Genomic DNA, 288,358 nt, shown 5'->3' with positions numbered 1-288,358 from the left:
CTGGATAAAAAGAATATAGAGTATAGGATCTTGAGTACTGTGCTAAAGGAACACAAGTGATGTGAAGGACATTAAAGCAAAGAAGACTATACTGAAAGAAGAGGAATACAAAAATACTATTAAAATAAGAGATGTGAGAATAACAAAAATTAATAATAATACAAGCATGCAATAACTTGCAGGTTGTCTGTAATAGCAAAGTGAAATTTGTCTCACTGTCTCAGCTGTTGAGATGTCCCCTCTTTGGGTCCAACTCTGGCCTTTTCAGTTTCAGGGTTTTTTTGTCTCTCTTGTGGGTATTTTTTTTAAAAAGCAGAAGGGAGGAAGAAGAGATAAAATTGGAAAGAAAGGAAGAAGGAATAAAACAAAAAAAGAAGGAAAGAGAGGAAAAAGGTATTGAAAGATAAAACTATAATAAAATTAAAAAAATAAAAGACTACTCAAACAAACAAACAAACAAACAAACACAAAGAAAACCCTCGTGTTGGTTTCAAACTGGTGAAACCTGCTTTTCTGGTCGTGCTGGCTACAGCAGTCTGAGGGATGATTGGTATGGCTTTTCTCCCTCCCCAATCCGCACCCAGCCAGTCCTGGTATCACTCTCCCCAGAGCTATCCTGGGGCCTGTCCCTGTCCCCTTGGGTGTGAGATTCAGGTCTTCCTGAGAGCCACTCTTTTCGTGGGGTTATGTCTGTGGGCTGCAGGCACTGGGCCAGGCTGCCTTGGTCCTGAGAGTTTGGGTACACACTCTTTCCAGTGCTATGGGGGTGCACAGGGCCTTCCATGCAAATTTCCACACAACCTCAGGATTGCTGCCCAGCTGGGTGGGGAGGCAGCCAAGCAGCTGTTGCAGGAAAATTCCCCAAACAGTTTTTCTTTTTGAGAAATTCCTCCTACTCATGCCTGCTGCTCCGTACAGCACAGTTCTCTAGCCAAACCAGTGACTACCAAGGTCAGTGCCGGTCACTGCATAACTCTCAACTCTCCAAAGCCTGTGTCCACAGACTCTGTGGGTGATCAGAGTCCCTTTTCTTTTGTTTGCCACTTTGTCCTTTTTCCCCTCTCTGTGACTTCAAGCAACCAGGTTTCTCCCAGTGCTGTTTAAACCTTGATTGGCCAGGGAGGGAGGGAGCAGTTGACCCTGCTCTCTCCCAAGGACTCTGTGGCAGATCCAGGGACAGGCGCTGGGCCTGGGGCTGCAGCCTCCTTGGTCCCTGGTCTGGTCCCTGGGACCTTATTGTCCTGAAGCGCTCTCCTGGCCATCTGGTTTTTCAGTGCTACACTTTTGGTCTTATTTTTATATATGCTGGGATACTGTTGGCAGTTTGCTCTGTTCCTCCATAGATCAACTAGGTTTTTCTACCATGTGTAGAGAGAAGTGGAATCTGCTCCCTCCTACCCCATCACCATCTTCCCTCTCATCATTCACATTGACATATTCTTTACAAAACACCCAGTGAAATATGTCTTTGGGGTGTAGCGGTGGGGAGTAAATGCAGACAACTGTAACTGAACAACATTAAAAGAAATTTTGAAAAAAGAAATACTTCTTTTGTCATTGGAATCTTGGTAGGAATTTCATTGAATCTTTGGATTGTTTTGAATAGTATGGACATTATAATGATGTTAAATCTGCCTATCTATGAACATGGTATGTGCTTCCACTTTTTTGTGTCTTCTATTTCTTTCTTAAGTGTCTTATAATTCTGAGTACAGGACTTTTGCATCCTTGGTGAGGTTTATTCTTAGGTATTTTATTCCTTTTGCAGTACTTGTGAATGGGATTGTTTTCTTAAATTTCATTCATGTTAGTTCATTACTGGCATATAAAAATGCAACTGGTTACTTGATATTAATTTTGTATCACGCTACTTTGCTGAATTCATTTATCAGTTCTAGTAGCTCTTGGTAGAATTTTTTGGGTTCTCTATGTACACTATCACATCATCTACAAATAAAGACAGTTTTACTACTTCCTTTTCAATTTTGATGCCTTTTATTTCTTCTTCTTTTTCTGATTACTATGGCTTGGATTTCCAGTACTATGTCGAATAAGAGAAGTGAAAGTGGACATCCTGTTTTGTTCCCAATCATGAGAGGAATGCTTATAATTTTTGGCCATTGAATATGATGCTGGCTGTGGGTTTTTCATACATGGCCTTTATTATGTTTAGGTATGTTCCCTCTATTCCCACTTTGCTGGGAGTTTTGATCATAAACAGGTGCTGAACTTTATAAAATAGTTTTTCTGCATCTATTGATATGATCCTGTGGTTTTTATCCTTGATTTTGTTTATGTGGTGAATCACATTTATTGATTTGTGAATGTTGTACCAACCTGCATTCCAAGAAGAAATCCCACTTCATCATGGTATATGATATTCCTGGTGTATTGCTGTATTTGGTTTGCTAATATTTTGTTGAAGATTTTAGCATCTATGTTCATCAGAGATTTTGGCCTATAATTTTCTTTCTTTGTAGTGTCTTTAGCTGGTTTTGGAATTATGATAATGCTGGCCTCATAAAACAAGTTTGGGAGCCATTTCTTCTGTTAAATTATATGAAATAGTTTGAGAAGGAGAGGTGTTCATTCTTTTTGGAATGCTTTTAAAATTCACCAGTGAAGCTTTCTGGTCCAGGGCTTTTGTTTGTTTTTTTTTTTTTTAATTATTACTGCTTCAATTTCACTAAATTTAATCTGTCTATTCAAATTCTCTGAATCTTTTTTATTTAGTTTTGGTAGATTGTATGTTTCTGGGAATTTATCAATTTTGTCCAGGTTGCTCAGATTGTTGGCATATAGTTGTTCATAATATTTTATTAAAATCTTTTGTATTTCTTTGGTGTCAGTTGTTATTTCTCCTTTATTTACTGAGTTTATTTATTTGGGTCCTCTCTTTTTTTCTTCATGTGTCTGGTCAAAAGTTTGTCAATCTTTTTACCTTTTCAAAGAATCACCTCTTGGATTCATTGATCTTTTTTATCACTTATTCAGACTCTATTTAGTTTATATCTGCTCTAATCTTTATCATTTCCTTCCTTCTACTCACTTTGGGCTTTGTTTGTTTTTCTTTTTCAAGTTCCTCTAAATGTGAAGTTAGATTGTTTATTTGAACCATTTCTTGTTGTTGTTGTTGTTGTTGTTGTTGTTGTTTGTGATAGGCCTGTGATGTTATGAATTTCCCTTTTAGGATTGCTTTCCCAGTGTTCCACAGATTTCAGGTTGTTGTGCCCTCATTTTTATTTGTTTCAAAGTATCTTTTGATTTCTTCCTTGACCTCATTATTAACCCATTCTTTGTTAAATAACATATTATTTATCTTCCATATCTTTGTGTGTTTTTTCTGTGGTCCTCTTGTGATTGATTTCACAGCATTTTGGTCAGAAAAGATGTTTGATATGATTTCAATCTTCTTAAATTTATTGACTTGTTTTGTGTCCTAACATGTGGTCTATCCTAGAAAATATTTCATGTGCACTTGAAAAATATATATATTCTGATGCTTTGGGATGAAGTGCTCTGAAGATATCAATTATATCCATTTGATCCAGTGCGGTGTGTAAGGCCACTGTCTCCTTGTTGATTTTCTTCCTGGAAGTTCTATCCATTATAGCTAATGGGGTTTTAAAATCCCTTTCTATGACTGCATTTCTGTTGATTGCTCCCTTTATGTCCATCAAGATTTCCCTCACATATTTAGGTGCTACTATGTTGCATGCATAAATGTTTTCTACGGTTATATCATCTTGTTGGATTGTTCCTTTTACCATTATGTAGTGTCCTTCTTTGTCTCTTACATTATACAGTTTCTCTTCCTTGCCTTCATTTAAAGTCTATTTTGTTAGATATAAGTATTGCCATCCCATTTGTTTTTTTCTGTCCATTTCCATGAAATATCTTTTTCCATCCCTTTCCTTTTAGTCTGTGTGTATCTTTCCATGTGAGATGGTTTTCTTGGAGGCACATTATATATGGGTCTTGTTTTCTTATCCATTCAGCTACTTATGTCTTTTGATTGGAGCATTTAAGACATTTACATTTAAGGTGATTATTGATAGATATGCATTTACTGCTTTTATTGTTAGACTATTTCCTTGTTTTTTAAAATATATTTTATTGAGTATGCTATTACAGTTGTCCCACTTCCCCCCCTTCACTCCCCCCCACCCTGCACACCCACTCCCACCCAAATCACCCCCATTTAGTTCATGTCCATGGGTCATAGTTCTTTGACTTCTACATTTCCCATACTATTCTTTTCCTCCCTCTGTATATTTTCTACCTACCATCTATGCTACTTATTCACTGTACCTTTTCCCTCTCTCTCCTCTTCCCAGTCTGCTGTTGATAACCCTCCATGTGATCTCCCTTTCTGTGGTTCTGTTCCTGTTCTAGTTGTTTGCTTAGTTTGTTTTTGTTTTTGTGTTCAGTGTGGTTGTTAATAATTGTGAGTTTGCTGTCATTTTACTGCACGTGTTTTTTTATCTTCTTTTTCTTAGGTAAGTCCCTTTAACATATCATATAATAAGGGCTTGGTGATAATGAACTCCTTTAACTTGGCCTTATCTGAGAAGCACTTTATCTGCCCTTCCATTCTAAATGAAAGCTTTGTTGGATAGAGCAATCTTGGGTGTAGGTCTTTGCCTTTCATGACTTGGAATACTTCTTTCCAGCTCCTTCTTGCCTGTAAAGACTCTTTTGAGAAATCAGCTGACAGTCTTATGAGCACTCCTTTGTAGGTAATTGTCTCCTTTTGTCTTGCTGCTTTGAAGATTCTCTCCTTATCTTTAATCTTAGGTAATGTATTTATGATGTGCCTTAGTGTATTCCTCCTTGGGTCCAGCTTCTTTGGGACTTGCTGAGCTTTCAGGACTTCCTGGAAGTCTAATTTCTTTGCCAGATTGTGGAAGTTCTCCGTTATTATTTGTTCAAATAACTTTTCAATTTCTTGTTCTTCCTCTCCTTCTTCTGGTGCCCCTATGGTTCAGGTGTTGGAACTTTTAAAGATGTAGTGGAGGTTCCTGAGCCTCTCCTCATTTTTTTTTTTAATTCTTGTTTCTTCATTTTTTTTCTGGTTGAATATTTATTTCTGCCTTCTGGTTCACTCCATTGATTTGAGTCCCAGTTTCCTTCCCATCACTATTGGTTCCCTGTACATTTTCCTTTATTTCACTTAGCATACCCTTAATTTTTTATCTAATTTGCAACCAAATTCAACCAATCCTGTGAGCATCTTGATTACAGTGTCTTAACTGTGCATCTGATAGGTTGGCTACCTCTTCATCACTTAGTTGTATTTTTTCTGGAGCTTTGATCTGTTCTTTCATTTGGGCCATTTCTTTTCTTCACACACCTGTTACGTAGAGAGGGACAGAGCCTTAGGTGTTCTCCCAAGCAGGGCAACCCAGTTGCTGGGTTGTAACGCTGTATGTGGGGTAGGGGTCAGAGAGGGAACAATGGCCTTTGCTCTCTCTCTGCCAGCTTTCAGTCACTTCACCCACTTCCCACAAACAAATTACGCTCTTCTGGTGCTGGTTTCCGGGTGGGTGGGTTTGTGTATGTCCTAAGACCCTGTGAGTCTTTCCCATGAACTCTCCAGTGAGGCTGGGAGCTTCTCCCAGCACCTCAATCCCTATAGGTATTCTCAATCAGTTATTTGAGGCTTTATTTCCCCACACTGCAACCCTGGGTTGTGTGGTCTGTTTTAGTCCCCAGTTTCACCTGGTTTATCTGTGTGAATGTGGGACCACTTGGTCCACCAGGAGCTTTGCACACTGCATCCTGCTCCACAATCCACCTCCTCACTGGGTCCACCAGTGTCTGCTTTGCATGCCCAGGGTCCACCAACCTCTGCTTTGCCGCAAGTCCTCTCCACCCCTCCTGCCAGTCTGGATGAATGTGTCTTCTTTAACTCCTTGGTTGTTGGACTTCCATACAGTTCAATTTTCTGTCAGTACTGTTTTTTTTTTTTTTATTGTTGTTGTCTGTCTTCTGATTGTGCGAGGAGGAACAGTGTGTCTACGTACGCCTCCATCTTAGCCAGAAGTCTTCCTTGTGTTTTTATTCTTTCTTTTTCTTCTTCTTCTTTCTTAAAGCAAGCTCTTTAACACTTGTTGAAGTACTGTTTTGCTGTTAACAAACTCCTTTATATTTTTCTTATCTGGGAAGTTTCTAATTTCTCCTTTGATTTTAAATGATAGCCTTGCTGGGTAAAATAGCCTTGGTTATAGGTCCTTACTTTTCATCAACTTGGATATTTCATGCCACTCCATTCTGGCCTGAAATGTTTCTGATAAGCAATCAGATGACAGTCTAATTGGTGCTCCCTTGTATGTCATTAACTGCTTTTGTCTTGTAGCTTTTGGGATTCTCTCCTTGTGTTTAAGCCTTATCATTTTAATTATGATGTGTTTTGGTGTAGGCCTCTTTGGGTCCAACTTGTTTGGGACTCTCTGGACTCTGTGATTTTTTCCTTCACCAGATTAGGGACATTTTTCATCATTATTTCCTCAAATAGGTTCTCCATCCTTTGCTTGCTCTCTTCTTCTGGTATTCCCACGATGTGGATGTTGTTATATTTAGTGTTGCCCAAAAGGTTTCTTAAGCTCTCCACATTTTTAAATCCTTTTTTCTTTTTGCTGCTCTGAGTGTTTTTTCTACATTGTCTTCCAAATCACTGATTTGATCCTTTGCTTCATCTAGCCTAGTGTTTTTTTTCTCCAGTGTATTATTTATTTCAGATATTGCATTCTTTATTTTTAACTGGTCATTTTTATGCTTTCTATGTCTTTTTTCATCCTGTTGAGTATCCTTATAATAATTCTATCTGATAAATTGCCTGCCTCCATTTCATCTAGATTTTTTTGTGTGTGCAGAATTCCCTTGTTCTTTCATTGGGAGGTCTGTTCTTTGTGTTCCCATTTCGGCTGTTTTTTTTTTCCCCACCTATGTTATTAAACTAAGTAGTGATATAGCTTTATGCTGTTATCACCAGCCCAACTTAAGCACCACAGGATGAGGCAGAGTAACTCCTGCAGGCAGTGTTATTGCTTCTCCTCAGGCTGATACCACTTGAAGAGGAGAGCTCTGCCTGAGAAAAATGGCTTCTGAAGAATGAGGAATGACTCAGGACAGGGATCCTGACAGCTGCTCCTTCAGTTCTCTCCCGAGACCCACCAACCCCATTCTCTCCGCAAGCATTTCTAGTCCATTCTGTCCTCCCTCTGCTGGAATCCAGAGTAAGTGGCTGCAAATGGAATTTTGTGCCTTGTCCTTTTAAGAGACTCTCTACCTCTCCCCCTGGCAGACAGAAACACTTCTGCTTTTCACACCTAGATGTTATCTGGGTTCCTTTCCCAGCTCTGTTTTTGTAGGCTGGGGAGCCCAGCTTGGTGTTTAGACCTGATACTTCTCAGGGGGAAACCCTGGCTGCTGAAATACCCTCTGGAACTTCAGCTGCCACCCATGGGACACAGCCAACCCTCTCATGGCTCCTCCACACTCCCTACCAGTCTCATTGTGGTGAAGTTGTTTCTTCTGTCTATCCTTGGTTGTAAGGCTTCTCTCTAGTTAGTGTTCAGTTGTTTATTCAGGATGCTTTCTCTACAATTTAGTTGTAATTCCAGTTTGGTCCTGGGAAGAGGACCAAGTTGTAGCTTCTACCTACTCTTCTGCCATCTTGGATCTCTGGGCTTAGCTTCTTGCTCCAGACTTGCAGCAATGACTACCCAACTTCATCAGATTCTGGTCACAAGCATTGCAGGGAGATAACTCTGCATAATTTTGTCATAGCCCTGAAGAGAATGCTCTCATATACTTCTTTTGCATTGGTGGTACAGAATAGATAACAATTAACATAACAGCACCATGAAATGGTATTTGGGAAACAAGGTAACAATGAGAGGTCGTGTGGTCTTGGATTCTGGTGTGGTAGGTCTGCCCTGAGAGATCTGGGAAAGGTTACTCTGGCATTTCAGAGGTATGTTATCCTAGATGCAAAAAGACAATAGGCTTACTAAAGGTAAAGACTGCCCTTTGCCAATGAAGGTACAGGCCTAAGATGTGACTGCTGGCCATGACCCACTTTTAGTTAGGAATTGTAATATTCAGACCATCCTGGTTTGTTTTTCTTTTGATCTCTGAGCTTGTAAGACCCATTATGCAGGCTTCCCCTGAGCTTGTCAGGTTAGTTTGTATCTTTCCACTCCACACATTTATATAACAATTTCATACAATACTTTTAAAGCAGCTGGGTGTAATAATATTCTTCTCATGCCCTCTACATGTGCTCTACAAATAATCTGTGAGCACAAAGCCTATACAATCCTTTCTAGTTGCAACTTTAAAATAAAAAGATTACCAGTAGGCAACCAAAATGTTTGTGAGCAACTATAAATTCTAATCAGAGATTGCCATGGCCCCAGAGCAATTTGAGAGGTAGCAGCATTTACTATACTGAGGCACCATGCCAAATTCCAGGGTGTAGTACTTCATTTGTCCAACAATCTTCATAACTCTTAATGGCGTGAAGCTAGCCAAATCTGTGAAACAATAGCAATAGAAAGTTTTGAACGATGGCTTTATTTCCAAACTGCACTTACAGACCATTGGAAAAACCCCTTTGGTAATAAGGCATGCTCTGTGATGTTCCCATATTGGCAGCTATTTTTTTTTCCTCCTCATGCCTATTGGAACAAAGCTGAGATCCAATGGACCTTTCAAATTGTGTGGGTAAGATTAGCATAGCTGGCTTTATACTAAGCTGGTTAACCATATTTATGGTATTAAAACCAAGTAAAAATATAAATGAATTCATGGAATGAGGCATTATTTTCTGAACTTTTTAATTACCAAAAATTAAGAAGTTTCTCAATGTTGTCTGGTATATGTGAAGAAAAGGATTTAAATGTAGTAGTAGAGCATGTAATTAGTTCAGCCATTTTAAGGGCAATTTGTCAATAGTAAACAAAATTAGAACTGCACATACTCTTTTATTTAAGATTTTATTTATTTTTTAGAGAGGGAAGGGAGGGAGAAAGAGAGAGAGAAACATCAATGTGCGGTTGCTGGGGGCCATGGCCTGCAACCCAGGCATGTGCCCTGACTGGGAATCGAACCTGCGACACTTTGGTTCACAGCCCGCGCTCAATCCACTGAGCTACGCCAGCCACAGCTTGCACATACTCTTTGACTATTCTACAGCTGGGAATTTAAATTAAAGATATATACTTGGACATATATAAAAATCATTTAAAAGGGTATTATTACATTGATTGTCTTGGGAAAAAGGTGTGGTACAATAATAAGGCATAGTTAAACAAATTATATTGGATCCCTACTATGAAGCAGTAAAAAAGATCTGCATGTCCTTATATAAAAACATCTCCAAGAGTCATTGTTAAATGAGAAAAAAATACAGTGAGAAGCAGCTTGTATAATAAAATAGTAGCTAACAATCTGGAATGGAAGAGTAGAGTGGATCTACTCTTTCATAAAAGCAACACAAATGCTGGCAAAATTATAAAAATAAACTTTTTCAGCTATCTGGAAGTTAACCAAAGGCCTGAAGCAATCTGGGGAACATTTAATGAAGAAAAGCTGTTTAACCTCTCTAAAAATACTTTATGGCATTTTTTAATTTCACTTACTCCCATGTACCTCTACCCAGTTCACCAGTAGCCTTGAGAAAAAAGCAGACCCATAACCATAACAGCAGCAGCAGCAGTATAACCACCAGAGGGAGCAGACTCATAAAGAAACAGAAAATGCTGGCCCTTGTTGAGTTTGGAGCAGATTGGGTTTGGAACTCTCCAAAAAGTCCCATCCAGTGAAAACAATGAAGGAATTAACCATACAAATTGGCAATTATAAATAACTCATGGCATATTTATAGGAAATATAATCAATAATATTATAATAACTATACAGACTCAGATTTGTACTAGACTTATCAAGGTGATCACTTTGCAAGTTATATAATGTCAAATCAACATGTTGTATACCTGAAACTAATATAATATTGTATGTCAACTATAGTTGAAAGAAATTTTAAATCTCATACTCAGTATATTGTCACTATTTAGCCCAGCTTATAGCTTCCTGGAAAGCCCCATTCATAGTGTTTTTATTATTTGACCTGACTCAGAGCTTGTTCCACAATAAAAGTTCTATCTTTGGAGCATTCCTTGAAAGCAAACAACAGCAATTGTTTGACATCACAACTGCCAGACGTGTCTCTACCAGTTGGGCAATCAAGAGCTCAGCCAAAAACTTAAAAGAACTATCTAGGGAATTAGATATCCATAGTGGTTTTTAAAGAGCTGTAATATATTTGGGGATCTAGAAGGCTGCACGTATGTGAATGGCTGTGTGCATGCCCAAGAAACACCTGAGAGAACACCAGTCTTTTATCTGTGGTTGACATTAAGGCTACATGCTGGAAGTGAAAGCTAACTCACAGTTGTAAGATGCCTGCCTGAATGTTAAAGGCATGCCCCAAACAGCACAAAGCACAATGCTTATCCTCACCTCCAAGGCAAAGGATAGAAGAATATTTGATTCAAGACATTCAAGTCCTGGCTAATGTGGTTCAGTTGGTTGGACAAAGTCCTGTGAATTGAAAGGTTGCTCATTCAATTCCCAGTCACGGCACATGCTTGGGCTGCATATCTGATCCCCAGTCAAGGCATGTACGGAAGGCAACCAGTCGATGTTTCTCTTTCACATTCATGTCTGTCTCCATCACTTTATTCCCTCCTTTCTCTTCTCTGTAAAATAAAATGAATTAAAAAGACATTAAAGAAAATACCTGATAAATCATTATCTAATCACTAAACTGAGTAGATTTACATGTCCATACTCTACAGACAATATAATAGAATTACTTCAGAAAAGTCACGAAATAAAGTGGCAATTTTTTTTTAAATCTAACTAACGAACTATTAACAACAACAAACCCTGGGGAGCAGGAGGTTGTGGTACAAAGTGACCAGATTATGTTATCTAAAATGTCCAGTTTTCCATAAAAGACTTATAGAGAAATAGGAAAAAATGGCTCACATACATGGGGAGAAAATCAGTCAACAGAAACTGTCCCCAAGGAAACTCAGACATTGAATTTACATAAAAAAGTTTTCAAAGGAGCTTTGGTAAATATGTTCAAAGAAGTAAGGGAAATCATGTCTAAATAATGAAAGAAATAGTATGCCAATGATGCCTCACCAAGAGGAGAATATGAATTGAAATTCTGTAGTTTAAAAGTACAATAATTGAAATAAAAATTTCAGTAGAAAAGTTAAACAACAGCAGATTTGAGCTGACAGGAGATAGAATCAGTGAACCCAAAGATAGGTCAATTAAGATTAACCAGTCTATGGCAAAACAGTGGGATACAAAGTATTATGTTCAGTGATATTGAGATATCAAGGGCATTTTTGTACACCAACAATGAAATATCAGAAACAGAAATCAAGGGAAAGAAACCCCATTTGATATAGCAACAAGAAAAATACAGTACGTAGGAATAAACCTAACCAAAGAGGTAAAACACTGAGAAAACTGCACAACACTGAAGAAAGAAAGTAAGGAAGACACAAACAAATGAAAGCATGTACCATGTCCATGGATTGGAGTATCAACATCATCAAAATGTTCATACTACCCCCCAAAATTTATAGATTCAATGCAATCCCTACTAAAATACCAATAATATACTTCACAGATATAGAACATTTCAGACCATAAAAGACCCCAAATAGCTTCTGCAATTTTGAGAAAGAAAACAAAGTAGGGGGGCTCACAACCTGATACCAAATTGTATTACAAGGCCACTATAATTAGAAGAGCCTGGTACCAGCATAAGAACAAACACATAGACCAATGAAACAGAACAGAGAGCCCAGAAATAAACCCAAGTCTCTATGGCCAATTAATATTTGACAAACGGGGAAGAAGGATAAAATGGAGTAAAAATAGCTCATTCAACAAATGGTGTTGGGAGAACTAGACAGCTACATACAAAGAAATGAAACTCAATCACCAACTTACACCATACACAAAAATAAACTCAAGATGGATAAAAGACTTAAATATAAGTTGTGGCACCATAACAATCCTACAGGAAAACATCAGAAGGAAAATTTCAGATATTCCACACAGCAACATCTTCAGTGATATGTCACCTAGAGCAAGGGACATAAAGAAAGGAATAAACAAATGGGACCTCATCAAATTAAAAAGCTTCTGCATGGTTAAAGAAAACAGCCTTAAAATGAAAAGAGAACCAACTATATGGGAAAACATATTTGCCAATGAGAGCTCAGATAAGGGTTTGATCTTCAAAATATATCAAGAACTCACACAACTCCACTCCAGGAAGACAAAAAACCCATTTAAAAAGTGGGCAAAAGACTTGAAAAGACACTTACACAAAGAGGACATACAGAGGGTTCAGAGACATATCTAAAGATGCTCAGCATAACTAGCCATCAGAGAGATGCAAATTAAAACCACAATGAGATACCACTTCACACCAATCAGAATGGCCATCATAAACAAATCAACAAACAAGTGTGGGAAAGGATGCAGAGAAAAGGGAACCCTAGTGCACTGTTGGTGGGAATGCAGACTGGTGAAGCCACTGTGAAAAATAGTATGGAATTTCCTCAGAAAACTAAAAATGGAACTGCCCTTTGACCCAGCAAGTCCACACCTTTGACTATATCCTAAGAACCCTGAAACACCAATCCAAACCAACCTATGCACTCCAATGTTCATAGCAGCACAATTTACAATAGCCAAGTGCTGGAAGCAACCTAAGTGCCCATCAGTAAATGAATGGATCTAAAAACTTTGGCACATTCACAGGATGTAATACTATGAGCAGAAAGAGAGTAAGAGCTTCTATCCTTTGCAACAGCATGGATTGATCTGGAGAGCTTTATGCTAAGTGAAATAAACCTGGAGGTGAAAGACAAATACCATATGGTCTCACCTCTAAATGGAGCTTAATCAACAAAACAAACAAGCAAGCAAAATATAACCAGAGACATTGACATTAAGAACAAATGGACAGTAACCAGAGAGTATGTGGGAGGGGTAATGAGTGGAAAAGAGGGAAAGGTTTTCAGGAACAACTATAATGCACACATGGAAAAAACCAAGAGTGATGGGATCAAGGGTGTGAGGTGGGGATGGCTGGGGTGTGAGGGGAGTGGTGGCCAGAAAATGCAGACAACCATACTTGAACAACAATAAAATTTTTTAAAAAATTAGAAAAATAATAGAAAAATTATTAGAAAAGTAAGCCCTGGCTGGTGTAGCTCAGTGGATTGAGCTCGGGCTGGGAACCAAAGTGTCGCCGGTTCGATTCCCAGTCAGGGTACATGCCTGCGTTGCAGGCCATGACCCCCAGCAAACACACATTGATGTTTCTCTCTCTCTCTCTTTCTCCCTCCCTTCCCTCTCTGAAAATAAATAAATAAAACCTTAAAAAAGAAAAAAAAAGAAGAAAAATAGTAGTGAGTTGGAAAGACTCTTCTCTATTCCAGCAAGAGTCTTATCACTGTTTTCTTGAAAAAGACAAGCCTAGTAACAACATTCTCAAAGCAAGTCAAAATGGCATGGTGCTTGCCTGGATATAGAGAATTCCTAAATGGATATCTACGGCATCTAAGGAGGTAATACAAATACTCATAGTCATCTCTGGAAAGGTAGAGTAGCTACATTAGTGTACATAGTTAGGGAAACAAATGTGGGGACACTATAACAGATCTGGAGAGGTGAGGGCATCAATACATTGTCATTCTGTCATGCACTTCCTTAGCAGGAAAATGGTGCATAAGAGAAGTTAGACCCTTTGCCCAGAGTCCTTTTTTTCCTAGTTTCTTGGCCCCAGAAGGGAGGTAGGAGGATTGATGTTTATTGAATACTTACTGATTGCCAAACATTGTGTAAGGTGCTTCAATCAATCACTCGGTGCCATGAGGTAGCTCTGCCGTCATTTCTCAAAACACACACCACCCAAAAATCTGAATATTAGATTAAATAATGTGCCCATGGTCTCACAGCTAGTAAGTGGTAGATCTGGGATTTGAACTTAAATCTTTCTGACTCTAAAGCCCATGCATCACTTATTGGATTTTGCTGCATCTTAGAGAAAAAAGATTATGTGGGGACTGTGTAACAGTAACCCATAGCCAGAGAACAGCAGTGAGAAAAAAAAAAAGATTTTCTTCCAAATACATTTTAATCAATCCTTATTGCATATGAAATCTTTAAAAAGGAAATCTTCATGAGAAAGAGTATCCTAGTTTCTCACAATATGCTCTTTTAGGGTGTTAGCACACAAGTATATATTAAAAACAAACAAACCTTGTTTTCATTCCCTGCCCCCACAACATTTTTGAACCAAAGAAATGTTTGTAAAGAGTTAACATCATCTAAACATTAACCCTTCTTGTTTACTTTTAAGCATCTTGTCATACATTTGATGTTCCCTAACATTTATAAACTAATATTTTTATGTTAGTAAAGATACTGCACAACACTTAGCTACTTTCAGAATGTATTCCCTTGTGAATACTTTTAAATATTAAGTGGAAAAGGACACCCATCCCACAATAGAAATCTCTGCTACACAGACACATGCAAGCTGGAGGCAAAATCACTGTGACACTAGGTAAAAATCCAACCTTGTGCTTTAGTTAAATGGGTTTGTTTGCACATAAACACCTGCACAGAGATAAGCTACTGCAGGATAGCAGAAATTTCCAAGGCAGTGGGACCTCATGACATGCCCCGGGGCACCTAAGGAATTCAGAGCTGCACACTGCAGCTCAGTGAAGCCTTGAGCCCAGTCCAGTCACAGATTGTATGAAGCAGAGGAGTGAGCAACATAGGCTCTTCTTTCATTAAGTCTTCCTTAGCTCCCCTACACAGACCTTTCTTGGCCTCAACCCCATCCTAGGGCTCTGACTGACGTTGGCAGAATGAAATGTAACAGGAAACATGTCATGATGTTTATTTGAAAACTTGACCTGAAGACATACCCCAAAGAACTTAGAATATATCAAAAAGTGTAGGAAAAGTTACATATGTAAAAATCTGACAAATCAAAGATAACCAATTTTGTATTTAAAAATATTGTTTACTCACAAAATTAATACATCAATTATGAAATGTATAAACAAAATTAGAGTTCAAAGTGGTTTGTCTTCCTTTCCTGCCCACCCTTATTCCCACTTCTTGGAGGGAATTACTGATAAACATTCCTTGTAATTTCTTCCACATTTTGCCATATGCAAATATATCTGTATAATCTTTTTTTCCTCCCATAAATGGAAGCTGTGGTTAAAATTACAGATTGTGAAGCTAGACTAACTGGATTTGGATTCCATCTCTATACTGTATGTGTGCTCTTTGCCAAGTTACCTAATCTCTGTGTGCCTTGATTTCCTAATTTATGAAAGAGGGATAAATAATATTACCTATTTCATAGGGCTGTTATGAGTATTAAATAAGTTTTTACATGCTAAGCACTCAACACAGTGTATGGTATATACTAAAGCTATATAAATGTCAGCTACAATTTAAAAAATAACTATTGAGAAATATTTTACATTTCATAAAATTCATCCATTTCAAGTGTACAATCAAGGATTTAATAAATTTTAGTACACTTTCAGCCACACAGTGAGATCCCTCGTGCTCATTTATACGTAATTCCTGTGACCAATCCTAACTCTAGGCAACCATTAATCAGCTTTCTGTTTGTATAAGTTTGCTTCTTCTAGACATTTTGTATAAATGGAATCATAATATGTGATCTCGCGGGGGGGGGGGGGCGGCTAAGATGGTGTTGTAGTAGGAAGGAGCAGATTCGGCTTCCCTCTGCTCAGGGGAGAAAATCCTGACTAATCTATGGAGTAGAGAAGCAAGCAACCAACATACTTCAGCATTTTTGAAAATAGGGGACCAAGGATTGTGGCGGAACCGAAAAACTGGACCCAAAGAAGAGTGCTGCAACAAGGCAGGGTCCCAGGGACCAGCGTGTGTTCCAGGGGCTGCAGCCACAGGCCCAGAGCCCACTGCTGGGTTTGCCACAGAGTCCTTGGGAGAGATCTGGGACAACTGCTGCCTCCCCAGCCAAACAAGGTCTGAGCGGCACTGGGAGGAATCCAGGTGCTAGCAAACACACAAGGGCTGTGAGCACCTTTGGAGGCTGTGGACAATGGAGGGGCTGGGTCGCGCAGCAGACCCTGATCCTGACAGTCTCTAGTCTGGCTGGAGAGTGGGGCTGCGGTAGAAGCGAGTCCATTGTGTGCAGAGGCAGGCTTGAACAGGAGGAATTTCTCAAGAGGAAGGAGTGAATAGACACAGACACTGTTTGGGGAATTCTCCTAAAGTGATCAGTTGTTCCAGCCTCCCTGCCACCCACCAAGGGCACACAGGCAGGGGCACATGGGGAGAGCAGTCCCGCACTCCAGTCAACAGCAGTAACCCTGGGGAAAGGTCTGATTCTCACACCTAGGGTGCAAGGCTGAGGAGACACGTTAGCTTCCCAGACAGTGAGGGAGCCAGTGTGAGCTCCACTGGCCTAGGAAGAAAAGCCATACCAATCACCCCTCAGACTGCCGCAGCCAACAAGAGCAGAAAAACCGGTCTGGCCACTTTGAAACCGAGAGACATTTTAATTTCATTCTATATATTTTTAACAATTTTTAATTTTTTAATTTCTATTGTTTTTATTCTCTTTTGATTTCTTTTCCCTCTCTTTCCTGATTTCTTGTTTTATTCCTTCCTCCTTCCTTTCCTCCAATTTTATCTCTTCTTCCTTCCTTCATCTGCCTTTTCTATTTTTATTTTTTAAATTTTTTTCTAAATACCTACAAGTGAGACAAAATCCTGGATCTGTGAAAAGACCAAAGTTGAACCCAAAGAAGGGGCATCACAACAGCTGGGACAGTCAGACACATTTCACTCTGCTGTTACAGAGAACCTGCAAGTTATTGCATATTTGTATTATTATTATTTTTCCAGTATTCCTACATCGTTTTTTAATAGTATTTTTATATCCCTTTTCTTTTTGTATAGTCTGATTTGCTAGGCTGGATATATTGTATGACCTGACAGGTTTCCCCTGATATCTCTTTCCATAGTGTATTGCTAATCTACTGTCCTTTAACTCACCTGTATCCCATTAGCACACTACTTGAGGTTCTGTACTCCCTATTCTTGTTACCTAGATCTCATAGACTCTGTCATATGATTGTTGCCATATTATTGTAAATAATTGCTGTTCCATGCAATTATAATTGCTTCGCAACACCCCCCCCCAAGATCTTAGCCCATTTCAAAGTTTCCTGAACTCTATTACTCTAGTGGTTAACTCTATTCTCTCACACACTACACCTATTTACTATCCTTTACTCTCACCTTACCTCAGAATATGACCTCCCACAATCTCCCTGCTTTATAGATCCAACTCACAATCCTTCCTTCAGCAACAAGAGTCTTATCTTCTTTCCATTCTTTCTAAAAATCAGCTAGCTGGGTGGAAGATTATGGTTAACACTATACATAGTCAAAGGATCTCCTATCTCTTCCCTACTTGCTACTACTGTAAATAGCATAGAATTCTCGGTTGCTGTCTTAAACCATTTTGCCTTCCCCCTCCAACTGATGACAAAAAAGAACAGGTGGAGGTGGTGAACACCAGGATACCCACTGGAAGAGGAAACCCAACAACAAAGGAACCACTAACAGATAACAGCAGAAGAAGGTGAAGGAGGGAGTGGTAACCACACAAACCTCAATCCAGGACCTATCTGGAAATACAACTAAACACTAGAGACAGTATCCAATACAAAAAACTGAATAAGAGCAAGAGAGAATTCTTTAAACCTTGTATAAACAGAAGAAGCAGCTTCAACACAACCTGCCCTCACCAGCACAACAAAATACAGGAGGTGGTGGAGAGAGTGACCCTCATTGAACCAGCTGGTGGGAAGGAACCACCAAAGAAAGACTCAACAGCAATCAAAACCCAAAGGCAAACACAAAGCAAACTTCAATGACAGCCCAAGACCAGTGAGCTTGGGAGATCAAGGAAACAGCACCACTGAAACTCACTCCTATTCTACTAAAGAAGTTCATACCACAAACCCAGGGAGCCAGAACAGATCAATTTAAGAAGCTGAGGCTAACAAGAAGAGTCTCACAAACAATGGGAAGACAAAGAAACGATCCTCAAATGAAAGGAAAGGAAGAAGCCTCAGAAAGAATGCTAAATGAAATAGAGGCAATTCAACTATCAGATATTGAGTTCAAAGCAGTGATTGTCAGGAATCTCAATGAGCTCACAATGAGCTACCAGAAACTACAGGGAAGCTACAATGAACTCACTGAAAACTACATCAGAATGAAAAAGGAAATAGAAACTCTCAACTAGGGACAAGAGGAAATGAAGAATACAATTTCTGAACGGAAGAACACAGTAGAAGGAATGCAAAGCAGGATCGATGAAACAGAAGATTGGATCAGTGAGCTAGAGGACAAAGTAGAAGAAAACACCCAGAAAGAGCAAGAAAAGGAAAAGAGGCTCAGAAAGAATGAAGAAGGATTAAGAGAAATGCAAGACAGTATGAAACATAATAATACCCGTATAATAGGGATACCAGAAGGTGAAGAAGAAGAGCAAGGAATAGAAAACCTATTTGAAAAAGTAATGATGGAAAACTTCTCCAATTTGATGAGAGAAAAAGTCACACAAATCCAGGAAACACAGAGAGTCCCAATCAAGAGGAACCCAAGAAGGCCCACCTCAAGACACATCATAATTAAAATGGCAAAATTTCAAGACAAAGAGAGAATCTTAAAGGCAGCAAGGGAGAAACAAGAAGTAACACACAAGGGAGCCCCAATAAGGTTAATAGCTGACTTCACAATGGAAACATTCCAAGCCAGAAGAGAATGGCAAGAAATATTCCAAGTAATGAGAACCAGAGGTGTGCAACCAAGGCTACTTTACCCAGCAAGGCTCTCAATCAAGATAGACAGCCAAATAAGAGGCTTCTCAGACAAAAGAAGCCTAAAAGAATACACCTCCACTAAACCAGCTCTGCAAGAGATGCTAAAGGGACTGCTTTAAGGAAACAAAGGAAAAGAGAGAGAGAGAGAGGAACACATGTACATAAAAGGCAATGAATAAGTACCTATCAATAATAACCTTAAATGTAAATGGATTAAATGCTCCAATCAAAAGACATAGAATAGCTGATTGGATAAGAAAACATGACCCACACATTTGTTGCCTACAAGAGACCCACCTCAGGATAAAAGACCTGCACAGGCTGAAAGTGAAGGGATGGAAACAAATTTTGCAAGCAAATGGACAGAAAAAAAAGCAGGGGTAGCAGTACTCATATCTGACAAAATAGACTTCCAAAAAAGTACCATAGAGACACAGAAGGTCATTTCATAATACTCAATGGAAGAATCCACCAAGAAGACATAAATATTGTAAATATATATGCACCCAATATAGGAGCACCCAAATACATTAAGAAAATCTTAGAGGACTTCAAGAAATATATGGACAGCAACACAATTATAGTAGGGGATTTTAACACCCCACTGTCAAAAATGGACAGATCTTCCAAACAACATATCAACAATGATATTGTGGCATTGAACAATACCCTAGATGAAATGGACTTAACTGATACATGCAAAGCCATCCATCTCAAAGAAGCCAAATACACATTCTTTTGAAATGTACACAGAACATTTCCAAAGGCAGACCACATGATAGGACACAAAACACGCCTCAACGGTTTCAAGAAAATTGAAATCATACCAAGCAATTTCTCCGATCACAAGGTTCTGAAGCTAGAAACCAACCCCAAGGAAAAAAACCCAAAACACTCAAAATCATGGAGATTAAATAGCATGGTATTAAACAAGGAATGGGTCAAGAATGATATTAGGGAAGAAGTCAAAAGGTTTCTGGAAACAAATGAAAACAAACTCACAACAACCCAAAACTTATGGGACACAGCCAAGGCAGCCCTGAGAGGGAAGTTCACAGCAGTACAGGCCCACCTAAAAAAGTTAGAAAAATTCCAAACAAACAACCTAACCCTATGTCTACAAGAACTCGAGGAACAACAACAAAGGCAGCCCAGAGCAAGCAGAAGGAAGGAAATAACCAAGATCAGAGCAGAATTAAATGACATAGAGACTGAAAGCACAATTCTAAGGATCAATGAATCCAATAGCTGGTTCTTTGAAAAGATAAACAAAATCGACAAGCCTTTAAGCAGACTCATCAAGAAAAAAAGAGAGAAGACCCAAATAAACACAATCAGAAATGAAAGAGGAGAGATTACAACAGATACCACAGAAATATAAAGCATTGTAACAAATTACTACGAAGAACTGTATGCCAAGAAATTTGAAAACCTAGATGAAATGGACAAATTTCTAGAAAAATATAATCTTCCAAAACTCAGTGGAAAAGAAACAGAAAGCTTGAACAAACCAATAACAGCAAAATTGAAGCAGTAATAAAAAAACTCCCAACACACAAAAGCCCTGGACCAGATGGTTTCACGGGAGAATTCTACAAAGCATTTAAGGAAGAGCTAACCCCTATCCTTCACAGACTATTTCAAAAAATCCAAAAGGATGGAAGACACCCAAACTCTTTTTATGAGGCCAACATTGTCCTAATTCCAAAACCAGATAAAGACACAACAAAGAAAGAAAACTTCAGGCCAATATCGCTGATGATCACTGACGCTAAAATCCTCAACAAAATATTAGCAAACTGCATCCAACAGTACATTAAAAAGATCATACACCATGACTAAGTGGGATTCACTCCAAGGATGCAAGGATGGTAGAATATTCACAAATCAGTAAATGTAATACATCACATAAACAAAAGCAAAGACAAAAACCATATGATCATATCAATAGATGCAGAAAAAGCATTTGATAACGTACAGCACCCATTCATGATAAAAACACTCAGCAAAGTGGGAATAGAGGGAGCATTACTCAACATAATAAAGACCATATATGAGACACCTACAGCCAATATCATACTCAATGGACAAAAATTAAAATCTTTTCTACTAAGATCAGGAACAAGACAAGGCTGTCCACTTTCACCACTTCTATTCAATATAGTACTGGAAGTTTTAGCCACAGCGATCAGACAAGAAAATGAAATAAGAGGCATCCAAATTGGAAAGGAGGAAACAAAACTGTCACTGTTTGCAGATGACTTGATAGTGTACATAGAAAATTGTATAGACTCCACCAAAAAACTGCTTGACCTAATAAATGAATTTGGCAAAACAGCGGGATACAAAGTCAATATCCAGAAATCAAAGGCATTTCTGTACACCAACAATGAAACAGGAGAAGCAGGAACCAAGAAAAATATCCCAATTGAAATAGCAAAAAGAAAAATTAATTACCTAGGAATAAAGCTAACCAAAGAGGTAAAAGACCTGTATTCAGAAAACTACATAACACTGAGGAGAGAAATCAAGGAAGACACAAACAAATGGAAACATATACCGTGTTCATGGATTGGAAGAATTAATATCATCAAAATGCCCATACTACCAAAAGCAATTAACACATTCAATGCAATACCTATTACAGTACCAATGGCATATTTCACAGACATAGAACAAACACTTGAAAAATTTATATGGAACCATAAACAATCCCAAATAGCAGCTGCGATTTTGAGAAATAGTAGAGTAGCGGGGATCACAATACCCGACATTAAACTATCCTACAAGGCCACTGTAATCAAAACAGCCTGGTACTGACATAAAAACAGGCACACAGACCAATGGAACAGAACAGAGAGCCCAGAAATAAACCCAAGCCTCTATGGTCAATTAATATTTGACAAAGGAAGCAGCAACATAAAATGGAATAAAAATGGCCTCTTCAACAAATGGTGTTGGGAGAACTGGACAGCTACATGCAAAAAAATGAAACTCGAGCACCAAGTTACACCTTATACAAAAATAAATTCAAGGTGGATAAAAGACTTAAATATAAAATGTGACACCATTAAAGTCCTAGAAGAGAACGTAGGCAGGAAAATCTCAGATATTTCACGCAGAAACTTTTTTACTGACATGTCTCCTAGAGCAAGGGACATAAAGGAAAGAATAAACAAATGGGACCTCATCAAAATAAAAAGCTTTTGCACAGCTAAAGAAAACAGTATCAAAATAAAAAGAGAACCAACTGTATAGGAAAACATATTTTCCAATGATACCTCTGACAAGGGTTTAATCTCCAAAATATATAAAGAACTTACACGACTCCACTCTAAGCAGACAAGCAACCCAATTGAAAAATGGGCAAAGGACTTGAACAGACACTTCTCCAAGGAGGACATACAGAAGATCCGAAGACACATGAAACAATGTTCAATATTGCTAGCTATCAGAGAGATGCAAATTAAAACCACAATGAGATACCACTTCACACCAGTCAGAATGGCCATCATAAACACAGGTACAAACAACAAGTGTTGGAGAGGTTGTGGAGAAAAGAGAACCCTAGTCCACTGTTGGTGGGACTGCAGTCTGGTACAACCACTATAGAAAGCAGTATGGAACTTCCTCAGAAAACTAAAAATGGATCTTCCTTTTGAACCTGCAATTGCACTGCTGGGACTATATCCTAAGAACCCAAGACACCAATACAAAAGAACCTTTGCACCCCGATGTTCATAGCAGCACAATTTACAATAGCTAGGTGCTGGAAGCAACCTAGATGCCCATCAGTAGATGAATGGATCAAAAAACTATGGTACATTTACACAATGGAATTCTATGCAGCAGAAAGAAAGAAGGGGCTCCTACCCTTTGCAACAGCTTGGATGAAGCTGGAAAGCATTATGCTAAGCGAAACAAGCCAGGCAGTGAAAGACAAATACCATATGATCTCACCTTTAACAGGAACCTAAACAACAAAACAAAGAAACAAGCAAAATATAACCAAAAACACTGAAATAGGGGACAGGCTGACAGTGACCAGAGGGGAGAGAAGAGGGAATTTCAGGGGAGAATGGGAAGGGATTACAGGAACAAATTGAAAGGACACATGGAGGAAAACTAGGGGGAGGTTGGTAATGGGAGGGAAGTGGGGAGGGTGGGTGGGTGGGCTGGAATGGGAGTAAAAGGGAGAAAACTGTACTTGAACAATGATTAAAATAAAATTTAAAAAAAAAATATGTGATCTCTTGTGGCTGGTGTTTTTCACTTCACAAAATGATTTTGAGGGTCATCCATGATATAACATGTATCTGCAGTCAAATTCCTTTTTAATGTAAAATGGTATCCCATTATGTGGTTATACCATATTTGTCTATCCTTTTGCCAGTTGGTGGATATTTCAATTATTTCCATTTTTTGGCTATTAGGAATAATGTTGCTGTGAACATTTGTGTAGACATGTTTTCATTTCTTGTGAATACAAGACGCCTAGGAGTGGAATTGCTGGGCTGTGTAGTGGTTTTATTTTTATTTATATGTCCTTTAACTTTCCTCAGTAAAGTTTTCTAATTATTAGTGTACAAGTCTCATGCTTCTTTTGTTAAAGATATTTCTAAGTATTTTTCCCTTTTTTATTATTGTTCAAGTACAGTTGTCTCCATTACCCCCCCATTCTAGCCATCTCCACCTCCCACCTTCGATCCTACCCCCCTTTGACTTTGTCCATGTGTCCATTATACATGTTCCTTGACAATCCTTCCCACTTTTCCCCTATTATTCCCTCCCACCGCCCCTCTGGTTACTGTCAGTTTGTTCTTAATTTCAATGTCTCTGGTTATATTTTGCTTGCTTGTTTGTTTTGCTGATTAGGCTCCACTTAGAGGTGAGATCATATGGTATTTTTCTTTCACCATCTGGCTTATTTCACTAAGCATAATGCTCTCTAGATCCATCCATGCTGTGTCACCAAAAGTAGGAGCTCCTTCTTTCTTTCTGCTGCATAGTATTCCATCATGTACATTTCTAGGTATTTAATTTTTTCTTTATTTTTATTGTTGATGCTATTGTAAATAAAATTGCATTGTTAATTTGACTTTTGGATTTTTTCTTGACTGTGCACAGAAATGCAGTTAATTTTCTATATTGATTTTTTATTTTGTGGCCTTGCTGTACTTTTAATTTTTTAGGATTTTTATATGTAATTATGCATATGCAAATAGAGATAGTTGTGTTTTTTACTTTTTCAGTCTAAATATCTTTTATTTATTTTACTTGCCTAATTAATTTCTGTTGCTAGAATGTCTAGTACAATGTTGAACAAAAGTGATGAGAACAGATATTCTTGTCTTGTCCCTGATCTTAGGGAAAAACCTTCAGTCTTTCACAATTAGGTATGATGTTAGCTGTGGGTTTTTGTAAATGATTTCAGGTTAAGGATATTTTGTTCTATTCCTAGTTTGTTAAATGTGTTTATCATGAAATCATGTTGCATATTGTCATATGCTGTTTCTGAGGATATTGAGATTGTAACAGGGTGCAGCCAAGAGGATAGCCTCAAATAGGGATCTGTAATAAGACCCAGAAGAGCCTGGAGATAATTGGCTCCACACCACAGGGCCACACCTGCTCAGAACCTGGCAGCTGTAGCCAATTGTGAGAGGAGCTGGAAATGGGGCTTCAGAGGAAGATTGGCGCCGGGATTTAAACCGAGACGCAGCAGCCATTGGAGGGGGAGGGCCATGCGCAGCCCTGCAAGGGAGAACCCCACAGCTTTGGCAGAGTGAAGACTCCCTTGCCCCTGAGAGGAGAAGGAGAAGCACGCGGACTTGACAGAGTGTAGACTCCTGCAGCCCTGAGGAGAGAACCACGTGGCCTGGCAGAGTGGGGCCCCCACAGCTTTAGAAGGGGGAACCACCACCTGGTTTTAGCAGAGATCCCGGTGACTCAGCCGAGGGTGCCGGGAACCCAGGGAGGTCTCCCAGTAGAGAGGAAGTACTAACTGAGAAGAACCAGAGGACTACCTAAGCCATGGACTTCTATTTCCTTCCCTGAGATACGGTACTCTGGACTGGGCAAAGGGGGAAGGAAGGAAGGACTGTGTGTTTGTGGGTGTTTTAAGGGACTTTGGGATTTCAGTGAAGACATTAGGTCACTACTTTAAGTTTGTATATAGCATTAAATAAACGTTTCCTTTCCTTCTCACAAATCTCTGGCATTGAGAGACGTCTTTCCTCTAGCGGCAGACATAACGGACCCGGGGCCTTCTTTCAATAATAGTATATCATCCCAGGCCCCCCTTGTTGTGTGTTCTATAACAAGATGATCATGTGATTTTTTTACTTTGTTCAATTGAAATGATATCTTACATTGATTGACTTTCATTTGTTCAACGAACCTTATATTCCTAGGATAAAGCCCACTTAACTAAGTGTATAAACATTTCCACATATTGCTGGATTTGGTTTGCTGGTATTTTGTTTAGGATTTTTGTGATTATATTCATAAAGGACATTGGTCTATAGTTTTCATTTGATGTCTTTCTCTGATTTGGGTAATAATGGCCTCAGAATTAGTTATGAGATGTTACCTACTATGAGTTTGTGAAGAATTGGTATTAATTCTTTTTTCAAAAGTTTAATAAAATTAACCACTGAAGCCATCTAAACCTGTGGTTTTCTTTCATGGAAAATTTACATAATGTTTTGTGGCTTAGCATAAGCTTATTCTAAGCAATATTCTATGTGCACTTGAAAAAACGATTGTAATGCTGTTAGGTACAGTGTTCTATAGATTTCTGTTAGGCTGATTTGGTTGATAGTGTTGCTCGTGTCTTATAATCTTTGTTGATTTTTGCCTAACTTTTCTTCCCATTATTAAATGTGGAATATTAAAGTATCCAATTATTGTTGTTGTATTGTCTATACTCCCTTTAATTATGTCAGTTTTAGTTTCATGTATTTTGAGGTTCTTTTGTTAGGTGCATATAAGTTAAAAATTCTTATCTTTTCTTTTTGAATTGACGCTTTTGTCATTATAAAATGTCCTTCTTTGATTTTAATAACAATTTTGTCATAAAAGCTGTTTTGTCTGCTCTTACTATAGCTATTCCATTCTTCTTTTGATTAGAATTTGTATATTCTTTTGCACTTTTTTATGTTTAGTTTTTTGGTGGGGTCTTTGAATATAAGGGGTATCTTTCATAGATAGTGTATAGCTGAATGATGTTTATTTTTATCCATTCTGTCAATCACTGTCTTTTAACTGGAGAGTTTATTCAATTTACACTTAATTTCTGGTAAGGACTCAATTATGTCATTTTTCTATTTGTTTTCTGTGTATCATACTTTTTGCACCTCTGGCCTAACACCACTCCCTTCTTTTGTGACACATAGATATTTTCTAGTGTGCTATTTAAATTACTTTGTTGTTTATTTTACTTTATGTCTTTCAAGTTATCTTTAATTTAGTGGTAGTCATAGGGATTATAATTACCATCTGAAAACAATCTAGTTCAAGTTAATACTAATATAGCTCCATTCTTTCTCCATTCTTTTGAGCTGTTATTGTCATAAAGATTACTTCTTTGTATATTTTAGTCTAACAACACAGCTTTATTATTATTTCTTTATGCAATTTTATTTTAAGGTAAGTTAAAACAAAAGTAAAAAAAAAAAAAAAACATTTAGCCATGGTCACATGGCTCAGTTGGTTGAAGTATCATCCTGTGTACCAAAAAGGTGCAGGTTTGATTCCAAGTCAGGGTAGAAACCTGGGTTGCAGGTTCTATCCCTGGCCTGGGCACATATAGGAGGCAACTGATTGATGTTTCTCACTGTTGACTGTCTCTCTCCCTCTCTCTCTCTTCTCTCTCTCTCTCTAAGATCAATAATGAAATATCCTTGGGTGAAGATTTAAAAAATTAGTAAAAAATATACATGTTATCTTTTAGAATATATTTTATTGATTATGCTATTACAGTTGTCCCATTCCCACCCTTTATTCCCTTCTGCCCTGCACACCCCCTCCCACCCACATTCCCCCCCTTTAGTTCATGTCCATGGGTCATACTTGTAAGTTCTTTGTCTTGTACATTTCCCATACTATTCTTAACCTCCCTCTGTCTATTTTCTACTACCATTTATGCTACTTATTCTCTATACCTTTTCCCCCTCTCTCCCCATCCTATTCCCCTGTTAATAACCCTCCATGTGATCTCCCTTTCTGTGGTTCTGTTCCTGTTCTAGTTGTTTGCTTAGTTTGTTTTTGTTTTTGTTTTAGGCATGGTTGTTAATAATTGTGAGTTTGCTGTCATTTTACTGTTCATATTTATCTTATTTTTCTTAGATAAATCCATTTAAAATTTTATATAATAAGGGCTTGGTGATGATGAACTCCTTTAACTTTGTAACAGAGTGCAGCCAAGAGGGGAGCCTCAAATAGGGATCTGTAATAAGATCCAGAAGAGCCTAGAGATAATTGGCTCCACACCACAGGGCCACACCTGCCCAGAATCTGGCAGCTGTAGCCAATTGTGAGAGGAGCCAGAAATGGGGCTTCAGAAGAAGATTGGCGCTGGGATTTAAACCAAGACGTGGCAGCCATTTGAGGGGGAGAACTATCTGTGGCCCTGAAGTGGGAGAACCATGAGCAGCCCTGCAAGAGAGAACCACACAGCTTTCGCAGAGTGAAGACTCTCGTGGCCCTGAGGGAGAGAACCACGCGGCTGTGGCAGAGTGGGGACTCCCGTGGTCTGGGGAGAGAGGACCATGTGCCTTTGCCAGAGTAGGGACCCCTGCAGCTTTAGGAGATATGGTACTCTGGACTGGGCAAAGGGGGAAGGAAGGACTGTCTGTTTGTGGGTGCTTTAAGGGATTTTAGGATTTTTGGTGAAGACATTAGGTCCCTACTTTAAGTTTGTATAGCATTAAATAAACGTTTCCTTTCCTTTTCACAAATCTCTGGCATTGAGAGACGTCTTTCCTCTGGTGGCGGACATAACGGACCTGGGGGATTCTTTCAGTAATAGTATATCGTCTCAGCCCCCCCCCCCGTTTGTTCTGTAACAACTTGACCTTATCTGAGAAGCACTTTCTCTGCCCTTCCATTCTAAATGATAGCTTTGTTGGATAGAGCAATCTTGGGTGTAGGTCTTTGCCTTTCATGACTTGAAATACTTCTTTCCAGCCACTTCTTGCCTGTAAGGTCTCTTTAGAGAAATCAGCTGACAGTCTTATGGGCACTCCTTTGTAGGTAACTGTCTTCTTTTCTCTTGCTGCTTCTAGAATTCTCTCCTTATCTTTAATCTTGGGTAATGTAATTATGATGTGCCTTGGTGTGTTCCTCCTTGGGCCCAACTTGTTTAGGACTTTCTGAGCTTCCTGGACTTCCTGGAAGTCTATTTCCTTTGCCAGATTGGGAAAGTTCTCCATTATTTGTTCAAATAAGTTTTCAGTTTCTTGCTGTTAGTTTTCTCCTTCTGGCACACCTATAATTCAGATGTCGAAACATTTAAGGTTGTTCTGGAGGTTTCTGAGCCTCTCCTCATTTTGTTGAATTCTTCATTCTTTTCTGGTTGAATGTTTCTTTCTTCCTTCTGTTCCACACTGTTGATTAGAGTCCCAGTTTCCTTCACATCACTATTGGTTCTCTGTACGTATTCCTTTATTTCATTTAGTATTGCCTTCATTATTTCATCTAATTTGTGACCAGTTTCAACCAATCCTGTGAGCATCATGATTACCAGTGTTTTAAACCGTGCATCTGGTAGGCTGGCTATCTCTTCATCGCTTAGTTGTATTTTTTCTGGAGCTTTGATCTGTTCTTTCATTTGGGACATTTTTTGTGTGTGTGTTGGTGCACCTGCTACATATAAGATGTGGAGCCTTAGGTATTCACCTGGGCGGGGCAACCCAGGACACTGCTCTGTGAGACTGTATGCGGGGAAGGGGTTGAGAGGGAACAATGGTGCTTGCTCTGTTCCCTGCTGGATTTCAGTCACTTCCCCCACTACCCACAAGCCAAGTGGGCCCTTCTGGTGCTGATTTCCGGGAGGGTAGGCTTGTTTACATTCTAGGACTGTGGGTCTCTTCAATGAACTCTCCTGTGAGGCTGGGAGTTTCTCCTGCTGCCACCTCAACCCCCACAGGTGTTTTCATTTGGTGGCTTGAGGCTTTATTTCCCCGCACTGCGACCCTGGGTTGCATGGTCTCACTCCCCAGTGTTTCCTCTCAGTTTATCCGCATGTGAATGTGAGACCACCTACTCCACCAGCATCTGCCTTGCTAGTCCACCAACTGCCCTGTCCGCCCAGCTCCACAATCCACCACTTCACTGGGTCCACCAGCCAGTGCCTTGCCTGCCCTGGTTCTCCACTACCACTTTGCCATGAGTCCTCTCTTCCCCGCTGCCCCTTTTCTCACCTTGTACCCATCTGGATGGATGTTTCTTCTTTAACTCCTTGGTTGTTGGACTTCCATACATTTCAATTTTCTGTCAGCTCTGGTTGTTTTATTGTTTTAAGTTGTTGTTGTCGTCTGTCTTTTGGTTGTGTGAGGAGGCACAGTGTATCTACCTACACCTCCAACTTGGCCGGAAGTCGTATCTTTTATATTTAACTACATAGTTACCTTTATTGTTCTTCATTTCTTTGTGTATATTTGTGTCACTGTCTGGTCCTTTTATTTCAGACTAATGAACACCCTTTAGTATTTCTTGTATGTCATATCTGATAGTAAAAATATTTTCAGCCCTGACAAGCATGGCTCAATTGGTTAAGCATTCTCCAGCAAAGTGAAAAGTTGCTGATTTGATTCCTGTTCAGGGCACACGCCTGAGTTGCTGGCCAGTTCCTGGTTGGGGCACATGCAAGAGGCAACTGATCAATGTTTCTCTCTTTCTTCTTCTCTCTCCATCCTGCTCTGTCTAAAAATAAATAACATCCTTTTTAAATAAATAAAATCTTTAAAAAATAAAATAATATTTTCAGTTTTTGTTCATCTCAAAATGTCTTAATTTTTCTTTCATTTTTAGGAATTTTGTCAAATAGAGAGTTCTTGGTTGACAATATTTTCTTTTCAATACTTTGAGTATGTTATCCCTCTGCATTCTGGCTTCCATGATTTTGCATAAAAAGTCCACTGTTAATCTCATTGATGATTGCTTGTACATTATGAGTAGCTTCCTTCATGTTGTTTTCAAAAATCTCTTTTTGTCTTTGTCTTTCAACAGTTTGACTATGATGACTGGATATAAATCTGCTTGAGTTTCGATTACTTGGAGTTTGTCAAGCTTTTCAGATGTGTACATTAAAGTTTTTCATGAAATTTGGGGAGTTTTAGGCCATTATTTCCTCAAATATTTTTTCCATTCCCTTATCTGTTCCTCCTCTTCTGGGATTCCCATTATGTTTATATTGGTATACTTGACAGTGTCCCACAGGCCTGTAAGGATCTGTTCACTTTTCTTCATTCTTTTTACTTTCTGTTACTTAGACTGAATAATCTTTTTTTAAATTATTTTATTGTTGTTCAATTACAATTGTCTGCATTTTATCCCACTACTCCTTCCATCCCCAGCTAAACCTCCCTCCCCCTTGCTTCCACCCTCCACCTTGATTTTGTCCGTGTATCCTTTATAGCAGTTCCTAAAAATCCTTCCCCCATTGGCCCCTCCCCTCTAGCTATTGTTAGATTGTTCTTAATTTCAATGTCTCTGAGTATATTTTGTTTGCTTTTTTCTTTTGTTGATTATGTTCCAGTTAAAAGTGAGATCATATGTTATTTGTCACTCACTACCTGGCTTATTTCATTTAGCATAATGCTCTCCAGTTCCATTCATGCTGTCACAAAGGGTAGGAGCTCCTTCTTTCTCTCTGCTGCATAGTATTCCATTGTGTAAATATACCATACTTTTTTGATCCACTCATTTACTGATGAGCACTTAGGTTGCTTCCAGCACTTGGCTATTGCAAATTGTGCTGCTATGAACATTGGAATGCATAGGTTGGTTTGGATTGGTGTTTCAGGGTTCTTAGGATATAGTCCAAGGTGTGGACTTGCTGGGTCAAAGGGCAGTTCCATTTTTAGTTTTCTGAGGAAATTCCATACTATTTTTCACAGTGGCTTCACCAGTCTGCATTCCCACCAACAGTGCACTAGGGTTCCCTTTTCTCTGCATCCTTTCCCACACTTGTTTGTTGATTTGTTTATGATGGCCATTCTGATTGGTGTGAAGTGGTATCTCATTGTGGTTTTAATTTGCATCTCTCTGATGGCTAGTTATGCTGAGCATCTTTAGATATGTCTCTGAACCCTCTGTATGTCCTCTTTGTATAAGTGTCTTTTCAAGTCTTTTACCCACTTTTTAAATGGGTTTTTTGTCTTCCTGGAGTGGAGTTGTGTGAGTTCTTGATATATTTTGAAGATCAAACCCTTATCTGAGCTCTCATTGGCAAATATGTTTTCCCATATAGTTGGTTCTCTTTTCATTTTAAGGCTGTTTTCTTTAGCCATGCAGAAGCTTTTTTAATTTGATGAAGTCCCATTGTGCTGAAGCTGATTCTTCTCCCTGTCTGAGGTTATAAGGCTTCTCGCTCATTATTGTTCAGTTATTTGTTCCTGGTGATTACTCCATAATTTAGTTGTAATTCCAGATTGGTCCTGGGAGGAGGTTAGTGTGATGTCCATTCACTCCACCATCTTCAAGAATCTCATCAAGCTTAACATTCTGAAAACTTAAAAATTCAAAAACTCCTATAATATTAGTCCATGGGCAGTAGGCACTCATTTGATCATGATTGAACTGACTCCTTCACCCAGAATAACACAGTTTATTGGAATTTGGGGAAATTGGCCAGTTGCTCTAAGAGTTTGTTATCTTTGGATTGGCCACATGCATATATCATGTAAACATTAATATTTTGGCTCACATTGTCCTACTTGACCTGTGGTGCTCTCATTACCTTCTCCTTAAAGTTTTTATTAAAAAATTGGTTGAAAGATGCCAGTGAGGTTGTTGGAAGCAGAGCCCACTTCCCCGCTTTCCCAGGTGGAACACCTAACTGACATTCTGAGGAATAGAGAGAACAGGTAACAGACACCCAAAATATATGAAGGTTCGAGGCCAAAATTGTAGAGGACTTTGAAGAACAGGTGATCATATAAAAGTGTAGGTAGGAGCTGTGAACACCAATATACTTGCTGGAACGACCAACAGATAATAAAGGAAGATGGCAGAGGAGTGAGTGAAAGCCATGCTAACCTTTACCCGGGACCAATATGGAATTTCAACTAAACTGTGAAGAAAATACCAGAAAAAAATAAAAACAACTGAACACTAGTGAGAGAGAAGTCTCATAACCTCAGACAGACAGAAGAACCAGCTTCAACGCAAACTGTCTGTACAAGTACAACAGCATACAAGACGTTGTGGATGGACTGAACCTCAGTCAACCAACTGGAAGGAAGGGCTCACCAAAGAAAGACCCAGCAGCAATCAAAACCTAGTATACGTCCAGAGAGCCAACATACATGACATCCCAAGAGTAGCAAGTTCAGGAGATTAAGGAGACTGCACCACTGAATCTCACAGGTCTCTGCCATAGAAGATCACACCACAAAATCAGGGAGTCAAACAGATCATTTCAAGAAGCAGAAGCAAACAAAGAGTCTCACAAATACTGGGAAGACAAAGAAACACTCCCAATCACAAGGAAAGAAGGAATCCTCAGAAAAACTGCTGAATAAAATAGAGGCAGATTAACTATCAGATATTGAGTTCAAGACAATTGTATAAGGAAGCTCAATGACCTCAGTGAGAATTAAAAACAATTCCAGAGAAACTATGAGGAACTCAGTACAAACTATATCAGCATGAAAAAAGACATAGAAACAATCAACAAGAGCCAAGAGGAAATGAAGAATACAATTTCTGAATTGAAGAACATAGTAGAAGGAATCAAAAGCAAGGTCAATGAAGCAGAGGATCGAATCAGTGAGCTGGAGGACAAGGTAGAAAAAAACTCCCAGAAAGAAAAGGAGAAAAGACTCAAAAAGAATGAAGAGGGGTAAGGGAAATGCAGGAAGCATGAAACATAACAATATCCGTATAATAGGGATACCAGAGGAAGAATAAAAAGAGCAAGGGATAGAAAGCCTGTTTGAAAATGTAATGGTGGAAAATTTTCATAATTTGAGGAGGGGAAAAGTCACACAAATCCAGGAAGCACAGAGGGTACCAATCAAGAAGAACCCAAAGAGGCCCACTTCAAAACACATCATAATTAAAATGGCAAAATTGAAAAACAAAGAGTATCTTAAAGGCAACAATGGAGAAACAGGAAGTGGCACACAAAGGAGCCCAGTTAAGGCTAGCAGCTGACTTCTCAATGGAAACACTACAAGCCAGAAAGGAATGGCAAGAAATATTCCAAGTCATGAAAAGCAAAGGCCTGCAACCGAGACTACTTTATCCAGCAAGGCTCTCAATTAAAATGGAAGGCCAAATAAGGAGTTTACCAGACAAAGGAAGGCGAAAGAATACACCTCCACCAAACCAGCACTGCAAGATATGCTAAAGGGACTGCTTTTAGAAAACTAAGGAAAAGAGTGAGAGAGAGAGGAACACGGGTATGAAGGAAGTAAAATGGCAATGCATAAGTACCTATCAATAACAGCTTTTAATGTAACTGCATTAAATGCTCCAATATAAATACACAGGCAGCTCAATGGAGAACATGACCCACACATATGCTGCTTACAAGGGACCAACCTCAGTAGAAAAAACCTACACAGACTGAAAATGAATGGTTGGAAAAACACATTTGAAGCATACAGACACAAAAAAACTGCCAGGGTAGCAATTCTTATATCCAACATAATAGACTTCAAAACAAGAGTCTTAAAGACATGGAAGGAAACTTCATAATACTCAAGAGAAGAATCTATCAAGAAGACATAAACATTGCAAATATATATTCACCCAATATAGGAGCACCCAAATATATAAGGAAAATCTTGGAGGACTTCAGGAGAGATATTGACAGCAACACAATTATAGTAGGGGATTTTAACACCCCACAGTAAAAAATGGATAGATCTTACAAACAATATATCAACAAAGATATTGTGGAAGTGAATGACTCATTAGATTAAATGGAATATATGTATACGTCCTTTCATCCCAAAGAAGGAAAATACACATAAAATACATATTCTTTTCAAATGCACATGGAACATTTTCAAAGATAGACCATATGAGAGGACACCAAAGAAGCCTTGAGAAATTCAGGAAAATTGACTGCAAGGGTTGAAACCAGAAATCAGTTAAAAAAAAAAACTCAAAAACATTCAAAGACATGGAGATGGAATAGAATATTAAACAATGAATGGGTCAAGAATGAGATCAAGGAAGAAATCAAAATTTTTCTGGAAACAAATAGAAAATGAACACACTACAAAACAAAACTTATGGGACACACGAAAGCAGTCCTGAGAGGGAAGTTCATAGCAAAGAAGCCTACCTGAATAAGATAGACATTTGAAATAAACAGGCTAATATTTTAGCTACAAGAACTGGAAGACAACAACAAACAATGCCCATAGTGAGTAGAGGGAAGAAAATAACCAAGATCAGAGCAAAATTAAGTGACATAGAGTATAAAGGAACTATTCAAAGCATCAATAAATCCAGGAGGCGGTTCTTTGAAAAGATTAACAAAATTGGCAAGCCTTTAACCAGACTAATCTAGGAAAAATGTAGAGGACCCAAATAAAGACAATCAGAAATGAAATTACAACTGACACTACAGAAATGCAAAGGATTATAAGAAATTACTGTGAAAAACTATATACCAAGAAAGTTGAAAACCTGGGTAAAATGGACAAATTTCTATAAACATATAATATTCTAAACCTGAATCAAGAGGAAGCATAAAGCATGAACCAGCTGATAACACCTAGTGAAATAGAAGCAATAATCAAGAAACAACTGGCACACAAAAGCCCTGGACAAGACAGTTTCACAAGAGAATTCTAGAAAACATTTAAGGAGGTACTTCCCCTGCCCTTCTCAGACATTTCCAAAAAATCCAAGAAGGAACACTCCCAAACACTTTTTATGAGGCTAGCTTGATCCTGATCCCAAAGCAAGATAAAGACAAAACAAAGAAAGATAACTGTAAGGCAATATTGCTAATGAACATAGGCATTAAAATTCATGACAGAATATTGGCAAACCACACCCAGCAATACATTAAAAAGATCATACACCATGACCAAGTGGGACTCATCCCAGGGATGCAAGGATGATGCAACTTTTGCTAATCAATAAATGTAATACATCATATAAACAAAAGAAAAGACAAAGCACATGATCATAACAATAGGTGCAGAAAAAGCATTTGAAAAGGTACAGCACTCATTTATGATTGAAACACTCAGCAAAGTGGGAGTAGAGGAGCATACCTCAACATAATAAAAGCCATATATGAGAAACCTACAACCAACATCATATTCAATGGGAAAAAACTAAAAGCTTTCTCACTAAGATCAGAAACAAGACAAGGGTGTCTACTTTCACCACTTCTATTCAACATAGTACTGGAGGTCCTAGCCACAACAATCAGTGAAGAAAGTGAAATAAAAGGCATCTAAATTGGAAAGGGGGAAATAAAATTGCCATTGTTTGCAGATGACATCATAATATACATAGAAAACCCTGTAGACCACTCCAAAATACTACTCAACCTAATAAGTGAATTGGCAAAGCAGCAGGATATAAAGTCAATATTTAGAAATTGAAGGCATCTTTGTATACCAACAATGAAATATCAGAAACAGAGATCAGAAAAAATCCCATTTGCTATAGCAAAAACAAAAATAAAGTAACTAGGAATAAACCTAACCAAGGGAGTAAAAGGTTTGTACTCAGAAAACTACACAACACTGAGGGAAGAAATTAAGGAAGACACAAATAAATGAAAGCGTATACCATGTTCATGGATTGGAATAATTAACATCATCAAAATGTCCATACTACCCAAAGCAATTTATAAATGGAACACAATCCCTATTAAAATACCAATGACATATTTCACAGATACAGAACAAATATTTCAAAAATTTATATGGAACCATAAAAGACCCCAAATAGCTGCAGCAATTTTGAGAAAGAAGGACAAAGTAGGATGGCTCACAATACCTGATATCAAACTATATTACAGTGTTGTGAACCACCCTGCCTGGTTTCAGAAGCTGTAATCCCCCCATGGCTAAGGCTGAGTAAGAGACCTTGGGACCATGAGCCACTAAGGAGACAAAGTTTTTCTCCCTGGCAGGGGCGCTGCCTCTGCCCCTTTTACTTCACCCTGCCTGGCCCCCAGTGCATGATTGGTTAGGCAATGATGGGTAAGATTCCTCAAGGGAAGGACGACCTAAGACAGGCATGATCACGGGGAGCCCCCAGGGAAGGACTGGGAGACTATAGCAAAAGGGGGTGACGGGCCCTCACCCCTCATCTTTGACATAGGCTGAGTCCTCATTTTATCTGCAAGAAGTCTCCTAATTTCTTGGCTGCCTTACTTCCCTTGCCTGACTTAAGCTAGAAACAATGACAGAGGGTGGTGCAGCTCTGTGCTAGAAAGGGCAGGTTCCCCTGGCTGATCAGGCCTAAGAAAGAATCCATAAAATCCTGCTGAAACCTGCTTTGCTAAGAATGATCTCAATTTTCTGATAAGGGTCCGAACAGGAAATGAGTTTCTTCCCCAAAGTTTTGTAGACCTTTAGCTAACAGACCCTGACTCAGAATAAGCCCTCATACTTCTTTGTATGTTATCTATTGTTTGATCCTTACTGCCTGACAATGATTAAGGAGTTTTACTTGTATTCCTGTGCAAATTGAATCCAATAAAAGCCAGTTGAGGAAAAGGCTCTTGGCCCTTCTCCTTTGAGAGAACAGCCACCTTTCTTCCCCAAGAAGATCATGTCTTGGTAGACTTATTCTCATTCATGGTGAACAGGGGGCTCTGCAGACAAAGCTCCCCCACATTATAGGGCCGATGTATTCAAAACAGCCTGGTACTGGCATGAGAAAAGGTACATAGACCAATGGGACAGAATAGAAAGCCCAGAAATAAACCCCAGTCTCTGTGGTCAATTAATATTCAATAAAGGGGACAGAAAAATAAAATGGAGTACAAATAGCCCATTTAACTAATGTTGTTGGTTATCTGTACAACTACATGCAAAAAAATGAAATTAAGCCACCAACTTATACCAATACACCAAAATAAACTCAAGTTAGATAAAAGACTTAAATATACCCATGACACCATAAAAGTCCTAGAGGAAAACATAGGCAGGAAAATCTGACATATTCCACACAGGAACATCTTCACTGATATGTCCCTAGAGCAAGGGACATAAATGAAAGAAAAAACAAATGGGACTTCATCAAAATAACAAGCTTCTGCATGACTAGAGAATACATCAGCAAAATAAAAAGGAATCCAACCATTAGGGAAAACATATTTGCCAATGATACCTTGGACAATGGTTTATCTCCAAAATATACAAAGAACACACACAACTCCACTCCAGGGAGCCAAACAACCCAATTTAAAAATGGGCTAAGTACTTTAACTCACGCTTCTCCAAGGAAGAAATATGGAGGGCCCAGAAACATATGAAAGAATGTTCAGCATCATTAGCCATCAGAGATGCAAATTAAAACCACAGTGAGATACCACTTCACACCAGTCAGAATGGCCATGATAAACAAATTAACAAACAACAAGTTCTGATGAGGTTGTGGAGAAAAGAGAACCCTAGTACATTGTCGGTGGGAATGCAGACTGGTGCAGACACTGTGGGAAACAGTATGCAATGTCCTCAAAAACTAACAATGGAACTGCATTTTGACTTGGCAATTCCACTGCTAGCATTATCCCCTAAGAATCCTGAAGCACTGGTTCAAAAGACCCTATGCACCTCAATGTTCATAGCAGAGCAATTTACAATAGTCAAGTGCTGGAAGCAACCTAAGTGCCCATCAGTAAATGAGTGGATCAAAAAACAGTGGTACATCTACACAATGGAATATCATGCAGCACAATGAAGACAGGAACTCCTACCCTTCCTGACAGCATGGATGGAACTGGAGAGCATTATGCTATTGAAGTAAGCCAGGCAGTGAAAGAGAAATACCATATAATCTCACCTATAAGTGGGAGATAATAAACAATATAAACAAGCAAGCAAAATAGAACCAGACATTGAAATAAAATACAAACTAACATTAAGCAGAGGGGAAGTTGGAGAGGGGTTATGGGGGAAAGGAGGGGAAGGGTCATTAAGGAAAATGTATAAAGGACCCATGGACATAGCCAAAGGGGGGTAAGGGTAAGAGTTGGAGGTGGGGGTAGGTAGTGTTGGGGAAAGTGGTGGCAGGACAATGTAGGCAACTATACTTGAATAAGAATTTAAAAAATTATCCCTGGCTGGTGTAGCTCAGTGGATTGAGTGCGGGCTGCGAACCAAAGTGTTGCAGGTTCCATTGCCAGTCAGGGTACATGCCTGGGTTGCAGGCCATGACCCCCAGCAACCGCACATTGATGTCCCTCTCCCTCTCTCTCTCTCTCTCTCTCTCTCTCTCTCTCTCTCTCTCTCTCTCTCTCTTTCTCCCTCCCTTCCCTCTCTAAAAATAAATAAATAAAATATTTTTAAAAAGAATTTAAAAAATCAAAAAAATAAAAATCTCATTAACAACTCCATAAAGAAAGAATCAAAAAACGTTAGGCTTTTTAAAAGCATATGTTATTGATTGGGCTATTACAGTTCTCCCATTCTTTATTCCCCTTTATTCCCCTCTGCCCAGTACCCTCATTCCCTCCAGCATTTCCTCCACCTTAGTTCATGTCCGTGGATCAAACGTATAAGATCTTTGGATCCTCCATTTCCTACACTATTGTTAACATCCCCATCTACTTTGTACCTACCATTTATGTTTCTTATTCCCTGTACCTCTTCCCCCATTCTCTCCCCTATCTCTCCCCATTGATAATCCTCCGTGTGATGTCTAGCTGTGTGATTTTATTCCTGTTCTAGTTTTTTGCTTAGTTTGCTTTTGTTTTTGTTTTTTGGGGTTCAGTTGTTGATAGTTGTGAGTTTGTTGTCATTTTATTAATCATAGTTTTGACCTTCTTCTTAAATAAGTCCCTTTAACATTTCATATAATAAGGACTTGGTGATGATGAACCCCTTTAACTCAACCTTATCTGGGAAGCACTTTATCTGGCCTTCCATTCTAAATGAGAGCTTTGCTACATAATCTTGGATGTAGGTCCTTGCTTTTCATGACTTTGAATACTTCTTTCCATCTCCTTCTTGCCTGTAAGGTTTCTTTTGAGAAATCTGCTGATAGTCTTATGGACACTCCTTTGTAGGTAACTGTCTCCTTTTCTCTTACTGCTTTAAAGATTCTCTCCTTATCTCTAATCTTTGGAAATTTAATTATGATATGTCTTGGTGTGTTTCTCTTTGGGTCCAACTTCTTTGGGACTCTCTTAGTGTCCTGGGCTTGAATGTCTACTTCCTTCACTAGATTGGGGAAGCTTTCTTTCATTATTTTTTGAAGTAAGTTTTCAATTTCTTGCTCTTCCTCTTCTTCTTTGGGCACTCCTATGATTCAGATATTGGAACATTTGAAGTTGTCCCAGAAGTTCCTAAGCCTCTCCTCATTTTTTTGAGTTCTTGTTTCTTCATTCTGTTCTGGTTTAATGTTTATTTATTCCTTGTGTTTCAAATAATTGATTTGATTCCTGGTTACCTTCCCTTCACTGTTTGTTCCCTATGTGTTTTTCTTTATTTTACTTTGTACAGCCTTCATTTCTTCCTTTAGTTTATGGCCATACTCAATTATTTTTGTGAGCTACCTGCTTACCAGTGTTTTGAACTCTGCATCTGATAGATTGAGCTATCTCCTCATCGCTTAGTTCTTTCTGGAGTTTCCTGTTCTTTCATTTGGGCCATATTTCTTTGACATACCTGTTATTTTTTAAGGGTTGGAGCCTTAGGTATTCACTAGGGTGAGTCAAACCACTTCACTGTGTCATGGCACTGTATGTGGGGGAGGGGTCATAGAGGAAACAATGTGGATTTTTCGACTCTGGTCCCACTTTCAAGAGACTGGAAGTTCATCCTGCCACCATACCCCCCACCAGTTTTTACTGCCAGAGTTTGAGGCTTTATCTTTGAGGCACTGGAATCCTGCTTTGCATGGTCTGTCTCGCTCACCAGTTGTTCCTCCCACTTTATCCACATGTGAATGTCGGACCATTCAGTCCACTAGTCATTGCCTTGCCATGAATCCTCTCCACCCCCAGCTGCCTATATCTATCAGTCTGGATGAATGCTTCTTCTTTAACTCTTTGGTTGTCAGACTTCCATGCAGTTTAAGTTTCTGGCTGTTCTGGTTGCTTTTTGTTTTTAAAGTGGCTGTTTCCTTCTTTTGTTCATGCAAGGAGGCAAAGTGTATCTATGCCTCTATCTTGGCCAGAACTCCTAGAATGTTAGGCTTTTGGGTGTGATTTGGGCAGGGGGAGAAATACAAGCAAGCCACTATGGCCATCACACAACTAAATTGTCCAGCTAGAGAGCAAGGGTTTATGCCTGGTGACCATCTGCATTTAATTCCTCCAAAATTAGCATAGCCTAAGAACAGAAAGCTGAACACAACCCTTTGGAGACAGCCACACTTGAAAAGTAGGAGGAAATTCAAACAGCAAAATAAACCAGAAAGAGCAGTAAAAGGGAAGAAAAGCAGAATGTTACAAGGCCATAACAAGGAACAAAATAAGAATCTTAAATGGTGTCAAATGCAGTGAGTTCAGAAAAGAGAAATGGCAAAAAGTGATTTGATTAGGAGGAAGTTAGCAGTGGTTTCTGAGGTTAAGTGGTTTCTAACTGGGCAGGTGGTTTCTGTGGTGGCTTATGTGGAGTAAGATATTTAGATGAACAATTTATTTCACACAGAACATGAAGAGCCATTATAATTAGATTCACTCACTCATTCATCTACTTCATTAACATTTGAATGTGCTCTTACAAGTGCCTAACTGTACTAAGTTCCATGGGGTAGAGATACCTAATAAAAAGCCATAATTAAGTCACTCTGGCTTCTGTCTCACAAGGAATCTGGATGAAGTTGTAGACCAATGACCTAAAAATGTTAGTCTCATTTCCCTGTAGCTGTTTCAGTTGATGTATTCTTTTATGAAATATCAGCCTTTTGTTTTCTTCTATGAATTAAAAAAAGTTGGGTTAGCCACTTCACAGGCAAAGTTTGCTGCCTCAAAGGGGAGCAAACTAAAAAATCAAACCTCAATGTATCTTATGCATGCTAGGGAAAAGCAGAGATGCTATTTATACTGTTAGTGTTTTTCTACAAGTACAAAAAAGAAAAATACCCACACAGAAGAGTCCAAAGGAACAGTAATTCCCTCATTTTCATAAAAATGCATATATTATTTTACTTCTCATAATTTAATTGGTTGTATTGGCCGAATCACTAGCAGAGTACCAACTTGGATTCTGGCAGGAGGTGAAATACATCATGTCTCAAAGAATCCTGTGTGAGCTCTCAAGAAAAACAGAAATGGCATTTATACTTTGTATTAGGTATTTATTTCCATAAAACTTGGTGCCTAGAACATATACCCAACCCTTTATAGGAATAGGCCAAAGCTGCCAAGATTTCCCCACTTTAAGAAAATATACCCATGGAGCTCTGCTTCTGAAAGCAGAGTTCAGAGCTGCCTTGCCAAGCAACCTGATGCCTAGAGTGAGACAACCCACAGAATACCTTTGGCACACTGAAGGTGGAGGTGAATTTTACAAACAAGTATGCACATGCACACAATGGCTATAAGGGACTTCTACAACTAAACAATGAAATAAACCTACCTTAAAAATAAATACATCAACCTACTTTAAGGGTGATATGTGGTGCTTTTTCTCTTTCTACATTCCATATTTTTACTTTTTTTTTTCTTTTTGATAATGAGGGAGAACTTTTAACTTAAAAAAGCTACTTAAAGAAAACTTTAAAAGGTTTTTCTAGGTCATCTTAGTGAAAAATCCCAATTGGAAAAGTGCTCTAATTATCCTTTAAATATTTTCTTCTTTAGCTTCATTAATTCTGTCAACCCATTGGTTGCAACTGAACAGCAACAGGAAATTGGTGTTTGGTGGCAACTGAACAGCAACAAGAAATCCCAGTTTGGGTTGTGGTGAAGAAGGAAACTTTATTCAGTGAAAATGGTTCAATTGTAATAGCAGCATGGCCAGCACAGCTTTGGAACAGCTCAATAGTGTTACAGTTCAATTATGAAACAGCATAGCTATGGAACAACATGAGTGTGAGGTGACTGTGGGATGAGGTAGCCCTGGGACAAGGCAGCCCTGGGTAGAGGTTCCTCTTCCGTTAGACCACTCTGCTCTGTTCTGTCTGCTGTTTTCCATTACACTTTGTGCAGGCCTGCACCTGCTTGCTCTGGCATGTCTTAGGTGTTTCAGCAACAGCTGAGGAAATGCAGTCTTTTATCTTCAGTGGAAGGGGAAAGTATGCTCTCCAAGCCAGAGGGGAGCTGACATATAAACATAAGTCCCCATCCCTGGTTCCTTATGGGTCTTTCCTCATGCAAATGACGACCATTAAGTCTTCCACTTTGATTGGCCTAAAAGGCACTGTTCTGATTTATCATAATGGAGCCACTCTGATTGGTCAGTAAAGATGCTGATGGGGATACAGCAGTACAACTCTGACTGGACAGGGTTGAAATACACTTCCAGAAACTCTTTTATAAGGGCTGGTTCAGATGTCAAGTATAAGCAGGCAGCTCATACAGGCTTCCTCTCCCTAAAGGGAGAAGGGCTGTTTAGAAACAGCTTCTAGCCTCTGCTTTTAAATTTGAGCCTGGTTAGATACCAGGAGCTATGAATTGGTATCTTCTTTCTCAGTGTCCACAAGTCTAACAGCCAAAAAATCTAATTTACTGCATTTGGGGAGCCCCTGTTTTCAACTATTTTATCACTTCCCCTTATGTCAAAAGTCACCTACCTCATCAAGTGTTTTAATGAACAATATCCTCTTTCTGCAGTAACTCCAAGCATTTAAAAACATGTACTTGAAAGTTATTATCTTAACTAGTAGCTAGTAGTTTTTGTCTACTTTATAACTATGATTAACTCACTCCTTACTATCAAGGACTGTGAGGATGTATAGCCATCAGAGATGAGCTAGGTTCTAATAGATGTACAAAGAAACCCAAAACCAAAGAAAGAACTCCATTTATAGTCAAGTTTTAAAAGTTTTCTTATTACCCTGAAGGTACTGGTTAAATCTATCCAACTTCTTAAAGCGAATTATACAAGAAAAAAGTCTGAGCTCTGGGAGAATGCTAAGAATTTGCTATTTCATAACAAGGAGTGTAATCCTTTCACAGGGAGTAGGTTTTTATAAACAGAGACATTACTTGTATGTGGTTTTATTATTTTTATTAACTTTATTGGGGTGACATTGGTTAATATCATATAAGGTTCAAGTAGAATATTATAAGTGAAGTAAGTCAGAAATGGTAAAGAACCATACAATTTCACTTATAGGTGGGACATAAAACTGAAGGCAACAAATGAACAAACAAATATCATAGATGCAGACAATAGACAATACTATGGACATTTTTTGAAAATCCTTACCTGAGGATATGTTTATTGCTTTGAGGGAGAAGAAAGGAGACAGAGAGAAGCATCTATCTGTTGCCTCTTGTACATGCTCCCACCAGGGATAAAATATGCAAACTATGTATGTCCCCTGACTGGGAATCAAACCTGCAGCCTTTTGGTGTATGGAACAATGCTCCAACCAAACAAGCCACCCAGCCAGGGTGGGACATTAACTTTTTTTAAAGAGGTAATCTATAGCTCAGTTTTACACTGCGTATCTAAAACTTTACTCTAAGTAGAAATACAGGGCTTAGCTGTCTCAATGGAAAACAATCATTCGGCAGATTTTCTTTTTCAAACAAATATTGATTAATTGATTCCAGAGAAAGAGGAAGGGGGAGGAAGGAAAGTTGGGGAAGAGAGAGAAAGAAATGAGAGAATGAGAGAGAGAGAGAGAGAGAGAGAGAGAGAAATTGATGCGAGAGATACATTGATCAGCTGCCTCCCACACGTGCCCCAACCAGGGACTGAAACCACAATCTGAGCATTAAGCATTTGCCCTGACTGGGAATCGAACTCCCAACCTTTTCATTTATAGGATGACACTGCAACTAACTGAGTCACACCAGCCTGGACTCCAGCAGATTTTCTAAAAGTGAATTTAAGTATGATAATTTTAGAGGAAAACAATATTTATTGTGTAAAAGTTTTATATTTATTTATTAATCAAAGGCACAAACCCAAACTAAGCTTAAGTTGACTATAACATTGACAATTAAGTCATATCAACTTGGTAAGGAAATATGAGCTAAATGAAGCTAATGAAAATAAGTTGCTTTAAATTTCTCAGGAAAACACAGTAATTCCAATATCATTAGTTAGAACCTTTCGAATGACAGAAGAAATATAAACATCACTAGAAAAACCTTAACTTGGAGGCAAAGAAATGTAAACTGTAAGTATGCTATTATCTGATATGTCACAGACCACTGGTAGTGCCATTTAGTCTTGGGTACCTTAGGTCAGAGACCCTTACTACCATCTGGCAACTCTGATGGGTTCCATCCAACTCCTGACCAGAATTAAATTGCACAATGTCACTCTGTGCCTATCAGCAGAACAGAGAGAGACTAATCAAAACATTTTAACTTCTTGACACAAATTATGCAATCAAAGTACACAACCTTAACTGGGAAGGAGCTAGTTTGAAGGGGGTCAATTTCCCATTTTATAACAGTGCATCAAAATAGAATATCCAGTGTCTTTCAAAGCCCCTACATTGAGGAAAACAAAAACCAAGAGAAACACAGCATTGTTTCATTTAAAATTTACTAGCTCTTTCAGCATTTCAGAGTGATAAGGGAGTTTCAATGACCTTACATGATGAATGGGACAAAAGGGAGACTTATAACATATTGAACAAATGTCTAGATTGTATCAGACTATTGGTGTAGATTTTTTGTTTATGGGTAATTAGTCAGTTTTCCAATCAGGTGATCCAGTAGTTCACAGTGGGGAATATAAATGTCCTAAAATTAAAGAAAAAAAGTTAATTTACTTGTAACCTAAATTTCAATATCTGTATTCACTTCCACACATTCTAATCGATTCTACTAATGAAGAACTTCATGTGTTCCCAGTCAGGGGCTCAATTAAAATGTGAAGCATGCCCTATGGATTAATCGAGCCAGCAACAGTCCTCACATTTTACCACTCGAATACTGAAGTTACTAAAACACACATTTCCCCAAAATCTGGTTCCTGTTTAGGCTAGATGCATTTATGGCTCTAAAAATAGTCCACCAGATGACTGTGATTATGAGAACTAGGTCAGAGACTAGGGGAACCCTGGCTGGTGTAGCTCAGTGGATTGAGCACGGGCTGTGAACCAAAGCATCGCAGGTTCAATTGCCAGTCAGGGCACATGCCTGGGTTGCAGGCCATGGCCCCCAGCAACTGCACATTAATGTTTCTCTCTCTCTTTCTTTCTCCCTCCCTTCCCTCTCTAAAAATAAATAAATAAAATCTTTAAAAAAGACTAGGGGAAATGCTACTATTAGTCAAGAGCAGAGTGTGATTGCCAAGGAACCCTATTTTTCTTCACACTAGGTTCAAATTTGTTAGAAAGTGGACCACTTAGGATCTTGAGGCTGGGCACGTGTAGGTAATCCCAAAAAGGCTAATCTATATTTTCTGGCTATGCCTTGTATTTAGAGGCCTGAGCTGCCTATGTGGGACTAACACAGTACCAATAAGATTTGAAGGCATTACTAGACCAGACCTTATGGCAAACTTACTCCATCCATCACATACACAGGCTGAAGCAAACACCAAGACTGACAGAGCTAAGGACCAAAATAAATGTACCTTAAAGTTGTAGAGGAGTAAGCCGTGTAACATTGGTTACACTATCTCATACTGGTTATTTGTTATAGCTCGAGAGAGGCAGTAGGCAAGAAAGATTCCAATCAGCTGCAAATAAAATTTAAGTTAAATTAAATATACACGGCAAAGAGCTTAAAGATCTCGGGGTGTAGGTACAGTCTCCTTCACTTCTAATTCATTAATGATTTACTTCCTGAAGTTTTACTAAACAGCTATGTTTGCTACTCTGTAGCACCTAGATCATAGTCAACCAATATAAATGCAGGTTTACTACTACTGTGACCTGAAATTTCAGAACTATCACTGACAAAAAAATCACTGAAGGAAAATTCTAAATGTCACAAATTTGAGGAAACCTTTCTTATTCTTCATCTCAGTTATCAGAACAAAAACAGTGTGGCTTAGAATAAGTATCTTATCCAGTAAACTCTCCATCTGTGAGGACAGAGATTTTCTTGGAGGGTCTAGAGAGTGTTGCAATGCTGGCAATGTTATGTAATACCTCTTCAGTCCAATAAGGTTGCCACTAACCACTTGTGGCTTTTCAACTTCAAATAGGGCTTAGAGTAAATGAAGAAACAAATATTAAATTTCATTTAATAACTAGAAACTTTAAAAGGTGGTTAGTGGCTATTTTATTAGACAGTGGAGATTCAGACATAGCTATGTCTGTTACTTTAGAAATATATTGAGATTAGACTTTATCAAAATGTTTTTAGTCTTACCTTCACAATGTTTAATGGGAAAAACTTTATCCCTAAAAAAAATTGTCTAGAGCCACAATATGGACTTTTCATGCTACTGTGAGACATAGCAAAACTCAAGAAATACAACTGGATCCACAATATAGCATCTACCCAAAAGATAGACACATATTGAGTGTGGGGTTATATGATCAAATTTTAATAGGCTGGGACTTATATGCAACTCATCAGGCAGTTGCAGCCCAGGGGGAAAAAAAGATTCTATTAATGTTTTAAAATCTTGACTGACTGCAGAGCAAAGCAAGGTTCCCATCTATTTCATGTTTTGTTTAATGAACTGTGATATTAGTAAGTTGCCATAACTAAAGGGTGCCAGATTTTTCTCCAATTAACTGCTTTCAATATATTTATACTGGTAGAAGTTAATTTTAAGCCTCGCTTTTTGTAGTTTCAAGGCATGACTGCCCATGGTAAAAAGAATAGGTTAAATGGGAATAAAAACCTAGAGAACTTCATAATTGTGGAAAACAATGTAGAAAAATAAAAGATCCAAGACATGAAAAGTATGAAATGAAAAAAGCAAACCATTCCTTCTCAAATATGGTAAATATAGACCCCATCACAAATGATTTACTATATGTTTCATATACAACATAAAAGTATTTCTATACTGTGATGAGCAACTGAGAGTTTTGTGAAAATGTAATTTCTCTGAAAATGCCTGTACTGTCCAGGGCCCTAAAGCAAAAACTTAAAGCCTTCAAAGAAGAAATCTTCTAGCTGACACCTATAAAAGTGATGAAATAGTTCCTAAATACAAGGATTTACCTGAAAGCAAGCAACTCCAAAGGAAATTCCAGCAACCACTCCCATTTCTGATTCTATAATGGTCATGACCTTTATAAAACAACCCTAATGGGAGAGGAAAAAACCATTAAGTACAGCACAAACATAACATTTGCATCATACATCTCTGCAAAAAGATGACAAATCCTGTCTCTTTTCAAGCATTTTAAAAGGAGGTTTTGACAGAAGTTTAAGGAATAGAAGTTTCACTTTTTAGATTACACATTTAAAAAATGTTTCTTGCTAATTATATGAACTCAAGTCACAAATTTTCTGAGTTTCAGTTTCCTCATTTACTCAATGAGAATAATACCTGCCCTATTTCAGATTATGTGTATTGAGTAAAAATTAAAAATTAAGTCAACTCTGTATTCAGTTAGTATCTACAAAAATTTTTTAAAGGCTCCTTACTTCATTGTTTACTTTATCAGGATCTCTCTGAGGAGAACAATCTTCAAGTTTGCAGCAGCTCTTGGGAAATCCTTTTTCTAAGTAATAATTAGTGTCCTTCCAATCTCCAAAGTTGGTGGCACCACAACAATGCAACTGAAAAATCCCAACAAAAACATTGATACTTCACATTATAACTTTGTAGTCAAACATTTAACCTATCATCTTAGATTACAATTTGTGTTCAAGACATTTATTATATTTAATGATATTTTGTGTGGCTATCCTCAATTATAATTTGAAACATGAGCACTTGTTTTAAACACCAAATGTTTCTAACATTTTTGGACTGGCCTTACTTTCCTGCTATTGTTGGTGATCCCCTCCCATGATGTCAGCAGGGAGTGAAAGTTTCACATGTGAGAATGATTAGGAGAAAATGGGGATATGTCCCTTAGTATCATTATACTCTTCTTTCCAGGGACATGTCTCCATTCTTTCCTAATCTAAGATTATAAGAGTATAGGACAAGTGGACAATACCTACTAGCCAGGACCCTATCCTCCTCTCTCAGGGGACAAGAAATGTGTTCTCCTCTTGGGAAGCTACCACCCCACTTACCGTATTTTGAATCTTGTCTACTGCATCACTTCTATAATCTCCTGTAGCATTATACTGCTTTAAAGCTTTCTCATAATTATTCTTAAAGCTGTTCTTAATCTACAGCAAAGAAACACAAGGACAGTAAACAAAGATTCTAAAAAAGTTCTTTTAATTTCTAGGTCAAATAAGAAATTCCTACATTTTGAGGGGGGAATGCAGACAACTGTACTTGAACAATAAAATTTAAAAAAGAAATTCCTACATCTGGCCAATGGTCATATCTTTGACAGCAGTAATATGCATGGTAATTAACTTATATGGTCCAATCCTGTCCTCCAAGGGATATAGTTTAGCTGAGTGCATTACTAAGCAAAACACTGCAATAAAAGATGATAAGCATCACAAGTACAAAGTGCTGTGGGAACATGTATTTATTCAAGTGGCAGCTCTATACTGCTGTATCCCCCAGCCCCCAATCTTTATCCAATTTAAACAGTATAAATTTGATACCTATGGAATTTTTAAGCTACAGAACCTTACTTTGGGAGACTATACTACCAGTTTGTGAAATGCTTTCATTGATGAGCCTTCACTGCTCACTGAATCATTTCCTAACCCCAGGCTTAACAGAGTAGAACACTGATTTCTAATTCAATATTAAGATTTTCATGATTGTATTAAGTATATCTAATCTTCTCTGTGTGGCATAAGTGGAGAGGGTATCAATTTTGTGTTTTAAACAATTTCCTATCAAAGTTATAAATTGTATTATTTCCACTTTAATAGATACTTACACACAGAAAAATGACTAAAAATACATGTGATTATGGGTACCTTTAATTTTGTTCTGGTAATTGTTAGTGTTCACAGTTTTCTATGTCTTCTTTTATATTAAAAGTGGGCTAGATTTTTATAAGAAAGCCATTACAGGTTGCAAATTAAAGCTTTAAACACAGCTGTAAGTGAGTTTTAAACTAGTAAAAGCTGTCTTTAACTCTGTGACTTAATCCCTTTTATCTCCCAAACTCAGGCTTACCTCATGTCTGAAAACAAAACCTACGATGGCAGCCACCAGTTCAACCAAAAAAATGAGAGTTAGAAACATTGCATACTGCAGGATAAAAAGAAAGTCCAAGTCAGCATAAATAAGATACATCACAGCTGCAAAGGAAGTCAAAGGGGAAAAATGGTTTGTTCAGTCTGCGTGGTTTTTTTTGTTGAAAAGGACAGGGAAAACACAATAAAAGTGGTAATTAGCAGCTGAACTATTACTTGGTAAGTTTTCATAAGGAACAAGAAAATTCTTAAAAGGCCATGGCCAGTTCCAAGAAACAAAGCCTACAAAATACATGTAAAATTTGTCAGGAATCAAGATTCAATTCTAAGCAAAATTAAGGACTCACCAGTTTTAGCATCCACGTAGAAGCTCGGCAGGTAGCAAAACAGCCGAAGGTGCCCAAAAGAATGATGACAGTGCCAGTGCCAATGAGCACGAAGGGAACATTGGTGGCCTTCTCATTTAAAAGAGAAAAATAATTCTCCAGGCTCACCTTGCCCCAAATGCCAATGGCAAGAAGAATTACACCAGTGATCTATGCAGGAAATCAGAGAATATAAAGTTATACACTGTATACTGAAAGTTATATATTGTATATTCAAGCCACAAACCACTCAGTATGTAAGAAATAATAGGTGTGACAAATGACTTAACAGTGTGTGGCCACAGATCTGTGGTTGGGATATGGCAGACAAGGTGGGTCATAGAGGCGGATACAAAGAGGATCTGCACACAAGGACAGGCCTTGATAAAGCCACACGCTACACCATCAGGTAGCCCAGGTAGCCAGGGTGAAGCCTGGGGCAACTAGAGAAGGCACCTTAATAAAATCCTTAAACTTCTGTTTGTTTTTTGGAAACACAAGCCCAGAGCATATTTGCCCTAGGGACCAAAACTTTCATAGCTATTTTACTACCGCCTTAGGAAACCTTCCTGGAGGAAAAACGTTTTTATGAATTCCAGAACCTCTCCCCTTCCCCCAAGTTTAGAAAGATGAGGTATAGTACACAAAAGCAAGCCAAGGACAGACGGGCGGGAGTGGGGCCATTACCACACTTACGAAATACTCCCCTCTTAAGAGGGGAGGGGGTAGGAGGAGTGGGAGAGAGAAAGAAGTGAGACAGAGACACTATTGTGCAAGCAAGCTCTCAGGCTTGCCAGGCCAGCCCGGCCTCTCTAATGGTCCAGGGACACCATCTGCGTACTCTGGGGGGGTTAACTCCCTTCCTCGCACCTACCCCACCCTCTGACCCCGCAATGCAAGGCACATCTGGGTCTCAGTTCAGCCTACCAGTCGCCGTCGTCCCGCACCCCGATCCTGATGCAGACGAGATGCCGGAGCTGGAACCCAAGCAACTCATCGCCAGCACTGGATTCCCACAACAACCTTCTCTCAAACCTCTCCACCCCGTGTGTCCTTTCGAACCCCGGATATAAGCTCCCTCCGCTCAAGTTCACAACCCCAATCCAAGCCCAGGATCCCCTCCGATTCCCGGAGGCCTCCGTCTCTCACCCAGAAGATTAAAGTGTAGATCAGAAGGACACTCTTGAAACAAGTAATGACTGGTTTAGTATGCAGTCTCCGAGACCGGGACGCCATGACTAGCCCTCAACCCTACCCAGTCGCGCAGGGCGAGCAGAACACAGAGAGCAAGATGTGGAGTCCCCGAGTCTCTCCGGAAACTGCCGAAAACTTACGAGCGTTCACAGCTGGTGATAGCTGGCAACACTACTGAGTTTTCTAGAGGGTGGAGTCCAGGAGGCTATCCGGAAAGTGACGAAAATTTCTGAGCTCCCTCTGCCGAAGGCTGCTGAAAATTATGTGCAAAGGTTGTAGCGTCGGGAATTTCTTACATCTTTCAGCGGACCTTGCCTCCTTTTTTCTACTAAGAATCTTTCCCGCCCCCTGCCTGTCCTCCACCCTTATAAATTTGAATTGTTTCTGTCACCCGCAGCACCCGCGCTCTGAGATTCTGCCTTATCGGCCACTAAAGCCCTAGAAGGAAGGAAAGGAATAAAAAGAGGTTAAAAGTAACTTAATTACACTGTATTACATGGCAAAATACCCACAAGAAATATATTTCCAAAGGGAACAAAGTGGACTGCAAATCTGTAAGTACAATCACACGTTTTTGAGACAAAACTGAAGGGAAAAGTGTAATTTACTTGAGTGGAGGGATTAGGCTGATTTCTTTCTCATTTGTTTTGTGCTTCTCAAATTTTTAAAAATATTTTATTTATTTATTTTTAGAGAGAGGAAGAGAAGGAGAAAGAGAGAGAAACATCAATGTGTGGTTACCTCTCATACCCCCTACTGGAGAGGTGGCCTGCAACCCAGGCATGTGCCCTGACTGGGAATCGAACTGGAGTCCCTTTGTTTCACAGGCCAGCAATCAGTCCACTGACTCACACCAGCCAAGGCTTTGTGTATGTGTGTGCTCTTCAATTTTTTAACATTGTTTTATGCAGTAGGTAGAAGCCATAAAAATGAATAAATTGTGGGAAATGATAACTTGTTGAAAAAATTCCAAGGTAGGTATGACAGATTGATAATAAAGTTTAGAATTTCCTCTTCTTACTTATCCTTGAAGTATGTAATTGGAAAGTTGAGGGATGTTTAAAAGTAATTGATGCTGAAATATAAGTTCTGCTATTAGCTGCAAACTTTTAAAAAGGAAAGGTGCTACAGAGAATGTCAGGTAAATGTAACCCCTTTTAAAATGTTACCATAAAACTGAAAGGCACTGTATATTCCAGTTCCAGGTTCTTCAGATTAAGAACCAGCTGATCACAAAAAGGCTGAAATCTAAGGTCACTCGGCTAAGAGCAAAACAAAAACTAGAGATTACTGTGCTAGTATTATTTTTCCTTTTAAATCATGTGTGTGGGTAGCTCCATGTTCCCATGTTCCCATCATGAACAGGTAGGTCTATATTGTTACAGCACAGAATATGTACCAAGGTCTGGTTTCTCAACTAAAGAGTAAACTCCTTGAGAGCAGAAACTGAGAGTCTAGTGAGGATGTGTTATTTCTAGAGGGATGGGATTAGAAGAACATATCAGTTGCATATCCAACCCATTATATCATCATTGACAAAAGCTTAACATCATAAATGAGCATTTAGTAGTATCACTATGGCAAATAAAGTCTTGCATTGTGAAAGAGAGGTAAATGCCAAAGCTTTTCGCTTGAAACCTTGCTTTAAACATATACCACAGAACCAAAAAACAGGAAAGTTCCATTGACTTGGTCACACAGAGCTTCCCTGTGCTTTGAATATTGACCTAGGACCAGTTCCTTTTAGCATCATGCCAGATGTCTGAGGTCTAAGAGAGCAACTATTGGAGAATGAATTATTGCACTGCCAGGCTTTACACTAAAATTTTATCCTAAAATTTAAAAAGCCTAACATATAAATGAATGGAGGGGATGGGTAAATAATACAACTATACTCCTGTTAGCACTGAAACAAGGTCGTCAGGAAATAGAGCATATGTCAAATTTTCAATTACCACATATGTCATAGCTACAGGAAATGAGGTTTGAGAGGGCCTAAGTATATTAAAAGCTTTCTTCTGAAACTAGATAACACTCTTCTAGAGGTTCTCCTATTAAAACAAACAAATATCAAGGGAAGTCTTGCTAACTCTTTGTCATCTTAAATGGAAGTTTCCTCTGAAATTTAGGCTTGTACTGTGTCCTGCAAGAGATTTGCAATGTAAGCTCCAGAGCAAAGAAACATTTCTGTGGTTGAAGAAAAAACAAAATAGTCAAAGCAAAAGCTACATCTGATTTCCAAAAATGTGTTGATTTTCTTCCTCTCCCTTCCTCTGCCACTCACAACGCTGCTTTGTTTGAATAAGTCAGTGCCAAATTAAACCACAAGATGACATGGAATTTAATATTCCTATGTCCACAACACCTTGCACCCCTGCCTCCCATGCTGCTATATCCCCCTCCCCCCTGCCATGCCATCAAACCCAGAAATTCAATTTAGTTCAAATTTAGGCCTGGGTTTGGGTCCAAACACAGACCATAAAGGCATTTAATCACATTTAAGGCAATGTAAGAAGTAATTCTCTAGGTCAGAAAATAAGTTTATTCTTTCAAGTATTAATGATGACTGCAATATTGAGTCTTGACTATGTACCAAACACAGTTGCTAAGCACTCAACACTTGTCACCTCATGCATACATCACAAAAGCTGTTACTATGAGGTCAAAACTACTACTGGCAGCAGTTTACAGATGTGGAAACAGGTTCAGAGAGGCTAAGTAACTTGCCTAGGACTAAGTCCTGCCAACTTCAGTTTCCCTCATTAGAAACAGGGCCCACTCAGTGATGAGACATAGCTATCATTGTGCAATTGTCTGGGCTGAGAATAACCTTACTAATGACTGCTGTACTAAGACATTTAGCCACGAACAAGATCTCTTTAGAGCCCCTGAAGTACAAGGACCTCAATCATTTCCCCAATTTTGCCTTGTATTTGAAGTTTTTTTGTTGAGTTTTACTTTTGCTTTTATTCCAATAGCCCAAATGCCTAAAAAGTTACCCTGCCCATCCCAGAGTGGTGTGTAGAGAGTTCAATACATTTTCTGATATAACCTCTTAATTTCTCCTTCTTCCTGATTACAAAAAAACACATATTTGATACTGAAAATGTAGGAAAAAAAGGAAAATGTGTTTTAACTATTGTTGCTGCTTGTTTTACATTCAATATTTAGTAGGTATTTTTGTTCCTTTCCAATTAACTTCTTGTAACCTGGGAGATTAGGCACTTAAACTATGCTCCCTCTAACAAATATGATATCACTAATTTCCTACTGCTTTTCCAACATTAAGTGTCTGTTCCACAATAGATACAGTATGTTTAGCTCCCTAATACATAAGATATTCCCTATCCTCTTCCCATCTCCAACCTCACTCAAAATTTCTGCCCCCTACTCAAGTACTTAGGGTTCAACTCAAGCCCAACTCAAAGAGAGTGTCCTTCTTCCACCCCGCAACAAAACCTCCCACTCCCTCAGGACCTCACGTTCTCCCCTGTTCCCACCTCTCCTTACCACCACTCCCCCACCCCAACCCCCACTCCCCACTATCCCTCCTTCTCCCCTACTTCTTAACCCCCCACACAATACTCATACTCTGACCATTCATATTAACTCAGACTCTTAATTACTACAGTACCTGATACTCGCTTTCTTCTCTGCTTACCTGTTTCATATCCTGCTGTCTACATGTTCAGACACTATTTGAAGAGCCAGTGTGGCAGGCTAATTTTCCCCTTTTATACTCTCCCCAACACCTTAGGAAACAATGCTCAATTGATGAGCTTGTTTGATGCTCAGCCAATCCCTGTTGAGCTTACTGGTCATGGCTGATCTGTAAGGCTAATCATTTAATAGTGACTCAAGGTTTGATTAATTAAATTATATTAAAGCCTAAATGTCTATGCCATCCCAGTATGACACTGCTATAAAACAGAAAAATTAAGTGGAGCTGCTGTGTAATATCTTGGACCATTACTGCACTCTGTCTTAGAAACCAGTAAAAAGACATAAACCATTTCACTCACAATACATCATATCTCTTATTCTTGTAATGACATTCACCCTTTTGATTTTCTAATACTTTTTCTAGTATCCTTTCAATTACTTTTGGCTAAATGCCTATCATAAAGTTTTAAAGCACCCTCTACCTATTAAAACCTAATTTTACATTACTGCCATTGGATAAACATCATTTAAACACACAATTTAAACATCATTATTTAAATAGATAATTCATATGTACAGTTTTAAAAAGTAGTTTCCTAAACAGAAATATCTTTTTATAGCCATTGCTTCTTATGCATTTTCATTATTTTTTTCTCTGAAATTCTCTTCTATGTCTATTTGAGACACATAGAAATGAGAAATACTCTTGAATGGTATTAAAATTCACAATTCCATGTCAATTTGCTTTAATCCATTTTCTATGAAACCTTGTTTCTAGTCTAGCCTTGTTAAGCTTTGCTGAGATCTCAGCAAGGCAATCTGTTAGGAAATAATATTTCTTAAAGCTATCTGATTGGCCCTGGCTGGTGTGTCTCAGCGGACTGAGTGCCAGCCTGCGAACCAAAGGCTCGCCGGTTCAATTCCCAGTCAGGGCATATGTCTGGGTTGCAGGCCAGGTCCCCAGTGGTGGGCACATGAGAGGCAACCACACGTTGATGTTTCTCTCCCTCTCTTTCTCCCTTCCTTACCTTCTCTCTAAAAATAAATAAATAACATATTTTTAAAAACTATCTTATTGACTTCTGAGTGGCTTCATATTAAAAGTCTTGTAGTTGAAAATGATACTGAACTTCAGGAACTTTAAGAAATTGATATTTATATGTATCAGTGTTGTCAGTCTCTGTGTCTTTGTCTCACCTTCCTAATCAAATGATGTGGACACGTGTTTTATTTAACTGTATCTTTACAGTGTCTAACACAGTGTTATTCGCACATAGTACATGCTTAATGAATGTTGGTTTTTAAAAATTAACCCCACCTATTTTGGATAAGCTCTTTGTATATATTATGCTTCACAGAATACTGTCTCTCTTATCTGATTTTATCTCCTTTGTTTTCCCTATGATTTCCATATTCTTCCCTGTTCACCTTCTTCTTTAACCTCTCTCTGCTAGCTATCTGTCCTGCTCCTTCCAGCTCTAATTGGGATGTGAGATCTTATGCAACATCCTCATCCTAGCATGTGCTAGGGTCTGTGTCTGGTGCTGGTGAAATGAAGAAGACCCTATACACAGTCTAGTGGGGAACAGAGTAAAATTTGAGATTAACAAACTAGTATATATAGTATAGAACAGAGATTATTAGAAGTGAACAATAAGTGTGATAAATCCTATGACTGAGACATGTACACAGTGATGTGATAGAAAAGGAATTTGAAGTAAACCAGCTCTGGCTGAGTTTGGTCGAGAGCAACTTCTGAGCAGCAAAGAAAATATGGTTTTCACACACCAGGAAAGGAGGGAAAGGAATGCAAGGTAGAGAAAATATGTCTGTACAAAAGCACTGAAGTGTGAAAGGAAGAGCAAGTAGTTCTGTATGTCCAGAATGACAAGTCATGGGGTAAATATTTAAAACTAAGGTGAGGATATAGGTGGAGTATTCTTGTGAAGGATTTGGAATGCCCTGCTAAGAGTTCAGTGTGTACTCTGCCAAGAGAGAGCCAGTGAAAGGGTTTTTCTTTTTTGTTTGTTTGTTTTTAGGGAGAAAACAACTATGGTAAAATTTATTATTCCTTCTCTCTCTCTCTCTCTCTCTCTCTCTCTCTCTCACACACACACACACACACACACACACACACATTTAATAGATTCACTATTTTCTAACACATATTAAGTGAACACATTTTGACCTCAAGGGCCCTACAATCTAGCCCTACCCTATTCATTCAACTTTGTTTCCTACCACTCCCCCGAACCTTCTAACCAGTTAGCCCAGACCTCTCTGACCTAACAGTAAGCTTTTGTTTATGTCATTTACCTTTCCAGAGAGCATACAAAGGACTGCCTCTTCCCACAGAGTGCTTAGAGAGTCCTCACAGTCTATACCACACATTTTGAAACTTTATGTGATCTTGTATTATTTTCTAATTATTTGTGTCCCCCTTCCTTCCTCTACTAAACATAAACCTTCTGGAAGCTGGAGAGTAAGCTCCTTAAGATCAAGGCTCGGAGTTCTTACTACTATTCCCCCAGGTCTTAGGTGATAGTAGATGCCTAATGAACGTTACTTCCCTAAGCATGAACAATTGTAATCAACATTTTTGTTGAATGTATGTCTCCTCCATTACATAGGAACAAGAACTTTTGCCTTTTTTGTTCACTGATGTTTCTCAAGTACCTAGAAGAGTGTGTGGTACATACTAGATGCTCAATAAATATTTGTTAAATTAATTATGGATTAAGATGTCAGGGATTTTTGTCCATCAACCACTCTTAACACAGTAGATGCTTGATAAATTTATTGAATAAATGAGACCAAGATCATATCTTCCACTTCATTATACCACTATCACTATTGAATACATGGTAGACATACAATACATACTTATGGTTTGTGGATTGGAAATGAAACAGGCTTGCTACTAAATTTTTGTTCTCATAAGCACAATTCTTCTCTTCATAACTTAAAAGTGGTTACAAATTTTCTTGCACATACAGGGAATAAACCCTTTCTACAGCACTTAAAATCATTTCTACACAACCATTGATTTCTCAAGGACATAAATGTCAAGTCTGAGGGGAAGGAGAACGTAAAGAGTTGGCCTGAACTATGATAGAATAGTTTCATTACCAGATACTAAAAAGAAAGCTTGTTTAGTGAAGAGAAACATATACCTCCATCACAGGTCACTGGGAAACAGCTTAGCAATGGCTATAACCTTGTAGGTTTGCTTAAACAGCCTTCAGCTAAAGCCTCTCAAAACATGCTTTCCCTTCACTCTTATTATAGGAAACTAGCCTTTATTCTTCTTGATGTTTGTTGTAAACGACATAATCTTATCAAAAACTGAAGTCCATAGAAGTTAGTCAATTGGTGCTAGGGTTTCAAAGTGTGTTTGACCCTATACATATGGATGACAAGGCAATTAAGAAATTACAGGGAAGTCTCCAGGAAATGTCAGAGTCAGCTATGTTCTCTTCTTCTTGGAGTTTGGGGAATTCCTTTTAATTCAATCTTGATGTCATGCTGAGTCATAAAAGACGTGTTTTTCAGTGCGCCACATGTCTCTGGAGGCCCCTTAGCCAGGCTGTTAGTCTTTACTATAAGCACGGGCATGGGGCCAGCGCCATTCACACTTTCCCCTGTTCTGCAGCAGACTGACGGAGTTCCTCTAATCCTTGTGTTTCTTTTCCCCAACCTCTCTAAAACACTTCTCTGAGGGAGAAACAGCTATATCTTGGGAGCTAATATAGCTTTAAGGAAAAATTTGGCAGATGCGGATGTCCTAACATCTGGGCAGTTTTAACAGAATCCCGGAGGCCCAGACAGACCACGAGTCACTCCTTCTAGGAGTGTGAAAGTAGAAGTTTTTTCGACTGATGAAAGAAGCAGAGAGGACGGAGAAAGAACCAGGAGAGAAAGAGAGAGCAGAAAAAACTATAAAACAGGTAAGATCTGCTGCTTAATCCCTCTATACTACACTACCCCTACTTCACAACCATGGTGGGTAATGAGACCCATGACTTGGGCAACATGGATGAGGGTGAAGAGGGAGAAAGAAGTTCTTTTATGAAACTGAGTCATATGCTGCTTTTCATTTGAGCTGTGACCTGCCTGCAGGCACAGGTTCCCACCACCTTCCAGATGCTCAGCAGAAGGATGGCTGACTCCCGTGAGTCAAATTTTCATCCTAAACTTGTGAAGAAGATGGGCAGGGAAGTGGTCACAGTCTCAGGGCACCAGGTCTGGAAAAGAAAGCTCTTGCTCCTGAACCAAGGAATTGCATTGAGGCTGCATGTGGGAGGCATGGTCAGTGATTAGTTTATCTCGCTGTTCATTTTCCTGAATTTCTCTTTAAATTCTTTCTCATTTTTTTGTTCTCTCTTTCTGCCTGTATCTCTTTCCTTCAGCTCTGGCATATTACTTTTCTTTCTAGCTTCCTTCTCACATCTTTTCACTTTCCTTGCCTCCCTCACTTGCTTTCACTTTTTCTCTACCCTGCTTCCTTCCCACTGTTTAGAGAAAATCTGTAGTTAAGTAGCAATAAATTGCTACTTAAATGAATTTGTGCTATTTTTGGGCTTCTCATGTCCCTTTCGGACTCTGGCCAGAATCTGCCATCTTTTTGCTTCTCCATTTCTGAGACTGACTTCTCTCTGAGCATGCCATTTCATTGAAAGTATGTGGGTGTAAAGGTGCTTGCTGAAAAGTCCAGTGGCTGGTTTATACCAATGGGCAGCAAGTTTTTATACTGTCATTTATGAGGTATTTACCTACTGGGAAACATGAAACTGAAATCCCATTAAAGTGAGGACAGAACAGGAAATAATAGGGCAATTGGAACTTGCTCACCCTCTCCTCACATACTTCAGTATGTTCTTCCCAACCTCACTTGACTTCCTGCTGGCTCAGCAGGGTAAAATTAGAAAGTTAGGTTGAACTCTTCAGCCAAAAGCCACTACCAAACCACTAAGCTTCAAAAACCAAATATAAGAAAATTACAAGGGTATAGTTACTGACTAAAGATAAGAGGTATCCAGTCCTGTCCAATACAAAATTGGTAATAATAACTAATAAACTAATATATATTGATTTTCCCTATGTGCTAGGAAATATTGTACTCTATGAGGTAGATACTATTATTATTCTCATTTTTATAGATGAGTAAGCTGAGGCTCAGAGAAGTTAAACACTGCCCAAGGTCTCATAGCTAGTAGAAACAGAATTGGATACATATTGAGATGTGTATAACTTCAGTGTTCAAGTTTAATGTATACAGGCTAGTGCTTTCCCAGATTAGCAGTTAAGAAAAAACAGCTAAATGGATTAAATGACCAACTGGCAGTTTTTAGATCACAGATTTTCATCTTGATTCTATATGACTGTATGTTGGTCCGTTCTTGGTCTTGGTACCTCAGTGTCCCTCTCTATAACTTGGACCATGGAATATTCGCATCTAATCTCATCAGAGTCAATTGAGAATTGATTGTTTTACATCATCTTCCTTCTGGGAAGAAAAAAAGACCATGTATAACAAATAGAGTCTTGCTATTCTATAAAGTGAAGATTCTTACAAAAGGGGGATAGTAACAGGAATTCGTGAATTTAAAAATCTCTCTTCTTCCTTGCAGATTCCACATTTCTGCTTCCTCTCACTTTTGGAAGCTAACTGATGGCCAATTTATGAAATTTATTTTCCTTTGCCCTGGTACTTCTGGCCACCTACTCCTATTCTTACCTCCCTAATAATCTCTGCTCCTTAAAAGGATGGCTGGTCAAATAACTCAAAGAGGAGCTCTCTCTCTGCTGCTCTTCCTTGCTCCAGCAGTGACACCAACATGGTATACAGGTAAGTTCTAGGAGCTGTAGCCCATTATTTCCAGGGCTGAGACCAAGTCTTGGGGAAGGAGTTAGACTGCAATGAGAGACACTTAAGTTAGATAACAAGACCTATTCCCAACAACAAAAATGGTTAAACATTTCAACAGGATACCAAGGAAGGCTTTTGAGGCAAACTAACAACAGATATTTAAAAATAGGCTACACCAGCTAAAAATGAGAAAGTTGGACTACATGAATTTTGAAGCCATTGTCCTCATGTGCTTCTGCACTTAGCTTCCTACCTCCCTCCCTTTGTCTCACCCCCAGGCCTTATTTATAGGGTGAGATTTGTATAGCCCCTTTGTGCCAGAAATATTAACAACAATACAGATTGCATTGTATCAAACAGGAATTTTCCAGTTTCTTCTGGCTTGTTCCTCACCTCAGAAGGGATAGATAGTTCTGAATTCCTGAATGTTTTATCCTTTGCCCCTAGAGACATAGGGAGCTGAAGAGCACAAACTCAGTGAGGGGAAGGAAGAGGGGAGGGGTGGAATGATGGAAGGATAATGAGGGGGCAGACAGAGGTTTCTGATGGAGCCCAGCTGGCATTCCAAGTGCTAAGAATATTCTGTGGCCTGCACTGTCTGCCCTTATGGGTACTGGGGGGGGGGGGGGGCGGTGGGAGTAGGGAGAGACAGGCCCAACCAATGTAATTAGGAAAATATCCAGAGATGAGTAAATAACAAACTGCTTTCATCACAGCCACAGTCAATGCAGCTAAAAGTTTCCACATGCCCTGAGCTCCTGGTGGGGGCCTTTGGCAATAGCTCTTGTTTGTCTAGAACAGCTACATGAAGCTTTCAAACAAATATGCAAGCTTCTTCTTCTCTTTGGTTTAACCTGGCTTTGTAGGGGGTAAAACACAAGGGCTGACATTGAGATGAAGAAATTCAAGTCAAGCCCTTGGCAGAGTACATACTGTTTAGAATTAAAGCAGCCATCCTCCCCAAACTTCACAAGTTACAGTTCAAGTATACAAGACCAAAATTCAACCAAAGACCATAGGATTTAGGAAGTAGAGATTAGATGTCTCAAAACTCAATTTTGAACAGCTGTAAGAAACCTCATGGAATACAAAGGCCTTTACCTTTTCCAGGATGAAAGCCTAATCTACTGGAGTCTTGAGGAAAGGGTAATTTTATTTAAAAACTTAGATTATCTGTAGTTCTTAAAGGTCTGTTGCAAAGGCGGCACTGCCACTTCCATAAAATCACCAGAGTCTATACTCCTTCTGAGGAGCCCATGCTGTGAAATCTCTGACAGCCCTGCATACCCACTCATTCTATCCTATTCTGTTCTTAGGTGGCTATATGATGAGACAAATTTGGAATTTCCCTCCATTGCTAGCTCAGCTGTCTGACCTTTCTCCATGCATTTGTTCATCCATTCACTGTGTACACTATAAATAAATATACATATATACACACATGCACACACACATATATAATGTATATATACATATGTATACATATATATGAGGAATTTATTTATAAAAAATGTGTATTTATTCTTACACATTTAAACTTCTTCACCTTCAAAGTACTCTCCATTTGATGCAATACACCTATCAAGATGTTTTTTCCACTGCTAAAAATAGTTTTGGACTCATCAATTTTGATGCCTCTTAGTGTTTCTGCTGTTTTTTGTTTCACCTCTTCCACATTAGCAAAATGTTTGCTTTTGAGGACTTTTTCCATCAGGGAAAGAAAAAAAAGTCTCTTGGGGCAAGATCAAGTGAATAGGGAGGGTGGGGCACAGGGGTCATGCCCTTTTTGCTCAAAAACTGCTGAATGCTTAGTGCAGCGTGGGCAGGTGTGCTGGTAAATCACCCATCATGAAATGGGCAAATGCATTGAAAGGGTCTTCAGAAAAATTCACTGAAGCTGAATGCAGCCTCCAACACCAACGCCAGATGGTAAGCCAATTCAGGTGGGTTCCTAGAACACTCACCTAGTGGGGGAAACATGTACTACAAGGGGCACACCCCCTAGAAATAATTTTGGGTTTTGGGGGGTCCCCTGCAGGGATTGGGAAGGGTTAAGACTATGAATAATGCAAATAGTGTGTTAGAGGTGGATATTGGAATATATGTTCAATCCAGGAAGTCAGACCATATTTGCTATTATAAGCCAAGTAGTGTGGATCTGAAAATAATCTTCAACCGCCAATTACATTTACAAGCATATCTTTGTGAAGGACAGTGCTTGAGAAATGCTGCATAAACCTCTCTACTCTGGGACTGAAGAAGGACAAACAGATAGAACAATGTGGAAAGGGTGCCCCTCTAGTTATATATCATTTTGTATCCTAATATTTGCAGAAAATACCCAAAGATGGGCAGAGAGGGGAAATGCACGTGCTTAAAGTACTTGGGTGGCTTAAGCCCATTCCTGTCACAAAGTTGGCACTGGTGCAGCTACCCCTGGTGTAAACTATCTATAATCATCTGGCTGAGTCTTCCCTTCAGCTTTCCCACATCCCCTGTAATTCTGAAATGATGTAAAATCTTTGGTGGCCTTCGATCCCACATACACAAAGTAAAAAAGCGGGATTGCAAAAAAGATTTTGGATATTTAGCACTGCTGGACATTGTCCAAAGTCCTCCCTACTGCCTTCTTTAGTGGAGTATTGAGCAGGTCAAATGGCTCTGGCCTGGAATGCCCACTCTACACCATACTAGCTGGGAGACATGGGGTACTGTATTCACTCCTCTGAGTCTATTTCCTCATCTGTACATTACGGACAAATGAAGGTGTCAACCTCACTGAGATGTTAGGATGACATAATGAGATAACATATGTAACAGGCTGAACAGAGAACACGTGCTCAGTGATAGCAGTTGTTGTTATCCAGCTATAGGCCTCTGTCATTCCAGCTTGCTCTTCTGGTAAACAGAGGCCTGCTCCCTGCTGGCCCTTTTTTCATAAGTGAGGTCTGGAACTAGAGTGTGGGGACTGAATCCTTTAGGGTGTCACACACATCTGGCCTCCTGTTTACAGGAGTTGTAAATCTTTGAGGTTATGCTAAACTGAAATAGCTGACAAGAATTCTGACCTCCACAGAGAAACCTCCCATGTGGGAAAAGAGAGTGAGCTTGAGAAGAAAATTTTTAAAAAGTCAAGGGAAAGAGAAAAAAATGAACTCTTTCCTCTGGAATGAGGGCAAACCAAGGACATGATTTCATATGGCAAACTTTCAATTTGATTCATGCCCTTGTTCTTCAAGTTGGACTGGTTTCCCAACACCCTCCACCCCCAATCTGTGAGGAGCTTCATCGTCTAGCTCTCTGTTCTCTCATTTAGTGTAGGGGTCCCTGAGCCTCTTCGCAGACAGGTGGCTGACACACTTGTGGTCTGAGTGTTTACACAGGCCAAAGGGCTCCAGCAGTAAAACTCAGCCCTGTTCTGGAAGCACACTCTCTCCTGGAAGTAAATAATTATTCTGTGACTCCAGCATGGCATTCTGTTTTATTCCTGTGCGTGCATTAGGGCTCAGGGAGGCTGTAAGGAGGGCTTCCTGAAACTTCACTCTGGAAAAGACCAAGTTGTGTTACAATTAGTTTGTGTTCATGACCGATTTCCTGCCATCTAGTGGAACACGGTTTAGTCTCCCAGACAGCCACAGACCTGCCTGTACCAGGGACTGAGCCACTTAATGGAGTAAGGGTGGACTGGGAACATTATCTAGCTCATCAGCTCCTTCCTAAAGCTTCTGCTGATTAGAAGGACCAGAAATTTTTCCAAAGGACTTTGCTTTCTTTTTCTTTTCCCTCCAAACCAGAGCAAACTACGCAGGATGTGAAACTATTCTCAGTTCCCCTTGGCTTCTGATCCCTATTTACATTGGCATGGCAATAGTAACCTAGAAATGGCAACCAGGTGGCAAAAGGCTGGTACTCTGTGAGCTCGTGGGAGCTTGAGGAACTATTTCCTTCTGAGGACTGTGAACAGGCATATCACCAGTGGAAAGACCCTTACTCAGGCTCAATTTTTTCCTCCTACCTGGGGCAACTGTCCAACCTCAGAACTTGGTAATCAGCAGCTCACCAAGACTCATGTATTGCATCAAGGAAATGGGTCATTTGTAGTCCTGATTGGTGGGATTGATGGATAGTCAAGAAGTTTTTGTTGTTGTTGTTTTTTTTTTTTTAAATGGAGGCTTAGTTCTACCAGTACCACCCTAACCCACCCCAGGAGCTTGCCCTTCATGTACCTGAGGTGTTGAGGTTTGCCCACAATAGTTCTATTGCTTCATAAGGTAGAATTTTCCCCATTAAATATCCACCTGGCTCTCCACCCATAGAATGCCATGTCCTCAGGAAAAGACCAAGTTGAAAGGGGGAAGGGTGGTAAGGTCTTGAGTGAGAAATCAATATGTCATCTTGATATTGTCTTATTTACTCTAGGTTCAGGCTACAACCCAAATGAAAGCTACAATGAAGTATATGCTAAAGAGGCCCCACAGGTCCCTGCCCTAAACTACCGAGGTAATACTCACTGCTTCTCAGGCTCAGGAAGGGTCTTTTCTGGCCTAAGGCCCAGGCCCTTCCTGAAGCATCTTTATCCAGCTTGGCTTATATCTGCCAAAACTGAAGCTCAGGGAATCAGGGGCTGTGATTTCCAATCATGAACTTGGTTACTCACTTGCTGTTTGACCTCACCTCTCTAGCACTAAGCTTGCCTATCTATTACTAACCATTAAGTACTGACTGAGCGCCTCCTGTATGTCTAATCTTGTGCAAGGTAAGCAGTGGATTATACAAAAATGTGTGTTCCCCCAAGGAGCTTACATTCTGCTAGGGGAAGAATTATTGAGTGGGCAATACAATTAGCACATGTAGAGTGAGTAAGTGTGAAATTATGTGGTAGCAGTAAATGCAATAGGAGTTAAGAGAAACTAGTCAGGTTTGATTCCCAGCCAGGGTACATGCCTGGGTTGCAGGCTACAGCCCCCAGCAACCGCACATTAATGTTTCTCTCCCTCTCTCTCTCTCTCTCTCTCTCTCTCTCTCTCTCTCCCTCCCTTCCCTCTCTAAAAAAATAAAATAATAAAAAAATAAATCTTTTAGAAAAAAAAAGAAAAACTAGTCAGGGAAAAGATCATAAAAGATGACATTTTTTTAAAGATTTTATTTATTTATTTTTAGAGAGGGAAGGGAAGGGGAGAGAGAGGGACGGAGAGAGAGAGAGAGAGAGAGAGAGAGAGAGAGAGAGAGAGAAACAGCAATGTGCGGTTGCTGGGGGCTGTGGCCTGCAACCTAGGCATGTGCCCTGACTGGGAATCCAACCTGCAATGCCTGGTTCGCAGCCCATGCTCAATCCACTGAGCTAGCCAGGGCAAAAGATGAAATTTTAGAATAAGACTTGAATTTTGGGTAGAGTCTGAAAACTAGAAAGGGGGAGGAAGGGCATTCAGAAAAGCAAATGGCCACAGATACAGAGGTAAGAACAAACCTCTTAGAGAAAGGAGCTTACTGGAGGAGACAGGATGTTCAGAAAGTAGTAGAAGATAAAGTTGAATATAAAGCATGAGACGAAACTAGGGAAGGCTCCGTGATCTACCAACTCTTCTAAGGAGGGGCAGGAGGAGTGTCTGTGAAGAAGGCTGAATAGCTATCCCTGTACTACAAGGAAAGTTAGACCAGGTAATATGTAACATCCCTTACATTTCTAAGATTCTTGTTTTTATGCATTGCAAGCCATACAGAAGACTTTAGCTGTTGTACTATGAGTTATAAGGAGCCATCATATGTGTTTGCCCAGAGGGGTGACATTTGAGACTATTAACCTTATTATTGTGTATGTTATTGTGTACAGAAAGTAGGGGTTCAGGATGGGTAGAGCCTAGGTAAGGGAGACTCTTTAGGAATCAGTAACAGATAGTGGCAAAGAAATGGAGGGTAAGGATGAACTCCAAAGACATTTCAAAGATATGGCAAGTCCTGACTGGTGTAGCTTAGTTGGTCAGGCAACATCCCACAGGGTGAGAGGTGACTGGTTTGATTCCCAGTCAGGACACATGCCTGGGTTGTAGGTTTGGTCTCTGGTTGGGGTACATGAGAGAGATAACACATTGATGTTTCTCTCACATCTATATTTCTCTCCCTTTCTTTCTCCCTCCCTTCCCCTTTTCCTAAAAATAAATAAATAAAATCTTTTAAAAAATAGATGGCAGGACTTGGTACAGATTCGATGTAAGAGAGGCTAAGAAACAATGATGTCTGAAAGCATCCAGTCTGAATACCTGGGAGAACTCTATGGCCCTGCTCAGAAGGATAAGGTTAAAAAAGAAAACTGCTTTGGTGAAGATGCACTATAGGCATAGGAAGAAGAAAGATGGAGCTTTGTGAGCCATCAGCTTAGATGGATGAGCTTCCTGAAGGAGCAGAAGACCAAGGTCAGAGCATTAGAAGGCATCTACAGATGTCAGTAGGAGAAGAAGAGCCAACAAGAGAAAAAGAGATAGTTAATGGTCAGCCATGTAAGAGGAGATAAAGATAGTATCTATTATACAACAGAAGCCATGGGAGAAGAGGGTTTTAAGGAAGAGGAAGTGGTAAGAGATCCACTGTGTCAAATATTGCAGAAACAATTTGAGGATGCTGAAAACATTATATTTGGCAAGAAGGTAAATGGTAAACCATGAGAAAAGAGGTTCAATCAAAAAATGATAAGAACTTTGGGCTCCTATATGCTCCTTTTTTATCTTCTACCTATGTTCTTCTCACTGCCAAGTGGTCCACACCTACTGCCTCTCAGTCTCAGCACCCAGTAATTCCTAAACTTCCTACAGCCTGCTTCCACAAATCACCATGCTTAAACAACATGCCTTGAAGATCACAAGTCTATCCCAAAGCCCAAATCATGTGGCCCTTTCTTGTGCTTCAATCTCCGAAGTTTCTCAGCAGTGAGCACACTCCCTCTTCTCAACCCTCCTTTCTTGGGTTCAAAGACATTTCACTATTCTGGTTACAGCTGAAGCCAAGAAAGGAGATGGGCTCTCTACTGGTGACAAAAAAGAGAATCATGCATGGATCTGAACTTTGGGTGACCCTGACTTTTCTCCTTGACTCCTGGACTACATCTCCAGTTGCTGCTGGACACTTCCATTTGGAGATGTCTAAAACCAAATTTGTTTATCTTCCCTGAAAAAGGCTCCAATAGATGACCTTCCTACTTTTGATAATGGTGCCATCATTTTCTTAAAATTGTCTCAATCACTCTGACTGAGTGGTTTAGTTGGTTGGAGTGTCATCCCTCATACCAAAAGGTTTCAGGTTAAATCTTCAGTTAGTGCACATACCTAGATTGCAGGCTTGACCCCTGTTCAGGGCACATAAGGTAGGAAGCCAATCAATGTTTCTCTCTTACACCAATGTCTGTCTGTCAGTCTATCTATCTATTATCTATCTATCTATCTATCTATGTATCTATGTATCTATTATCTATCATCTATCTATCATTTCTCTCTCATCTCCCTGCAGTTTTCTAAACTCAATTAAAATATTCTCAGGTTAAGATTTTTAAAAATACCTCAATGGCACCTTAAGTAGCCCCCATCACCTTTAATAGCCCACTTTTCCTCATCATCTCTCACTAGTCATTCATCAAAAGATGTCATTTTTTTATTGATCCATGGATTAAAACTTCTATTATCTCACACATGGATAATGACAACTGCCTCTTAACTGAATTCTCTGATTCATGATTTCCCCTCTTCAGGGCCACTGTGATCATTTCTTCCAGAATTAGTCTCAGTCAAGCTGCCCAGCAACTCATGAAATGTATGTTTTGGCCAGCTTAGCAGAACTCGACTCTGTTACCTGACTAAATTAGCCCACCCTGAGCTTTCCCTCATCCATTTATTTTTTTACTCATTTATTCAATGAATATTCATTGAGTACCTACTATGTACTCTTGGTACTCTTCAGATGGTAATCTTCTGAAATAAATATTTATTATCTGGAACACTAATTTTGCATTCACTATATATTGCCCTTTTGGTTTACTTTTTATTACATTCAGCAAAATATCTACCTATTTAACAGAAACAGCCATGTATGATACCCCACTCAAAGCTATGTAAAAAGTTAATGCTCAAAACATGTTTACTGGATGGTTGGCATTCTTGGATTAGAAGCCACATTGTAGAAAACTATAAATAGGATAAGTGGATAGGAAGAAGCAGCAGATGCAGAATGTACTTTCAAGAGGTCTAGTGATTCTGTGATTAATATTAACCTGATCCACTGGTTATTTTAAAATCTGTACAAAGCCTTATAGAAAAATATGAGCCATATACCAACCTTTGGGTTTGGGGTCAAGTGCCTTCTGGATCTGCACATAAAACTAATTGGGTGAAGTTATCAGTGTTGCAAGGGGAGAGGGGCCTGGGAAAGTACAACCTGAAGTCCCAACCTCTTTTGTAAGGTCTTTGTGACCTCATAATCCCAGCTTCAGACTTTTTGTAATTTGGAGATGGTGTCTTCAGGTGTTGCTGCGTGAAGTGGGATGCTCAAACCCAGACACTGATTTAGGGAATATCATTCCCAGGGCTAGATGTAGTTTACACACACAATTTCATTTGATTCTCAAAACAGCCATATGGAACTGATTTATTACCCCCATTTTACAGACCAGGAAACTAAGCTCAGGAAAGTTAATTTAGAGAGTTGCAGAGCTTAGAGGTGATGAGCAGGAATTTAAACCTAGGTCTGTCTGACTCCAAAGTCATGCTCATTCTATCTCTTGTATTAAAAATGTTACCTAGTGTTTTTAAAAAAGAGGAGTTAACCAGTAAAAACCAAATCATTATTTGCCCATGTAGCTTGATGCCATTTTCATTCATCTTGAATTTACTTTCATTTCCTCTCTTGATTCTTAGCTTGGAGTCAGAAACCCTTGTCTGAGGTTTGTCATCGGTCCTCTGGACTGCCACTTTCCCTGAGGATTGTTTTAGCCCTGAGCAAGCTGGTAATTTTGCCAGGGTTATCTGAAGATAATCACAGAGAAGACCCTTTCAACCCTGTTGTAAGCAGTTTGTTTCCTTTATAATCTCTGAAAAGTGACAGGTGAATAGCTGCACAGATAGAGGTCATGGGCCTGAGTTCAAGTCCCAACTCTTCCACCTTCTAACTCTTTTATCCCAAACACTTTTATGTGCCAGTCGCTGTGCTATGTATTTTATGTTATTTCATTTAAGTAAATTGCATGCTTGTCGTGGTACGGGAGGATCTCTAAAATTCATTAAGTTTATTTAAAAAAGCATTGGTGGGGACCGTGGGCATAATATGCTATTCTAAATATTTTAAAAGAGAAAAATATAAGATTATATAGCTATATTTGCATTATTTGCTTTATATGCATAAACTATTAACAGTGGTTCTTTATGGTGAGACCAAGTGGCACTATGTGTCAGACCAGGGGTGGGAGGGAGACTTTACTGTGTAATAGTTTATACATTGTGGATTTTGAACCATGTGCCTATATTACCTATTCAAAAGTGTAAATGTATGCTTCAAAATAGCAATCTAACATGCTACAGTGGTAGATATTGTGGTTAGAAAAACTATGGGTTTGGAGCCAGACAAAGCTTGGGTTCAAATCTCTGCCCTTTACTTGCTGAGGGACCGACCATAAGCAAGTTAGTTCCTCACCTACAAGATAGGGACACACCTGCCTACTACACAGGGCTGTTGGGAGAACTATTTGAGGTGATGAATGTGAAAATAAAAATACAAATCATGGTACCCAGCACACAGTAGCCACTCAGTAATGACTAGCACATTTCCTGCCAGACATTTTCACCATGAAGTATTTAGCCATGTTCTGAGTTTCAGTTTTCCATCAGCATTCTTAGGGTACAGTTGTTAAGCCAGTTATAAATCTTTATAACTATATTGTCATCTCTCCTGTATTTCTGCATCTCATCTACATCAAGGGCATGAAGGCATTGTCACAGGCCTCACTTATTTCCACGTAGCATACTCACAAATTTTCCTTGCTCTACCAGTCTGGTGACCTTACACAAAGAGGAAATGAAATCATTCTTGAATGACTTGTTCTTGGGGACACTTGAATATCAGCACATCTCTTTCTAACTGGTCATAAGCATGTGTTTAATTATTGTAGAATACAAATATATGTACTGTCAGTCTCACCAGGCTATAGTGCCCAGAGGCTGCCTTCTTTTGCCTTCTGGGGATCTAATATACAGCATGGTGACTATATCTAATGATACTATATGTATGGTGCTGGGGTACTAGAGATATCAGAAGGAATTTATATATATATATATATATATATATATATATATAATATAAATTAGTATAGTATATATATATAGATAGATAGATACTGTGCTGTATACCTGAAACTAATATAAAACTAGAGTAAATATCTAGTTTGTAACTGAAAAAAAATCATATTGTGCAACTTAAATATATACAGTTTCATTTGTCAATTATACCTCAATAAATCTGGGGGGTAAGATAAGGTTTTTGTTCTTTTCCAGCTTTCCAACATGTTTTCTTTATACCAGGATTCCTCTGGACCAACAAATTTGAACTTATTTACAATAGCTAGGCCCTCTCTCACTGTCTCAGTATTTATCCTTATCTCTACATTTCCTTTTACTGTGTTTGTTTGTTCTATGTATTCCAATCTGATGTGTATTTTCCTTGACAGAATGTGGGAGAGGAACAGGATGTGAGTGATTGTTGAGGTTCCAGACTAAAGTCTGGTCCCATATAAAGTCTTTATGATACATGTTGTGATCACATAATGAACAGCTGTGCAACTGTAGTGCTTGAGACTTTGTGTAATTTGAAGATGGTGTCTCCAGATGGCAGCCTTGTGTTACAGCCACAGGCTCAAAACGAATACTGAAAGCTACAAACAACTGTGTTGGTGTTTGAAGGATAGTTTTCTCACTGTCACCTGTCTTCATTCTTCCACTGCCCACAAGCAGAAGTTCCAGCATTTCTCTCTTCCTTTAACTTCTGATGTGCTTTTTTTTTTTTTTTTGAAAGCCTCCTTGTTTTTGTCCCTTAGGATTTAGGGATTGAATGAGCTCACATGGGGTAAGACTACCCAACCTCAGACTAACATGTCTGTGTCATCCTGTGTATGTATCTTTGGACAGATAGCCCCTTGCTTGTTTATAAGTGTCCCTTTAAAATCTGCACCTGTTGAACCCACATTTCTATTGTGTAGCCAATGATGCCATTTTATGATGTTTTTATGATTTAATGACCGTATTACCTTCAGTATTGAACTGGGATTGGACTTTCATTCTTAAGTAGTCTTCTTTAATATTGAATTCCCTTCCTCTCTCTAACCTCCATCTTCGTATCATTTAAAAATTATTTTAAATTTACCTACTGTGATTTTCACTCTTTTTTGTGCAGAGTTCTATGAGTTCTGACAAATGCATAATCATAGAACCATCACCACAGTACCAAACAGCTCTATCACATCAAGAACTTGCCCATGCCTCTTTGAGGTTGTCTAGGACTCTCTCCCTGAAATCTGGAAACCATCAATTTGTCCCTATATTTTTGCCTCATCCAGAATGTTGTACAAAAGGAATCCTACAATATGCAGCTTTTTTGAGTTTGGCCTGTTTCACTTCACAAGCTGCATTGGAGATTCATCCATGTTAGTGCATGTATCAACACTTCCTTCTTTTGTGTGAATAAACAACAGTTAGTTTAACCATTCACCCAGAGAGGACAGAGGACATTTGAATTGGTGCCTGCTTTTGCAGTTGTGAATAGAGATACTTTAAACATTTGTATACAGGATTTTGTATGAACACAGGTTTTCATTTCACTTGGGTAAATACCTAACGTAGGATGATAGAGTTGCATGGCAAGTGTATGTTCACCTTTATAAGAAACTAACAAAATATTTTCCAAAGTGGTTGTCTCATATTGTATCTCCCCAGGAATGCATAAGAATTCCAGTTTCTCTCCATCCTCACCAGCACTTGGTTTTGCCAATTGCTTTAAAGTTTAAACATGTTAATGGGTACATAATGGTATCTTGTTGTGGTTTTAATTTACATTTCTCCAGAGACTTATGAAACTGAACATCTTTTTATGTGTTTATTTGCCATTAGTATATCCTCTTCAGTGATATGCCTGTTCATGTCTTTTGTCCATGTTCTAACTGAATTATTTGCTTTTTACTGTTAAGTTTTGAGAGTTCTTTATATATTCTAGATACTAGTCCTTGGTTGGATGTGTGGTTTGCAAATATTTTGTCCCAGTTTGTAGTTGGTCTTTAATCTATTAACAGTGCTTTTCAAAGAACAAAAGTTTTTAATTTTGACAAGTTTCAATGTGTTGATTTTTTAACTTAATTGTGCTTTTAGTGTCATGTCTATGACCTGTTAGCTCTAGATCCCAGAGATTTTTTCCTATTTTTTTAAAGTTTTATAATTTTACTTTTTACATTTAAATTTATGTATATTTTGAATTAATTTTCATGTAAGGTGTTAAGACTTAGGTTGAGATTCGTTTCCTCTCCTCCTCTTCCCTTTCCTCTCTTTCCCCTTCCCCTTATCCCTTCTCCCTCCTCCTCCTTCTTCTTCTGGCTCTTTTTCTTTTTTAACTATGGAAGTTCAATTGCTCCAGCAACATTTGTTCGAATAGCTATCTTTCTTCCATTGAATTGCTTTTGAATCTTTGTCAAAAAATCATTTCATCATAATTGTATGGGTCTATTTCTGGGCCCTCTTTTCTGTTCCATTGATCTGTCTGTCCTTTCACCAACACACTGTTTTAATTACTGTACTTCTAGCTTACTTTTCTTCCATTGCTACAGTCCCCCGATGGTGTTATACATTAAACATTCAAGATGGAGAAGCCACATGCTACTCACCAAGGGGAGGAAATTATCACAGTACCCTGGGCACTCGTTGTGATCTCTCCTGTAACCGGGGCTTTCGACTGATAGGACGAAGGTCGGTGCAATGCCTGCCAAGCCGCCGCTGGTCTGGAACTGCCTACTGCAGGCGTAAGTGGTGTGTGTGCAGATTGATACATGTATATGAGAGAGGCCAGCCAGCCACTGAGGATATATGCCTGGAGGTGTTACTATGCCTTCTGTCAAATGCAAATTGAGAATTTTCCACAGGAACCCAAAATACCATTTCCCTGTCCTAACATTCTAGCTCTTTTCCTCTCCCTGTAGTTATTGTCCAAGTAATAAGGGCATTTAAGCAGCAAAGAGTCCTTCTGGCTTGGGGACTGAGGAGTGTTTATAAGACTTGGGTTTGGGCCCTGACGTATACCTGGGCCTTCTTCTGAAACACTCAAGGAAGTATGGTCTCAGACTCTTTCCAACTTGTGGCAAACTGTAATACTTCCTGGCCTAGGGCCTTATAAGGCCTTGGCAGTGAAGTTATGAGACATCTGTTATTCTTCATATTCTTCAGAATAGCACAAAGAATTCTTACGCTAGAATGTGGGGATGCTAATGCACACATTCCAAATCATGTCTGCCTCAGCTCCCAAATCCCTATCTCTTATTCAAGACCTACAACCTACGTCTTTTTATTAGCTGAGCTTTGCCTGTCCATATGTCTATCTCTGAATGCCATTTGTAGGACATCCATGTGTGCAGGGCCCTGTATTGGTTTCTTCATAAGCTTACTCAATCCCAGATTGAGTCTATCCCAGACTAATGGGATAGAAACACAAATGTGTGAATGTGAATGTTCTGTGATCACACACACAGTGCTAAGCCTTCAGAGAGAAATTCGGTTGGTTAGAAAAGATAAGATGTGGGGGAGAGGAGAAGCTTGATAGCCAGAAATAAGGAAGCTGCCACACTCCTCTAGAGAATTAATTTGTTTTAGGAATTAGACTCCATTGTTTCCAAAACAAATTTGAATTGGCCTCACAACATTAAATAGTATAACTCTATAAATGAATATAAAACCAGTTAAAAGAATGGAGATGTACATATTTCCAGGTGCCTAAAATGAGTTAATTACTGTTTTTGAATAATTAATCTGGCTTTGCTCTTCCTCATAAGAGACAAAAAAGCAAATACTTTGGATGTGTCATTTTAACTGTTATATAATACTAAGAAAACAAATTCACCTGAAAAGACAAACATTTCTTCTTGGCACTGATTTCAAGGATGTAATTTTTTGCAAAAAGGAAACCAGAAAACATAAAATGCAATAATCTTCAAGTCTGTTTTGACCTTGAAGAAAAATGAACATAGCTTACAGAATCTTTATGCAAAGCTCCACTAATTGAACTTATGCAGGGTTAGAACTTAGAAAATGTAAAGGCATGTATGGCTTGCCCACTTGTTTCAAGTAGCAGATATTTCAAACTAGAATTTGGCAAGCACAGGCTCACAATCAACTCAGTAGCAGTCTCTGCTTCTGGCACATATATTATCTAAAGCACATGGATTCTTCTTTAATCAAATACCACAAAGTTGGCTCTCCAGACACTGGCCTGACTCATATTCTCATCCGGATAGAGGGCCAGCCTACTTTCACATGTAACTGAGCCTCAGCTGAGGAATGCCTGTGACAATACCAAAATAATAAAAAGGAGCTCTGAATTTGTTCAAGGATATCTAACATTTGAGGAACAAGAGATGAAAACTATTAGCAGCTAAGGCCCTAAATGCATCCAGAGGTTTGTATGCATCACCCCTTTTAATCTGCACAACAGTTCTATGATATATCCACATTTTAGTGGTGAAAATACTGAGCCTCTGAGAGATGACATAACTTACTCAAGTCAGAGAGCTTGCAGGGAGTGGAGCTGGGATCTAAACTCAAGTGGGATTATCAAGTCCATACACAAGTCATTTACTTCTTTGAGAACCCCTCTCCCCAGTACTACTGTACCTTATTATAAAAATAAGAAGGCAATTAGGAAAGACAGGCAATTAGGCACAAAAATGTAAAGGAATTTTAGGGTAGGGTTTTTGTATTTTATGTTATCTCTGATATGGTTCTTCCCATGCTAGATGACCCACCATCACCTCCAGGTAGTCCCACAAGTCACTGAGCTCGCCACTTGGTTTTCTCTTAGAGATGAGATGCCACACATTGCCATTTATTACGAGTGGCACCTATACCTGCACAAATGGGGTGCTTCTTGACTCCTGCTGTGACTACAGCTGTTCCAGTGGCTACCACCTGGAAGGTGACCGCAGCAGAATCTGCATGGAAGATGGGCAATGGAGTGGAGGCGAGCCTGTATGTGTAGGTAAATGTTGGTCACTCCCAGTTGTCCTGCTGCAAAGAGTCACCCTGGTGTTGTGTCCACAGAGGATGTGGAATCCTTACTGCAGAAGGCATTCTTGTTTGTTATGAGAGGGGCACTCTGGGCACATGCTTAAAGAAATTATCACTTCCCCAAGAGCTGGGCTTTCTTGAGCATCTTGAATAGAGAGAGTATCTTTTACTTACCCACTGGTGTAGTATTGGATCTATTGGGTTCCCTACAGGAAAGGCAGGGGGCCCATGGGTCAGCACTTGATTTCTGACCTTGGCAGACATAGATCCCCCCAAGATCCGCTGTCCCCACTCACGTGAGAAGATGGCAGAGCCAGAGAAACTGACTGCTCGAGTATCCTGGAACCCACCTTTGGTGAAAGATTCTGCTGATGGTACCATCACCAGGTGAGTAATGGATACCCTTTATGCTTCCCAGCAGCTTCTCCAGACTCCCATGCTGAGGCTACAGTGATGATGTACCCCATCCTTAGGATCAGGGTCACAGTGATGATGTGACCCTGATCCTAAGGATGTCTTTCCTCAGTGGTTCTCTTACTCTGTTCCATGTAGGGTGACACTTCGGGGCCCTGAGCCTGGCTCTCACTTTCCCGAAGGAGAGCATGTGATTCGTTATACTGCCTATGACCGAGCCTACAACCGCGCTAGCTGCAAGTTCATTGTGAAAGTACAAGGTCAGAAAGAACCCTTCCATTTCCACATTGTTCATTATTCATGCTCTGCCCTGACCTGCTAGATGCCACCACAACCCTCTTCTCTCTATACCTGAAACAAAAACCTCCTTTAGATTGGGTGAGAGAAAAAAACAAATTCACTATAAAGCAGGGGTCCCCAACCCCTGGGCCATGGAGCCAGGAGTTAGGAGCCAGGCCACACAGCAGGAGGTGAGCAGTGGGCAAGTAAGTGAAGCTTCATCTGTATTTACAACTGCTCTCCATTGCTCACCTTACTGCCTGAGCTCCACCTCCTATCAGATCAGTGGTAGCATTAGATTCTCGTAGGAGTGCAAACCCTACTTTGAACTGCACATGGGAGGGACCTGGGTTGCACACTCCTCATGAGAATATAATGCCTGATGATCTGAGGTGAAACTGAGGCAGTGATGTTAGCACTGGGGAGTGGCTGCAAACACAGATTATCATTAGCAGAGATGTTTGAGTGCACAGAGACCATAATAAATCAATTGCTTGCAGACTCATATTGAAACCTTATCAGTGAGCGGCAAGTGACAATTAAGGTGCATCTGGTGTCAGGCTTTATAGTGGCAAATGAGTTGATGTACTTTAATTATATAGCTGCATCTGGTGGCAGGCTTTAATTCAGAATCCAACACTTATTTTCAGTCTACACATGGCCTGCCCATTATTTTATTTACCACTCTCACCCATGCTTTTTTCCTGCACCATGCACTTGTCTCAGTCACAGTTTTGGTAAGCCCACATAAGAGCCAAAATGAGTAAAACATAAATGTCACTGAAGAGCTTCTTTGAAAAGGGGGAAAGACCCAATGATGACACAGCAGAAGACTCTAAGACTGCCAACAAAAAAGGTACATTTAAGAGAAAATACCAAGAGTCTTACTTAAATTACAGGCTCATTGCAACAGGTGATTCACATTCTCCAAGACTGCTTTATGTAATATGTGGTGACCAGCTATCCAGCAAAGCCATGAAACCTTCAAAACTGCTTTGCCATGTAGAGACCAAGCACCCTACTTTAAAACACAAGTCTTTGGAATTTTTCAAAAGAAAAAAATGTGAACATGAAGAACAGAAGCAATTATTGAAGACCACCACTTCATCAAATGTGTCTGCACTGAGAGCATCACCCTTAGTGGCTAACCACATTGCTAAAGCTGAAGAGCCCTTTACTGTTGGTGAAAAGTTGAATCTCCCCACTGCTAAGGACATTTGTTGTGAACTTTTAGGAGAAGCTTCAGTTCAAAAGGTGGTGCATGTTCCTCTTTCGGCCAGCACCATAATTAGATGAATTGATGAAATAGCAGAGAATATTGAGGTACAATTGTTACAGAGGATGAATGACTCACTGTGGTATGAAATCCAGGTTGATGAGTCTACCACTGTTGACAAGGCAACAATGCTCACTTTGGTGTGATATATTTTTCAGGAGGATGTACATGAGGATACATTATGTGCACTTTTGTTGTCAGCCAACACCACAGCTACAAAACTATTCAAGTCTTTGAATTACTACATATCAGGAAAACTGAATTGTTCATTTTGTGTCAGTATATGCATGGACAGAGTGACTGCCGTGACTGGACAGCTTTCTGATTTCATTACTCGAGCCAAAGAGGAGGCTTCTGAATGTGAGTGTATGCACTGTGTCATCCATAGAAAAATGCTGATTAGCCAAAAAATGTCACCTAAACTTAACAACATTTTGCAGGATGTGATTAAAATGACCAACCACATTAAAGTACATGCCCTTAACTTATGTCTGTTTGCACAGCTCTGTGAGGAGATGGACACAGAGCACACATATCCTCTCTTATACACAGAAGTGAGATGGCTTACTAAAGACAGATCACTGGCTAGAATTTTTGAGTTATGGGAGCTGCCCCAGAGATTTCTTTTAGAAAAACAGTCACCACTGGCAGCACATTTCAGTGACACAGAATGGGTCATAAAACTTGTTTATTTGTGTGACATGTTCAACCTGCTCAACAAACTCAATCTGTGACTTCTGGGAAGAACAAGTGTGTTGAAGTTGGCAGATAAAGTGGCTACATTCAAAGTCAAACTGGAATTATGGGGAAAATGAGTGAACATTAGGATTTTTGACATGTTTCAAAAGTTAGCACAGATTTTGAAAGAGACTGAGCCAGGGCCTTCTTTCTCCCAGCTGGTCCATGATCACCTATCTCAGCTTTCAAAAAGCTTGAGCATTGCTTCCCAACCACAAAAGACCCCCACATTGGGAAGAAATGGATCTGTGACCCAACTGTGAATAAGCCAGAGGAATCAACTTTGTCCATGCTAGAAGAGGATGAACTGCTTGAGACTGCAAATGATGGTGGTCTTAAAAGTATTTTTGAGACAACTTGAAATCTCCATGTGGTCTGGATTAAAGTCAAGGCAGAATATCCTGAGATTGCTACAAAAGCACTGAAAAGCCTGCTCCATTCCCAAGGTCCTATCTTTGTGAAGCAGGGTTTTCTGCAGTGACAGCAACCAAAACGAGATTACAGGGTAGTCTGGAGACAAGCAACACACTTCAGGTGTCACTGTCTCACATCACCCCCAGATGGGACTGTCTAGTTGCAGAAAAATAAGCTCAGGGCTCCCACTGATCCTGCATTATGGTGAGTTGTATAATTATTTCATTATATATTACAATGTAATAATAGTAGAAATAAAGTGCACAATAAATGTAATTCACTTGAGTCATCCCCAAAGCATCCCCTGCCTGCCCTCCTCACCACCCATTCATGGAAAAATTGTCTTTCATGAAACTGTTCCCTGGTGCAAAAAAGTTTGGGGACTGCTGCTATACAGGGTTAAATGGTCATTCAGGAAGCCTGCATGACATTGAGCACACACGTGTTTTAGAAACCCTGACTCCGCAACAAGGTTTTCTCATTCTCCTACATCTAGATAAAACTCACCAGGATAGTCTGTATCTACTTGTTTTCTTGGCCTTCAAATGATGGGATTTAATCAGCCTTTATTCTCAGTTTTTCGCCCCTGCTGAAATTGGTGGCATTCCCTGCTTGATTCTTCCTCTTTGTTTAGTGTTATGCTGTTTTGTTTCACTTTTTTCATTATAAATATAATTCATATTCATTCTTGAACACAGGAAATATAGAAATATACAAGGAAAAATCTATTATCCCATCTTCCACAGATAATTGCTGTCAATATCTTGGTATTTTCTTTCCTTCTTTTTTTAAATTATATTTTATTGGTTATGCTGTTACAGTTGTCCCAGTGGAATTGGAAAGTCAAAAGGCAGTTCCATTTTTACTATAACCAGTATTTTAAATTGCGAAGCTGATAAATTGCTTTTCTTCATTTTGTTTAGTTCTTTTTTCTGGAGTTCTGTGCCATGTTTCTTTGTCTTCTCCTTTTGGCAGCCTCCCTGTGTTTGTTTCTATGTATTAGGCAGAGCTACTACATCACTTGGGCTTGGTAGAGTGGTCTAATATAGTAGGTGTCCTGTAGAGTCCAGTGGCACAGCCTTCTCTTTTGCCTGAGCTGGGTACTCAAGATGCACCCACTGTGTGGGCTGTGTACACTTTCCTGTTGTAGTTGAGCCTTGATTGCTTTTGGCACGTTCAAGGTCAGCCATCACCTATGTTCTGTCCAAGGTCACACAACATAAACTACATAGAAATCTGCAGATGGCTGCTATTTGTGTTGGGTTTAGAGGTGCTCAGAAGAGGCCAAGCTGTGAACCAAGGCTGGCTGCTGCTAATGGCAGGCCTGTGACAATTTAGCAAGAGGTATGGAGCTCAGTGAAGCCAGATGCTGCTTGTTTGAGAGAATTTAGGAAAATCTGAAGCATGGGCCAATGCAAGACATTCATAGGTAAAAACCACTGGAAACAGCTTGGATGGGCCCAAAAATTGGGTGGGCAGGGCCTCAGGTAATCACCAGGGTGAGGCACACAGTATGAGCCAGGTTGATGGAGTCTCAGATATGTTACCCACCTGGTGGCTCTGTGGCTCTGTGGGTAGAGGGCTCTGAAAAGGAACAATGGCCTCTGCCACACTTCTGTTCCTCCTGTTTGGGAGAAAGCTGTCCTCCTACTCCCACCCTGTTTCCAGACAATTCAGTTCATCCATATATGTCTCTGATACCTTTCAATCTGCTACCCCCACACTGGAGCTCAGAGGAAGTGATTTAAAGTAAGTCTGTGCTTGGGCCCTTTAAGAGGAACTGCCTGAGACTCTAGAAGTTTCTGTTGTCCACAGGCTCAATACTCACTGGGTTTTACAGCCAAAAGTTATAGAGACTTATCTTTGGCACTAAAATCCTGGGCTGGGATCCTAGTATGGGGCTGGTACCCCTTGCTCCTGATTTATCCCTCCTTATTTTTATCCATTACACATGGGTGTAGGACCAGCCTGTTCCACATCTCCGCCCCTCTGGTCTGTCTCAATGTGGTTTCTTCTTTATTCCATAGTTGGTTTCTTCTTCAGTTCCATAGTTGTAGGACTTCCATTCAGCTCGATTTCTGGTGGTTCTGAATGATGGTTGTTTTATAGTTTAGTTGTAATTTTGATGTGGTTGTGCAAGGAGGTGACCCTTGTTTAAGCCTATGCTGTGAGCCTATGCTGACATCTTGACCAGAAGTCCTGGTATTTTCTTTCCAGTCTTTTCATAAACTTTAAAAAAAACATATCGTTGACTCATAATATATATCCATTATCAATCAGATCACCTTTTTAAACTTTTTATTATAACACAATTTCCTATGTTCTTTACAGACCTTTCAGTAATATTTTTTTACTGATTAATAAAGACATTTTTATTAATACTGGCTCTGAAAATATAGGTATTAGTACCCCTATACTAAAACTTTCTTAGTATCAATAATATATGGTATAAGAAGAAGCTTTCAATGCTCAGGGAAGGCTGTGTGGTAGTTTTCTACAGTTACTGTTCACTTCCTGAACAGTACTTGGAGCTGCAGACACATACTGGACCAGAAATTCGAAGGGGGATCCCAAACACCAGGAATTTAGTTTAAAAATAGTGTGTGGTCTTCCTAATGCAATACACCTATGGAGATGTTTTTCCCACTGTTGAAAGAGTCTTCAAAAAAATTTCACTGAAGCCAAATGCAACCTCTCACAACAATGCCAGCTGGTGCACTGCAGATGGGTTCCCAGAACATTCACCGAGTGGGGAAGCCTGGACTACAAGGGACTGCTTGCCAGAAGATAATTCCAGGGTTTCTTGGGCCCTCATCATACAAGCTCACACTCTAGTAGGAAAAGTGGATGAGCATGCAGACCATGAACAGCATGTGCAATGAAGGAGCAGCTACTTCAGCTCAGGTGGTCTGGCTGGGCCTCTAAAGAGGGGTCATGACACTGAGGCCCAAACAGAATCTCAGAGAAGTACGTGGTGGAGGAGGGACAGGAGGGTGGTGAGGGGCAGGCACCTCAGCACTGTTGTTTTAGGGGATTCACTCCCCTCTCCCTGCACCCAGAGGCTTGGAGGCTGCAGGCCCCACAGCACACCTGCAGGGCCAAGTCACATGAGGAGTTCTCTGAAGTTGAACACTTCCTCACCAAGCAGTCCTTCCAGGCCCAACATGAACGTTCTCTCCTGCTGCTCCAGCACTGGAAGGTCCTCAGTGTCAACACAGCCCAGGAACCAAAGAGCATCTTTGTAGCATGGTTCCTGATCATCTAGTAGTATTTACTGGACAAGTGGTAGAAACAGCTGTGCACTGATGTCACACCTAGGAGGTTGTTGAGCATCTCTTTGACATCCTCAATTGTTTCCTTTGTAACTTGTAGGTGCCTGATGTCTAATTTTAGGGCTCCAATTGCAGTTTTACACAGGATCACCACGTCATTGCTACTTTTCACTTTCTCATGGGCGTTCTCCAGAAAAGAGCCACATTAGGATCTGTCATGTGTCTGACCACATGAAAGATGATATTTACCAGGGACAATGGGTTCACCCTATGTTCAAATTCACCAATGAAGTTTTCATAAAGCTTAATGAGACCAACTCCTTGGGCAAAGCATGGTTTCTGCACAACATCAAGCATCTGAAATGTCAGCTGATGCCACAACTTCATGTAGAGTTCCTCCAGATGGTACCACACAGAGGCCTGGCTGGGCTGGAGCTCTGGCTCTGCTGTAGAAAGCCCGCTGCATCCTTCATGATGGCGAAAGAACACAGAATTACAGCAACACTGAGAAGCCAGCACTGCAGGAATGGCAGCCAGAAGCACTCACTCTCCAGGATTATTTTTAATGATAGCATAATAATGTACTTCTAAAAATATAATTTGCTTAACACTTCTTCCACTGGTGGATATTTAAGTCTCCTTCTATTTTTTTAATGTTAAAAGTAATTTTATAAGGTGGTCATCTTTATGTAGGATGTACACAAAGTCTGAAAATAAAAATGGCAAAATTTATTTCACAGATAAATGAAGTCTTTTGATGACAGTATGTATACTCACTTGTGCTTCCAGATTTTGTGAACATCTTCGTCTACATTTCAGATTTAATTCCTTAATAAAAGAACATTCTGGCTGTGTTCCTGGCCATTGGAAACATGGAGAAGTCAGTCATTCTGATCATTCTAGGTCTCCTGATCTAGGAAACCCAGCATTGGCATCCTCTTAACCTTTTTTTTTTCTCCTAAATGAGATGCCATAGCCCCTAACTTGAATTCCTCCTTAACAGTGAGACGCTGCCCAACTCTGAAACCACCACAGCGTGGCTACCTCACCTGCACCTCAGGGGGAAACAACTATGGTGCCACCTGTGAATACCACTGTGATGGAGGTTATGAGAGGCAAGGGACCCCTTCCCGTGTCTGCCAGTCTAGCCGCCAGTGGTCAGGATCACCACCCATTTGTACTTGTGAGTAAAATTAGGGAATGGGGAGAGTAGACATATTGATCAGAGTAATTTGGAGGATCTCTCAATTTATATGACACATGAGTTCAATAGTTATGTGTATGATGTGGGAATGGGGAGGTGTTTTAGATGAGTTTATTTTACAGGCCAGTGTTCTCCTTCAGAATACGCCTACTCCAAGACAAAGGGTTTTAAATCTCTAAGTATTTTTTCAGGATTTTTCTCAAGGAAAGGGAGAAACAACCAAAAAGGGTTAACCTGAAAGATTGGAATTCCTCAAGATGTTTTTACCCATGCTGGGGTGAAGGAGGAGTCCATAATCTAAATGGCAATCTGCTTCTGCCCTAGCTATGAAGATTAATGTCAATGTCAACTCGGCTGCAGGTCTTCTCGATCAGTTCTATGAGAAACAACGCCTCCTCATCATTTCAGCTCCTGATCCCTCCAATCGATATTACAAAATGCAGATCTCTATGCTGCAGGTGAGACCCACTCCACTAATTAGTTCTTGACTGCTTTATATACTCCCTAACCTCACCCCATTATTTCCTTATCTCTTCCAAATCAAATAGTCGCTCTTTCTGCAGCACAAACCCTACTTCCTCAAACTCCTTGTGGACAACATTTGATCAGTTTAACTCTACACAAATTTAGTACTTTTTAAAAATTGCTATGTTTTCACGAAAAAGACAGTGAGGACACTGGAATTGTGGGTGTGACTTGAAGGGTGCTTGGTGAAGAGTAGAAAGGGATGTGGCAGAACACTGTAGAGAGACTTATAAACCAGGTATGATCAAATGTAAATATTGGCATTAAATTATGTTTATGTTTTCAAGGAATAATGACATTAACAAATACTTAGGTGAGTACCATATAGATACCAAGTATATAAGGATGTACTTTACACATATTCATTTAATTCTCAAAACAACACTTAACAGGTAGATACTATTACTATCCCCATTTTAAAGGTAAGGAAACTGAGGCATACAGAGGTTAAAGATTCACCCAAATCACTAGCTTGTAAGTGGCTAATCCAGAACTGAACCCAGAGAGTCTGACTTCAGGATCTGTACTCTTAGCCACCACACATAGCAGAAAAGAAGAAAAAGTATAGTGATATTTCAAAATAAAATTAGGGAGTTGTACAATGATTTTTTATAGCAGGAAAAGAGAGCAGATTTATTAAGTGACAGTACACTCCACAGAACATGGGAGTAGGCGAACTCCAAACACAGATTGACCTCAGGGGCAGGAGGGATTCTAGTTTTGTTTTTTTTTTTACATTTCACTTTTTTGTTGACAATCTTTTTTTATTGAGATATAATTGACATATAACATTATATTCTTGTCAGATGTACAACATAAGTCAATATTTGTATACATTGTGAAATAAATACCACAATAAATCTAGTTAACATTCATAACCATACTTTTTCTTATGATGAGAACTTTTAAGATCTACCCTCTTACTACTTGTAAATGCGCAATACAGTAGTGTTAGCTATAGTCGCCATACTGTATGTTCCATTCCATGACTTATTTTATAACTAGAAATTTGTACCTTTTCACTACCTTGATCCATCTCACTCACCCTGCTTTCCCTGTTTGTGGCAACTACTAACTGTTCTCTGTGCCTCTGAATTTGGTTGAAAGTTTTTTTTAAATGTTTTTTAATTGACATTCGAATACAGTTGTCTCCATTTTCCCACCACTATTTCCCCTGCTCTACCCATGCCCACCTCCCCCCCTCAATCCCACTCTTCCCTTGTCTCCATACATGGGTCCCTCATTCATGTTAATTTACATCCCTTTCCCTTCTTTCCCACATTATTTCCCTCTCATATCCCCTCTGGTTACTGTCAGTTTGTTGTCTATTTCAATGTCTCTGGCTATATTTTGCTTGCCAGTTTTTTTTTTGTTGTTAATTATGTTCCACTTAGAGGTGAGATCATATGGTATTTGTCTTTCACCACATGGCTTAGTTCACTTAGCATAATACTTTCCAGTTCCATCTATGTTGTTGTGAAGAGTAGAAGCTCCTTCTTTCTCTCTGCTGTGTAGATTTCCATTGTGTAAATGTACCATAGTTTCCTGGTCCACTCATTTACTGATGGGCACCTAGATAGTTTCCAGCACTTGGCTATTGTAAATTGTGCTGCTAAGAACATTGGGGTGCACAGGTTCTTTTGAACTAGTGTTTCAGGATTCTTAGGGTATAAATCCAGCAGCAGAATTGCTAGGTCAAAAGGGAATTCCGCTTTTAGTTTCTTGAGGAAATTCCATGTTTTCCCCAGAGGCTGCACCAGTTTGCTTTCCCACCAACAGTGTACTAGGGTTCTTTTTTCTCCACAACCCTACCAGCACTTATTGTTTGTTGATTTGTTTATGATAGCCATTCTGACCAGTGTGAAATGGTATCTCATTGTGGTTTTAATTTGCATCTCTCTGATAGCTAGTGATGCTGAGCATCTTTTAATATGTGTCTGGGCCCTCTGTATGTCCTCCTTGGAGAAGTGCCTGTTCAAGTATTTTGCTCAATTTTTTATTATTTATTTATTTATTTATTTAGTCTTCCTGGAGTGGAGTCATGTGAGTTCTTTATATATTTTGGAGATCAAACATTTGTCCAAGTTATCATTGGCTAATATTTTTTCCCATACAGTTGGTTCTCTTTTCATTTTAATGATGTTTTCTTTAGCCATGAAGAAGCTTTTTATTTTGATGAGGTCCCATTTGTTTATTTTTTTCTTTTATGTCCCTTGCTCTAGGGGACATATCAGTGAAGACGTTGCTGTGTGGAATATCTGCGATTTTCCTGCTGATGTTTTCCTCTAGGACTTTTATGGTGTCATGACTTATATTAAGTCTTTTATCCATCTTGAGTTTATTTTTGTGTATGGTTTAAGTTGGTGATCGAACTTCATTTTTTTTGCATGCATCTGTCCAGCTCTTCCAACACCATTTGTTGAATGAGCTATTTTTAGACCATTTTATCATTCTTCCCCCTTTGTCAAATATTAACTGACCATAGAGACGTGGGTTTATTTCTGGGCTCTCTATTCTGTTCCATTGGTCTATGCATCTGTATTTATGGCAGTACCACACTGTTTTGATTACCATGGCCTTGTAATATATTTTGGTGTCAGGTATGGTAATCCCACTAACTTTGTTCTTCTTTCTAAAAATTGCTACAGCTGTTCAGGGTCATTTATCATTCCACATAAATTTTTGAAGTCTTTGTTCTATATCTGAAATATGTCATTGGTAATTTAATAGGGATTGCATTGAATGTATAAATTGCTTTAGATAGTATAGACATTTTGATAATGTTAATTCTTCCAATCCATGACTATGGGACATGCTTCCATTTATTTGTGTCTTCCTTGATTTCTTTCTTCAGTGTTATGTGGTTTTCTGAGTATAGATCTTTTACCTCCTTGGTTAGGTTTATTCCAAGGCATTTTATTTATCTTGTTGCTTTGGCAAATGAGATTCTTACCCTGATTTCTGTTTCTGATGTTTCATTGTTGGTGCACATAAATGCCTTCTATTTCTGAATATTGAATTTGTATCCCCCTGTTTTGCCAAATTCGCTTATTAGACTGAGTAGCTTTTTAATAGAGTCTGTAGGATTTTGTATGTACACTATCATGTCATCTGGAAACAATGACAGTTTTACTTCCTCCTTTCTAACTTGGTTGCCTTTTATTTCTTCTTCTTGTCTGATCACTGTGGCTAGGACTTCTAATACAATGCTGAATAGAAGTGGTGAGAGTAGACATCCTTGTTCCTGATCTTAGTGGGAAAGATTTTAGTTTTTGCCCATTGAGCATGATGTTGTTTGTAGGCCTCTCATATATGGCCTTTATTATGTTGAGGAATGTTCACTCTATTCCCACTTTGCTAAGTGTTTTTATCATAAATGGGTGCTGTACCTTATCGAAAGCTTTTTCCACATCTATTGATATGATCATGTGATTTTTGTCTTTCCTTTTGTTTATGTGATATATTACATTTATTGATTTGCTACTATTGTACCATCCTTGCATCCCTGGGATGAATCCCACTTGATCATGGTGTATGATCTTTTTAATGTATTTCTAGATGTGGTTTGCCAATATTTTGTTGAGGATTTTAGCGTCTATGCTCATCACCAATATTGACCTGAAATTTTCTTTTTTTGTTATGTCTTTCTCTGGTTTTGGGATTAGGATGATGCTGGCTTCATGAAAAAGAGTTTGGGATACTTTCGTCTTCTTGGAATTTTAGGAATAGACTTTGAAGGATAGGGCTTAGCTCTTCCTTAACTCCTTTGAAAAATTCTCCTATGACACCATCCAGTCCAGACCTTTTGTGTCGCAGGAGTTTTTTGGTTACTGCTTCGATTTCATCTGCTGTTATTGGTATGTTCAGGCTTTCTGCCTCTTCTTCATTCAGGTTTTGAAGATTATATTTTTCTATAAATCTGTGCATTTCACCTAGGTTTTCAAATTTCTTGGCATATAGTTCTTTGTAATAATTTCTTACAATCTTTTGTATTTCTATGGTGTCAGTTGTAATTTCTCCTCTTTCATTTCTGGTTGTGTTTATTTGGGTCCTCTCTCTTTTCTTCTTGATGAGCCTGCTTAAAGGCTTGTCAATTTTTTTTTATCTTTAAAAAAAAACAGATCCTGGATTTATTGATCCTTACAATTGTTTCTTTAGTCTCTATGCTGTTAAATTCTGCTCTGATTTTGGTTATTTCCTGCTTTCTACTTGCTCTGGGCTCTCTATGTTGTTGTTCCTCCAGTTCTTGTAGATGTAGGGTTAGGTTGTTTATTTAAAATGTTTTTACCTTTTTTTAGGTATGCCTGTATCACTATGAACTTCCCTCTCAGGACTGCCTTCACTGTGTCCCATAAGTTTTGGGTTGTTGTGAGTTAATTTTCATTTGTTTCCAGAAACTTTTTAATTTTTTCCTTGATATCATTCTTAATCCACTCATTGTTTAATAGCATGCTATTCAATCTCCATGAGGTTGAGTGTTTTGTGTTTTTTTCCTTGGGGGTTGGTTTCTAGTTTCAGGCCCTCATGGTCTGAGAAGATGCTTTGTATGATTTTAATTTTCTTGAATTTGTGAAGGCTTGTTTTGTATCCTATCATATGTTCTATCTTTGAAAATGATCCATATGCATTTGAAAAGAATGTGTATTTTGCTTCTTTGGGATGAAAGTTTTTGTATGTATCAGTTAAGTCCATTGGATCTAGGATATTGTTCAATGCTGCAATATATTGTCTGATATTTTGCTTGCAAGATCTATCCTTTTTTGATAGTGGAGTGTTAAAATCACCTAGTATAAGTGCATGTTTTCTGTATCTTTCTTGAAGTTCTCTAACATTTTCTTTATGTATTTGGGTGCTCCTATGTTGGGTACATTTATGTTTATAATGTTTATGTCTTCTTTTTTTTTCCACTTCACAAATAACTATTAATAGCCCTTCTACATGTTTATGTCTTCTTGATGGATTCTTCCCTTGAGTTTTATTAAGTGTCCTTTGGGGTCTCTTTTTATAGTCTTTGTTTTGAAGTCTGTTTTGTCAGATATAAGAATTGCTACATCCACTTTTTTTTCCTGTCTGTTTGCATGGAATATTTTTTTCCCAACCCTTCAGTATCAGTCTGTGTAGGTCTTTTGTTCTGAGGTGGGTCTCTTGTAGGCAGCATGTGTGTCATGTTTTCTTATCCATTCAGCTACCTTATGTCTTTTGATTGGAGCATTTAATCCATGTACATTTAAGGTTATTATTGATAGGTACTCATTCATTGCCATTTTCCTCCCTTTGTATCTTTGTTCCTTTCTCTCTCACTGTTTTTCTTCCTTTTCTTAAGGCAATCACTTTAGCATATCTTGCAGTGCTAGTTTAGTGGAGGTGTATTCTTCTAGCCATCTTTTGTCTTGGAAACTCCTTATTTGGCCTTCCATTTTAAATTGAGCACCTTGCTGGATAGAGTAGTCTTGGTTGCAGGCCTTTGTTTTTCCTGGAAATATTTCTTGCCATTCCCTTCTGGCTTATAATGTTTCTGTTGAAAAATTGCTCACCTTATGGGGGCTCCCTTATATGTTACTCACTGGTTCTCCCTTGCTGCCTTTAAGATTCTCTCTTTTCCTTTAAATTTTGCCATTTTAATTATGATGTGTCTTGCAGTGGGCCTCTTTAGGTTCCTCTTGATTGGTACCCTCTCTGCTTCCTGGACTTGTGTGGCTTCTTCTCTCATCAAATTAGGGAAGTTTTCCATCATTACCTTTTCAGACAGGTTTTCTATTCCTTGCTCCTCTTCTCCTTCTGGTATCCCTATTTATGGATATTGTTTCATTTCATGTTATCCTGAATTTCCCTTAACCCCTCTTCATTCTTTTTCACTCTTTTTTCTTTTTGTTGTTCTTTTTGGGTTTTTTTTTCTACTTTGTCCTCCAGCTCACTGATTTGTTCCTCTGCTTTATTGAGCCTGCTTTTGATTCCTTCTACTGTGTTCTTTAATTCAGAAATTGTATTCTTCATTTCTTCTTGGCCCTTGTTGATTGTTTCTGTGTCCTTTTTTTATACTGATATAGTTTTCAGTAATTTCCTTGTAATTTCCCTGTCATTTTTGGTAGTCTGCACTGAGTTCATTGAGCTTCCTTATAACCATTGTTTTGAACTCAATATCTGATAGTTGACTTGCCTCTATTTCATTTAACATCTTTCTGAGGATTCCTCCTTTCCTTTAGATTGAGGGTTGCTTCCTTGTCTTCCCATTGTTTGTGGGACTCTTCTTGTTTGCTTCTGTTCCTTAAGTTGATCTATTTTGACTTTCTGACTTTGTAGTGTGAACTTTTAAGGTGGGAGACCTGTGAGATACAGTGGTTCAATCTCCTTGATCACCTCAAGTTCATGTTCTTGGGATGTGCTTTATTCCTTTTATACTGGTTTTCTGGATGTAATTGGGTTGTGATTGTTGTTGGGTTGTTCTTTTGTGGGTCCTTCCTTGCTACTGGTTGACTAACGGTCACTTCGCCTAACTCATCTTGTGTGCTATTGTGCAGGCACTGCCTGAACAAAACTACAGAGCCCAAGAAACAAATCCACACCAAAAATATAACTCCCCCCACCACAATGCCACTATCAATAGCTAATGAAGTAGTATTAATACGTGTGTAACAAGATTTAGACTAGTATAAGAAAAGAATGTGGATATGAGATGACCTACGGAAAGAGAAATGATTTTGAGAGGGTAGAGGGAGGAGGACTGATAATAATTGGGAGGTGGACCAATGGGAGGAGTGGACATAAAATTTACCTCATGAATAAAGAAAGGGAATGAAGAGTGTGGATTGGAGTATGAGAAGTGTATAATATTAGGTTTAAACAGAAATTATAATAGTATAAAATAAAATAAAGTTAGAGAAAGAAAAAAGAAGATATTATTAAATAATTAATACAAATATAGGAGCCAAATTGAAGAGAAAGGTCCACTGGAGTACTATTGACAACAAATGAGCTAAAATTGATACAGGTGGTATGGGAATAAGGAGGGGGGAGAAACAAAGAAAAGTCTAAGAGATGTTTAGATGAGCTTGGGTAGTGATTTTGTAATGATAGAAGGGGAGGGAATGCTAAGAGTGAGGAACAAAAACTAGGCAAAGTGAGGGAAAAATTAAAATTTGGGATGTAAAAGAAAATAAAAAAGGAGAATAAAGAAAAATAAAAGGTCAGAATGAAAGAGAAATAGAAGGAAGACAAAAAAGGAAAAGAAACAGGCTAAGACAGCAGAATAAAAAGTTGAGTCAAAAAAAAAAAAGAAAGAGTAGGAGAGGGGTCCAGTAAAATTTGTTATTTGAAATACGGCATTAGTGAAGCTCTAGACATAACCCTGAAAAAACAATGCAACAACTACCCTACCCACAACCAACTAGCAAAGTTTGTTACAGGTGTAGAGAGAACATAGGTATTTTAATAGCTGGGCAAAAGAATGTGAAATGACCCTTGACAAGAGAATTCATTTTGAGTGTCTGGACAGGCAAGGCATAGTAAGAGTGTAGAATGGAAACCAGCTGTAAATAGAGAGAAAACCAAATTTGAAATGAGAATATTGCCAGGAAAGGAAAAGGTAAGATCAGTTAAGAGAAGAGAGGGGTTAAATATGTGAATTGAAATACACTATAGTATAAAATCTAGTGACTTTTTATATACAAATTCGCTGGACAAGAAATGAATGTTATAAAGCTATGTAGGAAAGAAAACACTGCAAATCATGAAGACCACAATGGCTTCCATATCAGTTTTCTTTTGTATTTACCCCTGTTTTTTTGTGTTTTTTTTTTCTTCTTCCTGGATCTGATGCAGACACCGGCCTGCAGTGTCCGTGTCATTATGGATGAAATGAGACATTCACAGGGACTACCGAGTCTGGTGGAGGAAAAGGGACAGCATGGCTTTTCTCTCAAGGGGAGCAAAAGCCATGGCCTCTGCCATGACAGGCCTTTATTGGGTTCCTCTGCCCATTACATGATGGTCCTCATTTACTATGCACAGGTTCGCTTTAGATGGTTACCTTTTACAGAAAATAAAGGAGCCAATGCTACTAATTGCATCACAGAAGAGGGATATTTGCAAATGGAAAGGCAAAAGTGGTTAAACCAGTTACACTCATCCTTGGAAGGTTTAGCATGGATTTTAGGAAGTTACTTTGCAGTAAATGTCCTCAGTACAGGGTGAGGGGGGTTTTAGCAAAAAGCAAGACTGATAGTGGCGTAGGCACATTGCAGGCCTGATTCCCCATGGGAGAACCTCTCCATGGGTGTGGGTCCTGTGCATCTCCCAGTGGGAGCTGGGCCCACGCCATGCAGAATGGTCTCCTACATGGATCAGCCTCTGGTGATGTCAGATGTTGACCCTGTCTGACCTTAGGCAGCCTGTTCCATACTTCCAGTGATCTGCTGTCACTGGCTGTTTCTTTCAATTGTTAATATGGTCTCTCTGCACTCAGCAGTCAGGTTTAAGCACTGTAGGGCAAGGCCAAATCTCTCCTGTGGTGGGGGGCTATTGTTTCCCCTCAGGTAGCTACTGCTCAGAGGGGAGTGGTCTGCCTGAGCAGGATGATTACTGTGCATGGGGGTTGACTCAGCACCAGATGCAGGTGGCTACTTTCTCAGTTCTCTCCTCAAAGCCTCCATCCCCAGTCACTCTTCAATTCTCTCTAGTCCACTCTGCCCTTCCTTTGCCAGTGATCTACTGTCTCTGGCTGTCTCCTTCAGTTATTTATCTGGTCAGTAGGATTCAGTAGTCAGGCTTAAGCACCAAAGGGCCAGGGTAGAGACCCTCCTGGGGTCAGGGCTATTGTTTCCCCCTCAGACTACTGCTGCTCAGAGAGGAATGGTCTGCCTGAGCACAAAGGCTGCTGCCATCTGGGAGATGACTCAGCACAGGAATCCCAGTGGCTAATCTCTTAGTTCTGTCCCCAGAGCTTCTGTCCCCAATATCTCCTCAAGCATCTCTACTCCATGTTGCCCCTGCCTTTGCCTGAGTCCCGGGTAAGTGGCTGCAAATAAAAACTTGTGTGTTGGCCCTTTAAACAGGCCTTGCATCTCCAACCATCTGTCTCTGGCAGAAAGGAACCCTGCTGCTTTTTCCACTGGTTGTTATCTGTGTACTTTTTGGGCTCTGGTGTTCTAGGCTGAGAATCCTAGCTTAGGGTTTAGACCCCACTCTTCTTAGGAGGATCCAATCAGCCACTTAATTATCCCACTGGCACTGCTGCCTGTGGGCACCCAGTAAGCCCTCTCAAATCTCCAGTGCAGTCCTTACCAGACCAGTTGTGCCAAAGCTGGTTCTGTATGTCCAAAATTGGATGCTTCTCTCTGGCTATTGCTCTGTTGTTTGTTCCAGGTGGTTTCTCCACAACTGAGTTGTAATTCTAGTTTGGCCTGGAAGGAGGTCAGTGTGACTTCCATTAGTGAATGGAAGTCACACTGACCTCAGCTGTCTTCCTTGTCCCTGCGCACAGGAAAGAACCCAGCTGGATGATCCTCAGCGCCATGCTGGGTCTGCATAGCTGTGGTTTGTGGCATCAGGGGTGGGCAGTGTGGGCAGCATGTGAACCATTCAGAGCCCAAAAAGTCACCATGCCAGCTGCAGCACCCCTCAGGAAAGTTGGCACAGATGACGTAAGGCTGGCACTTACTGGGGCATGCTGTTGGGTGGCTGTGGCCACTAGAAGGACACGGGGCTGGCAACCAGCTGCAAGCTGAGTGCTCCAGGATTCTATTCTTATAGGGCAGATGCACAATGATTTTTAACACACTACATAGGGGTGTCAGACTCATTTTCACCAAGGACCACATCAGCCTCGCAATTGTCTTTGAAAGGCCAAACATAATTTTAGGACTGTAAAACTGGAACTACTCCTTAACAGTTAAGTGAGAGCTCAGTGCTGCTGCTGGGTAGAAACAAGGTACTAGGCCAGATAAAATAAGGTGGAGGGCTGGATTTGGCTTGTGGGCCTTGTGTTTACCACCAGTGCACTATGAGATACCTAGCCAAAGCCACTTGCAGGAAAGGAAATGTGGATAGGACAGAATAGATATGGCCACTAGGACTTACGAAAAAAAAAATAGACTAGATTCTTGAAGATAACTCAGGGTATGATGACAAGACAGAGAGAACCAGCTCTGAAGAGATGCAAAGGGGCTGGATACCCAGGTAAAAAAAAGAAGCTATTTAGGGGTTTTCTAAAGGTTGAATCTTATAAGTTGTCAATATTTAGAGGCCCATGATAGAAACAGCTTTATCAAAAGCATGACCCTAAATATCTAGACCAAACAGGACCTAATTCTTCTAGGACCCCCCCCCCTGCCAAAAGAAAAAGAAAAAAAAGGCAAACAAATGCAATGAACAGAAAAAAGAACAAGGACTGGAACAAGCCAATGAGGATGGTGACTCTGAAGCTCAAGACTAGAGGAGTAGCCCAAAGACTAGACAAGGGATGGGCAGCCAGGGAGTGTTCACTAAGCCTTTAAACTTCGTTCCAGATAACTGGCTCAGAGATAACACTATAGGACGACACAGCACAAATAGCCAGGGTAGGATTACATGGTGTCCTATCTAGTGTGAAGAATGCAACAAAGGGTAATGAAAAAGCACTAGCAGTCTTTTGCATAAATCCTGGAGACAGAGATTGTAGCCTAGTGGTAAGGAGCACACACTTGGGTAGGCAGTAACAGCCCCAAATTTAAATCTTGGCTCAACATTTTATTGTAATGCAAATTTGGACAAGTTACTATTTCCTCTACAGAATAAGAATATCACTTGCCTTGCTAGGAGTATCATGAGTATTTAATTATGTCTGCAAAGCATTAGCTATATGTGTTAAGTAAATAATAGCCATTATTATATCACAATAGAGAACCTGTAAAACAGTGTTGGCCAGGTAGGTTAGTTGGTTAGAGCATCATCATGATACACCAAGGTTGTGGGTTGTTTTTTTTTTTAAACATTAATGTGTGGTTGCTTCTCATGCACCCACTACTGGGGACCTCACCCTCAACCCAAGCATGTACCCTGACTGAATCAAAACAGCAACCCTTTGGTTCACAGGCCAGTGCTCAGTCCACTGAGCCTCACTAGCCAGGGCAAGGTTGTGGGATTTAATTCCCAGTCAGGGCACATACAAGAATCAACCAATGAATGCCTAAATAAGTGGAACAACAAATTGATGTTTCTCTCTCAAAAATAGAAAAAAATATATAAAAATAAAAAAGAACCTATATAGCTCCCAATTATAATATAAATAAATCCTATATATATATATATATATATATAGTACAGCATGGTGACTATAGTTAATAATACTGTATTGTGTATTTGAAAATTGCTAAGAAAATAGTTCTTAACAGTTCTCATTACAAGAAAAAATTTATAACAATGTATAGTGATAGATGTTAACTAGACTTATTGTGGTGATCATTTTTTAATATATAAAGTATTAGGTGATTATGTTATATACCTGAAATTGATGCTATATACATCAATGAGTATCTCTATTAAAAAAAGAACCTACATATTTTAAAGCCTATACAAACCTAAGCAAGAAGAGGTTATGTTCCTGCAATTCATAAATTACATTTGTCTTTTGTACCCCACACATTGTAACCAGTTTCATATACTTTCTTTAAATAAAGGAAATACTGTTAGGGCGAGTACTTCAGGAATGACAGAGGGAAGTAGTTATAGACCTCATCATGTGATGGTTTGGAGACAAGCCCTTCTTTTCCCACACATTAACTCAAGGTAGTGCCAGGAAGAATCAGCTAAGCAGTCTTAGGTTTGAATCTGAGAAACTATTCCATAAAACTTTTTCTCCCCTCCCAGCAATCTACCTGTGGACTGGACCTGCGGCATGTGACCATCATTGAGCTGGTGGGGCAGCCACCTCAGGAAGTGGGGCGCATCAAGGAACAACAGCTATCAGCCAGTATCATCGAGGAGCTCAGGTCTAGGCTGGAGGGCCACAGGGAAAGGGTGGGAAGAAACCCTAGGTGAAACATTGGCAACAGGAGGATTATGGGAAAATCATCTACACTACTCTCTTGAGGCATCACTTGTGTTTGAACTCTTTGGGTGTATTAGTTAAGACCAAATTAGCCCTGACTGGATAATTCGGTTGGTTAGAGCATTGTCTCAATATGCCAAGGTTGTGGGTTCAATTCCTGGTCAGGGCACATATAAGAATCAACCAATGACTCTAACTGGTGTGGTTTAGTTGGTTGGGTATCCTCTCATAAAGCAAAAGGTCACTGGTTGGATTCCTGGTCAGGGCACATGCCTGGGTTGCAGGTTTGGTCTCCAGTCCAGTCGGGGTGCAAGCAAGAGGCAGCTAATTGATTTTTCTCTTTCACATTGATGTTTCTGTCCCTCTCTTTCTCCCTTCCCTCCCCTCTCTCTAAAAATAAATGAATAAAATCTTAAAATTAAATTAAATTTTAAAAAGAACCAAGTAATGAATGCATAAGTAAGTGGAACAAGTCAATGTTTTTCTCTCTGCCCCTCTCTCTCACAAGTCAATAAATTTTTTAAAAATTTTAAACCACAGAGTGGTAGAACATAAGAATCAAATGGGGAGGGGCCTTAAAATACAAATGACCAGGCCTCATCCTAAACCACCCAGGACTACTTTTTTTTACATATGTAAATAAGGAACCTCATGTGATTCTGAAACACAGCCAGGACTGATATACAGACCCAAACATGAGTCAGATAGGCCTCTCATCCTGTCACCTCATGGCCTTGCCTATTTGCCTTCAGATTTACTGCCTTCTCAAACAGGCAGTAGAATCTGAATCATACCTATCTGCTCCTGGGTGAAGAACAGACTATACATGACAGATGGTGGAAATTGACTTTTCTCATTATTGATCCATTATCACCCTTCCAATGCCTCTACCTATACTCAGAGCTAATAAAGCCATCACTGTTCTCTGTTCTAGATATACTACCTGCTTAGGTCTTATTCTCAGTAGGGACAAAAAGATTCAAGCCCCATATAGGGTAAAGACTAAAAAACACTCAGAGGAAGAAGACTGAAGACTTGCAGCTACAGGTAGAAGAATTGACTAGGTGATATTAATTGACATCAGAGCTTCCATGTATGTTTGTGCAAGTATGCTCAGTTCAACTCTAGAAAACACTAGTCACATCATAGTGCATGCAAATGGTGCTCCCTGGAGTTATTCCATGAAGTCTGCATTGCTATATATGGTAGCCCTAATCAAGAGGGTCTATGAGGGAAACACAGCCTGATAATAATGTAGCTGCTTCATCTGGAGTGAGGAGGTAACAGCTTAGCAGAGATAGACATTTAAGGGCCGAAAGTCTTGAGTCTGAGCAGAGAAAAACAATGGGGCTTGAGATAGGTAGTGAAGGGGATGGGGACAAAGGATCAGTTGAGGAAGTAGTTAGTCCATCAATGGAGATGTGAAAAGTCAGAGGGTAGTAGAGCCTGGTGGGATGAAGTTAGGACAAAAATCTCATACCTCCCTGGGCTCCTCTCTCTAGGCACTTCCAGCACCTTACTCACTCCTACTTCAACATGGTGTTGATTGACAAGCAAGGGATTGACCGGGAACGCTACATGGAACCTGTCACCCCAGAGGAAATCTTCACATTCATTGATGACTACCTACTGAGCAATCAGGAGCTGACTCAGCGCTGGCAACAAAGGGACATGTGCGAGTGAACTTGAGTCAGGGCATGGTTAACATTAAGTGAAAAGCTCCCCTAGTTGGGTGAAACTGGGGCCTGATAAAAGAAGGAAATGGTTTCCCACAATTCTTGGGACAGGACTCTGAGGTGGGCGAGGTCACCAATCCTGGAACATTTCTAAGCACCTTTTTAGGGCTCTGTAATAGTTTCTATAAGTAAGCCTTTGCTTTAGATAGCACTGGAGGACCATAAGAAGCTAGGTAAGGACTGAGGAGAGGCCCCGGGCAGTGGGTTGGGGTAGAAGGTCTTTCTTTCCTATCCTGGGCCTCTCCGAGCCCTTCAGAGTCTTCCAGATAAGTAAATCCTAAATTCATTCACTAACTGGCTGTGCTTTGTTTTGTTTTGTTTGACATTAGTCAGCACTTAATAATATTGTCCAGCTATTTTATAAGCCATTATTCTTTGTGGCTCCTTTCTATATTTGGGGCTTATCAGATATACATAAACATTTAAATTAGTACCTTGGAACAATAAGTTTGAGGTTCTTTGTGTTGCAACATGTATAAAGTGTTTCTTGAAGTACCACTTGGAATGAACAGTGAGAGGCTTTATTTTTTGTGGCATAGTCAGTCCACAGCAATTCCTTCCTGTCCAAAATGCATAGAGCCATTCTAGAGTGGATCTTCTCTTCTTTTTGTACAAGGAAATGAACAAGCTTATGAACAAGACCTGGGTAATGTACCAGTCCAAGTTCCCAGTTACTTTGTTCCAAATACAGATTTTAAATTTTTATGGCATGGGGTACTTGTGTCTTAAGTTAGATATAAACAATCTTGGGTATCTTACAACAATTTTTAAAGAGAGTAAACAAAACATTGGCCTCATGTTTAACTTCCATTCTGGAATGTAACACTCTTTTTAATTAAAGTATAGTTGACATACAATATTATATTATTTTCAGGTGTATATCATAGAGTTCACTTTTATACATTTTATAAAGTAATCACCACAGAAAGTCCACTATCCATCTTTCATCGTACAAAGTTATTGGGATATTATTGACTATATGCCCCATGCTGTACTTTACATCCTCTTATTTATTGTAAATTTGTACCTCTTAATCCCTTTCACCTTTTTGACCATACCCCTACCACACAAACTTCAGGAAGCTATCAGGTTTTCTGTATCCATGAGTTTGTTTGTTTTATTTTTTCATTTGTTTAGTTTTTTTTATTATTCATATTGTTTTAGTTTTTTTTTAGATTCCATAAAACTTTTACTACTAGATCTCCCAATTTGGTAATTTCCATGTAAGTGAAATAATACAGTAATTCTCTTTCTCTGATTTATTTCACTTAGCATAATAACCTGTAGATCTAGCCATGTTGTTGCACATGGCAAGATTTCACTCTTTTTTAATGACAGAGTAATATTCCAGCATGTGTATTTCTGTGTATCCATTTCTTCTTTATTGATTCACCTATTGATGATCATTTACATTGATTCCATATCTTGGCCATTGTAAATAATGATGCTGTGAGCATAGGGATGCATATATCTTTTTTTAGATCAATTTTTAATTTTATTTGAATACTTTTTATTTTTATTGTTCAAGTACAGCTTTCTGCCTTCCTTATCTCCCTCCCATTTATACCCCCCTTGTAATTGTCCATGTGTCCTTTACAGTTAGTTGTTCCTGTAAACCCTACACCCTTTTCCCCCATTCTCCCCTCCCTTCTCCCTTCTGGTTACTGTCAGCTTGTTCCCAATTTCAATATCTTTGGTTATATTTTGCTTGCTTGTTCGTTTTCTTGATTAGGTTCCAGTTAAAGGTGAGATCATATGGTATTTGTCTTTCACTGCCTGGATTATTTCACTTAGCATAATCTTTTTAATTTAGCATTTTGTTTTCTTCAGCTAAGTGTCCAGAAGTAGAATTGGTGGATCCTTCTTTGTCTCTTCTTATAGCCTTTGTTTTAAACTCTATTTTGTCTGATAAAGTACTGCTATAATTTGTCTGAAAGTACTGCTAGCTGAGCTTTTTTTTTTGTGCCCATTCTCATGAAATATCTTTTCCATCCTTTTACTTTCAGTATGTGTATATCTTCCAATATGGAGTCTCAGGTAGGCTGCATATGTAAGGGCCCTTTTTTTTCTTTTATCCATTCAGTCACCCTATGTTTTTTCAATGGAGCACTTAGTCAGTTTACATTTAAAGTAATTATTGATTGATATTTACTTTTTGACACTTTGTTTTCATGCTAGATTTATAAGTGGTTAGTCTACTATCTTTACTACATGTTTGCCTTTACTAGTGACATATTTTATTTCATATATTTTCTTATGTGGTGGGTCCTGGCTGGCAGGATCCGTTTATGTTGTGGCTGCTCATGAACAAATACACACAGACAACAGAAGTCCTGTGGAGAAAAAGGGATGGCATGGCCACTATCTGAGAGAGAGCGGGTGAGAGGGCCAGAGAGCCCAGTCCCTGCCTGGCAAGACTTTTATTGCTTCTCTGGGTACATTACATGGAGGGTGGTCCTCATTTACTATGCACAGGTTCACTTCAGGGGACTGCCTTTTACAGATAACAAAGGAAAGAATGCTGCTAATTACTTCAAAGAGAAGAGTGTTGCAGATCAGGGAAAAGTGGTTGAACTAGTCACACTCCATACTTGGGATGTTTAGCTCAGATTTTAGAAGTTGCAGTAAGCCCTTCCTGCCTCAATTCAGGGTGAGGGAGTTTTAGCAAGAGCAAGACTCATAGCAGTCTAGGCACAATGCAGGCCTGATCCCCCACGGGAAAACCTCTCTGTGGGCATGGTCCTGCATGCCACTCACTCCCCACTGATTTTCCACGTGGAGGCTGAGCTACAATTCCACACCATGAGAAGCGGTTCCTTACATTCTTATTTCTAGTTTTAGCCTTTTCTTTCCCACTAAAAGAATTTCCTTTAATATTTCTTGTAATTCTGGTTTAGTGATGATGAAGTTCTTTAGCTTTTGCTTGTTTGGGAAAATCTTGATCTTTCCTTCAGTTCTAAATGATAACCTTGCTGGGTAGAGTATTCTTGGTTATAGGTTTTCCCCTTTCATCATGTTGAATACATTGTGCTACTCCCTTCAGGTGTGGAAAGTTTTTGTTGAAGTCAGCTGACAGTCTTATGGACATTCCCTCGTATGGAGCTCATTGTTTTCTTCTTGCTGCTTTTTAAGATTCTCTCTTTAATCTTTAACTTTTAACAATTTATTTATAATGTGTGTTGGCATGGGTCTCTCAATAGATCTTGTTTGGGAATCTCTGTGCTTCCTGGACTTGGATGTCTGTTTCCTTCACCAGGTTAGGGAAGTTTTCAGCCATTATTTCTCCAAATAAGTTTTTCATCCCTTTCTTTCTCCTCCTTCTGGGCGTCCTATGATTTGTATGTTATACACTTTGGGATGTTGTCCCAAAGGTTCTTTATGCTATCGTAATTCTCTTTAATTCCTTTTTCTTTTTGATCTCCCAGTTTGGGATTTCCACTAGCCTGTCTTCGTGATTGCTGATCCATACTTCTGCATTATCTGATCTGTTGATTTCCTGCAGTATATATTTCATTTTAGTTATTATATTCTTCAGTTCTGACAGGTCCCTTTTTATCATTTTTATCTCTTTGTTGAAGTTCTTAGTTATCCACTTGTCTTCAGAGTTTAATGAGCATCTTTAAACTCTGACTATTAATTTGAACTGTTCATCTAGTAGATAGCTTACCTTAGTTTCAGAACTCCTTTCTGGGGCTTTGTACTGTTTTTTTCTTTGTTGTTGTTTTTGTTTGTTTGTTTGGAACATATTCTTTACTTTCTTCATTTTGCTGTTTGTTTTGGATTAGGTAAAACAGCTAAATCTTCTGGTCCTGAAGAATTTGACTTATTTATAAGGTATTCTGTGGGGCCCAGTGTTGGACTCCCCCTTGACACCAAAGCCAGGTGCTCCAGAAATGTTTCCTGGGTGGACTAGTGTGGCCTCTTATTGTGGCTGGGTCACAACTTTTATGGACACATTGGGAGGCAAGGCTGGTCCTTGGTCCACTGGCTGTGATGCCTGGTCACAACTGTTGCAAGCTCATTGGTATGCAGGGTAAGCCTTCCATGTGGCTGGCTGTAAGACCCAGCCATGCTGTTGCAGACACACTGCTGTGTGCTGGTGTCAACTGAGGACACCCACTGTGTGTGGCAGGGCAAAAGCTTCTTTGGAGGGGTATTAGCCTGGGTGGGTCCTCAGGGAAATGCCAGACTGGGCTGAACAATGTTAACAAGGTTAATGGAGAGCATCAGAATTGTTGCCTACCAGTGTCAGACCAGCTAGGTTAAAGAAAGGAGAAAAATGGTGCCTGCTAACACCTCTGACTCAAAGAAAATTTCCAACAGATACCTGTCCCTCCAGAACACACCCTAAAATTAGCCAACATATTATCTTCATGTATGACCTACATGATTTCCAAACTGTTGTCTCTGTGCTGGGACTCGGAAAGAGAGCAACCTGGGTTTCCTACAGCCCTTTGGCTCTCTCAGACATAAGCCCCACTAGTTTTCAAAGCCAGATGTTATAGGGGCTCCTCTTCCTGATGCAGGCCCTCAAGGCTAGGACTTGGACTCCTCGCTCGCGCTCTTCAGGACAACTTCTTCACTTGTGATATCCTTCCCACTTGTGAGTCACTGCACAGGAGTTGGGAGAAGGGTAGGTCATGAGTAGACTTAATCTCTACCCCTCCTACCCATTTAAATGTGGCCTTTTCTTTATATCTGTAGTTGTAGAACATTTGTTCTGCTGGTTTTTAGATTATTCTTAGAGAGAGCTATTCTATATGTAGTTGTAGTTTTGTGTCAGCAAGAGGAGGTGAGCTCAGGATCTTCCTATTCCACCATCTTGAACTCAAAGCCAGGAGCCTTGTTCCTGAAAGCCAATTTAGTTTGTCCATCAAATATCACTCCTTGTGGTTGGCACAGTGCCCCTGCAACAGATTGGTCTCCAGATGGGATCTCCAATAGCTAGCTATGTTTTAAATAGTTCCTCTACTCTGAGGTGATAGCAAAAGGAAGTATCACAAAAGACAACCAGGACATTTTAGCAAGTGTAGTTGGATATTCCTTATAGGATAACTGTATTATTGGAGGTGGGAAGAGCTTCAAACATTCTTGGACTTGTCACTTCCCTTTTTAGACCATTGGGCTACAAATTTTATATTTACTGTTGCTTCATCTAAGAGTTATTAGAAAAGTGCTGTAGTGAGTGGGAGCTTAGGAAGAAAAATCAGACATGTTTTATCTTGTCCCTTCCAGTTTCCTCATGAGCAACAATCTCTTAGCCTCCAGTTCCATAGTAAAAGGTTGCAAATTCTGTTCCTTCTTTAGAGAAGCTCTGAGCTCATGATCTAGGAACCCTTAAAAAGTACCACTGCAAGCCTCTGTGAAAGTTAACAGAGAAACAGGAAAAAAGACAGATTCATCTTCATTTATTAACTCCATCAGATAATCAGTTTTAAGAGATGAGAATACAGCAGGTGGACGCTGGCAGCCAAAAATTTAACCTTAAGAGCCAGGCATGGAAAGTAAATTTGAAGCAGGGTTATTGGGAAGTGGGGCTACACTCAGACACATACTCTGGATTCAGCCACACTCAATGGTGTTTTGGTGTTTTAAAGAAAAGTTCTTGGCTGTGCTGCTGAGAACCTTCTGTTCGACACTCATGGAAGGAACCCAGTATCATAGTTAAGATCAGTACCCTTTCGCCCTGGCTGGCATAGCTCAGTGGATTGAGCGCGGGCTGTGAACCAAAGCATCACAGGTTCAATTCCCAGTTAGGGCACATGCCTGGGTTGCAGGCCATGGCCCCCAGCAACCGTATATTGATGTTTCTCTCTCTCTCTCTCTCTCTCTCTCTCTTTCTCCCTCCCTTACCTCTCTAAAAAATAAATAAATAAATAAAATCCTTTAAAAAGGAAAGATCAGTACCCTTTCTCCTTTAGCTATATCCAGGGGGTCATCAGTGGAAAATTAGAGAGGAGAATGAAACAGGCTAGGTGGAGAGGCAGAGCTAATAAAGTTGGAGCACTCACTATATGCCAGGTGCCATTCTAAACATTCTATTAATTGATTCTGAAATGTTCACAAGAATCTTATAAAGTAGGCACTATTTTTAGTCACATTTTCCAAATTAGGGAACTGGAGCACAGAGAAGTGAGGCAACTTGTCTAAGATCAGACAGCTAGTAAGTGGCACAGTCAGGATTTAAACAACAGCAATTTGGCTCCACAATGTTCTTAAAAAGTATGCTATATTGTCTCTACCTGTTTTTGCCCTTTTTATTTAGATAGCTCCTAGTAAGGAAAAAGGTTTCACCATATACATAATATCCTACTCAGAGATAAGACTCACAGTGGTCCCAGGAGGAAGTAGGGAAATGAAAGGCTCATAACTTGTGAAAATTCACTCCCTAAAGCAAAGCAATAGAGCATAAATCATGAGCCCAGGACACATAGTAGTGGTGAGTCACAAAAAAAGTTGTTTCCCTAGGAGGTGAGGGATTTAATGGAAATCTCATTTTTGAAATACAACGTCAAAAGTTAGGCAGTTGCTGAGGGGAATTAGACATGGATGAAATTACCAAACCTGGAGCAAAAAGGTCCCTTTCTACCTTTACCCTCCAGGGAAGTACAGGAGTTATGAAAGGCAGGAGGCAAGTTATGGGCAAAATGGAAAATACAGTGAGTTAATGTAGTAAGTCTTTGGTTCCAGAACTCTTCTGTGATTCTAAAGACATTTATTGAACATCAGGCAAGATAAATGTCCTTCCTTGTCTTTATCATTAACATGCCAAGTAGCAAGTGAGGGCATGTCAGCAAGTCAGAGAGCCAGTGATAATAGAGAGGCCCACTACCTCCTGAACAAAGTTACTACCTGGGCCTGACTCTTGCATATGAATGGTCTTCTGGCATTAAACCATTGAAAAGTTTTTGTTTTGTTTTACTTTATTGAATAGTCAAGGCAAATCAATCTTACTCTCTTTATGTAGTTTTACTGTAACTTCCTTTCAATTAGTGTTGAAGAAGTCTTAGCTCCTAAAGAAAAGGAGACAACGGCAGAATTAGGCCCACTGCCAGACCCAAAGAGGCTATCCCGACCTTGACCCTCTACATTTCTTTGCTTCTGTTCTTCTCTGTGCCCCTATCTGTCAGCATCTCCCCAAGTTATTCAGTCAGTCAGCTGACTAGGTATCTTTCAAAGCCTTCTGACTGTCCTACTTTTTAAACAAAACATTTATGAACAAAACATATTCATAGGATATTTTAGAAGAGAGTCATTCCTTCCTTGGAGTCTTCACCCACAACACATATCATTCTTGAAGGAGGTAGCATGGTACTGTAGAGTCAGACCTTAATTCAAATCCCAACTCTTGCCTTGACTTTTCTAATTTGGAAAAAGGTAAATTTTCCTACTTCACAAGGGTTTTAGATAAATTAAAGCAATAATGTATAATTTGCCTAGAATAAATACTTGTACACAGAAGGCATTAAATATATACTAATGACCTTTTTGCACAAGAGGTCAAGAATCACTTGGGCCTACCTAAAACCCAGAGCCTTATGTCTGAGATGGCGTACTTAGCATATGTGTTCTTTATCTCTCAAAACTAAATAATGGTAGTAGGAGTAAAGGGAAAAGGTCCTACAACTCTTAGAGAAGTTGAAGGATCAAGAAGGAAACACAGCTGGGAACATTTCCCCCAGTGCACATTGCTCTCCTTCTTTCAGCATGTGGGGATGGGGACACAAAACTAAAGGAGGAGCTCTCTTGGTACTTGAGAGAAAGAAATGTGGTGCCATGTTTCAGATGGCTTCTCAGTTATTTCCCTAGATATCAACACAAAGGTCAATGGATCAGAGCTCAGTGGAGGCATCGAGAAGCAATGTGGGAAAAGGGAAATTTTCTTTGAATCTTACAGGATGGTAAGAGAAGGGTATTTGTTACTTTTGTTCTTATGCTTCAAGCAGCATGAAAAGCAATGAAGGGAAGTCAGGACATCACAGACACAAGCATCTATAGAACTAAGAAATGGCAATGCTTGACAAGTGAGGACACTTTACTGAAGAACACATATATTGTAGGAGGTGGAGAAAAAAGGAGAAAGTTACAGACCAGAATCCTAGGTTATGCCTCATATGTCAATCCACACCAAATAAACCCTTTAAAAACACTCTTCCATTCAATTAACACATACAATAGAAACCACCTTAGCTGCCCTCAATCCAGTGACCTTATGAAAGAGCCAGCAAGCAGATGACTAGACTGAAAGGTATTTTTTTCTCCATTATATACTCCTTTCTCAAATGACTTTCTGTAGAGACTCATGGAAGAATAAAAAAAGTCAGTTTGGAACACTGAGTTTCAGAAAATAAACCTTAGATCACTAGACCCTTCTAGACTAGAAAGCTCTCAGTACACCATTCCCATGTTACATCTAGGTGAAATTTAGGAAAAAAACATAAAAAATAAGAACTGAAACCACTTCAAGATGGAAGTGAGACTAATTGGGAGAATCTATGAACACATTCTATTACAGCATTAACAGTGACCAGCTTACAGAAACACTGGACCAGTTTGGACAGTACTTAGCTATTCTGGTGGACATAAAGGCATGCATATCATATTCTGGGTGGTAACACACTAAAGATACAAATGCCAAGAAATATGTGATACCCATTGAGAGTGAAGAAGTCTTGAATTTCACTAGAGAAATGAACTCTCCAACAACTATTTTATTAATTTAAATGCAAAGAATTCAACATTGGCTGGAAGACACTTGAGCTTCAGTCACTCTTGTCCCCTGGAACCAAGTAGTACTTTGTGGGCATGTTCATGACTTGGTCAAAAGGCTATTATTTAATTAAAGAGCTTTTCAAAGCAGCTCCACTAAAAGGTATAGTGAAGGTGTCTAGAACCAGAAGGAACTGAAGAATTTTCTTAGCATTCAAATAAAAATGCATTAGACACACACAAGGTGGAAACTGATTTAAAAAAAACACACAAGAGGAGTTAAAAGCCAAGTTCTACAATTTGATCAAGGTAGAAAATGAGTTAAAAGCATAAATTAGAGAGGAAGGAGAGGACCTATTCACCTTTATACCATCTTCCCCTGTCTTGAGTAAAGCAACCCTCCTTTCCAGAGCTTTGGCCTCAGTCCAGGAACACATTTAAACATACATTGGTACTAATGTCAGAGGTAGCAAGGGCTTCATGGGGAAGTAGAGACAAAGATAGTAAGACAGGGGATAAAAAAGTTGTTTTTTAAAATTTCATAAGTTAATTAAACCTTAGAAAGATATAATAAAGAATGGACTCTGAAAGTACACTAGATTATGCACAAATAAAAGCATTTTGAAGAGACCTTTATTCTTGAGCTTGCTTTCAAAAGGGAACAAGTCTGCATCACTCTAGCATAATGAGATTTGTAGAAATACATGTTTATATACACACAGACATAACACACACATATTAAATCTTTATTCTTTGTCTCTTCACCTCTTCTGACTTGCCCTGGGCAGGGCTGTGCCTAAAGAGAAAGGCAGGGACTCATAAGCCCAGTTTCTGCCTGGCCATTGTGGAACGGAGCTGCAGCGTCCCTTCTGCCCAAGACCCTGGGTACTGTCGCATCTTCTGCCACAGGCTCACTTCTTCCCCAGTTGAATCCATCCAGTCCACCACTTCCCCATTACTGATACCTGAAAAGAAACATCAGAAGAGACTGAACAGGGACCCCAGCCCTCAGCCTACCAGGAATGATGGGTTATACAGCAAGAGTAGCCACCCCACAAAACACATTGTGTTATGAAGATGCACTGATAGGGACCGCGGTCTTGGAACTATTCCCTAATGATTATGTACAGCTATTTATGTGCTCCTGAGAGTATATCAAGACACTTTTGATCAATGAAATGGGACTCCAAATGGGTCATCAGTAGTTAGAGACCTCTTATTCTGAGGCTGGTGTGGAGCTCTGATGTCTGATACATCATGCCAGAGCTACTGCCCTTCTGTTATTGCCAACTTGACTTACCGTTTTTTAAAAAATAAACTGAACACCTTTTCCTCTAGCTATAAAATCAAGACCTGAATTTAGGATTGCATGTAGCTTCATTCCTATTCTCTTGTACATTCATTCATTCAGTAAACATTTGTTGAGTGCCTACTGCGTACAGTACTCTTCTAAGCTCTGGGGAATACAGGGTAAACAAAGCAGAAAAAGTCCTGCCTGCAGGCAGCTTACATCTGAATAGGGAAGACAGAAAATATACAACTAAATCAATAAGAGTATTTCAGGTAATGAGGCAAATGTAAAGAAGTTAATAATCAAGGTGATTTGTAGTGCCTAGATTAGGGCATCCTCTAGATGGAGAGTTCTGAGGGTCTCTCTAAGATGGGAAAATTTGAGTCAAGATCTAAATGATGGAAATGAGCCAGCCTTTCCAAACAGAGGTAACACTAATTACTGAGGTTTTAAAATGGGAATAAGCTTAGTATATTTTGAGAGCAGAAAGAAAGTCATTGTGGTTAGAGCACAGTGAGCAAGCCAGAGAATAATACAGGGATGCATAATAAAGAAACAGAGAAGGTATAGATCATATGGGGCCTGTGGGCATGCTGAGAACTTTGTTCTAAGTACAACAGAATGCTACTGAGGGTTTTAAGGAGAGAAATGACATGAACTGGCTTACATTGGTAAAAACATCATCCTAGATGCTTTGTATTAAATGCAGACTATAGAAAGAGAAAAGAAAAGGATCCTAGACTATGCCTTGAAAAACACCAACATTTAGAGTTTGGGTATAGAATGAGGAACCCACAAAGAAAATTGAGAAGGTGATCTGTGAGTTAAAAGGGAATCAAGGGTGTAATGTCAATAAAAGCTAAATATTTCAAGAAAAAAGGAAGTGATAACCTAGGTTAAATAGCATTAAAAGTTCTAGTAAGGTGAAAACAAAACTTTGGCAGAAGTAATTTCTCAGTGATGTGGTAAAACAGAAGTCAGATCACAGTGCATTGAAGACTAAAGGAGAACGAGGGAGCAAAGATAATTATTTTCAATAAATTAGAGGAGAGTTGTGGGATCAAGGGAGGGTTTATTTCTTGTTTCTTAGGATCAGAAATACCAGAGCATATTTATTTTCACCTCCAGTAGGGAGGCAGAGAAAATGAAACTGATCACACAAGAGAGATAGGAGATTCCAGAAGTGAGGTCATTGAGAAGTGAGGATATGATCCAGAACACTTGAAAAGAGATTGCTCTTTGCTACAAAGGGCCCTTCTTTTATTATAACAGGACAGAAGATGGAAATTATAGGTATAGATACAGGCAGGTTTTAAGATTGGTGGGAAGATAATGGTATTCCTGGCAATCAGGGTCTCATTTATGTGCTCATTTATGTGCATGAGCTCAATCTTCCTCTAGGCCTGCACATAGTAGGCACTCAGTAAATACTGGTTGAACATTAACTTAGGAAAGAAGACCACTTTTGTCATAGAGAAGCTTTGCAGGGAAGAAGCTGGGAATACTGGGAGTGAAATATACAAGAGGCCTTTAAGATACTGAGCAAAAGTCGGGGAGAAGCTCTCACCAGTGCCAACACTCAGCCTGACCCCTCCCAGGAAGTCATTGCTGGCTAGGGGCTCCCGGTCCCACACAGTCAATTCCAGGCACATGTGTTGTAGATCGTCCAGCCTTACGTCACTGTAGACAAATGTATGGTTGTAGTGGGGATTCAGGGTCTTCTTCATCACAGGAGTTTTACGTTTACTGCCCTTGTTCTTCATGGGAAGGAGGTATCTGGCAGACGGCAGGGGAGTAATCAACAACCTACTCAAGTCTGACAATATGTATCTAAATTCCCCTTTCCCCTACCACAGGCCTAGTCCACAAAGGTGAGACAACTCTCAGATCCTCATACACATACTCCTGCTTTTGAATCTGCTGAAGTAGATTCCTACTACCTCTACTAGATCACTCATCTGATTAAATTCCTTCAACCTGGAGAGAAAATTGATATCATGTTATTATATTAAAATTTGTTTTAAATATTTTGTTATGTTTCTATTGGATAAGGTCCTCTTTAAATAAAATCAATGGTAGTAACTATAGACATAGCCAAACATAATTTGCTAGAGAACTTAATTCAGTGGGGTTATCTATAATTTGGGGAAAGTGAGCATTGCTTAAATATTCTGGGGAACAAAGTCATGAGTCCCTAAATCTTGATAGGGGACAGAAGGTTTTTTTATTCATTTATTAAAGATTAATTAAGAGCATAAATCTATAACAAAGGAAAAGTCAAACCTATCTGTCTACCCCCTTCTTCTTTGGCAATCAGCATTAGTCCAGTCCAGTGAAAACCTGGTAATGGGGGTTTTGTCATTACCTAGCTTCAGGGACAAAGTTGATTGCTAGAGGTGGTAGAACACATAAGTATAATATCCATACAGAAAGGTTAAATTGGGTTTCTCTCTTAGCTCTCTTGTCCTGAAACTGGTTAATTTTGTACTGGTCCAGGGACTCACCCTTTGACAAAGCTGTCTGAAGTCCCTCCTGATTTGGCAGCCATCAGGTTCTTGGCTTCTTTGATCCATACTTGGAGCTCTCCCCCTTCCCCACCTTTACCTGTAAGGGATGTCAGCCATAGCAAGTGAGCCTCTATGCCTCCAGATTTCTCTTGAGCTTTATCTACACAACACTTCTTTTCCTTGCTCCTGAAGGCAGCAAGCTCCATAACTGGACCACCACACCTGACCTCGATTCTCAGTACCTAGCAGAGTGCCTAACAGTAAGCAATAGGTGCTCAATTAATAAAAAACAACAGCAATACATGCTTATCAAAATCTCACTATGAGAGTGATTCTATATTAAGCATTTAATTCTTAAAACAACCATATGAGATACTCTTATTGTCTTCATTTTATAGATGAGGAAATTGAGGCTTAGAAATACAAAGTTGCCTAATATTTGTTGAATGCCTAAAAAAGAGGACCTCTCCACTTGTGTTCTTGACCCCACCCCCACTTCACAGGATTCATCAGGCATCATCAATGTCAACACCCACCTCCTATTTTTCTTTTTTAAGGTTTTATTTATTTATTTTTATAGAAAGGGGAAGGGAGGAAGAAAGAAAGGGAGAGAAATATCAATGTGTGGGGTTGCCCCTCATGTGGCCCTTACTAGGGATCTGGCCCACAACCCAGGCATGTGCCCTGACTGGGAATGAAACCAGTGACCCTTTGGTTTGCAGTCTGTGCTCAATCCTCTGAGCTACAGCAGCCAGGGCCCTACCTCCTATTTTTAATATCTCTTTTTCCACTGATCCCATTCCTTCAGTGTAAATATCTGCTAATCTCATCTCTCCTTTTTAAAAAATTCTTTTAAAAAGAAAATCACCCTTCAACTTTATCTTATTTTGAGGCTACTCTCCATGTCTCTCCTTTCTTTCACCATCAGTTATCCTAAAAAAAAAAAAAGAAAAAGAAAAAAGAAAAAAAAAAAGAGTCCATATTCAACACCTCTACTTCTCTGCCTCATTAACTCTGCCCAGATTCTAGTGAAATCTGGTTTCTGCTTCAACTAATACACTGAAAATGTAACCTAATGTCGATAAGCCATGTCTTCTCAGGCCACACTGGGCCTGACCTCCCATTAGTAGTTCAATGCTGTTGACAAATCCCGCTCCCTTCTTCAATCTCTCTCCTGGCATTGCTCTCTCCTGATAACCCTCTATCTTACTAGCTTTTCTCTTCACTTCAACCTTTATAATGCTGATGTTCCTTATGGCTCTATCCTTGCCTCTCTTCTCTATTCATTTTGCACAACCTCCTTGGGGATGTCATTGATTTCCCACATCCTATAGGTAGACCTTGCTATAGGATCTTTTGTAGGAATGTTGGCTTTCTATTGTCAATAGATCAATTCCAACTCTTTACCATTATGTTCAAGGTTCTTTTCAGTCAGGCTCCAGCCTCATCAACAATTCTAGCCCCATTTTCACATATGCATGCCATAATTCCAGCCCCACCAAAATAAGGAATTCACTGCCTCACACTCACCACTGTATTTACCATGCTCATACTATTTCCTCTTCTGCAAATGCTCTTCTCACTTCATCCTTTTCCTTTTCTCCCTGGTAAAGTCTTAAGTCCAGTTTCATCATTCCTCTCTAAAGCTCTCCCAAATATAACCAGAAAGAATCCATCACTCCTGCATCTGTGTTCTTTTTGCATATGACTGTCTTGCCAAACTAAGCCCCTCAAGGGAGGTCAAATGTCATGTCTCATTCATTTACATATCCATAGTAATTGCACAGTGCCTGGTATATTGATTCCCTTTTCCTCAGCCTTCAACTTCCTTTCCCTAACACCTCATACCCCTTCCAACTATCCTTTCTTGGCCCCAAAGCTTCTGTTCTGTTCTGCCCTCTTAAGAGCTTGCCACAGCTGGACCAAGACGAAGTCAGTTTCATGACTTAAAAAAGTTAAATGCCAACCCTAAGGCATTCCTTTCTGGTTGAAATATGCAGAAAAGGCTTATTTAGTAAGTAAAGGAATCTTCCCTAGAAGATGATCCAAGGCTTATCTCAATATGGTTTCTCCAACAGTGCTAGCCACTAGCCTGTACCAACTCACATACGTCCTATACAGAATATAATGGCTAAATCCAGGGCCCCAAAGAAAACTCACTCTTTTTCCGGTAACCTCCAACAGGGAGCTTGGAGGCTGGGATGTACTTCAGTGAAACCACCAACTCGCCTCTGTGTGATGGCAAGCCAGTCATGGACTCAGCACTGATCTGAAATACAGGGAAAACCCAACAGGTTGAGGCAGGCTTCTCAGGAAGTGCTGGTACCTCTTGCTGATAAGATTCTAAAATTATCCCCAAGAACAGCTTCACAGCATGAGGATCCTTCTCCTTATGAATACAATCTGGGGTCCCTCAGCCATGGCAGCTACAGGTTTCTAAGGCAGTTTCTTCAGAAGAAGATATAGAAGAATCAACAAAATGTCTTCTGGAATACCCACCATTTTGCTACTTGGTGATACAGCTACTAGATTCCACATACTGTCAAAGGTCTTCCAGCAAGATTGCCACATAAACTCACAGGGGGCTGATGCCAAAATGAAGGATCTCGCTACCAATTATTAGTAATAGCTGAAAAGTAGAAATAACTTACATATCAATCAATATAGAAAAGGTTAATGAGTGATTTTAATGCCCTCATGTGGCATGCAATCATCAAATGAATGCAGTGAATCTATACATGCTGACATGGAAAGATATCCAATATGTATTGTTAAGTCACCAAAGCAAGATGCAGGAAAGTATCTCACATCTATATTTTATTGTTTTGCACACCCAGAATGCAAAACAATAAAATATATTCATACTAGTACATGTGAATATATGTGTATGTAAGTAATGATCATCATCATCATCAATAGTGCTTACTATGTGTTACATGTACTTCAAGTACATCATTTTGTTTAATCCTCAAGATAGTTCTATAAAATAGGTACTATTATTCCAATTTTACAGATTATGGAGCAGAGGAACAGAGAGGTTAAGTAATTTTCCCAGGGTCATACAGTAATAGGCAGAAGCAAGATTCAAATTCAGATCAACTGTTTCGAGTTGATGCTTTTAATGACTCTACTACACAGCATAGAAAAACCCCAAAGAATACAGACAAACTTAACACTTTTTTCTTCTAAGGAAGATAGTGGAATGGTGAAAGGATAGAGGGCCTTCATGTTTTACTCTGTATATACCTATAGAGACTTTTAATAAGAATAGTATGTATCACTTGAATGATCTTCAAAATATACAGTATTTTTTAAAACAGAACTTGCAAAGATTTGAGGACTAGGTAAAACTCTGTTATGAGGATTTGAATATGCCACAATTCTTTTTATCTTCACCTAAAGGCACTTTTTTCATTGCTTTTAGAGAGAAGGTAAGGGAGAGAAGAAGGGTGGGAAAGAAACATCAGTGCAAGAGAGAAGCATTGATTGGTTGCCTCCTGTACACTTCCAGACGGGGGATCGTACATGCCCGGACTGGAGATTGTATGCACCTGAACTAGGGATTGAACCTGCAATCTAGGTATGTGCCCTGACTGGGAATCAAACCCACAACCTTTTGGTTATGGGACAATGCTCCAACCAAGTGAACCATAATGGAAAGGGCAATATACCACAATTTTTAACTTCACATTTATTTATGCAACTTTTGATTAATGACTGCCTCTACCACTAGAACATAAACACCAGAAGGGCAAGAATCAAGCCTGTTTTTGTTCATCCTAGTATGACTGCAGCTAAGCAAAGTACCTGGTACATAGTAGGCTCTCCACAAATATTTACTGAATGAATGAAAGAGTGAATAAATATCTGGGATGAACAGCAAGTAGCCTATCATCTTTGGCTGTGGATAGCAGAACTGCCTCACTCTACTGGCTCTCTTGGTATGGCTCTGTTCTTTATGCTTTGGTATCTCAAGCATGAGCACTAGAGGTGCCCTTTCACTGGGGCTCCTTTAAACTAGGTCCTCATTACTGAGCATATCAATGCCAGGAGGGCATAATCCTTATCACTTTAGAAAAATGTACCACATACCAAGAATGCACAAAGTTTAGTGTAATGGAGAGATAGAAAAGAAAGGGAGGTACTAAATGAAGAAAGTTCTGGTCAAGATGGAGATTTAGGCAGAAATGCTTCACTTTCTTGCATAACCAAAAGAAGGATAACAACCAATTTAAAAACAAAGAACAACCAGAACGGCCAGAAAAACATTTGCATGGAAGTCCAACAACTAAGGGGTTAAAGAAACATTCATCCAGATGGTGCGCTGAGACAAAGAAATATGGCCCAAGTGAAAGAACAGATCAAGACACCAGAAAAAGAAATAAACGACAAGGAGTTAGACAACCTGTCTGATGCAGAGTTCAAAACACTGGTAATCAGGATGATCACAGAATTGATTGAATTTGTTTGCAAAATAAAGGAAGAAATGAAATCTACACAAAGTGAAATAAAGCAAAATATACAGGGAACCAACAGTGAAGGGAAGGAAACTGAGACTCAAATCAACGATTTGTTACAAAAGGAAGAACTAAGCATCCCACCAGAACAGAATGAAGAAACAAGAATGCAAAACAATTAGGAGAAGCTTAGGAACCTCCAGGACGTTAAACATTCCAACATCCAAATCATAGGGGTGCCAGAAGGAGAAGAGGAAGCACAAGAAATTGAAAACACATTACAGCAAATAATGAAGGAAAACTTCCCCAATCTAACAAATGAAATAGACTTCCAGGACGTTCAGGAAGCCCAGAGAGTCAGAAAGAGATTGGACCCAAAAAGGAACACGCCAAGGTGCATCATAATTAAGTTACCCAAGATTAAAGATAAGGAGAGAATCTTAAAAGCAGCAAGAGGAAAGGAGAGAGTTACCTCTCCAAATGAGTTCCCATAAGGCTATCACCTGATTTCTCCAAAGAAACTTTACAGGCAAGAAGGGGCTGGAAAGAAGTTATTCCAAGTCATGAAAGGCTTGGAATACTTCTTGAGGTTTGGAATACTCCTTGAAAGGACCTACATCCAAGATTACTTTATCCAGCAAGGCTGTATCATTTAGAATGGAAGGGCAGATAAAGTGCCCCAGATAAGGTCAAGTTAAAGGAGTTCATCATCACCAAGCCCTTATTATATGAAATGTTAAAGGGACTTATCTAAGAAATATAAGATAAAAAAACTATAAACAGTAAAATGACAACAAACTCACAACTATCAACAACTGAACCTAAAAAAAAAAAACAAAAAAACAAACAAACAAAAAAACAACCCTAAGTGAACAACTAAAACATGAACAGCATCACAGAAATGAAGATCACATACACGGTGGCTCACCAGTGGGGAAAGGGAGGGGGAGAGTGGACAGAAAGGTACATGGAATAAGAAGCATAATAGGTAGGCAAAAAATTGACAGGGGGAGGTTAGGAATAGTATCAGAAATGGAGAAGCCTAAGAACTTACAGGTACGATCCATGAACATGAATTAAGGGGAGGAATGCTGGAAGGTCAGGGGTGCAGTGCAGGAAGGAGGGGGATAAAGGAGAGAAAAAACTGAGATAAGTGTGATAGCATAATCAATAAAATATACTTTAATAAAAAAGAATAGGGAGGTAATAGTGGTTACCAGAGAGTAAGAGGGTCTGGGGGAGGATGTGGAGGGTAAAGGGGGTCAAATACAAGGTGATGGAAGGGGACTAGACTTTGGGTGGCAAACATACAATGAGTACACACATGTCATATTATAAAGTTATACATCCCAATAAATTCAATAAATTCAGTTGTATACCTGAAATTTGTACAATGTTATTAACCAGTATTACCCTAATACATTTAATGTAAAAAAAAAAAAAAAAAGAATAAGGGAGGTAGATGCCTGGAAGAGAACACTCACTGGGAGGCAAATGGATTACTGGGTGAAAAAACAGAAATAATAAACATAGAATGTTTTAAGTTAAAATAGATATATAATATTGAAATAGTCTTTGTGTTGTTTATTAAATGTCTCTATATTTTTAATTTCTACATTGTGAACTTCAATGGACACTTAAGAATTGGAGGTTAGCTTAGCTCAAAGTTGGTGTGTTTGTTTCAGTAGCATATTTTTATTCTGTCTCAAAATAATTGCAAAGACCAATACCTCCATTTTAATGCAGCTTTTCATTTTAGTTCATGATGGTTTAGTGTAATGTTTCCAAAATAATTATATCTACTGTAGACCCCTAAGAGAATGACTTGTGTGCCAAATGCTTAAGAAATTCTAAATTTCTAATAATATGCTATATCTTTGTGATAATTTCTTTCCTGTTTTTATTAGTATTTAAAGGGACAAATTTAATGTTACTGCTTTTTGGAAGGCAATAGTTATCAAAATATTAAATGTACATTTCCTTTGACTCAAAAATTCCATCACCAGAAATGTTGCCTACAGTTACATTTTAAAAAGGAGGCCAAGATATATTACAGCATAGGTTTTTAACAGTAAACAAAAAAAATAAACTATTTAAATGCTCATCAGTGGGGGAATGGTAAATAAATTACAATACAGGCACATGAAAGATACTATACGGTATTTAAAATGAGATAGATTTCTAAGTAATAACATAAAAAGATGTCCATGATCAATGATAGATTGTTAAATGAAAAATCAAGATATATATACACAATAAGGTTTGTATGATTTTATTTGTGTACAAAGAAAAAATGTAAATTTTTATGTGTATATCTGTGCTGCTTAATACAAATTTCTATAAAGATATACAAGTAGTTGATAAACTGGTTATTTCTAAGGAATAGAACCTACTTTTCTTCTTATACACGTCTATGTTGTTTTAATTTTGAACCATGTGCATATAAATCCTTTTATTCTTAATTTTCTTAATAAGTGATATATTTTATATATATAAAATTATATACATAAACACACTGTAAAAAGTTCAAACAATATATTAATTCTTTTTTTAAGATTTTATTTATTTTTAGAGAGGGAAGGGGGAAGAGAGAGAGAGAGAGAGAGAGAGGGAAAGGGAGAGGGAGAAACATCAATGTGTGGTTACTGGGGGCCATGGCCTGCAACCTAGGCATGTGCCCTGACTGGGAATCAAACCTGCGATACCTGGTTCACAGCCTGCACTGCGCTCAATCCACTGAGCTACACCAGCCAGGGCAAAAGGTCAAACAATATAAAAGGGCATATAGAGATAACTAAATTGCCTGCCCACTTCAGTCTGTCTTCCTACAGGAAGCCACTACCCCTAGTTTCTTGTCTATCTTTCCAAAGATATTCTATGGACCATGTCCTATTATTTGCATTTAAAATGCTAGGGTAAAAAAATTTAACAGAAGAACCTTGCCATTGAATAGTTCTAATAATCAAGAAGTTCTATCTCTGTCTTAACAAATTCATCTTAAACAGAATGACAGCAACCTATTGAATGTCCATTATGTGCCAGGCACTAATTGGTACTTTGCACACAATCCTGTAAAAAAGAATACTATCATCTCCATTTTATAGAAAAAACTAAGGCTCACAGAAGTTAGGTGACTTACCTACTGTATTTTTGGACCATAAGATGCACCTAGGTTTTAGAAGAAAATAGGAAAAAAAATTGAAGCAAAAAATGTGGTAAAATGTTTAACAACATAAATAACATAATATTTCACCAATGTAAACATAAACAGAACTCAACAACAGCATTAACAACCATTATTCCTCCCAAATTTGGGGATGGGGTGGAGAAAGTGCGTCTTATAGTCTGAAAAATACAGGTAGGTTATTTTATATGTTACGTGATTTAACTACCTGGCAAATAGCAGAACCTGGGTCCAAATCCAGGTCTGCACTCAGATCCCAGGCACTATTTTTCACACTGCTACCCTCTCATCTGAGGTACCATCTCCATTTCACTGATCTGTGTGACCAAGAGCACAGCAATTGGAACTCCACAAATTGTTTCACTTCCCACTTCTTTAGTGAAAATTTTAGTTTGGAAAAGGAGTGCAGATTAGGATACACCCAAAAGGTTAGCTTAGAGAAGAGGTGCAAGTTAAGATGTTAGGATATGCCCAGACTCTAGAAGGTTAGGAGGCAAATCGTGGCACACACATGAAAAACTTTTCGAAGGACAACTATGGCTTCATCCTTTGCCAGGCTGTACAAGTCCTCAGAAACTCCAGCAAGATGCATTAGAACTATACAGCAGACTACATTTAAAGATGTTACCAACATGTACCAGCAAGGGATACTGCACACATTTCTACTTCATATCCAAACTGCCTGAATTGTAAAAGCAGACTACCTTTCCATGCAAAGGGAGGCAATGATCCAGTTTCTTGTCAAGCTGCCAGGAATCCATCTGGACATCTGCTTCTCCAAGAAAAGTATTTCTACCAAAACGACCATGATGCCAAACTGAGAACCGCAATGTTCTCTGGGCCAGGAGAGATTCAGGGATCTCATACTGTGAAAAGAAGCCCAAGATGATTATTGATAATTCCTCAGCAAAGATTATTCCAACATCTGAGCAACCAGTCCCAAAATCCATACTACTAAAGATTGTATTACTATAGTCCCTAAATCACTATGAGGTGCAGATGCACCAAGGTTTTAGAGGAGGAAAATAGGAAAAAAAATTTGAAGCCAAAAAATGTGGTAAAAAAGTGCATCTTGTAGTCTGAAAAATACGGTGCTTTATATCTCCATGACTATTATAACTACCAATTTGTGCTTCTTAAGCCTTTTACCTTTTTCACTCAGTCCCCCAAACACCCTCCCCTTTAGCACCCATCACTGTGGTCTCTGTATCTGTTAAGTCTGTTTCTATTTTGTTTATTTTGTCCTTTACATCCCACATATAAGTAAAATCATATGGTATTTGTCTTTCTTAGTATGACTTATTTCACTTAGTATAATACTCTCTAGGTCCATCCATGCTGTTGCAAAATGTAACATGTCCTTTTTTATGGCTGAGTAATACTTCATTATATATATGTATCACTATTTTTCTACCCAGCCATCTATTGATGGGCACTTGGGTTGGTTCCATATCTTGGCTGTTATGAATAATGCTGGAAGGAACATGGAGATGCATATATTCTTTTTTTTCTAGTTTGTTGGCCTTATTTTTATTAATATTTTATTGTTTATTCTATTACAGTTGTCCCAATTTTCTCCCTTTGCCCTCCCACCCAGCCTGCCCACCACTTCCACAGTAAATTCCTACACTATTGTCCATGTCTATGGGTCCTTCTTATATGAAGTCTGTTCAGAAAGTATTCATCCACATAATATGAAAAATAGACACATTTATTGAAGATACAAGAAACATTGTACATAGGACAATGACACCTCACTCCCCTTCAAAGTAGGTACTTGGGACCTCACACAGTTCTCCCAAACACCATCAGCTGCACCATCCTGTTTTTCTGAATCCCATCAAAGGTTTGAAATATCTTCCCTTTTCAAGGTGATTTTAGTTTTGGGAAAACAAGAAGTCACAGGGTGCCAAATCTGGGTTGCAGTGGGGCTGAGTCTCCTGGATGATTTGATATTTTGGCAAAAAACTCTGCATAATATGTGATGCATGAGCAGGTGCATTATGATGAAGCTGTCAATCACCAGTTGCCCATAGTTGCAGCCTTCTGAATCATCTGAACAGTTTCACAGAAGAATGTTCAGACTTAACACAAATTTTGATGCAGATTTGTTGCTGTACTCACTCAGTCATTTTGAATGTGACAACCACACAGTACACATGTTCATCAATGGCATCTACCACCCCCATTAACTAGTACAGTGAAGTCATCATTGTTTATGCATGCACATTCCAGTCCACTCTCCTTGGCTCACAGGTTACATCATTGTTGTGCAAGCTGTTCTCCTTATACTAACAATGGTTGGACTTTTTCTGGACTGACCTCCTATGTACTTTTTAATTAGTGTTTTGGGTTTCTTCATATATATACACAGAATTGCAATTCCTGAGTTTTAAGGAAGTTCCATTTTTAATTTTCTGAGGTTCTCTCTATACTATTTTCCACAGTGGTTGTACCAGCCTGCATTCCCACCAACAGTTTATGAGGGTTCCCTTTTCTCCACATCCTGGACAACACTTGTTTGTTGATTTACTGATGATAGACATTCTGACAGGTGTGAGTGATATCTCTCTGTGGCTTTATTATACATTTCTCTTCATAGTTTGAAGAGAATAAGTGTAAACTTTTTCTTTCAATGTTCAGTAAAAATTCACCTATGAAGCCTACCAGTCAATAACACTTGTTTATTGGAAGATTTTTTTAATATTGTTTCAATTTTCTTGGTTATAATTGTTCTGATAAAATGTTGTATCTCCCCATTTTGGCTGCTTCTCTGTTTGTTCCTATGTTTTCAATAGATATACTGTTTCTCCCAGTTTTTATAGGGTGGTCTTATGTAATAGGTGTTCTGTGGGTCTCAGGGGTGTGGTTTCTGTGATTACATGAGCTGGCTGCTTTACAAGTGTCTCTTGTGTGGGTTATATTATCCCTCCCATCTGTTGTATTCAGTGTTCATTGCTGTTGGCCCAGCTGGGTGGGGTTGACCCACAGGCTGGCTGCCTTTGACATTTACTCTGAACACAGTGTATGAGCTGCTGACCTTATAAGGTAGAACTCACACCTGCAGACTCTGGTGCATGCTGAGACATCCCTTTGAGTGTGCCATCTGTGGAGCTAATCAGGTCACATTCTGATGTGGTCTGAAGCTAGCCACCAATGTGTTGGTTCTGGGGCCTCTTAGTAGGAACTCCAGTGCATGTCAATTTCAGACACTGTCTGTAGTTGATCCCAGGATACCTGTTAGGAGCCACAAGGCAATCCATGGTTGGTAGCTGCCCTTTCAGAGCTTGGGTTCTCTTTGGAGGCAGAAGGCTATGCACTGAAGCTGGCTGCCACCAGTACTGAAGCTGAGGAAGGTCAGCAAAAGTCCCAAGACACCCCAAAACTCATCACTGCCTGCGGGCTTTCCATTAGACTCAGCCTCTAAATGAGCCTCTGGCAGTATGTGAGTTGTATGAGGCAGGCTCTCAGTGATTTATCAGGTAGGGATGAGTGTTTTATGCAGATTCAAAGAAGACACAAGTGCTAAGTCTAAGGCCACTCAGAAAAAGTCTCAGAGTATGCCAAGGCCAGCAGCTACCTTCCTGAGGCCTGAAGACCTTTGCAGTGTGGCAGGTCCTAGGGAGTTGGCAGAGAGGGGCTAGTGCCTCTCCCCAGGCTGATGTTGTTGGATCATAGAGACCATGCAAACACAGGAACAGTGGCTCCTTCTTGTGTGGGGGGAAAAAGTGGCCCTCATCCAAAAGCCACACAACTCAGTCTCTCCCTGTGTGCCTCTGGCACTCCCTGAGTTTGGCTGAACTTCTTTGGGAATTTTCAAGAAACACTGTAATGTGGGTTCAGGCTGTAGGTTACAAGTAGATCTCTCCACCAGGAGTGATCTTGGCAGGGCAGGGCCTCAGATAGTTGGTGGAGGGAGTGGAGGATGTAGTGCATCTCTTCCAGCTAATGCCATATGGAGGGATGTTCTCACTCAGGAAAGATGGCATCTGTGGCAGTATAAAAGAGAGACCCAGCACAGGGACATTGGTGGCATCCCTCCAGTCCTTTCCCCAAAGCTACTCAACCCAATTTCTCCCTGTATTGACTCTGGTCCCCTTTGATCGACCATCCCTTCTATAGACCACAGGGTGAGTGCCTGCAAGTGAAATTTTGTGCACTGGTACTTTAAGAGAATGCCTGGGTTTCTTGCAGTTACCCATCTCAACTGGGTGGATGGAATCCTGCTTATCTTCGCAGACAGAGATTATACGGTGTCTTTTTCACAACTCTGGTGCTCTGGGCTAGTGAGCCCAGAATAGGTTTGAGGTTCCTTACTCTTCTGGGGGGACTTCTTCAGCTGAAATATTCCCTCAGATTTCATACTGCCACACATGAGTACAGGGCCATCACTTTTTGTGACTCCATCCTTCCTACCACCAGTCTTGACATGCTTCTTCTGTGTTGGGAACCGCCCTGACTGGTATCAGAAGCTGAAACCCCCACCTAGGCTAAGGCTAAGGGAACGCCCTTGGAACCGTAAGCCAGCAAGGAGACAAAAGCTTATCTCCCTGGCAGGAATGCTGCTTCTGCTGCTTTATTCATAACTGAACCCCCAAAAGCTTGGTCGGTTAGCCAAAGACGGGTAAGATTCCCCATGGGGGGAACGACCTAAGACAGGCACGATCACTTTGGGAGGTCCCCCAAAAGAAGGATTTGGGGGGCTGCAGCAAAAGGGGGTGATGGACCCTCGCTCCCCAGCTTTGACATAGCCTGAGTTCTCATCGTCTGGGAGAAAATCTCCTTATTGCCTTAGTTCCCTTGCTCCAGCTAAGCCTGAAAACAATGACTGGGTGGTGTAGCTCTGTGCTGAAAAGGGCGGATTCCCTGGGTGATCAGGCCTAAGAAAGAACATGTAAATTACTGTGAAACCTTCTTTGTTTAGAATGCTGTCAGTTGAATGAGAGGGGTCTAAGGAGGAAGTTGGTTCCTCAAAGTCTTACAGCTCTTTGACCCCCACTCAATAGACCAGCAGAGTTCCTTGTTTTCTATAGTTCCTTACTTCCCCCTGATAAGTACTGTACTTTACCTGAATTGTTATGCAAAATAAGCCCAATAAAAGCAGGTATGGGCGGTAAATTGGCGTGCTCCTCACTAGAAGGGGTGGCCTTTTCGTCCCTACTTCTCCACAGAAACTAGTTTGTCTCTGTGCATGTTTTTTCTCAGGTGTTTTTTGTCGAGCCATCCACAGCGTTCCGTGATCACTGCTGGCCGGTGACCCATGCAACACTTCTGTATATCCTTAGTTATGACTTCTGTTCAGCTAGTCTTCAGATGGATATTCAGGTTGATTGTTTTGTAGTTTAGTTGTAATTTTGATATGGTCCTGAGAGAAGGTAACTGTAACTTCCACTAACTCTGACACCATCTTGAATCTCCCAGATGACTTTTTAAACTGAGATTTGTGGCCACACAAATCTCCAACTTCACAATAATCCAAGAAAGCAAGTTCACCTTTGTTCTCTTCTCTGAGAAGGGAGGATATGAACAGATACCCAGAGTGTATCCTCAGACACAGACATGGCCACTGAAAAGCATGTTGACAAGCCATGTAGCCAGAGAATAACTACAGCTTACTTAATGCACAAGGCAGAACACATTCTACTTCCCTCAAGGTCTAGATACTTACTCTGAAGATTTCATCATATAGTGGATTGACAGTGTCCCGCTTGATGCTGGTTTTTCTTTTTCCTTGCCGGGACTTGTCAGGCAGCAGATAGGTCTTCACATATCTAGAAACCAAGGAGAGTACTGAGTAATTCATCATCTTTTCTCAGCCCATTCTTCACTTACCTTCTCTCCATTATACATATGCCATGAGGAAATTAAAATGTTACATCAAGCCCTCTTAGACATGCCATTCTTGCATTTTCCCAATTTTGGACCCTTTCCCACATCTTTCCTAACCACTCTCAACCATAAAGCTTTGTCTTCCCAGGAGGTGATAAGCTCAGTTTAAGAGTTCCCAAATAGATGCCAGGGTCTGAACTCTCATCTCAGAGCATCAGTCAGGTTCTAGAAACACTCACGGATTAGAGCGCTTCTTGGCTTCATCGGCATAAGCCAGCTGGTGGCACTCCTTCACATGGATGATCAGAGTCTGTGTTTGTTGCTCATACTTCAGGGAAAAGGCAATCTTGCCGGTCACAGAGATGTTCCCAAAATCGCCAGCTGCACTATAGATGCTCATCGTGCTGCCTATTGTACTCTAAAGATAAAGCACTCACAAATATCTGCCAAAGGCATACTCCCCTGCCCACATGGCTCACATCTTTCTTCACAATAAAAAACACCACTGAATAAAACAAAAGTTTCAAAAGTCCCTACAACAAGCCAGTACTGCCAACAATCTTGTATTCAGAGTATAAGAGACATCTAGAAGCACTCTCACAATCATTTGGGTTAATAAATCAACTCATGGCTCACATAGGCTCTTAGCTTCTCTTCTTTCCCTCTTTTTAGACATTTAGTTGTTAATTTTCACCTTCTGGCACAAGAAGGTGGGCAAGGTATAGAGGCAAGGTGGACCTAAGTCTATTTTTGGTATATGTTATATATACTAAAACATTGGTGAGAAGGGAACAGTTACTAATTAAAACAAAGTGCCTTAATTATCTGTGAGTTTCTTTTATCTACCTTAGCCCTATCAAGGTCTACCAAAAGAAGTAAATGAGTCAGAATCAGGGAGAAAATCCCTCCAGATGTAAAAAGACATCTTCCTCTCAGGTATTGATGAGTTGTGCAAGCCTGCTATTCTCTTCTTGTGTGTGAGTGGCAACAAGCTCTAATTATCCTGGTTCCTGGCTCTTGTAACTAGGCCTTGATTCTTAAATTTTCTTTTAACTTCATGATTCTGATTGGTATTGTTGTTCCTTAATCATACTGTGGTACCAATTAATCCTGCCAGGGCCCTTCTCATGATACTCACTACTCTTGAACGTGAGATTTGAGTTGGGCTCAGATAAAGAAATCTGATCTTGCTCATTTCATGGCCTGAGTAACTCTTTATGGGAGAATTTACAGGTTACTGTTCACAAAGCTGTGATGAAATACATCTCTAGCCCTAATTGTTATGCAACATAAGAATCCATAAGAATCACCAAACCCACCTCCATGTGTCCTATTGGGGAGAAAATACAGACAACTATAATTGAACAACAATAAAATAATTTAAATAAAAAATATATTTTTTTAATTTTTATTTTTGACCTGAAGTGACCTCAATGTGCAGTAAGCAACCAATATGTAAATTGAGGACAGGAACAAATGCATCCAGGTACCTGGAAAGAGTGACTAGAATGATTCAGGTCCTGACTCTGCTCCAAGGAACCACTTTTTCCCTTCCTGGTATCCCAACATGTGTATTCCCAAAGAACTAATACAACTTACCATGGAGGAGCCACTTTGCAGGCTGCTTCTGGCTAGTTTCTGGCGATGCAACTTCACCAGGTGGTCAATGTCTTCTTCTTCTTCCTCTTCTTCTTCCTCTTCCTCAAGCAATAAATATAGATTCAGAGTTAATAAAAATAAGAAATAGCACAAAGACCAATATCCTTCCTTTAGTGTAACCATGACTGTTGCTGAGTTCTGCACATGTTCATGTGAACATGTATACACATATCCTTATTTTTATGCCCCCCCATTTCAGGCTTATAAACTATATTCCAACCATCTTTCTCAAATATCAAAGAATAAGATTAAGAATATATATTTCACATCTGACTTCCCCAACCCACCAACCTGTTTAGATTTTAATCAAAATAAGTAGTTATTTGAGCACCCAAACATATATCAAGCAATGTATTAGAAGATAACAGAGACAGTGAAGACAGTCTTTTTCTTTAAGTAATTCAGTAACCAGATTTATTTTAGTAATTTGGGAAAACAAACATTCATGTTGCATTTTCCTAAAGAACAACAGGTTGATTGAGACTACCAGGTACTAAAGTCAACTCTAGCTATATAAAATTTCACATAGTGACCAAATGAAATACAAAGGTAGTTACCACATCCATACTGAGGCCAGGGACAGATTGGCTTCTGTCTCCCAAGGAGCCACTTTCATGCCCCACATCTTCAGGGCAAAGATCAGTCACAGATTTAGTATATTCTGAATAAAAGATCAAAATCTCAAATCAAAAGATACATACTATTCTCCATACCAAGAACCCATTGAGGGTACTGAGAACTTCTATTTCAAAAGGCCATGAAAGAAAAAAAGCTACCTGAAGGCCGGAGGATTTTTCTGGCATTCTTCTTGAATATCATTTCACACTCATTGACAGATATCACATTTCGAACCCCAGGCTGAGTTTCCTAAGAAGGAATAGGACAGGAAGTAGAAAATGACAGTTGGATAATTGCAAGTATATAGTACGAAAGGATAGCCTCAAAAAGAACAAGGCTCAGGGAATTGATCCAAGATGGTGGCCTGGTGGAAGTTATACTCACCTTCTCTCAGGACCACATCAAAATTACAACTAAATTATAAAACAATCAACCTGGATAACTATCTAAAAACTAGTTGAACGGAAATCTTATAAGTAATGATATACAGAAGTAGCTACTTCAAGACTGATAAGAAGGGTGGAAATGCAAAAAGGGCTGGCCCTTTGCCCACATGTGGAAGTTGAAAATCTGTAGGGATATGTCAGCTGCAGAGTTCCCCCTTGAGGAACAAAAGGTTTCAACCCCATGCTGGGCTTCCCAGCCCAGGACATAAGTACACAGAAGAAGGGCATACGTAAGATCTGGTTTTGAAAACTAGTGAGAATTCCATCCACCTACATGAGGTGGGGAACTGCTGGAAACTCAGGCACTCTCTGAAAAAAACAGCGCACAAAATCTCACTTGCAGGCACTCACCCTGGGCTCTAGGGTAGGGATGGTAGCTCAGAGTGTACCAGCATCATACAGGGAGAAACCAAGTTTTGTGGCTTCAGGGACATGGCTAGAGGGACAGCTACCCATGTCCATGTATTGAGACCCTCTCCCACACTGCACACAGAGACCATTGGATCCTGGGTCAAGCACTCCCCTTCATCAGGCATCACAAGCCTGGGGCCTGCCAATACCCTTAGGCTCCACCCTGCCAAGATCACACTTAGCTGTGGGCTTTGCCAGCAGCAACCAGTTTGGGCCTGCATTGCAGTCTTTCTTTTAAAATCCTCAAGGATCCCTGCCTGGTGTGGCTTAGTAGATTGAGCATAAACCTGAGAACCAAAAGGTTGCTGGTTTGATACCTGGTCAGGGCACATGCCTGGGTTGCAGGCCAAGTCTCCAGGTGGGGGTGTGCAAGAGGCAACCAGTTCGTGTTTCTCTCGCACATTGATGTTTCTATCACTCTCTTTCTCCCTCCCTCCCTCCTCTCTAAAAATAAATAAATAAAATCTTTTTAAAAATTCTCAAGGAATTCCAGGTACTCTCTGTGGGTGTCAGAGACACACAGGGAGAGGCTGAGTTGAGTGGCTTTAGGGCAAGGGATGTCTTCCCACATGCTTAAGAGGCACCACCATTCCTGGGAAGAATCACCCTTCTGCAAGGCCAAATCTTAATCTGTTCTAACCTGATGAACTCTACTGCCTTCACTCTGATAACTCCCTTAGACCCAATTCTACCCCAAAGGTTAGGTTGGCAAACCTCAGGCAGGTAGCACCTGACCTTTTCTCCAGAGACTTTTGCTGAGTGGCCTCACACCCAGCACTAGTGCTGAGTTTAAATCTTTGTTAATCTGATGAATAATACCACTTACACTTACCCAGGGACTAGCTGAGAACATGCACTGCCCGAGGCCTTTCACTACTTGAGACTAACAGGCAGCTGGCAAGTGGGAGCAGGTATTGGAGTGCTTTGAGCCTTGTGCTTACCTGCCCCAGGCCCAGTACTGGTGGCAGCCAGCCTTGATATGCATCTTGGCCCCTCCCATTAGCACCCAAGCCAAAAATAGGCAGCTATAAACCATGGATCACTTTGTAGCTCCTAACAGGTAGGTCAGGGAAGATCACAGGCAGCATCTGGCATTGACCCACAACAGAGTCCCACCTAATAGGCCCCAGAACCAACACACCCAGTGGGTGGCTTCAGACCACATGAGAGCATATCCCAATTAGCTCCAAATGTGGCACACCCAAAGGGAGGTCTTGGCAGGCAACAGACTTGCTAGGGAAAATTTTGCTTCTCGGGGTCAGCCTCCACACAGCAACTCACACACTGTGGTTCAGGTCAATTCTTCACAGTCAGCCAGCCTTAGGGTAAACAACACCAACAGACAGGCCAACAGTAATAAAGACCCAACTACAACAAGAGGGCTCTCATAAACCATACAAGGGACAGTCCAGAGTCACCCAGCTCAGGTATTTAGGGAGAATATGCCACTGAACCCAACAATACAGCTACTACATAAGACCATGCTACCAAGACTGGGAGATGTAGCAAATCTACCTAATAAACAGAGACAACTACAGAGAGGCAGCCAAAATGTGGAAACAAAAAATGCAACAAATGAAGGAACAGGAAAAGTCTCCAGAAAAAGAACTAAATGAAATAGAGGTAGGCAATCTACCAAGTACAGAATTCAAAACAATAGTTATAAGGATACCCAAGGAACTTAGAAGATGAATGGATGAACTCAGTGAGAATCTCAAAAATGAGATACTAAGCATAAGGAAGGACATAGAAACCATAACAAAAAAAAAAACAGTCAAAATGAAGAATACATTATCTGGAATGAAGACTATACTAGAAGAAGTCAATGACAGATTAGATGAAGCAGAGGTTCAAATCAGTGATTTGGAAGACAAGGTAGCAAAAAATACCCAATCAAAGGATCCAAAAAAAATTAATGAGGAAAGTTTCATGGACCTCTGAGACAACAGCAAAACTAACAACATCCATATCATCTGGGTACCAGAAGGTGAAGAGAGAAAGTAAGTGATTGAGAATCTACTTGAAGAAATAATGACTGAAAACTTCTTTAACTTAATGAAAAAGACACACAAATCTAGGAAGCACAGAGAGCCCCAAATAAGATGAACCCAAAGGGGCCCATACCAAGCACATCATAATTAAAATGGAAAAAGTTAAAGACAACAAGAAAATCATAAAAGAAGTGAGAGAAAGACAGTTAGCTACCTGTAAAGGTTGCCCCCATAAGACTGTCAGCTGATTTCTCAACAGAAACTTTTCAGGCCATAAGAGATGAGCACAAAATATTTAAAGTGATAAAAAAGGACATGTAATCAAGATTACTCTGCCCAAAAAGGCTACCATTTAAATTGGAAGGAAAATGAAGAGCTTTCCAGACAAGAATAAACTAAAGGAATATATCACCACCAAACCAGTATTACAAGATATGTTAAAGGGAATTACTTAATAATAATTTAAAAAGAAAAAGGAAAAACATAAATATAAATCATAAAATGTCAGTAAATAGGGACTTTAAATGTAAATGAATTAAATGCTCCAATTAAAGACACAGGGTACCTGAATGAATAAGAAAACAAGACCTATATATATGCTGTCAACAAGAGACTCATTTCAGATCAAAAGACATACACAGATTGAAAGTAAAGGATGGATGGAGATATTTCATGCAAATGGAAATGAAAAAAGCTGGGGTATTAATAGTTATATCAGACAAAAGATACTTTAAAACAAAGGCTATAAAAAGACAAAGAAGGACATTATTACATAACAATAAAGGGATTAATCCATAAAATTATCCTTGTAAACATTTATGCATCCAACATAGGAGCACCTAAATATACAAAGTAAATATTGATAAACATAAAGGGTGAGATCAACAGTAATACAGTCATAGTAGGGGATATTAACACCCCGTTGACATCAATTAATAGATTGTCCAGATGGAAAATCAAGAAGGAAATAGTGGCCTTAAGTGACACACTGGACCAGATGGATTTAATATTTTCAGAGTGTTTCACCCCCAAACTGCAGAATATACATTATTTTCAAGTGCACATGAAACTTCTTCCAGAATAGACCACATGTTAGGACACAAAAGAAGTCTCAAAAATTAATATGATTGAAATCATATCAAGCATCTTCTCTGACCACAGTGGTATGAAACTAGGAAGCAATTACAAGAAAAACATGAAAAACACACAAACATGTGGAGATTAAATAAGATATCACTAAACAATAAATGGGTTAACAATGAGATCAAGGAAGAAATCAAAAGATGCCCTGAGACAAATAAAAATAAAAATGCAACAACCCCAAATCTATGGGACACAGTGAAAGCAGTCAGTCCTAAGATGGAAATTTATAGCATTACAGGCCTATCTGAAGAAAAATCTCAAATAAACAATCTGACACCAAAAGGAAATAGAAAAAGAACAAAGTCCAGAGTGAGAAGGAAAAGACAGAAAACTGTCCTTGAACAACAATTAAAATTTAAAAAGTTATCAAAAAAGAAATTAACAATCATAGTGGAAATAAATAAAATAGAGTCTAAGAAAATACAGCTTTGTGCCAGTGTATGCTGCTGAGTAAGTATCATTGAAGTCTCCTCTCCTGTAGTCATCATGTCTAAGTCAGAGCCTCCCAAAGAGCCTAAGCACTTCCAGAAGCTCTTTATCATAGGTTTGGGTTTTGAAACAACCAATAAGAGTCTGAGGATTGAATATGAGCAATGGGGAATGCTCAAAGCCTGTGTAGTAATGAGAGATTCAAACACCAAGTGCTCCAGAGGCTTTGGGTTTGTCACCTATGCCACTGTGGAGGAGGTGGATGCAGCCATGAATGCAAGGACATATGAAGTAGATGGAAGAAAAGTTGTGGAACCAATGAGGGCTGTCTCAGGAGAAGATTCTCAAAGACTTGGTGCCCAATTAACTGTGAATAGATTTTTGTGAGTGTTATTAAAGAAGACAACGAAGAATGTCACCTGAGAGATTATTGTGAACAATATGGGAAAATGGAAGTGATTGAAATCCTGACTGAATGAGGCAGTGGCAAGACGAGGGGCTTTGCTTTTGTAATCTTTGATAACCATGACTCTGTAGACAAGATTGTCATTCAGAAATACCATAATGATCTTAATTTCAATGCCTCTGGTTATATTTTGCTTGCTTACTTGTTTTGTTGATTAGGTTCCACTTATAGGTAAGATCATATGGTATTTGTCTTTCACCACCTGGCTTATTTCACTTTGCATAATGCAGAACAAACTGACAATAACCAGAAGGGATAATGGGTAAAAAGGGGGAAGGGTTTTCAGGAATATCTATAAAGGACACATGAACAAAACCAAAGAGGTGTAGGATCAAGGGTGGGAAGTGGGGATGGCTGGGGAGGGAGGAGTGGTGGGAGGAAAATTGAAACAACTATACTTGAACAACAATAAAAAATAAATTAAAAAGAAATATCATAATGAATGACCATAACTGTGAAGTAAGGAAAGCCCTATCTAAACAAGAGCTGGCTAATGCTTAATCCAGCCAAAGAGGTCAGAGTGGTTCTGGAAACTTTGGAGGCGGTCATGGAGGTGGTTTTGGTGGGAATAATAACTTTGGTCATGGAGGAAACTCCAGTGGTCTAGAAGGCTTTGGTGGCAGCTGTGATAGTAGTGGATGTGGTAGCAGTGTAGATGGCTATAATGGATTTGGTAATGAAGAAAGCAATGTTAGAGGTGAAAGAAGCTACATTGATTTTGGCAATTACAACAATCAATCTTCAAATTTTGGACTCATGAAAGGAGGAAACTTGAAGACACAGATCTGGCCCCCATGGTGGTGAAGATCAATACTTTGCCAAACCATGATGCCAAGTTGGCTACGGCAGTTCCAGGAACAGTGGCAGAAGGTCTTAATTACTCATAGGAAACAAAGTTTAGCAGGAGAATAGAGTCTCAGAGGTGACAGGAAAGCTATAGGTTATAATAGCTTTGTGGACTCAGCCAGGCATGGTGGAGGCAGGGACTAGCTGCTACAAAAAAAGACATGTTTTAGACAATACTCATGTGTATGGACAAAACTCTAAAGGACTATATTTGTGACTATGTAATAAGTGTATTTGAGTTTCTGTTCTGTAGAAAGTGTAAAGCATTCCAACAAAGGGTTTTAATGTAGATATTTCTTTTGCACCCATGCTGTTTATTGCTAAATGTCATAGTCTAATTGTGATGAATAAATGAGTCTTTTTGAAAAATACAAAAAATCAATGAAGCCAAGAGCTGGTTCTTAGAAATGATGAATGATATTGATAAAACTTTAACCAACTCATCAGAAAAATAAGTGTAACAACTAAAATAAGTAAAATTAGAAATGAAGGGGGACATGAACTGATATAAAGTACACAAAATATCCTAAGAAAACACTATGAACAATTATATGCCCACATATTGGACACTCTAAAAGAAATGAATAAATTCCTAGAAACCTAAAATTTCCCAAGACTAGTGTGGTGGTTTGCTGAGGGGAGGAGAGTATAAAGGGATTAAACTGTAATGAAAAAATACAATAAAGTATCTGAAGTTTTTTTAAAAGATTTTACTTATTTATTTTTAGAGAGAGGGGAAGGGAGGGAGAAAGAGTGAGAGAAACATCAATGTGTGGTTGTCTCTCTCACACCCCCTGCTGGGTACCTGGCCTGCAACCCAGGCATGTGCCCTGACTGTGAATTAAACTGGCAACCCTTTACTTTGCAGTCCATCACTCAAATCCCCTGAGCTGCACCAGCCAGAGCTAAAGTATTTAAAAAAGAAAAAAAAAAGAAACAGAATATCTAAATAGACTAATTATGACCAACAAAATAAAAAACAAAAACTCTCAACAAACAAAAGTCCTAGACTTGTAGACTTTACTGTTGAATTTTGCCAAACATTCAAAGAATTAACACATCTTCCTCAAACTATCCCAAAAAATTTAAGAGAAAACTACCAAGGTAATTTTAAGAGGGCAGCATTATTTTGATTGAAAAAAAAAAACAAAAAACAAAAAACAAAAAACAGATAGGACTTCTGGCAAGATGGAGGAATAGGTGGACGCACCGTACTTCCTCGCACAACCAAGAATAGAACAACAATAATTTACAGACAATAACACTCAGAACTGACAAGAGGATTTATCTGAATGAAAGTCGGACAGCCAAGAAGTTGAAGTAGACCCGTAAATCCAGACTGGTAGGGGACAACGAGCCGGGCGGGCGCGGGGGTCGGGGAAAATTTGGCACAAAATCGGCGTGACAGCCATCCGGGGGCAAGAACGCAGCGGTGACCCCTGAGTACACAAGCTGCGGCTGGGTGACTCAGTGAGGCAGCGATTGTGGACCAAGGCAGAGCTCGCAGCCCAGGGTCCCAGAGAAGGGTCTGAGCCCAGGAGAACGGAACTACCGCCATTGTTCCCTCCCGCCCCGCTCCCGCCCCCGTCCCCACATATAACGTCACAATCTAGGAACTGGGGTACCCAGCCCCGGTGAACACCTAAGGCTCCGCCCCCCACCGTAACAAGAGCGACCAGACTGGAAAAAAAGAAAGGGGAGACAGGGAAAGACAAAAGACATGTTTCCAACAGAACAGATCAGTCCCCCAGGACTCATCCTTTTGAGCGACCGAGAAATAGCCAATCTATCAGATGCACAGTTCAAAACACTGGTGATCAGAAAGCTCACAGAAATGGTTGACTTTGGGCGCAATTTAGATGAAAGGATGCAGGTTACCATAAAAGAGATGCAGGAAGATACGCGGAGGAGAGCCAATAGTGAAAAGAAGGAATCTGAGTCTCAAAACAATACAGTGGACCAGAAGGAAGATAGAATCAACCAAGCAGGAAAGCATGATGAAATAAGAATTCAAAAAAAATCAAGGAAAAGCTTAAGAGCATCCAGGACACCTTTAAACGTTCCAACATCCGAATTATAGGGGTACCAGAAGGGGAGGAGCAACAAGTGGAAAAGTTATTTGAACGAATAATAAAGGAGAACTTCCCCAATCTGGCAAAGGGAACAGTCTTCCAAGAAATCCAAGAAGCTCAGAGAGCCCCAAAGAAGTTGGACCCAAGAAGAAACACTCCAAGGCACATCATAATTACATTAGCCAAGGTAAAAACGAAAGAGAGAATCCTAGAAGCAGCAAGAGATAAGGGGACAGTAACCTACAAAGGAGTTCCCATCAGACTGTCAGCTGATTTCTCCAAAGAGACCTTACAGGCAAGAAGGGGCTGGAAAGAAATATTCCAAGTCATGAAAGACAAGGACCTACACCCCAGATTGCTCTATCCAGCAAAGCTCTCATTTAGAATGGAAGGGCAGATGAAGTGCTTTTCAGATAAGGTCAAGTTAAAGGAATTCATCAACACCAAGCCCTTATTTTATGAAATGCTAAAGGGACTTATGTAAGAAAAGAAGATAAAGAAAAGACATGTATAGTAAAAGGACAGCAAACTCACAATTATTAACAACGACACCTAAAGCAAAACCAAAAGAAACTAAGTAAATAATTAGAACAGGAAGAGAACCACAGAAATGGAGGGCACATGGAGGGCTAGCAGCAGGGGGCTGGGAGGAGGAGAGAGGGGGAAAAGGTATAGAGAATAAGTAGCATAGAATGTAGGTTGAAAATAGATAGGGGGAGGGCAAGAATAGTACGGGAAATGTAGAAGCTAAAGAACTCATAAGTATGACACATGGACATGAACTAAAGGGGGGGAATGTGGGTGGGAGAGGGGGTATAGGGTGGAGGGGAGAGAAGGGGGGAATGGGACAACTGTAATAGCATAATCAATAAAATATATTAAAAACAAACAAACAAGAAAAAGAAAAAAAACAGATAAAGACACTACAAAGAAAGAAAATCACAGGCCAATAACCCTAATGAACATAGATGATAAAATCCTCAACCAAAATATTAGCAGACCAAATTCAGCAACACATTATAAAAAAAATGATACTGCATGATCAAGTAGGATTTCTTCCTTGGATGCAAGATTGATTCAAAGTCCACAAATCAATTACTGTGATACATCACACAAACAAAATGAAGAATACAAATTATATGATCGTATCAATACATGCATGAAAAGCATTTGACAAAATCTGGTACCCATTTATGATAAAACTGTTAGGAAAGTGTGAATAGAGGGAAGATACCTCAAAATAGTAAAGGTCATATTTCACAAACCTACACCTGACATCATACTCAATGAGCAAAACCTAAAATCATTTCCCTTAAGATCAGGAACAAGACAGGGGTGTCCACTTTCACTACTCTTGTTCAACATAATACTGAAATTACTAGCCACAGCAATTAGACAAGAAGGAAAAATAAAAGGTATCCACATTGCAAAGGAAGAAGTAAAACTATCATTATTTGCAGATAACATGATACTATACATAGGGAACTGTAAAAATGCCACCAAAACTATCAGAACTGATACATGGATTCAATAAAGTAGCACGATACAAAGTATTCAAAAATTAGTTGAAATTTTATACACCAATAACTACCAAAAAGGGAAACTAGATTTCTTCTTTTAGTATTTACTTTTAATTTTTTATATTTTAATATATTCTATTGATTATGCTATTACAGTTGTCCCAGTGTCCCCCCTTTACTCCCCTCCACCCTGCAACCCCCTTCCACCTGCATTCACCACCCCCCACCTTAGTTCCTGCCCATGGGTCATACATATATGTTCTTTGGCTTCCACATTTCCTATACTATTCTTAACTTCCCCCTGTCTATTTTCTACCTACCACTTATACTACATATTCCCTATACCTTTTCCCCTAGTCCCCCCTCCACTTCCCTGCTGATGACCCTCCATGTGATCTCCATGTCTGTGATTTTGTTTCTGTTATACTTGTTTGCTTAGTTCTTGTTTTCTTTTTGTTTTTGTTTTTTTTTTAGGTTCAGTTGTTGATAGTTGTGAGTTTGTTGTCATTCTACTGTTCATATTTTAGATCTTCTTTTTCTTAGATAAGTCCCTTTAACACTTCATATAAGGGCTTGGTGATGATGAACTCCTTTAATTTGACCTTATCTGGGAAGCACTTTATCTGCCCTTCCATTCTAAATGACAGCTTTGCCCAATAGAGTAATCTTGGATGTAGGTCCTTGCCATTCATGACTTGGAATACTTCTTTCCAGCCCCTTCTTTCCTGTAAGGTTACTTTTGAGAAATCAACTGACACTCTCATGGGCACTCCCTTGTAGGTAACTGTCTCCTTTTCCCATGCTGACAGAGTGGAGTTTGGGCCTGAGTCTCCTGCAAGAGTGACAGGCTGGGGGCTAGATGGCCAGGTGCTGGGCACCTCAGATTCTGTTGTAGCTAGGCAGGGCCCCTTTTATACAGACTGGTCCCTCACAGAAAATGGTACAGCTAATTCACCATAAATCATCCATTATTGGAAATAATTTGTGACAGACCAAGACATTTGGTGAGGGGGCAGCAGGGAAAAACTCCCACTATCTTCCCTGAAGATTTAACAGCACCCCCAGGGGTGACCCAAGTATGCCACCCTCCCTATTGCACTAGAGTCCTCCTCTGTAAGCAGGTGGAGGTGGTACTGTCAGTGCTCTCAGACAGTGTATTAACCTCTCCTGGGTCTTATGCTGATGGTAAGCTGGCAGGGCAGAACAATGGGGCCCAGCCAAGCCTGAAGAAGAGAGCCATAGATTGTGGATTGCCTGTAGTCTTGAACAGGCTGCTAGAGTAGGACACCCCTCTGACATCACCAGGGGCAGAACCAGAAAGAGAGGACAGTAGAAAACACTAGATTCTGCTCAGATGAATTCCACCATGGTTTTCATTATTTCAGTTATTTTTCTCTAGCAGAGCATAACAGTTTTCTTCAAGTTTGTTCCTATTATTTTACTAATTTTTATTTTAGTTTATTTCAAATCTCATATTTATCCTCCCTCTTGTTCTTATATTTGTTTTAAATTTTATTTTTCCCTTTCTATACTTTGTTTCTATTCTATACTCTTAATACTTTTCCTCTTTCCAGCCCTTCAACACCATTTTTCTTCCCATTAGTCATCTCATATTTTTTCCCTTTCATACAATATCCTTATTCTCTCTCCATATTTATTAAGGTCTTTGCTCATTGGTTGTTGATATGGAAGTTGTTGCATTTCTTCATTTTATTCCTAGGGGGTCACAATTTTTGTATTTCAAATCGGTATTTTACTGTTCCCTTCTACTCTGTTTTGTGTTCCTCCTGCCCTTCTTTTTTAAAGTATATTTTATTGATTATGCTATTACAGTTTTCCCAATTTTCCCCCTTTACCACCCTCCACCCTGCACCCCCCAGCCCTCCAGCATTCCCCATCACTTATTTCATGTCCATGGGTTGTACATATACATTCTCTGAATTCTCTGTTTCCTACACCATTCTTAACCTCTCCCCATCTATTTTATGCCTACCAATTGTGCTTCTTATCCCCTGTACCTTTCCTGCCTATTCCTCTCATCCCCTTCTCCATTGAAAACCCTCCATGTGATGTCTCTTTCTCTGATTCTGTTCCTGTTCTAGTTGTTTGCTTAATTTTTGTTTTCATTGATTTTCTTTTTTTAAAGTTCATTTGCTGATAGTTGTGTTTTTTGTCATTTTATTGTTCATAGTTTTTTATCTTCTTCAATTTCTTAGATAAGTCCCTTTAGCATTTCATATAATAAGGGCTGGGTGATGATTAACTCCTTTAACTTGACCTTATCTGGGAAGCGCTTTATCTGCCCTTCCATTCTAAATGATAACTTTGCTGGATAGAGTAATCCTGCATGTAGGTCCCTGCTTTTCATGACTTCAAATACTTCTTTCCAGCCCCTTGTTGCCTGCAAGGTTTCTTTTGAGAAATCAGCTGATAGTCTTATGGGCACTCCTTTGCAGGTAACTGTCTCCTTTCCTCTTGCTGCTTTTAAGACTGTCTCTTTGTCTTTAACTTTGGGTAACTTAATTATGATGTGCCTTGGTGTGTTCCTCTTTGGCTCGAACTTCTTTGTGACTATCTGGGCTTCCTGGATTCCCTGGAAGTCTATTTCCTTCACCAGACTGGGGAAATTTTCCTTCATTATTTGTTCAAGTAAGTTTTCAATTTCTTGCTCTTGTTCTCCTGGAACACCTATAATTTGGATGATGGAACATATAAAGTTGTCCCAGAGGTTCCTAAGCTTCTCTTCATTGTTTTGAATTCTTGTTTCTTCATTCTGTTATGGTTAGATGCTTATTTTTTCCTTTTGTTCCAAATTGTTTATTGAGTCCTGGTTTCCTTCCTGTCACTGTTGATTCCCTGAATATTTTCCTTTATTTCACTTTGGGTATCTTTCATTTATTCTTTCATTTTTGGACCATGCTTAATGAGTTCTGTGAGCATCTTGATTAACAGGGATTTGTTAATCCCTCTCCATCACATAGATTGGTATCTCCTTGTCGCTTAGCTCTCTTTCTGGAGTTTTGCTCTATTCTTTCATTTGGGCCATATTTCTTTGTCTCAGCACACTTGTTAAGTTGTAAGGGGATGGGGCCTTAGATATTCACAGGGCAGGGTGGCCCTCTTTGCTGTGTAGTGGTCCTGTGTGTTGGGGAGGGGTCAGAGAGGGAACAATGCAGCTCGCTTGCTCAGCTCTAGTCCCACTTTCCAACAAACTCTCATGTGAGATTGGGAGTTCCTCCCACCATGTCAACCCCTCCAACATTGTCCATAGTCAGCTCTGAGTCTCAGTCTTCTGTTCAGCCAGCCCTGCCCACACGCCCCCACCACCTTGCCAGGGGTCCTCTCCATCTACCTGCCTACCCTGTCTCATTCCTACCAGTGTAGTTCACTGTTTCTTTAATTCCTTGATTGTCAGAGTTCCATGCAGTTTGATTTTCTGGCACTTCTGGTTGTTTATTGTTTTTAGATTGGTTGTTATCCTCCTTTTGGTTGTGCAAGGAAGCAAAGGGTTTCCACCTACACCTCCATCTTGGCCAGAGACCACCTGCCCTTTTTTCATCTTAAATTGTACTTTTCCCCTCTCTTAGCCTGGTTTTCATTCCTTACTCTTATTGTTTTTTTTTCTCTCTATCATCTCAAAATCACTTTTCTTTCCTTCTTATTCACTTTCCACCTGTACTAATCTTTGCTAAGTTGTCATTTATATTGCTGTGGTGGATGTTTTTTCTTCAATTTTGTTTCTGTTTTTTCACTTTTTATTTTTTAAACTTTTTATTCTCCTCTCCCTTTTTCCTACTGTATTTTGTCTTCTTTGTTCCCTTTTTTTATCTATGATGTAAATTTTATTTTCTTTCTTGTCTTTGCTTCCATTACCTACTCTTATTATTTCTTCTGGCTCTACCTTCTCAAAATAATTTTTCTTTCAGTTATTCATCTCACATTTGTTTTTCCTTTCTTATGATAGCCTTAATCTATTTCCACTTTTATTAATATTTACTCATTTGTTGTTGATATTGCAGTTGTAATTGGGCATTATTTTTGCAGGTGTGGGTTTTTTCTTTTGGTCATTGTATTTTGTTCTGTCAGCACATGTACAACAGCACACAAGACCTGGTGGGTGGTGTGATGCTCAGTCAGCCAGCTGGAGGGAAGAACCTACCAAAGAACAACCCAACACAACCAAAATCCAACTACAACAAGAGAGCCTACATAAATGGCATAAAAGGTATCCCAAGAGTTACAGTTCAACTACACAACTGAGGCCCACAGGTCTCCTACAACAGAAGGACACTACACCAAGACAGGAAGTTAAAGCAGAACAATGTGCAGAAACAAACAAAAATAGTCACTGAAAATGGGGAGACAAAGAAACAATCCCCAACTGAAAGGAAAGGAGGAATTACCAGAAAGTATGCTAAATGAAATTGAGGTAAGCAATCTATTAGACATAGAGTTCAAAGTAATGGTTATAAGGATGCTCAAAGAGCCCAGTGAGAACTACAACAGTATGGGAGCTACAAGGAAGTTAGTGGGAACCACAATAGCATGAAAAAGTACATAGAAAGTATGAATAAGAGCCAGGAGGAAATGAAGAATACAATATCAAAAATGAAGAATATACTAGAAGGAATTAAGAGCAGGCTAGATGAACCAGAGGGATGAATGAGCAAATTGGAGGACAAGGTAGAAAAAAACACACAGAACAACAAAATGAAAAAAAGACTCAGAAAGAATGAAGAGGGGTTAAGAGAGTTGTAGGAGAGCATGAAATGTAATAATATTTACATCATAATATATCAGAAAAGAAGAAAAGAAGCAAGGGATAGAAAACCTGTTTGAAAAAGTAATGACAGAAAACTTCCCTAATTTGGTGAGGGAAAAAATTCACATAAGCCCAGGAAGCACAGAGGGCCCCAATCAAGATGAACCTAGAGAGGCCCACTCCAAGATACATCATAATTAAAATGGCAAATTTAAAGACAAAGAGATAACCTTAAAGGCAGAAAGGAAGAAACAGCTAGTAACACACAAGAGAAACTTGATAGGGTATCAGTTGATTTCTCAATAGAAACACAACAAGCCAAAAGGGTTAGCATGAAATAGTCCAAGTAATGTAAAGCAAAGGCCCTCAAACAAGACTACTCTACTAAGCAGGGTTCTCATTTAATATGGAAGGTGAAATAAGGAATTTCCCAGATCCCCCCCAAAAAAACATTTAAAAGAGTGCATCTCCTCCAAACCAGCATTGCAAAAGATGCTAAAGTGACTGCTTTAAGAAGCTGAATTAGCCCTGGCTGGTGCAGCTCAGTGGATTGAGTGCTGGCCTGCAAACCAAAGGGCCACTGGTTCGATTCATAGTCAGGGCACATGCCTGGGTTGCAGGCCAGGTCCCCAGTAGTGAGCACACGAGAGGCAACCAGACACTGATGATGTTTCTCTCCCTCTCTTTCTCCCTACCTTACCCTCTGTCTAAAAATAAATAACATCTTTAAAAATAAGAAGATTTAGTAAAAGGGAGAGAGGGGAACACAGGGACAAAGGGAAAATGGCGATGAATAAGTACCTATCAATAATAACCTTAAATGTAGATGGATTAAATGCTCCAATCCAAAGACATACGGTAGCTGAATGGATAAGAAAATATGACCCCCATATACATGCTCTACAAGAGATAATGTTAGAACAGAAGATCTACACAGAAAGTGAAGAGATGGAAAAAATATTCCAAGCAAATGGGCATGAAAAAAACCTGGGTAGCAATACTTATATCAGACAAAATAGACTTCAAAGAAAGGCCATAACAAAAGACAAAGGACACTACATAATACTGAAGGGAGTAGTCCTGCAGGAGGATATAACTCTTGTAAACATATACGAACTCAAACATAGCAGCACTTAAATATGTAAGGAAAATCTTGGGGGACTACAAGAAAGACATCAATGGCAACACAGTCATCATAGGAGATTTTAGCACCCCAGTGTCTACAATGGACAGATCTCCAAAACTAAGAATCAACAAGGATACTGAGGCACTGAATGACACTTCAGATCAAATGGACTTAATTGACATGTGCAGAACATTTCACCCCAAAGAAGCAAAATATACATTCTTTTCAAGAGCATATGGAACATTTTCAAAGATAGATCACATGATAGGATACAAAATAAGCCTTAACAAAATCAGGAACACTGAAATCATATCAAGCATCATTTCTGATCACAATACCTTGAACTTAGAAATCAAACTCAAGGAAAAAAACTCTAAAACACTCCAATACATGGAGACTGAATAACAGGTTATTAAATAATGAATGGGTTAACGATGGGATCAAAGAAGAAATCAAAAAGCATCTGGAAAATAATGAAAATGAACACACAACAGACCAAAATCTATGGGACCCAGTAAGGGAAATCCTAAGAGGGAAGTTCATAACATACAGTCCTATCTAAAGAAGACAATCTAAAAGAATGTCAATAAAACTAAACCCACATCTACAAGAACTAGAAGAACAACAACAAACAAAGCCCAGAGCGAGTGCAAGGAAGGAATTAAGATCATAGCAGGATTAAATGCCATAGCGGCTAAAAAACAATTCAAAGAATCAATGAATCCAGGACCTGGTTCTTTGAAAAGATAAACAAATTGGTAAACATTTAACCACACTAATCAAGAAAAAGGAGAGAGGACTCAAATAAATAAAATGAGACACAAAAGAGGTTATGACAGATACCACAGAAACACAAAGGATTGTAAGAAATTGGTATGAAAAAACTGTATGCCAAGAAATTGGACAACTTGGGTGGAAGATAACTTTCTAGAAACACACAATCTTCCAAAACTAAATCAATAAGAAGTGGAAGACCCAAATAGACCGATAACAACTAGCGAAATAGAAGCAGGAATAAACAAACAAACAAACAAACAACAACAACAAAAAAACAGGCACACAAAAGCCCTGGACCAGATGGCTTCACTGGTGAATTTTACCAAACATTTACAAAAGAACCAACTCCTATCTTTCTCAAACCATTCCAAACATTTCAAGAACAGGGAAGACTCCCACCTCTTTATATGAAGCCAATATTATCCTAACTCCAAATCCAGTTAAATACACAACAACAAAAAAAAAAAACTACAGGCCAATATCTCTGATGAACATTAATGCTAAAGTCCTCAACAAAATGTTGGCAATTTGGATCTAGCGATACATTAAAAAAATCACATACTATGATCAAGTGGGGTTCATCCAAGGAATGCAAATCGATAAATGTAATATACCATATAAAGAAAATGAAGGTCAAAAATCACATGATCATATGAATACATGCTGAAAAAGCAACTGAAAAAATCCAGCACTCACTTTTGATAAAAACACTGAGCAAAGTGGGAGTAGAGGGAGTGTACTTCAACATAATAAAGGCAATATATGAGAAATTTATGGACACCATCATAATCAATGGGCAAAAACTAAAAGCTTTCCCCCTAAGATCAACAACAAATCAACGGTGTCTGCTTTCACCACTTCTATTCAACATAGCATTGAAAGTTCTAGCCACAGTGATCAGACAACAAAAAGAAATAAAAGTTGTACAAATTGAAAAGGAGGATATAAAACTCATTATTCACAGATGTCATAGATAGTGTACATTTGGTACCACACCAAAAAACTACTTGACCTAATAAGTGAATTTGGTAAAATAGTGGAATACAAAGTCAATATTCAGAAATTGATAGCATTTTTGTTCACCAGCAATGAAATATTGGAAACAGAAATTAGGGGAAAAATCCCATTTCCTATAGAAACAAGAAAAATAAGGTACCTAAGGAATAAATCTAACCAAGAAGGTAAAAGACCTGTACCCAAAAGACTATAGAACACTGAAGAAAGAAATTGATGAAGATACAAATAAATGGAAACATATACTGTGTAATGGACTGGAAGAATAAACATCATTAAAATGTCCATACTACCCAAAGCAATTTATAGATTCAATGCAATTCCTATTAAAATATCAATGGCATACTTCACAGATCTAGGACAAATATTCCAGAAATGTATACTGAACCAAAAATGACCCTAAATAGCTTTAACAATCTTGAGAAAGAAGTACAAAGTTGGAGGATACACAATACCTGATATCAAATTATACTACATGGCCACTGTAATAAAAAAAAAAAAGTTTGGTACTGGCATAAAAACAGACACATAGATCAATAGAAATGAATAGAGAGCCCAGAAATAAACCCAGGTCTCAATGGTCAATTAATATTTGACAAAGGGCACAGAAGCATACAATGGAGTAAAACTAGACTCTTCGATAAATGGTGTTCGGTGAACTAGACTGGTATATGCAAAAAAAAAAAAAGAAATTAAACAACCAACTTATTCCATACATCAGAATAAACTCAAAATGTATGAAAGATATAAATACAAGTCATGACACCATAAAAGTCCTAGAGGAAAGCATAGGCAGGAAAATTTGACATATTCTATACAGCAATATTTTTGCTGATATATCTCCTAGGGCAAGAGAAATAAAGGAAAAATAAACAAATGGGGCTACATCAATTTAAAAAGCTTCTGCACGGCCAGAAAAACCATTATGAAAATGATTGTATGGGAGAATATATTTGCCAATGATACACTGGAGGAGGGTATAATCTCCAAAACATATAAAGAACTCAATTGACTTAACACCAGGAAAACAAACAATCCAATTAAAAATGGGCAAAGGACCTGAATACACAGTTCTCCAAGGAGGACATACTGATGGCCCATAAACATGAAAAGATGCTTAACATCTCTAGCCATCAGAGAGATGCAAATTAAAACCACAATGAGATATATAACCTCACACCTGTCAGAATGTCTATCATTAACAAATCAACAAACAATTGCTGGTGAGGATGGGGAGAAAAGGGAACCCTAGTGCATCATTTGTGGGAAGGCAGACTGATGTAGCCACTGTAGATAACTGTATGGAATCTCCTCAAACAATTAAAACGAACTGCCTTTTGACCCAGTTATTCTACTGATGGGAATATACCCTAAGAATCCAGAATCACAAATTCAAAAGAACCTAAGCACCCATATGTTCATAGCAGCACTATTTATAATAGTCAAGTGCTGGAAACAGCCTAAGTGCCCCTCAGTTAATGAGTGGATAAAAAAAAATAGTACATTTACACAATGGAATAATATGCATCACAAAGAAAGAAGGAATTCCTACTTTTTGTGACAGCATGAATGGAAATGGACATTATTATGCTAAGTGAAATAAGCCATTGGTGAAAGACAAATATCATATGACCTCACATATAAGAAGAATTTAATGAACAAAATAATCTAATGAGCATAATAGAACCATAGGCCTAGAAGCATGGAACAACTTATAGTGACCAGAGTGGAGGGTGTGGATAATGATGGAAGGAAGGGGAAGGGAACAGTAAAAGAACATGTTTGAATGACCTATGGGTATGAACAACACTATGGGGACTGACTGGGGGAACGGGTGGTTGGCTGGGCAGAGGAAGGCAAAGGGGAAAATGAGAACAACACTAATATAGTAACAATAAAATTCTTTTAGAAAGGGAAATTGAGAAAACTGTACTACTTACAATTACATGAAAAATATACCTGGGAATAAATTTAACCAAGGATGTAAAATACCTGTACTCAGAAAATTGTTAAGACATTGAAGAAAAAAAACAACTGAAGAACATAAAAATAATTGGAAGCATATACTATGCTCAGGAAGTTAAATTAACATCATTAAAATTTCCATACTACCCAAATCAATCTATAGATTCAATGCCACTCCTATCAAAATACCAATGGCATATTTTGCAGACCTAGAACAAATAATTCAAAAATCTGTGGAACTAAAAAAGACCCCTAACAGCCACAGCAATCTTGAGAAAGAAGAACAAAGCTGGAGGTAACACACTACTTATATCAAACCATACAACAATGCCATAGCAATCAAGACAGTATGGTACCAGCATAAACACAGACACATAAACCAACGGAGCAGAATAGAGTGCCCAGAAATAAAATCACACCAATATGATCAATGAATACATAACAAAGGAAGAACAAATGGGGTCATGACAGTGTATTCAAGAAACTGTTTTGGGGACCTCACTCCATGGCTCAGTGGGTTGGAGACTTGTCCCATAAACCAAAAGGCTATGGGTTCAATTCCCAGTTGGGGCATGTACAGGGGGCAACCAATCAATATTTCCCTTTCATACCCCTCTTTCATATCTCCCTTCCTTTCCCTCTCTTCCCTTCCCTTCCCCTCCTCTCCCCTCCCCTCCGTTTCCCTCTCTTCCCTTCCCTTCCCTTCCCTTCCCTTCCCTTCTCGTCTCTCTCTCTCCTTCCTTCTCTAAATCAATAAAAAATAAGCATATCCTCAGGTAAGAATTAAAATAAATATATAAGTAAATAAATGGTATTGGGAAAATGGATCAAAATAAAATAAAATAAAATAAAATAAAATAAAATAGGTCACTTCCTTACATCACATACCAGAATAACAGATTAAAGACTTAAGTTTATGACCCCAAACCATAAAACTCTTAACAGTAAACTTAGGCAGTAAACTGTCTGACATTTCCCTTAGTAACATGTTTTCTGATATGCCTTCTCAAGGAAGGGAAACAAAAGAAAAAGTAAACAAATGGAACTATATTAAAATAAAAAGTTTTTGCAAAACATAAGAAATAACCAACAAAATGAAAAGAATACTTACTGAATGGGAGAACACATTTGCTAATAATACACCTGATAATATCCAAAATTTATAAAGAACTCAGAACCTAAGGTGATTTATAGATTCAATGCAATCCCTATTAAACTCACCAATGACATGTTTCACAGATAGAGAACAAACATTTCAAAAATTTATATTGAACAATAAGTGATCTCAAAGAGCCTCAGCAATTTTGAAAAATGACCCAGAATAGCTGCAGCAATTTTGAGAAAGAAGAACAAAGAAGGAGGGATCATAATACCTGATATCAAACTGTATTACAAGGCCACTGTAATCAAAACAGCCTGGTACTGGCATAAGAACAGACACATAGATGAATAGAACAGAACAGGGAACCCAGAAATAAATCCAAGTCTCTATGGTCAATTAATATTTGACAAAGGGGGCAGAAGCATAAAATAGAGTAAAAATAGCCTCTTCAACAAATGGAGTTGGGAGAGCTAGACAGCTACATGAAAAAAATGAAACTCAATCACCCACTTACCCCATACACAAAAATAAATTCAAGGTGGGTAAAAGACTTAAATATAAGTTGTGATATAATAAAAGTCCTAGAGGAGGACATAGGCAGGAAAATCTCAGATATTCCATGCAGCAATATTTTCACCCATATGTCCCCTAGAGCAAGGGACATAAAAGAAATAATAAAAAACGGGGCCTCATCAAAATAAAAAGCTTCTGTATGGCTAAATAAAACAGCAGTAAAATTAAAAGAGAACCAACCATATGGGAAAACATATTTGCCAATGATACCTCAGACAAGGGTTTGATCTCCAAAATATATAAAGAACTCACACAACTCCACAGCAGGAAGACAAAAAAAAAAAATTAAAAAATGGGCAAAAGACCTGAACAGACATTTCTCCAAGGAGGACATACAGAGAGCCCAGAGACATATGAAGAGATACTCAGCATCACTCCCCATCAGAGAGATGCTAATTAAAACCACAATGAGATACCACTTCACACCAGTGAGAATGGCCATCATAAACAAATCAACAAACGACAAATGTTGGAGAGGATGTGGAGAAAAGGGAACCCTAGTGCACTGTTGGTAGGGATGCACACTGGTGCAGGCACTGTGAAAAACACTATGGAATTTCCTCAGAAACCTAAAAATGGAACTGCCTTTTGACCCACAATTCCACTGCTGGGATTATATCTTAAAAACTCTGAAACACCAATCCAAAAGAACATATGCACTCCAATTTTCACAGCAGCACAAATTACAATAGCCAAGTGCTGGAAGCAATGTAAGTGTCTATCAGTAAATGAATGGATCAAAAAACTATGGTACATTTAAACAATGGAATACTATCCAGCAGAAAGAAAGAAGGAGCTCCTACCCTTTGAGAAGGCATGGATGGATCTGGACAGCATTATGCTAAGTGAAATAAGCCTGGTGGTGAAAGACAAATACCATATGATCTCACGTTTAACAGGAATCTAATCAACAAAACAAACAAACGAGCAAGCAAAATATAACCAGAGACATTGAAATTAAGGACAAACTGACAGTAACCAGAGGGGAGGTGAGAAGGGATAATGGGGGGAGGGGGGGAAGGTTTTGAGGAACAAGTATAAAGGACACATGGGCAAAACCAAGGGGGAATGGAATCAGGGGAAGAAGTTGGGGATGACTGGGGTGGAGGGGCAGTGGGGGAGGAATGCAGACAACTATACGTGAACAACAATAAAGTTTAAAAATATAAAATAAGCCCTGGCTGGCGTAGCTCAGTGGATTGAGTGCGGACTGCGAACCAAAGTGTCGCAGGTTCGATTCCCAGCCAGAGTACATGCCTGGATTGCAGGCCATAACCCCCAGCAGCAGCAGCCGCACATTGATGTTTCTCTCTCTCTCTCTCCCTCTCTCTCTCTCTCTCTCCCTCCCTCCCTCCCTTCCCTCTCTAAAAATAAATAAATAAAATCTTTTAAAAATATATAAAATAAAAAATTAAAAGTTTAACAATAAAAATAAAAGAACTCAGAGAAGTTAACAACAATAAAAACAATCCAGTCAAACAGTGGGTAGAAGACCTGAATAGACATTTCTCCAAAGGGGACATACAGATGGCCAAGAGACATACGAAAGGATGGCCAATGTCACTAACATCAGAGAAATGAAACTTAAAACCACAGTGACGTATCACCTCACACCAGTCAGATTGGCTGTTATCAATAAATCAACAAACAAGTGTAGGTAAGGATCTGGAGAAAAGGGAACCCTCATGAACTGTTGATGAGATTGTAACTTGGTTCATCCGCTTTGGAAAACTATGTCGGTTCCTCAAAAAATCAAAAGTGGAACTGCCTTATGACTCAGTGATTTCACATCTTAGGATCCAATCAAATAAATGAAAAACACTAATTTGAAGGAAGATATGCACCACTATGTTCATTGCAGCATTATTTACAACAGGCAAGATATGAAAGCAATCTAGGTATTCATCTACAGACAAGTGGATAAAAAAGTAGTGATATATATAATGGGATATTATTCAGCCATAAAAAGAATGAAATCTTACCATTTGTGACAGCATGGATGGACCTAGAGAGTATTATGCTAAATGAAATAAGTCAGACACAGAAAGAAAAATAGCATATGATTTCAATTATATGTGGAATGTAAAGAACAAAAAAATAAACGAAATAGAAACAAATTCATAGACATAGAGAACAGACAGATGGTTGCTAGGGGGAGGGTTTTGGGGACTGAGTGGAAAAGGTAAAGTGATTAGAAGTACAAATTGGTAGTTACATAATAATTACAAAATATAAATTGTAGCATAGGAAATATAGTCAATATTGTAATAACTACATGTGGTACCAAGTGGGTACATGAAATATTGAGGTGTTCACTTCATAACGTACATGGTTGTGTAACCACTATGTGATATACCTGAAACTAAAACAAAATATTATTGAATGTAAACTGTAATCGAAAAATAATTTTTTTAAAAGTTAGTAAAAATGAAAAAAGAAGAAGGTTGAGTTTCGCTAAACTATTACAAACTTAAAAGAAAGCTTAATCTTGGGAATTTAATTTAATCCTAGGAAGTAGTATAAAACCTACTTTCTCTTATTTTAAGCAGAACCTTAGAAAATGCTCTGAAGAGAATATGAAGTAAAATTTATTCAGTTGAATTTTTCATTTAAATTCTTCCTGATAAATGAAAGAGCAGGGAGGGGGAGAGTGAAGAGAAAGTGGGAGGAGAGAGATAGAGGTATTTACCTTTTCTACTTGAGATTTGGGATCAGACATCTTCCATTCTGGAAAAAGGCCAGATTTATCCAGAGAGTCTCTCCTGAAGGTAGACACAGAAGTTAAAGCAAAACTACCTCTTCCCCTTCCTGTTCTATCCAGGAACCCAAGCTCTATGGAAGGAGAGACACTGGATTGGGGTCATTGTAGCAACCAAATTCAGAACATTAATTTCACATCAGATTTCCCTAGAAGGAACATAAGCAACTTTGCAGAAACACAAAGATTCCTAAAGGACAGCATCATGTTTTTATTGGTCCAGGAAGATTCCTCCAAGATGCAGTAGCCTGTGGAAGTTAGTGTGCTCCTGAAGGCTGTGATGAGAGACAACAATTGAAGTACTATAGAAGGACTAGTAGCAAGGTCAGAGAGAAGACTTCATTTGACTTGCTGAGGAGAAATCAGGAACACTGAAGGTATAGGTGCCCTACATCCTCATGCTGGAGAACAAACTGGGAACTTGGGTTGAGCAGATGCACAGGGACTTTGGGAGATCTCACCTGGATGTGCTATCTGAGTCAGCTGTGTAGCTATCCAGACTCTCACTCTCAGCATCCAGTGCACTCTTTCCACTTTTCAGCTTGGGCACTTCAAACGGCACACTAGAATAAAACCCAAGAGCCAAGATATAAAGGAAGTGGGCTGTCCTACCAGGCATCAGGCTTCCTTCCAACCCATTGACAATGGTAGCCTAAATGATTTTTCTAAGATAAATATCTGAGTACTGTTAAAACCGTTCAGTGATTCCCCATTGTTTTTGGGATTGAGTCCAAATTCCTTAGCATGTCAAGAAAATCCTCACCTCTCAGCATTCATCTTTTACCCTCCATCTCTCACTTTATACTTTTTTCTTTCTTTCTTTTTTCCCTTTTCTTTCCTTTCCCTTCCCTTTCCTTCCTCCCTCCCTCCCTCCCTTCCTTCCTTCTTTCTTTCCTTTTCTTTCCCTTTCTCTCCCTCCCTCCCTCCCCCTTCTCTCTTTCTTTATATTGTGGTACAGATATAACAAATGGAGACAGTTGTCTCCATTTTCCCCCAATCACCCCCTTCCACCCCATGCATCCCCACCTCCCACCCTCATCCCTACCCCACTTTGGCTTTGCCAATGTGTCCTTTATACATAGTTCCTTGATGACCCCCCTTTCCCCCCATTATCCCTACCCCCCAGTTCCTGTCAGTTTGTTCTTTATTTAAAGGTCTCTGGTTATATTTTGCTTGCTTGTTTTGTTGATTAGGTTCCACCTATAGGTGACATCATATGGTATTTGTCTTTTACCACCTGGCTTATTTCACTTAGCATAATGCTCTCCAGATCCAACCATGCTGTCACAAAGGGTAGGAGCTCCTTCTTTCTTCCTGCTGCATAAGGAAGAAAGTTGTGCAATTCTGTTGTGTAATTGTACTATAGTTTTTGGAGCCACTCATTTACAGATGGACACTTGGGTTGCTTCCAGCACTCGGCTATTGTAAAATCGTGCTGCTATGAACATTGAGGTGCATAAGTTCTTTTGGATTGGTGTTTCATGGTTCTTAAGGTATTATACCAGCAGTGGAATTTCCAGGTCAAATGGCAGTTCCATTTTTAGTTTTTGAGGAAATATCATATTGTTCTCCACAGTGGCTACACCAGTCTGTATTCTCACCAACACTGTACTAGGGTTCCATTTTCACCACAACCTCGCTAGCACTTGTTTGTTGATTTGTTTATGATGGCCATTCTCACTGGTGTGAAATGGTATCTCATTTTGGTTTTAATTTGCATCTCTCTGATGGCTAGTGGTACTGAGCATCCTTTCATGTCTTTGGGCCCTCTGTGTGTCCTCCTTGAGAAGTGTGTGTTCAGGTCCTTTGCCCATGGACAAAGGACCTCATCTTATACTTTAAATTCACAATGATGAAGCTCTTTCAGTTCCCTTAATATGACAACACTCTCCCTCTTCCCTCTTTTCTCTGTCTGGGGTGTTCTTTTCATAATAGCCATTTTTCTTCATCTGGATAAATCTACTCCTTCTTCAGGTCTCTCCTTACAAGTCAATCCCTTCATAACTCTCTGGCCATGCCACCCCAAAGTTGCATTAATAACCTTCCTTTGTACTTTTAAAGCATTTCACTTCTTTGTAGCAGTCATGACATATATAATTATTTGTTTGCCTTTAAGGAAATTAATTTGTTCAATAATTTAAACAAATGATTTGTTTAATGTCTTTCTCCATTAGACTAAGTTCTGTGAGATAATCAATCATGTATCTTGTTCACTGCTGTGTTCCCAGTGACTAGAAGAGAAACTAGCATAGACAGGACACTCACATATTTATTGACTGGATTCTTGACTAAATACCCTCAGTGGGGTTTAAAGTATATACATAAATAAGCAGTATGGTTTCAAGACAGTATTCAGAAGAGCAGAAATATTTTTCAGCTTAATGAAGAATAACCTAAGGCATTCAAACAAACAATCTTCATCTCTAAAAGATAGGACAAAATTCCTGGGCCTCTTACCTTAAGAAAATTGTGAGAGCAGCAAGAAAAGAAAAAAAAATATCTTAAGTAATCTCACTTGGCTGCCAGGACATAAAACTCTCCTGTTCCTCTGACCTCACTGGCTACTCCTCAGTCTCCTGTGCTAGTCTTTCCTGGTGTCCTAGACCTCTAACATTTGAATGTGTCAAGACTTATTCCTTGGATTGTTTCTCTTCACTATCTAGAATTATTCCTAAGTTATCTTATCTAGTCTCATATTATTTATAAATTAGTAACTCCTATATTTATCTCTAACTCAAATGCCAGACTTATATTTTCAAGAACCTACTTGACATCTCTGCTTGGATGTTAAAACACAGCAAGTCCAAAACCAAAGCTCTAATCCTCCCCACAACTTGCTCTTCCATCAATTTCATCAAATAGCTACTCCTTCCTTTCTTTTCTCAGGTGAAAAATCTTAAGAATCACCCTTGACTCCCATTGTTCTCTCAAAACACACATCTAGTGTGTTAGCAAATCTTGTTGGCTCTTTCTTCAATGTATATCTAGAATCTGACCAGTTCTCACCCTCTCCAGTGCATTATTCTGGTCCAAACCATCATGATCTAGCTTCTGGGTGGTTGCAATAGCCTCCTAACTGAACTCCCTACTTATGTCCTTGTCCCCACACAATCTATCCTCAATTCAACAGCCAAACAGAGCTTTTAAAAATATAAATCCACTATAGAATTACCATATGATCCAGCAAGCCCACACTTAGGTATATATCCAAGAGAACTGAAAACATGTATCCACAGAAAAACTTGTACACAAATGTTCATAGCAGCATTATTCATAATAGCCAATGGGGGACACAACCCAAATGTTCATGAATGGATGAATGGATAAATGAAATGTGGTTGATACATACAGTGAAATATTATTGACAGTAAGAAGAAATGAAGTTCTGATACATGCTACAACATGGATGAACCTAAAAAACATTATGTTAAGTTAAAGAAGCCAGATACAAATAGCCACATTTTGTTGATTCCATTTATGCAAGATATCTAGAATAGACAAATCTGTAGAGACAGAAAGTACATTAGCAGCTGGGAGAAATGGGGAATGACTACTTAATAGGTGTAGGATTTCTTTTCAGAGTGATAAAAATGTTCTAAAATTTGATAGTGGTGATAGTTGCAGAACATTCTGAAAGTACTTAAAAGCCACTGAATTGTATAAAGTGTTAGAATGATTAATTTTATGCTATGTAAATTTTACTTCAATTTAGAAAAAGAAAAAAATAATATGTGAGATCCCAGATGGTGGAAGAGTAAGTAGAAGCTATGCTAACCTCCTCCCAGGACCAATCTGGAATGACAAGATTGTACAGAAATCATCTGGGATAACCAACTGAACACTACCTGGAGAGAAGCCTATAACCACAGGCAGACAGAAGAAACAACTTCACCACAACAAGACTGGTAGGGAATGCAGAGGTGGGAGAGGGCTGGCTAGGCTCCCATGGGCAGCAGATGAAGCTCCAGAGGGATACTTCAGCAGCCAGAGGGTTACCCCTGAGAAGTGTGAGGTCTAAACCTTAAATTGGCTCCCCAGCCTACAATACCAGACCCAGAAAGGAACCCAGATACCATCCATCTGTAAAAAGCAGCAGGGTTTTTTGTCTGTCTGGGAGAGATAGCTGAAGATCAAAGAGGCTCTGAAAGGCACAATTCACAAAATTTCGATGGCAGCCACTTACCCTGAGCTCCAACAGAGGCAGGGAAGAGTGGACTACAGACACTTAGGGGAGTCTGGGGTCCATGTTTCTGCAGAGAGAACTGAATTAGCAGCTACCAGGATCCTCATGCTAAGTCATTCCCCATACAGCAGAAGTCATCTTTCCCAGTCAGAGCACTCCTCTCTGAATGGCATCAGCCTAAGGGGAAGCAATAGCCCCATACACAGGAATAATTCTGTCCCACAGTCTGGAGCTTTAGGGCTGCTGATTAGAGCTTGAGGCTATATCACTCTTTAGTTTTACAACTAAAGTACATCTCTGGGAGCTCTATGAGACTTCAGCTGAACCTCCCTAGGGCCCAGTGTGGATAAAAGCCAGCCTTGGTATACAGCCTGGTTCTTTCTGCACACAAACAGGCCAGCAGAGAGAGCCACATGCTTTGGATCACAGATAGCTCCAAAAAGGTTGACTGGGGCCAGTCACAAGTAGCATCTGACAAAGGCCTACATCAGAGTCTTTGGAGATCTACCTAATACATAAAAACAAATACAAAGGAGCAGCCAAAATGGGAATACAAAGAAACAGACCCCAAATGAAAGAACAAGAGAATTCTCCAGAAGGAGAATGAAGAAGAAGATGATGAAATGCAGACAAGTAATATATCAGATCAAGAGTTTATAAAGATTATAAGGATATTCAACAGCATGAAAAAAGACATATAAGTCATAAAAAAGGAGCAGTCTGAAATAAAGAATGCAATATCTAAAACAAATAATACACTGGTAGGAATAAACAGTAGAAAAGATAATGCACAGGACTGAATCAGTGACTTGGAAGACAAGCCAGACAAAAACACCCAGACAGAGCAACAACAACAAAAAAAATTAAAAATGAGGAGAACATAAGAAACATTTTGGACATGACATGTAACAACATTCGCATCATGGGAATATCAGAAGCAGAAAAGAGCAAGGGATTGAGCACCTATTTGAAGATATGATGACTGAAAACTTCCGTAATCTCTTGAAGGAAAACGACACATAAGCATAGAAAGCACAGAGTCCCAAACAAGTTGGACCCAAAGAGGCCTACACTGAGACACACCTTAATTAAAATGAAAATGATTAAACACAAGGAGAGAATCCTAAAAGCTGGAAGAGAAAAGCAGGTAGCTACATAAAAGAGAGCACCAATTATATTGTCATCTGATTTCTAAACAGAAAAATTTCAGGTTAGAAGCAGGTGGCATAAAATATTCAAAGAGATGAAAAGCAAGGGCCTGCAACCAAGGCTACATTACCCAGCAAGGTTATCATTTAAAATTAAAGGAGGAAAAAGGAGCTTCCCAGGCAACAAAAAGCTAAAGGAATTTATTAACAGCAAACCAGTATTGCAACAAATGTTAAAGGGCTTGCCTTAAGAAAGAATAAAAACAGAAGGAAAAAAGAGGAAATAGTCTAACCATAAAATGGTACTAAATATGTATCACCTTAAATAATCACCATAAATGTAAATGGTTTAAATGCTCCAACCAAAAGACATAGGGTAGCTTAATGGATAAGAAACAAGAGCCATATATATGCTGCCTCCAAGACACCCATCTTAGATTGGAAGTTACACACAGGCTAAAAATAAAGGGATGTGAAAAGATATTTCATGAAAATGTAAAGGAAAAAAATTGGGATGGCAGTACTTATATCTGACAAAATAGACTTTAAAACCAAGTCAAAGAAGAGACACTATATAATGTAAGAGACAAAGAAAGACACTATATAATGATAAAGGGAATAATCCAATGAGAGGATATAACCTTAGTAAACATTTTTGCACCCCAAATTGGAATACTTAAATATGTGAAGCAAAGCTTGATTGGCATAAAGGGAGAGATAGACAGAAATGCACTCATAGTTGGGGATTTTAACACACCATTGACTTCAATAGATAGAATTTCCAGACAGAAAATCAACAAGGAAAGAGTGGTCTTAAATGACACACTAGATCAAATAGATTTAATTATCTTCAGAGCATTTCACCCCAGAAAAAACAGAATATACATACTTTTCAAGTACATATGGGATATCTTCTAGGATAGACCACATGTGAGGAACAAAATAAGTCTCAATAATTTGGGAAGATTGAAATCACATCAAGCATCTTCTCTGACCACAATGTTTGAAACTAGAAATCAATCACAAGCAGGACACTGAAAAACACGCAAACACATAGAAGCTAAATAACATGGTATTAAATAATGAATGGGCCAACAAGGTCAAGAAAAATAAAAGAAATAACTTGAAACAAATGAAAATGACAATACAATAATCCAAAATCTGTGGGAAACTGGGAAACCAATCTGAAGAGGTAAATTCATAGCAGTATAGGCCTATCAAAAACAAACAAACAAACAAGAAGCTCAAAAACAATCTAACTTTACACTTAAAAGAATTTAAAAAGAACAACAAACAAGACCCAAAGTGAGTAGAAGGAAGGCAATAATAAAAATCCAAACATAGAGTCTAAAAAAAGATATAAAAGGTCAAAATATCCAAGAGCTGCTTCTTTGAAATAATAAAGAAGATTGACAAAACTTTACTTAGACTCATTCAGAAAAAAAGAGAGAGGACACAAATAAATAAAATCAGCAATAAAAGGTGACAAATAACTACTGACACCAACGGATTGTAAGAAAATATTATGAACAACTATATTACACCATCTGGACAAACTGGACAAAATGGATAAATTCTTCAAACATACACTCTTCTAAAACTAAATCAGGAAAAATCAGAGAATCTGGATAGAGAGACTACACCTAGTGAAACTGAAGCACTAATCAAAAAACTCCCAACAAACAAAATCTCTGGACTGGATGATTTCACAGGTGAATTTTACCAAACATTCAGAGAAAAACAAAAACCTCTCCTTCTCAAACTATTTCATAAAAATCAAAAGGAGGGAAGGCTCCCAAACTCATTTTAATAGGCCAGAATTATATTAATTCCAAAAACCAGATAAAGATACTACAAAGAAAGAAAATTATAGACCAATATCCTGATGAACACAGACATTAAAATCCTCAACAAAATATTAGCACATCAAATACAGCAATGCATCAAAAACATGATCAAGTGGTATTTATTCCATGAATGGAGGTTGGTACAACATTCACAAATCAATAAAGGTAATTAACCAGAAAAAAAATGAGTGATAAAAACCACATGATCATATCAATAGATGCAGAAAAAAACATTTGATAAAATGCAGCCTCATTATGTTAAAAACTCTCAACAAAGTGGGATTAGAGGGAGCATGACTAAAACTAATAAAGACCACATATGACAAACCCACTGCCAACATCATACTCAATGGGCAAAAACTACAAGCATTCCTCTTAATATCAGGAACAAGACAGGAATATTCATTCTTTTTTTAAAGATTTTATTTATTATTTTTAGAGAGGGAAGGGGTGGGAGAGAGAGAGAGAGAAACATCAATGTGCAGTTGCTGGGGGTTATGGCCTGCAACCCAGGCATGTACCCTGGCTGGGAATCGAACCTGGGACACTTTGGTTCCCAGCCCGTGCTCAATCCACTGAGCTATGCTAGCCAGGGCTGGAATATTCATTCTTATCTCTTATTCAACATAATATTGGAAGTCATGGGTACAGCAATCAGACAAGAAAGAGAAATAAAAAGCATTCAAATAGGAAAGAAAGAAGTAACACTGTCATTATTTGCAGATGACATGATAGTGTACATAAAAAAGTCCTATAGGCTCCACAAAATATATTTGACCTAATAAATAAATTTGGCAAAACACAGGATACAAAGTCAATATTCAGAAATTGAAGGCATTTTTGTACACCAATGAAATATCAGAAAGAGAAACTATGAAGAATATCCCATTTGATATAGCAACAAGAAAAATAAAGTACATAAGAATAAAGTTAAGAGTTGCTTCTTTATAAAAGGAAGTAAAAGACCTGTACTCATAAAACTATACAAAACTGAAGAAAGGAATTAAGGTCGACACAAATAAATGGAAGCATATACTGTGTTCATGGATTGGAAAAAAAAACATCATAAAATGTCCATTTTACCTAAAGCAATCTATAGATATTGCACAATCCCTATTAAAATAGGAATGACATGTTTCACAGATATAAAACAAATATTTCAAAAATTTATATGGAACATAAATAATCCTGAACAGCCTCAGCACTTTTGAGAAAGAAGAACAATGTAGGAGGGACCACAACACCTGATATCAAACTATATTACTAGGCCCTGATCAAAACAGTCTGGCACTGGCATCATAACAGACACATAGATTAGTGGAACAGAATAGAGAGCCCAGAAATAAATCCAAGTCTCTATGGTCAATTAATATTTGACAAAGCAGGCAGGAACATAAAATGGAATAAAAGTACCCCTTTCAATAAATGATGTTGGTAGGTGTGGACAGGTATGTGCAAAAAAATCAAACTCAACCACCAACTTACACCACACACCAGAATAAACTCAAGATGTAATAGCAGATGTAATGTCTTTTGACTTGCCCTGGCTAGTGTGGCTCAGTGGATTGAGTGCTGACGTGTGAACAAAAGGGTTGCTGGTTTGATTCCTAGTCAAGGCACATGCTTGGGTTGCGGGCCACATCCCCTGTAGGGAGAGCAGGAGAGGCAACCACACATTGATGTTTCTCTCCTTCTCTTTAACCTACCCTTCCCCTCTCTCTAAAAATAAATAAATACAATCTATTTTTTAAAAGATAGATAAATACTTAAATCTAAGTTGTGACACCATTAAAATCCTAGAGGAAAACATAGGCAGTAAAATTTCATATGTCCCACACAGCAATCTTTTTGCTAATATATCTCCTAGGGCAAGAGATACAAAGGAAAGAATAAACAAATGGGACTACATCAAATTAAAAAGCTTCAGCACAACTAACAAAAACATCAGCAAAATGAAAAGGGAACCAAACGTATGGAAAAACATTTTTGCCAGTAATACCTCAGGCAAAGGTTGATCTCCAAAATATATAAAGAACTCATATGGCTCAACAGCAGGAAGACAAATAATCCAGGTAAAAAATGGGCAAAGGATGTGAACAGACACTTCTCCAAGGAGGACATTCAGAGGGCCTGAAGGCATATGAAAGAATGCTCAATGTCATTAAACATGCAAATTAAAACTACAATGAGGTACAACCTCACACTGGTCATAATGGCCACCATTTAATAAATCAATAAATGACAAGTGCTGGTGAGGTTGTAGACAAGAGGGAATCCTGGTACATTGTTGGTGGGAAAGCAGACTGGTGCAGCCATTGGGGAAAAGAGTATGGAATTTCCTCAAAAAACTAAAAATGGGACTGCCTTTTGATCCAGTCATCCCACTGCTGGGACTATTCACCAAGAATCCTGAAACATCAGTTCAGAAGAACCTATGCATCCAAGGTTCATAGAAGCATTATTTACAATAGCCAAGTGCTTGAAACAGGCTAAGTGACCAACCGTAAATGAGTGGATCAAAAATCTGTGGCATATTTACATGATGGAACACTATGCAGCAGAAAGAAGGAACTTTTACCTTTTGTCACATCATGGATGGAACTGGAGACCATTATGCTAAGTGAAATAAGCCAGTCAGTGAAAGACAAATACCATATGATCTCACATATAAGTGGCAACTAATGAACAAAACTGCCCTGGCTGGCATAGCTCAGTGGATTGAGGGCGGGCCGCAAACCAAAGCATCACAAGTTCGATTCCCAGTCAGGGCACATGCCTGAGTTGCAGGCCATGGCCCCCAGCAACCGCACATTGATGTGTGTTTCTCTCTCTCTCTTTCTCCCCCCCTTCCCTCTCTAAAAATAAATAAAAATAAAATCTTAAAAAAAAAACTCATGGAACCTTCAAAATTAAAATAGGAGAAAATTACTTCACTGAGTTTTAAAAAAATGAACAAAAAAAACAAGTGAGCAAAATAGAACCAGAGGCATGAAAACTAGCAATAGACTGACAGTGACCCGATGGGAAGGGACAGCAGGATAATGGGGAAAAGAAGGGAAAACTCTACTCAAGGAACAAGTCTGAAGAACCTATGGACATGGGTGGCAGGGAGGGACTGACTGTGGGAGCAGGAGGGTTTCGGTGGAGTAGGGGAGAGCAATGGGGATGAAGTGGGACAAGTGTAAGAGAACAACATTTAAAAAAATGAGAACCCCAAAGATTCCACCAAGAAACTGCTAGAAGTGGTAAATGAATTCAGCAAAGTAGCAGGATGCAAAATTAATTTCCAGAAATCAGTTGCATTTTTATATGTCAATAATGAACTCACTGAAATGGAAATTTAGAAAACAATCCCATTCACAATTGATACAGTAAGAATAAAAATCCTAGGATAAACCTAACCAAGGGTGTGAAAGACCTGCACTCAGAAAATTATAAGACCCTGAAGAAAGAAACTGAAGGAAATACAAAATAAATGGAAGCACATATTGTGTTCACATATAGAATTAACATCATTAAAATGTCCATATTGCACAAAGCAATCCATAGTTTCAACCTAATTCCTATCAAGATTACAGTAACATTTCAAGCCCTGGTTGGTGTGGCTCAGTGGATTGAGCACTGGACTGAGAAGCAAATGGTCACCAGTTCAATTCCCAGTCAGGGCACATGCTTGGGTTGCAGACCAGGTCCCCAGTAGGGGGTGTGTGAGAGGCAACCACACATGGATATTTCTCTCCCTTTCTCCCTTCTTCCCCTCTCTCTAAAAATAAATGAATTAAATTAAAAACTATTACAATGACATTTCAGAGAACTAGAACAAATATTTCAAAAATTTATAGGGAACCACACAATGTCCAACACAGGAACAGTGATCCTGAGAAAGAAGAACAAAGTTGGTGGACTCACAGTACCTAATATCAAACTATAGTATAAGGCCATAGTAATGGAAATGGCATTGTACTGGCATAAAAGCAGACACATAGTTCAATGAATGGAACAGAAATAAGCCCACACATTTATAGTCAATTAATATATGACAGAGGGATCTCCTTAAGCCCACTCTGCTCTGGCCTTTGCCGGAACCCTGGTTCTGGAAGCTCAAATTTTGAGATCAGGTTGTGGGCTGGATAGTTTTTTCCTGAGGACCCTTTCCTTGTCTTGCAGATCACATAAAAAAGTAGGTGGGAGTTGTGACACCAGTAAACCTGCTAGAAGAGAGAAACCATCAACAAAATAACCAACAGATAATAAAGGAAGCTGGTGAAGCAGAGAGTGGAAGCCACATGAACTTTGACCCAGGACCAATCTGGAAATACAACTAAATGGTGCAGAAATTACCCAGAACAAACAACTGAACAACAGTGAGAGACAAGCCTCAAAACCTAGGACAGACAGAAGAACCAGCTTCGACACAACCAGTCCGCACCTGTGCAACAGCATATAAGATGTGGTGGGTGGACTGACCTTCAGTTAACAAGCTGGAGGGAAAGACCCACCAAAGAAACACACAACAACAACCAAAAATCCAAATACATCCAGAGAACCAACATAAATGATAGCCCAAGAGCAGCAAGCTCAGGGGACCAAGGAGACTGCAATACTGAGCCTCATAGGACTCTTACCATAGAAGTTCACACCACACACTCAGGGAGTCAAAACAGATCAATTTAAGAAGCAGAGGCTAAAAAGAAGAGTCTCACAAACAATGAGAAGACAAAGAAACCCCAAACAAAAGGAAAGGAGGAAGCCTCAGGAAGAATGCTAAATGAAATAGAGGCAAGTCAACTATCAGACATTGAGTTTAAAGCAATGGTTATAAGGAAGCTCAACAAGCTCACAGAGAATAACCAAAAACTATGGGGAAATTATGATGAACTCACTGCAAAGTATATCAACATGAAAAAGAAAATAGAAACTATAAACAAGGGACAAGAGGAAATAAAGAATACAAACTCTAAATTGAAGAACACAAAAGAAGGAATCAAAAGCAGGCTCGATGAAGCAGAGGATCAAATCAGCAAGCTGGAGGACAAGGAAAAAAAAAAACCTCCCAGAAAGAGCAAGAAAAGGAAAAAAAGACTCAGAATGAAGACATGTTAAGGGTACTGCAGGACAACATAACAATATCTGTATAATAGGGATACCAGAAGGTGAAGAAGAGCAAGGGATAGAAAACTTGTCTGAAAAAGTAATGATGAAAAACTTCCCTAATTTGATGAGAGAAAAAGTCACACAAATCCAACAAACACAGAGAGTCCTAATCAAGAGGAACACAAAGAGGCCCACTACAAGACACATCATAATTAAAATGGCAAAATTCCAAGACAAAGAGAAAATCTTAAAGGCAGCAAGGGAGACACAGGAAGTAACATACAAAGGAGACCTGATAAGACTAGCAGCTGACTTCTCAATGGAAACACTTCAAGCCAGAAGAGAATGGTAAGAAATATTCCAAGTAAAACAAAACAAAACAAAACAAAACAAAACAAAAAACAAAGGCCTGCAACCAAGACTACTGTATGCAGCAAGGATCTCAACTAACATGGAAGGTGAAATAAGATGTTTCCCAGGCAAAAGAAGCCTCAAAGAATACACCTTTTCTGAAGCAGCCATGCAAGAGATGCTAAAGGGTCTGCTTTAAGAAAAGGAAAAAAAAAGAGTGAGAGAGAGAGGAACACAGCTACAAATGAAGTAAAATGAAAATGAATAAATACCTATCAATAATAAACTTAAATGTAAATGGATTAAATGCTCCAATTAAAAGACATTAAATAGCTGAATGGATAAGAAAACATGACCCATACATATGCTGCCTATAAGAGACCCACCTCAGAACAAAAGACCTACACAGACTGAAAGTGAAGGGCTGGAAACAAATATTCCAAGCAAAAGGACAGGAAAAAAAAGCCAGGGTAGCAATACTCAGATCAGACAAAATAGATTTCAAATGAGGGCCATAAAAAAAGACCTAGAAGGTCACTTCATAATACTCAAGGGAAGAATCCATCAAGAAGACATAAACATTGTAAATATATATGCACCCCACATAGGAGCACCCAAATACATAAAGAAAATCTTGGAGGACTTCAAGAAGATAGTGACAGAAACACAATTATAGTGGGAGATTTTAACACCCCATCATCAAAAATGGATAGATCTTTCAAAAAAATATCAACCAAGATATTGCAGCACTCAACAATGCCCTAGATCAAAAGGACTTAACTGACATATATTCAGAGCCTTTCATCCCAAAGAAGCTAAATACACATTCTTCTCAAATGCACATTGAGCATTTTCAAAGATAGACCACATGATAGGTCACAAAACAAGCCTCAAAAATTGAAGAAAATTGAAATCATATCAAGCATTTTCTCCAACCACAAGGGGCTGAAACTACAAACCAACCTCAAGGAAAACAAAACAAAACAAAACACTCAAAATCATGGAGATTGAATAGCATGCTATTAAACAATGAATGGGTCAAGAATGAGATAAAGAAATTAAAAAGTTCTCCAAACAAATGAAAATGAACTCACAACAATCCAAAACTTACAGGACACAGTGAAGGCCATCCTGAGAGGGAAGTTCATAGTCATACAGGCCTACCTAAAGAAGATAAAAACATTTCAAATAAACAACCTAACCCTATACCTCTAAGAACTCCAGGAACAAAAACAAAGACAGGCCAGATCAAGTAGAAGGAAGGAAGTACCCAAGATCAGAGCAGAATTAAATGACATAGAGACTAAAAGCACCATTCTAAAGATCAATAAATCTAGGAGCTGCCTCTCTGAAAAGATAAAAAAAATTGACAAGCCTTTAACCAGACTTATCAACAAAAAAAGAGAGAGGACCCAAATAAACACAATCTGAAATGAAAAAGGAGAAATTACAACTGATACCACAGAAACACAAAAGATTGTCAGAAATTACTATGAAGAACTATATGCCAGGAAATTTAAAAACCTAGGTGAAATGGACAAATTTCTAGAAAAATATAATCCTCCTAAACTGAATGCAGAAGAAGCAGAAAGCCAGAACAGATCAATAACAGCTGACAAAACTGAACCAGTAATCAAAAATTTCTGGACACTCAAAAGCCCTGGACTGGACGGTTTCACAAGAGAACTATACAATGCATTTAAGGAACAGCTCACCCCTATCCTTCACAGAGTTTTCAAAAAAATCCAAGAACAGGGAAGACTCCCAAACTCTTTTCATGAAGGCAGCATCATCCTAATCCCAAAACAAGATACAGACACAACAAAGAAAGAAAACTTCAGGCCAATATCATCAACAAACATGGACACTTAAATCCTCAACAAAATATTGACAAACCGCATCCAGCAGTACGTTAAAAAGATCATACACCATGATCAAGTGGGATTCATCCCATGGATGCAAAGATGGTACAATATTTGCAAATCGATAAAGGTAACACATCATATAAACAAAATGAAAGACAAAAATCACATGATCATATCAATAGATTGGGAAAAAGCATTTGATAAGGTACAGCACCTATTTATGATAAGAACACTCAGCAAAGTGCAAATAGAGCAAGCATTCCTCAGCACAATAAAGACCATATATGAGAGACCTACAGCCAACATCATACTCAATGGGAAAAAACTAAAAGCTTTCCCATTAAGATCAGGAACAAGACAAGGATATCCGCTTTCACCACTCCTATTCAACACAGTATTGGAAGTCCTAGCCACAGTGATCAGACAAGAAGAGGAAACAAAAGGTATCCAGATTGTAAAGGAGAATGTAAATCTGTCATTGTTTGCAGATGACATGATAGTATACATAGAAAACCATACAGACTCCACCATAAAACTACTCAAACTAATATGTGAATTTGGCCTAACAGAGGGTTACAAAGTCAATATTCAAAAATCAAAGGCATTTTTGTATACTGACAATGAAATATCAGAAAGAGAAACTAGGAACAAAATTCCATTTGATATAGCAACAAGAAAAATAAAGTACCTAGAAATAAACCTAACCAAGGAGATAAAAGACCTGTACTCAGAAAACTACACAACACTGAAGAAAGAAATTAAGGAAAACACAAACAAATGGAAGCATGTAACATGTTCATGGTTCCATTGAAGAATTAACATCATCAAAATGTCCACACTACCCAAACCAATTTATAGATTCAACACAATCCTTATTAAAATACAAATCACATATTTCACAGATATAGAACCAACACTTCAAAAATTTATATGGAATCATAAACAACCCCAAACAGCCGCAGCAATTTTGAGAAAGAAGAATGAAGTAGGAGGGATCACAATGCCTGATATCAAACTGTACAAGGCCACTGTAATCACAACAGTCTGGTACTGGCATAAGAACAGACACATAGATGAATACAACAGAATGAAGAGCCCAGAAATAAACCCAAGTCTCTAGGGTCAATTAATATTTGACAAAGGGGGCAGAAGCATAAAATAGAGTAAAAATAGTCTCTTCAACAAATGGTGCTGGGAGACCTGGACAGCTACATGCAAAAAAATGAAACTGGATCACCAACTTACACCATATATGACATAAATTCAAGGTGAATAAAAGACTTAAATATACATTGTGATACCATAAAAGTCCTATGGGAAAACATAGGCAGGAAAATTTCAGATATTCTGTGCAGCAATATTTTCACTGATATGTACCCTAGAGCAAGGGACATAAAGGAAAGAATAAACAATGAAATCTCATCAAAATAAAAAGCTTCTGCATGGCTAAAGAAAACAGCATTAAAATGAAGAGAACCAGCTGTATGGGAAAACACTTGTCAATGATACCTCAGACAAGGGTTTGATCTCCAAAATATATAAAGAACACACATGACTCCACTCCAGGAAGATAAACAATACAATTTAAAAAATGGGCAAAGGACTTGAACAGACACTTCTCCAAGGAGGACATACAGAGGGTCCAGAGACACATGAAAAGATGCTCAATATTGCTAGCTATCAGAGAAATACAAATTAAAACCACAATGAGATAGCACTTCATACCAGTCAGAATAGCCATCATAAACAAAGAAACAGACATCAAGTGTTGGAGAGGTTGTGGAGAAAAGGGAACCCTAATGCACTCTTGGTAGGCTTGCAGACTTGTACAACCACTATGGAAAACAGCGTGGAACTTCCTCAGAAAACTAAAAATGGAACTGCCTTTTGACCCAGCAATTCCACTGCTGGAATTATATCCTAAGAACCCTGAAACACCAATCCAGAAGAACCTATGCACCCCAATATTCATTGCAGCACAACTTACAGTAGCCAAGTGCTGGAAGCAACCTAAGTGCCCATCAGTAAATGACTGGATAAAAATAAACATGGTGCATTTACATAATGGAATACTATGCAGCAGAAAAAAAGAAGGAGCTCCTACCCTTTGCATCAACATGGATGGAACTGAAGAGCATTGTGCTAAGTGAAATAGGCCAGGCAGTAAAGGACAAATACCATATGATCTCACCTTTCACAGGAACCTAATCAACAAACAAATAAGCAAGCTAAGTATAACCCGAGATATTGAAATAAAGAACAATCTGACAGTAACCAGAGGGGAGATGGGAGGGATAATGGTGGGAAAGGGGGGAAGCGTTTTGAGGAATAACTATAAAGGACACATGGAGAAAACCAAGGGGAAGTGGAATCAAGGGAGGGAGGTTGGGATGGCTGGGGTAGTGGGGAGTAATGGGGGAAATGCAGACAACTGTACTTGAGCAAAAATAAAGTAATTTTAAAAAACAATCAGTGCCTGTTAGAAAAAAAAATTCAACAGAGGAAACAAGCTCATACAATGGGCAAAGAAAATTTATTCAATAAGTGGTGTTGGGAAAATTGCAGATACATGTAGAAAAATGAAACTAAGTTACCTTCTTACAGTACATACAAGAATAAATTCAAAGTGGATCAAAGACTTAAATGTTAGACCCCAAACCATAAAAAATCATGAAGAAAACTTAGGTAGCAAAATCTTGGACATTGCTTGTAGAAATTCATTGGATATAACTCCCCAACAAGGGAAACAAAAGAAAAAATAAACAAATGGGACTACATCAAACTACAAAATTTTTGCAGAGCAAAGGAAATTATCAGCAAAATAAAAAACAACCCACAGAATGGGAGAATATATTTGCCAATACATTTGATAAGAGGTTAATATCCAAAATTTATAAAGAAGTTACAAAACTGAACAAAAGCCCTAACAACACAATTTTAAAAATGGACAAAGGACCTGAATAGACACTTCTCCAGAGGACATACAGATGTCCAATAGACATGTGAAAAGATGCTCAACATCACTAAGCATCAGAGAAATGCAAATAAAAACCACAATGAGATACCGGCTCACACCTGTCAAAATGGCCATTATAAATAAATGAACACACAAGTGGTGGCAAAGTTGTGGAGAAAGGGGAACCTTTTCGCACTGTTGGTGGTCAATCAGACTGGTGCAGCCACTGTGGAAAGCAGTATGTAGATACCTCCAAAGATTAAAAATAGATATGCCTTTTGACCTAGTGATCCCACTTCTGGAAATATACCCAAAGAAACCCAAAATGCTAATTCAGTAGAACATAAGCACCCCTATGTTCATTGCAATATTATTTACAATCGCCAAGATATGGAAGTAGCCCAAGTGCTCATCAGTAGATGAGTGGATAAAATAATTATGGGACATTTATACAATGTAATACTATTCAGACACAAAAAAAGAAGAAAATTTTACCCTTTTTACAGTTTGAATGAACCTGAAGAACACTATGCTAAGTGAAATAAGCCAGCCAGTGAAAGACAAATACAATATGATTTCACTCATCTGTGAAATCTAATGAACAATCTGAACTAACAAGCAAAACAGAGACAGGCAGATGCATAGATGGAGAGCAGAATGACAGCAAGTGGGGATGTTAGGGGGTGGAGGGATTGATCAAAGAGTAAAACAAGACTCATTGGTATGGACAACAGTGTGGTGATTGCTGGAAGAGGGATTTAAAGGGACTAAATGGTAATGGAAAATATACAATAAAGATTAAATACACCTGGCTAGCATAGCTCAGTGGATTGAGGGCGGGCTGTGAACCAAAGTATCGCAGGTTCGATTCCCAGTCAGGGCACATGTCTGGGTTGCAGGCCATGGCCCCCAGCAACCACACATTGATGTGTGTGTCTCTCTCTTTCTCCTTCCCTTCCCTCTCTAAAAATAAATAAATAAAATCTTTAAAAAATATTTAAAAAGATTAAATATAAAAGAAAAAGTAATAATATGTCGCTCAGAGCCTCCTATCTCAGAGTAAAAGACAGTATTCTTACAAGTGCCAGAAAAGTCTTTATTTTATTGTTGTTTCACCAATGTCTTATAAGATCTGATTTGCACCCATCTCTGTCTTCATATCCTACCACTCCCCCCTTCTAACTTCGTTTCAGAATACTCAAACATGCCAAATACACACTCACCTTAAGGCCTTTATATTTTTCACTTTCTCTGCCTACAACACTTTTCTCCCAAATACTCCCAGGGTTTGCTCCCTTATTTGTTTGTTCATGTGTCACATTATTAATATTTTTCCTTGGATATCATAACAACAGAGCATATGTACACACATGTTTTCTTGGCATCCCCTATCCTCTTAAGCTACTTCATTTTCTCCATAGCACTTATGAACATCTTATATACAATATATTTACTTGATTATTTATTGTCCGTTTCCCACCTTAAAATTTAAGCTCCATTAGCAAGGGACGTTTTTGTATTCATTAGTGTGTCCCACTGCTTAAAATAATGCCTGGAAAATAGTAGGCATTAATAGATAATTGTTAACAAATGAACTAATTAATAAATGAACAAAGAGTGACATAATTGAAATCTATGTCTTAGGCAGTAAACAATTAATCTTCCAAGTTATCACGTATTTAGATAGCTCTATGAAAACAGACAGGATTGTTTGAAATCTAGGATACACAAGAGGTGAAACAGTAGTCATTTCTTAAAAGATACATTAGCTTTATAGTCCAAGACACAGCAGGGAGCTTGATTTCACTTTTACTTTAGAATTATTCTTTGCTCCAAAGAATAAAGAACCTAAAGTAGAACCCTTCCTCTAGAGATGTAGTTTAACAATGGCCCATGGAGAGTGTTTTCTGCTTGTATTTTTTCCTAAAGATTAATACATACAGAACCAGAGCTAATACAAACAACCCTAGGACAAAAAAGCAATTATTTGACATCCACACAGGAAAAAAATAAACTAAGAGATGGGAGTTCTGGGCTCTATCTGTATGATCTTAAGTAAATCATTTTTATATCCTTCTTTTCTATAAAAGTAAGGAGGTTGAATTAGATTATCCTTGAAGCTCCATAACTTTATGGAAAATATCATTTATGGCAGGGGTGTCAAACTTATTTTCACCAGGGGCTACATCAGCCTCACAGTTGCCTTCAAAGGGTTGAATGTAATTTCAACTCCTTAACAGTTAAGGAGTAGTTACATTTATACAGTCTTAAAGTTATTTTGGCCCTTTGAAGGCAACTGTGGGACTGATGTGGATCCCGATGAAAATGAGTTTGACATCCCTGATTTATAGTTATTTAATCTATTTCATGTTTAGGATAAATAAGACTTCTGGGTCCAATGACACAAGAGGTCACAGGCAGCCAGAAGCAGTAATTCAGAAATTACATTCGGACCAATGATGTCAGATGTGTTAATCAGGGTCAGGAAATAAAAGCCATTCTTTTCCTTATCCATAGGAAAAAGGGAGCCTCACCACCTAAAACAAATGAATTCCACCACCCACCAAGGCTGTGTGGATAAAATCACACTATAATAAATCCTCACTTTAGGTCCTTCATAGATTCTTGGAAACTGTGACTTTGAGTGAAGTAACATATAACAAATCCAATTTTACCACATGCTAACTGATATAAACAATAGGTCAGTGTGGCATGTTTCTGGTCACAAAAACATTGAATTCTAAATAATGACCCAAAACACTTCTAACATTAAACACTGAAATAAATGTGAGCTCTACATACACTTAAGAAAGATTAATAAAAACAAGTAATATAGATCTAAGATGGCGTCAGAGTAGGAAGGAGCAGATTCGGCTTTCCTCTGCTCAGGGGAGAAAATCCTGACCTATCTATGGAGTAGAAAGGCAAGCAACCAACATATTTCAGCATTTTTGAAAACAGAGGACCAAGGATTGTGGCAGAACCGAAAGAACAAAGAACGGATCCTAAGGGGAGTGCTGCAACAAGGTAGGGTCCCAGGACAAGCGTGTGGTCCTGGGGCTGCAGCCCCAGGCCTGGGGACGATGCTGGGTTTACCATAGGGTTCTTGGGAGACAGCCAGGTCAACTGCTCCCTCCCCAGCCGAGCAAGGTCTGAGCGGCTCTGGGAGGAATCCAGATGCTGGCAAACACACAGGGGCGGTGAGCAGCTTTGGAAGTGGTGGACACCAGAGGGGCCCAGTCAGTGGACCTGGACTCCCACGGTCACCAGTCTGGCTGGAGCTTTGGTGGTGGGAGAAGCCAGGCCACTGTAGGGAGCGGTGGGCTTGAACGGAGGGAATTTCTCAAGAGGAAGGAGTGAATAGACACAGACACAGTTTGGGGGAATTCTAAAGTGATCAGTGGCTGCAGCCTGTCTGCTCCCCAGCTGTGGGAGCACAGGCACGGGCGTACCGGCCCACCCGCACACCAGCGCACGGGCCCACCAGTGGACGGGAGCACCAGCGCAGGGGCGCGCCTGCAAGGAGAGCATCCCTGCACACCAGACCACAGCAGTAACCCTGGGGAAAGACCTGATTCCCACACCCAGGGCACAAGGCTAAGGAGCCAGGGCGAACTCCATGGGCCAAGGAAGAAAAGCCAAACAAATCATCCTTCAGTCTGCCTCAACCTGCAAGAGCAGAAAAACCAGTTTGGCCACTTTGAAATCAAGAGACTTTTTAATTTGATTCTATTTTTTTAACAATTTTTAATTTTTTTAAGTTTTATTGTTTTTATTCTCTTTTGATTTCTTTTTCCTCTCTTACCTGATTTCTTGTTTTATTCCTTCCTCCTTCCTGTCCTCCAATTTTATCTCTTCTTCCTTCCTTCGTCTGCCTTTTCTATTTTATACTTTTTAAAATTTTTTCCTAAATACCTACAAGTGAGACAAAATCCTGGATCTGTGAAAAGACCAAAGTTGAACCCAAAGAAGGGGCATCACAACAGCTGGGACAGTGAGATAAATGTCACTCTGCTATTACAGAGAACCTGCAAGTTATTGCATATTTGTATTATTATTATTATTTTTCCAGTGTTCCTACATCTTTTTTAACAGTATTTTTATATCCCTCTTCTTTTTGTATACCCTGCTTTGCTAGGCTGGATATATTGTATGACATGACAGCTTTCCCCTGATATCTCTTTCTATACTGTATTACTAATCTATTGTCCTTTAACACACCAGTGTCCCATCAGCACACTACTCGATGTTCTGTACTCCCTATTCTTGTTACCTAGATCTCATAGACTCTGTCATATGAATGTTGCCATAATATTATTGTAAATAACTGCTGTTCCATGCAAGTGTAATTACTTCACAACACACCCTCCCCCCCCGCAGATCTTAGCCCATTTCAAAGCTTCCTGAACTCTATTACTGTAGTGGTTAACTCTATTCTCTCACACACTACACCTATTTACTATCCTTTACTCTCACCTTACCCCAGAATCTGACCGCCCACAACCTCCCTGCTTTATAGATCCAACTCACAATCCTTCCTCCCCCAACAAGAGTCTTATCTTCTTTCCATCCTTTCTAAAAATCAGCTAGCTGGGTGGAAGACCACGGTTAACACTATACATAGTGAAAGGATCTCCTATCTCTTCCCTACTTGCTACTACTGTAAATAGCATAGAATTCTCTGTTGCTGTCTTAAACCATTTTGCCTTCCCCCTCCAACTGATGACAAAAAAGAATAGGTAAAGGAGGTGAACACCAGGATACCCATTGGGAGAGGAAACCCAACAACAAAGGAACCACTAACAGATAACAGCAGAAGAAGGTGAAGGAGGGAGTAGTAACCACACAAACCTCAATCCAGGACTTATCTCGAAATACAACTAAACAGTAGAGACAGTACCCAATACAAGCAACTGAACAAGATTTCTTTAAACCTTGTACACACAGAAGAACCAGCTTCAACACAACCTGCCCTCACCAGCACAACAAAATACAGAAGGTGGTGGACAGAGTGACCCACATTTAACCAGCTGGCGGGAAGGAACCACCAAAGAAAGACTCAAGAACAATCAAAACCCAAAGGCAAACACAAAGCCAACTTAAACGACAGCCCAAGACCAGTGAGCTTGGGAGATCAAGGAAACAGCACCACTGAAACTCACTGCTATTCTACTAAAGAAGTTCACAACATAAACCCAGGGAGCCAGAACAGATCAATATAAGAAGCTGAGGCGAACAAGAAGAGTCTCACAAACAATGGGAAGACAAAGAAATAATCCCCAAATGAAAGGAAAGGAGGAAGCCTCAGAAAGTATGCTAAATGAAATAGAGGCAATTCAACTATCAGATATTGAGTTGAAAGCAATGATCGTCAGGAACCTCAATGAGCTCACAATGAGCTACAAGAAACTACAGGGAAGATACAATGAACTCACTGAAAACTACATCAGAATAAAAAAGGAAATAGAAACTCTCAACTAGGGACAAGAGGAAATGAAGAATACAATTTGTGAACGGAAGAACAGAGTAGAAGGAATGAAAAGCAGGATCAAAGAAGCAGAAGATCAGATCAGTGAGCTAGAGGACAAGGTAGAAGAAAACACCCAGAAACATCAAGAAAAGGAAAAGAGACTCAGAAAGAATGAAGAAGGATTAAGAGAAATGCAAGACAGTTTGAAACATAATAATACCTGTATAATAGGGATACCAGAAGGTGAAGAAGAAGAGCAAGGGATAGAAAACCTATTTGAAAAAGTAATGATGGAAAACTTCCCTAATTTGATAAGACAAATAGTCACACAAATCCAGGAAACACAGAGAGTCCCAATCAAGAGGAATGCAAAGACACCCACCTCAAGACACATCATCATTAAAATGGCAAAATTTCAAGACAAAGAGAGAATCTTAAAGGCAGCAAGGGAGAAACAGGAAGTAACATACAAAGGAGCCCCAATAAGGTTAATAGCTGACTTCGCAATGGAAACGCTCCAAGCCCGAAGAGAATGGCAAGAAATATTCCAAGTAATGAGAACCAGAGGTGTGCAACCAAGGCTACTTTACCCAGCAAGGCTCTCAATCAAGATAGATGGCCAAATAAGAGGCTTCTCAGACAAAAGAAGCCTAAAAGAATACACCTCCACTAAACCAGCTCTGCAGGAGACGCTAAAGGGACTGCTTTAAGGAAAGGAAGGAAAAGAGAGAGAGAGAGAGGATCACACGTACATAAAAGGCAATGAAAAAGTACCTATCAATAATAACCTTAAAAGTAAATGGATTAAACGCTCCAATCAAAAGACATAGAATAGCTGATTGGATAAGAAAACATGACCCACACATATGCTGTCTACAAGAGACCCACCACAGGATAAAAGATCTGCACAGGTTGAAAGTGAAGGGCTGGAAACAAATTTTCCAAGCAAATGGACAGGAAAAAAAAAAAGCTGGGGTAGCAATACTGATATCTGACAAAATAGACTTCCAAAGAAGGACGATAAAGAGAGACCCAGAAGGTCATCTCATAATACTCAAGGGAAGAATTCACCGAGAAGACATAAATATTGTAAATATATATGCACCCAACATAGGAGCACCCAAATACATAAAGAAAATCTTAGAGGACTTCAAGAAAGATATGGACAGCAACACAATTATTGTGGGGGATTTTAACACCCAACTATCAAAAATGGACAGATCTTCCAAACAAATATCAACAAAGATATTGTGGCATTGAACAATACCCTAGACGAAATGGGCTTTACTGATATTTACAGAACCCTCCATCCCAAAGAAGCTAAATACACATTTTTTTCAAATGGACATGGAACATTTTCAAAGATTGACCACATGATAGGACACAAAACAAGCCTCAACAATTTCAAAAAATTTGAAATCATACGAAGCAATTTCTCGGATCACAAGGGACTGAAACTAGAAACCAACCCCAAGGAAAAAAACCCAAAACACTCAAATTCATGGAGATTAAACAGCATGCTGTTAAACAATGAATGGGTCAAGAATGATATTAGGGAAGAAATCAAATGGTTTTTGGAAACAAATGAAAACAAACTCACAACATCCCAAAACTTATGGGACACAGCCAAGGCAGTCCTGAGAGGGAAGTTCATAGTGATACAGGCCCACCTAAAAAAGTTAGAGACATTTCAAACAAACAACGTAACCATACATCTACAAGAACTCGAGGAACAACAACAAAGACAGCCCAGAGCAAGCAGAAGGAAGGAAATAACCAAGATCAGAGCAGAATTAAATGACATAGAGACTAAAAGCACAATTCTAAAGATCAATAAATCTAGGAGCTGCTTCTCTGAAAAGATAAACAAAATCAACAAGCCTTTAAGCAGACTCATCAAGAAAAAAAGAGAGAAAACCCAAATAAACACAATCAGAAATGAAAGAGGAGAGATTACAACAGATACCACAGAAATACAAAGGATTGTAAGAAATTACTACAAAGAGCTGTATGCCAAGAAACTTGAAAACCTAGATGAAATGGACAAATTTCTACAAAAATATAATCTTCCAAAGCTCAATAAAATGGAAGCAGAAAGCCTGAACAAACCAATAACAGCAAAAGAAATTGAAACAGTAATCAAAAAACTCCCAACACACAAAAGCCCTGGGCCAGATGGTTTCACAGGAGAATTCTACAAAGCATTTAAGGAAGACCTAACACCTATCTTCCACAGACTATTTCAAAAAATCCAAAAAGATGGAAGACTCCCAAACTCCTTTTATGAGGCCAACATCATCTTAATTCCAAAACCAGATAAAGACACAACAAAGAAAGAAAACTACAGGCCAATATCGCTGATGAACACTGACGCTAAAATCCTCAACAAGATGCTAGAAAACCGCATGCAACAGTACATTAAGAAGATCATACACCATGACCAAGTGGGATTCATTCCAGGGATGCAAGGATGGTACAATATTCGCAAATCAGTAAATGTAATACATCACATAAACAAAAGCAAAGACAAAAACCACATGATCATATCAATAGATGCAGAAAAAGCATTTGATAATGTACAGCACCCATTTATGATAAAAACACTCAGTAAAGTGGGGATAGAGGGAGCATTCCTCAACATAATAAAGGCCATATATGAGAAACCTACAGCCAACATTATACTCAATGGGCAAAAATTAAAATCTTTTCCAATAAGAACAGGAACAAGACAAGGATGTCCACTTTCACCACTTCTATTCAATATAGTACTGGAAGTTCTAGCCACAGCAATCAGACAAGAAAAAGAAATAAAAGGAATCCAAATCGGAAAGGAGGAAACAAAACTGTCACTGTTTGCAGATGACATGATAGTGTACATAGAAAATCCTATAGACTCCACCAAAAAACTGCTTGACTTAATAAATGAAACGGCAAAACAGTGGGATACAAAGTCAATATCCAGAAATCAAAGGCATTTCTGTACACCAACAATGAAACAGCAGAAGCAGAAATCAAGAAAAAAAATCCCATTTGAAATAGCAAAAAGAAAAATAAAATACCTAGGAATAAACCTAACCAAAGAGGTAAAAGACCTGTATTCAGAAAACTACATAACACTGAGGAGAGAAATCAAGGAAGACACAAATAAATGGAAACATATACCATGTTCATGGATTGGAAGAATTAATATCATCAAAATGTCCATACTACCAAAAGCAATTTACACATTCAATGCAATACCTATTAAAGTACCAATGGCATATTTCACAGACATAGAACAAACACTTCAACAATTTATATGGAACCTTAAACGACCCCGAATAGCTGCTGCAATTTTGAGAAAGAAGAATAAAGTAGGAAGGATCACAATACCTGACACTAAACTATACTACAAGGCCACTGTAATCAAAACAGCCTGGTACTGGCATAAAAACAGGCACATGGGCCAATGGAACAGAACAGAGAGTCCAGAAATAAACCCAAGCCTCTACGGTCAAGTAATATTTTACAAAGCAAGCAGCAACATAAAATGGAATAAAAATAGCCTCTTCAACAAATGGTGTTGGGAGAACTGGACAGCTACATGCAAAAAAATGAAACTTGAGCACCAACTTACACCTTATATAAAAATAGATTCAAGGTGGATAAAAGACTTAAATATAAAGCGTGACACCATTAAAGTCCTAGAGGAGAACGTAGGTAGGAAAATCTCAGATATTTCACGCAGAAACTTTTTTACTGACTTGTCTCCTAGAGCAAGGGACATAAAGGAAAGAATAAACAAATGAGACCTCATCAAAATTAAAAGCTTTTGCACAGCTAAAGAAAACAGTTTCAAAATAAAAAGAGAACCAACTGTATGGGAAAACATATTTGTCAATGATACCTCAGACAAGGGTTTAATCTCCAAAATATATAAAGAACTTACGTGACTCCACTCTAAGAAGACAAGTAACCCAATTAAAAAATGGGCAAAGGACTTGAACAGACACTTCTCCAAGGAGGACATACAGAAAATCCAAAGACACATGAAATGATGCTCAATATCGCTAGCCATCAGAGAGATGCAGATTAAAACCACAATGAGATACCACTTCACACCAGTCAGAATGGCCATCATAAACAAAGCAACAAACAACAAGTGTTGGAGAGGATGTGGAGAAAGGGGGTCCCTAGTGCACTGTTGGTGGGACTGCAGACTGGTACAACCACTATGGAAAGCAGTTTGGAACTTCCTCAGAAAACTAAAAATGGATCTGCCTTTTGACCCAGCAATTCCACTGCTGGGACTCTATCCTAAGAATACTAAAACACCAATTCAAAAGAACCTATGCATCCCAATGTTCACAGCAGCACAATTTACAATAGCTAGGTGCTGGAAGCAACCTACATGCCCATCAGTAAATGAATGGATCAAAAAACTATGGTACATTTACACAATGGAATTCTGTGCAGCAGAAAGAAAGAAGGAGCTCCTACCCTTTGCAACAGCATGGATGGAGCTGGAAAGCATTATGCTAAGCGAAACAAGCCAGGCAGTGAAAGACAAATACCACATGACATCACCTTTAACAGGAATCTAAACAACAAAACAAAACAAAATTTAAAAAAAGCTAGCAAAATATAACCAAAGACACTGAAATAGGGGATAGTCTGACAGTGACCAGAGGGGAGAGAAGAGGGAATTTCAGGGTGGAATGGGTAGGGTTTACAGGAACAAATTTGGAGGACACATGGACAAAAACTAGGGGTGGGTGGTAATGGGGGGGAAGGGGGGAGGGTTGGGTGGGTGGGCTGGAATGGGAGTAGGGGGGAGAAAACTGTACTTCAACAATGAATAAAATTAAAGATAAATAAATAAATAAATAAATAAAAACAAGTAATATAAATTACTCTTCAACATGCTTATTCCAGTTCAGTGACACAGAGGGCCAGAGCCTGTTAGCTTAGAGCACAAGGTGGGAACCCACACTGTACAAGATGCCCTTCAACCACAGTGTGCATTCATACCAAGTCACATTCATTCACACTGGCACAATGTAGATACACCTATAACCAAACATACACAGGTTTGGGATGTGGGAGGAAATTGGGATACCCAGAGAAAATCCATGTAGACATGGAGAGAACATGCAAATGCCACACAGACAATGGCCCCAGTCTGAAATCAAGTTTTTTTTTTTCTCATCAACATTATACGGAAATGATGTTGAATGGATCAGTGTCATTCCAAGACCTGGGATACATACAAGGAAATGCCACACAGACACACAGACAGCGAAAATAATAATGTAGATCATTGGTGCTGACATGGAAAGATATTGATGTTATAGGTTTCTATATTTCTTCCTTTTAAACCTTACGTTATAACTGACAAAATTCATGTTTAAGTGTGTGATTTGAAGAGTTTTGACAGATGTGTGCAGTCATGAAACCATTACCACAATTAAGTTAGTGAATACACATACCACTATCAAAACTTTCCTTGTGCCCCTCTATAATCTATCCAACTTTCTGTCACTAAAGCTTAGTTTGCATTTTCTAGAATTTTATATAAGCAGAATCATAAGTATATACTCTTTTTTTATTTGGATTCTTTTACTCAGCATGATTATTTTCAGATTTAGCCATGTTGTGGCATGTATCAGTAGTCTACTCCTTTTCATTACTGAGTAGTATTCTACCATATAAACAAATGCTAATGTATCCTTTCATCTGTTGATATATACTTGTCTTGTTTCTAGATTTTGGTATTACAAATAAAGCTGCTATAAATATTCATGGAAAAGTCTTTATGTGGATATATGCTTTCACTTCTCTTGAATAAATACCCAGGAATGGGATGGTTGAATCACAAGGTAGGTGCATATTTAAATTTCTAAGGCATTATTAAACCATTTTTTAAAACAGCTTGACTATTATGCATTTCCCCCAACAGTGTATAAGTATTCCACTTGCTCTACATCTTCACAATCAGTATGGTCAGTCTTTTTAATTTTAGCCATTTTAGTGAGTACACAGTAGTTATTGTGATTTTAATTTGCATTTCCACAGTGACTAATAACGTTGAGCATCTTTTGAAGTAGGTATTGTACATCTATATATTATATTTGGTGGGATGTCTGTTTGAATCTTTTGCCCATTACTATTTAATTATCTGTGTCATTGAGTTTTTAAAATTCTTCCTCATTCACCTAATGTGCACATAGTTTAATCTTTAAAAAATTATTTTTGGAGTGACTCAGATTTTAATAGGTATTTAAAATACACAAACAGAAACTCCATAGTTTATATGACCTCAAAATTCTAGGTTACAGTTCAATGTAAGCCACCCATCCCCCCAAAGATTTAGTATATCCTCTTTTTAATTTACAAACATATCAAAGGAAATAGTATTGTAGGGTACAGCATTTGAGAAAGACACTGCTTCTAAAGTATATATACTTCTCAATGAAGTGGTCTTTGAGAATAAATCTAGCTCATTTTATTGTTTTCTTTCTTTTTTTATTGTTGTTCAAGTACAGTTGTCTCCATTTGCACCCCACCATTCCCCATTCCCACCCATCCCTACCTCCCACCCTCAATCCTATCCCCCTTTTGCTTTGTCCATGTGTCCTTTATACATATTCCTTGATGTCCCTTTCCCTATTTCCCCCCATTATCCCTCCCTCCCTCCTCTGGTTACTGTCAGTTTGTTCTTTATTTCAATGTCTCTGGTTATATTTTGTTTGCTTGTTTGTTTTGTTGATTAGGTTCCACTTATAGGTGAGATGATATGGTATTTGCACCTCCAATGTTTACAGCAGCATGATTTACAATAGCCAAGTGCTGGAAGCATCCTAAGTGCCCATCAGCAAATGAGTGGACCAAAATACTGTTGTACATTTGCACAATGGAATACTACAGAGCAGAAAGAAAGAAGGAGCTCCTACTCTTTGTGACAGCATGGATGGAACTGGAGAGCATTGTGCTAAGTGAAGTAAGCCACATGGTAAAAGATAAATCTAGCTCATTTTAAAAAGCAGAGAGTCACAAAATCACTTCTTCCATAAGTTACAGAGGAAACATTTAGAGTGGCTGCAAACATGTGCTGAGGCTTACATATATTTTATTCTCAATATTTTCTTAAAACTACAAGAAGGAATTAGGTTTCATACATTCCGTAGATCTTCACATCTTTAAAAAAAAGGCAAAGGTATCAAAGCATGCTATGATTTATTCTTCAGGGGATTTCTATTTGCATTATTAAAAAACAAATTAAAAAATTAAGAAATCTGCTAGGTCCATCCATACTGTCACAAATGTAAAGATAAGTTAGAGAAAGACAAATGCCACATGACTGCACTTACATGTGTAATCTAAAGAACAAAATGAATGAACAAACAAAACAGAAACAGACTGATAGATACACAGATCAAACTGATGGTTGCCAGAGAGGAGTGGGGTTGCAGGGCTGGGCAAAAAAGATGAAGGGATTAACAAGTATTAATTGGTAGTTACAAAACAGTCATGGGGATGTAAAGTATGCATAGGGAATATAGTCAACTATATTGTAAAAACTATGTATGGTGCCAGTTGAGCACTTGAAGTACTGGAGGAACTGGGAATACTTTGTAAAGTATACGACTGTCTAACCACTAACTCTATACACCTAAAACTAATACAAAATAATATTGAATATAAACTGTAATTGGAAAATAAATTTTTTAAAATTTGAGAATCCAAACCATATGTCTACATTTAGGCAGTATGGTAGTCCATACACTGGAACTATTAACACTAATTGTCTGGGGTAGAGGCAGAATTTTTATTCATTTGATATATGAGTATGTCTATATTGCTACTGAACCATCATATAAAACCTGAGAAAGTTATTTGTCTTTGGCTGAGAGGAAGTTAAAGATAAAACACAAATTTAAAAAAAAAATCACCAGCAGAAACCAAATGAAGAAAGGAACTAGGTCTCAAATCATAAAATTCAAATGATCATGGCTAAGAAAACAGAAGAAAGATTTAGCTCAGCAAAATTCCTTCCAATGTGGAGATGTGCAGACTGAGTGATTGATGAGGTGGTCCTGGGATAAGTCAAATAAAATGAAGTTCTCAAGGTTTGTAGCCCCTAAGTGGGTAGGCTTGTGTACATTCGGGGATCCTATGGGTCTCTCCAATGAACTCTTCTGTGACGCTGGGAGTTTCTCCTGTTGCTGCAATTCCCACAGGGTTTTACAGCCAGAGTTTTTGAGACTTCATTCCCCAGCGCTGGAACTTTGGGTTGCATAGTCTGTCTCCCTAGTTGTTCCTCCTGGTTTATCTGCACACACATGTGGGACCACCCAGTCTGCCAGCCATGGCCTCACATGCCTGGTCCTCTGGCTGCTGCCTTTCCATGCACCCACTCCACCCCTCCTACTAGTCTGAATGAATATTTTTTCTTTAACTCCTTGGTTGTTGGACTTCCATACAGTCCAATTTCCTGGCAGCTCTGGTTATTTTCTGTTTTTAAATGTGGTGGTGTCCTTCTTTTGGTTGTGTGAGGAGGCAGTGTATCTACCTACACCTCCATCTTGGCTGGAAGTCCCTCCAAAAAGTGGTCTTTAAAATATACAAATGTGGCATTAAGTGGGTAGAAATAGAAATGATTTGTGAAATGAACAAAAACCCCGTTCTGAAGAATATAACCATAGGAAAGTAAGTAGCTTCCTTGTGAGTCTTTTTCATTGCACAGGAGTTATTGAGTAAGAATATAGATTTAATAAAGCATAAGGGCTGAAATATAAGCTGATAAAATAACAAAATTAGAGACAAAAAGATTGTGAGGAAACAACAAACTAATAACATAACTAAGATAATTCATTCAAATAAGTAAATTAGAAATAGCAAAAAGGAACAGAGAGAATAAGAGAGGAAGGATAACAAAATGGCTGAAAATCAAGCACCCATTTATAATAAAAACACTCAGCAAAGTAGGAGTAGAGGGAGCATACCTCAACATAATAAAGGCCACATATGAGAAAACTACTGCCAACATCATACTCAATGGGCAGAAATTAAAATCTTTCCCCTTAGAATCAGGAACAAGACTTATTCGTCTTTCACCACTCTAATCAACATAGTACTCTAACTTCTAGCCACAGTGATTGGGCAGGGAGAGTAAATAAAAGACATCCAAATAGGAAAGTGGGAAGTAAAACTGTCACTATATTTGCAGATGACATGGTAGTGTACATAGGAAACCCTATAATCTCCACCAAAAAGCTATAGGACCTAATAAATGAATTGGGCAAAACAGTGGGATATAAAGTCAATATTCAGAAATTGATGGCATTTTTGTACACCAACAATGAACTGTCAAAAAGAGAAATGAGGAAAAAGAGTTTCACTACAGGAACAGGAAAAATAAAGAACCCAGGAATAAATTTAATCAAGGAGGTAAAAGACCTGTACTCAGAAAACTACACAACACTGAAGAAAGAAATTAATGAAGACACAAACTAATGGAAGTCTGTACCATGTTCATGGATCGGAAAAATCAACATCATTAAAATGTCCATGCTACCCAAAGCAATTTACAGATTCAACGCACTCCCTGTTAAAATACCAATGACATATTTCACAGATATGGGACAAACATTTCAAAAATTTATATGGATACCTGGCTGGTGTGGCTCAGTGGACTGAGCACAGGCCTGCAGATTAAAAGGTCCCAGGTTTGATTCCCAGTCTAGTACACATGCCTGGGTTGTAGAACAGGTCCGCAGTAGGGGTCATGTGGGAGGCAACCACACATTGATGTTTCTCTCCCTCTCTTTCTCACTCCCTTACTCTCTGTATATAAATAAATAAAGTCTTAAAAAAAAACTGTGGAATATTTACACAATGGAATACTGCACAGCAGAAAGAAAGAAGGAACTCCTACCCTTCCCAACAGCATGGATGGAACTGGAGAGTATTATACTAAGTGAAATAAGTCAGGTGGTGAAAGACAAATACTATATGATCTCAACTATAAGTGGAACCTAATTTAAAAAACAAACAATGAAAAGATAGAATCAGAGACATGGATATAAAGAACAAACTGACAGTGACCAGAGAGGAGGAAGAGTTTCTCTTCTCTGGTCACTGTCAATCTGGATAACAGGGAAAGAAGGGGAGTAGTTGGGGGTATGGGCAGGACGGGTAGAACAATGTGGGAAAAATGGGGACAACTGTAAATGAACAACAATAAAATTATTTTTAAAATGGACAAAAAGTCTAAAAAGACATATATCTGAAGAAATTATACAGATGGCAAATAAGTATATGAAAAGATGTTCAACATCATGTGTCAGTTGGAAATTTCCAATTATAACAACAGGAGGTATCACTGTGCACTTAGTATAATGTCTAAAATCCAGAACACTGAGAACATCAAATGCTGGAAAGAATATGGAGCAATAGGAACTATTCAATAAGTCACAATTCATTTTTGGTAGAAATGCAAAATGGTATTTTTTTTTCTAAGACAGTTTGGTAGTTTCTTATGAAACTAAATATCCTTTTACCACATGACCCAGTAATAACACTACTGGTATTTACACAAATGAGTTGAAAACTTATGTCCACACAAAAACCTGGACATAAATATTTATGGAAGCTTTATTCATAATTGTCAAAAGCAACCAAAATGTCCCTCAATTAGTGGATAAACAAAGTGGTACATTCATATAATGAAATATTGTTCAATACTAAAAAGAAATGAGTTACCAAGCCTGTGAAAAGACATAGAGAAACCTTAACTGCATATCGCTAGTGATAAAAGCCAAACTGAAAAGACTGCATACTATGTGATTCCCACTATATAACATTCTGAAATAAGTAAAACTATGGAGGGAGAAAAAGATCAGTGATCCTCAGGGATTTGGAGGTCAAGGAAAAGGATGAATAGGTAGAGGACAGGGGATTATTTTAGAGAAATATAACTATTCTCTATGATACTGCAATGGTAGATAAATGTTATTTTATTATACACTGGTTAAGACCTATAGAACATTTAACACAAAGAACAAATTTTAATGTAAACGATGGACTTATTAATAATGTATCATTATTGGTTTACAATTATAACAAATGTATCATGGTAATGCACAATGTTAATAAGAAAAACTGGAAGAGGAGATGAGAGGGTATATGAGAAATCTGTACAATTTTTCTTTAACTAAAAACTGCCCCCCATAAGAAAGTTTATTAGTAAAAATATTTTAAAAGATTTATTTTATTTATTTTCAGAGGGGAAGGGAGGGAGGAAAAGAGGGAGAAAAACATCAATGTGTGGTGGCCTCTCACATGCCACCCCCACACACACACTGGGAACCTGGCCTGCAACCCAGGTATGTACCCTGACTGGAAACTGAACAGACAACCTTTTGGTTTGCAGGCCAGCACTCAATCCACTGCACCACAACAGCCAGGGTTATTAGTAAAAATATATTTAAAAAAAAAAGAAAAAGAGAAATGGCTGAAAATCAATGTAATAACATAGAGGAAAGGGTTGGGCTAATCATGCTTAATTCCATTCATCTTTGTTTTTTTTTTTCTCTCTCACATTTTATAGTACAGGAAAAGGACACAAATGGAGGCTAAGGAAATCCAATGCTCCTGAGGTGGAGAACTTAACTAACGAAGCAGAAAAAGACTTCAGAGTATATGGTACAAAAAATTTTCCAGTAATGAAGAAAGAACTCATCAAGGGTGCACCACACATTAGGGAAAAATTATATACCACTGAGACATATCTTTGCTAAGTTACTAAACTTCAGGAAAAATAAAATGAATTTGTTCAGGCATATTCAGATACACGCATACACACATGCACAGTAAATTACCTACAAGGGAGAAAAAACAGAGCTAGCTAGCTAAGCTCAGACTTTTCCACTGTTACACTCAGTAACAGATGAGAGATGTCTACAAAATTCTGAAGGAAAGAAAGTGTGACCCAAGAATATAATATCTAGTCAAGATATTGGTTAAGTACAAAAGCACTAGACAGACATTTTAGCATGAAAGAGTAAAATAAAAATAGCACTCACAGCCCTTCTTAAAGGAACTTCTCAATGAAAAAATACAAGTAACTAAGAAATAGGTAAAGACTTCAGAAATACAGAGAAATCATGGTACAACACATGGCTATAAGCATACAATCATTTAAAATATGAACTAAAACTAAACAGATAAAACAAGCAGGTGATTTATGATGGCATAACAGACTGTAAATGTCAGTAATTTGAGTTATAAAAACTGGGAATAGGGAAAGAGTTCAGAGGAAGTTTAAGAAATCTAATCTCTTTCATAGCAGAGTCCTCTGATAATGTGTAATTGTGAAGCAGGTAGGTTTAAAAAATGACTAAATGACTGTTTGACCCAGCAATTCTAATCCCAGGTACCTATCTACTTAAGAAAAATTAAAACATATATCCAAACAAAAAATCATAATGAATGTTCATAATGGCATTACAGTCAAAAAATGGAAACAACCCAAATGTCCATCAACAGATGAATGGTTAAACAAATGCAGTATCTACATATAATGGAATATCATTTGGTAATAAAAATAAATTAAGTACTGATAAATGCTACCACATGGATGAACCTTAAAAACATTATGTTAAGAGAAAGAAGATGGTCACAAAGGACTACACAGTGTATGATTCTATTTAAATGAAATGTCCAGGATAGGTAAATATATAGAAAAGGAAAGTAAATCAGTGATTGCTTAGGGATGGAGAAGGACAGGGAGGCTGGGGGTTGTGATAAATAAAGGTTTCTTTTTAAGGTAATGAAAAGTTCTATAATCAACTAGGGCGATTGTTGCACAATTCTGTAAATATAATAAAACCCACTGCATTGTATACTATAAACGGATGAACTTTATGATATGTGAACTATATCTCAAAAAGTTTCTTAACAAAATGAGATTAGAAAAAAATTACTAACTTCTTAATATTTTCATAATGTATTTCTTTAGCTTAAAGGGGTGTTAATGACTAATATCTTCTATGGTGAAAAAAAAAAGCAGTTGCCTGAAGACAAGCAATCCTTCAACTTTATTTCAGTGTTTTATTCTGATAAATTCAAGCAAAATTAAAGAAAATGTTTTTAATTTAATATATTGTGACCCTATATTACCGAGTTTTTTCTGTCTATCCATTCACCTATACTGCTATCTCTATATGCACAAAAGATATCTGAAATAATTTTCAGATAATGTGAACACTGGGGGAGTACAAATTTGGGTGACTTATTGCTTTCTTTATCATTTCTTATATTGATTAATTTTTTAATGATAAGTATGTTATTCATACTTGTCTTTAAATTGTCCTCATAAAGTAAATAAATGCAAAGTGCTAATGTTTACATATGGGTAATAGGATTAAGAATATTTTCCTCCTTCTTTATTTTTTCTATACTTTCCAAATTCTCTTATAATGAACATCTATTCTTTTAGAAACAGAACAAAGTAAAATAAATAATACAATTAAAGGGCTGTGTAGCAGTTCTTGAAATGATTGTTTCTTTCTTACCTGTGCTCCTTCTGTTGTGGCTGAATGATTTTTCTTCCTGACCAGAGATCACCCATCTGTGACTGATGAAGGAGGGACTGTCCCACAGTCTCCCTTTTATTCACTTCAAGACAAACAAAAGCATGGCAGAGTGGTAGTGATGAGGGGTGAAAAGGAAACACATCACACTTGCAGATAATGCAATATAATCTTTATATTCCCCATAATCAGGTTGAGCCCATGAAGGTAAGATACACCATGAGTAAGAACACACAAGGATCAAACACCATAGGATCTATCACCGAGGTCAAACACCTCAAGGAACCACATCCAGAAAGGTCTGGTACCTGCAGGTTTGTGGCGCAGGGACAACCTGATTATCTCACTGCCTGTGTGGTAAGCAAAGCGATTCACTTTCTGCTCATAAAACCAGTCTCCAGTTGCCTTCTTCAGCTCTCTGGGAAGGAATAAAAGAAAATGACAGATAGATAAAGAATGGTCCTTGTCATTCAACCAACAAAGGCTGAGCGGAGAAATTCTCACCACAGCTAAGGCCTCATTTCCACCCTCTTCTCAGCCTTAGGTGACACTCACATTTCCTTGGTGCACACCTTGCACTTCCAGGTACCATTGCTTTCATGAATACAGCAGTCCCGGCACACCAGGTGATTACAACCCTGACAAGTGTTGGTCTTAGGAGTCCAACGGCCCAGATTCTCCTGGCACCGAGCACAGGTCCGATCACTATAGTGTTGGCTGCCTCTCTTGGCCCCCTTCCTTTTTACCTCCAGTAACTCATTCTTCAATCGCCTGCCAAGACCCAAAAGAGAAGGACAAGTGGATTCAGTATATGCATAGGTTAGAGAGGCATTGTAGGGTAGACACAGTAAACCTATTTAGTTCTGTGAAAGCAACAATCTCAGAGCCCAACCTGAACCAATGAGGAGTTATAAACCTCACACACAAGTTCCTCTGAAAGTCAGATGACAGTTATTAGAAAATGTCTGGACATCATTGGGAAAATGCCTGGGAACCCGTGCTTTTTCTGGGACTCTTACCTAATCCTTTTCTCATCTGCTTTCCGGAGCTCCTCATCTCGTTGTAGAACACTGAGGATCAAATCCCTTTCCATCTCAGACAGAAAAGAGAGGTCAAGAATCTCCGACATGACTTATTTTTTTTTCTTCTACTCTTCTTTCTTCAAAACAATCAGACAAGGAGAGCTACCAGAGTTGCCTGAAGTAAGGTAAAAACTAATTTCACACAAATAATTAACTCCAGAATAGGACCACAGCCTAAGAGCCTTCAGCAGGATACTTTCCCCTTGAGCCAGGCTACAGAGACATTGTAGAAGTATCTGATCTAGTTACCATTCTCACCCCCACCTGAATCCTGCCTGTAAAATGAAGAGGCTTTGATTTGTCAAGAATAAAAATTTATTCCTGACTCTGGGAAAGGGTTGGGTTTTTAAGCATAAGCATTTTGGTTAGGAAAGAGCTGAGGCCCACTGAGTCAAAGTCCCCCTTCACTAAGTAGATCCTCAGTCATCTAATTTTCAATATTTTAAATGTTGTCAACTCTCCAGCCTATCAACACAAAAAGTCAGACAGCTGGTCTCTGTATTTGAGGAAAAAACCACTTGAGGACTCCTGCAAGTTGAAGCCCATTTCTCCATTCCTCACCAGTTTCCATGTTCCCAAGATTTGGTCAACTTTCTGGTACATTTCAAAACTTTCATCACCTCCTCTATCTCCCAAAGTTCTTATTGAAAATACTATCTCAAGGATAGCTTCACCCATTTCATACACATTGGTTGAGTACCCACTCTGACAGGCATTGAGCAAAGTGTGAGGAATAGAGAGATGAATAATATAGCCCCTGTCCTTAAGAAGTTCACAGAGTAGTAGGAGAGACAGATACATACAAATACAGTACAATTTATTAAGTGCCATCAGAGGGATAATAAATTAAATGCTATTGAACTTAGAGAAGGAATTAATTAATTCTATTTTGCATAGAGAGGGAAAAGAGAGGGCTATATACATGGAAGGTTTCACAGAATAGGTAGACTTTGCCTTATGAACACAGTGTATGTTGGTGGGGAACAGTGGTAGGAGAGATAGATCAAGGCCAGATTATATAACTCTCAAATACTCTTAACAACTAAGAATTTTAAAATTCATTAAATAGACAATAGAAACCCATCATTTTGTTGTTGCTTTGTTTTTTATCTTGGGAAGTAACATGATCAAATTCATTTCACAGAGATAACTCTAGCTATAGCATGAAAGACTGATATACAGGACAGACTGAAGTGCAATTTGGTAGTGCATAACACACTATAAAATGTACATACTCCTTATTCAAGCAATGCCACCTCTAAGAATCTACCTAATAGGAGTATTCACACAAATGTGCACACAAGGGCATATATACAAGAATGTTACTACAAAATTATTTGCAACAGAAAAAAAGTTCTTTAACATAGGAATCATTAAACCAAATAATATTTCCATATAATAGCATACTATTCAGCCATTTAGAAATGTGGTAGATCTTTATGAAAATACATCCCTGACTGAAAAAAGAAGTTATTATGGACTCCAAGATGGCTGCAGAGTAGATGGAAGCTACACTCACCTGCTCTTGGCACCAAAACAGATTTACAGCTAAACTATAGACCAATCAACCTGAATAACCAAATGAAGCCTGGCTGAACTAAAATATTATACCAGGTTTTTACAGAAGAAGCCACATAGAGACTAGTAAGAAGGGCAGAGACATGGAAAGGGCTAGCCCCCACACCCAAGTGTAGCAGCAGCCAGAAGGATATTGTGGCAGGAAAACTTCTTCCCCCCAGGAGCATTAGGTCTCAACTCCAAGGAAGTATTCCCAACCCAGAGCAACAGAGACAGAAAAAGGAGCCTGCATAGCATCTAGTAGTAAAAATCACTGGGGATGCAGTCTGCCTGGGAGACCCAGATGCATTTTTCATGGATGAAGACTCCTACTATTACAGCACCAGCCTGGAAAATGCACTGCCTAGGCTCTGATTGCTGTTGAGCCCACTCTGCCATACTCAGGTCCTGCAGAAAGGTCTGCTTGCTGCAGCCAACAGTGACTACTGGGGACCTCTTTTTCTGCGTGGCTCTTGGCAGATATCCAGAGAGTGACTAAACTGCGTGACTTTTGGAAGGACTCAACTCCCCCACCTTGAGAGCACAGCTAGAACCCCTCCCCAATCCACTGAATCACGTGGCCAGACCCATCCTGCTGAGTTCAGCCAAGCAAGGAGCCAGAGTGCTGCATGGAGCTGGGAGTTTTGAACCAAAACATGTCTCCCAGGAAATATTTTGTCCTGAAACCAGATAGGCAGGGGCTGGGGTCTGTGGTTAAATCATGGTGCAGGGTTGGGGGAGGGACAGGACACCCTTATCTCACCAGCGAGCTCAGCCCGCACTACCCTAGGAACAGGAAGACGTGCCTGCACCCATCCTACAGGATTGCAGGCACCACCCCCATCTTAAAGGTTTGTGGTACCATGCCCAACAGGAGACTATTTGGACCAACCCTTCCAGTTCCCAGACACCCCACCCTGCTGGGCTTAGTTCTGTAGGGGAAAGGAACAGCAGCTTAGAGCGCTACTGTCCCTTTGAAATGACTCATTCAAAGAGTGAGTCCTTTGAAGGTTAATGTCTGAGACTGAGAAGAAGTCCTTAGCCCCTTCCTGTGGGCTAGGCTGGCATCACTCACAATGGGAGACTCTTTTGATCTACCCCCATGAGCATGGGGTGCCTGAGCTTGCCCCTGCAGAGGGGCCAGCTGGCTGTACCCGGTCAGAAGCCCCTCCAGATAGAACTGGAGTTGGAGACTCTGGCAGAGACTGAGTGCTTTGGCTTTGGAGTAGGGGCCACTTGCTCCACACTGAATTCCTTACTGCAAGATCCCCAAGTAAGAGAATTACTAACTATGTCCTCCTGACCCCAATAGCCACATCTTATTGGGCTTGCAACATATGGAAGGGTTTGTTTTGTGCCTAGCCCAAACCCATGCTACAGTCTCTTTTTGGAAGGCTCTGGAGGAAGAAGATGGCAACTTTAAGGGGGGGGAGTAGCTGACAGGTGGAGACAAATCTCACAGAGTCTTTGTCCTTTTACAGACCTGCCCCCAGCTCTAAGCTGGAGGAAGCTACCCCTTATACACATATTGGTCCCTCCCATGCACACCCAGGTCCACTAGATGAAACCACAAAAAGTAAACAGTGCAAAGGCTTCAGAACTGTAGCCTAAGGCCAGTTACACATAACATCTGACACTGACCTGTACCTGAACCCCACCAAAGTGGGCCCAGAACCAACACAATCAGTGATGGGCTTCAGACCACACCACAGCTCGACCTAACTAGCCACACAAGCATCACAACCAAAGGGTGGTTCTAGCAGTCACCCGAGCCTACTGGGAACAACTTGGCCTCAGGGGACACCACCATGCACAGTGTCTCATACATGGTGATAGAGTTTTACCCTTCAAGTCAGTCTGCATGAAGGATTAGTCCACCCATGAAAGTGCCAACAACATTCAAGCCTCAACTATAGCAGGGGGGGTGCACATAACCCACAAGAACATTCCTGGAGCATGGACCCCAGGTGATCTGGAAGATTGTGCCACCAAGTATAACACACCTTCATCATAAAGCCATCATAACAAGTTTGGGAGTCACAGCAGATCAAGCTAATACAGAGACAAAATGGGAAGATGAAGAAATATGCCCCAATCAAAAGAACAAGAGAAATCCCCAGAAAAAAAAAATGAAATTAAATGAACGCAACCGAAATACCAGATGCAGAGTTTAAAACAATGGTTATAAGGCTGCTCAAGGACCATAAGGGAAGAATAAATGATCTCAGTGAGAATGTAAACAAAAAGATTGTAAGCATTAAAAAGGACTTAGAAACCATAAGAAGAAGAACAATTTAGAGATGAAGAATACACTATCTGAAATAAAGAATACAATAAAGAGAATCAGAATAAGGTTAGATGAAGCAGAAAATCAAATCAGTGATTTAGACAACAAGATAACAGTAAGCACCAAAGCATAGAATAAAAAAATACAAGAGAGTTTTTTTAAATGAGAAAAATCTAAGGGACTGTAAGACAACATTAAGCATAACAACATCCACATCATAGGAGGTCCAGGATAAGCGAGTGAGAAAGGGAGACAACCTGCTCAAAGAGATAAAGGCTGAAAACTCCCCTAACTTGGTGAAGGAAAAAGTCACACAAGTTCAGAAAGCAAAGAGAGTCCCAATCAAGATGAACCCAAAAGAACCACATCAAGACACATCATAATTAAAATGGCAAAGGTTAAAGACAAGGAGAGAATCCTGAAATCACAAAGAGAGACATAGTTACTTACCTACAAGAGAGTTTCCATAAAGCTGTCAGATGATTTCTCAACAGAAAGACTTCAGGCTAGAAGGGGTTGGCATGAAATACTCAAACTGATGAAAACCTAGGATATGCAAACAAGATTACTCTATCTAGCAAGGGAATCATTTAAAATGGAAGGTGAGCCTGACTGATGTGGTTCAGTTGGCTGGGCACTGTACCTCAAAGTGAAAGTTCACTGGTTTAATTCCCAGTGAGGACATATAGTTAGGTTATAGGCCCAGTCCCTGGTTGGGGAACATGTGAGAGGCAACCTATTGATGTTTCCCTCACCCATCAATGTTTTTCTCACCCATCAATGTTTCTCTCACTCATCAATGTTTCTCTCCCTTTCTTTCTCAAAAAAAAATAAATAAATAACATCTTCTAAAAAATTAAAATAATTAAAATTAAAGGTGAAATAAAGACCTTCCCAGACAAAAAAAAAAAAAGCTAAAGGAGTTAAGTACCACCAAATAAGTATTGCAAGAAGTGTTAAAGGGTTTGCTTTATGAAGAAGAAATAGAGAGAGTAACATAGGTATAAAGAGTAAAATGGGGCTGGTCCAATGGTAGTGGATTATCAGAATTCAAATAAAGCTAGTGTCACTAAAGTTGGACTCCAATCCCCCACTACTCAATTTGACTGGATTTTAGAAACAACAACAAAGACAGCCCAGAGCAAGTAGAAGGAAGGAAATAACAAAGATCAGAGCAGAATTAAATGACATACAGACAAAAGAACAATATTAAGGATCAATAAATCCAGGAGCTGGTTCTTTGAAAAGATAAACAAAATTGACAAGCCTTTAAGCTGACTCATCAAGAAGAAAAGAGAGAGGACCCAAATGAACATAATAAGAAATGAAAGAGGAGAGATTACAACTGATATCACAGAAATACAAAGGATTGTAGGAAATTACTATGAAGAACTACATGCCAAAAAATTTGAAAACCTGGGTGAAATGGACAAATTTCTAGAAAAATATAATCTTCCAAAACTCAATGAAGAAGCAGAAAGCCCAAGCAGACCAATAAGAGATGATGAAATTGAAGCAGTAATCAAAAACTCCCAGCACACAAAAGCCCTGGACCAAACACTTTCACAGGAGAATTTCACAAAATATTTAAGGAAAAGCTAACCCCTATCCTTCACAGGATATTCCAAAAAAATCCAAGAAGACAGAACACACCCAAAGTCCTTTTATGAAACCAAAATCATCCTAATCCCAAAACCAAATAAAGACACAACAAAGAAAGAAAATTGCAGGCCAATATCACTGATGAACATAGATGCTAAAATCCTCAACAAAATATTGGCAAACCACAGTCAGCAATATATTAAAAAGACCATACAACATGATCAAGTGGAATTCATCCCATGGATGCAAGGATGGTACAACATTCACAAATCAATAAATGTAATACATCACATAAGCAAAAAGAAAGACAAAAATTGCATGATCATACCAATACATGCAGAAAAAGCATTTCATAAAATACAGCACCCATTATAGGGAACTGATCTGCCTGGCAATGGCAACTGTAGCTCAGCCCTATGGGAAAGCCCATAGGCACATGGTGGCACATAGGATGCCAAACCTATGGATCGCTTCTCCCATGGGAAATTAGTCCTGCATTATACCTAGGCTGCCTTGTGATTTGTTCTTCCTAAAACTTCCTCACCCTGAATTGAAGCAGCAAATGCGTAATGCATATCTTTAAAGTAACTTTCTGAAGTCTGTGCTAATTCTCCCAAGGACTGAAGTGTAACCAGACCAATTACTCTTATCGTTCCCTTGCACTTGCAACATTTTTCCTTATTAATCTATAAATAGTAATCAGTAACATCTTTTCCATTGCTATCTGTAAAAGTAATTAACTAAGGCAAACCTAAGTATAATGAATGAAAACCTTCTTTGATGTATGCTATGAGAAAGCCAATAAAAACCTGTCAAGGCAAGGGTTGGGGAACTCTCTTCTTGAGAGAGTGGCCAAAGTGCTCTCCCCTTGAGAGAGTGTCCATGCCATCCCTTTTTCTCCACAAGACTCAGTAGTCCATGTGAATTTGTCTCTATTCATCCATAGCACTGTGGTCACTGGGCTGCTGTCCACATTAACCCATTTATGATAAAAACACTCAGAAAGTGGAAATGGAGGGAGCATCTCTCAACATAATAAAGGCTGTGACCTACAGCCAGCATCATACTCAATGGGCAAAAACAAAAAACTTTCCCGCTAAGATCAGGAACAAGACAAGGTTGTCCATTTTCACCACATCTATTCGCCATAGTATTGGAAGTCCCAGCCACAGCAACCAGTGAAGAAAGAGAAATAAAAGGCATCTAAATTGGAAAGGAGGAAGCAAAACTGTCATTGTTTGCAGACACATGATAGTATACAGAGAAAATCCTTCAGACTCCACCAAAAAACTACTGGATGTAATAAGTGAATTTGGCAAAACAGCAAGATGCAAAGTCAATATTCAGAAATCAAAGGCATTTTTGTACACCAACAATGCAACATCAGAAACAGAAATCAGGGGGGGAAATCCCATTTGATATAGCAACAAGAAAAATAAAGTACCTACAAATAAACTTAACCAAGGAGGTAAAAGACCTATACTCAGAAAACTACACAACACTGAAGAAAGAAATTAAGGAAGACACAAACAAATGGAAGCATATACCATGTTTATGGATTGGAAGACTTAACATCATCAAAATGTCCATACTACCCAAACCAATTTATAGACTCAATGCAATCCCTATTAAAATATTAATGACATATTTCACAGCTATAGAAAAAAACACTTCAGAAATTTATATGGAACCATAAATGTCCCAAAATAGCTTCAGCAATTTTGAGAAAGAAGAACAAAGTAGGAGGGATCATAATACCTGATATCAAACTGTATTACAAGGCCACTGTAATCAAAACAGCCTGGTACTGGCATGAAAACAGACACATAGACCAATGGAACAGAACAAAGAGCCCAGAAATAAACCCAAGTCTCCATGGTCAATTAATATTTGACAAAGGGGGCAGAAGCATAAAATGGAGTAAAAATATCCTCTTCAATAAATGGTGTTGGGAGACCTGGACAACTACACACACACACAAAAAAAAAAAAAAGAAAGAAAGAAAAAAGAAAAAAGAAAATTGGTCACCCACTTACCCAATACGTAAAAATAAATTCAAGGTGGATAAAAGAATTTAATATAAGTCCTGACACCATAAAAGTACTACAGGAGAACATTGAGAGGAAATTCTCAGATATTCCATGTAGTAATATTTTCACTGATATGTCCCCTAGATCAAGGGACATAAAGGAAATAATCAACAAATGGGGTCTCATCAAAATAAAATGCTTCTGCACAGCTAAAGAAAACAGAAGTAAAATGAAAAGAGAGCCACCTGTATGGAAAAACATATTTGCCAATGATACCTTAAACAAGGGTTTGATCTCCAAAATATATAAAGAATTCATATATGACTCAACTGCAGGAAGACAAACAAAACAATTAAAAAATGGGCAAAAGACCTGAACAGACACTTCTCCAAAGAGGACACACAGAGGGCCCAGAGGCATATGAAAAGATGCTCAGCATCACTAGCTATCAGAGAGATGCAAGTTAAAACCACAAGGAGATACCACTTCACACCAGTGAGAATGGCCATCATAAACAAATCAACAAATCACAATTGTTAGAGAGGATGTGGAGAAAAGGGAACTCTAGTGCACTGTTGGTGGGAATGCAGACTGGTGTAGTCACTATGGAAAACAGTATGGAATTTCCTCAGAAAACTTAAAATGGAACTGTCTTTTGACCCAGAAGTTCCACTGCTAGGATTATATTCCAAGAACACTGAAAAATCAATCCAAAAGAACCTATGCACTCTAATGTCCATAGCAGTACAATTTACAATAGCCAAGTGCTAGAAGCAACCTAAGTGCCCCTCAGTAAATAAATGGACCAAAAAACTGTCGTATATTTACACAATGGAATACTATGCAGCAGAAAGAAAGAAGGAGCACCTACCCTTTGAGACAGCATGGATCAATCTGGAGAGCACTATGCTAAGTGAAATAAGCCTGGTGGTGAAAGACAAATACCACATTATCTCATGTTTAACAGGAATCTAATCAACAAAACAAACAAACAAGCAAGCAAAATATAACCAGAGACACTGAAATTAAGAACAAACTGACAATAACCAGAGGGGAGGTGGGAGAGGATAATGGTGAATAAAGGATGAAGGGTTTTGAGGAACAACTATAAAGGATGCACGGGCAAAACTAAGTGGAGGTTGAATCAGGGGAGGGAGATAGGGATGGCTGGGGTGGGGGGAGGGGTGGGGTAAAAGGCAGACAACTGTACTTGAACAACAATAAAATTAAAAAAAAAAACAGAAATTCATCCACATAATGTGCATCTCCATTCATACATGAGATAAATTTAAAATACGTATATTAAAAAATAGACTAGAATTCTATAGTTATTTTAATCATTGAAAAAAGAATAAAATGGCACTAAGTTGGTACATATCAACAACCTTAAATATAAGTGGATTAAATGCTCCAATCAAAAGGCACAAGGTAGTTGAATGAATAAAGACATATGACACATATATGTGCTTTCTACAAGGGACCCTCCTCAGAACAAAAGACACATAAACACAGAGTGAAGGGATGGAAGAAAATATTCCATGAAACTGGAAAAAAACAGCTGGGGTAGGAATACTTATATCAGACAAAACAGACTTCAAAACAAAGGCCATAACAAGAGACAAAGAAGGTCACCACATAATACTTAAGGGATCAATCTAACAGATGATTTAATCTTGTAAACATATATGCACCCAATAGAGGAGCACTTAAATTTGTAAAGAAAATCCTGGTGGATATTAAGGGAAAGATGAATGGCAATACAGTCATAGTAGGGGATTTAAACACCCCACTGTCACCACTGCATATATCTTCTGGGCAAAAAGTCAACATGCAACAGCGACCTTAAACAACACACTGAATTAAATAGATTTCATTGATATTTACAGAACGTTTCATCCCAAACAGCAGAATATACATTCTTCTCAAGTGCGCAGGAAACATTCTGAAAGATAGACATGTTAGAACACAAAAGAAGTCTTCAAAAAAATTCAAGAACACTGAAATCATACCAAGTGTCTTCTTTGAACACAATGGTATGAAATTAGACACCAACTACAACAAGAAAACTGAAAAACATTCGAACACATAGAGGCTGAAGAGTATGTTATTAAACAATGAATGGGTTACAATGAGATCAAGAAAAAATAAAAAATTACCTGGAAAAAATGAAAATGAACATATAACAACCCCAAACCTATGGGGCATAGCAAAAGCAGTCCTGAGAGGTAAGTTCATAACATTACAACTCTACCTAAAGTAGCAAGAAAATTTTCAAATAAAGCATCTAACCCCAAACCTAAAAGAACCAGAAAAGGAACAGCAAAACAAATTAGCCCAGAGTAAGCAAAAGTAAGAAAATAATCATCATCAGAGCAAAAATAAATGACAAATAGACAAAAAAATACAGATCAATGAAACCAAAACTGGTCCTTTGAAAAGATAAACAAGGTTAAAGGAACTTTAACCAGATTCATCAAGAATAAAAGAGGGAATATATCTGAAGAAATTCAATTTTAATTGAATTGTTTATTTTTTTTCTTTTTGGTGTTGAGTTTTATAAGTTCTTTATAAATTTTGGATATTAACCCCCTATCAGATATATCAGTGAATATGTTCACATATTCCATGGGTTGTCTTTTTAGTTTGTTAATGGTTTCCTTTGCTGTGCAAAAACTTTTTGGTTTGATCTAGTTCTATGTGTTTATTTTTTTCTTTTGTTTCCCTTGCCTGGGGAGATATATCCAATAAAATATTTCTATGAGAAATGTCCAAGATTTTCCTGCCTATGTTTTCTTTGAGGATTTTTATGGTTTGGGGCCTAATATTTAAATTTTTAATCCATTTCTAATTTATTCTTGTGTAAGGTGTAAGAAGGTGATCTAGTTTCATTTTTCTGCACGTATCTGTCCAATTTTTGTAGCACCATTTATTGAATAAACTATCTTTAGCCCATTGTATGTGCTCATTTCCTCTGTCACATATTAATTGGCTTCAAAGGTGTGGGTTTATTTCTTGGCTCTCTATTCTGTTCCATTGATCTATGTGCCTGTTTTCATGCCAGTACCATGCTGTTTTGATTACTATGGCCTTGGTATAATTTGATATTAAACAGCATGATTCCTCCAATTTTGTTTTTCTTTCTCAGGATCCTGAATAGACAATTCCCCAAAGAGGACATACAGATGGCTAACAGACATACGAAAAGATGTTCGATGTCACTAATCTTCCGAGACATGCAAATTAGAACCACAATGAAATACCACCTCACACTGGTCAGAATGGCTATCATCAATAAATCAACAAACAACAAATGCTTGTGAAGATGTTGAAAAAGGGGAACACTTGTACACTGCTGGTAGGAATGCAGATTTGCACAGTCACTGTGGAAAGCAGTATGGATATACATCAAAAACTTAAATATGGATCTGCCTTTTGACCCAGCAATCCCTCTTCTGGGAATATATCCAAAGAAATCCAAAACATTAATTTGAAATAACATAAGCACCCCTATGTTTACTGCAGTGTCATTTATAATCACCAAGATAAGGAAGCAGCCCAAGTGTCCATCAGTAGTTGAATGGATAAAACAACTATGAGACATTCATACAATGGAATTCTACTTATATGTAAAAAAAGAAGAAAATTTTACCTTTTGTGACAGTGTGGATGGACCTGTAGAACATTGTGATAAGTGAAATAAGCCAGTCAGAGAAAGACAAATACCATATGAGTTCACATATGTGGAACCTAATGAACAAACTTAACTAACAAGCAAAATAGAGACAGATTCATAGATAGAGAGCAGGTTAACAGCTATGGGGATGGGGGGTTAGAGAGTGAAGGGACTGAGCACAAAGGAAAAAGGACTTATGGACATGGGCAACAGTGTGGTGATTGTGGAGGGAGGAGGTAAAGGAAGCTAAATGGTAATAGAAAAATATAATAAATAATAAAGAAGAAAATACAAACTCATAAGTGTATATATGAAAGGCTATAACATACCTCACTTATTTAAAAGGTTTTATTTATTTATTTTTTAGAGAGGGAAGGGAGGGAGATAGAGAGAAAGAGAGAGAAACATCAATATGCGGTTGCTGGGGGTCATGGCCTGCAGCCCCGGCATGTACCTTGACTGGGAATCGAACCTGCAACACTTTGGTTCACAGCCTGAGCTCAATCCACTGAGCTATGCCAGCCAGGACCATACCTCACTTATTTAAAAGAAACTTCACAAAATGTATGAAGATTGATTTGAAAAGGGGCACACAACATTAGCCAATGTAAAAAAAAAAAAAAAAAGAGAGGGGAGGGACCCAAATAAACAAAATCAGGAATAGAGAAGTAACAACTGACACCACAGAAATACAAATATCTGCAGGATAATACTATGAAAAACTACATGCCAACAAACTGGACAACCTGGGTGAAGTGGATAAATTCCTAGAAACATACGATCTTACAAAATTGTGTCAGTAAAAATCAGAAAACCTGAATAGAACAATTTCAACTAATGAAATTGGAGCAGTAATCAACAAATTCCCAGCAAACAAAAGTCCTGGACTAGATGCCCTGACAGACACATTTTACCAAATATTGAAAGAAGAACTAACCCCTATACTTCTCAAACAATTACAAAATATTCAAGAAGGGAGAAGACTTCCAAACTCTTTTTATGAGTCCAGCATTATTCTAATTCCAAAACCAGGAAAAGACACAAAAAAAGAAAGAAAATTATCTCAGAAAACTAAAAATTGAACTGCCTTTTGACCCGGCAGTTCTACTGCTGGAATTATACCCTAAGAATCCTGAAACACTAATCCAAAGGAACCTATGCAGCCCAATGTTCCTAGAAGCACAAATTTACAATAGCCAAGTGTTGCAAACAACCTATATGATCTCACCTATAAGTGGAACCTAATCAACAAAACAAAAAACCAAGCAAAATACAAGACATTAAAATAAAGATCAAACTGACAGTAACCAGAGAAGAGTGGGAAGAAGGATAATAGGGTATAATAGGGGAAGGGACATCAAGGAACATGTATAAAGGACACATGGACAAAGCCAAAGGGAGTAGGTTCAAGTGTGGGAGGTGGGGATGGGTGGGTTGTGTATAAAGGACACGTGGACAAAGCCAGAGTGGAGTAAGATTGAGGGTGAGATAGGGGGGCGTGGTGGTGGGGAAATGGAGATAACTGTATTTGAAGAACAATAAAATAAACAGATAGATAGATACAAATAGAATCTTGAAACATCAATCCAAAAGAACCTATACACCCCAGTGTTTATAGCAGCATTATTTACAATGAGTCATTTACAATGGCTCAGCAGAGCGTGGGGGGGTAAAAATGGAGAGAAGTATACTTGAACAATAATAATAATAAAAAAGAAAATATCTCTTATGAATATAGATACTAAAATCCTCAACAAAATATTACCATGCCAGATCCAGCAATACATTAAAAGATCGTACATCATGATCATGTGGGATTTATTCCAGGGATACAAGGTTGGTACAAGATTTGCAAAATCAGTGATTGTGACACATAAACAAAATGAAAGATAAAAATCACATGATCATATCAATAGATGCACAAAAAACATTTGATAAAATCCAGCACCCATTTATGATAAAAACTCTCAGCAAAGTGGCAACAGAGGGAATATAGCTCAATGTAATAAAGGCTATATATGACTAACCCACAGTCAAAATCATACTCGATGGGCAAAAACTGAAACTGTGTCCTGCCTGGTGTGGCTTTGTGGATTGAGTACCAACCTGCAAACCAAAGGGTCACTGGTTCAATTCCCAGTCGAGGGTACATGCCTGGGTTGCATGCCAGGTCCCCAGTAGGAGGCGCACAAGAGGCAGCCACACGTTGATGTTTCTCTCCCTCTCTTTCTCCCACCATTCCCCTCTCTAAGAATAAATAAATAAAATATTTTTAAAGAACTAAAATTGTTTCTCTTAAAATAAAGAACAAGGCCTAGATGTCTACGTTCACCACTCCTACTCAACATAGTACTGGAAATCCTGGCCATAGCAATTAGTTAAGGAGAAGAAATAAAAGGTATCAAAATTGGAAAGAAGAAAGAAAAATTGTCATTATTTACAGATGACATGATATTGTACATAGAAAACCCTAAAACCCCACCAAAAATCAACTAGATCTAATAAATGAATTTGGCAAAGTAGCAGGGTACAAAATTAATATTCAAAAATTGGTAGCATTTTTATATACCAGCAATGAACTATCAGAGAGAAGCTTAGAAAACAATTCTCTTTAGCAGTATGAAAATAATAAAATCAGGTACTTAGGAGCAAATTCAACCAAGGAGATATAAGATCTGTACTCAGGAAACTAGTATAGGTGAATGAAGAAACATTGAGGATGACACAAATAATTGGAAGTATATACCATGTCATGGATTGGAAAAATTAACATCATTAAAATGTCCATGCTACTCATCTTTTTTAAATAATATACATAGTTTTAATTTTTGTTCAGGTACAGTTGTACTGCCTTTTCCCTATTGCTCACCCCTATCCCATTCCCCCCACTCCCATTGTCAATCCCCCTCATTGTCCGTGCTCATAAACCCTCTACAGATGTTCCTTTTCTTGACCCTTTCCCTTCTTTCCTGTGATAGCAACTACCCTCCTTCCCTCTGGTCACTGTCAGGTTCTTCTTTATTTCCAAGTCTCTGGTTCTATTTTGCTCATTTGTTTTGTTCATTATGTTCCACTTACAGGTGAGATTATGTGGTATTTGTCTTTACTGTCTGGCTTATTTCACTTAGCATAATGTTCTCCAGTTCCATCCATGCTGTCACAACGGTTAGGAGTTCCTTCTTTCTTTCTGCTGAATACTATTCCATTGTGAAAATGTACCACAGTTTTTTGATCCATTCATTTACTGATGAGCACTTAGGCTGTTTCCAGCACTTGGCTATTGTTAATAATGCTGCTATAAACATTGGGGTGTATAGGTCCTTCTGAACTGGTGTTTCAAGATTCTATTTGTATCTATCTCTCTATATGTTTATTTTATTGTTCTTCAAGTACAGTTATCTCCATTTCCCCACCACCATACCCCGCTATCTCACCCTTGATCATACCGCACTTTGGCTTTGTCCTTATGTCCTTTATATATGTTCCTTAACGACCTTTTCCTTTCCTTCCCCCATTATCCACTGCCCCTTCCCTCTGGTTACTGTCAGTTTGTTCTGAATTTCAAAGTCTCTGGTTATATTTTGCTTGATTATTTGTTTTGTTGATTAAGTTCCACTTATAGGTGAGATCATATGGTACTTGTCTTTCACCACCTGGCTTACTTCATTTAACATAATGCTCTCCAAATCCATCCTTGATGTTGTGAGTGGTAAGAGCTTCTTTCTTTCTGCTGCATAGTATTCCACTGTATATCACAGTTTTTTGATCCAGTCATTTACTGATGGGCACTTAGGTTGCTTCCAGTACTTGGCTATTGTAAATTGTGCTGCTATGAACATTCGGGTTCATGGGTTCTTTGGAATTGGTGTTTCAGAATTCTCAGGGTATAGTTACAGCAGTGGAATTGCTGGGTCAAAAGGCAGTTCGATTTTTAGTTTTTTGAGGAAATTTCATACTGTTTTCCACAATGGCTACCCCAGTCTGAATTCACACCAACAGTGTACCAGGGTACCCTTTTCTCCAAAACCTGGCCAGCACTTGTTGTTTGTTGATTTATTAATGATGGCCATTTTGATAGGTGTGAAGTGGTAGCTCACTGGGGTTTTAATTTGCATCTCTCTTACAGGCCAGTGATGTTGAGTACTTTTTATGTGACTTTGGGCCCTCTGTATGTGTCCTTGGAGAAGTGTCTGTTCAGGTCCTTTTCCCATTTTTAATTGGATTGCTTGTCTTCCTGGAGTGGAGTCATGTGAGTTATTTATATATTTTGGAAATCCAACCCTTGTCTGAGGTATCATTGGCAAATATGTTTTCCCATAAGGTTGGTTCCCTTTCCATTTTGTTGATGTTTTCTTTAGTCATGCAGAAAATTTTTTAGTTTGATGAAGTCCCATTTGTTTATTCATTCATTTATCTTTCTTGTTTTAGGGGATGTATCAGTGAAAATATTACTGTGTGGATTATCTGAAGTTCTCCTGCCTATGTTTTCCTGTAGGAATTTTATGTTGTTGTGAGTTATATTTAAGTGTTTTATCCATCTTGTGTGTGTGTGTGTGTGTGTGTGCGTGCGCTTGTGTGCACGCATGTGTTTGGTGTATGGAGTAAATTGGTGGTTCAGTTTCACTTTTTTGCATGTAGTTGCCAGCAGCATTTGTTGAAGAGGCTATTTTTATTCCATTTTATGTTCCTGCCCCCTTTGTCAAATATTAACTGATTATATTGACATGGGTTTATTTCTGGGCTCTCTATTCTGTTCCATTGGTCTATGTGCCTGTTCTTATGCCATTACCAGGCTGTTTTGATTACAGTGGCCTTGTAATATAGTTTGATATCAGGTATTGCAATCCCTACTGCTTTGTTCTTCTTTCTTGAAATTACTGAGGATGTTCGGGGTCATTCATGGTTCCATATAAATTTCTGAAATATTTGTTCTTTATCTGTGAAATACATCATTGGTATTTTGATAGGGATTGCATTGTACCTATAGATTGTACCCAAAGCAATCTATAGATAAAACACAATTCCTTTTACAATACCAATGTCATATTTCACACATCTAGAGCAAATATTTCAAAAATTTATATGGAAGCCCTAAAGACCCTAAATAGCCTCAGCAAATCTAAGAAAGAGCAGCAACATAGGGATCACAGTTCCTGATATCAAAGTATACTACAAGGCCATTGCAATCAAAACACCCTGGTATTAGCATAAGAATAAGCATATAGATCAAGAAAACAGAACAGAGAGCCCCAAAATAAACCCATGCCTTTATGGTCAATTGATATTTAGTGATGTGGGCAAGAGCATAAAATGGAGTAGAGACAGTCTCTTTAATAAGTGGTGTTGGACAGGTACATTAAAAAAATGAAACTAGACCACCAACTTACACCACACATAAGAATAAACTCAAAATGTATAAAAGGCTTAAATGTAAGTCACAAAACCATAAAAATCCTAAAAAAAAACATAGGGAGTAAAATTTCAGACATCTCTCATAGTAACACCTTTGCTGCTATATATCCTAGGCCAAGAGAAATGAAGGGAAAAAATAAATAAATTGGACTCCATCAAACCTAAAATGCTTTTCACAGCAGAAGAAACCATCAACAAAACAAAAAGGGAACAAACTGTATGGGTGAACATATTCACCAATGTTACATCTGATAAGGGGTTAATTTCTAAAATATATACAGAACTTATACAACTGAACACAACTTAATTGGAAGACAAACATTCCAATTAAAAAATAGGCAAATGACCTGAATAGACACTTCTCCAAAGAGGAGATACAGATGGCCCATAGACCTATAAAAAATGTTCAACATGAGTAATCATCAGAGAGATGCAAATTAAAACCACAATGAGATATCACCTCACACCTGGCAGAGTGGCCATCATAAACAAATCAACAAAGAACTAGTGCTGCGAGGCTGTGGAGAAAAGGGAACCATTGTGTACTGTTTGTGGGAATGTAGACTGGTGTAGCCACTGTGGAAAATAGCACTGAGTTTCCTGAAAAAATTAAAAAGGGAACTGCCTTTTGACCCAGTAATCCCACTTCTGGGAATACATCCTAAGGATCCCAAAACACCAATCAGAAAGAACATATGCACACCTATATTCATTGCAGCGCTATTGGCAATAGCCAATATCTGGAAACAGCCCAAGTGCCCATTAGTAGATGGTGGATAAAAAAGCTGTGGTACATTTACACAATGGCTTACTGCTCAACCATAAAAAATAAGGACATCTCTCCTTTTATAACAGCATGGATGGACCTTGGCAGTTATTATGCTAAATTAAATAAGCCAGTCAGAGAAAGACAAATGCCATATGATCTCACTTGTATGTGGAGTCTAACAAACAAAATAAACTGACAAGATAGAAACAGAGGTATGGGTACATGGCACAAGTTGACAGCTTTCAGAAGGCAGGAGATGGGGGTTATGGATGAAAGAAGGTGAAGGAATTAGTAAAAATGCATGTATACCTAGCACATAGACACAGACAATAGTGTGGTGGTAGCCAAAGGGAAAGCAGGGTGAAGGCTAGGTGGAAATGGGCAAAGGGGGGCAATGGGGATGGAAAGAGACTTTGCTTTGGACAATGGGCACATGATACAGTGTTCAAATGATGTTTTATTGAGTTGCTCACTTGAAATCTATATGATTTTGTGAACCAATGTCATACCAATAAATTCAAGTTTTAAAAAAGATGGCAAAACAGAAATAAAAAGAAGTAGTTGCAGAAAGATATTGCTTAATCTTTTTGGTAAGGCATTTATCTATACATTTGTATATACTCTAAGAAAACAAATGAGTTTAGAAGAAAGACAGTATAATTTTAGTCATATTGAGTTTGTGCTGTATATAGCATATCCAGGTAATTAGATCCAGGAAGTTGGAGGCACAGGCCTGGACCTCAGGAAGAGAGACTTTATCTGAAAAAAAAAAAATTGGTAGTAATGGGAGTCAAAGACCTCAGGAGAGATAAAGTAAGAAAGTAAATGAGGTTCATACTTACACTCTCTGCTCTCCCTTGAAACTGGACACGAGCTCTTTTCAATTTAATTTTTTGTACTAATTACCTACTGAACAATAGAAATATGAAGACAGCGAAGACATATACATTCGAAAAGCCTCAACTTTTTCTCAACTTGGCTATTTCCTGATCTTTATTGAAATACACAACACTAAGCCTCATTCATAGGTCCTTAGATAGTCTTAAAGAAATCTCATTTCTTACTCCAAAGAGTATCTACTTTCCATGAGAACAAGGACTTCATAAATTTTCTTCTGTGTATCTAGACCAGCACCTAACACAATATTTGGCACACAGCATTGCATAGCCACTACTATTACGGATCATCACTGTTATCATCACCCCAACATTCCATTTATTGAGAATTTACTATATTCCAAGCAACAGGCATTTTATATACTCTCATATATCAACTAATTTAATCCTCACAGCAACCCTGAGAGTGAGGTACTATTATTATCTACATTTTAAAAATGGGGACTCAGGAGAGTTTAGGTTATTTGCCCAAAAATTAACAGCAAGTAAGTGAAGTCATTGGGATTCAAGCCCAGGCATTCTGATTCTAGACCTAGTGCTCTACTGGCTCAGATCAGGCAGGATCATGGTGAAATCAATTATAGAATTTTGATGAGAGCAATCAAATGCATTGTGGAAATTAATTCTCATATGTGTGACTATGCCTGAAGCACTGGTCAAAAAATCAGCAGCTCCTAGAAAACATAGGTATCATCAATTTTCTGGTTTCCAAACTCAGTTGGACCCTCATTGTCACCCATATATCTTTTTACTTGCACTTTAGTTCACTCCCCTTACCTAATCCCTTCAGATTCTACTTTAAGACTTTATCTCACACTCTTCTCACTTCCCATTCCTGAAGGCCCATCAGGCATCCTTATCTCACAATTGAAAAAAAAGTTTTTAGTATCTAATAGCCAGGACCTCCATTATCTCCCTGTCTCCTTTTCCATCACTTGCAAATCTCACTCCTTTCAGAAAAACCACATCCCACTTCCAGCCCTACCCTCAACCAGGGTTGCTGAGATTTAACACTAATCCTGTTAAGAGTCAGCTATCTTAAGATGAGATCTTGCAAAAATTGTAGCAGGGAGAATAAAACAGAATAAGAGAAACATTTTAAAGTTAAGCAGAAAAAGGAAAGTGCAGGAAAAAAATGAGACAAATAGAAAACAAAAGGTAAGAAAGTAAAAACAACTTTTTTTAAAGATTTTATTCATCCATTTTTAGGGAGGGAAGGGAGTGGGGGGAGAGAGAGAGAGAGAGAGAGAGAGAGAGAGAGAGAGAGAGAGAGAAACATCAATGTGCGGTTGCTGGGGGTTATGGCCTGCAACCCAGGAATGTACCCTGGCTGGGAATTGAACCTGGGACACTTTAGTTCCCAGCCCACGCTCAATCCACTGAGCTATGCCAGCCAAGGCTTAAAAACAACTTTTAATATATGAATAAACATAAAAGCATATGTTAGCAAAACTTACGTTTAAAATACAGAGATTAACAGACTGGATAAACTTTAAAAATTCAGCTTTGGTGCCATTTTACAAGGGATACATCTAAATCATAAGAGCAAGGAAAGGTTAAAAGTAAAAAGATGGAAAAAGTTATACCAGGTAACCAGAGAGGAGGAAAGAGAGAGATGATGGTGGATAATAGGGGAAGGGCCATCAAGGAACATGTATAAAGGACAAATGGACAAAGCCAAAGGGGTAGGTTTGAGAGTGGAAGGTGGGTAACCGTGGGGTCAGGGCATGGTAGGGTGATAATGGAGACAACTGTACTTGAAACAATTTTAAAAAGACAATTCAGTTCAGGAACAAGAAAAAAATTATACCAGGTAAATGCTAACCAAAAGAAAATTGAGGTAGCTATATTAATATTTAAAAAAATAAAACTTCAGACAAAAACATTACAGAAGATAAAGAAGATAACTACATAGAGTAAATAAATTCATATGCACTAATTACACACCTCCAAATATATAAAGGAATACTAAGCACAACTAGAGTAAAACATATGTGGTGCATGACTGTATTGCTAGTACAGGCAGGGAAAAAATTAGTAAGCCCATAGACAGGCTGAACAACAAAATAAGCTTCACTTAATAGGCATATGTAGAAATCTCTGTCTTGCATTATTTTCAAGCACAAATGGAACATTTACCCCTTGAAATGACCATTGTACTCATTCATAATGCAAGTCTTGGTAATTTCAAAGAAATCATTCTCATACAGACAATGGTACTTGACATCAGGGAAATTAAATATGAATTTAATAACAAAAATATTTTTAATCCCAATATATTTTGGAAACTTAAAGACATTTCTTAATAACTCATAGGACAAAGAACAAATAATAATTGACCTAAATCTATCATCAACATCTTCAAGAAGAAACTTAATGCCTGCCTCACCAACCCCACCACCCCCTTACCATAGGATAGGATATTTTCTACAAACCCAAAAAGGGAAATATAGAGTAAAAATAATGCTTTCATATACAATGAGTTATACAATAAATCTTTATAGTAAGTGGTACAGCGCATTTTGGAAAATGTAACTCATAAACACGAGGGAGGGAGAAATAAGTAAACCAGGCGGATTTGAGGTTAGAAAACCTGTGACCTTTCATATTCTCCCACTTGACTGACACTAGGGCTTCGTGGAGAAACCAAAGCCCAAGAAAACTTGTTAAGGCCCTTTGCTGAAATTCTCTCACAGGTATGTGGTCAAAAGGACAAGGATTATGAACAAAATAAACTAACAAAATAGAAACAAACTAATAGGTATGGAGAACAGGCTGACAGTTGTTGGGGGGAAGGGGGTTTGGTGAGGGGCTGAGTGAAAAGGGTGAAGGCATTAAGCAAAGAAAAAGACTGATAGACAGACTTTTGTAACTGGTATGGTTATTACCAGAGGGAAAGCAGGTGGGGGTTAATAGAAGAGGGTTAAGGGAGGTAAATGGTGATGGAAGGAGACTTGAATTGGGGTGGAGAACACAATACAATATACAGATGATGTGTAATAGAATTCTACACCTGAAACCTATATAATTTTATTCACCAATATCACCCCAATAAATTCAATAAAAGAAAAATGAAAAAAGAAAATGAGGAAAGGTCAAGCATTATCTACTAAGAAAACCACAGCTCAGATTACATAAATATTGAAATCTGAGATCTGATGGAAAATTTGTTCCATGTTAGTGGTAGATTGTCAAGACTCAGATGAAATATCTGTCTGTTGATTTCTCAAAAGAAACTTTGTACGCTAGAAGGGATTGGCAAGAAGTATTCAAAATGATGAAAAGCAAGGACCTACAATCTAAATTATTCTATCCAGCAAAGCTATCATTTACAATGGAAGGGCAGATAAGTGCTTTCCTGACAAGGTAAAGTTGAAGGAGTTCATCATCACCAAGCCCTCACTATAGGAAATGTTAAAGGGACTTATTTAAGAAAAAGAAGATCAAAACTATGAACATTAAAATGGCAATAAATACATATTGATCAACAATTGAATCTAAAAAACAAAGCAGACAAGCAGAACAGAAACACAGTCATAGATATGGAGATCATTGGGATGGTGACCAGTGGAATGGGGAGTTCCAGGGGGAATGGGAAAAAGGGTGAAGGGATTAAGAAGCACAAGTTGGTAGTTACAGAATAGGCAGGGGAATGTTAAGGCTAAATATAGGAAATAGAGTAGCCAAAGAGCTTATATGCATGACCCATGTACATGAAAAAAAGGGGGGGAATTGCTGAAGGGAGTGAGTGGTGCTGTGTGTAGGGAGGCAAAGGGGGAAAATTGGGACAACTATAACAGTATAATCAATTTTTTTTAAAAAAGACTCAGAATATCTTAGCATCTTTGTGGTACTTCATGCCCATAAAAAGTTATTTTATTTATTTTTTATTGTTGTTCAAGTACTGTTCTCTCCATTTCCCCACCATCACTCTCCCCACTCCACCCATCCCCACCTCCCACCCTTGATCTTACCCACCTTTGGCTTTGTCCATTTTTCCTTTACATATGTTCCTTGACAACCCTCCCCCTTTTTTCTCCCCATTATCCCTTCCTCCTCCCTTCTGGTTACTGTCATTATGTAATTTATTTATATGTCTCTAGTTATATTTTGCTTGCTTGTTTGTTTTGTTAGTTAGGTTCCACTTACAGGTGAGATCATATGGTATTTGTCTTTCACTGCCTGGCATTTCCCTTAGCATAAAGCTCTCCAGATCCATCCATGCTGTCACAAAGCATAGGAGCTCCTTCTTTCTAAAAGTTATTTTAGAAAAGATAGTTTGTTTAGTTAGGAAATTACACATGTCAATTTTCAGACTTCAGAATATTTTAATGTAAATATTTACAAAAGAAAGGGAGAACTGAAAAATATATCATCAGAATGGGAGGTTAATATACCTCCTCTTAATTATTGATCATACAGATAAAAATGTGTTAATATGTAAACAAGTTGAACAAAACAATAAGCTTCATATAATGAAAATGCAGAATTATATATTCAAGTGAATATAACCCACTTATACCCTAATCCTATAGATTAAGAGATAATAATAATTAATAAATGATCATTAACACTAACACTAATACAGATAGTTTCCAAGAAGATTTGGGGAGAGCTATCTCAAGTTCATTTAAATTCTGAAGACCAGTCTTAAAAAGGAAAAACTGGGTCAAACTGATAGGAAACATGAATTAATGAATATAGTGGTATAAGACAGACTTGGGTTAAAATCTTAGCTCTGCTATTTATTAGTTATATTACCTTTAGCAAGGGCCTAGAATATAAAAAAAAGATTATATATAGAAAATAGAATATATAGAATATGGAATTCCTTGTAAGAGCAGTACTTAGTTTCAAAATAATTGTTGGTATTCCCAAAATGGAAACTGATGTGAATTGGAAATACACCAAATAATATTCTTGAACTGGCTAGTAAATAATACATATTTTACTGCTTAATTTGTTGGGCACATGGGTACCCCTCCCTCTCCCAAATATGCAGTGCACATATAAGTGTGAAAATGGTAATATTTATGCTCAAACTAGTATCTTCTACCAGAGGTGACCTCCTGGAGGGCATTCACTGTATCTGGACTTCATACCCCTAGGAGCTTACTTAGCACAGTGTCTGAAACACAGTATGAGTTCAATAAATGTTTACTGAATGTCTTTACCCAGATATCTATTTGCATTTGTATGTTTAAACTTAAACTCACAGAATCTGAAGACTGGTAATAGAACTAAGAGAAAGGTGGTCTTGTTTTCTGTTTCTTTTTTATTGTTTTTATTGTTGTTCAAGTATAGTTGTCTCCATTCCCCCCCCCCACCACCATCTCTCACCCTCGATCCTACCACCCGCTTTGGAACAGAATAGAGAGCCCAGAAAAAAAAAAAAACCAAGTCTCTATAGTCAATTAATATTCAACAAAGAGGGAAGAAGCATAAAATGGAGTAAAAATAGCCTCTTCAGCAAATGGTTTTGTTTTCTTGAGGCCATATCATTTTATGGTTAAAAGCACAGACTCTGGAGCCCAATTGCCTGAATCTAAATCCCAACTTCACCATTTACTAGCTGTGTTGTCAGGGTAAAGCCTCAGCGGGTCTCAGGGTCCCCAAAGGAGGAACAGCTCAGGTAAAACGAGACAGATACCAGATGTGATGCCGGAGGACAGCCAGGCTCTCTAGACCTGACTGACTCACCGAGAAAAATCAATCTTTATTTTTATAGGGGAGGTTATACAACATTCAATACATAGTGTGATTATTAAAACAGAAATGGTTACCACAGAAATAATTTCTTAAAACACAGAAAGTTTTACAAATCAATCATGTTAAAGAAAGAAATAACTGAAAAGTACAGGAAGTCCCACAGATCAACCATATTAAACAAAGGTTATTTTGACCAAGAGGGTCATTAATCAGATAGCCAACGAAGCTATATGAGCACAAACTTTCAAATGCTGATTATAATTAAATATCTACTAAGTTTCTATAGATTGGTCTAAATCAAAGGGGTACAAGGAGCGATTTAAAAATTATTGTTTATAGAAATTAGATTATCTGAATTAGATAAATGATTTTTTGCCTATGTCTATTAACTACATATCTAGGGGGTCTATGTTATGTTTCCATATACTGAGATTATTATATTTTAATTAAAACTCCTTCCTTCTCTATATACCTAGTCCCATCAATAACTGCTCCTGCCCAGGGCATGGGAAAGGCAGTGGGTCTAATAAATCTTGAGCTTTTGAATGGTGACTCCCTAGACATTCCTAGCAATGGCCTCCTACAGCATTCTGGCAGCTATTCTGCCCATAGTTTAAATCTATCCTTAACTTTCCAGGTGGGGGGAGTGGGAAGCATTAGGGTTATTAGGGACTTCTAGTTAGTGATCAGCAAGTCATTTCACGCAGAATCAGAGGCATCGTGCAAGGTTTTGTGTTATAAAGCACAGGTGTCCAAAAATCTCACCACCTGATGCTAATAGGGACAGGCATATGGGAAGAGATAGACAGGAGACCCAGCCACATCCACTTCTGCTGTGCAGATGAGTCTCACCTGACCCGACCGTGGCAAAGGTCAGCTGTTGGTCAGCTTCTGACACTGTGTACCTTGGGCAAGTGACTAAACTTTTCAGTAACTTAATTTTCTCATTTGTAAAATGAAGATAACTGTGCCTATGCTTTTGGGCTTGTTATAAGGATTCAATGTGTTTTAAAAATATGTAAAGTGCTTAAAGTAATGTGAACACAGAACACTAAGTGTTATCTATTTTTATTTTGTCAGTATTTGTATTTTATTGATTATACTATTAGTGTCCAATTTTTTCTCCCCATTATTCCCCTCCATCCTGTAGCCCCCTCCCTCTAGCATAGCTCCCCCTTAGTTCATGTCCATGAGTCATACATATAAGTTCTTTGGCTTCTCTATTTCCTATACGATTCTCAACCTCCCCCTGTCTACTTTGTGTCTACCTATAATGCTTCTTATTTTCTGTACCATTTCCCCATTACCCTCTTCCTCTTCCCCACTAAAAACCCTCCATGTAATCTCCATTTCTGAGATTCTGTTCCTATTCTAGTTGTTCACTTTGTTTTTGCTTGTTTTTGTTTTTGTTTTTTTTAGGTTCAGTTGTTGATAGCTGTGAGTTTGTTGTCATTTTACTGTTCATAGTTTTGATCTTTTTATTAGGTAAGTCCCTTTGACATTTCATATAATAAGAGCTTGGTGATGATGAACTCCTTTAACTTGACCTTATCTGGGAAGCACTTTATTTGCCCTTCCATTCTAAATGATAGTGTTGCTGGACGGAGTAATTTTGGATGTAGGTCCTTGCCATTCATGAATCGAAATACTTCTTTCCAGCCTCTTCTTGCCTGTAAGGTTTCTTTTGAGAAATCAGCTTACAGTCTTATGGGAACTCCTTTGTAGGTAACTGTCTCCTTTTCTCTTACTTCTTTTAAGAATCTCTCCCTATATTCAATCTTGGGTAATTTAATTATGATGTGTCTTGGTGTGTTCCTCCTTGGGTCCAACTTCTTTGGGATTCTCTGAGTTTCCAAGACTTGCATATCTATTTCCTTCACCAGATTGGGGAAGTTTTCCTTCATTATTTTTTCAAATGAGTTTCCAATTTCTTGCTCTTCCTCTTCTCCTTCTGGCACTCCTATGGTTTGGATGTTGGAATGTTTAATGTTGTCCCAGAGGTTCCTGAGACTCTCCTTAGTTTTTGGAATTCTTGTTCCTCCATTCTGTTCTGGTTGAATGTTTATTTCTTCCACCTGTTCCAAGTCATTGATTTGAGTCCTGGTTTCCTTCCCTTCACTGTTGGTTCCCTATCTATTTTTCTCTGTTTCACTTTGCATAGCCTTTACTTATTCCTCTAGTTTGTGGCCCAACTCAATCATACTCAATCACCAAGTTCAATACCAGTGTTTTGAACTTTGTATCAGATAGGTTGTCTATGTCCTTAATGCTTATTTCTTTTCCTTGATTTGTTCTTTCATTTGGGCCATATTTCTTTGTCTCAGTGCACCTGTTACATTGCAAGGGGCACAGCCTTATGTACACCAGGGTGTGGCAACCCACTTCACTGCATTGTGACACTATATGTGGGGGTGGGGTCAGAGAGGAAACGACACCACTTGCTCAGCTCTTGCCCTACCTTCAGTCACTTCCTTCACTTTCCACAAGCAGATTGAGCCCTTTCAGGTGTTGCCCTGGTGCTGATTCCCAGGTGGGGGGTGGAGGGTTTGTGTACATTCTAGGATCCCATGGGCCCTTCCAACACACTCTTTTGTGAGACTGGGGTTTCTCCCACTGCCGCAACCCTCACAGGCTTTTGTGGCTAGAGATTTTGAGGCTTTAGTTTCCCACACTGGAACCCTGGGTTGTGTGGTCTCTCTTGCCACCCAGTTGTTCCTCCTGGTTTATCCACACATGAATGTGGTACCACTGCCAGCTACTGCCTTGCCATGTGTCCCCAGCCTGGCTGCCCATTTCTGCCCCTCCTACAAGTCTGGATGAAAATTTCCTCTTTAACTCCTTGGTTGTTAGGCTTCCATACCATTCAATTTTCTGGCACTTCTGGTTGTTTCTTGTTTTTAAATTAGTTGTTATCCTTCTTTTGGTTGTGGGAGGAAGCAAAGCATTCTCTACCCATGCTTCCATCTTGGCAGAAAGCCCTATTTTGTCTGTTTTTATATGTGCAGTTTTGCTTTTAGACTTAACTAGGTCTTGCATAATGACATTCATGACCTTTTAAAGAATACAGAGGACTTCCGGCAAGATGGAGGAATAGGTGGACTCACCGTACCTCCTCGCACAACCAAGATTAGAAAACCAATAATTTACAACAATAATTTACTATCAGAATAACACCCAGATCCGGCAGAGGATTTATCTGAATGGAAGTCGGGCAGCCAAGAAGTTGAAGTAGACGCGTTCATCCGGACTGGTAGGAGAAGACGAGCCGGGCGGGCGCGGGGCTGGCTCGGGTCGGCGGCGCGCGGAGGTCAGGGGAAGGTTTGGCGCAAAAGCCATCCGGGGGCGCAAGAAGGCAGCGGTGATCCCTGAGTACGCAAGCTGCGGCTGGCGGACCCAGAGGGGTAGCGATTGTGGACCAGGACAGAACTCGCAGCCCAGAAGCCCAGACAAGGGTCTGAGTCCAGGGGAATGGAACCACCGCCATAGTTTTCTCCCGCCCCGCTCCCACTCCCGCCCCACCCCCACATATAACATCACAATCTAGTGACTGGGGTGCCCAGCCCCGGTGAGCACCTAAGGCTCTGCCCCCCACCGTAACAAGAGCAACCAGACCGGAAGACAAAAAAAAAAGGAGAGACAGGGGAAAAAAAAACAAAACCATGTTTTCAGCAGAGCAGATCAGTCCCCCAGGACTCATCCTTTTGAGCGACCAAGAATTAGCCAATCTATCAGATGCGCAGTTCAAAACACTGGTGATCAGAAAGCTCATGGAACTGGTGGATTTTGGACGAAATTTAGATGAAAGAATGCAGATTACCATAAAACAGATGCAGGAAGACACGCGGAGGAGAGCCAATAGTGAAAGGAAGGAATATGAGTCTCAAAACAATACAGTGGACCAGAAGGAAGATAGAATCAACCAAGCAGGAAAGCATGATGAAATAAGAATTCAAAAAATTGAGGAAAAGATTAAGAGCATCCAGGACACCTTTAAACGTTCCAATATCCAAATTATAGGGGTACCAGAATCGGAAGGGGAAAAGCAACAGATTGAGCACGTATTTGAACAAATAATAAAGGAGAACTTCCCCAATCTGGCAAAGGGAACAGTCTTCCAAGAAATCCAAGAAGCTCAGAGAGCCCCAAAGAAGCTGGACCCAAGAAGAAACACACCAAGGCACATCATAATTACATTAGCCAAGGTAAAAACGAAGGAGAGAATCCTAGAAGCAGCAAGAGGTAAGGGGACAGTCACCTACAAAGGAGTTCCCATCAGACTGTCAGCTGATTTCTCCAAAGAGACCTTACAGGCAAGAAGGGGCTGGAAAGAAATATTCCAAGTCATGAAAGACAAGGACCTACATCCCAGATTGCTCTATCCAGCAAAGCTCTCATTTAGAATGGAAGGGCAGATAAAGTGCTTCTCAGATAAGGTCAAGTTAAAGGAGTTCATTATCACCAAGCCCTTATTTTATGAAATGCTAAAGGGACTTATCTAAGAAAAGAAGATAAAGAAAAGACATGTATAGTAAAAGGACAGCAAACTCACAAATATCAACAACCACACCTAAAGCAAAACCAAAAGAAACTAAGTAAACAATTAGAACAGGAACAGAACCACAGAAATGGAAGGCACATGGAGGGTTAGCAGCAGGGGGGTGGGAGGAGGAGAGAGGGGGAAAAGTTATAGAGAATAAGTAGCATAGATGGTAGGGAGAAAATAGTCAGGGACAGGGCAAGAATAGTATGGGAAATGTAGAAACTAAAGAACTCATAAGTACGACACATGGACATGAACTAAAGGGGGAAATGTGGGTGGGAGGGGGGTACAGGGTGGAGGGGAGAGAAGGGGGGAAATGGGACAACTGTAATAGCATAATCAATAAAATATATTAAAAAAAGAATACAGATGAATTGTGAGTAAAACTGCATCTAGACACCATATATAGTTTCAGGTACTTTTTTAAAGTGAGAAAAAGTGCTTTAGAGCACTTTAGAGATGACAGAAGTATTTCACAAAAATTGATTCATGCTCAAGGGTAAAACAACTGAACTGGTATTAAATTATTCCTCTAAAGTTAGAAGTAGTAATTATGTGGTTGTTTCACATATAAATCATATTGGGTTATCAGTTATATCCCACCAAAGTGGTGAAATAAAAGCATTTTACTATCTGGGCCAAGGACAATGGACGATTTTGGTAAAATATATACCTCACTGAACACACAAAAAAAATTGAACCAGTGTTTCAAAGGGTATTAGTTTAACGAAGAAACCCTGAATTAAATTTTTGTTGTTATGCAAACACTAATGTTTAAACAGAAACTGATTAGTGAATTGAGAAGATAGACACTTCTGGGTGTCAGATTATGTATACTTTCGAATACAGATATTTAGAACTGATCTAGCTATGTCAAGAAATGTGCTATTGTCCACAGTTTTGAACGATTAGATGAAATTGGGTTATAAATTATGACTGGTCATGACAATTTGAGATTATAAAATGTCAGTGAACTTCTATTTCTGGCCAAGATGGAGTAAAAAAAATGGATTTCTGCTCTGCCAGAAAAAAGAATTCGTGTTTCCCCCAAATGAATAAAACACATGAAACAATGGTGGTTTCCAAAACACTGAACATAAGACAAGAGAAGAATGATCTCTAAGAGAAAGGAAACAAATAGGATAAGCCCTCCTATTTTCCAGGCTCACTGTCTTCAGATAGTTTGCAGGCCATTGTTCAGGGAGAGGGAGTGTAGGCAGAGCTTGGTGAACTCCCTGAGTTGAAGTGACAGTGCTGAGAGTGTAGAAAAACCCAAGAAGCTACAGTTCACTGGAGTATGAGAGCCTCACAGAAAGAAATCTTCACAGAGCTGCAGAGGTCTTCCTGGAGTACTCAGCAAAAGACTTATGGCATGGCATGCCTGTGAGGACATTACCCTATACCAGTGAGAGAACCAGCTAAAAAGACTCAAAAGAACAGTGACTGTCACTCACACAGATCCAAGAGTGGTGCCTGTTCCACCAGCCAAACTGGAAAACCTTATGATTCACAAGACATGGGGCAGAGTACTCAGAAAGGTCTTGCCTCAGCAACAGCAAATAATTAGCCCTAAACTGTGCACTGCTCTGGTCCTACCTTCAAATCTAAACAGCAAAGCCTTAAAGGATCAATCTGTTTCCATGTAAGACAAGCACATCCCAGAACAGCACCCAAGAATATTTATAGTAATATAAAAATATACACATGCAATGAGGTAAAATTCACAGTATCTGGTATCAGTAAAAAAAATAACAGGCATGCAAAAAGGCAGAAATGTATAGTCCACAATGAGGAGAAAAAAAGCAGTAAAAAACTGACCAAGAACTGACACATTATTAGAATTAACAAACTCATTAAAACATTTATTATAATGGCCTTCCATTTTCCAAAAAAATTAAATAAAGACATAGAAAATATTTAAAAGCCTCACTCATTTCACTTAGCATAACACTCTGCAGTTCCATCCATGCTGTTGCAAAGCGTAGGAGTTCCTTCTTTCTTTCTACAGTGTAGTATTGCATTGTGTAAATGTACCACAGTTTTTTGATCCACTCATTTACTGATGGGCACTTAGGCTGTTTCTAGCTCTTGGCTATTGTAAACAATGCTGCTATGAACATTTGGGTGCATAGGTTCTTTTGGATTGGTGTTTCAGGATTCTTAGGGTGTAATCCCAGCCATGGAATTGCCTTGTCAAAAGGCAGTTCCATTTTTAGTTTTCTGAGGAAATTCCATACTATTTTCCACAGCGGCTGCACCAGTCTGCATTCCCACCAACAGTACGCTAGGGTCCCCTTTTCTCCACAACCTTGTCAGCAATTGACCATAGAGACATGACTTTATTTCTGGGCTCTCTATTCTGTTCCATTGATCTATGCATCTGTTCTTATGCCAGTACAAGGCTGTTTTGATTACAGTGGCCTTGTAATACAGTTTGATATCAGGTATTGTGTAATAAGCCAGGCAGTGAAAGACCAATACCATATGATCTCACTTATAAAAGTGGAACCTAATCAACAAAAGAAACAAGTGAGCAAAATAGAACCAGATACATGGAAATAAAGAACAAACTGACAGTGAAGAGAAGAAAGGGGGAAGGGATTAATGGAGAAGAAAAAGGGTAAGGGTCAAGGCAAGGAACATATATAAAGGATCCATAGACAAAGACAACAGGGGGAGGATTGAATATGGAAGGTGGGCCATGGGTAGGGCAGGGGAGAGTAATGGGGGGGGGGTAAATCGGAAAAACTGTAATTGAACAACAATAAATTTTTTAAAATAAGTAAAAATGAAAGAAAATATTTTAAAGCCTCAAATCAAACCTAGAGATAGAAACTACAACATCAAAGCTTAAAAATACATAGGATAGGATTAACATCAGATTACACATAGTAGTAAAAAAGATTAGTGAATTTGGAGACTCTAGAATAGAAAATAGCCAAATGAAACAGAAAGAAATTTTTCTAAGGACTGAAAAAAGAAAACTAGAACAGAGCACCAATGGGCTGTGTAACAACTTTGAGCTGTAAACATGAGCATAATTGGAGTCAAGAAAGGAAATGCAAAAATGGAAAAAATATTTCAGGAAATAATGTCTAAAATATTTCTGACTTTGATGAACACTATAAACTCACAGATCCAGACAACCTAACCAACTTCATATACAAAAAAAAAATACAAAGAAAACAACACATTATGACACACAACCATCAAGTTGCTTAAATCAGATAATGAGAAGATCTTAAAGGCAGCCAGGGGGATGTGGGCATTGCATACAAAGGAACAAAGATAATAATGAGAGCAAATCTATCATTGAAAACAATGCAAAATACTAAAAGGAAAAAAAACCTGTTAACCTAGAATTCTAAACCCAGTGAAATATTTAAAAACCAAGGTAAAATGGACTTTTTCAAACATGCAAAAGTTGAAATAGTAAATCATCAGCAGACATGTACTATAAAAATGTTAAAGGAGATCCAAGAGAACTCAGAGAGATAGAGTAGCTGAGAGCTCCATCCACTTGCTCCCAAACCTGTACTGGTCCTGCAGCCTAACCACAGAGTGTTCAGCTTGAAAATCTAGCAGAGAGTGCCTGAGAGTGTGAGAGGGTGAGCACATGTACAGACAAGAGCGCGTGGAGTCCATGGGAGCAGGTGGATGAGAGCCTACCTGCCTGTGGGGTACCCAGGAGTGGGAAACCCTGGCTCTCCAGGCAAAGCAACTGCTGCCACTGTGGCCCAAACCAGTACTTTTGTTGGCACAGAACCAGGGAGGCTGTGGACTGGCACAGAAGCTGCAAGAACCAGTGGTGGAGGGAGATAGCTGGAGAGGTGCTGGCTCTAGAAACAGCACAGTGGGAGCAGAACCATCCAAGGCTGAAAATCTCTGGAGGGAGATAGCACTCCATCAGCACCCTGTGTTATAGTATAGCTGTGAGGCTCTTCCCAATGCCATCTGGGTAAGATCCAGAGAGAAATTTTATCTAAAATTTTGGAGGCTCTGACAGGTGGTGGTCAGCCCTGACAGTGAGACACTGTGATTTTTAGGGAGGGTGAGTGCAAGAAGAACAGCACCCCCCAAGAGCTTGGTGTTGCAGCATGTGGGCCATAGAGAAACTCTTTTAAAAAGGGAGCAGAGGTGAGACCCAACACTCAGCAGGAACCCAGGGCTCACATGTGTGTATGTGCAGGTGCAGTGGCTTTGCCAACAGAGAACTCAGAGTGACAGAGTCACAATGAAGGGTCTTGGGATCCCACCTGGTATAGCTAGTGATAAGGGGGCTGTTCAGAGTGGAGAATTCAGGCCTGATCCTCCTGTGTGACAGCAGCAAGTTTGGATCTGGAAGGCCAAAAGCTGAATGCCTTAAGATTTGCTGCAGCCAGCGAGATCCCCTCACAGAGGGGCAAGCCCAACCTCCACCTGAGGGATTAAAGGCTCTACAGATCACTGAGGCCATGCTCAGGAGCATCCTGATGGGCACATTTCCACAGGAGAAAAGAAGAAAATGTTCTGAAAGGGCCCTTAACCAGACACTACAAATTACATTGATCCTTGGGCCCTGACTCACTAAACCCAGTACAGCAAAGAGAATAGAGACAAGTACAACTGGAAGGTTTAGGGCCTCAACTAGCCTCAGCATCCAGACAGAGCTGCTGCCTGCACCAAGCAGGAAAGAGCTCCCCATTTTACACAGATAGTACCCTTACAGGAAATGGTCAGCAAATTCACCAAAGGCCATACATTATTGGAAAGAATCTTGGACATACCAAGATGTAGGGTGAGGGGATGGGGAAACACTCCCACCATTTTCCCTGAAGACTGAATAGTGTCCCCCGGGGGTGACCCAGGGTTCCCATCCACTCTATTACACCAGGAACCCTCTCTGGAGGCAGGCAGGAAAGGTACTGGCAGTCCTCTCAGGTCACTAAAGGAACCACTCCTGGGCCCAGGGCTGATGGAAACCTGGCAAGGCATAACAGTGGGGTCCAGACAACTCTGAAGGAGAAAGCCACAGACTATGGATCACTTACAGCCTGGAACAGACTGCCTAAGGCCATATTTGGGACTCCATCCGACATCAACAGGGGCAGATCCAGAAAGAGAAGACAGCAGTAAATGCTAGATTCTACTCAGATGAAGTCAACTGTGGTCTTCTTCATGATTTGTGTTATTTCCTCTCCTGCATAGCTTGTTAACATTCATTTCTCTTCCTTCAAGTTTGTGCCCATTAAATGACTACCATTTATATTATAGTTTATTTCAAATCTCATATTTTGCTCTACCCTTCTCTTACTCCATTTTGCCTTCTTCCCTCCTCTTATTTTTGAAAGATTTACTTATTTTTAGAGAGAGGGGAAGGGAGGGAGAAAGAGAAGGAGAGGAACATTGATGTGTGAGAGATACATTGATCAGTTGCCCCTCACACACCCCCAACCAGACACCTGGCCTGTAACCCAAGCATGTGCCCTAACTGGGAATCAAACTGGTCACCTTTTGATTCACAGGCCAGCACTCAATCCACTGAGCCACACCACCCAGGGTGTATTTTAAATATTAATTTCTCTCTTGCTACAACCTTTTATGAGTCTCACACTTACTATCACTCCCCCTCTGACCTCTGAAAACCATTTTTCTCATCATTGGTCATCTCACATTCGTTTTCCCATTCTTAAATACCTTTATTATCTCCCAACGTTTATCAGCCTTTGTCTGTTGGTTCTGGATATACTGCTTGTTGTTGAATTTCTTCAATTTTATTTCTAGATCTTGACTATTTTTGTAGTTCAAATATCAAATTTTACTGTTCCCCTCTCCTACTCCATTTTGCCTTCCTCCTGCCATTTCTATTTTTCATTTTAAATTTAAATTTTTCCCTGTCTTAGCCTGGTTTTCATTGCTCATTCACAGTATTCCTTTTCCCTCCATTCTCTTAAAGTCACTTCATTTTCCTCTAGACATCCCTCAATCTTTTCTTTCTTTCTCTTTTCCCTTATATTCCCATCACACCTATACTAATTGTTGCCTACTTGTTGTTGATGTTTCTGTGGTAGATTGTTTTCTTTAATTTGCTTCCTACTTTTTTCACTATATATTTTTTAAAATTTCTCTTTAAGATTAATACTCTATGCTTCCCTTCTCTGTCTCCATTCTGTCTTCATCCCTCCCTTTTTTATTTAAGGGTAAATTTCATTTTCTTTCTCTATTTGCCTTGTTTCTATTTGCTACTCTTATTATTTCTCTTCCCTCTACCCTGTCAATATAATTTCTCTTTCAGTTAGTCATCTCATATTCATTTTTCTTTCTTGCAATAGTCTTAATTTCTTTGCACCTTCATTCATATTGGTTCAATTGCTGCTGATAGTGAAGTTGTGGGTAGGGATTATTTTTATTGGTATGGGTTTGTTTCCTAGGCTGTCTGGTTTTGTCCTGATAGGACCTGCCCAATAGCATAAAAGATGCGGTATGTACTGTGACTCCAAGGCAGCTAGCTGAAGTGAAGAACCCACCAATGAGTGACCCAACAACAACCAAAACCCAGTAACAACCAGAGAGCCCATATAAACAGCACAAAGGGAAGCCCAAGAGCATCAAGCTCAGATCAAGGAGACTGCACCACTGAGCCACACAAGTCTGCTACCACAGAAGTTCACACCATGAAGACAGGTACTCAAATAAATAAATCTAATATGCAGAAACAAACAAGAAGAGTTACCTAAAATGGGGAGACAAAGAAACAACCTACAAAGTAAAGGAAAAGAGAAATCCCCAGAAAGAATGCTAAATGAAAATGGAGAAAAGCAAACTATCAGACAATAACTTCAAAATAATGGTTATAAGGATACTCAGGGAGCTCAGTGAGAGTACAAGAAACTCCTGGGAAGCTACAAAGAACTTACAGAGAAATATAACAGCAAGAAAAAAGACTACTAATAAAGAATGGGAAGAAATGAAACTACCACTAAGGAACACGAGGAAATGAATAATACAATATCTGAAGTGAAGAACACAGTGGAAGGAATGAAAACCAGGCTAGATGAAGCAGAGGATTGAATCAGTGAGCTGGAGGAGAAGGCAGAAAAAAATTCCAGAGAGAACAAGGAAATGAAAAGAGACTGAAAAAGAATGAAGAGGGTTTAAGGGAGCTGCAGGACAACATGAAACATAGTAATATACATATAATAGGGATAGCAGAAGGTGAAAATGAAGAGCAAGGAATAGAAATCCTGTCTGAAAAAGTAATAGTGGAAAATTCCCTAATTTGATGAGAGAAAAAGTCATACAAATTCAGGAAGCACATATGGTCCAAATCAACAGGAACCCAAAGAGGCCCACCCCAAGACACAATATAATTAAAATGGCAAAATTCCAAGACAAAGAGAGAATCTTAAAGGCCACAAAGGAGAAACAGGAAGTAGAATACAAGAGAGCCCTGATAAGGCTAGCAGCTGACTTCTCAATGGAAACACTACAAGACAAAAGAAAATGGCAAGAAATATTCCAAATAATGAAAAGCAAAGGCCTGCAACCAAGACTACTCTGCCCAGCAGGGCTCCCAATTTAAAAGGAAGGCAAAATTACAAGCTTCCCAGACAAAAGAAGGTTAAACAAATATACCTCCACCAAACCAGCATTGCAAGCTATGCTAAAGGGACTTCTTTAAGAATAGAAGAAAAAAGAGTAGGACAGAGAACACAAGTACCAATGGGATAAAGGGCAATGAATAACTACCAACAATAACCTTAAATGTAAATGGATTAAATTCTCCAATCAAAATATATGACCTGCACATATGCTGCCTACAGGCGACCAACCTCAGAAAAACAGGGTGAAACAGACTGAAAGTGAATATTTACAAATAAAAAAAAAATATTCCAAGCAAATGGACAGGAAAAAAAAGCCAGGGTAGCAATACTTATATCAGACAAAATAGACTTCAAAACAAAGGACATAAAAAGAGACACAGAAGGATACTTCATAATACTCAAGGAAAGAATCCATCAAGAAGACATAAACATTATAAATATATATGCACCCAACAAAAACATAAGGAAAACCATGGTGGACTTCAAGAAAGGTATTGGCAGCAACACAATTATAGTACAGAATTTTAACACCCCACTGTCAAATATGGACAGATCTTCCAAACAAAATATCAACAAAGATATTCTGACATTGAACAATGCACTAGATGATATGCACTTAACTGATATATATAGAGCCCTTCATCAGAAAGAAACTAAATACACATTCTTTTCAATTGCACACTGAACATTTTCAAAGACAGACCAGATAGGACACAAGACAAGCCTCAACAAATTCAAGAAAATAGAAATCATATCAAGCATTTTCTCTGACCACAAGGGGCTGAAACTACAAACCAAACTCAAGGAAAAAAAAAAAAACACTCAAATTCATGGAGATTGAATAGCATGCTATTAAACAATGAATGGGACAAGAATGGGATTAGGGAAGAAATCAAACAGTTCCTGGAAACAAATGAAGATAAACTCACAACAATCCAAAACTTAAAAGACACATCAAAGGCGGTACTGAGAGGGAAGTTCATAGTCATACAGGCCTACCTTAAAAAGATAGAAATATTTCAAATAAACAACCTAACCCTATGCCTCCAAGAACTCCAAGAACAAAAAAGACAGCCCAGAGCAAGTAGAAGGAAGGAAATAACCAAGATCAGAAGAGAATTAAATGACATAGAGACTAAAACCACATTTCTAAGAATCAATAAATCCAGGAGCTGGTTCTTTGAAAAGATAAACAATCAACAAAACTTTGAGACTCATGAAGAAGAAAAGAGAGAGGATCCAAATTAAAAAATCAAAAATGAAAGAGGAGAGATTACAATTGATAACACAGAAATACAAAGGATTGTAAAAAATTACTACAGAGAACTATATCCCAAGAAGTCTGAAAACCTAGGTGAAATAGACAAATTTCTGGAAAAATATCAGTTTCCAAAACTCAAGGAAGAAGAAGCAGAAAGCCTGAACAAACCAATAACAGCTGATGAAATTAAAGGAGTAATCAAAAATCTCCTGGCACACAAACACCCTGGACAAGACAGTTCCACAGGAGAATTTTACAAAGCACTTAAGGATGAGCTAACCCCTATCCTTCATAGATTATTCAAAAAAAATAGAAGAAGATGGAAGACTCCCAAACTCTTTTCATGAAGCCAGCATCATCCTAATCCTAAAACCAGATAAAGATATAACAAAGAAAGAAAATTGCAGGCCAATATTGCTGATGAAAATAGTTTCTAAATTCCTCAACAAAATATTGGCAAACCGCATCCAGCAGTATGTCAAAAATATCATACACCATGATCAAGTGGGATTCATCCCAGGGATGCAAGGATGGTACAATATTCACAAATCAATAAACGTAATACACCACATAAACAAAATGGAAGACAAACACCACATGATCATATCAATAGATGCAAAAAAAAAGCATTTGATAATGTACAGCACCCATTTATGATAAAAACACTCAGCAAAGTGGGAATAGAGCAAGCATTCCTCAGCATAATAAAGGCCATATATGAGAGACCTACAGCCAACATCATACATAATGGGCAAAAACTTAGAGCTTTCCCACTAAGATCAGGAACAAGACAAAGATGTCCACTTTCACCACTTCTATTCAACACAGTATTGGAAATCCTAGCCAAAGCAATCAAACAAGAAAAAGAAATAAAAGGAATCCAAATTTGAAAGGAGGAAGCAAAACATCATTTTTTGAAGGTGACATAATAGTATTCATAGAAAATCCTATAGACTCCATGAAAAACTACTCAACTAATAAGTGAATTTGGCATAACAGTGGGATACAAAGTCAATATTCAGAAATGAAAGGCATTTTTGTACATCAACAATGAAATATCAGAAACAGAAATCAGGAAAAATAATCCCATTTGATATAAGAAGAGAAATAAAGTACCTAGGAATAAACCTAACCAAGGAAGTAAAAGACCTATACTCAGAAAACTACACAACACTGAGGAAAGAAATTAAGGAAGACACAAACAAATGGAAACATGTACCATGCTCATACATTGGAAGATTTAACATCATCAAAGTGTCCACACTACCCAAAGCAATTTATAGATTCAATGCAATCCCTATTGAAGTATCAATCACATATTTCATAGGTATAGAACAAACATTTCAAAAATTTACATGGAACCATAAATACGCCGAATAGCCACAGCAATTTTTAGAAAGAAGAACAAAGTAGCAGGTATCACAATACCTAACATAAAACTATATTACAAGGCCACTGTAATCAAAACCATATGGTACCAGCATAAGAATAGACACATGGACCAATGGAACAGGATACAGAGCCCAGAAATAAACTCAAGGCTTTATGGTCAGTTAATACTTGACAAAGTGGGAAGAAGCATAAAATGGAGTAAAAATGGCCTCCTCAACAAATGGTATTGGGAGAACTGGACAGCTACATGAAAAAAAAGTGAAACTCAGTGACCAAATTCCAACACACACAAAAATAAACTCAACACAGAAAAAAGACTTACATATGTCATGACAACATAAAAGTCCTAGAGGAAAACATAGACAGGATAATTTCAGATATCCCACATGCAATATTTTCACCAATATGTCATCAATAGAGCAAGGGAAATAAAGGAAAGAATCAACAAATGCGACTACATCACTTTAAAAAGCTTCTGCACGGCTAAAGAAAACATCAGCAAAATGAAAATGGAACCAATCATATGGGAAAATACATTTCCCAATGATGTCTCGGACAAGGGTTCGATCTCCAAAATATGCAAAGAACTCACAGGACTCTACTCCTAGAAGACAAACAACCCAATTAGAAAATGGGAAATGGATCTGAACAGACACTTCTTCAAAGAGGACATACAGAGGTCCCATATTGATATGAAAGGATGCTCAGCATCACTAGCCATCAGAGAGATGTAAATTAAGACCACGATGAGATACCACTTCACACCAGTGAGAATGACCATCATAAATAAAGCAACAAACAACAAGTGTTGGAGGCATTGTGGAGAAGAGGGGACCCTAGTGCACTGTTGGTGGGATTGCAGACTGGTGCAACCACTATGGAACAGTATGGAATTTCCTCAGAAAACTAAAAATGTAACTGCCTTTGACCTGGCAATTCCACTGCTGGGATTATATCCTAAGAACCCTGAAACACCAATCCAATAGAACCTATGCATCCCAATATTCACAGCAGCACAATTTACAATAGCCTAGTGCTGGAAGCAATGTAAGTGTCCATCAGTAAATGAATGGATCAAAAAACCATGGTACATTTAAACAATGGAATATTGCACAGCAGAAATAAGTAGCTCCTACCCTTTGCAACAGAGTGAATAGAACTGGAGAGCATTATGCTAAGTGAAATAAGCCAGTAGTGAATGATGAATACCATATGATCTCACCTTTAACTGGAACCTAATTAACAAGACAAACAAGCAAGCAAAATATAACCAGAGTCATTGAAATTAAGAAAAAACTGACAGTAACCAGAGAAGAGTTGGGAGGGGATAATGGCAAGGGGGGGGGAGGTGAAGGATTTTGAGAAACAACTATAAAGGACACATGGATAGAACCAAGGAAAGGTAGAATCAGAGGAGGGAGACGGGATGGCTGGGGTTAGGGAGAGAGGTGGGAGGAAAAGGCAGAAAACTGTACTTGAACAATAAAATTTAAAATTATTTAATGAAAAAAACACAATGAGTTATCACTTCACATTGGTCAGAATGGCCATTGTAAACAAGTCAACAAATAACAAGTGCTGGCAAGGATGTGAAGAAAAGGGAACCCTAGTGCACTGTTGGCAGGAATGCATACTGGTGCAGCCACTATGGAAAACAGTATGGAATTTCCTCAGAAAACTAAAAATGGAACAGCTTTTTGACCTGGGAATTCTACGGCTGGTATTATACCCCAAGAATCCTGAGAACCCAATTCAAAAGAACTTATGCACCCCAATGTTCATAGCAGAACAACTTAAAATAGTCAAGTGCTGGAAGCAGCCTAAGTACCCATTAATAAATGAGTGGATCAAAAAACTGTGGTACATTTACAAAATGGAATACTATACAGAAAGAAGGAACTCCTACCCTTCCTGATAGCTTTGATGAAACTGGTGACCATTATGCTAAGTGAAATAAGCCAGGCAGTGATAGACACATACCATAAGGTCTCACCAATTAGTGTCACCTAATCAATAGAACAAACAAGAGAGGAAATAGAACCAGAGACAAGGAAATAATGAACACACTGACAGAGGGGATGGGGGAGGGGAGTAATGGGCAAAAGAAGGGGAAGGGTCAAGTCAAGGAACATGTTCAAAGAACCCATAGACAAAGAGATTGTGGGGGAGGATTGATTGTGGAAGGTGGGGAGTGGGTAGGGCACTGTTGTTGTAATGGGGGAAAAGTGGGGACAATTGTAATTGAACAACAATAACAATTTTTTTAAATAAGAAGAAAAAAATAAAATATCCGTCCTACTCAAAGCCACCTATAGATTCAAAGCAATTCCTATGTAAATACCAATGGTATATTTCAGATATCTAGAACAGATATTCCAGAAATGTATATGAAACCAAACATGTCCCAAAATAGCCTCTGCATTCTTGGAAAGAAGAACAAAGTTGGTGGGATCACAATATGTGATGTCAAACTATACTACAAGGTCACTCTAAACAAAACATTCTGGTACTGCAAAGAACAGACACAGAGATCAATGGAACCAAATAGAGACCTCAGAAATAGGCCCATGTCTCAATGGTCAATTAATATTTGACAAAGGGGGCACAAGCATACAATGGAGTAAAAACAGTCTGTTCAATAAATGTGTTGGGAGAAGTGTACTGGTGCATGCAAAAAATGAAACTAGACCACCAACCTACAATAGAGAGATCACCCTACTAGATCACCCACCACAATAAACTCAAAATGGATAAAAGACTTAAATATGAGTCGTGACACCATGAAATTCCTAGAGCAAAACATAGGCTGTAAATTGCAGATATCTCATGTAACAATGGAATACTATGCAGCAGAAAGAAAGGAGCTCCTACCCTTTGCAACAGCATGGATGGAACTGGAGAACATTATGCTAAGTGAAGTAAGCCAGTTGTTGAAAGACAAATAGCATATGATGTCACTTTTAAGAGGGATCTAATGAAGAAAATAAACTAGTAAGCAAAATAGTACCAGAGGCATGGAATTATGGAATAGACTGAAAGCTGTGAGAGCAGAGGAGGGATTTGGGGACTATTTGAAAGAAGGTGAAGGAATAAGTCATAGAACGTACATGATCATATATTTCTTTCATAGAGTGGTTACTTGGATACATGGAAATGTGGCCTTATTTTTATGATTTCACACTTTTCCCCCTGCTCCTCAGCATCTCCAGGCATCTCAAGCCAACCTCAGCAATATTAGAACACAGATCCGCATAAACGTGGTACATAGAAGTAGAAAAGATCATAAAAATAGGACTATATGTGTGAACATCCCCCTTAGCAGGAAAAATGCATATATTATGATGAATCCCATTTGGCGTTCCAGCTTGCAAGATCTACCCTTGAAGTTTCCTCTCACATGAGCCAGGTGAACTCACAAGATCCCCATGAAGTTGCTGGGGTGAAGGATGGAAAGTGTATCCTCTTATCTGCCAAAGTTCTTTTCCTAAACAGCACCAAAGCTTAAAAAGATAAAAAAAAATTCTAACTAAAATAACAGAATATTTTAAAATCCAGGTCATTTATGTGCATAAAATATTTTTTAAAGTCTGGTGAGACCTGACAAACTGTCATTTTTCAATGATAAGCCTCATTATTGTGAAACATCATTATCTTTCCTTGGTCAACAAGCTTTGATAAACCAGCACTGCCACGGAGAAGACCCTATTCTCCTGCCAGGTTCACAGATGGAGGAGATTTCTAAACTGAACTACCACCCAATTCTTTCTTGCAAGCCACGTCACCTAAAAATCAATCAGACAGTCTCCTTAAATGAGAAATCATAATGGTTCATGACTAATCCAACCCTTGTTCACACATAACTGTGATGTGCATTTTTTTTTTCATTTTAAGCATGCTGTAATACAGCTATGGCCACAGAAACCTTAAACACAATTAACCTGTAGTTGAACTTAAATTGAACAGTATATGTGGCAGATGATTTTAAGGTGTTACTTAAGGCCAATAAGACGTAAAATAAATGATAATTTCCTTTAAATGGAGTATTAGTAAATATATACATCTATCTATACAAATATAGATAGATAGATAGATATACACACATACATACAAATACTTGATATATATTGGAGAATATAAAATAAAGATAAAATATTAACAGGCTGTAAGCTCTCTTTCCGTCCTAAACTGATTGCTTAACCATAATTACTTTTATACATTACACCAAATTCCTAGGACAAGATTAGTACATGCACTGTCAACATCTGGTCTATAGCTAGAACAAATATCCTAACATTTAACAAGTAATATGGCTAGGACTTCCAGTACTATGTTGAATAAGAAAGGTGACAGCAGACATCCCTGTCTTGTTCTGGATCTTAAGGGGAACACTTGCAGTTTTTGCCCATTGAGTATGATGCTAGCAGTGAGTTTGTCATACATGGCTTTTATTGTATTTATGTATGTTCCTTATATTCCCACTTTGCTGAGAATTTTCATCATAAATGGGTGCTGGATTTTATCAAATACTTTTCCTGCATCTATTGATATGATCACATGGTTTTATGTTTCATTTTGTTCACGTGGTATATCACAGCTATTGAGTTGCAAATATTGTACCAACTTTGCATCCCTGAAATAAATCCCAATTGATCATGGTATATATGACAGCATGGATGGACCCAAAGGTCATTATGCTAAGTGAAATAAACCAGTCAGAGAAAGACAAATACCATATGACTTCACTCCTATGTGGAATTTATGAACAAACAAATAACAAGGAAAATGGGGACAGACTCATAGAGAGCAGGGCTGACAGGTCTGTGGCAGGGGGCAGTTAGTGAGTGAAGGAATCAAGCCAAAAATAAAAAGGACTCATGGACATGGACAACAGTGTGGTGATTGCAGGGGAGAGGGAGTGAGTGGAGGTGGAAGAAGATATAAGAGGAACATAAATGGTAATGGAAAAATGCAATAAAAGTAAACAAAAGGCACCTATTTGAGAAAAATACTAAAGTATTAAAACTGCTAAAATTCTAAAGTACATGTGTATATATTTGTGTTCTCTTCAATTCTGACACAGCATATGAAAGTACCTTAAAAATTCTAAGAGGGGAGGGGATAGGAATTTTCATAATTCAGTTAATATAACTTACAATAAAGTAAGGTGCTCAAAATGATAGACATTCCTAGCCCCATATATGTAAATATTTTACCTTGGTGTTATTACTTGTAAACAGAACTACACACTCAGTAATCAGCATATCAATGAACATGCCCTTTTATTTTATAAAAAAGAATAATATCCCCCACTAGATAGTAAGCGGTATAAGAGAAGGGACTTTGTTTTATTCATCTCTGTATCTTCAGGGCCAAAAGCCCTGTCTGCCACATAGTGTACATGCAATAAATATTTAATTAATAAATTGATATAAAAATACCACATATCATATTCAGCCATTCCCCAAATTTTATCACCCACAACTTCTCTTTTGGTATCATTAATCCAAAGACTCCACTCCAGTTATAATCCCCTATCCTTCTAACCTGTTCACACCGGTTCTCAGACCTAATGGGTGAGGGTTGATTTTTCCATAGATCCTTTTATTCCCACCCTGTCAGCTCCTTCATGTCTTTACTTACCCACCTAGACAGTTTGGATTCTATTGTTTGACTGCACTCTTGTCAATATCCTTAGTAACCTATATTTTATTGCAAATAAAAAACATAACCCTAAAAGAGTCCTACTGTTGTGCTTTTATGACTAGGATTCCTGAGTTCTACTGGAGAAAATAACAATCACAATCTACTGAATTAGTATCAATATAAATTGTTAGTCACTAAACTCACCTCTGCACTACTTGACACTCCAAGTATGCTTCCCTGGTCCTAATTTGCTCTCCTGGTCACCAAGATAACTGATAACTCTTCCAAACCTTCTTTAAATACCTCAAATCTCCAACCCAAACCTTTTCAGACCTTAATCACTGCTCTAGGAGGAAGACCTTTCCTCTTATATAACAGAGAAATAAAAATGCCCTCAGGTAAGTTCCTACAGTCAAATCTATAAACCTATTTACATCTATATCTGTTCACTTTTTGTTCTTCCCTACACTAAAGTCCTTCCTCTTGTTTAAGGGTAATCCCCCAACCTCATTCTGGATCTTTTCCTAACTGGTATAAGGACTCTGCCCTGTAAGAACTTTGCTCTATCAATTATCCCTTCCTTCCCATCAGCTTTTAAAGACATTTAACTTCCTTTAAAATTAAAGAGCTTTTAACTCCCTTTAAAATTAAAAAAGAAAAAAAAAACACTTTCCTGAATCTCAACCTGTTGGCATCCATCCTGCCTGGTCTCAGGAAGCTGTAACCGCCGCCCCCCCCCCCCCCCCCCCCCCCGCCCCACACCCCATGGCAAAGACTGAGACACCTCCAGAACCGGAGACACTAAGGAGATAAGCTTATTTCCCTGGCAGGAGCGCTGCTTCCACTCCTTGCCTGGCCCCCAATGCTTATCAGTTAGCCAATGATGGGTAAGATTCCCCAAGGGGGAAATCACCTAGAACAGGCATGATCACATGGAGGCCCCAGGGAAGGACTTGGGGGGCTATGGAAAAAAGGGGTGATCAACCCTTGCCCCTCGGCTTTGACAAAGCCTGAGTCCTCATTCTGCCTGCGAGACATCCAAATCTCCTGCCTGCCTTTGTCTCCTCTGCCCAACTCAAGCCTGTGACAATAACAAGGGGTGGTGCAATCCACACTGGGGACTGCATACTTCCCTGATGATCAGACCTGAAAAAGGAATATGTAAATTCCTGTGAAATCTGCTTGCTGAGGATGCTCTTAATTAGATTATGAAGGCCCGGGGAGGAAATGAATTTAGCTCCTCAAGTTCTGTAGTTTTTTAGGTGATAAGACCCCAACTCAGCGGGAGCCCTTTTTAGTTCTTTGAACATTATCTGTTGTTTGATCCTTACTGCCTGACAGTGATTGATGAACTTTACCTGTATTCCTGTGCAAATTGAAACCCAATAAAAACCCTGTGAAGGGAAGGATTGGAGTGTTCTCCTTTGAGAGAGTGGCCAGGCCACTCCGAGGCACCCTCCCCTTGAGAGGGTAGCCTAGCCATCCCTTTTCCTCCACACAGGACTCGGTAGTCCGTGTGAATGTCTCATGTCTCATCCATGACCCCGTGGACACTGTGGGCTGGTGTCTGCGTCATCAACCCTTCCCCTATTACCACCCTCTCTGCTCTTCAGAGACAAATTTTTCTAAGGAATTGTCCATATTCACTGTCTCCATTTCCTCATATAGTAATCACCCAGTCATTTCTCAACCAACCAAAGTCTAGAATTCTATCCCCTCACTCCCTTGAAATTTCTTTAAGGTCACCAAGAGCATTCTAAATCCAGTGGACAATAGTCAGTCTTTATCTTCCTTGACCTCTCTGAACCTTTTGCACCGCTGACCAGTTTTTGATGGAGCCATTCCATTTTGAAAACCTTATCCTACCAATTGATATTCAAGTAGATGCACAAATATATATCATAAGAATGCTCAATGTTTGAACCAGCAGAAAAATACAATTTAAACACCTACCCATAGGAAACTGATTAAATAAATTATGGTACATACATATAATGGAATACTATGTCACTTTTAAAAAGAAAGAGGTAGTTCTATATATATAGACATTAAAAGTTTGCCACAAATATTAAGGAATCAATACACTGCAAAACATATATTATCCAAAGTAGGTAAGAAAGAAGTTCAAAGCAGATCAAAAGGGAATTGCCCAAGAAACTAGGTGAAATCTATTTCAGTGTTTCCAGAGCTAAGGGAGAAGAAAGAGAAGAGTGATTAATGATTTCAAACATGGAAGAGAGATATACTAAAAACAAAGAGAGGTAAGTATCCAAGAGACAAAGAGCATGAACAGATAATTCTTGAAGAAGGTTGATCAAATGACCAATAGATGTAAAAAAGTAAAATTCCACTTCAACTAATAGTAAGATTTTTGTATATATTTTTCTATCTATGCAGCAATTGTTTAATAAGACAATATTGAGTTTTAAAGAAGAAAGATGTAGGAGGTATGCTCATGCTTTGTGGGCAAAGTAAATTGGTAAAACCTCTTAGAGACAGCAATGTGGTAATTTGATTTCTAAAAAAACTGAACTTCATAGAACTATCACAGTTGTGATTAAATTATTGATTATGTGATAAATTGTTTAACACGTATCTCCCCTGCTGAAATATGTTCCACAAAAGAAAGGTATCATCTGTCTTCTTCTCCATCATATCTCAAGCACCTAGCCTAGAAGCTAGCACATGGTAAGCCCTCAGTAAATCATCCTATGCTATGTTTTCTTATAAGTTGCAAGCAATAGTTTAAAGACACTGATACTAAAGCTATTCTGATAGCTGAATTGATAGAGCTACAAATAAGAAAACAGTATAGAAGCCCTAGCTGGTGTGGCTCAGTGGATTGAGTACTGGCCTGTGAACCAAAGGATTGCCAGTTCTATTCCCAGTCACAGAACATGGGTGGATTGTGGGCCAGGTCCCCAATAGGGGGCATGAGAGAGGCAACCACATTAATGTTTCTCTTCCTCTCCCCTCTCTAAAAATAAATATAAATAAATGAATAAATAAGAAACAGTGTAGATGCCCCAGAAATTTTCTATATCTTAAGAATTACTGGAGTTCAAGGTAGATTTAGATAGTTACAGATATGAAAGCCCCAGTGGTCCATCATTTCAACTATTCTACCAGCGGTGTCCAATCTCTTGCCTTCTTGTATTTCTATCACAGCCACACAGAAAAATCCCCCAAACTAGACTGTCCACACTCTGTTTCTACATCTGGGCTAGGAACTGCTGGAGAGAATGGATACAGGGTTTTATGACTTAGAGCAGAGACACCTTCATGTTCTCCATACCTTTCTCAGCTCACTACAATGTGGCAATCTGGATGATATCCCTCTAAAGGGATCCTCTTTCTATCCCTTTCAAATGCTATTCCAACCTTTCATGACTCTCATCATATGGTACCTCCTTCAAAATTCTGTCCTTCCACAGCTCCTTTCCTCTCACAGCCTCACCAATCCTGCTCTCTTTCCCTCCCGTCTCAATGGAAGAGCCATCTCCCTTTAGTTTTTCACCTCTTTCACTCTGCAGCCCCCATCCTCTGGCTTTCTCAACAACTTATATCATCAAGCTCTGGGCCATCTACACATAAATGGACTTACATCTGTCCTATATTTAAAACAAAAAAAATTAATTAACATTTTACTGACAGTCTATAAGAAACACCTTCTCCTTCCCAACACAGCCAAGACCCTTCAAAGTGTACACCAGAATCCTTATCAGTCCTCTGCGCTGACTCCCCAACTTTTTACAATCTGCCTTTTCTCCTACTGCTGCATCAATGCCATTGACCTCTTAATTGACAAATCTAACAAACATGCTTTTAAATGTTTTATAGTGTGTTTTACCTAGTTACAAGAGAGATACTCATCATGAACAAAGTTATGACATATGACAAACTACAGAAAAAATTGCACTATATAACAGGAAATGGGTAAGTATCCCTAATAAATATAGTGTTCTTGCAAATAAACATACAAGGTCTGCCTAGAAAGAATCCAGCCATGTTCTATGACAAATGGAAATATTTATTGAAGAAGATACAAGATACAATAATATTGTGCAAAGGACAATGATGCCTCAGTCCCCTTCAAAGTAGGCACCTTGGGACCTCACACAGTTCTCCCAATCGCCATCAGCTGCCCTGTCATATTTCCCTGAGTCTCACTGATGCTCTAAAATCTCTTCCCTTTTAAAGGTGATTTTAGTTTTGGAAAAAGCCAGAAGTCTCAAGGTACCAAATCTGAGCTGTAGGGGGTGCTGAGTCACCTGGGTGATTTGATGTTTCACCAAAAAACTCTGCAGGAGACATGATGCATGAGCAGGCACGTTGTTGTGATGAAGCTGACAATGACCTGTTTCCTGTAGCTGTTACCTTCTTAATCATCTGAATAGTTTCCATGGAGGATGTTCAAGCTTAATGCAAAATTTGATACAGATTTGTTGCCCTACTTGCTCAGTCATTTTGAACGTGATGGCCACACAGTACACATGCTCACTCAACAGAGTCTACCACCCCCACTGCAGAAGAATAGTGAAGTCATCATTGTTCACACATGTACATTCAAGTCCATTCTCCTTGGCTGCCAGGTTACATCGATGTTGCACAAACTGTTTTCATATGTTAACAATGGCTGGAATTTTTCTGGACAGACCTTGTAAAAATGTGCAAAATAATCCAAAATAAAAATATGCAAAGGATATTAAGGAGCAAGTCTTTGGAAAAATACAAATAGCTAACATATACGAAACAATACTCAGCCTCACCAGTAATCAGAGAAATGCAAGTTAAATCAGTTAGATACTATTTTTCACATATCAGATTAGCAATTTTTAAAAAATTCCATCCTCGGGAGGACATAAGGAAAGGCAATCTCAATGGTGACAGTAATAAAGCTTCTTAGATGTCACTTCAACAGTGACTACTCTCATTTTTAAAATACATATCCTTTGACATAACAATTCTTCTAATAGGAAGCTATCCCACATAAATATTTGTATGTGTGCATCTTATGTCTATGTTATCATTGAACAATGCTCAAAGATATTTATTTCAGCCTTGTGGTGGCTCAGACTAGGGTGATAGGCACATGAGATGGATACATGTGGCAAAACATTTAACACACTTAGAAACTCAGGTCAATGGGACTTGCTTTTGAATTGGATATTAGTGGTTGAGAGAAACAGAGGACTCAAGGGTGACTCTAGTTCTTCAGCAACTGCATCTATGCTGGTGCGATTTGGCTGAGAAAATAGAAGCTAAGGGAAGGGGGTCAGGATGTGAGAGGAATTGGGAATTCTGTTTTGGCCATGTTACGTTTGAAATGTCTATTTAACATCCAAGTAGAGATATTGAATAGGCCATTGTATATATGAGGCTGTAGCTTAGAAGGCTTAGGTAAGAGATATAAATTTTCAAGTGATGAGTGTATTGATACATGGTATTTAAAGACATGAGGCTGGATAAGTGCTTCTAGGAAGATGTGGGATTGCAGAAAGACCATGGACTGAGTGTCACTCCAATGTTCAGAGGTTGGGGAGAAAAATTTAGTAGAATAGGGGACTAAGCAGAAGTTGTCTGTACAAACTTGAGTTTCAAAGAACTCAGTACACATCAAATGGTGAAGAACCACATATTTACCATCATATCAAGAGCCCAGTTCCTTCCAAGCCAGTTTTTTAAGGGATTCTAGCTCTTTTTTCTTTCTGAATATTTCAAACCACATTTAAACAGAATGGTACTTTTTTTTCTTTTATGTTACATGTGGTTTACTCACAATATAACTCTCCTGATATAAAACTAGGCAAATACAGGTAGCACTCAGCAATGGCTGTTCCATAAAGTCCGTAATCTGATAAGTACCTCATGCCTAAAAGGCTAAGGGTGAATTGAGTCCAGCAGCTTAATTTGTGGCATCTTTTCTTCTTTTGAGCTGTTAACTTCCCTATTGCACAGTAACTTTCTCCAGCTTCCTAGTGAGCTCACCAAATGCCTAAGATATCTCAAGATATCTGACAATCCACACTGCTTCCTCTCAGTGCAACCTCCCTTCACACCCACCAGAAACATAGTGTCTTTATATTTCTACTTTAAACTTCAAAAGTTTCCATTCAGAGCATCATGCCTTAAAAAGAAAGAGGAAGTACTTTCAACTAGGTCAAAGTTGTCATCAGGAATGCAACCTCAAAGCAAAACGCAGCAGGAGGAAAACAATGATAACCGGGCCCATGGCAGCCTTACAGTTAGGCCAATAGGCAGAGGTCACTTAGTTCAGTTCCAGGAGACCACAGAAGAGTGCCAGTTCCTAGAACAGTAATGTCATTCATTAATTCATTTAGCAAATATTAGTAAGCACCTATATCCCAGGCCCTGTAATGGATGCTGGGGTTCATTGGTCAATAAAACATACAGAAAACCCTACTCACATGGAACTTACATTATGGAGATGGGAGAGAGACAGACAATAAGAAAAAAAATGGGTAAAATATACACTATGTTACATTAGAGTAATAAGGTAGGGAAGGGACACACAGAATGTTCAGGGAAGGGTTGCAAGTTTAAACAGGATAGTTACGGAAGACCTTAATGAGGTGACATTGAAGTACAAACTCCTAGCTGTCAGATTTCAAGTGCCTCAGAAATGTGTCTTTTGTACTTTAATCCTACCATCACTGAACCCCAGGCTCTTGAAGACATGGTACCCCCAGTTTCTAGCACAAATATTTGTTAATTCCTTGTGCTTAAAACAAAGAGAGCAAAGATTCAGACCTCAACATTAAAGATGTTACATTCTTCCAGGTGAAAAAACAACTAAGAGAGTTGTTAAGCGCTTTCCTGAGGTGTAAACAAAATGCTTTGGGATACAGAATAACTGGTAATTCTGCTAAGGGGAAGGAATTTTATGTTCAGAAAGGCTGTCCCAAAGGAGGTGACTTTAAAGCTAAATCTTGAGAGATGAATAGGAATTAATGGCAGGGGAGTGGTATGGGTGGCAAGTTATCTTTTCAGGAAAAAGAGGTGTGGCGGGGAGAGAGAGAGGAGTTTGGGCAAAGGCTCAGCAATGAGATGAGATTGGGGAGGACATTTTCTCCTGGACTACCCATGCCTAAGGCACTCCAACCATTCCACCACACAACAAGCAAACATTCCCCCTGAGGCTCTCCAGCCTGATTGCTGGGAAATTCTTTTCATGTACTACATCCTCATTTCTCCCCTAGCCAGCAGGAAAGGAAGAAGTTGGGTCAGGCATACATCCCTAGAATCCAGAGTTATCCATTCCTAACTTCAGGACAATTACTATTGAGCTAAGAAGCCTTGGAGGTTTCATTGAGCCGGGTACACCCAGGGGTGTGTACTTATAGTAGCAGTGTGGTGATTGGATCCCTATTGGAAGTGAGATGGTGAAATGGGCAAAATACCAGTTAGGTGAATGATCCAAAGTCTCCACAGGACATGCAGGGTGTAGTCAAGGACCAAAACTTATATATGCCTTAGCTTGGACGAGACATTTTTAATCACTTAGTTCTCACTTGTGAACTATTTAGTTTTACTAACATCTAATACAGCAGAGGTGGTGTGACAAGGGATAGGAACACAGCTATGCAGTCAGATGACCCAGCTCTGCCCCTCATGTGTTGGGTGATTTGGGGAAAGGTATTTAACCTTTGAGTCTCCTTTTCATCACAACACAGTTATAACTGTAGTGTGTACTGCATAGAGTTATCATGAGGATTATATGAGACAATTATGTCAAGAACTCATCACAGCACCTGGCTCAGTGTATTCTAACAACCATTATTAATAGCAGCCTTTAAGGGGAAAAACTCAGAGAGGATCATCCAGAATACTACACACACTCACAGACCAATTATCCTTAACCAGGCCTCCAAACTCCATTTTACTGCTGGGACCTATACAGTATGTCTCCTAAATCTGTGTTATCAGAAATGTTTATCCACCCCGCCCCCCCACAGCAAGGAAAAGTCTCACAAGCCAAGTTGGTGGTCTTTTCCTTCTAGAATTTCCAGCAGGTACTGAAAAATAAGCTAGCAAACAAACAACAACAACAATAACAACTAACTGCGACAAAAAAAAAGTTCCTCAGGGCCTCAACTCTTTGCGTCAGACATTGTTCTCTCCACAAACCAAAGGGTAAACACATTAGGTCATTAATACCTTAGTATTAATAGATTTATGAGGGGTGGAGATGGGAACCTGAAAGCAAAAAAGGAAACAAGCCAGCTAAAAATAGGAGGTCCAGAAGTACTGAAGACTAATTTCTGCCACAAATGTTCAAGGTATACGGCCAACCCTGCCAAAAGCTGTACTCTGGGAAGCTAGGTCCTCTGGTTCTGAAGAAGCAGGGTACTGGAGGAAGAAAAGGTTAGTTAATGAGAAACAGATCACTTGTTCCGTCACCAGAATTCTAATTAAATGATTTCACTACAACAACCAACCATTTTGTTCTCTCTTAAGGGCTGGAGGCATTCATCTAGCCCTTTATAAACCATCACAACCTGAGACTGAAGGGTTCTTTGCTCTTTCTGAGGGCTCTGGACACTCTCCTCCAGCAGCAAATCCCTGAAGCCTGCTTGAAGGGTGGCAACAAAAAGCAGTTCAGCTCTGGAGCACACAGCCCCGTCCCCAGCTCCAAGTGCTGCGGGAGCCCACTAAGGCAGGAGTGGGGCCATCCAGCCAGGAAGCAGCCTTTACCTCTGACTGGCTGGTGGAGGCTAGGGAAGACAACACCACCTGGGCGGAGACCACTCACGATGGCTGGAGACGAAAAAGGTGACTCAACTCCTCCAAGGGCACAGTTCCCGCTAGGAACTTGAACCCACCTAGTCCCAGATCCGGCAGACGGTAAAAGCCAGCCACTGTGCGCAACTCGAGACAGGGAACACAGAGGAGCACAGCCTGTGTTTAGCAATGGGTGGGTCCAGGGGAAAGCCAACTGGCTAGGAGGGGCTGCCCCAAGCAGACAAGGGAGTGAAGTGTGGGGGCTGTGGTTGGGAGAGAAAGCTAGGGGAAAGGGGACAGGAAAGACTGGGAGAGTGAAGAGGTAGGGAAGGGTGCAGGTTCCTGAGATGGGAGTGGGGGCACAACGAAAAGGGGCTGGGGACCCAGGGGGAGCCCCAGACCTGGGGCAAAGGGGCAGCCTCTGGCTACAGACCTACCTGTCACCTGCAACAGGTGCCGCAAGAGGGCGAGAAGTCCCAATATAGGTTTCAGTACAGTGTAGTGCTCGGGAACACTGCAACTTCGCTCAGGCCGCCGGCCCTTCTCACCCTTCCGAGAGGCGGAAAAAGTTACAACTTTCCCAGGAGTGGGGAGGAGCTGGACTCTTAAAGGGGCCGCACATAGCTCTGGGCTCTGGTAGGGAACCACACCACCCCAAGGGAAGCTGTGGGAGATGAAGCCTAAAGCGCTGCAGAGGTGCCTTTCCGGGTTAGGGAAGGGAGCTTCGGGACTAAGGTTAGGGGTCTAAGACTAGACCTGACCCTGCTTGCACCCTCATCTGAGGTCACTCTCTCAGATGATAAATTGAGTGCTCTGTGCCACTCAACTGGGCCAAAGTTGTCAAACCGTCGTGTACTTTTAGGAAGATGAAGACTCTAGACCATATAATTTAGGAAGATAAAATATGATACCATATTGATGCTTTGACTTTCCATCTTTCATGGGAAAAAAAGTCTGTCTGAAATACAAACATTTGGGGCAAAGGACATAAGATAAAATTCACACACGGACACAACTAGGTAAAACGTTCAACCCATTATTCATCAAAGAAGCGCAATTTGGAATAATAACATTCTTTCATAAAGGGTTTTTGTTTGTTTGTTTATTTTTATAACACTTAATGGCAAAGTGGCCACTAGACAAGCTGGTAGGAGTGTACGTTGAGTAAAAGCCCTTCTAGAAATCATGTGAGCAATATATAGCAAGAGACATTAAAATGTACATATCTACCCAGTAATTGTAGATTCCTTTCCCCTTCCTCCCTTCCTCTTTCCCTCCCTTCTTCTCATCGGCATTAACCAAGTTTAAGTCCTTCTGAAATGGCATCAGCAATTAAACATGCTCAAATGTCTACTATCTTTTAAAAAACTCTTCTGTACACACTAGGCACTTCCCCAGCTCCTCTTTATAAGAAAATTTATTGAAAATGTGCTTTGCAGGTACATTTGCAATTTCCATTTCCTTTCTTCTTGCTCAGTAATTTGGCTCCCTTCCCTAACACCACATTGAAACTGTATTCAGCAAGATACCCAACCAATGACCTCCATGCCAACACATACATACATACATACATACATACATACATACAGCATTCTCCAGTCCTTACCTTGCTTGACTTCTCCCCTATATTTAACTTTGTTAGTCATTTTCTTCTCCTTGAAAGTCTTCCTTTGGCATCTGTGACACCACACTCTGCTTTTCTTCCTACCCCTTTGCCCTCTCCTCAGTCTCCTTTATAGATTCCACTCTGCTATCTAACTTCAGAAAGCCAGACATTCTGAGGGCTAGGCTACATATACGCTCTCTGAAATGACCTCTTTCACTCTTTTGGCTTTACTTAACATCTATATGGCCACAACTATAACGTTGTATCTCTATTTAGACCTTGTGAGGTCTATTTGAGCTCTGCTTTCTTGACATCTCCACTTGGATGTCTTGCAGGCACTTCAAATTCAACAAATCCAAAGATGAGCCTACCACCTTTTCTCTTAAATTTACTCCTCCTCCACTGTTTCCTATTTCAGGATAAAAAACTAAAGCAGAAACTGGGTACTTAGCATAGCACCTGACACAGAGTAGGCCCTAACTAATAGTTGTATAATGAATGAATGAATGAATATTTCATGGACTTTTGTACAAGGATATTAATTGCAGTACTACTTAGAATAATAAAATACTAGGGGAAAACCTAATGGTTCAATGGTTAAGTAAATTAGTGTAGTCTCATACAATGGAATATAATAGAGCCATGAGGGACACATTCCAATATTGCCAGGATATTCCTGAAACCACAAATAATACTGAACCTTATATAAAATAATGTGTTTTTTTCCTACACATACATACATATGCACATTCCTTTTCACTTAAAGGAAACACTTTACAGCTTCTCTTTGGTATATTCCAATTGCCAGCATCACTACTCTTGCACTTTAGGGCCATTACTAAGTACAATAAGGGTTCCTTGAACAAACACTGTGATACCATGGCAGTTGATCTTATAGCCGAGACAGCCAGATATTAATAATGGGCAGGCAGTATATACAGTGTGGATACATTAGACAAAGGGATGATTCACTTCCTGGGTGGGATGGAACAGGACAGCATGAGATTCCATCACAATACTCAGAATGGCACACAATCTAAAACTGATAAATTGTTTGTTTCTGGAATTTTCCATTTAATATTTTCAGACCTCAGTTGACTACAGATAACAACCTATGGAAAGAAAAGGTGCAGATGGTGGAATACTACTGTATATCCATATAATTCATAATGACAAGAAAATGCTTACATCTAATACTACTGGAAAGTAGAATATAACATTTAATATAAAATATGATCACAACAATTAATGGAAATGATGGATAGGAATTTTTCATTTTTCTCCTACTTTTCTGTATTTTTCAACTTTCTTACAATGACAATGTAAGAAAGTTGAAAAATTGTATAGATTTGATGATATACAACATCTTTTTTAAAAATCTGTAATAGAGAAAGAAAAAAAAAAACACTTTCATTCTAGAAGACAAAAACAGTAAAATTCACCTCCCAGGGTCTACCAAGTATTTTCTTCCATACTTGAATCCTTCAATATCCTGCCCACAGCCTGAAGTGCAAAGAAGCCACTTCGAAAAGGAAATCCTTTTGTTCTGTCTAGCTTTGCCAACTCCATCCTTGGGGCCTCTTGGCTCAGCCCTGGGCTTTGGATGTTTTCACCTTCTTATGCGGGCCTGTAGGAACTCAGATCAAGCACTTTGCTGCTTCTTCTTTGTAGGTGATTCTTGACAGGAGCTGGAAACACTCTCAGCCAGAAGGGACTTCAGAAAAGATTTAGCTCAATCTTCTCATCCCATAGCAAAATTTCCAGATATTATTTCAAGGTTTTACTTCTTTATACATGTGCATTTTCACATTCTCTGAGGTCCACACCATTAAAGAGAATGGGTGAGGATCTGCCTCCTTTACTCCCAGACAGTGTCACTAAATCAACTGCAAATACACACAAACATAAACAATGAACAAAAACAAAGTTAATAAATGGCCTTTTTACACAGACTCTATGTTTAGCAAGCTGCTATCCATTTCTGTTTGATTTTCTCTGTTTGTCACAAGGGTTCTGTTCTCAAATTCTTATGCCAATATTGTGAGGGCTCCAATGCAAGCAAACCCAGGTACCAGCCTGTGCAATAATGTAAACAGGAATTTATGGATTATTATCCTATGTGTAGTATGTAAGCTCGTGTCCCATAGTGAATGATTGAATTCAATGAGTGTTTTGATTTTACCATGGTGAGGGAATTCTAGCTAGTACAAACTGATAAGATGCAGTTTTTCTTCAACCCAGGTAACAGGATACCTCAGCATTGAGCAATTGAACATTCTGAAAAACATTAAATATTTCAAAAATACATAAATGTATGATGACTAATATAACAAGAAGCATATGCTCACTAGCCAGCTTCAGAAATAAAGCATTACCATTGCAATCAGAGCCTTCTGTATACACCTCCATCCTGAGTATTTCACTCTCCCAGATTCGATCTTCATTGTTTCCATGTGTGTTTTTATGTATTTACTGCCTACATGTCTATCCCTAATATGTAGTTCTTCACATAAATAATATAACTCTCCCTGTACTTTCTTCAGTATGCTTTCTTCACTCAACATTATGCTTATGAGATTTATCCTTGTTGTTAGATGTAGCTCTAATTCATTTTCATGCTTATAGAGCACTCCAGGAATAAAAACATTGTAATTTATATGTGTTCTCTTATTGATCAGGTACTTTTCTTTTTTAATATATTTTATTGATTATGCTATTTACAGTTGTCTCAATTTCCCCCTTTGCCCTCCTCCACCCAGCACCCTCCATTCCCTCTGACAACCTCCCTCTTAGTTCATGTCCATGGGCCATGCATATAGGTTCTTTGGCTTCCCCATTTCCTATACTATTCTTATCAGCCCCCTGTCTATTCTATACCTACCAATTTGTACTTCTTAATCCCTGAACCTTTTCCCCATTTCCCCCTCTTCCCCTCTCAACTGATAACCCTCCAAATGATCTCCATATCTGTAATTCTGTTTCTGTTCTCCTTCTTTGAGTGGTGTATTTTTTAGATTCAATTGTTGATAGTTGTGAATTTATTGCCATTTTAATTTTCATCATTTTTATCTTCTTTTCCTTAAATAAGTACCTTTAACATTTCATATAATAAGGGCTTAGTGATGACAAACTCCTTTAACTTGACCTTATCTGGGAAGCACTTTATCTGTCCTACAATTCTAAATGATAGCTTTGCTGGATAGAGTAATCTAGGTTGTAGATCCTTGCTTGTCATTACTTTGAAGACTTTTTTCAGTCTCTTCTAGCCTGCAAAGTTTCTTTTAAGAAATCAGCTGACAGTCTCATGGGAACTCCTTTGTATTTAACTCTCTGCTTTTCTCTTGCTGCTTTTAAGATTCTATCTTTATCTTTAAACTTCAGCATTTTAATTATGATGAATCTTGGTGTGGTCCTCTTCATGTCTGTCTTGTTTGGGATTCTCTGTGCTTCCTGGACCATATGTCTGTTTCCTTCACCAAATTAGGGAGATATTCTGTCATTATTTTTACAAATAAGTTTTCAATTTCTTGCTCTTTCTCATCTCCTGCTGGCACTCCTTCAAATGTGGATACATTTGAAGTTGTCCCAGAGGCTCCTTAGCATATTCTTGGGGTTTTTTGGAGGGGATTCTTTTTTCTTCTTGCTGTTCTGATTGAATGTTTTTTGGTTCCTTATGTTCCAAATCACTGATTTGATTCTTGGCTTTATCTACTGCATTGTTGGTTCCCTGTAAATTCTTCTTTGTTTCACTTAGTGTAAACTACATTTCTGCCTGGGTTTTTTTATGTTGTTGAAGTATACAGTGTGTTCTTTGAGCATCCTGACAACTAGTGTTTTGAACTTTGCATCTGATAGGTTGTTTATCTCCATTTTGTTTAGTTATTTTTCTGGAGTTTTGTTCTGTTCTTTCTTTTAGGCCATATTTCTTTGCCTCCTCATTTTGGCACCCTCCCTGTGTTTGTTTCTATGTATTAGGTAGAGCTGCTTTGACTCCCTGTCTCAGTAGTGTGGCCTATTGTAGAAAAGCTCACTAGTAAATTAGATGGGGTGGAGTCTTAGGTAATCGCCAGGGTGGGACAACCTGTGTGAAGCAAGTTGATGGAGTTTCTGATATGGTGTTGCAGCTTATGGCTCTGTATGGGTGAGGGCTCAGTAAGGGAACAATGCTACTGCCTGGCCTCTGGAGTTTTGTCCAAGGGGCATCTGTCCTCTGGTACTCACCCTGATGCCAGACACTTCAGTTTCTGCCCATGTGTCACTGGTGCCCTTCCAGCTGCTGCCCTGGTGCTAGAGCCCAGATGGAGTAAGTCTGCCTATGTCCTAAGTCCATTGAAGGCCCTTTAAGAGGATATGTCTGAGAATCCTGCAGTTTCTTCCCCTACCCCAACTCTCACTGAATTTTACAGCCAGAAGTTATGGGGACTTATCTTCCTAACACTGGAACCTTGGTCTGGGTGGTCAGGTGTGGGGATGGGATCCCCTGCTCCTGACATATCCCTCCTGATTGTTATACACTGCACTGGATGTGGGACCACCTGTTCCACATCTCTATGCCTCCTCGAATCTCTGCACATCTCCATGTCTCTGTCCCTCCTACCCATCTGAATGAATTTAACTTCTTTAATTCCTTGGTTGTTGGACTTCCATACAGCTTGATTTTATGATAATTCTAGATAATAATTGTTTTGTAGTCTAGTTGTAATTTTTGCTGTAGTGCTAGGAGGTGAGGCATGTTTACCTATGTGTCCATCGGACTGGAAATCTGATCAGGTACTTTTCAATTGCCAAACTCTTACTTCTGGATGCCAGGGCACTCTCTCTTCATTTCTTGTTGGTTAATAGTTTACTTTAAAAAAATGAATGAACAAAAAAGACTTCCTGGCCAAGCATATTTAGTTCGCTAGTGGTCTACACTGAGTACAGGTTGTAAAAAGTAGATTCAGTCTTATTCAGTCAAGATCAGGGTTTCTCCACCTCTACATTATTGATATTTTGAGCCAGATAATGCTTTGTTGTTGGGGGCTATCCTATATATTGTAGTATGTTTAGCAGAATCTCTGATATCTACCCACTAGATGCCAATAGTGACAACTGAAAATGTCTCCAGCTATTGCCAAATGTCCTCAGAATGACTGGTCAGGATGTAGTGAGCACCCATTATATACAAAGCACTTTAGTACATATATAGGAAGAAGTAAGATGAATAAACAATGAAAGGAAAAAGTCCCTTCATTCAAAAATATGTATTGAGTATATACAATGTGGAAAGTATATTGTGCTAGGCACTGGGATTTTGGTGACTCTTTCCTCATGGCATTCACCATTTATTGCATTGGGTGGCTGGAGACAGATGAACCATAAACATACAATTATAATACAATGTGAGAAATGCAAAGCTGGGGAAATGTGCAGGATATGTGAGTGCACATAGCAAGGTCATATACACTAGTCTGGTAGAAAGTACTCAGTGAAGGGTCCCTAGGAAAAGTAATCTTAAAATATTAATAGGAATTATGTAGACCAAAAAGGCATTCTAGGCAAAAGAATAGCTTAAGCAAGAACAAAAGGCTAGAAACACTAGGGCTATCCACAGGAAGTACAGGGAAGGTGGTGGTGGTATAGCATAAAGTATAAAGAAAAAATTACCATAGATGAGGCTAGAAAGATGATGTTTTAGTGTGCTAGGGTTTCCATAACAAAGTACCAAAACCAAAGTGGCTTAAACAACAGAAACTTATTGTCTCACAGTTCTGGAGCTAGAAGTATGAGATCAAGGTGTCTGCAGGGTTAGCTCTTTCTGAGGGGTAATGAGGAAGAATATTAAAAGTTTTTAGCTCTGCATTATCAACCTCCAAAGAACAAACCACTCCTGCAAACCAGTTACCCACTCCTAGATTTTAATGGTCTGTTGGCAAACTTTGCCATTTCTTGGATTGTAGAGGTATCATCCCATTCTCTGCCTTCATCACCACACAGCATTTTCCCCATGCATGTGTCCGTGTCCAAATTTCATTTTTTTATAAAGACAACAATCATATTCTATTAGATCCCACCCTAATGACTTCATCTCAACTAATTACTTCTGTAACGGCCTCATTTCCAAGTTAGACCACAGTCTGAGGTGCTGGAGCTTATAAATTTTAGGAAGGCATGTAATTCCTCCAATAACAGATGAGTAGGGTTTAGAACATCTGGGGCCTTGTGAATCATGTTAAAGAATATGGACTTTAGCCCTGGCTGGTGTAGCTCAGTGGATTGAGTGTGGGCTGCGAACCAGTGTCGCAGATTCGATTCCCAGTCAGGGCACATGCCTGGGTTGCAGGCCATGGCCCCCAGCAACTGCATATCGATGTTTCTCTCTCTCTCTCTTTCTCCCTCCCTTCTCTCTCTAAAAATAAATAAATAAATAAATCTTTTTTAAAAAAGAATATGGACTTTATTCAGTAGATAATTACAGCCTTTCAAAGAGCCCTGGAGTTCTCTACTCCATCATTTTTTGTGCCATAATTCAAATAATTCTTCATTTTTATGACTGAATAATATTCCACTGTATGAATATGCCACATTATGCTTATTCATTTATCAGTTGATGAACATTTGGGCTGTTTGCACATTTTGGCTATTATGAATAATACTGATGTAAACATTCATGTGTGAGGGGTTTTTTTAAACATATGTTTTCAAATAACTTGTGTGTATACCTAGAAATGGAATTGCTGGGTCATTTAGTAACTCTATGTTTAACCTTTTGAGAAATTGCCAGGCTCTTTCCAAAGTGGCTGCATCATTTTACATTTTCATCAGCAATGTATGAGGGTTCCAATTTACCCACATTCTTGGTAACACTTATCATTGTTGTTGTTGTTGTTTTTATTATAGACATCCCAATGGTGTGAAGTGGTATCTCATTGTGGTTTCAATTTTCATTTCCCTAACAACTAATGATGTCGATTATCTTTTTATGTAATTTTTAGTAATTAGTATACCTTCTTTGAAGAAATACCTATTCAAGTATTTTGTCCTTTTAAATTATATGACTTTTATTATTGAGTTGTAACAGTTTTTTACATATTCTACTTGTACTCTTGAAAAATGAGGGTGGGTAGGGGGAAAGGAGAGAGACATACTTAGGCAGGAAACTGGCATAGAGTTGTATGCAAATGTCAACAGCAAGTTTTATTATTTTAATCAAGAGGAGAGTCCAAGTTGTACTGAATAATATTAAGAATGGGTACTTTCTGGTTATAGCCAAACCTAAATAATTGCAGGACTGGTTTGTTCTTTGGAGGTTTATAAAGTAGAGCTAAAAATTTTAAGGCCTATTCAAAGATTTATTATGAATGGTCATTCATTCTAACAAAAGAATATTTGGGGGAAAGAAAACCATTACTTACCAGGATATGAAAGCAAAAAAGATAAGGGCCCCCTGTTACATAACAAAATGGCCATATTTTAGTTTTATTTTTCTTTGACATTCTAATGCTGTTTAACACTATTGCCCATTCCCTCCTTAATTAAAGTCTTTCCTATGATTTCTAAAACATCACAGCTTCCTGGCTGTCTTTCTTAATTTTCTCAAACCTTATTTTCCCTGCCCACATCTTAATATTTAAAGCTTAAATGTCACATTAATTTATTCAGAGGAATTCTGAGGGCACTAACATTTACTAGTGCCTGTTATGTGCACTGTGTTTGAGAGCTCAAAAGGTAGCAGTAAACAAATAAACAAAAAAGAATTTGAATGCATTAAGCTTACCTCCCAAGTCAATGAAAAATAAGCAATAGCACTAAAAGCAAACATGTATAGCCCTATTATTCTACATACCATTTTAAGGGATTAATCTAAGATACACACAAATTTAGTTCTCACAAAAATTCTACTATGTAGGTACTATTATTATCCCCATGTTTCAAATAAAGAAACTGGGATACAGAGAGGTCAAATGGTTAAGTTATGATCTTCAAATGGTATGGCTCCAGAGTTAAGGTTCTTAACTCGGACTCTTTGTTGCCTTTCAGTAATAAATGAATATATCAACTAGTACTTGCTAAAAGGTAGCCAAACTCATATTTCAATTATTTTTTTCTCACCATTCAACTCCAGTCTATATGAGAGAATTATAGAGAACAACTGGAGAGAGAGAAAGGATTTTTTTGAAGGGAATTCATGGGAGTAGAAAGTGCTATTTTTCCCCTACTCAAGCCAAGCAGAAAGGCTGCAATTAAACCTTTCAAGAGGGAAGACTGGTTTTTTACTCCCAAGTTGGAGTCTTGCTGCATTACAGAAAATGTTAGGTCTCTTGCCTATGTTGCCAGTGAAGTAAGAAGAGTTCATGGGAGAACCTCACATGTATGCTTTGGTGTCTGTAGAAGATAGACACTTATACCTGACTTTTACCTGAAGAAATCTGAATGCAGAAGTCTGATTGAAATTGTGCATAATGGCAGGGAAAAGGTCTAGATTTCTAAGGTACCAGGTTTTCTATAGGCCAGGTAGTTTCCTTTTAATGTAGCTGGCAACCCCAACAGAAGAATGAGGATCCCATGAGAGGAAAATTGTGTGGGCAAGAGCCAAGGGGAAGGACAGTCAGAGGGTGCATTGTTCCCATTAGGAATAGTACAGAGAAGAGGTCACCACTAGGGGGATAAGGAGTGAATGGGGTCCCTGAAGAAACCACAAAAGAACATCACACAAAAAGACACTATTTGGGTCCCTCCTTCACAAAGGTTATTGATAGCCTGGTTATACTGGCCTGTCAGTTAAACCTCTCACTGTCCCTTTAAGACTCCCTCTCCCTATCTATCTTCCCCTGAATGCTGGAGAAGCCAGAAGCAGGAGAGTAAGTAGGGGAGGAGGTAAAGCGAGAAGAGTGAAAGAAAAACTACTCACTTTTCTTTATTAGAGATCTGTGGGATCTCCAGTCAAGCTGCACTGGAGGTTGGGGGCTAGAAGAGAAGCTTTAGATTGAATGTGAGATAAATTTTGATTCAGCAAATGACTGGATCAAAAAACTATGGTACATTTATGCAACGGAATACTACACAGTGGAAAGAAAGAAGAAGCTCCTACCCTTCATGAGAGCATGGATGGAACTGGAGAGCATTATGCTAAGTGAAATAAGGCAGACTGTGAAAGACAAATACCATATGATCTTACCTACAAGTGGAACTTAATCAACAAAACAAACAAGCAAGCAAAACGTACCCATAGACATTGAAATAAGAAACAAACTGACAGTGACCAGAGGGGAGGGGAGAGGAGGAGGATGGGAGACAGAAGGGGAAGGGGAAAGAAAAGGAACATGAATAGAGAACTCATGGGCATGGACAATGTGGGGGATAGACTGTGGGAGTGGGAGGGGGACGAGGTAGGGGTGAACAATGGGGGAAAAGGTGGGACAGTTGTAACTGAACAACAATTAATAAAAAATAGACACTGGATTTCTAGGACCTAGTGTGAAATAAAGGATTAAAAATATCTGAAAAAAATAAATAAAAATTCAGAACTCAGCCTTATTCTAGGGCATTTTATTTTATGAGACTGAGACACTGCCTACCATGCTAAGAGGGCACCTTTACAGCATTTTATTTTAAATATATGGAGATCACATAAAAGGGACATAAGAGCAAATAAAAGGTAACAGTCACTTAAAGCAATTTCAGTTAAAAATAAATAGCCAAAGAAAACCTGAAAAATTTTTTTGGTTCTAATGATTAAACATTTTTAAAAATTATTTTATTATTGATAAATTATAATTGTCTGCATTTACCCCCCACTACTCCCCCCACCCCAGCCAAACCCACCTCCCTCCCTTGCTTCCACTCCCCTTGGTTTCGTCCATGCGTCCTTTGTAGTTGTTCCTGAAAACGCTTCCCCCCATTATCCCCTCCCACCTCCCCTCTGATTACTGTCAGATTGTTCTTAATTTCAATGTCTCTCATTATATTTTGATTGCCTCCTTCTTTTGTTGATTAGGTTCCAGTTAAAGGTGAAAGCACATGGCATTTGCCACTCAACACCTGGCTTATTTCACTTAGCATGATGCTCTCCAGTTCCATCCATGCTGTTGCGAAGGCTAAGAGCTCCTTCTTTTTCTATGCTGCATAGTATTCCATTGTGTAAATGTACCAGAGTTTTTGGATCCACTCACTTACTGTGGGGCACTTAGGTTGCTTCCAGCACTTGGCTGTTATAAATTGTGCTGCTATGAACATTGGGGTGCATAGGTTCTTTTGGATTGGTGTTTCAGAGTTCTTAGAATATAATCCCAGCAGTGGAATTGTCAGGTCAAAAGGCAGTTCCATTTGTAGTTTTCTGAGGAAATTCCATACTGTTTTCCATAGTGGCTGCACCAATCTGCACTCCCACCAACAGTGCACTAGGGTTCTCTTTTCCCCACATCCTCTCCAACACTTGTTTGTTGATTTGTTTAAGATGGCCATTTTTGATGTATATAAATTAAAGTAGTGTAAGTATCTGAGAGTAACCAAAAATATATGGGTTACATGCATAACACAATATGGGATAGTGACATGTTATCAAAGAAAGGCAGAGTACAGGAATAGAGAGATAGTGTGATATTTTATATATGTTAGTCAAGGAAAACATCTACAAGGGTGTGATGCAAATGAAGTGAAGACAAAGCTATAAGAAGAGCCTTAGCAATCTTTTTTTTCCAGTATACACATTCTCCTTAGATGATCTCATCCATTTGCAAGGCTTTGATTTCCCCTGATGACTCTCAGTCTTGTATCTCTTCTCTAAATTGTCTGCTGATCTTCAGACTCAGATACTTAACGCCTATTATATAGCCCCACTTCAATGATCACAACCACCTTACAGGACACCTACTACATTAGGCCACACTACCAAGACACAGAGCCACAGCGGGTTGACCTAATACATAAAAACATAGAGAGGCTACCAAAATGAAGAAACAAAGAAACATGGCCCAAATGAAAGAACATATCAAAACTCAAGAAAAAGAGCTAGACTAGATGGAGATAAGCAATCCATCAGATTCAGAGTTCAAAACATTGGTTATAAAAATGCTCAAAGAACTTAATGAGGACCTCAACAGCATAAAAAAGATCCAGCCAGAAATAAAGCCTACACTAAATGAAATAACAATTTACAGGGAAACAACAGAGTAAATGAAGCCAAGAATACAATCAATGATTTGGAACATAAGGAAGCAAAAAACAACCAATCAGAATACAAGAAGAAAAAATAATCCAAAAATTCAGGATAGTATAAGCAGCCTCTTAGACAATTTCAAAAGATCCAACATTCGCATTGTAGGAGCACCAGAAGGAGAAGAGAAAGAGCAAGAAATTGAAAACTTATTTCAAAAATAATTAAACTTCGGCAATGGGCAAGACTTCCAGCCAACACGCAGGTGTACGTAGACACACTGTGCTTCCTTGGACAACCAAAAGAAGGACAACACAAATTTGAAAATAAAAAAAAAAAACACCTGATCTTACAGAAAATCAAACTGTATGGAAGTCCAACAACCAAGGACTTAAAGAAGAAACATTCATCCAGACTGGTAAGAGGGGTGGAAATGGGCAGCTGGGGTAGAGAGGACTCACAGAAAGGTGGCAGCTGTCAGACTGGTGAGGTGGCATATTGCGGCCAGGAAGTCCCACATTTGCGTGCAGATAACCCGGGAGGAACAACTGGGGAACAATATAGACTGCGCAAACACAGGGTTCCATTGCAGGGAAATAAAGCCTCAAAATCTCTGATTGAAAACCAGATGGAGGTTGAGGCAGCTGTAGGAGAAACTCCCAGTCTCACAGCAGAGTTTACTGGAGAAACCAACAGGGTCGTAGAATGTACACAAGCCCACCCACCTGAGAATCACCACCAGAAGGGTCCAATTTGATTGTGGGTACTGGGGGAAGTGACTGAAAACCAGCAGAGAGCAGAGCAAGCACAATTGTTCCCTCTTGAACCCCTCCCCCACATACAGCATCACAATACAGCCACAAAGGTTGCCCTGCCCTGGTGAACACCTAAGGCTACTCCCCTTATACATAACAGGTGCGCCCAGACAAAAAAAAAAAAAATGGCCCAAATGAAAGAACAGATCAAAGCACCAGAAAAAATAATTAATCAATGAAGAGATAGCCAACCTATCAGATGCAGAGTTCAAAACACTGGTAATCAGGATACTCACAGAACTGGATGAATTTGGTCACAAATTAGATGAAAAAATGAAGGCAATGCTAAGTGAAATAAAGAAAAGTGTACAGGGAACTAATAGTGACAGGAAGAAAACCAGGACTCAAATCAATGGTTTGGAGCAGAAGGCAGAAAGAAATATTCAGCCAGAACAGAATGAAGAAACAATTCAAAAAAAAAAATGAGGAGAGGCTTAGGAACCTCCAGAACATCTTTAAACATTCCAATATCCGAGTCACAGGGGTGCCAGAAGGAGAAGACAAAGACCAAGAAATTGGAAACTTATTTGAACAAATAATGAAGGAGAACTTCCCCACTCTGGCAAAGAAATTAGATTTTCAGGAATTCTAGGAAGCTCAGAGAGTCCCAAAGAAGTTGGACCCAAGGAGGAATACACCAAGGCACATCATAATCCCATTAGCCAAGATTAAAGATAAGGAGAGAATCTTAAAAGCAGCAAGAGGAAAGGAAACAGTTACCTACGAAGAAGTTCCCATAAGGCTATTAGCTGATTTTCTCAAAAGAAACCTTGCAGGCAAGAAGGGGCTGGAAACAAGTATTCAAAGTCATGAAAGGCAGGGACCTTCATCCAAGATTATTCTATCCAGCAACACTATCATTTAGAATGGAAGGGCAGATAAAGTGCTTCCCATATAAGGTCAAGTTAAAGGAGTTCATCATCACCAAGCCTTTATTATATGAAATGTTAAAGAGACTTAGCTAAGAAAAAGAAGATGAAAAATATGAACAGTAAAATGACAACAAACTCACAGTTATTAACAACCACACCTAAAACAAAAACAAAGCAAACAACGGGAACAGAATCAGAGAAATGGAGATTGCATGGAGGGTTATCAGCAAGGGAGTGGGAGGGGGAGAAGGTACAGAGAATAAGTAGCATAAGTGGTAGGTAGAAAATAGACAGGGAAAAGCTAAGAATAGTACAGGAAATGTAGAAACCAAAGAACTTATATGTATGACCCATGGACATGAACTAAAGGTGGGGAATGTGGGTGGGGGGATGTACAGGGCAGAGGGGAATAAAGGGTGGAAAATGGGACAAATGTAATAGCATAATCAATAAAATATATTTTTAAATAGAATAAATTAAAAAGAAAACTTCCCTAATTTGATCAAGGAAATAACATACAAGTCCAGGAAGCACAGAGAGTCCCAAACAAGATGGATGGATGGATGGATGGATGGATGGATGGATGGATGGATGGATGGATGGATGCAAACAAGCCCACTCCAAGACACATCATAATTAAAATGCCAAAGGTTAAAGATAAAGAAAGAATTTTAAAAGCAGCAAGAGAAAAACAGTTGGTTACCCACAAGGTAGTTTCCAAAAGACTGTCTGCTGATTTCTCAATAGAAACTTTGCAGGCTAGAAGGGATTATCAGCAAGACATATTCAAAGCCATGAAAAGCAGAGACCTGCAGCCAATATTGCTCTACCAAGCAATGCTGTCATCTAGAATTGAAGGACAGATAAAGAGTTTCCCAGACAAGAAAAAACTAAAGCAATTCATCATCACCAAACCATAATTGTATGAAGTATTAAAGGGACTTATTTAAGAAAAATAAGACCAACTATGCATAATAAAATGGCAAAAATATGTATCTATCAACAATTGAATCTAAAAAGCAAACAAGAACAGAGACAGCACATTTTGATGGCTGCCAGACAGGAGGGAGGTGTAAGGGCATGGGTGAAGTGGTGAGGGGATTAGGAAGTACAAATAGGTAGTTACAGAATAGCCATGGGGACATAAAATACAGTATAGGAAATGGAGTATCCAAAGAGCTTATACACATGACCCATGGACATGAACAAGGTGGGGGTGATTGCCTGAAGGAGTGTGGGATGCTGTTGGAGGGGAGCAAAGCATGAAAAATCAGGATAACTGTAATTGCATAACCAATAAAATATTTTTTAAAAAAAGTAACACAAGCTAGAAACTGTTCCCAAACCTAACTAGCCCCCAGATCCTATTGTTCTCATCACCTATAGATCTTGAATGCCTTCTCACTGCCACTTCCCTAACCCAAGACATAATTATCTCATACATAGACTACAAAATAGCCTTCTGACTAGTCACCCTACCTCAAATCTATTTTCCACACTGCTGCTAAATTAATTTTCTCTAAATCCAAACACGATCATGGAGAAACTCAATGGCTTTTCATAGTTCTCAGAATTGAGTTTTTCATGTGGTTAGAAGGGTTTTCATGATCTGCTTCATATATATATATATATATATATGTGATATAGTTTATTGATTTTACTATTACAGTTGTTCTATTTTCCCCCTTTATTACCCTCCGCCCTGCACACCCCCTCCCACACACATTCCCCACCTTCAGTTCATGTCCATGGGTCATACACTTAAGTTCTTTGGTTCCTACATTTCCTACACTATTCCTAACCTCCCACTTTCTATTTTCTACCTACCATTTATGCTACTTATTCTCTGTACCTTCTTCCCCTCTCTTCCCCTCTGCTTCTCCACTGATAACCCTCCATGTGATCTCCATTTCTGTGAATCTGTTCCTGTTATAGTTGTTTGCTTAATTTATTTTTGTTTTGTTTTGTGTTTTTTAGGTTTGGTTGTTAACAGCTGTGAGTTTGTTGTCATTTTACTGTTCATATTTTTCATCTTCTTTTTCTTAGCTAAGTCTCTTTAACATTTCATATAATAAAGGCTTGGTGATGATGAACTCCTTTAACTTGACCTTATATGGGAAGCACTTTATCTGCCCTTCCATTCTAAATGATAGTGTTGCTGGATAGAATAATCTTGGATGAAGGTCCCTGCCTTTCATGACTTTGAATACTTGTTTCCAGCCCCTTCTTGCCTGCAAGGTTTCTTTTGAGAAAATCAGCTAATAGCCTTATGGGAACTTCTTCGTAGGTAACTGTTTCCTTTCCTCTTGCTGCTTTTAAGATTCTCTCCTTATCTTTAATCTTGGCTAATGGGATTATGATGTGCCTTGGTGTATTCCTCCTTGGGTCCAACTTCTTTGGGACTCTCTGAGCTTCCTAGAATTCCTGAAAATCTAATTTCTTTGCCAGAGTGGGGAAGTTCTCCTTCATTATTTGTTCAAATAAGTTTCCAATTTCTTGGTCTTTGTCTTCTCCTTCTGGCACCCCTGTGACTCGGATATTGGAATGTTTAAAGATGTTCTGGAGGTTCCTAAGCCTCTCCTCATTTTTTTTTGAATTGTTTCTTCATTCTGTTCTGGCTGAATATTTCTTTCTGCCTTCTGCTCCAAACCATTGATTTGAGTCCTGGTTTTCTTCCTGTCACTGTTGTTTCCCTGTAGATTTTTCTTTATTTCACATAATGCAACCTTCATAGCTGCCTGAGTCTTTTTTATGCTGTTGAAGTACCTGGTGAGTTCCTGGAGCATCCTGATTATCAGTGTTTTGAACTCTGCATCAGATAGGTTGGCTATCTCTTCATCACTTAGTCGTATTTTTTTTTTGGAGCTTTGATCTGTTCTTTCATTTGGACCATTTTTTTTGTTTGAGCATGCCTGTTACATAGTAAGGGGTGGAGCCTTAGGTGTTTGCCAGGGTGGGGCAACCCACAGGGCTGCACTGTGATGCTATATGTGGGGGAGGGTTCAGAAAGGGAACAGTGCCACTTGCTCAGCTCTGCCAGTTTTCAGTCACTTCCCTCACTACCCACAAGCAAATTGGGCCCTTCTGGTGCTGAATCCCAGGTAGGTGGGCATGTTCTAGAACCTTGTGAGTCTCTTCAATGAACTTTCCTATGAGGGTGGGAGTTTCTGCAGCTGCTGCATCAACCCCCACAGGTGTTTTCAGTCAGAGGCTTTGAGGCTTTATTTCCCCACAATGGAACTCTGGGTTGTGCAGTCTGTCTTGCTCCCCAGTTGTTCCTCCAGGTTTATCTGCACATGAATGTGGGACTGTCAATTCCGAATGCCACTGCCTTGCCCAGTCCACCAGCTGCTGCCTTGCCCGCTCCAGTCCTCCAGCCCCTGCATTGCCGTGAGTCCTCTCCACCTGGCTGCCCATCTCTGCCCCTCCTACCAGTCTGGATGAATGTTACTTCTTTAACTACTTAATTGTCAGACTTCCATACAGTTCAATTTTCTGTCAGTTCTGGTTGGTTTTTGTTTTTAAATTTGTTGCTGTCCTTCTTTTGGTTGTGAGAAGAGGCACAGTTGTGTCTACCTGTGCCTCCATCTTGGCCAGAAGTCCTCTCACTCAAATATACTTCCTATATATCCTAAAAGCCATCTCTTTCACTACTTTTTCTTCCTGAGCACACTCCCCTTGCAGCCAACCTAAATGATTTGTGCTTCCTTCCAAACCCCAAATTCTCTACATCTCTTCTATCCTTCCTTAATCTTCTCCAGGCTAATGTTTACTCATTCATTAATGGAAATGTGATATTTTCTGGAAAGCCTTCCCTTCACCACACTAAGATCAGTGCCCATCATCTGTGCTCCCATTGTCCAATAGCACCATTTATATATTTCTTTCATTGTACTTGCTTCAACACATTCTCATTGTTTGTATGGTTGTCCCTCCCACTGAAATATGATCTCCTCCAGAGCTGGACCTATGCAATTAATATTTGTATACAAAAGGCCTGGCATATAAAATCATTTGCAGAGGACATGATAGAGTACATAGAAAACCCTAGAGACTCCATCAAAAAACTACTCTACCTAATAAGTGAATTTGGCAAAACAGTGGGATACAAAGTCAATATTCAGAAATCAAAGACATGTTTGTATACCAACAATGAAATGTCAGAAACAGAAATCATAAAAAAATTACCATTTGCTATTGCAAGAAAAAAAATAAAGTACCTAGGAATAAACCTAACCAAAGAGGTTAAATACCTGTACTCAAAAAATGACACAACACTGAAGAAAGAAATTAAGGAAGACACAAATAAATGGAAGCATATACCATGTACATGGATTAGAAGAATTAACATCATTAAAATGTCCATACTACCCAAAGCCAATTTACACAATCAATGCAATCACTATGAAAATAGCAATGACATATTTCACAGATACAGAATAAACATTTCAAAAATATATATGGAACTGTAAACAATCCTGAATAGCCTCAGCAATTTTGAGAAAGAAGAAAAAAGTAGGAGGGATCATAATACCTGATATCAAACTGTATTACAAGGCTACAGTAATCAAAATAGTCTGGTACCAGCATAGAAGAATAGACACATAATTCAATGGAAGAGAATAGAGAGCCCAGAAATAAACCCATTCCTCTATGGTCAATTAATATTGGATAAAGGGGGCAGAAGCATAAAATGTAGTAAAAATAGCCTATTGAAAGACCTGGACTGCTACACGCAAAAACATGAAATTTCACCACCAAATTAACTATACACAAAAATAAACTCAAGATGATTAAAAGACTTAAATATAATTTGCAATACCATAAAAGTCCTAGAGGAGAACATGGGCTGGAAAAACTCAGATATCCCACACAGCCATATTTTCACCCATATGTCCTCTAGAGCAAGGGACATAATGGAAAGAATAAACAAATGGGACTTCATTTTCATCAAAATGAAAAGCTTCTGCATGGATAAAGAAATCATCAGGAAAAAGAAAAGGGAACCAACCATATGGGAAAATATATGTGCAAATGATACCTCAGACAAGAGTTTAACCCCCAAAATATATAAAGAACTCACATGACTCCACTGCAGGAAGATAAACAATCCAATTTAAAAAATGGGCAAAGGACCTGAACAGACACTCTTCAAGGAGGACATTCAGAGGGCCCAGAGACATATGAAAGGATGCTCAGCATTACTTGCTATCAGAAAGATGCAACTTAAAACCATGAGATACTACTTCACACCAGTGAGAATGGCCATCATAAACAAATCAACAACAAGTGTTGGAGAGACTGTGGAGAAAATGGAACCCTAGTACATTGTTGGTGGGAATGCAGACTGGTACAACCACTGTGGGAAACAGGATGGAATTTCCTCAAAAAACTAAAAATGGAAGTGCCCTTTGACTCGGCAATTCCACTGCTTGGATCATACCCTAAGAATCCAGAAACACCAATTCAAAAGAACCTATGCACCCCAATGTTCATAGCAGCACAATTTACAGTAGCCAAGGGCTGGAAGCAACTTAAGTGCCTATCAGTATAAGAGTGGATCAAAAAACTGTGGTATATTTACACAATAAAATAGTACACAGCAAAAATAAAGAAGGAGCTCCTAGACTTAACAACAGCATGGATGGATCTGGAGAGCATTATACTAAGGGAAATAAGCCAGACTATGAAAGACAAATACCATATAATCTCACCTATGAGTAGAACCTAATCAACAAAACAAACATGCAAGCAAAATAGAACCAGAGACACTGAAATAAAGAACAGTCAGTAACCAGAGCAGATTGGGGAGGAGGATAATGGGAAAGAATGGGAAATGTTGTCAAGGAACATGAATGAAGGACCCATGGACAAAGACAAAGGGGAATAGGATTTAGAGTGGGAGGTGAGTTGGGTGGGGTGGGAGAGAGTGGTGAGGGGAAAATGGAAACAACTGTACTTGAACAACAATAAAAAATTAAAAATAAAATAAATAAATACAAATAAAACTGACATTAAAATAATGAAATAAAATAAAATAAAAGTTCTCTTTCAAAATCCAAACTGTTCCTCTGCCTGAAGAATTCTTCCCCACACTAATCCTTGTCCTTTTTAAAAGATTTTTAAAATTGTTATTCTATTACAGTTGTCCCAATTTCTCTCCCTTTGCCCTCCACTGCCTATACCAAACCCTACTCGCACACTGTTGTCCATGTCCATGGGCCATTCGTACATGCTCTTTAAGTAGTCCCTTTACCTTATTTCCATAATTACTGCCCCTTCCCCTTTGGTCACTATCAGTCTGTTCCATATTTCCATGCCTATGGTTCTATTTTGTTCATTAGTTTATTTTGTACATTAGATTCCTCTTATATGAGAGATCATATGCTATTTGTCTTTTACCACCTGGCTTATTTTACTTAGCATAATATTCTCCAGTTCCATCCATACTGTCACAAAAGGAAGGAGTTCCCTCTTTATTTCTGCTGTGTAGTATTCCATTGTGTAAATGTATCACAGTTTCTTTATCCAGTCATCTACTGATGGGCAGTTAGGCTGTTTCCAGCACCTGGCTATTGTGACTAGCACTGCTATGAACACATGGGTGCATAAGTTCTCCTGAATTGGTGATTTGGGATATTTAGGGTATATTCCCAGCAGCAGAATCACTGGATCAAAAAGCAGTTCCCTTTTTAGTTTTTTGAGGAAATTCCATACTGTTTCCCACAGTGGCTGCCCTAGTTTATAGAGGTCAGGGATGCTGCTAAACATCCTGCAGTGCATGGTACAGCATCTACTCATTCCCAAGAGAAAGAAGTATCCAGCTGAAACCATCAATAGTTAAGAGAGTAAGAAACTCTGTCTGAGGGAAAGCAAAACCACCAGCTATGGTGGATTTTCATGCTGAATTACATAGCTTCCTGTAAAATTCAGTGCTGTCTTTTGGGGTCTAAGATATTGAGGAAGAGGAAAAGGAGTCTTAAAGATAAAGTTCTTGTGGGCTGGAGTTTTGCTAAATAGGCAAAAACACATTTGAATGTATACTAAAACCCATATTTGGGAAAATGCTCACTTACAGCGAAATGAGCCATTCTACAAATGGCTCAAAGGGCTTTAACTGAATTCAGAGAACTCTTCACAGCCATCATTTTTGACTCACGTTAAGTATACTAGACACTGTATGAGTGGAAAAGGAAAGATTAATGAACATTTTTTAGCTACTTCTATATGCCAAACACTGTATAAAGTAGTTTACATGTTTTATCCATTTTAATCCTCATAATAGCACTACAAATTAGGCACTGTTATCTTCATTTTATAGATGAGGAAGCTGGCTCAAGAAGTTACATAGCACATTAATGCTAAGTAAAGAAATGAGTACTTACATCCAATGCCTTTCTATTACACCACACTAGTGTGATTCCATGCCCAAGGCACGCAAAAATCAAGTTCTCCAGGAAGAAGATATCTTCTAATACTTTCAACATTTTTTTGCTCCTGTCAAACTTAAAAAAACAAAAAGTACTTCAGCATCCACGTTAAGTCTGGTTGATCCTTTGTTTTTTCACACTTGAGTTAAGACCCATCTTCTTTTGGTACATGTCCATTTGGGGGCACTGTAGTCGAATAGGATCATGCTAATGCTGGAAATAAAAAGATATGAACTCACCCTGCCTGGCGGAGCTCAGTGGATTGAGCACGGGCTGTGGACCAAAGCATCACAGGTTTGATTCCCAGCCAGGGCACATGCCTGGGTTGCAGGCCATGGCCCCCAGCAACCACACATTGATGTTTCTCTCTCTCACTCTCTCTTTCTCCTTCCTTTCCCTCTCTAAAAAAAAAAAATAAATAAAATCTTTTAAAAATAATAATAATAATTAAAAAAGATATGAACTCATTAAATTCATCATGCGTAGTTGAAAAAATTGATTGTGGCATTTGCCCCAATATTCTTGGGTTTTTCATTTTCAAAAAGATAAAGTTTGATTATGACAAGGACAACCTTGCCACTTCATAGATATGAAATATCCCACATACAGGCCAGTGTAATATGCAACTTCAGGGTCCCTTCTCAGGACAAGATCCACTCCCTAGCCAAAGGCCCGTAGGATTCAGTCTGCCTTTTCCAAAAGTGCTTTCACCATTTCTGTCCCCTTGGACTTCTTTCTCATTAATATTCCCCTTCTACCATTCTGCAGTATGGGAAACAATCTTGATACTCCAGAAGACAATTACAAACATTATTTTTATGTAACCTGTTATATTATTATTAAACAAATCCTTCACTTACAGGCAGTGATTATTGCATGGGCTAGAATCAGAGGAAAGTGTGGATCATGCAATTTTTCTTTTATTATTAAAAACATCATGAAATCCTGGTCTAGCATCATATACAGTGCTTCATAGGAATGAATGGTGGTCATTGTAATAGAATTGTGCCTGCCTTATGATGCCTCAATTAGTCAATCAACAGTTGCCCCAATGCAAAAGACAATTTGTACTGATGCTGTAGCACCTAGACTGACCACTGCACACCACAACCTGAAATACTAGCCTTTCTTACTTTCCTTGTACCTACTCTAATATCCTGAGATTTATCTTCAAGAATGTTAAGGTCATATCTCCACCTACCTAGTTGTTGCCATTTCTTTTAAATAATTCAGTTCAAAATTTTTCTCTTCAGACTTACAGGGAGAAACTATCTGCACATCTCTTCACATTAAACATCTCTGCCTCCTCCTAAAATTCTCTTTGTGGCTCTTCTTGAATTTCTGTTTGACAATTATGGGGTTATTATTAAACTGTAGCCAAAAGTATCTAAAAATAAAGCCTGACAAAAATTAACTGCAATTAAATGCACAAGCAGTTAGTAAGAAACTTCAGCAAATTTGCTGAATCTTGGCACTCATTTTGAGCAAACAAACAAGCTCACTTAAAGTCCACCCTTCCCAGATCCCTTTCTACATGAAACTCAGTAAATTTACAACTGTGTCACCTCAGCATGAACTGAAAAGGTGCAAGATTTCCAAAAAGGAAGGCATTTGACTAGCAGAATTAAAGTATAACACAGTCTTTTTTAAAAAAAGAAGATTGTTTTCCTCTGCACTCCAAGTCCTACAACTGGCCTGTGACAAATTTTTCACATATCTCTTTCTTTAGGTGGTTCAAAAGAGCAGACTCACAACAGGATCTTATTAGAGTGAAACTGGGGGCTTTATGAATAATAGAACAAGAAAGAAACAACCAGCTTGAAGGGTGGTGTCCAAATTCTATCTTTCTATTGCTACTGGTAACTATCCAGAGGAAGAAAACTGGTAGAAAGTGTATACTTCAGTTTCTCCGAATTAGTCAGACAGATAATCAACTACTGGGGTGATAATCAGATTGACATCCTCCCAGGAAGACAAACTGTGCATACGCACCAATCAACCACTCAGCATAGCCTCCAGTCAGTGTACATCTCTGCTTGTCACATTCCCCCTCTCTGGGATCCTCTTCTCAGCTTAATTTATAAACTTGATAGCAAAAAGGTTGATTCTTTAATGTCAGCATAATACTGGGCAATGGAAAATCAAATACAGGGGTTAGAGACAATGTGTTCTACACCTACATAACGGTATCATTTCTTTTCAGGAGACACAGGAAACAAATGGCAACAATTTTTGGCTCTTAGGATTCTGAGGGGGAAAAAATGACCTCGGCATTTGAAAAATAACTTCTGGCCCTGGCCAGGTGGCTCAGTTGATTGGAGCATTGTCCTGTACCTCCAAAGGTTGCAGTCTGATCCCCAGCCAGGGCACATGTCTAGGTTGTGGGTTCCATTCCTGGTTGGGGCACTTATGGGAGGCAGCCAAATGATGTTTCTCTCTCACATCGATGAATCTTTCTCCCCCTTCCTCTTGCTCTTTAATATCAATAAATATATTCTCAGGTGAGAATTTAAAAATATATAAGTTCTGAAGACTGAAGTTATTACATGCAATAAGATTACATTCTTTCCTGTGGGAAGGTGTGTGTGTGCAGTCCATTTAAGATTAACATTTTCAGGACTGCTGGAGAATTAATTGGGTCTTACCTTCTCACTCTGAGTTCCCTAGGCTCTAGAGATTTCTATTTAGTATTCCAAAGGAGCTTTGTGCTGGGCAGCCAGCTGTGTAACTGTGGCTTATTTACTTATGCTTCTGGCTTAGATTCTTCTGTGTGTGAACTAGAGAAGACAGCCCCTCCCAGAGAACACACAAGCCCAACCCAGTACAGCAGGACTTAATGGGGGGTGGGGTTCATCCAGAGCATCAAATATGACAGACCAGAAAGGGACTGAACTCTGAAACCACCTGAGGTCTGCTTCCTCCTATGTGCTTCTCTTTTCTTCAATTGCTCCTGTTTTGTACATAGTACCACAGATAGGGGTAGTGTAAAAATTCCAGAAGTCCAAGGTTCCAAGTTGGCACTACTTCAGGAATTGTGGATGTTTTAAAGAAGTGTGAAACTTAGTTAAAAAGGATATTCATCAAAATGTTAACAATGGTTATGTTGTAGAGTGGGATTACTGGAGATTTATAGTTTCTCTTAGCGGTGTCCTAAATTTTCCATCATGACCATGTCTTACTTGTGTAAATATTTTTTCAAAAGGGAACTTTCCTCAATGAGTCATTTTTATTTCCCTGGTGCTCTATCTTGAATTCTTGTAGAACAGCCCCAGAAAGTATGCAGAAAGACACCCAAGTGGGGAGTTTTCCAGTTGCAGCATTATTGTTCTTCAAAAGCATAAAAATAAGGCAAAGGATAAAGATATGAACAGACTTTATCAGAAAGGCTTTGGCAGGGAAACACTTTACTCCAGATGGTTCAGATGAATGGAGTTTGTGAAAAGAATGTTTATAGTGAGCGGTCAGGGTGAAAGGGAATAATGAGGGATAATAAAGTATGAGTAGGAAACCATTGACATCTTTAGAGCCAAGGGGTCAAGGGAACTAACAGTTACCAGAACCCAATGAATGCTAGAACCATGAAGGAGGAAGAGCCCAGTAGGTGCTTCACTTGTGCACGTATGCAGCTACTGCCAGTGATGCAATGCCAGAGCAGGGAGGAAGTCGGAAAAAAACAATCTGATCCCCTCTTTCTTCCCACTATTCAATCTCCTACCATTTCTATCCCCTTGTCAAGCCCAAATAAAACCAACAGGTATGGGAACCTAGAATATACAGTCTGCAGGTAAACTTCCTAGTATAGAGAGGGGAGCTAGGAAGAACAGAAAGTGGATGAGGGCAAACTGGAGTGGGGGCAGTGAATAATCGCCACAGTCCACCCCTTTTGTTACTCAGAAGCCATTCCCCTTCTTTGTGCAAATGAAGAACTTTCATCTCCAACACAAAATTCTATGAGCCACCATGTCACTCACTACCAATTATATTCCTATTTGGAACCTAAATTATAACATTAGCCATTACCAGTGCTTTTCATCAAGGAATCAAGGAAAGAAAAGTGAGAGAAAAAGATAATTGGTTATTATAAAATATGCATAGCTTTTATGGTCTCCACTTGCTGAGAAGTTAGGCAGTACTCCCTCATTCCCTTCATTGAACCCCAACACATACATATAAACCCATAAAATGAGACATCCTCTGCATACAAACCTTCAGTAAATGTTCCTGGAGAATTTGCCAGACTAATTAGTATTTATCTATCTTCCTCTGAATCCACATTCTCATCTTCTCAAAGTCCATAAAAAGAGGTAGAGCCCCACAAAGCATAAATTAGAGAGATATAAGACCAGATCAAGAGAGAGAGCCTATACTCCAAAAGACTCAAAAGCCCTCACCAGTCTGTATTCACAGGAGTAACAGGAAGCACATACGTAAATAAGTTATAAGGGTGCTGACCTAAGGGAATAATTATAAGGCTTGATGAGTCTGAAGTCACTGATACAGATATATTCACCCAGAATTCAAATTTTAAAGTTTTGACTCATGCAGTGATGTGTGTTGTAATGGTTTGTTACATTGGCTAATCAAAGCCTGAACTCAACGATAGCCTAAGATCATTGAAATAAAAGTGCACAAACTCCTGTAACATCCTACAGAAGAAGAGGTCCAGAGGTTCAGGAAAATGGATAAAATAAAGTGGACCTACTTACAAACTGCTTAGCTATCCCTAACCATACCTCCTAGGAAGACACATGAGATACTCCCTGTTGGGAACCACCTTGCCTGGTTTCAGAAGCCGTAACCCCCCACCCCCCATGGCTAAGGCTGAGTGAGCGACCTTTGGACCATAAGCCACTAAGGAGACAAAGCTTATCTCCCTGGCAGGGGTGCCGGCTCTGCCCCTTTTACTTCACCCTGCCTGGCCCCCAATGCATGGTCAGTTAGCCAATGATGGATAAGATTCCTCAAGGGGGGGGATGACCTAAGACAGGCATGATCACAGGGGGGCCCAGGGAAGGACTTGGGGGAGCCATAGCAAAAGGAAGTGATGGACACTTGCCCCTCAGCTTTGACATAGCCTGAATCCTCATTCTGTCTGCAGGGAGTCTACTAATCTCTTGGCTGCCTTACTTCCCCTGCCTGACTTAAGCCTGAAACAATGACAGAGGGTAGTGCAGTCCTGTGCTGGAAAGGGCAGGTTCCCCAGGCAATCAGGTCTAAGAAAGAATACATAAAATCCTATGAAAGCTGCTTTGCTAAGAATGCTCTCAATTAAATGATAAGGGTCCAAGCAGGAAATGAGTTTGTTTCCCAAAGTTTTGTAACCTTTTATCTAACAGACCCTGACTCAGAATAAGCCCTTATAGTTCTTTGTATGCTATCTATTGTTTGATCCTTACTCCCTGACAATGATTAATGAGCTTTACCTGTATTCCTTTGCAAAATGAACCCAATAAAAGCCCATTGAGGAAAAGAGTCTTGGCCCTTCTCCTATGAGAGAATGGCCACCTTTCCTCCCCAAGCAGATCATGTCTTGGTAGACTTATTCTCATCCATGGTGGCTGAGGGGGCCCTGCGGGCAGAGCACCCCCACAACTCTCTTCACCAAGTCATTTGAAAGATACTGATTCCCTTACTCCTCCTTCCCAATCCTGGGCAATTCAGTCTGAGAGCCATTTGGTGGGGGCAGAGCAAGGAAGGCAAGGTGTTGAAACCTAAGTAGGGTGAGGAAGGCCTGGCATAAGGTAATGGAGCCCAAGCACATTGTGGAGGGCACCTATGCAGGTGTGGAAGGCATCACATATGGAGGCAGTCTGGCATGTAATGTCAAAGCTGAGTTAGAAAAGGAGGGATTTCATGCATAGTGGCCTGGCATGAGGTGCTGGCACCCAAATAGGGTTAGGACAGTGCCCATGCTAGAGGGAAGTCCAACATGGAATGTCATAGCTAGGGAGGAGTGACAAGAGCTTCCCCAGGAGAGGTGGCCTGGCATGGGCTATCAGAGTCCGAGGACAGTGAGGAAAGCAGTCACATGCAGTGAAGGGGGCTCCCTGGTGTGGGAAATCAGAGCTCCTTGCAAAGGGGGTGGACTGATAATGGGATGTCAGAGCCCAAGCAGATGAGAAAGACATCAGTGGGAAGAAGTGGCCTGGAATAAGATGCCCCAGCCTAAGTGGGGTTAGGGAGGTGTCCACAATGGAGTGCAACTCAGCTTGCAAAGTCAGAGCTGAGCAGAGTGAGGAAGGCATTCACACAGAGATGTAACTTGGCATACAGTACAAGAAGTGTGTCTGTGATGGCAGGCAACCATGCACAGGAGGTCAGGTCCTGAGCAAGATGAAGAGTGCATCCATGAAGTGAAGTGGCAGCTTAAAACAAGGTATCAGAGCCTGAGGAGGGCAAGGACGGCATGCAGAGGTAGGGCCTGGAGTGGGGTGTCATATCCAAGAAGAGTGACACGGATGTCCATGAAAAGAAAAGACTTTCTGGTATGGGGTATGAGTCCAAGCAGGATGAGGATGGATTCCACATAGTTAAGGGAGCAGTCTAGGACAGGGTGTTTGAACCCAAGCAGAATGAGAATGATGTCTCCAGGGAGAGGCTGCCTGATGTGGAGTGTCAGAGCCCAAGCAGTTTAAGAAAAGCTTCTGTGTGGGAAGAGGAGCAGCTTGACACTGAGGAGTCAGAGCCTCAGCAAGGCAGAGTGTGGAAGGCAACCCTGTAGAGCAGTGGTCTGGCATGGGGTGTCAAGATCCATGTGGAGTTAAGAGGATACCCACACAGTGGAGGAGAAGAGGTGTGGGCTGTGTGCAACATCTGAGAGTGAGTGGGATGGAATGGGTATCCCCACAAAATAATAGCCTGGCACAGAGTGTCAGCAGCCAAGAAGGATGAGGGAGCATCCATGCAGAGGTATGGCCATGCATTGCATGTTGAGCCAAACTGGGGTTAGGAAGGTATCTCCATGGGGGAAGGGGTAGTGCAGGAAGTGTAGATTAATTACATACAGGGAGCCTAATCAAATTTTTAGATAACCAAAACCAGGTTTCTCACTGTCAGAGAAGAATGTCACCAAAATGGTAAGGGAAGAAACTAAAATAAACTTGTGGTATTGGAAATGGATGTATCAATGAGGATTCACAGTCGTCAATATAAAAATAGACATAGATGTAAATGTGTGTATGTGTATACTTACACACACTTGGATAAACAACCAAAAATAAATATATGCAAATACACACCCATGCCCACCCACACACATACACATACACTCCTCTATATTTATTTCCTAGCTCTGTCTGCTGAAAGGACCTAGAAGCAATAAGAGCCAATAACAATGACCACACACAGCACCCAGATCTTGTTTTCTAAATACCATTTTCTGCTAAAAGAAATCAGAGCTCCTTGCTGAAGTGACTTATTACAGGACTGGGCCAGGAAAATGATAAGATGGTCCTGGAACACCTTTTTGTACCAGAAAACAGGGAAACAAAAAAAATACTTAGAGAATGTTGAGGGCATGTTAAAAAGACAAAACGCCAGCTTGAAAGGGCTCCCAATCAGTGGCAATTTGAACATCAGATTAATGATAGTAACAAATTACTGAATAAAATTGGAAACCATGAGTCCATACTGATATAAGTAAATAAATAAAATTATTTTTGATGAAGAATGGGTCATTTACATAGCTTTGAAGTACCTCCGCACAAAATACTTATTCATTACAAAAAATAAAGAGTAACTTTACAATGGAGAAGCCTAGTAGAAACCACTTTAATCAACTAATCAAAGTGAACATCATTAGTAATGGAACAAATAGATATCACTTACTACCTGATAGGACATGATAAGAAGAATGCAGCATCACTGCTGTGATATTTCTGCTGAAGATGCTCAATCAGTCATGGTTCAGTGAAAGAAACAGAACCACAAGTAACTTGTAACAGATTTGCCTTTATGCAATTATATAAGGGAGCTGGTTAAGCAGTGTATGCAAGACTGTCACCTTTGCATCTGATGCTTGAACTCGTGATCTTTGGGTCAGGCAGCTGGAAAGGTAAGATGGGTGTAAAGCACAGGATAACAAAAACAAGGTGGGACCCACAACCATGAGCCAGGAATTACTGTTGCCTCTGCCCTTAGTGGTATGGGTATCCCACAGAAGCTGGGCCCTTCATCATGAAGTCAAACATACACCATTTGCCTGACCTGGAGAAGTTTAAGGATAATCTAGGTGAAGGCAGAGCACTTGAAGGCTCAGCTCGTGCCACACACCAACAAACTAAGCCAACAGATAAGCGACAATGTGAGTAAAGTGCAAAATGGCCATTGCTTTACTTCCATGGTCTGAATCTCTCACAAGAACCTCTTTTGTAGCCCACCTCAACCAGAAACACAAGACAGGGGTATTTGTAAAGCAGTTCTCCTTAACAAGTTGACAATTTTCATAGCTACCGAAGATACATAACATGAACCTAATCATGAGGAAATGTCAGAATAATAAAAATTGAGGAACAATCCACAGTGTAACTAATTTTTTCAAGTTTCTAGATCATGAAAGTTAAATAAAGATTGAAGAATCATTCTAGACTAAAGGGTCATTACAATTTAACATAATGCATAATTCTGTCCTGAATCCCTTTGCTCTGATGGACAGTTGGTACAACCTCACTGGGGTCTGAAGATTAGATGGTAATAATACATCAGTGTGAATCTCCTGATACAGATGATTGTCTTATAGCAGGGTTGTCAAACTCATTTTCACCAGGGACTACATCAGCCTCACAGTTCCCTTGAAAGAGCCAAATGTAATTTTAGGATTGTATAAGTGTAAGTACTCCTTAACTAGAAGCAAGGAGCTTGTTGTTGTCACTGGGTAGAAACAAGGTGCTGGGCCGGATAAAACCAGGTGGAGGGCCAAATTTGGCCTGCAGGCCCTGTGTTTCCCACCTGTGTCTTATAGTTACATAGGAGGATGTCATCGTTTACCAGAAGTATAAGCTTAAGTATCGGAGTAGGAAGGAGCAGATTCGGCTTCCCTCTGCTCAGGGGAGAAAATCCTGACCAATCTATGGAGTAGAGAAGCAAGCAACCAACATACTTCAGCATTTTTGAAAATAGGGGACCAAGGATTGTGGCAGAACCAAAAAACAGGACCCTAAGCAGAGTGCTGCAACAAGGTAGGGTCCCGGGGACCAGCATGTGGTCCAGGGGCTACAGCCCCAGGTCCAGGGCCTGCTGCTCGGTTTGCCACACAGTCCTTGGGAGAGAGCTGAGACAACTGCTCCCTCCCCAGCCAAACAAGGTCTGAGCAGCACTGGGAGGAATCCAGGTGCTAGCAAACACACAAGGGCTGTGAGCACCTTTGGAGGATGTGGACACAGGAAGGGCTGAGTGGAGCAGCAAGCCCGGACCCCCACAGTCACCGGTCTGGCTGGAGCATTTGTCCGTGGGAGAAGCCAGGCCACTGTGGGGAGCAGCAGGCTTGAACAGGAGGAATTTCTCAAGAGGAAGGAGTGAATAGACACAGACACTGTTTGGGGAATTCTCCTAAAGTGATCAGTGGCTCCAGCCTCCCTGCTACCCAGCCATGGGTGCATGGGTGCATGGGCGCTCGGGCACACGGGCGCGCATGCAGGGAGAGCATCCCTGCACTCCAGTCCACAGCAGTAACCCTGGGGAAAGACCTGATTCCTACACTCAGGGTGCAAGGCTGAGGAGCCAGTGCCAGCTCTGCTGGCCAAGGAAGAAAAGCCATACCAATCACCCCTCAGCCTGCCAAAGCCAGCAAGAGCAGAAAAACCGGTCTGGCCACTTTGAAACCAAGAGACTTTTTAATTTGATTCTATTTTTTAACAATTTTTAATTTTTGGATCTAAGATGGCGTCGGAGTAGGAAGGAGCAGATTTGGCTTTCCTCTGCTCAGGGGAGAGAGTCCTGACCGATCTTTGGAGTGGAAAGGCAAGCAACCAACATATTTCAGCATTTTTGAGAACGGAGGACCAAGGATTGTGGCAGAACCGAAAGAACAAAGAACAGATCGCTGCATCAAGGTAGGCTCCTGGAATAGGCGTGTGGTCCCGGGGCTGCAGCCCCAGGCCTGGGGGCCACGGCTGGGTTTGCTGTAGGGTTAGTGGGAGAGAGCCAGGTCGGCTGCTCCCTCCCCAGCCGAGCAAGGTCTGGGCGGCTCTGGGAGGAGTCCAGGTGCTGGCGGGCACACTGGGTGGCGAGCAGCTTTGGAGGCGGTGAATGCCAGAGCCCAGTCGCGCGGCGGACCTGGACTCCCAGGGTCACCATTCTGGCTGGAGCTTTGGCGGTGAGAGAAACTGGGCCACTGGAGAGCAGCAGGCTCGATCGGGAGGAATTTCCCAAGAGGAAGGAGTGAATGGACACAGACACTGTTTGGGGAATTCTCCTGAAGTGATCAGTGGCTCTGGCCTGTTTGCTCCCCAGCTGTGAGTGAGCAGGCTGCGGACGGGCCGCACCCGCCCGCCCGCGGGGGCACCGGCCTGCGGCAGACGGCCGTGCGGGCAGCAGACGGGCCGCGCCCGCTCACCAGAGCGCGGGGAACGCGGGTCGCGCAGGTCGCGCCGGGCGGCGGACGGGCCGCGGAGCCAGTACGAACCCCACGGGCCTAGGAAGAAAAGCCAAACAAGTCATCCTTCAGACTGCCTCAGCCAGCAAGAGCAGAAAAACCGGTTTGGCCACTTTGAAATCAAGAGACTTTTTAATTTGATTCTATTTTTTTAACAATTTTTAATTTTTTAAGTTTTATTGTTTTCATTCTCTTTTGATTTCTTTTTCCTCTCTTACCTGATTTCTTGTTTTATTCCTTCCTCCTTCCTGTCCTCCAATTTTATCTCTTCTTCCTGCCTTCGTCTGCCTTTTCTATTTTTTTTCTTTTCTAAATTTTTTCCTAAATACCTACAAGTGAGACAAAATCCTGGGTCGGTGAAAAGACCAAAGTTGAACCCAAAGAAGGGGCATCACAACAGCTGGGACAGTGAGATAAATGTCACTCTGCTATTACAGAGAACCTGCAAGTTATTGCATATTTGTATTATTATTATTTTTCCAGTGTTCCTACATCTTTTTTTTTTTAACAATATTTGTATATCCCTCTTATTTTTGTATAGCCTGCTTTGCTAGGCTGGTTTTATTGTATGACCTGACAGCTTTCCCCTGATATCTCTTTCTATACCGTATTACTGATCTACTGTCCATTAACTCACCTGTGTCCTATCAGCATACTACTCAATGTTCTGTACTCTATATCCTTATTACCTAGATTTCATAGACTCTGCCATATGAATGTTGCCATAATATTATTGTAAATAACTGCTGTTCCATGCAAGTGTAATTACTTCACAACACCCCCCCCCCCCAGATCGTAGCCCATTTCAAAGTTTCCTGAACTCTATTACTGTAGTGGTTAACTATATTCTCTCACACACTACACCTATTTACTATCCTTTACTCTCACCTTACCCCAGAATCTGACCGCCCACAACCTCTCTGCTTTATAGATCCAACTCACAATCCTTCCTCCCCCAACAAGAGTCTTATCTTCTTTCCATCCTTTCTAAAAATCAGCTAGCTGGGTGGAAGACCACAGTTAACACTATACATAGTGAAAGGATCTCCTATATCTTCCCTACTTGCTACTACTGTAAATAGCATAGAATTCTCTGTTGCTGTCTTAAACCATTTGCCCTCCCCTCCATCTGATGACAAAAAAGAATAGGTGGAGGAGGTGAACACCAGGATACCCACTGGAAGAGGAAACCCAACAACTAAGGAACCACTAACAGATAACAGCAGAAGAAGGTGAAGGAGGGAGTAGTAACCACACAAACCTCAATCCAGGGCTTATCTGGAAATACAACTAAACAGTAGAGACAGTACCCAATACAAACAACTGAACAAGATTTCTTTAAACCTTGTACACACAGAAGAACCAGCCTCAACACATCCTGCCCTCACCAGTACAACAAAATATAGAAGGTGGTGGACAGAGTGACCCACATTTAACCAGCTGGCGGGAAGGAACCACCAAAGAAAGACTCAACAACAATCAGAACCCAAAGGCAAACACAAAGCCAACTTAAACAACAGCCCAAGACCAGCGAGTTTGGGGGGTCAAGGAAACAGTACCACTGAAACTCACTGCTACTCTACAAAAGAAGTTCACATCATAAACCGAGGGAGCCAGAACAGATCAATATAAGAAGCTGAGGTGAACAAGAAGAGTCTCACAAACAATGGGAAGACAAAGAAATACTCCCCAAATGAAAGGAAAGGAGGAAGACTCAAAAAGAATACTAAATGAAACAGAGGCAATTCAACTATCAGATATTGAATTCAAAGCAGTGATTGTCAGGAAGCTCAATGAGCTCACAATGAGCTACGAGAAACTACAGGGAAGCTACAATGAATTCAATGAAAACTACATCAGCATAAAAAAGGAAATAGAAACTCTCAACAAGGGCCAAGAGGAAATGAAGAATACAATCTCTGAAATGAAGAACACAGTAGAAGGAATGAAAAGCAGGATCGATGAAGCAGAAGATCGGATCAGTGAGCTAGAGGACAAAATAGAAGAAAACACCCAGAAAGAACAAGAAAGGGAAAAGAGGCTCAGAAAGAATGAAGAAGGATTAAGAGAAATGCAAGACAATATGAAACGTAATAATATCCGTATAATAGGGATACCAGAAGGAGAAGAAGAAGAACAAGGGATAGAAAACCTAGTTGAACAAGTGATGATGGAAAACTTCCCTAATTTGATGAGACAAAAAGTCACACAAATCCAGGAAACACAGAGAGTCCCAATCAAGAGGAACCCAAGGAGGCCCACCTCAAGACACATCATAATTAAAATGGCAAAATTTCAAGACAAAGAGAGAATCTTAAAGGCAGCAAGGGAGAAGAAGGAAGTAACATACAAGGGGGCCCCAATAAGGCTAACAGCTGACTTCTCAATGGAAACACTCCAAGCCAGAAGAGAATGGCAAGAAATAATCCAAGTAATGAGAACCAGAGGCCTGCAACCACGACTACTTTACCCAGCAAGGCTCTCAATTAAGATAGAAGGCCAAATAAGAAGCTTCTCAGACAAAAGAAGTCTAAAAGAATACACCTCCACTAAACTAGCTCTGCAAGAGATGCTGAAGGGACTGCTTTAAGGAAAGAAAGGAAAAGAGAGAGTGAGAGAGGATCACACGTACATAAAAGGCAATGAATAAGTACCTATCAATAATAACCTTAAACGTAAATGGACTAAACACTCCAATCAAAAGACATAGAATAGCTGATTGGATAAGAAAACATGACCCACACATATGCTGTCTACAAGAGACCCACCTCAGGATAAAAGATCTGCACAGGTTGAAAGTGAAGGGCTGGAAACAAATTTTCCAAGCAAATGGACAGGAGAAAAAAGCCGGGGTAGCAATACTCATATCTGACAAAATAGACGTCCAAAGAAGATCCATAAAGAGAGACCCAGAAGGTCATTTCATAATACTCAAGGGAAGAATTCACCAAGAAGACATAAACATAGTAAATATATATGCACCCAACATAGGAGCACCTAAATACATAAAGAAAATCTTAGAGGACTTCAAGAAAGATATGGACAGCAACACAATTATTGTGGGGGATTTTAACACCCCTCTATCAAAAATGGACAGATCTTCCAAACAAAACATCAACAAAGATATTGTGGCATTGAACAATACCCTAGACGAACTGGGCTTTACTGATATTTACAGAACCCTCCATCCCAAAGAAGCTAAATACACATTTTTTTCAAATATACATGGAATATTTTCAAAGATTGACCACATGATAGGACACAAAACAAGCCTCAACAATTTCAAAAAATTGAAATCATACCAAGCAATTTCTCGGATCACAAGGGACTGAAACTAGAAACCAACCCCAAGGAAAAAAACCCAAAACACTCAAATTCACGGAGATTAAACAGCATGCTATTAAACAATGAATGGGTCAAGAATGATATTAGGGAAGAAATCAAACCGTTTTTGGAAACAAATGAAAACGAACTCACAACAACCCAAAACTTATGGGACACAGCCAAGGCAGTCCTGAGAGGGAAGATCATAGCGATACAGGCCCACCTAAAAAAGTTAGAAACATTTCAAACAAACAACCTAACCCTACGTCTACAAGAACTCGAGGAACAACAACAAAGACAGCCCAGAGCAAGCAGAAGGAAGGAAATAACCAAGATCAGAGCAGAATTAAATGACATAGAGACTAAAAGCACAATTCTAAAGATCAATGAATCCAAGAGTTGGTTCTTTGAAAAGATAAACAAAATCGACAAGCCTTTAAGCAGACTCATCAAGAAAAAAAGAGAGAAAACCCAAATAAACACAATCAGAAATGAAAGAGGAGAGATTACAACAGATACCACAGAAATACAAAGGATTGTAACAAATTACTACAAAGAGCTGTATGCCAAGAAATTTGAAAACCTAGATGAAATGGACAAATTTCTAGAAAAATATAACCTTCCAAAACTCAATAAAATGGAAGCAGAAAGCCTCAACAAACCAATAACAGCAAAAGAAATCGAAGCAGTAATCCAAAAACTCCAAACACACAAAAGCCCTGGACCAGATGGTTTCACAGGAGAATTCTACAAAGCATTTAAGGAAGAACTAACACCTATCCTTCACAGACTATTTCAAAAAATCCAAAAAGATGGAAGACTACCAAACTCTTTTTATGAGGCCAACATCATCTTAATCCCAAAACCAGATAAAGACACAACAAAGAAAGAAAACTACAGGCCAATATCGCTGATGAACATTGACGCTAAAATCCTCAACAAGATACTGGCAAACCGCACCCAACAGTACATTAAGAAGATCATACACCATGACCAAGTTGGATTCATTCCAGGTATGCAAGGATGGTACAATATATGCAAATCAGTAAATTTAATACATCACATAAACAAAAGCAAAGACAAAAACCACATGATCATATCGATAGATGCAGAAAAAGCATTTGATAAGGTACAGCACCCATTTATGATAAAAACACTCAGTAAAGTGGGAATAGAGGGAGCATTCCTCAACATAATAAAGGCCATATATGAGAAACCTACAGCCAACATTATACTCAATGGGCAAAAATTAAAATCTTTTCCACTAAGAACAGGAACAAGACAAGGGTGTCCACTTTCACCACTTCTATTCAATATAGTACTGGAGGTTCTAGCCACAGCAATCAGACAAGAAAAAGAAATAAAAGGCATCCAAATCGGAAAGGAGGAAACAAAACTGTCACTGTTTGCAGATGACATGATAGTGTACATAGAAAATCCTATAGACTCCACCAAAAAACTGCTTGACCTAATAAATGAATTTGGTAAAACAGCGGGATACAAAGTCAATATCCAGAAATCAAAGGCATTTCTGTACACCAACAATGAAACAGCAGAAGCAGAAATCAAGAAAAAAATCCCATTTGAAATAGCAAAAAGGAAAATAAAATACCTAGGAATAAACCTAACCAAAGAGGTAAAAGACCTGTATTCAGAAAACTACATAACACTGAGGAGAGAAATCAAGGAAGACACAAACAAATGGAAACATATACCGTGTTCATGGATTGGAAGAATTAATATCATTAAAATGTCCATACTACCAAAAGCAATTTACACATTCAATGCAATACCTATTAAAGTACCAATGGCTTATTTCACAGACATAGAACAAACACTTCAACAATTTATATGGAACCATAAACAACCCCGAATAGCTGCTGCAATTTTGAGAAAGAAGGGTAAAGTAGGAGGAATCACAATACCTGACACTAAACTATACTACAAGGCCACTGTAATCAAAACAGCCTGGTACTGGCATAAATACGGGCACATAGACCAATGGAACAGAACAGAGAGCCCAGAAATAAACCCAAGCCTCTATGGTCAATTAATATTTGACAAAGGAAGCAGCAACATAAAATGGAATAAAAATAGCCTCTTCAACAAATGGTGTTGGGAGAACTGGACAGCTACGTGCAAAAAAATGAAACTCGAGCACCAACTTACACCTTATACAAAAATAGATTCCAGGTGGATAAAAGACTTAAATATAAAATGTGACACCACTAAAGTCCTAGAAGAGAACGTAGGCAGGAAAATCTCAGATATTTCACGCAGAAACTTTTTTACTGACATGTCTCCTAGAGCAAGGGACATAAAAGAAAGAATAAACAAATGGGACCTCATCAAAATAAAAAGCTTTTACACAGCTAAAGAAAACAGTATCAAAATAGAAAGAGAACCAACTGTATGGGAAAACATATTTGCCAATGATACCTCAGACAAGGGTTTAATCTCCAAAATATATAAAGAACTTACACGACTCCACTGTAAAAAGACAAGTAACCCAATTAAAAAATGGGCAAAGGAAGTGTCCCAGGTTCGATTCCCAGCTAGGGTACATTCCTGGATTGCAGGCCATAACCCCCAGCAACCGCACATTGATCTTTCTCTTCTTCTCTTCTCTTCTCTTCTCTTCTCTTCTCTTCTCTTCTCTTCTCTTCTCTTCTCTTCTCTTCTCTTCTCTTCTCTTCTCTTCTCTTCTCTTCTCTTCTCTTCTCTCTTCCCTTCCCTTCCCTTCCCTTCCCTTCCCTTCCCCCCCCTCCCCCCCCCTCCCCTCCCCTCCCCTCCCCTCCCCCCCCCTCCTCTCCTCTCCTCTCTTCTCTCTCTCTCCCCCCTTCCCTCCCTGAAAATAAATAAATAAAGTCTTTAAAAAATTTTTTAAAAAATGGGCAAAGGACTTGAACAGACACTTCTCCAAGGAAGACATACAGAAAATCCAAAGGCACATGAAATAATGTTTAATATCGCTAGCTATCAGAGAGATGCAGATTAAAACCACAATGAGATACCACTTCACACCAGTCAGAATGGCCATCATAAACAAAGCAACAAACAACAAGTGTTGGAGAGGTTGTGGAGAAAAGGGGACCCTAGTGCACTGTTGGTGGGACTGCAGACTGGTACAACCACTATGGAAAGCAGTATGGAACTTCCTCAGAAAACTAAAAATGGATCTGCCTTTTGACCCAGCGATTCCACTGCTGGGACTATATCCTAAGAACACTAAAACACCAATGCAAAAGAACCTTTGCACCCCGATGTTTATAGCAGCACAATTTACAATAGCTAGGTGCTGGAAGCAACCTACATGCCCATCAGTAAATGAATGGATCAAAAAACTATGGTACATTTACACAATGGAATTCTATGCAGCAGAAAGAAAGAAGGAGCTCCTACCCTTTGCAACAGCTTGGATGGAGCTGGAAAGCATTATGCTAAGCAAAACAAGCCAGGCAGTGAAAGACAAATACCACATGATATCACCTTTAACAGGAACCTAAACAACAAAACAAAGAAACAAGCAAAATATAACCAAAGACACTGAAATAGCGGACAGACTGACAGTGACCAGAGGGGAGAGAAGAAGGAATTTCAGGGGGGAATGTGTAGGGTTTACAGGAACAAATTGAAAGGACACATGGACAAAAACTAGGGGTGGGTGGTAATGGGAGGGAAGTAGGGAGGGTTGGGTGGATGGACTGGAATGGGAGTAAAAGGGAGAAAACTGTACTTGAACAATGATTAAAATAAAATTAAAAAAAAGCTTAAGTATGTGTGGAAATATACATTTTAGTATTCTGAGGTACAAGGGCAGCAGGTTGGCAATTTACTCTCTAAAGTTTCCAAGAAAAAAAATGTTACTTGTATTTGCCATTTTTCTATAACTTTTCTGAACAGTTACAGTTGTTTCAAAATTTTTTAAAATCATAAAAATATGCATCGGTAAGGGAAATACCTGTATCTTTGACAAGCTCTGTATTGGCCATACTCTGAAGGCCAGAGATGATGATGGGGGAATACTGCAAAGAGATTGGATCCCCTGATTTCAAATGGTAGGACCTAATGGGATCAAAAAGTGATCAAGATCAGGTGGCAACCTAATCAGAAAATAGGAACCATTCCACAATAACACATAGGGACTGGATGGCAATCTGTTTTTTTTTTTTAAATTTTAAAAAATATTTTATTTATGTATTTTTTAGAGAGAGGAAGGAAGGGAGAAAAAGAGGGTGAGAAACATGAATGTGTGGTTGCCTCTCACATGCCCCCCACCATGGACATGGCCTGCAACCCAGGCACGTGCCCTGACTCGGAATCGAACCAGTGACCCTTTGGTTCATAGGCCAGCACTCAAAACACTGAGCCACACCAGCCAGGGCTGATCTGATTGTTTTGGTCCACGAGGATCAGTGGCACTAACTACTTTATCATAGGATCCCTAGAAATGAAATATACGGTTAGTTTACTAAGTTCTGCCTGGCATATATATGAGGAAAAATTATAGGTCTGCTGGAAAGAAACCTAACTTTCTTTGGTCACCATAAAGAAAATCCATGCCTTCTTTCTTTAAATTACATTTTATTGAATATGCTCTTATAGTTGTTTTCCTCCTTTGTCCCTCTTTACCCAGCCCCACCACTCCCTCAAGTGATCCCCACTCTATTGTCCATGTCCATGGGTGATGCATATGTGTTCTTTGGTTACTCTGTTCCCTGTGATGTATTTACATCCCCATGACTATTCTGCAATGACCAACTTGTACTTCTTAATCCCTTCATCGATTTTCTCAAACCCCCTGACTCCCCTCCCATCTATCAACCGTCAAAATGTTTTCTGTATCTATGATTCTGTTTCTGTTCTGCTTCTTTGTTTTGTTTTTTAGATTCAATTGTCGATAGATATGTATTTGTTGCCATTTTATTGTTCATATTTTTGATCTTCTCAAAGAAGACCCTTTAATATTTCATATAATGATGGTCTGGTGGGGATGAACTCCTTCAGCTTTTTCTTGTCTGAGAAGCTGTTTATCTGTCCTTCAACTTTAAATGATAGCTTTGCTGGATATAGTCATCTAAGTTGTAGGCCCTTGCTTTCATCACTTTGAGTATTTCTTGCCAATCACTTCTAGCCTGCAAAATTTCTTTTGAGAAATCAGCTGACAGTCTTATGGGGTTCCCTTGTGGGTAACAAATGGCTTTTTTCTTGCTGCTTTTAAGATTCTCCCCCACCCCCCCTTTTTTTTCGATCTTTGGCATTTTAGTTATGATGTGTCTTGGAGTGGGACTTTTTGGGGTTCATCTTGTTGGGTCTCTCTGCACTCCCTGGACTAACCTGTCTATTTCTTTCACCAAGTTAGGTAAGTTTTCTGTCATTATTTTTTGAAATAGCTTTCCAATTTCTTGTTCTCTCTCTTCTCCTTCCAGCACACCCATGATGCAAATGTTGGTACACTTGAAGTTGTTCCAGAGACCCCTTACATTATCCTCATTTTGGGAGGTTAATTTTCCTTCCTGCTGTTCGGATTGGGTGTGTGTTTTGTTTTGTTTTGTTTTGTTTTGTTTGGCTTCCTTATATTCCAAATCACTGATTTGGTTCTTGCCTTCATTTACTTTAGTGTTGATTCCCATAAATTGTTCTCTATTTTAATTAGTGTATCCTTCATTTCTGACTGGTCTTTCTTATGGATTCCATGCCCTTTTTTATGCTGTTGAAATTCTCACTAAGTTCACTGAGCATCCTTATAACCAGTGTATTGAACTCAGCATGTAGTTGATTGCTTGTCTCCATTTCGTGTAGTTCCTTTTCTGTAGTTTTATTCAGTTCTTTCATTTGGGACATGTTTTCTGTCTCCTCATTTTGGTAGTCTCCCTGTGTTCATTTCTATGTATTAGGTAGAACTGCTGTATCTCCAAGGCTTGGTAAAGCAGCCTAACGTAGTAGGTGTCCTGTAGGGTCTACTGGCACAGCCCCCTACTACCCAAACTGGGTACTCAAGGTGCACCCACTGTGTGGACTGTGTACACATTCTTGTTGTAGTTGAGCCTTGATTTCTTTTTTTTTATTTCAATCATTGTTCAAGTACAGTTTTATCCCTGCTACTCCCGTTCCAGCCCATCCACCCAACCCTCCCCCCTTCCCCCCATTACCCCCCACCCCTAGTTTTTGTCCATGTGTCCTCCAAATTTGTTCCTGTAATCCCTACCCATTCCCCACTGAAATTCCCTCTTCTCTCCCCTCTGGCCACTGTCAGACTATCCCCTATTTCAGTGTCTTTGGTTATATTTTGCTAGTTTTTTGTTTTGTTGTTTAGATTCCTGTTAAAGGTGATATCATGTGGGAGCCTTGATTTCTGTTAGCACATCCAAGGTCAGCCACCACCTGTGTTCTGTCCAGGGTCACACAGCATAAACTACAAATGGATCTGCAGATGGCTGCTACTTGTGCTGGGCTTGGAGGTGACCAGGTGAGGCCAAGCTGTGGACCAAGGACAGCTGCTGCTAGTGCCAGGCCTGGGGAAACTTAGAAAGATGCATGGGGCTCACTGAAGCCAGATGTTGTTTCTTTAAGAGAATTTGGGAAAATCTGAAGCATGGGCCAATACAAGCTATTCATATGGAAGCCACTGGAAACAGCTTAGGTGGGCTTGAATGTTGGGTGGAACAGGGCCTCAGGGAATCACCACGGGGGACACACAGTGTGAGCCTGGTTGATGGAGTCTCAGATATGCTACCTGCCTGCTGGCTCCATGGCTCTTTAGGGAGGGCTCTGAAAAGGAACAATGTTCTCTGCCTACCTTTCAGTCTGGGAGAAGTTGCCTGTGAGCTCTTGCCCTGTTGCAGGACAATTCAGTTCCTCCCTGTATGTCTCTGTTGCCTTTCAATCTACTGACTCCATGCTGGAACTCAGAGGGAGTGAGTCCAAGTAAGTCTATGCACAAGCCCTTTAAGCGGACTTCTTAAGACTCCAGCAGTTTCTGTCTTCCACAGTTTCAATCCCCACTGGTTTTTACACCCAGAATTGATGGAGACTTACCTTCCTGGCACTGGAACCTTGGAATGGGTGGCCCATTGTGGGGCTGGGGCTGCTTGCCCCTGAGATATCCCTCCTGATTTTTATCCACCACACATGGGTGTGGGACCAGCCTGCTCTGCATCTCCACCCCTCCTACCAGTCCCCATGTGGTTTATTCTTTAATTACATAGTTGTAGGACTTCCATTCAGCTTGATTTATGATGGTTCTGAGTGATGATTGTTCTATAGTTTAATTATAACTTTGATTTGGTTGTTCAAGGAGGTGAGTCATGTTTATCTATGCCACTTGTCTTGACCAGAATCTCAAATTCATGACTCCTTAGCCAGATTCCAGTTGTAAGCCAGTTCACAGACACAAAGTCCTCTAACCAAGGAAGGATCCTTCAATGCAGCCACAGATATATACCATGAATTTTATCCCAAGATGTTGTGGTAATTTATCAGGGTAACTGTTCTGGAGAAAAAGAAATACCCAGACCTTATGGAGACTATAAAATACAGGATGCAAAGGTATGCTGGTCCCTAAACAACTAAAATAACTACTATAATCCATTGATAATATGGAGCCTATGGACTTTAGATGATATATGGAGTCTGAGCTTGAACATGTTTTATGGTGGGAATAACGATGTGCCCTATGGTTATTTCCCAAGCCTCAGAATATATAGTGGGAATAGATATATTTATTTACTGGCAGAATAGCCAAATTGATTCTGTGACCCATGAATTGAGAATTATTACAGGAGGGAAGTCCAAGTAAAATCCCCTGGACAGCCCCCACCACTACCACAATAGTTAAATAAAAGCAATATTGTACCTTTGGAGGAACTGCAGAGATCAATGCCATATCAAAACCTGAAATATGCTATAAAGGCAATTTCTACCAGATTACCATTTAACTCAGCTGTTTGGCCACTGTAAGTCAGATTGTTTGTGAAAAATTATCACAAATTCAATCAAATAACACCAATTGCTGCTGAGGGTCCATATGTGTCATCTCTGTTGGTATGCAGTTATTAACCTGGAAAAAATGCATTCTTTATCATTTCAATCAATAAACAAAATCAGAAACAGTTTACATTAACAGGATAGCAGTACACATTTATTGTTGCCCAGGAGCTGTTAAATTTTCTGCTCACTCTCATGCACAGTCCAAAGAAAAGTTGATTCTCTTGATATCTCAAAGAACATCACACTGCTTCATCACATTTGTGATATTATGTTTAGTGAACTCAGTGAACATGTTACAGAACACAAGGGGGGGCCTGGGACGATATACTATTATTGAAAGAAGGCCCTGGGTCTGTTATGTCTGCCGCCAGAGGAAAGACGTCTTTCAATGCCAGAGATTTGTGAAAAGGAAAGGAAACATTTATTTAATGCTATACTAACTTAAAGTAGTGACCTAATGTCTTTATCAAAAAAATCCTAAAGTCCCTAAAAACACCCACAAACACACAGTCCTTCCTTCCCCCTTTGCCCAGTCCATAGTACTGTATCTCAAGAAAGGAAATAGAAGTCCATGGCTCAGGCAGTCCTCTAGTTCTTCTCATCTAGTAATCCCTCTTGACTGGAAGAGCTCCCTGGGTTCCCAGCACCCTCAGCTGAGTCACTGGGATTTCTGCTAAAACCAGGTGGTGGTTCCCCCTTCTAAAGCTGTGGGGGTCCCCACTCTGCCAGGCCGCATGGTTCTCTCCTCCAGGGCTGCCGCGTGGTTCCCTCTCTCTGGGATGCAGGAGTCTCCACTCTGCTAAAGATGCGTGGTTCTCTCCCTCAGGGCTGCCGCGTGGTTCTCCCTCTCTCAGGGCTGCACATGGTTCTCCCTTCTAAAGCAGCATGGTTCTCCCCCAATGGCTGCACATGGTTCTTCTTCTCAGGGCAGCGCATGGCTCTCTTTCTCAGGGCTGCGCATGGCTCTCCTCCTCAGGGCTGCGCATGGCTCTCTTTCTCAGGGCTGCACATGGTTCTCCTCCCCAGGGCTGCGCATGGCTCTCTTTCTCAGGGCTGCGCATGGCTCTTCTCCTCAGGGCTGCGCATGGCTCTCTTTCTCAGGGCTGCACATGGTTCTCCTCCCCAGGGCTGCACATGGCTCTCTTTCTCAGGGCTGCGCATGGTTCTCCTCCTCAGGGCCGCGCATGGTTTACCACCCCAGGGCTGCACATGGCTCTCTTTCTCAGGGCTGCACATGGTTCTCCTCCTCAGGGCTGTGCATGGTTCTCTCCCTCAGGGCTGCCGTGTGGTTCTCCCTCTCTCAGGGCTGCAGGAGTCTCCACTCCGTCAAGTCCGCGTGGTTCTCCTCCTCAATGGCTGCCAAATCTGGGTTTTTAAATCCCCGCGGCCAATCTTCCTCTGCAGCCCCATTTCCGACTCCTCCCACACTCAGCTTCACATGCCGGAACTCATATCCTTCCAGCTTTACTGGGCTGCCATCATGAGTCTGGGCAGGTGTGGCCCCATGTCCTGGAGCCAATCCTCTCTGAGCTCCCACACAGGCACTGTAACTCAGGGGACCTGCCCCCCCAGTTACATCTGGGTGGGGAAGTTACTTCCATTCCCCTGGCTTAGAGCTGATCACAGCTACTTAACATATCTATGCAACCAGTCAAAGGTTATAGATATGCCAAACGACCATGCCAGAGCTTAGCTGCAAGGATGTTGCTATGCTAAACAGCTCTCAATGGCCCTGCTCCATTTGTCCTTTCCCCCAACCCACACCCTGGGAGGGGGGGATGGAGACATCCCAAAATCTCCTGGACACCTTAAGTTCTGGACCCCATTTCAAATGCCTATTTGGGGTCCCCCCTCTTGGCTGCGCCCTGTAACAAACAGGAAACAGCAAATATATAAGTACCTTAGCAAGATATACCATGCCAAAACATAAAGGATGAACCTTGGAAGAGTCTAGGGGCCTGCCAGACTGTTGAAGTTTCTAAGGGTCCAGTGGTACAGGGCATGTCTGGCTATCCCTTATAAAATAGGTTATATGCCCCTGCATTTTCCTCATCTGCCATGAAGAAACAGGCACAATGCTTGGCGAGCCTCTTTGGATTTTGAAGGTAATGTCTACTATACTTCATATGCTGCTCTGTCCCATTTACCAGGAACCTTGTAATGTTCCACTCTTGGAAGTCCCAGAGAAAGCAACAGCTTTGGAGCAGGTCCTAAATGCAGTGGAAGCTGATCTGTCACTTGGGTCATATGACCCAGGAGAACAAACGCTATTCAAAATGTCATGTTTGTAGTAGGCAGAGAACCAGTATGAAACCTCTGGCAAGCATCATTAGAAAATCACTATTAATATCACTATGGATTATGAGTAAGACCATGCCCTCCTCTTTTAACAACAATTCTCCATTTGAAACATAGCCATTGGTTTACTACTTGGCCCTGATAGATACTGAACACCTCACCATGGGACACAAAATAACTATACAAACCAAACCTGTCCTCATAAACTGAGTGCCATCTGATTCACCGAATAACAAAATCCCTCAGAAACAGCAAAATTTTGTTAAAGGTGTAGTGAAGAAATTCTACATCTAGAATGTTAATAAGGGGAATGTTAACATGTTAATATGAGGAGCAATGTAGACCTACTCTAGAGTAGAACAAGCTAAACTGATGAAATTATTTAATAAGCCAATTATTTAAAGTCCTTAGAAATTGTCATAGGGCAAACAGAAAATGCAGAAACATTTCTTCAAGAAAATGCAGAAAAATCTACTAAAACTCAGTAAGAGCAGCAAGAATCTGTGGCAGTTCAACCAAGACCCATGCCCTCCCTCCCCACCTCTCAGCTGGCTTTAATGTAAGCTCCCTTCCAGGAGGATGTGGACAAGAAGACAGGTGTCTTTCACCCCTCAGCTCCAAGTCGAGGATAATCATATCTCATTAGTAGAGGCAAGCCACCAACACTTCCTCCCCTCTCACTCCAAGTTAAAGAAGTTCAATACCTGGTGAACAGGCCTAGAAGTTGAGGCATTGTTCCTTCACCCAAATCCCACTTAGAGGGCAGAGGCGCTGCACCATCATGGCAGGCCAGAATACTATGGCCCCTATTGCCCATGCTCCAGCTCACTCTAAAAGTAAAGGCTCCATGTCCAGGAAAGCAGCAGGAGAAGCCTTGAGGCTGCTGCATCCACACAGCTCCCAGAAAACGGCTCAGATTTTTCTCAAAGGAGAGGCAATACATAATAACAGGGAGCTCTGAAGTTCTCTTCATAGAAACTGACTGAATTTGAAACAGCATGTGAGGAAGTTCAAGATTAAGGATGCTCTTTAAAGCAATGCACATTTTGGTAGTAAACAATTGTTGGGAACTGCCCTGACTGGTATCAGAAGCTGAAACCCCCACCTAGGCTAAGGCTAAGGGAACACCCTTGGAACCCTAAGCCAGCAAGGAGACAAAAGCTTATCTCCCTGGCAGGAATGCTGCTTCTGCTGCTTTATTCATAACTGAACCCCAAAAAGCTTGGTCGGTTAGCCAAAGACGGGTAAGATTCCCCACAGGGGAATGACCTAAGACAGGCACGATCACTTTGGGAGGCCCCCCAAAAGAAGGACTTGGGGGGCTGCAGCAAAAGGGGGTGATGGACCCTCACTCCTCGGCTTTGACATAGCCTGAGTTCTATTGTCTGGGAGAAAATCTCCTTATCTCTTGGTTGCCTTAGTTCCCCTGCTCCACCTAAGCCTGAAACAATGACAGGGTGGTGCAGCTCTATGCTGAAAAGGGCGGATTCCCCGGGTGATCAGGCCTAAGAAAGAATATGTAAATTACTGTGAAACCTTCTTTGTTTAGAATGCTCTCAGTTGAATGAGAGGGGTCCTAGGAGGAAGTTAGTTTGTTCCTCAAAGTCTTACAGCTCTTTTACCCCGACTCAAAATAGACCCTCAGACTTCCTTGTTTTCTATGGTTCCTTACTTCCCCCTAATGAGTACTGTACTTTACCTGAATTATTATGCAAAATGAGCCCAATAAAAGCAGGTATGGATGGTAAATTGGGGTGCCCCCCACTAGAGGGGGTGGCCATTTCGTCCCTACTTCTCCACAGAAACTAGTTTGTCTCTGTGCATGTTTTTTCTCGTGTATCGACAAGCCATCCACAGCATTCCATGATCACTGCTGGCTGGTGACCCACGCAACAAACAATTAAGAAGAGAATAACTCCATGAAATCAACAAGGTAAACTGTAGGACAAAAATCTTACCAGAAACAACCAGGAAAAGAGAAAGCTA

The 288,358-nt window shown here is 39.3% G+C and overlaps 3 protein-coding genes and 2 pseudogenes across 7 annotated transcripts; 2 read left to right on the top strand and 3 right to left on the bottom strand.

The window, feature by feature from the left end:
- Positions 1-45,062: 45,062 nt before the first annotated feature.
- Positions 45,063-51,464, bottom strand: TSPAN6 (tetraspanin 6). Of its 2 annotated transcripts, XM_028523122.2 has the most exons (8): positions 51,249-51,462; positions 50,082-50,270; positions 49,715-49,789; positions 48,697-48,795; positions 48,097-48,231; positions 47,668-47,751; positions 46,118-46,222; positions 45,063-45,279 (listed from the first exon to the last, which is right to left on the bottom strand). In XM_028523122.2, exons 1-7 carry the CDS (start codon positions 51,333-51,335, stop codon positions 46,154-46,156), a joined length of 738 nt encoding a protein of 245 aa, XP_028378923.1. In that variant the 5' UTR covers positions 51,336-51,462; the 3' UTR covers positions 45,063-45,279; positions 46,118-46,153. The 2 variants fall into 2 exon arrangements, with proteins under 2 accessions (XP_028378923.1, XP_035873017.1); XM_036017124.1 differs by lacking the exon at positions 49,715-49,789 and having other exon boundaries at positions 51,249-51,464.
- A 7,118-nt stretch (positions 51,465-58,582) lies between these two features.
- SRPX2 (sushi repeat containing protein X-linked 2) lies at positions 58,583-98,780 on the top strand. The gene is made up of 11 exons (XM_028523056.2): positions 58,583-58,903; positions 60,587-60,804; positions 65,245-65,325; positions 73,667-73,858; positions 75,907-76,083; positions 76,373-76,499; positions 76,665-76,786; positions 83,509-83,688; positions 84,034-84,167; positions 96,076-96,197; positions 97,759-98,780. Exons 2-11 carry the CDS (start codon positions 60,723-60,725, stop codon positions 97,937-97,939), a joined length of 1,398 nt encoding a protein of 465 aa, XP_028378857.1. The 5' UTR covers positions 58,583-58,903; positions 60,587-60,722; the 3' UTR covers positions 97,940-98,780.
- On the bottom strand, positions 82,322-82,993 carry LOC118498592 (annotated as a pseudogene).
- An 8,521-nt stretch (positions 98,781-107,301) lies between the features above and the next one.
- On the bottom strand, positions 107,302-240,934 carry SYTL4 (synaptotagmin like 4). Of its 4 annotated transcripts, none has more exons than XM_036017029.1 (17): positions 240,751-240,934; positions 187,155-187,332; positions 186,691-186,906; positions 186,444-186,553; positions 186,118-186,220; positions 150,109-150,210; positions 149,579-149,651; positions 126,405-126,495; positions 126,186-126,289; positions 125,569-125,670; positions 124,209-124,387; positions 123,809-123,911; positions 118,845-119,006; positions 112,660-112,768; positions 110,497-110,596; positions 109,560-109,768; positions 107,302-107,666 (listed from the first exon to the last, which is right to left on the bottom strand). In XM_036017029.1, exons 2-17 carry the CDS (start codon positions 187,262-187,264, stop codon positions 107,518-107,520), a joined length of 2,022 nt encoding a protein of 673 aa, XP_035872922.1. In that variant the 5' UTR covers positions 187,265-187,332; positions 240,751-240,934; the 3' UTR covers positions 107,302-107,517. The 4 variants fall into 4 exon arrangements, with proteins under 4 accessions (XP_035872922.1, XP_035872925.1, XP_035872924.1 ...); XM_036017032.1 differs by having other exon boundaries at positions 125,569-125,664; XM_036017031.1 differs by having other exon boundaries at positions 187,155-187,294.
- LOC114505152 lies at positions 130,625-132,678 on the top strand (annotated as a pseudogene).
- Positions 240,935-288,358: the final 47,424 nt, after the last annotated feature.

Source organism: Phyllostomus discolor, chromosome X (assembly GCF_004126475.2).
Source record: "Phyllostomus discolor isolate MPI-MPIP mPhyDis1 chromosome X, mPhyDis1.pri.v3, whole genome shotgun sequence".
NCBI classification, from domain to species: domain Eukaryota; kingdom Metazoa; phylum Chordata; class Mammalia; order Chiroptera; family Phyllostomidae; genus Phyllostomus; species Phyllostomus discolor.
Note: the sequence above shows the minus strand (reverse complement) of the source record. Positions and strands in the feature narration are given on the sequence as shown.

What these genes read in the sequence shown, in the direction of transcription:
- SRPX2 (XM_028523056.2), top strand. Translation starts at nt 60,723, where the DNA reads ATGGCTGGTCAAATAACTCAAAGAGGAGCTCTCTCTCTGCTGCTCTTC. An exon ending in GCTGATGGTACCATCACCAG is followed by an intron (nt 76,500 to 76,664) that starts GTGAGTAATGGA and finishes TGTTCCATGTAG; the next exon opens with GGTGACACTTCGGGGCCCTG. An exon ending in ATCACCACCCATTTGTACTT is followed by an intron (nt 83,689 to 84,033) that starts GTGAGTAAAATT and finishes CTTCTGCCCTAG; the next exon opens with CTATGAAGATTAATGTCAAT.
- SYTL4 (XM_036017029.1), bottom strand. Translation starts at nt 187,264, where the DNA reads ATGTCGGAGATTCTTGACCTCTCTTTTCTGTCTGAGATGGAAAGGGAT. An exon ending in CCTGCGCCACAAACCTGCAG is followed by an intron (nt 186,221 to 186,443) that starts GTACCAGACCTT and finishes TTTGTCTTGAAG; the next exon opens with TGAATAAAAGGGAGACTGTG. An exon ending in CCAAATCTCAAGTAGAAAAG is followed by an intron (nt 126,496 to 149,578) that starts GTAAATACCTCT and finishes ATTCCTTCTTAG; the next exon opens with GAAACTCAGCCTGGGGTTCG.
- TSPAN6 (XM_028523122.2), bottom strand. Translation starts at nt 51,335, where the DNA reads ATGGCGTCCCGGTCTCGGAGACTGCATACTAAACCAGTCATTACTTGT. An exon ending in TCTACACTTTAATCTTCTGG is followed by an intron (nt 50,271 to 51,248) that starts GTGAGAGACGGA and finishes TTTCCTGCATAG; the next exon opens with ATCACTGGTGTAATTCTTCT. An exon ending in GTTTTGTTTTCAGACATGAG is followed by an intron (nt 48,796 to 49,714) that starts GTAAGCCTGAGT and finishes TCTTTGCTGTAG; the next exon opens with ATTAAGAACAGCTTTAAGAA.